This window comes from Pinus tabuliformis, chromosome 3_2 (assembly GCF_031772625.1).
Source record: "Pinus tabuliformis cultivar Carrire ecotype Pingquan chromosome 3_2, CPIR1, whole genome shotgun sequence".
NCBI lineage: Eukaryota > Viridiplantae > Streptophyta > Pinopsida > Pinales > Pinaceae > Pinus > Pinus tabuliformis.
In genome coordinates, this window is record NC_142302.1 from 626691343 (window position 1) to 626979700 (window position 288358).

Here is a 288358-nt window from a genome sequence, read left to right on the forward strand (position 1 = left end):
AATGTCATATTAATAAATATGAACACTTTAACATGTTTAATTCTTGTTATTTCTGAAATGTCCATACATGATGGACTTATACTTGTGACATATAATTTTATACACACATGCCTAAATACAACGTAATATTTCACTTTCTTAACCATAATGTAATGCCATGCCAACATATACCAACACTTTAACATGTTTGATTCTTGTTATGTCTGAAATCTCTATGCAATATGGACTTATACTTATGGCACAATTTTGTGTCACAAGGTCTAAATACACCTTCATATACCCTGGATCACTTTGGTACATATAGATTTTTCAATATTTTACAAATTACATATGGTTTAGCTACTTATATTTTTAGTTGAAGAAATTGAGCTTAAAATAACTCTGAAACCTACATAATCCTACATAGAATTAGCCCACAAGACTTGTGAAAACCTCTTAAACGACAGCCTCTAGACTGGTTTCACCGTATCATCACAAATCAAGTGCATAATACTTTTTATTGCATGCAAATGTGTCATGTGTACGACCAATCAGCGTTCAAGATCATTGCCGTTGTCCTCACTCTTGAGCTTATGAGTTACTTACAGGGTTTTAAAAACTCCGCCAAGCTATAATAAAATAAACGTACGGAATATAATGACAACCGAAAACCTTACGGTAATAAAGGCTGCATGTTGCGAAGCATTTGGGTAGTTCAGAAGGTTTTCAGTCCCCAGAAAAAGAATTATATTAGGCCCAATATGTACAATATTTACAACAGTCACATCAATCACATTTATAATCACATTTATTTCTCCAAGATACAGCTGCTCTATCGCGCAGCGCCACAATTGACGAGATTCGATCGCGGGCGGGGTGCGAGGAAGCCGACAACCCCCACCGCATGAGCCATGCCCTCGGGTGTTAGTACAATCATATTAATAGTAAATGTGATTAACATAAATTAATTATGTTATTAACAATTATAATTATATTAGGTAGGTGTAAAAAGATAAATATGTATTTATCTGATTTCGTTTGTAATTTGATAATTTACATGGTAATCTCATATTTATATTAGGTAAACATATAAAAGTAAACATAAATTTAGAGATACAAACTAGTTAATATTCCAATTCCATCTATTGATATAAAAAAGACCACTAAAATATGACAACATGTTTTATTTATAATCATAAAATAAAAATAAAAATTTAAATTAAGAAAAAACTAATCTATCAACTTTCAATTAAAAAACACCTATCAACTTAATAAACACTTCTTTTATATATATATATATATACACAATTTTATTTAAAATAACAACCCTCTCAAACACTTCCTATAAAGGAAAAGAAAAAAAGATACAACTAAATTTATAACAAAATAAATAAATAAAATTTTTAAACACATCCTATCTCTAACTCCATTAAGAAATTTTCTCAATTTAAATTAACAACCAAAATCACTTTTTATAAAAGAGAGGAGATACAATTAACAAGGAAGTATCACTTTATGCAAGTAACAACAAAATAAATGTGATGGATAACCCTATATATATATATATATAAATGTGATGGATAACCCTATATATATATATATACTTTCTCATAGCTCAACTTGGACTGTACTTCATTTTGAACCATTAATTTTTCATTAACAGAAATTACTTTAAATAAATAAATCATCACAGTAGTAACGAAAATCATGCTAATTAGCATCAACCTCATAGTGTTCGCACACCGAAGCTTTTCTAATTTTTTATGGCTCTTTCAGCTTGGATCAACAAGTGCTGATGTCAACATGCCATTGAAAACGAAATTTATAATGTTCACAATCACAAAGATTGCTATGATATCTAACTTAGCCTCAGACATTAAAAAAGTACAAAGCCTGTTTCATGTGTAGTTTGCGATCACAACTACTCATTACACTGTTTCACATATAAGAACTTCAGAATGAGTTACCTTAGCTCATGAGTTCTCTCCACAGACATGACAAAAATATCTGATAATACAATTAAAATAATGGACGCGCTCAAAGACGGCGATGATGCTGCAATTGTAGGGTATAGGCACAATCCCACTTCTATATTCATACCACGGGATTCTCTAATATATATTAACGTATTTCCTGTCTTTTATACATTTCAATGATCTAAAACAAATCAGGAAGTTACCTGCTCGAGGCTGAAATCCTATCTTCTTCAATATAACCAACCCTATAGGTGCTACGTTGCTGGAAGATTGTCTTCTAAAAGACCTGCTTGATCAGTTTCTACTAATTCGTGTCACGCGTTCTGTATTTACATGATTGGCACTGGCACTGGTATTTCATTAGAGTGGGCAGAAATACAAAGGGTTCCGGTGTCATCTTGGTCCCAGAGTACTTCCACCATCAACCCTCGAGGATTTGCTTCTGATTCTGTTCCAGGAATCTGTACAAACCTTGCTCCAGTTGGAACCTGACAGACAGAAACGAGTAATATAAAATTACTTTTAAGGCTAATGCACAGACAGGCATAAAATTTCCACACCGTCTCATAATGAAGACAGGATACAATAAGACTGCCCCCCACCCAGAGATTTTTCGAAGCCATAAGTTGCCTTGCAATACCAAAATACACATCTACTGCATCTATAGCATTCATGTGTGCAAGAAAATGGCGTTTTACAAGACTATGTAAGCCTAAGAACAGAAAAGAACTAGGCAAGTTGGTTTATATTTTTATGGGAAAAGCAACTATCAACAATTATTCTGCATGGAAAACGTTAAGAGTAGTTATCTCAGATTCATGCCCTTCTGGTAATTACAAAATTGAAGATTTGAGGTTAGCATAAAGCACTAACTCACTGGAAAATAACTCACATAAGTTCAATAAATTCACAGCTGTCGATGATTCATTGCACTTTTGTACTGCATTCTGTCAGTTTCAAATGGAGATTTCCGCAGATTTCTATTGGAGGATTCAATTAAACATGGCTTTGAGAAACTTTGAGTGATTCCTTTCCTTTCATCCTTTCTCAGGTTATCTCGAAGATAATTTTGGGCTACTGTCAGAAACTAGCAATTTGAATTTGTAAAATAGCGATTCTTCTTTTATATTTCAACATAATAGTCACTAGATGCTATCCATTATCAGTACAGTGACAACAGCTTCCAAAAATTTCCGAGGTGGCTCTTAAAATCCAAACCTAAGCTACTACGAGAAGTTATAAAAGCAACAATGAAAATTTCAAAAGAAGAACTTCAGGGCCAACAAAATTTTGGACAGATGCAGCTCCCCAATAGCCAACTCATTCAAGCATGTATTACTTTGTGGTAGCATTAATTATATATGTTTTAGGCTTTTAGCAAGTCATTGCATGCATGTTTCCAGCCTTTTATTGCATGTAGTTGCAAGTTATGTTCCTTTCGTATAAATTTGCAAAAAAATCATATTGACGGCTAGCAAAGAGTCGGTTGAAAGAAGACTGCATTCAGTCCCAAAATATTTAGTCTTATCATGAGTGTGGTTTGTTGCCATCTAATCTTTTGTATTTCTATGTTTGTTTTGTGAAATTGTAGCTGAACTTGCACAAAATGGATTTAGCTAGAAAACAATAAACAAAACTTGGAAAGAAGGAAGAAAATTGTGAGAAAGAATTAATGAATTCTTTTCACTCACAGAAATAAATAATGGAATACAAATTATATACGATAAATTCTGCATCGCTGAACTAATGTACCATAGTAGTGAATCTAGAGAGATATGGATATGTATTCAAGGAAACTGACACCTAGCCCTAGTTAATTGGCCATGCAATAATTAGTGAACTCTCCCATGCAAGTGAAGATAAGTAAAACTCATAAATGAACTTGTGGAATGCCCTATTGGTGATAATAACAAGGTTTTCATGCATGAATCCACTCCACTAGTCCATGTGTCTTGATGTGTTTTGTTCATTGCCACTGCACTGGATCTCTACAAAATTTAGTGTGCTTTGATTGTCGCACCAAATGACAGTCGAGTGATGAAATAGGATACCGAGCTTAGTTAAGAATTTCTACAGCCAAATGACCAGAATGGAAATGTTGACTGCACCTTTGTATTCAGCCTCTGCTGATGACAAAGCAATCATGGATTTCTTTTTCTGGACCAACAAATGGGGCCATATCCCAAACTGAGAACATATCCTGAAGTGGAATTGCGATCAAGTTTATCGCTAGACCAATCTGAATCAGTGTGGCCAATAAGATCCAAAGTAAACCCTACTGCATAATGAATCCCATAGCTGATGGTTCCCTGTATATATCTAAGTATGTGCTTGGCATATTTCCAATGCAAGTCATGGCTCCTGCATGTATATGGAAATTAAGTCTATTGCATATGAGAGATATATATGTGAGTGAGATAGAGGAGACTCCTCACAAGCTGTCTATACACGGTGCATCAAGCAATGGTGTATCCTTGCCATCCTTAAGGTGTACCCCCAATAAGAAAGGTGTAGTTTTTGGCTTGTAGTCAGTCATGTGAATGTGAACCAAGAGATCTCTTACACAGTCGTACTAAGCAATTTTGATCTATGAATCATCCTAGTTGATTTCTATTCCAAGGAAGAAGTGTAACAAACCGATATTTGTCATCCAAAGCAGTTTTGATTGTAATAATGGTTGAGGTTGAACTACCTATGATTAGTAGATCATAGAGCACTATGATCAACAGAAAGTCAAATGTTCTGAGCATATAAATATTTGGATCATATTTACATAAAAAGAAATGTTGAAAGAGTAAATAGGAATCCATTTTAGCACACCATTCTCTAGGTGCCTTCTTGACGCCACAGAGACATTTTAAGTCATCAAACTAAAAATGTCTTGTTTACATACCGTTGCGGCTATTCCATGTAAATTTCTTTGTGATCACCATGAAGAGATGCATGCTTCACATCCATGTGGTGAACCTTTTACCTTCTTGTTACTGCAATTGCAAGAGCTAACCAAATAGAGTCCATTTTGGCCACTAGAGCAAAAGTTTTATCATAATCCATCCCATGAAGCTACTAAAATCCTCTGGCCACAAACCATGCTTTATATTTGCTCACAAGTCCATTGGATACTTTATTTGTCTTGTAAAACCACTTGCAACTGACAAGCTTATGATCCAGAGAAAGTGGAACCAAGTCCCAAGTTTAGTTCTTAATGAGGGAGTTGTACTCCTCGTCCATAGCAGCAACCCACAAAGAATTCCCTATAGCTTCTGCATAAGTCTGAGGGTCAGGTGCTATAACATGTAGCAATCCATGGGCACAACTGGTTTTGTAGCTACGAGTGTATGAGGTGCTTCTTCAAATTGAGAAATCGTTGCAGGATAACCCTATCACCCAACAGATCACTCATGAGGTTCCACTCCTATGTCAAAATTGGTCAGAAATCTAAAGCTTCACATGCATGTCCATGATCTTCTAAATTAACTTTGAAACTCAGATCTGAAATTTGATCTGAATGACAAGATGCATCATCTCTTAGATCTACTATAGGAGGAAGCTCAAAAGTTTTTTCATGTTGTTCCTTAGGTGCATGCAGGGGACTTTCTCCAAAGAAGACACTCCTCTCACTGAAGAGATTTTTTGTTGAATGATCTAGCAATCTGTATCCCTTTACACCATATGGATATCCAACAAATATGCACTCTTTGCTTTAAGGCTCCAAATCCCTCCTCTTTTCTACACAAATGCAGGCCCATGTGCAAGATTTGAAAATGTGAAAATGTGTGACTTTCGGTTGCATGCCACTCCATGCTTCAAAACGTTTTTTTCATGTGACAAATTTGTGAGGAGATCTATTTTATATGTATAAAGCAAATTTGATTGCTTCATCTCACAATTTGGAAGGAAGGAAGCTTGCATGCAACATGCAACTAACCATCTCTTTCAAGGATTTGTTCTTCCTCTCAACTACCCTATTTTGTTGGGGTGTAAGGAACTATGTTCTACAACTGTATTCCTGTTTCATCACAAAGATGTCGGACATCCTTGTTGACTTACTCCCCCCTAATATCTGTATAGAGGATCTTGATCATCTTTCTAGACTGTTTCTCTCCATGCACTTTGAAAATGTTCAGATGCTCAAACAATTCAAATTTGAGTTTTGAGAAACTACACCCATGTGTTGTTGATTTGGGGTAGTATCGGATGTGCTCTAGCCACGAAACTTGGTGGAAAGGCTAAGGCACATGAGATCTCTAATACTTAGAAAGGGTTTGGGCAGATTCTAAACAGTTCAGGAGATATTAAAATAATTATTATTTTAATGGAGTCTCTAAGTCTAAACTTAGGGAAATTAAAATATTAATATGGATTAATATAAAATTGTGTTAGAATAGTCCAAAAGACATGGATCAAGCAAGATCTAATCTTAGTTGTTGATTAGGGACTTAATCTCAGCCGTTGATATGTCAACGAGAAAAGTATAAGAGGGGGCTTGAGGGTCACTTGGAGAACACACCAGATGATCAGTCATTCTATTCTCTAGAGCGGGGTTTGCTAAGAGAGATAGAATCAGTGATCGGAGTTGCAACTGAGGGGCAGTGAGTACAGAGAGACAGAGATAGTGTCGAGAGATCAACGCAGGAGCCAAAGAGAGTGACGCAGTAGCAGCCAGGGCTCACGCAGAGGCAGCCAGGAACTGTGCAGTGCTTCAGAGAGGCCAAGGTTGCTGACGCAGAGGGCCAAAAGGCTGACGCAGGGCCAACACTGGGCAGAGAGAGGCTGACGCTAGGGTTTCTGGGGCAGATTGGAGCTGAGGAACTGCCAGAGGGTTTATCCGGGGTTTCAACCGGGACATTTGTCTCAGACTGAGAGGTACTACTTCCAAGGGAATTCTCTGTTGGGTAAGCTGGATTTGGCACCCAGATTATACTTTGAAATTGCTTAATAAGAAAACCATTAGATAGCTGCACTAGTTTTCCCGCATTGGGTTTTTTCCAGGGACATTAGTCCAAAAATAACGATGTCATTTTGTGTGCTTGTTTCTGTTTCCTTCAGTTGATGATCTGTAATATGTTGAGCATGCACTAGTGTTTATTTTCAGTATTTACATTGTAAATAACTTGTTAAGTAACAGAACAAGTAGGTAGGAATAAATCAGTAAAGTGCATGGAGGGTTTCTATCTGGTAGACTTAGAAACTTCAACATGGTACCGGAGAGTGGTTGCAGATCAGAAGAAAATTGAGGACATCAGCCGAGTGGAGCAATAGTAGCAGAAAACAGTTGTCCCGAGTGACAAAAGTTGTTTCTAGCAGAGCAACGACAAGGGAAGGGTGATGCAGTGCCTGCATCATCAAGGGTGAGCGAGGAAGAGGCAGTGCAGAGGCTAAGGGAGGCAAAGGAAGACTCACGCAGAGCCACGCAAAAGCTAGGAGGGCTGACGCAGTTGGCTGAGGAGGTCGGGTTGCTGGTGTCGGGATTGCGCAGAGCCCAGGAGCTCTCACCTTCAGGTTGTTGAGGTTTAGGAGGTTGTGGGAAAGTTTCAGAGTGGAGCTGGTGAGGTACTGTAGTCAAAACAGTACCTGACAGCGCAAGGCCAAGAGGAGGGAGTTGCTACCAAGGGTTTCTAGCCAATAAATCCGGATCAATGGTGTGGTTTCAAAGACGATCAAAGTAGGGGGCATCTCGACATCAGCAAAAGGATTTCCAGGAGGTAAATCGAGACTCAGAGGGAGTCAAATCGAGAATTTCTAGGAGGGAAGTAGAAGAGCATCATGGCACTACACGGAGTAAGAGACCAAGACAGACTGGACAGAGCATCAAACTTTGCAGTCTGGAAGGCCAGAATCTTATTCGTACTTGACAGAAATCGTGTCAAGCACTTTGCCTTAAAGACGATAGCTATCCCAGTCAACCCAGCTTAGAACGACAAGTACAAGGAGGCAATGGCGAGGGCCAAGAGCATCATCCTTGACAGGGTCAAGGACCATGTAGTACCACACATTGTCGAGAAGGAAAAGGCAAATGAGATGTGGGAGGCCCTAAAGAAATTGTACCAACATACTTCTGTGTAGAGAAGGATGTTACTAGAAAATCAGTTGAGGTCATATCAGATGAAGAAGGGAGAACCGATTGACACCTTCCTCGGAGGACTGAATGAGATCCGAGATCAGTTGACTTCCATAGAAGCCTTGCCGGATCAGGAATTTATGGCGAGGACAACCCTGAATGCACTCTCAAAAGACTGGGAGGTATTTGTCCAAAGTATATTGGGCAGAGGGACACTTCCACCTTGGGATGAGATGTGGGCAGCTCTTCGCCAAGAAGAGATCAGACGACAGACAAAGGCGGGAAGCAACAGTAAGGGGATCAGAGTCAAAAAGGAAGAGGAGGAAGATGTTGCCCTAGCATCTGAGGGAAAGCAAGAAAAGCGGAAGAAGAAGGATCTCTCCAAGATCAAGTGCTTCCATTGTGGGGAGCTGGGTCATTATGCAACCCAGTGTCCAAGGAAGAAGAGTAAGGGAGAATCTTCTGAGACTAAGGGACTAAGGCAGCACCAGCAAGGGCAGAGAAGGAAGTGGAGAAAGACGATGACTGTGCCATGAGTGCACACACACCACTTGAGCGGAAGTGGGGAGACATCGAGCTGTAGTCAGGCAGACTATAGGCGATGAGGGGCAGGATCCTCGAGGTACCTAGCCTCTTGGATTAGACCTTGCTACAGGAGCCCCAAAGAGGAGTAGCAGGACTGGCTAATGTGGGTAGAGATGGATGTGGATGGAGCAGCAGAGAGAGCTACAGTGCAAGAGTCCCGAGACAACGCGAGGCTAGCAGGTTGCAGCAGTGCGAGAGGCACGGAAGTGTTGCACCAGTGCAGGACGACATAGAGAGGGGCGCAATGGTGCGAGATGCAGGGATTTGTTGCAGCAACGCAGAGGTCAGAGAGGGAGCACTTGTCAGCGGCAGAGGGAGCTTCAACATCAGGAGGGTCTCTAGCCCAACAGAGAGGTCAGAGTTGGGAGATTAGTTACTTACTTCTCAGTAATTGAGTTGCAATGCAGCAGTGGGCAGCACGATGCAGCATGATGAGAGGAATTGCAATGCGGATGCAGTGTTGGGAGAAAGGACCAGCAACAACATGGATGTAGAGGGAGCTATCGTACAGATGCAGCAGTGGCAGTGGCAGAACCATGGGCAACAGTACAGGATACAGCAGTGCAGAGGATGTTGGGTAGCAGGCCTAGCTTCATCACAGGGACCAGTGCCAGATGATCAGGGTGATGCTCGGTTAGGAGTATTACTAGAGCACAGTCCTCGCTAAGATGGAGTGTTGATTTGGGGTAGCATCGGATGTGCTCTATCCATGAAACTTGGTGGAAACTCTAAGGCACATGAGATCTCCAATACCCAGAAAGGGTTTGGGTAGATTCTAAACAGTTCAGGAGATATTAAAATAATTAATATTTTTAATGGAGTTCGTAAGTCTAAACTTAGGGAAATTAAAATATTAATGTGGATTAATATAAAATTGTGTTAGAATGGTCCAAAAGACATGAATCACGCCAGATCTAATCTTAGCCGTTGATTAGGGACTTAATCTCGGTCATTGATATGTCAACAAGAAAAGTATAAGAGGGGGCTTGAGGGTCACTTGGAGAACACAACAGATGATCAGTCATTCTATTCTCTAGAGCAGGGTTTGCTAAGAGAGATAGAATCAGTGATCGGAGTTGCAGCTGAGGGGCAGTGAGTACAGAGAGATAGAGAGGCAGAGATAGTGCCGGGAGATCAGCGCACGAGCCAGAGAGAGTGACGCAGAGGCAGCCAGGGCTCACGCAGGCCACGCAGAGGCAGCCAGGAGCTGCGTAGTGCTTCAGAGAGGCCAACGTTGCTGACGCAAAGGGCCAGAGGGCTGACACGGGGCCTCTTGAGGCCGACGCAGACCCATTCAGGGTTACGCAAGGCCAGCACTGGGCATAGAGAGGCTGATGCAATCCAGAGAGAGGCTGACACTGGGGTTTCTGGGGCAGATTGGAGCTGAGGAACTGCCGGAGGGTTTATCCGGGTTTTCAGCCAGGACATTTGTCTCAAACTGAGAGGTACTACTGCCAAGGGAATTCTCTATTGGGTAAGCTGGATTTGGCACCCAAATTGTACTCTGAAATTGCTTAATAAGAAAACCCTCAGATAGTTGCACCGGTTTTCCCGCATTGGGTTTTTCCAGGGACATTGGTCCAAAAATAACGGTGTCATTTTGTGTGCTTGTTTTTGTTTCCTTCAATTGATGATCTATAATATGTTGAGCATGCACTAGTGTTTATTTTCAGTATTTACATTGTAAATAACTTGTTAAGTAACGGAACAAGTAGGTAGGAATAAATCAGTAAAGTGCATGGAGGGTTTCTAACTAGTAGACTTAGAAACTTCAACATGTGTATCTAGTGTAATCATCTATGAATGTTAGTACATATGTCTTTTCTCATGGAAGGATTTGGGAATCGCCCCATAAGATCACTGCAAAACAACTCCAAGGAGGCTCTCCATGCATGCCCTTTCCCAAAAGTTTATTGTGGATTCTTTCTAATAGCACATCCTTCACAAACTCCGTCGAAAATTCGATGGCAGGAATGCCTTTTTAGAAAAGTGTACGAAGGGCAAGTGTTTCCTAAGGAATGGTGTCTTGCCTATGTAAAAGTGTCCAACATGACCCCTTTACTTAACTTTATGAGAAATAAGGTTTCAATGACATTATGAGCATTAAAGTCATAAAGTGATTTTTTGGTCTAATTAATGAAAAAGGTAATGAGGGGATAAAGTGACTTTATGAGTATTAAAGAGTAAGTGATTTAAGTGGGTCAATGAGAGATTATATCTCCACCCTTGATCTCAATGGCCAAGATTAAATCTCAACCATTAGATCTCAGGGTTTTCTTATGAGAAGACAAAAGGTCAAGGGGAAGAGACACCAATTTTTCTTCATAAGTTTTGGAGAAAAGGAGAGAGAGCACACAAGCGGAGTTGAGTGTGAATCTACAACAGCAAGACGACACAAATCCCAAGGAGAACATGATTTCTTAGGAAGAGTTAGCACAAAAATCAAGGCACATAACTCAACAATTGGACAACAAGAGAACAACATGAATTTCAAGGGGGTTTAACACAAAAATTGAGGGTGTTGTGCAATAATTGCTTAGGTCATATAACAAGAGAACAACACAAATTTTGAGGAGTTGGGAATGAGTTTCTAGGAGATTTGAATAGCATTAAATACTATAAATTGGTACAAGAAGCCGCATGCAGTTCGAGGTAGAAGACAGACTGAAAATTAAGGCAAAGTGTGGCATGATATTCAAGGCAAAAGAAGCACAGACTGTGAGGAGAAAGTCAACACATTTTTTTGGGAAATTTGGGCACGATTTCCAAGGGAGATAAGTTGTATTTATTTCTGATTTATACTGTTCCCCTTAGGGTTTTTTCCAGGGCCATCTGACCATAAACAACCGTGTCAAATTTTGTATGTGTATGCTTGTGGTTTATCTCAGCAAAAGTGAAAAAGTAGAAGTAGATTCTACATTGTGTTTCAATTTGTCAAAAATATTTCTATTTATGAAAACGACATTTTTCAGTGGGTTGGGCATTAAACTTGATGACAAATCACTGAATTTGAAACCATGGTGGGTCTACACATTAATTTTCCACATGGTATTAGAGAGAAGTTGGCAGAACAACTGAGACAATGAACAAAACGGTAAGAAAACCAACATTATACACAGAGTTTTGTGGTTGAGAGGGAACAGTGTTTACCTTTGTCAAGAGTTAGAACTTTGTGTTGTTTGAGCAGGTTAAATGGCTACAGGTTTGAGAGTGGAATATAGGTTGAATGGGGCTGATAATTTTAGCCCATGAAAGGAGAGGTTTGTATTGGTGCTTTAGGAGTTTGAACTGTGGGACATTGTTGAGAGGGAAATGACAATACCCACTGAGCCAGTACAACTAGCTGGTTTTAATAAGAGGAATGTTAAGGCCAAGAGGCTCCTTCTTGATGCTATCAAAGACCACCTCATTCCTCATGTTTCGAGGAAGACTTATCCCTTTGAGATGTGAGAAATCTTAATTAAACTTTTCCAAAGCACTAATGCGAATAGAAAAATGGTGTTATGGAAAAACTAAGGAAAACCAAGATTACCAAAATTTACACAGTTTCCTCATACCTCACCAAGATTACTCAAGTGAGACATGAGTTGGCAGTTGTGGGAGAAACCATCACTGATGAGCAACTTGTTAGAATAGCCATGACTGGTTTTTGTGAAATTTTCTAAAATAGAAATCCTACTACAGTGATTAATATGATTTCTTCTACTTATTACTTCATAAATAAGTTATGTATTGTATTCTTACAGAAAATATCGAAACATATTCTATTACGGCCTTCACAATTAAAACATTGCAGAAGGTAAATGTAAGTAAAATGTTGGCACATATACAAACACAATGACAGTTATTTTTGGACAATTGTCCTAGGAAAAACCCAACGCAGGAAAACCGGTGCAATAGATTAAGGCTTTATTATTCTTCAGCGAAAATCAACATTTACAAATTACACCCAACAATATAGAACAAGGTTTTCTAAGAAATATTTATAGACGTTCCTGAACAAGTATTTGACCCGAGAGAGAGGTTCCTCCACCCTCTGCGTCTCTCTCGCTTGCCCAACGTCACTCTCTCTGGCCTCTGAACTGGCCTGCGCAATGCCTACATCACTTAGGCCAGCGCTGCCTCTCCCAGCGTCAATCTGCCCAATGCTATTCCTTCCACTGTTGTGAGTCTTCGTCCCTGTCTCCCTGACTAATGTTGAACCCTCTCTGTCTCTCCTCCACCTACAACTCTCCCTCTAAATTAATTTTTTCTTGCCAAAATTCAACCAGTGAGAAAATCGATTTTCTTAGGCAACTGAGCATTTGCCTAGTGTGTCTTCCAAATGACCCTCAAGCCCCTTCTTATATCTTCTTATTGGGCAACCAAAGGCCTAGATTAAATCATAATCAAAGGCTCAGATCATTTTGGCTTGATCTGTGGTTTTTTCTAGAAGTTTCACCCCTGATTAGATTAATACCCATTAATGTTTTAATTTTCCTATGTTTAGACTTAGGAATGCCATTAAAAATATTAATTATTTTAATAAAATCACTTCTGGGTGGAATTTCTCAAAACGCTTTCTGGGTTCTTTGGAAAACATGTGTCCAAGCCTTCCTATAAAATTTGAGGCTTAGACCACATCTGATGCTACCCGAAATCAACACTCCCTCTTAGCGAGAAATGTGCTCTAACAATTCACTGCTACTGCATACTGATATGAATCTGAAGCATCGTCCTCTACGTTGCTAATCTCTGACATGTTGTCCACCAACTACTACGGTGTTGTTGCTATTGTACTGTTGCCTTTGACACTGCCACTGTCAATGCTACATCTATACTACATCTCCCTCTGAATTGCTGCATCTGTGCTGTTGTTGGCACTACCACTACCAACCGTCCCTGCACTGCAACCTGCTGCTACTACTGAAACAAATTTTCAACCATACCCAACTGCTCTCTGAACTGAGTAAACTTAGCTCTTCCGAGAGCTTTTGTGAGTATATCGGCCACCTGCTCTCCTGTGGGAACATACTGTAGCTATACTGCCCCACGTTGAACACGGTCTTTGATAAAGTGACAATGGATATCTAAATGTTTCGACTAATCATGAAATACTGGATTCTCAGAGAGTTTGATGCAACTCTAATTATCGCAGTAAACCTTGGTCACCTCAATCCTTTTTCTAAATAGGTTCACAAGAAATTTTCTTATCCATATGGCTTCGCACGTAGTTGTGCTAGCTGCCATATATTTCCGCTTCTACCGAACTCAGTTGTTAAAATTGGCAACCAGGGCAAAACTTCATGTGGGTCATCTTATTCATGGCTAATAATATTTTTATTAGATTCCTCTCGTCGAGAGGTGTAGGATTGATACAAAGATCATCCAATTCCGATAAGTATTCATGGAGATATGAATTTATTTTGATTATGGAATTATTATCAAGCCGACCTACAACTCATGTAGGCTCAGAAGCCAAACAGTCGCATCTATTCACCCACCAACGTTGTGTATAAATATAAGAGGATTTTTCCTCATTTAGACTCACTCATCTCATCACATCTCTCTCTCTCTACTGCGCAGATATGGGTCTCTCTCTCTCACACATGTGAAGCCGGAAGCTGTTGAATCTGAAGCTGCAACTGCAGAAGTAAAGATTGACTTGCGTGGCCTAGAAGATCTCCTCTTTGGAACTGCGTTGTAGGTTCATCTGAACCTCCTTTGAAAACCGCAACTTTTGGTGGTGGAATGAAGTCAATCCGACGAACGGTTTGCAAGATATCGACTGCCCTAGTTTGAAGCCGGAAACTGCTGAAACTGAAGCTGCAACTGCAGAAGTAAAGATTGACTTGCGTGGCCTAGAAGATCTCCTCATCTGAACTACGTTGTAGGTTCATCTGAACCTCCTCTGGAAGCCGAAACTTTTGGTGGTGGAATAAAGTCAATCCGACTGTCAGTTTGTGAGATATGGTCTACCCTAGTTTGATAATGAAGCCGCTAATGCTGATGCTACTGATTTAGGGTTTGCTACTGCTGATATGAATCAGATTTATTGTATAATTTCTCTCTGCTGAATTATTGAAGATAAAAGAAGATTTGATCAAAGGGTTTCCCCACACATTGTGGGGTTTGTCCCTGGCTAGCCGCCACATCTTATGTCTCTTGTCTTGGCTTGTTTTCTATCGATCGTTTAATGTTCTATCTACACTTTACTTTATGTACATGTGATTGCTAATCGGTGGAATATAATAAGAAAAAGAAGTAAACTGTTATAAGCATAGAACATACCATAACTTAACATGGTATCAATGCTGAGGTGAAGACAAAGCCCGAGCAAGAGCAAGAGCAATCATTGAAGAGAAGATTGGCAAGGCTATCCTAAAAGAACTATGGGGTCCTCAACACTCTTTCCTGCCGAAGACAAGCTCCATAAGAAAGCTGACTATCACGGATGAAAGATGTCTATCGATCTAACCCTTGAAGATCAAGGAGTGCTGGACCATGTAAGAGGCAATATTGTTGAGCCTTCATCAAATGCATCTGCTGCTACCTGGAACAAATGGAAAAATGGAGAAGTCAAAACAAAGAAGATCATCCGGAACTCTATCGACAAGCGCTTGGTGGCCTACATCTCTGATCTAGACACCTCCAAGGAAATCTACGGCAGAATGGTGAGTTTATTTAAAGTTAATGATGCAAATCAAGTTTCGTTTCTTAGAAATAAGCTGAGGGAAATCAAGAAGGGTAAAGATGAAAGTATGCAAGCATACTTCTTAAGAATCACCGAGATCAAGAACGATCTCCTATCTATTGGGGAAACTATTACTGACAAAGAAATGGTACTCACAACTCTCGGAGGATTACCATCTGAATAGTACGTGTTCAAGACTACTCTTCTGAACTATAATGTAATTCCTGGTTTCGAGGAATTAATGGCTAGATGCATTCAAGAAGAAACAAGGGAAGAAGTGCAAGAAATGCCCATGCCTAAAGGTCCTCCTGTTGCCTTTTCTTCTCATGCAAAGAGAAGAAAGGACTCACACCAGGACGATGATCAGAAATCCCTCTAATGGCAATCAAAGGAATGACAAATTCAACAGCAAAGGTAAGAGGAGAGCTAGGAATCAAGGAAGAGGACAAGCCTTCAAGAAGGCTAGAAATTCCAGGATGTATTAAATGCACCTGACCTGAAAAGGAACCTAGTGTCCATCTCGGCAATGGAAGACAAAGGCTACAAGGTAACCTTCAGCAATGGAAAGGTACGTATATGGAAAAATAATGTTAAAGATGCCTTTACTCTTGGGTTTAGTGTTGATTCATTATATCAAGTCAATGGAAGTTTGCTAGGTGTCATGTCTTATGACACATCTCTTCAGTCCGAACTTTGGCATTAGAGGTTTTCCCCCCTTCATTATAAAGCTCTACTCGGTGTAAGACAAATGGTGACAGGGATGCTCGAATTCTGAGTACAGAAAGAAGGTGTATGTCCAGGATGTGCCGAAGGAAAGCTCAAAAGGGGACCATTCCCCTCAAGCCAAAGCAAGACCTCCGATATTACAATTGGTTCACTCAGGCATACCTGAGGTTGGCATTAAGAGGGAGACTACTACACCACATACTCCTTAGCAGAATGGTGTGGTGGGAAGGAAGAACCGCACTATGATGGAAGCTGTCTGGGCCATGCTACATGATCAAAGACTTCCGAAGTTTCTATGGGCTGAAACTACAATCACCGTTGTATATGTACAAAATTGATGCCCTCATCAAGCATTGGGTTCCTAAACTCCTGAAGAAATGTTCACCACCGGTCAAAGGGAAGTCGTGATTAGTCATGATGTCACCTTTGACAAAGATATGGCTCTCAGCAAGGTGGACAATCTGGTGACTTTGAGTAGCTCTCAAGAAGCCGACACCAGGGAATCGAAAGAAAAGGATGATGAATCAATGCCTGATGTAGAAGAACCCATGGATCCGATTGATCCCCATCCACGTGAGCCTTCCTCTTCTAGGAAGAGGCCTTCATGGCTTAGGGGGATACTTGATGATGCTAAAGGACATGCTGCACCCTGAGGAACCTTCCATCAAAGTAAGAAACTTAACAAGTATTAGGGATACCTGACCATCATGAGCACGATCATACAAAATGAACCTTCATCATTCTCAGATGTCATCAAGAATTAACTATGGAAGGATGCTATGACCATAGAATATGAGTCTATTATGGAGAATGATGTCTGGGAAGTAGTTCCCAGACCCTGGACAAGACAATTGTTACTTCAAAATGGCTTTACAAGATAAAGCATGCAGCAAATGGAAGTATGGAAAAGTATAAGGTTCATTTTGTTGCTCATGGTTTATCCCAGAAGGGAGGTATAGACTATGATATTTGCACCTGTTGCCAGATATACGACCATCCGCTTGATCATAGCCCTTGTGGCTTCACAAGGATGGAACCTACATTAGATGGATGTTAAGACCGCGTTCTTGCATGGTTCTATCAAAGAAGAAGTCTATGTGGAGCAACCTGAAGGATTTGAGATTTATGATTGAAAACCTCATGTATGTAGGTTAAAGAAGGCTCTCTATGGGCTGAAGCAAGCACCCCGAGCATGGTATGAGAGGATCGATAGCTACTTGATGACCCGGGTTGAGGAGTTACTCGGAATGCTGCCAAGATATCTGTATCTTTGGTCTGATATTCAGGAGTATAATAAGTTAATCTGTAATCTTTAACACCAGCTTTGAATCCGACACTAGCTTTAGTCTCTGTTTTTGTGTGGAGTGGGAAAGAAAATATGTAAGAAATGGGTTTCAAAGAAGACGACCTTCTAATGAGAAGAGGCATTAAGCTTTTTATCATCCTGGCACCGAGCTATTTTCCCGCAGGGCTGTTGGGATTCACTAGGAGTGAAGTTGATCCTAACCTTTACTTTAAGGTTGAAGATGACAAGCCTCTCATACTGGTGTTGTATGTGGATGACCTCTTTCTAACAGGTGCAAACCCTCTCATTCACAAATGTAAGAGGGAGATGGCTTCTGTATTTGAAATGAAGGACCAAGGACTTGAAGTGTGGCAGAAGCCAAGGGGAAATTTTCCTATCTCAAGGAAAATATGTGGTAAAGATATTGGAAAGATTCAGTATGATGGACTGCAAGCCTGTGACTACCTCGAGGACCTTAACTTTTAGAAGTTATATGGTAGTGATGTCGGACCAGACTTGGGAAATGCCTCTGAGTTTCATAAACTCATTCGCATTGATGTTCTTGGTGAACCTCCATCCGAACATATTTTTTGCAGTTAGCATTGTGAGCTCATATTTGGTTGAGCCTCACTGGATTGATGCCAGGAATCTTCTGAGATGTCTTCAGGACACAATCTCTCATGGATTAAGATACACCGCCGGAGATGTGAGACTACTTGGATATACTGATGTTGATTGGGCAGGCAGTGTGGTGGACCGTAAGAGCACTTCCGAGTGCTGTTTCACCTTGGGATCTGCTTCGATATCCTGGATGAGCAGGAAGCAGAAGTCGGTGGCTTTGAGCACTGCCGAAGCAGGATATATTGTTGCTAGCATAACCTCGTGTGAGGTATTCTGGTTGCGAAAGCTCTTCAGTGAGCTGTTTGGATTTACACTGGATACCACTGTGATTCTCTATAACAACCAGAGGTGGGATTCGATTATTGAGGAATCCCGTATTCGTCGATTGCTCCAGCAGATAGACATCATCTTGGATATGGTAAGTTGATGAGCAAGGAGGTTCCATCGCATTAAGATGATGTACAGGTTGATACACCTTGTCAAAGCCCCGAGGAAAGATCTAATCTGTGATTTTCCTAAACGACTTGGAGTCGGTAAGAAACCCTTGTACAAGGGTCCTGCATGTTGCATACATTGAGCTCTGGGAGCTCTGAGGGCTTGCGGTTATTACTGGAGCAACATACGACCATAGGGTGACTCACCCTCCCCTGGTGGTGCACACTGGAACAAGATGATTCGCTCTCTTGTGGGACAAGATGATTCGCTCTCTTGTGGAACAGGATGATTCGCTCTCCTGTGTAGCAGGATGATTAGTTCTCCTATGAGGCCTGGATTGATGTGTTCTCCATGGCGATTGTAGCAGGATTGATGTGTTCTCCGTGGCGATTGTAGCAAGATTGATGTGTTCTCCTGTGAGGCCTGGATTGATGTGTTCTCCATGGCGGCCTGGATTGATGTGTTCTCCATGGCAATTGTAGCAGGATTGATGTGTTATCCTGTGAGGCCTGGATTGATGTGTTCTCCTGTGAGGACAGGATTGATTACTTCTCCTGTCGAGGCATCCTACCCATGCAGTCTGGGACTCATGGGAAATACCTCTCATCTGATCAATGAGCAGGGAAATGAAGTTAGGGACCATAGTAGTACCGATGGACGCATCGTTGTAACTACCGTACTCCCTACGCTAGGATGACCTCCATTGATCTGGGATTAATGATACTGGTCTGGAACCAGTGGGAGGAGTTGTACCATACTATGACGTTGACTTCGGGTCGGTTGAGACTGGTCTGGGATTAGTGGTACATACTCTGAGACTGACTTTGAGTCAGTGGAGGATGATATTGGTCTGGGACCATTGGAGTTGTACTCATTATGACGCTGACTTTGGGTTGGTTGAGACTGGTCTGGGACCAGTGGTATATACTTTGAGACTGACTTTGAGTCAGTATGATACATCCTCGATCATTTCTTCTTCTTCATAATTCGGACAAAAGCAGAGTAGAACAAAACAATGCAAGAGCAGAGCAGAATAGAACAAAACAGTACAGATCAGTGCAGGGCAGAACAAGACAAAGCAGAACAGGCAAAATAGAGCAGAGCAGGGCAAGGGTCAGGCTGTACAAGGCAGTGCATTTGATGGATGAATAGTAACGACCAATAGACAGATTGCAGATGAAGTTCTCCATGGTTGAGAGGGAGTGTTAAAATTGGCAACCAGGGAAAAACTTCATGTGGGTCATCTTATTCATGGCTAATAATATTTTTATTAGATTCCTCTCGTCGAGAGGTGTAGGATTGATATAAAGATCATCCAATTCCGATAAGTATTCATGGAGATATGAATTTATTTTGATTATGGAATTATTATCAAGCCGACCTACAACTCATGTAGGCTCAGAAGCCAAACAATCGCATCTATTCACCCACCAACGTTGTGTATAAATATAAGAGGACTTTTCCTCATTTAGACTCACTCATCTCATCACATCTCTCTCTCTACTGCGCAGATATGAGTCTCTTCTCTACTGCGCTGAAATGGGTCTCTCTCTCTCTCACATGTGAAGCCGGAAGCTGTTGAATCTGAAGCTGCAACTGCAGAAGTAAAGATTGACTTGCGTGGCCTAGAAGATCTCCTCTTTGGACTGTGCTGTAGGTTCATCTGAACCTCCTTTGAAAGCCGCAACTTTTGGTGGTGGAATGAAGTCAATCCGACGAATGATTTGCAAGATATCGACTGCCCTAGTTTGAAGCCGGAAACTGCTGAAACTGAAGTTGCAACTGCAGAAGTAAAGATTGACTTGCGTGGCCTAGAAGATCTCCTCATCTGAACTGTGTTGTAGGTTCATCTGAACCTCCTCTGGAAGCCGAAACTTTTGATGGTGGAATAAAGTCAATCCGACTATCGGTTTGTGAGATATGGTCTGCCCTAGTTTGATAATGAAGCCGCTAATGCTGATGCTACTGATTTAGGGTTTGCTACTGCTGATATGAATCAGATTTATTGTACTATTTCTCTCTGCTGAATTATTGAAGATAAAAGAAGATTTGATCAAAGGGTTTCCCCACACATTGTGGGGTTTGTCCCTGGCTAGCCACCACATCTTGTGTCTCTTGTCTTGGCTTGTTTTCTATCGATCGTTTAATGTTCTATCTGCACTTTACTTTATGTACATGTGATTGCTAATCGGTGGAATATAATAAGAAAAAGAAGTAAACTGTTATAAGCATAGAACATACCATAACTTAACATCAGTGCTACTGATTTTTGCTTCCTGTTGCACCAAGATATCATCCCTGATCCAACACTGAAGTAGTACCCTGAGGTACTTTTTCGGTCTACTAAATTACCTGCCCAATCTGCATTGGTGAACCCATTCAAGTTTATATCCTCCCCTCTAGAGTACTTCAACCCATATCCAACTGTTCCACGTACATACCTAATTATGTGTCTTGCTTCTGCCCAATGCACCCTTTTTGGTTCCACCATGAGCTGACTAAGAGTGTTGACAACAAAACAAATGTTTGGCCTAGTGTTGACCAGATACATGAGTGGCCCAATGAGCTTTCTGTACAAGGTGGGATCCACTTCTTTATCCTCTGATGCATTTATTTTCTTCCAGTTGGTGATCATGGAAGTAGCCATGGGTCGGCAATGCTGAATTCTGAATCTCTTCAAAATCTTTGTAGCATACCTTCCTTGTCCAAGAAAGATCTACCCATTCTTCTGCCAAACTTCCAACCTTAGAAAATAATGCATCAATCCCAAGCAAGGAAAATTTTAAGGATGGAAGTTCATCTTAAAGTTTAAAAACCTCGGCGAATCTTACTAGTCCCTAATATCCAAATTTTAAAATGTTTGATGAGTGTAAAAATGTTTAGATTTCTAATTATTTTATATTATACAATATATAAGATTGCCAATTTTCAAATGTAAAATCATTTTATCCTATAAAAGTTGGGCGAATTCATTTTTAGGAAAATGGAAATTGGCGAATCTTTTTTTTGGAAAAAACATGGAATATTAGTCCACCTGCGAATATTAGCACCTAAAATTTTCCCTGATCCCAAGTCCTTTATGTCGAATTCAACTTCAAGATTCTTCTTACAGTCTTGGATGAGCCTAGATGATCCAGTTAGGAACAGGTCATCTACATATAGTACCAGAATAAGTGGCTCATTCTCTAACAGTAAATAGTGGAGATTGGGATCAGCATAACTCTTGACTGTGAAAATTCCTACACTAAAGGAACCCCTACTGCAAAAAATCTGAATCTACTTCACCTACTTGCTTTTTAAATTACATTCATTATCATGTCCCTTCTCAAATACATTTGTAACAGGGTGTTGCTACACAATTTTGCACAATTTTGGCTAAGGAAGAGAACCCATCATTTTCGACTTAGGGACTTAAGACGCAATTCGGTTTTATTTGGTTGCTAGTGGAATGTGGGGGGCACCCACATGGGAGTTCAAATTGGCCCATTCGAATAGTTTGGAGGGAAAGTCGAATAGGTGGATAGAGGGGCCCACATGAGGCTAGGGAGGCCCAAGGAGTTATAAGGAGGGAGAAACTCTCATTTTGGACTCATTCATACAGCTTGCAATCAAAATTATTTAATTGTTCGCTCTGTTGTTTAGTTGAGTCAACTGGGTGTTTAGCCACAAATCTCTCAAGCGGGAGATTCAACCTCTACTTCAGGGGACCATCCATGTCTGCCCTAGAGAGGCAGTTCCATAAGTATTTCAAGTGTTCCAGGAGTGAGTTACAACACTACCATTCAGCCACAACAGGGAGTGTGTATTTTTGGCTAGCTGGAGAATACGCAAGGGGAGTTTGGAGCTATTAGTGATCAAGCATTTGCCAGGAGAGTTAGAGGATTGGGAGAGCAGCAGAGGGCCAGCCTTTCTTGCGAGTTTGGAGCCAATAGAGCCAACATCCTAACAGTCCGATTTATAGTTACCTGGGCCTGCGCAAAGAGTCATCACTAGGCTCACGTGGGAGTTGGAGGAAAGAATTGTAGAGCTGGAGCTAGCCAGGAGAAGTAGGAGATCACTTGATGGGCCATTTGAGGAGGATTGCTAGAGTTGGGAGAGAAGAGATTAAGAGGATCAGTCATAGCAACAAAATCCGGAATTGGAGGAGGACCAAGCTGTGAAGGGTCAATTTTTGAAGGTTGGAACCAAGGGAAACCCTTTCTGGGTTTCTCTGAGTTTTGGGCAAGGATCACACTCCTAAATTTATAGAATTTTTTGGGCAGATCTAAGGGGTCAAACAAGGGTCCCAACTCAGCCAACAACTAGAGGAGCTAAGGGGAATCTGGGCCAAAATTTCGAGGTCAACATTTGGTCAATTTCTTCATGGGCTTTTTGGGTTTAGACCAAGGAGAAAGGAGCTGAAATCTCATAATTTTCTGAGCACGGGAAGCAGTGATTCCAAGTTCCAACCCTTCGAAGTCAGCAGACAAAGTCATTTTTTGGGGTAGCACAGTTCAGTTTGGTGTAGCAGTTGTAGCAGCCTTCATTTCAACGTTTTCTCACCTGGGTTTTGTCATGCTTGTCCATTGAGACAAGCCTAGGTGCACCATTCTATTTTACTATTGTATTTTCTCTTGAAGAAGTAATAAAATGGCTTAGCAATTCTCTATTTCCAGTGTTTCCATGGGTGCTTAATGTATATTTCGTTTTTCTGATTGCTATATTGTTTGCATGTGATGACAACAAAACTGCATCTTTACACAATTCGCAGACCTGTGGGTTATGGGCCCACAACATTTTATTATTTTATTTATCACAGCTGGAATGAACACGATTTATTTGACGTTTATGATTGGAACCCAAATAAAATTTAACCCTCTTTGATAGCATATCAGGTCCGCTCAGGTCCGTTAACCCACACACATGTTCATGCGTGATTATCGACCAATCAATCAACCAACGAACGGTCCTGATGGCTGGAAGTCAACAAGGTTTTAATCACGTTGTATAAAACCTTATTGCGTCCCTTTGTAACATTAACTCATGCGTATCTTCCGACGCGATCACCGCCAGATCTGACCCGTCTAATCGAACGGCTATCGTGTCACCCACTCGCCAACTAGCTTGGCCGATCTCCACCGTAGATCAATCCCGCATGATCCAACGGCTATCGCGCAATCTTGTGTGGATTCTTGCACAATCGTTATCAAGACGCGAGCATGCGATAAAAGTAGTTTTCTCGTGCTATGTGTCGACGACTAAGGTTAGTCGCGTGAATTTTAGGAATACCGCTTCCCACCTTTAGGGCGCCACTTGGGAATACTGCTCCATCCTTCTGTTAACACGTGGTGTTAATCTCCTCCATTCCTCTTCCGCCATTATTCTCCGTCGATCTAGCCGATCCAACGGTTTTCGCTGTATTGTTCAATCGACTCCAGTTGCGATTAAAACTCTCCTCCGTTGATCTGTTCTCAGATCCAATGGATCTTTCGTTCACTTATCGATGGAATTGCGTTACAACAAAAATTTATCTCTGCCATACTTGTTTAAGGCGAAGTTCATAGGAACTTCATCCCTTACACTCGCACACGCATATTAATCAATTTACAGTAAAGAACATATATGTAAACAATACATAGACACACAAAATTCAGATAACACGCATATTTCAATTATATACAGAACTCGATTACAGGCTAAGGCCTCATGGCCCAAATCACAAATCGCCCTGTGCTACATTGTATACCTATCTATCTCTTTCACATAACACATGTCACAGACTCTCTTATATAGGAAACTACAAAGGCATGGATAATCTAGGAGCCACAACTTCCTCCCACAAATCGCTCAATCATACCCCTAAATCTCTCTATTCGCATACATGGCAGATAATTACATTTAATCAAGCCTTCTAGAGACTTATCAATTCCATCAATTTAGCTCTGTTTAAACAGAATTTGCCCCGATTTGCAATGATTGTCCACGTTTCCTCTTTCACAACTTTGAATTTAAATTTGGATTAAGGGTGCTTTGATGCTCCTGCATCAAACTCCCAAGGTACAAAAATTTATGACCTCCTAGTCATATGCTTCCTTCATCCCTTAGCAATTCTACCCACATCCTCTGTGGAATTGCCTTTACGATCTTTCCGTGAGCTGCAACAAAACCTCTGCAGTAACAAGTCCTCCCTACTACACGATACCTCACCAAGCTTCTCTCCTCTGAGCTTAGTCTTTCAGCATCTCTCTGGTTCTCTCTTCTTCGGAACCATTTGAGCACTCCTGGCTCTAGGTTGCTGCAATCTTCTCACCTTCTTCTGCTGCTATCTATACGACAATGTAAAGACCATAAACTCACCAATCTTCAACATAATTGTACCTCCTTCTTTTGCACGCAAACTCTTTCTCGCAGGAAACCTTTCCCTGCTCTGATACCAAATGATGACAGCAAAACTGCATCTTTACACAATTCACGGACCTGTGGGTTATGGGCCCACAACATTTTATTATTTTATTTATCACAGTCGGAATGAACACAATTTCTTTGACGTTTATGACCGGAACCCAAATAAAATTTAACCCTCTTTGATAACATATCGGGTCCACTCAGGTCCGTTAACCCACGCACATGTTCACGCGCGATTATCATCCGATCAATCAACCAACGAACGGTCTTGATGGCCAGAACTCAACGAGGTTTTAATCCCATTGTATAAAACCTTATCGCGTCCATTTCTAACGTTAACTCACGCGTATCTTCCGATGCGATCACCGTCAGATCTGACCCGTCTAATCGAACGGCTATCGCGTCACCCACTCACCAACTAGCTTGGTCAATCTCCACCGTCGATCAATCCCACGTGATCCAATGGCTATCGCGCAATCTCGCGTGGATTCTTGCACAATCATTATCAAGAAGCAAGCATGCGAGAAAAGTAGTTTTCTCGTGCTACGTGTCAACCGCTAAGGTTAATCGCGTGAGTTTTAGGAATACCGCTTCCCACCTTTAGGGCGTGCGAGATACCACTTCCCACTTGGGAATACTGATCCATCCTTCTATTAACACGTGGTGTTAATCTCCGCCATTCCTCTTCCGCCATTATTATCCGTCGATCTGGCCGATCCGACAGTTTCCGTTGTGCTGTTCAATCGACTCCAGTTGCGATTGAAACTCTCCTTCGTTGATCTGTTCTCAAATCCAACGGATCTCTCGTTCGCTTATCGGTGGAATTGCGTTACAACACAAATTTATATCTACCATACTTGTTTAAGGCGAAGTTCATAGGAACTTCGTCCCTTACACGCGCACACGCATATTAATCAATTTACAGTAAAGAACGTATATGTAAACAATACACAGACACACAAAATTCCAACAACACGCACATTTCAATTATATACAGAACTCGATTACAGGCTAAGGCCTCACGGCCCGAATCACAAATCACCCTGTGCTACATTATATACCTATCTATCTCTTTCACATAACACAAAGTCTCTTATATAGGAAATTACAAAGGCGTGGATCATCTAGGATCCACGATTTCCTCCCACAAATTGCTCAATCTGTTAAAATTGGCAACCAGGGCAAAACTTCATGTGGGTCATCTTATTCATGGCTAATAATATTTTTATTAGATTCCTCTCGTCGAGAGGTGTAGGATTGATATAAAGATCATCCAATTCCGATAAGTATTCATGGAGATATGAATTTATTTTGATTATGGAATTATTATCAAGCCGACCTACAACTCATGTAGGCTCAGAAGCCCAACAGTCACATCTATTCACCCACCAACGTTGTGTATAAATATAAGAGGACTTTTTCTCATTTGGACTCACTCATCTCATCACATCTCTCTCTCTCTACTGCGCAGATATGAGTCTCTTCTCTACTACGCTGAAATGGGTCTCTCTCTCTCACACATGTGAAGCCGGAAGCTGCTGAATTTGAAGCTGCAACTGCAGAAGTAAAGATTGACTTGCATGGCCTAGAAGATCTCCTCTTTGGAACTGCGCTGTAGGTTCATCTGAACCTCCTTTGAAAGCCGCAACTTTTGGTGGTGGAATGAAGTCAATCCGACGAACGGTTTGCAAGATATCGACTGCCCTAGTTTGAAGCCGGAAACTGCTGAAACTGAAGCTGCAACTGCAGAAGTAAAGATTGACTTGCGTGGCCTAGAAGATCTCCTCATCTGAACTGCGTTGTAGGTTCATCTTAACCTCCTCTGGAAGCCGAAACTTTTGGTGGTGGAATGAAGTCAATCCGACTGTCGGTTTGTGAGATATGGTCTGCCCTAGTTTGATAATGAAGCTGCTAATGCTGATGCTACTGATCTAGGGTTTGCTACTGCTGATATGAATCAGATTTATTGTACTATTTCTCTCTGCTGAATTATTGAAGATAAAAGAAGATTTGATCAAAGGGTTTCCCCACACATTGTGGGGTTTGTCCCTGGCTAGCCGCCACATCTTGTGTCTCTTGTCTTGGCTTGTTTTCTGTCGATCGTTTAATGTTCTATCTGCACTTTACTTTATGTACATGTGATTGCTAATCGGTGGAATATAATAAGAAAAAGAAGTAAACTGTTATAAGCATAGAACATACCATAACTTAACATGGTATCGGAGCTAGGGTGAAGACAAAGCCCGAGCAAGAGCAAGAGCAATCATTGAAGAGAAGATTGGCAAGGCTATCCTAAAAGAACTATGGGGTGCTCAACACTCTTTCCTGCCGAAGACAAGCTCCGTGAGAAAGCTGACTATCACGGATGGAAGATGTCTATCGATCTAACCCTTGAAGATCAAGGAGTGCTGGACCATGTAAGAGGCAATATTGTTGAGCCTTCATCAAATGCATCTGCTGCTACCTGGAACAAATGGAAAAATGGAGAAGTCAAAACAAAGAAGATCATCCGGGACTCTATCGACAAGCACTTGGTGGCCTACATCTCTGATCTAGACACCTCCAAGGAAATCTACGACAGACTGGTGAGTTTATTTAAAGTTAATGATGCAAATCAAGTTTTGTTTCTTAGAAATAAGTTGAGGGAAATCAAGAATGGTAAAGATGAAAGTATGCAAGCATACTTCTTAAGAATCACCAAGATCAAGAACGATCTCCTATCTATTGGGGAAACCATTACTGACAGAGAAATGGCACTCACAACTCTCGGAGGATTACCATCTGAATGGTATGTGTTCAGGACTACTCTTCTGAACAATAATGTAAATCCTAGTTTCGAGGAATTAATGGCTAGATGCATTCAAGAACAAACAAGGGTAGAAGAGCAGGAAATGCCCTTGCCTAAAGGTCCTCTTGCTGCTTTTTCTTCTCATGCTAAGAAAAGAAATAATTCTGGGTCTAAATCGAAAAGAAAGGCTGGATTTAAGGGTGGAAGAAAAGGACGATGTTTCATTTGCAATAAAGCAGGTCACTATGCAAGGGAATGCCCTGATAGGAAGGACTCTCACCATGACGATGATCAAAATCCCTCTCATGGTAATCGAAGGAATGGCAAATTCAACAGCAAAGGTAAGAGGAGAGCTGGGAATCAAGGAAGAGGACAAGCATTCAAGAAGGCTAGAAATTCTAGGATGTATTAAATGCACTTGGCCTCAAAAGGAACCTAGTGTCCATCTTGGCAATGGAAAACAGAGGCTACAAGGTAACCTTCAGCAATGGCAAGGTATGTATATGGAAAAATAATGTTAAAGATGCCTTTACTCTTGGGTTTAGTGTTGATTCATTATATCAGGTCGATGGAAGTCCGCTAGGTGTCATGTCTTGTGACACAACTCTTTAGTCCGAACTTTGGCATCGGAGGTTTGCCCACCTTCATTACAAAGCTCTACCTGATGTAAGACAGATGGTAACAGGGATGCCTGAATTCCAAGTAGAGAAAGAAGGTGTATGTCCGGGATGTGCCGAAGGAAAGCTCAAAAGGGGACCATTCCCTTCAAGTCAAAGCAAGACCTCCGATATATTACAACTAGTTCACTCAGACATATCAGGTATGATGCCTGTGAACTCCTTGGGAGGATACTCATATTATCTCACTTTTACAGATGACCATTCTCGAAAGACCTGGATATACTTCTTGAAAAAGAAGGATGAAGTGTTCCCTTGGTTCCGACACTTCAAAGCCCTAATCGAGAATCAAACCGAAAAGAAGATCAAGATCTTAAGAACTGACAATGGGACTGAATATGAATCTAATGAGTTCCATGATTTTTGTAAAGAGGCTGGCATCAAGAGGGAGACTACTACACCATATACTCCTGAACAAAATGGTGTGGCAGAAAGGAAGAACCGCACAATTATGGAAGCTATCCGGGCCATGCTACATGATCAAAGTCTTCCTAAGTTTCTATGGGCTGAAGCTGCAAACACTGTCGTATATGTACAAAATCGATGCCCTCATCAAGCATTGGGTTCCAAGACTCCTGAAGAAAAATTCACCGGTAAGAAACCTGATGTTTCTCATTTTAAAATTTTTGGAAGCCTTGTATACTTTCATGTGCCGAAAGAGAAAAGAAATAAATTGGGAGCATCTAGAAAGAAGGGAATTTTCGTGGGCTATGGTGAAAATACTAAAGGCTATAGAATCTATGTAGCCGGTCAAAGGGAAGTCATAATTAGTCATGATGTCACCTTTGACGAAGATATGGCTCTCAGCAAGGTGATCAATCTTCCGACTTTGAGGAGCTCTCAAGAAGCCGACACCAGGGAACCGAAAGAAAAGGATGATGAATCAATGCCTGATGTAGAAGAACCCATGGATCCGATTGATCCTCCTCCATATGAGCCTTCCTCTTCTAGGAAGAGGCCTTCATGGCTTAAGGGGTTACTTGATGATGCTAAAGGACATGCTGCACCCCGAGGAACCTTTCGTGAAAGTAAGAAACCTATAGGTATCAAGGATACCTGACCATCATGAGCACGATCATACAAAATGAGCCTTCGTCATTTTCAGATGCCGTCAAGCATCAAGTATGGAAGGATGCTATGACCGAAGAATATGAGTCTATCATAAAGAATGATGTTTGGGAAGTAGTTCCCAGACCCCAGGACAAGACTGTTGTTACTTCCAAATGGCTTTACAAGATAAAGCATGCAGCAGATGGAAGCACAGAAAAGTATAAGGCTCGTTTTGTTGCTCGAGGTTTCTCCCAAAAGGAAGGTATAGACTATGATGAGATATTTGCACCTACATCAGATGGATGTCAAGACTGCGTTCTTGCATGGCTCGATCAAAGAAGAGTTCTACGTGGAGCAACCCGAAGGATTTGAGATTTCTGATTGAAAATCTCATGTATGCAGGTTGAAGAATCCTCTCTATGGGCTGAAGCAAGCACCCCGAGCATGGTATGAGAGGATCGATAGCTACTTGATGAAGCTGGGATTCACTAGGAGTGAAGCCGATCCTAACCTTTACTTTAAGGTTAAAGATGACAAGCCTCTCATACTGGTGTTGTATGTGGATGATCTCTTTCTAACAGGTGCAGACCCTCTCATTCACAAATGTAAGAGGGAGCTGGCCTCTGAATTTGAAATGAAAGACCTAGGACTGATGCACTACTTCCTAAGACTTGAAGTGTGGCAAAAGCCAGGAAAAATTTTCCTATCTCAAGGAAAATATGTGGTGAAGATATTGGAAAGATTCGGAATGGTGGACTGCAAGCCTGTAACTACTCCGATGGAGCTTGACTTCAAGAAGTTAAGCGGTAGTGCTGCTGGACCTGTTTTACGAAATGCTATCGAGTATCGGCAACTCGTCAGAGCATTAATGTTCTTAGTGAACTCCCGTCCAGATATATGCTTTGCAGTCAACACATTGAGCCAGCATATGGTTGAACCCCACCACATACACTGGATTGGTGCCAAGAATCTGCTGAGATATCTTCGTGGCACTATCACTTATGGGTTAAGATACATTGCCAGAGATGTGAGACTATTTGGATACACAGATGCTGACTGGGCAGGCAATGTGGAGGACCGTAAGAGCACTTCCGGGTGTTGTTTCTCCTTGGATCTGCTTTGATATCCTGGATGAGCAGGAAACAAAAATCGGTGGCTTTGAGCACCGCCGAAGCAGAGTATATTGCTACTAGCATGGCTTCTTGTGAGGCAGTTTGGTTGCGAAAGCTCTTCAGTGAGTTGTTTGGATTCACATTGGATACCACTGTGATCCTTTGGGACAACCAAAGTGGGATTTGTTTGTCAGAGAATCCCGTATTCCATGATCGCTCCAAGCATATTGATATCAGATACCATTATATTCGAGATATGGTGCAACGGGGAGCTATAAGGCTCCATCATATCGGTACAGATGAACAGGTCGCCGACATTCTGACAAAACCCCTTGGGAAAGTAAAATTTCTGACTTTCCGTGAACAACTTGGAGTTGTTCAAAGACCCTCCAATGAGGGTCATGTATGATGCATTGAGCTCTGAGAGCTCCAAGGGGGTGCGGGGTGCTTCTTGGAGCAGCATATGACCACAGGATTATTCACTATCCCCTGGTGGTATACATGTACACCCTGTGGCGACATTGTAGCAGGATTGATGTGTTCTCCTGTGAGGCCTGGATTGATGTGTTCTCCATGGCAGCCTGGATTGATGTGTTCTCCATGGCAATTGTAGCAGGATTGATGTGTTCTCCTGTGAGGCCTGGATTGATGTGTTCTCCATGGCAATTGTAGCAGGATTGATGTGTTCTCCTGTGAGGACAGGATTGATTAGTTCTCCTGTCGAGGCATCCTACCCATGCAGTCTAGGACTCATGGAAAGTACCTCTCATCTGATCAATGAGCAGGGAAATGAAGTTAGGGACCATAGTAGTACCGATGGACGCATCGTTGTAACTACTGTACTCCCTGCGCTAGGATGACCTCCATTGATCTGGGATCAATGATACTGGTTTGGGACCAGTGGTAGGAGTTGTACCATACTATGACGCTGACTTCGGGTCAGTTGAGACTGGTCTGGGATCAGTGGTACATACTCTGAGACTGACTTTGAGTCAGTGGAGGATGATATTGGTCTGGGACCATTGGAGTTGTACTCACTATGACGCTGACTTTGGGTTGGTTGAGACTGGTCTGGGACCAGTGGTACATACTCTGAGACTGACTTTGAGTCAGTATGATACATCCTTGACCATTTCTTCTTCTTCATAATTCGGACAAAAGCAGAGTAGAACAGAACAATGCAAGAGCAGAGCAGAACAGAACAAAAAAGTACAGATCAGTGCAGGGCAGAACAAGACAAAGCAGAACAGGCAAAATAGAGCAGAGCAGGGCAAGGGTCAGGCTGTACAAGGCAGTGCATTTGATGAATGAATAGTAACGATCGATAGACAGATCGCAGATGAAGTTCTCCATGGTTGAGAGGGAGTGTTAAAATTGGCAACCAGGGCAAAACTTCATGTGGGTCATCTTAATCATGGCTAATAATATTTTTATTAGATTCCTCTCGTCGAGAGGTGTAGGATTGATTTAAAGATCATTCAATTTCGATAAGTATTCATGGAGATATGAATTTATTTTGATTATGGAATTATTATCAAGCCGACCTACAACTCATGTAGGCTCAGAAGCCCAACAGTCGCATTTATTCACCCACCAACGTTGTGTATAAATATAAGAGGACTTTTTCTCATTTGGACTCACTCATCTCATCACATCTCTCTCTCTCTACTGCGCAGATATGAGTCTCTTCTCTACTGCACTGAAATGGGTCTCTCTCTCTCACACATGTGAAGCCGGAAGCTGCTGAATTTGAAGCTGCAACTGCAGAAGTAAAGATTGACTTGCGTGGCCTAGAAGATCTCCTCTTTGGAACTGCGTTGTAGGTTCATCTGAACCTCCTTTGAAAGCCACAACTTTTGGTGGTGGAATGAAGTCAATCCGACGAACGGTTTGCAAGATATCGACTGCCCTAGTTTGAAGCCGGAAACTGCTGAAACTGAAGCTGCAACTACAGAAGTAAAGATTGACTTGCGTGGCCTAGAAGATCTCCTCATTTGAACTGCGCTGTAGGTTCATCTGAACCTCCTTTGGAAGCCGAAACTTTTTGTGGTGGAATGAAGTCAATCCGACTGTTGGTTTGTGAGATATGGTCTGCCCTAGTTTGATAATGAAGCCGCTAATGTTGATGCTACTGATCTAGGGTTTGCTACTGCTGATATGAATCAGATTTATTGTACTATTTCTCTCTGCTGAATTATTGAAGATAAAAGAAGATTTGATCAAAGGGTTTCCCCACACATTGTGGGGTTTGTCCCTGGCTAGCCGCCACATCTTGTGTCTCTTGTCTTGGCTTGTTTTCTGTCGATCATTTAATGTTCTATCTGCACTTTACTTTATGTACATGTGATTGCTAATCGGTGGAATATAATAAGAAAAAGAAGTAAACTGTTATAAGCATAGAACATACCATAACTTAACACAATCATACCCCTAAATCTATCTATTCACATACATGGCAGATAATTACATTTACTCAAGCCTTCTAGAGACTTATCAATTCCATCAATTCCATCAATTTAGCTCTGTTTAAACAGAATTTGCCCCGATTTGCAATGATTGTCCACGTTTCCTCTTTCACAACTTTGAATTTAAATTTGGATTAAGGGTGCTCTGATGCTCCTTCATCAGCATGCTTTGTATATCACTTACATATCAGAGCCATAATCTAGGCTCAGCCTGTGGGAAATATTAGAATCAAACAACATGGCGGTCACCTGGAATAAGGTGGTGAAGATACAACAAATGATGATTGATGTGGGGAAGAAGTTAATTCATTCCTCAGTTGGGAATCCGAACATGATTGCAATTGATGTGGAGTTATTGGGGGACAACTGGAGGGCATACCAATCATTGGGTTATGGCATTCAGGTGGAGCGAGAAGGAGCTTGTAGAGGAGCATGGAGATGCAGGTTGGTGTGTAACAGTATGTTGGACTGCGCTATGGAGTGGGAGTGCCTCAGATCGCATTGAGTACATGCGAGGAGTGATAGGTGCAGTGACAAAGGCAAGATACGGGCCAATACAGGATGGCATAACCGTAGCCGAGGGTATCCAGTGGTGTACAGTGTTGGAATTTCTAAGTCTAACTATTAGAAATCCTTCCTGTACTTTCTGATTTATTTCTTCCTACTTGTTATGTTAATTAACAAGTTATTTACCATGTAAATACTGAAAATAAATACAAGTACAGTATCAACACATACAGATCATCAACTGAAGGAAAAAAAGCCACACAAGTGACACCGTTATTTTTGGACTAATGTCCCCAGAAAAACCCAATGCGGGAAAACCAGTGCAGCTATCTGGGGGTTTTATTATTAAGTAGTTTCATAATACAATCCGAGTGCCAAAAATGGCTCACCCAACAGAGAATACCCTCAGCAGTAATACCTCTTAGTTGGAGATAGATATCAGCCCCAATCTGCCCCACGAGATCTCCCAGTGTCAACCTCCAAGGACTGCGTCAACCTCTCTAGCCCAACGTCACCCCAACTCGCCCTGTGTCAGCCTCTAGAGCGTTTGCGTCACCCACACTAGCTCTCTCTGGCACTACGCAACTCCTGGCTGCCTCTGCATGGGCCCTGACTGGCTCTGCATGGGCCCTAACTGGCTCTATGTCCCTCTCTCCCGGCTTCTACGTTGATGCTCCCGGTACCCTCTCTGCCTCTCTGCTTCTGTATTCATTGCCCCTCAACTGCAACCCTGATCACTCCTTCAATTTCCTCAGCAAGCCCTGCCCTAGAAAATCGAATTCTTGATCAACTCGATGTATTCTCCAAGTGACCCTCAAGCCTCCTCTTATACTTTTCTCATTGACAATTCAACAGCCGAGATTAAGTCCCTAATCAATGGCTAAGATTAACTCTGGCTTGATCCATGACTTTTGGACCCTTATAGCACAGTTTTATATTAATTCACATTAATATTTTATTTTCCCTAAGTTTAGACTTAGGGACTCCATTAAAAATATTAATTATTTTAATATCGCCCAAATTGTTTAGAATCTGCCCGAACCATTTCTGGGTATTGGAGATATCATGTGCTTTAGCCTCTCCACCAATTTTCGTGGCTAGAGCACATATGATGCTACCCAAATCAACACTCCCTCTTAGCGAGGATTGTGCTCTAGTAATACTCTTCACTGAGCATCACCCTGAACATTCAGCATCGGTCCTGGTGCTGATGCTAGGCCTGCTACACAACATCCTCTGTATTGTTGCATCATGTATTGCTACCCATGGCCCTGCCACTGCCACTGCTGCATCCGTACGACAACCCCTTTCATCATGTTGCATCGTGTTGCCCATAGCACTACCACTGCTAACTGCTACACTGCAACTAAGTTACTAAGAAGTAAGTAATTGATCTCCCAACTCTGACATCTCTGTCAGGCTAGAGACACCCTTGATGCTGAAACTCCCTCTGTAGCTGACAAGTGCCCCTTCTCTAACGTCTGCTCTACTGCAACAACTCCATGCATCTCGCACTGCTGCCTCACGCTGTCCTAGGAATCCTGCATTGTAGCTCCCTCTGTCGCTCCATCCACATCCATCTCTACTGACATCCGCCAGTACTGCTACTTCTCTTCGAGGCTCCCATAGCAAGGTATAATCCAAGAGGTAGGGTACCTCGAGGATCCTGCCCCTCATCGCCTGTAGTCCATCTGACTATAGCTCGATGTCTCCCCACTTCCTCTCAAGTGGCGTGTGAGCACTCATGGCATAGTCATGATCTGTCTCCACTTCCTTCTCCGCCCTTACTGGCGCAGCCTTGGTCTCGGAAGCCTCTCCCTTGCTCTTCTTCCTCGAACACTGCCTCACATAGTGACCCAGTTCCCCACAATGGAAGCATTTGACCTTGGAGAGGTCCTTCTTCTTCCGATTCTCCTACTTTCCCTCAGATGCTAGGGCAGCATCCTCCTCTTCCTCCTTCTTGATTCTGACCCGCTTGCCGCTTCTTCCTGCCTTGGTCAACCTTTTGATCTCTTCTTGGCGAAGAGCCACCCACAGTTCCTCCCAATCTAGAAGGGTTAACCTACCTAGTATGCTCTGGACAAACACCTCCCAGTCTTCTGAGACTTCGTTCAGGGTTGTCCTCACCATCAATTCTTGATCTGGCGAGGCCTTTATGGAAGTCAGTTGATCCCAGATCTCCTTCAATCGACCAAGGAAGGTGTCGATCTGTTCTCCCTTCTGCATCTGGTATAACCGCAGCTGATTTTCTAGTAGCATCTTCCTCTGCACGGAAGTATGCTGATACAATTTCGTTAGGGCCTCCCACATCGCATTTGTCATTTCCTTTTCGGCAATATGTGGTACTACATGGTCCTTGACCCCATCAAGGATGATACTCTTGGCCCTCGCCATTGTCTCCTCGTACTTGTCGTCCTCAACTGAGTCAATTGGGATCGCTATCATCTTCAAGGCGAAGTGCTTGAGACGATTCCTGTCTAGAACAGACAAGATTTTGGCTTTCCAGACTACGAAGTTTGAGGCTTTGTCCAGTCTGTCCTAAGCTCTTACCCCGTTCACTGCCATTTCTCTACTCCTCTACTTCCCTTCTGGAAGTTCTCGGTGTGAATCCCTGTAAGCCTTGATTTCCCTCCTGGAAACCCCTCTACCAATGTCGAGATGCCCCCACTTTGATCGTTAGTGCAGATGCACCATTGACCCGGATTTCTTGGCTAGAAATCCTTGGCAGCAACTCCCTCCCGCCTTAGTCTTGCCCTATTAGGTACTGTTTTGACCACAGTACCCCACCACCTTCACTCCGCAACTTACCCACAGCCTCCTATGCCTCAGCAAAGTGAAGGTTTAGGGCTTCTAGGCTCTGCGCAATCCCGACACCAGCAAAATCCGCACCTCCTAGCCACGGGCGTTCTTTCCTGATTGAGAAAGATGACCGGGCACTGCATAGGTCAAGTCTGGTCCCTTCCGCCACTGCGCTGATCCTCCTCCTAGCTCAAGCTTGATGGTGCAGGCACTGTGTCACCCCTCCCTTGCTGCTTCTTTGCTAGGAACAGCTTCTGTCACTCGGGACAGTTGTTTCTGTTGCTGCTGCTCTACTCGGCTGATGCCCTCAGTTCTCCTGTGATCTGCAACCTCGCTCTGATACCATGTTGGAATTTATAAGTCTAACTGTTAGAAATCCTTCCTGTACTTTCTAATTTATTTCTTCCTACTTGTTCTGTTAGTTAACAAGTTATTTACCATGTAAATACTAAAATTAAATACAGGTACAGTCTCAACACGTACAGATCATCAACTGAAGGAAAAACAAGCACACAAGTGACACCATTATGTTTGGACTAATGTCCCCGAAAAAACCCAATGCAGGAAAATCGGTGCAGCTATCTGAGGGTTTTATTATTAAGCAGTTTCATAATACAATCTGGGTGCTAGAAATGGCTCACCCAATAGAGAATGCCCTCGAAAGTAGTACCTCTCAGTCGGAGACAGATATCAGCCCCAATCTGCCCCACGAAATCTCCTAGCGTCAACCTCTCTGGCCCAGAGTCACCCCAACTTGCCTTGCGTCAACCTCAGAGGGGCTCCTTCCAACGTCACTCTATGGTTGTCCATCTGTCAAGGAGGCTTACTAATCTTAACCCGATCTTAACTCATGTGGTGTCAACCCAACATTAGACTTCAAAAATTCATAACTCCTCAACAACAACTCAGAATCAGATGATTCACATTGCGTTAGAATCGTCTCGCCGAGAGTTATCGTCCTCATCAATCACCTGTTGAAGACTCGTCACGATTTTGGCCCAAACATCTATGGGTGCAAAACCCCAGGTTTGGTTCCAAGCCCAAAAGCCTACTTGTGGCGCTTTTACCTCCAACCCTCAAGCACTAGGGCTTGGAGTACCTCCCAAGCTACACAAAAATCAACAGAGGTCGAGGATCAGAGTGACAACCCCCAACCTGAGTCGTTGTTGCAATGCTTGTACAATGACAACGCCTCCCTCTGCCTCTGGAAAAAAATTTCTCTGCCTTTTGGACTCAGATCTGAACTCCAACAACTGAAACAAAACATTTCCGATAACTCGCTCTGCTGGAATAGCTAACTCACATTGCCTGGATGGCTCTCTCTGCAAAAGAATTTTTCCTCCATTTTCCTACCTCTCCGACACTGGAAGACTACTAGGAAATTCTCTGAAATCCTGCTTTCTAATGTTTGTTGCTCCCTTTCTCTGATGCTCTCCCTCTAGCTCAAATTGTGCCCTCACTGAAGCTGTGAACTAGGTAGCTTGATCTACCAAGATGATTGATTCTCTCACAACTATCTCTCCATCCCTTCGAGTTGCTCTTATAATCTCTAGTTGAGACTTCAACGGCCAAGATTAAATCTCCATCAATGGCTAAGATGAATTAGACTTCATCAATAGAAGTATCTAGAGAAATCTAAAACATCCTTAATTAATTAAATTTAATTAACCAAATTTCCTACGTTAGACTTAGGAATTAACTTAATTAAGTGTTTCAGAGCCATATCTCGCGAAACCTTTTCTGGGTTATGGAGATCCTGTGTTTCTTGGCCTCTTAGCACCATCTAAGACTAAAACACCTATCCGATGCTACCACCATAATAAAAAACTAACAATTCCTCTTAGCGAGGAAGGTGTTCTCCACTATACCCATATGTTCTCTAAAATAAATGAACTTAGCTCTCCCAAGAGCTTTCGTGAGTATATTTGCAACCTGCTACTCACTAGGAACATGTTGTAGCTGGACTACATGCTGCACGTAATCTTTGATGAAATGGTATCGTATGTCTATATGCTTCGACCTATCATGAAACAGTAGATTCTCAAAAAGCTTGATGCAACTTTGATTATCACATTAGTTACTACTCACCTCCATCTTCTAACTGAACAGACTCACTAGCAACTTTTGAATCCAGATTCCAAATAGCTTCGCAAGTGGCCATGCGAGCTGCCATGTACTCTCCTTTTGCAAATCTCAACGCCACAGACTTCTTCTTCCTACTACACCAAGATACAACCCCTGATCCAATGTTAAAGCAACACCCAAATTTTCTATTCTAATCCACTGAACTACCTGCCCAATCTGCATCAATATAACCACATAACCTATCACCATCGCCTCGAGTATACCTCACCCATACTCGACTGTGTTGCACAAATACCTCAGTATATGCCTTGCTACTGTCCAATGCACTCTCTTAGGTCCCACCATAAATTGACTGAGAGTGTTGACCGCAAAGCAGATAGATGGCCTAGTGTTGACCAGATACGTGAGGGAGCCTGTGAGCTATCTATACAAGGTTGAGTCAACATCCTCGTCCTTTGATGCATTGATCTTCCTCTAGTTCATAATCATAGGCGTAGACATAGGCCTACAGTCCTGCATCCTGAACTTCTTCGGAATCTCTAGTGTATTCCCCCTTGACCAAGGAATATCTCCCCATCTCTCTGCCATACTTCCAAGCCTAGGAGGTAATGCATCAGTTCCATATCCTTCATGTCAAACTTTGCTGCTAGGTTCCTCTTGCAGTCCTCTATGAGCCCCGATGACCTAGTCAAAAAGAGGTCATCCACATACAATACTAGGATGAGTGGCTCACCCTCTACCATCAAATAGTAAAGGTTTGGATCTGCGTCACTCTTGAAAAATCCCATTTCTACAAGTAGTTGTCAATCTAACCATACCATTCCCTGGGAGCTTGTTTGAGACCGTATAGTGCTCTCTTCAGTTTGAACATGTGTTCCCCTCTCATGTGTCTCAAAGCCCTCTAGTTGTTCGATGTATACTTCCTCTTTTATCACCCTATTCAAGAAAGTTGTCTTGACATCCATCTGGTGAATCTGCCATCCCATCTGTGCTACTAGAGACATACCAAACTGAATGGAAGTATATCCGGAAACCAGGGCGAAGGTCTCCTCATAATCTATTCCTTCCTTCTATGCATACCCCTTTTCCACAAACCTAACCGTGTACTTCTCTACGCTGCCATCTATAGTGTACTTGATCTTGTAGATCCACCAAGAGCCCACAACTAACCTGTCCATAGGTCTCGACACTACCTCCCAAACACCATTTGTCATGATAGAGCTATACTCCTTTAGCATGGCATCTATCCACACCTAATGTTGTGTGGCCTCCTGATAGCTGGAAGGTCCAACAACCTATGCCACCAAAGCCTAGTACTTGTCTAACTATTTGCGTTCTCTCCTGTTTGTCCTAGGGGCTCCTATGAATTCCTTCACATCCTTTAGCATTTAACGAACTACCCTACTAGTTCGACCACTAGTGGTGGGAGGATCGACCAACTCCTCATCCTACCTTCGTTGCTTCGTCTGCTGCGAACTCACAGAATCTCTTGCACCTGAGGTTGTGCTTGTACTGGTAATTGTACTAGATCCCTGTGACTGTCCTTGTTGTTGTCCCTGCGGCTGCCCTTGTTGTTGGACCAATGGAACTTGTTTTGGCTCACTCTGGTCACTTGTTGGCATCTCAGGAGCTCTTGAAGCTCTGTCCTCCATGAACTTCCCATCACATCTCACAATAGTCTTCCCACTGCTATAAACGTAGGTGTTGTATGTCTTTAAGGTTTCGCTATACCCAACAAAGAATCCCTTCTCTGCGGTCTAATCCAACTCAGTGTGTTTTTGATCTGGTATATGGCAGTAAGCTACACTGCCAAGGATCCTGAAGTGACTAAATTATGGCTTCTTCCTTGTGAAGACTTCTTCTGGTGTTATCTTCCCCAACACTCTGTGAGGAACCCTGTTCTATATGTACATTGTTTAATTGCATGCCTCCGCCCATAGAAACTTGGGCATGTCCTAGTCACACAACATAGTCTTTGTTTCCCCAACTATAGACCTATTCTTTCGCTCCGCTACTCTGTTCTACTATGGATTGTATGGAGATGTCGATTCCCACCTGATGCCCTCCTTCGCACAGAAACCCGTGGAGTCACTATCTATGTATTCTCCTCCATTATCCGAGTGAAGTACCTTGATCTTCTTTCATGTCACATTCTCTACTAGAGCTTTAAACTCTTGGAAGTGACTAAAGACCTCGTCATTGGTCTTCAAGAAATATATCCAATTTTTCTTGGAATAGTCATCGACGAAGGTAACGAAGTATTCATACCCTCTGAGAGATCTAGTGGATATAGGGCCACAAATATCCAAGTGTATAATTTGCAACACACCATCTGAAAAAAGTGTCACTTCTTTGGAATGTTGCCTTAGCATATTTCCTAAGTACGCACCCTCTGAACACATCATCGTGTTTCGTGCTTAATTCTGAAACACCTGTCACTGTCTCCCTGAGCATCCTAAGTGCTCCATGGTGTAAATGCCCCATTCTCCTATGCCATAGTTCATTCAGGTCTCTCCCGCTGCTACTTGTTGAAATATGTAACTAGGTCCGTCTTCATAATGATATGTGTAATCATGATTTTATGTAATTAATGTAGGGAAGAAAAATAAAATTATTTTATGCTTGAGACATGGGTTTCATGCTCAAGGAATTTTATTTTATAGAGTAAGCTCCCATTGTGAGCTATTAGGTTTGGTAATTAAGTCATAAAGTCAGTTAAGTTATTGTCATGTATGGAAGACCCATTTTGGGCATGTTACATATTATAAAAAGAGAATTTATTTGAGTCCTAAACCCTCCAAGACCTACAAGCACTCATTCGAGTTGTCATTCCAAATAAGTTAGAGATTGTTCTAGAAGGAGAAGTCATCCTAGACACAAGCACAAGTAGGGTTATTATGTATGGACATGCTACTATATAAAGGAGGACTTGGCCTCACTTGGAGAGCATCCAATCAAGCACCTGAAATCTAAGAAGTGCGAGAAACGCTAGAAGGAAGCCTCTCATCGAGCAAAGGGAAAGAGAAGAAGAGTGAAGAATTTTTGGCATTGTTTTTGGGTCATCTTCCTCACACGTGTGACAGAAATTAGGGTTTTTGCAGTAAGGTCATATCCTCCTTGAAGAAGCCAAGAAAGAGGTCATTAAACTAGCATTTTTGCTAGCCGAGATCCCAAAGGGAAGTCTTCAAGTCAAGCAAAGAAGGAAAGCACCACCAAACTTCTCCAATCAGCTCACACATGCGAAATTGCAATAGTTTCGGGTAGGCCGAGAATTGCAGCATTGTGGAAAGAGGCCGAATTTCAGAGAAGCCAAGAATAGAGGTACAAGAAGTCAGTTTGACTAGCGTTGACTTGGATAAGGAGAAGTTGTTCAAAAAATCTTGTGACTTGGTCTTGGAGAGGTTGTCAGGTCAAGGGTCTTGGTCTTGGAATTCATCACTTGAAGATTCTATAAGAAGAAGAATTCATTTGGGTTTTCCTCTCAACTTGGAGAGGTTTTGGCCCTGGCTGATCGCCTACATATTGTGTCCCTTGTCTCATTGTTGTTCATATTTTGATGGTTGTTTGATGAAAAGAACACTATAATAATCAACCTAAAGAAGAACCTAATCAAAAGAAGCAAAAAGTATTCACAAGCAGTTATCATTTCTAGAGAAATCACCTCATCTTTGCCCTAGATTTCTCAACATGGTGTCAGAGCTAAGGTGACAAGTCAAGCAAGGGCAGCTCAATAAGGGACACTCAAGCCCTCAAAAATAGATGATCTAGAAGGATATCAAGGACATCAAGGAACCAAGAAGATCCTCTCATCTACAAGGCATATTGAAGACAAAAGCTACATCGTCATCTTAAAGGAAGTATCAAAACCCTAGATTGCTCAAAGAAGAAGTCCACAATTAAATCATTCTTGGGATCCTCGCTCAAATCATCATCACAAGGAAGGAAACCTCAAAAAACTCTAACTCTACTTGAATTGAAGAAATCATCAAATCAAAGCATCTTGAAGATACACATCCAAGGAAAGCAAGAAGAAAGGACCAGTTGACATCGTCAAAGGACTCAAGGTGATCTCCCTCTCTTTGGAGTCAAAGGTCACTTTTGAAGAAAACCATCTTCATTAAGGAGGAGTTTTCTATTATCTATATCATCATCAAAATTCAAGAAGGCGACAAGTTGAAGGAGAATCTTCACAAGTAAGTATATTTATGTCTACATCTGAACCTGTCAAAATGTCTTTTTGCAAGGAAAGAAACAAGTCGGTTGGGGCTTCAAATTTTATTGCATGGAAGAAAATGACAAATCTGAACCTCATAGAAAATCAGGTCATGGAACATGATAAAGGCTCAATCACTAAACCGTCAAAAGAATATGCTCAAGCACTTGCAAGGTATATGAAAGGGGAAGTAAGGACTCAAAGGATTCTCATAAAATCCATGATCCCCTCATTCCCTATGTATCTAAACTTGAAACATCAAAAGAAATATATGACAAACTTGTAGAGTTGTTTTCCGTAAGTATTGTAGGAGAAGTAATCTCATTAAGACAAGAACTCTACAAGATGAAGATATCAAAAGAAGAAGGAATAGCCTCGTACTTTATGAGGATATCTGAAATAAGAGATGACTACCATAGTGATCAATGCATTACCAAAAGAATGGGGCAACTTCACGTCAAGTATTTATGGGAAGAAGGAAGCTACTCCACTCAATGATCTGTGGTCACAAAGCAAAATTGAAGAAACCAGGTTGAAGGCAAAATCTGATGTAGGATCAAATAAACAAACTCAAGTATATGCTGCTATGCCAAAAAGGAAAGGGAAGTTTGGGAAATTTGGTCCTCAAAAAAGAAAGAAGAATATGGCAAAGGTTCAATGCTACAGATGTCAAGAATATGGGCACTACAAGAGAGATTTTCCTAAGCTTAAGAAGGACAACAATGAAAGAGGAAGAGAAGAGGCCCATGTCACTGAAGAAGTAGAGAGCTGAAAAGAAGAAATCCAAGAAAGAGGAATTAAAAGATCTCTACTATAATTGAGATAGTCTTCCTCACCTAGTTCTTTTCAAGTTTCTATCTTCAAGCTTTCTGTTGTAAAATATAGCTATCATGGTAGGAATCACTAAGAAGCATGATAGGATGCATCATGGCATCATAAAAGAATACAATTGAAAGCAAGAGCTCATGACATCATAAAGGAGCATGCAAGATAGGCAATCACCTATAAAAGGATATAGCTCTTGGTAACCTCATTAAAAACATAAGTAGTACTTATGGAAGAAGAAAGTCATCTAGTATAAAGCTCATCATACAACATTCAAGAGAAGCATTTGCAGGATGAGGATGATCATGATCCTCTACTGGAATCTTAATTAGAAGATTCACCGATTGAAAGAAGAAAGTGTTTCATCAAGAATTCCAATTTGTAGGGAATTCATGGAATGATGGTGTGATGACAAAGTGAAGAAGGTCAGGATGATTGATGTACATTCAATCAAGGAAGCTACCAAAGGAAGTCTAGATGACCAAAAGAAAGAAATGAGATATGTATATATTTAGATAAACTTGAGTCATGTCATATGGTTGCAAGGATAAATGCTCTACCTTGTGAGCATGATCAAAAGAAAGGTTCTCCTCCTTTGGAAGAATGCATGAAGGCATGGTTCACACATTAACTAGATGAAATCAACATAATATGTCCTCATATGAAATATGAGGTGGTTGACAAAATTGAAGGAACTATGATTGGAAGTTCCTGGGAAGAAATGTGTGAATAAATAAAGGAAGAGATCATGAAAATGCAACTATGGAGAGGGCAATCGACATCCAAGGACTAAAAGGTTTGACTATGATATCTCCATGAGAAAGATATGAAGATTTTGATAAAGTCTGGAAAACAAAGAGACCCTTGACATTGTATATCTGTTGGAGATGTGTCAATATATATGCAGGATGTTGATGCAAACAGGAAGATGTCATGATGAAAGACCATCACAAAAGTAATCTTGATTTAATGATTCACTTTCTATTTTTAAACAAATATCTGGATGGGACAATGAAGGGATGCCAAGGAAAGAGTTGTAGATGTCATCTACAATTAATATTCATGTGGTAGGATGAAAGATCCTGAAGGAAACATGACATGAAGAAGGTAGAAAGGCATGAAGGTAGGCCAGATATGGACTAATGGATCACTTTCTGATGAAAATAACGATGACATCATTGACATAATTCCTGAATGAAAGTGATGGATGGTCTGTGCTCTACAAGAAGTCCCAAAAGGTGTAGGCTCCATATCAAAGAAGAAATTCGTGATATCCAAGAAAGGATTCCTACCAGCGATTGTTTGTCCCATGATCTCCACCTAAAAGAGTTTCTAGAAGCAATTCCTTGGTCAAGAGGGAGCTTGGTCAAGTCCCTGATTAAGAGGAAGCTTGGGTACATTCCTTCATTGGAATGGGTATATCCTCCCTAATTAAGAGTGAGAGATAGACACATCATTCTTGTCTTCACTTGGAAAGATAGAATGGAGGATTGGGTAAGCATCTGGCATCTGATACTCTTTGAGTATGTGATAGGGCATATAAGACAAGAGTAGTCGTAGAGGACCAATATTCTTTGAGGACTGGGAATCCAAGATAAGAATAGTCCTGGTGGAACATACTCTAAGAGAACCCGGATGGGGTATGTTCTGAGAGAGACAATGATGAGAGTGTCTATAAATCATTGGTCTCGCCAACATTGTGCTCTAATGTTTTGGAGAGATAGAGAGGTTAGTCAAGGCCTTGCTATGTGACAATGATGGATGATATGATGCTATATAGATGAGTTACCAATCTGACTCTTCTTATGAGAATTCTTCAGATTGAGAATGTCCAAGTACCTAGTATGGATAATGAATACCTCCCTAGTTAAGAGGGAGTGTTGAAATATGTAACTTGGTTCAATCTTCACAATGACGTGTAATTATGATTCTATGTAATTAATGTAAAAAAGGAAAATAAAATTATTTTATGCTTGAGACATGGGTTTCATGCTCAAGGAATTTTATTTTATAGATGAAGCTCCCATTTTGAGCTATTAGGTTTGGTCATTAAGTCATAAAGTCATTCAAGTCATTTTCATCTATGGAAGACCCATTTTGGGCATGTTACATATTGTAAAAGAAAAATTATTTGAGTCCTAAACCCTCCAAGACCTCATCACAAGCACTCATTCAAGTCGACCTTCCAAAGAAGCTAGAGATTGTTCTAGAAGGATAAGTCGGCCTAGACACAAGCACAAATCGGCTTATTATGTATGGATAGACTACTATATAAAGGATGAGTCAGACTCACTTGAAGAGCATCCAATCAAGCATCTGAAATCCAAGAAGTACGAGAACCACTAGATGGAAATCTCTCATCCAGCGAAGGGAAAGAGAGGAAAAGAGAAGAATTTTTGGCATTGTTTTTGGGTCATCTTCCTCACACGTGACATAAATTAGGGGTTCTGTAGTAAGTTCATATCAATCCTTGAAGAATCCAAGAAAGAGGTCAGTAAACTAGCATTCTTGCTAGCCGAGATCACAAAGGGAAGTCTTCAAGTCAAGCAAAGAAGCAAAGAATCACCAAACTCCTCCAATTAGCTCACACGTGCGAAATTGCAGCGGTTGCAAGTAGGCTAAGAATTGTAGCACTATGGAAAGAGGCTGAATTTCATAGAAGTCAAGAATAGAGGTATAAGAAGTCAGTTTGACTAATGTTGACTTGGAAAAGAAGGAGAAGTTGTTCAAAATGTCTTGTGACTTGGTCTTGGAGAGGTTGCCAGGTCAAGGGTCTTGGTCTTGGAATTCATCACTTGAAGATTCTATAAGAAGAAGAATTCGTTTGGGTTTTCCTCCCAATTTCGAGAGGTTTTGGCCCTAGTTGATCGCCTACATCTTGTTTCCCTTGTCTCATTGTTGTTCATATTTTTATGGTTGTTTGATGCAAAGAACGCTATAATAATCAAACTAAAGAAGAATCTAATCAAAAGAAGTAGAAAGTATTCACAAGCAGTTATCATTTCTAGATAGATCACCTCTTGTTTTTGCCCTAGATTTCTCAACACTACTGCTATCACTGTCATCTTTGTTGACTAGTGCCTTGGAGAGTCAATCTGCAACTTGTACAACCTATTTCTATGGACTCCAATCAGCCTCACCTTCTTCCAGTTTCGGTGTTTGATGAACACCTTCTTCCCTACAAAGTAAACATCATATCCATTATCCTGTAGCTGGGATACTAAAATTAGGTTCATACCCAAGTCAGTCACATGCAACACATCTATAACATTGGTGCTTGCTTCTACCTCCCTCTGAATCTTGATGGTACCTACTTCAACGGGAGTACATTTACTCTTGTTTCCCATCTGAATCTGGAAGTCCATTTACTCCTCCTTATAGCTGGAGAAGAATTCTCTAATTCCAACCATATGAGTTGACATTCCATTGTCTATGTACTAGAATCCCTGTGAAATTGAGCTAGAGAGGCAAGCTATCTGAGCGAATTCATCCTCCAATCCAGAACACAAATTTGTAGCCTCGTGAATGTTGAATCTCTCTATGGCCATACTGGAGAAAATTGATATTTTTACTAGAGAAGTCCTAGGTATAATTTTTGTGTGATTTTCTCTTCCTTCCCAACACAAATTTGCAACTGCAACCCTTGCTTCAAATATTTTGTGCCGAAATCTACTCTGCAAATCAACGGATGTACTCACTAGAACTACTCCCTGGCAACCACAGCGCCTGCAAACTCTGCTTTGAGGCTATTCGAACTTTCTCTTCAAACTAGATCTAGAAATTTAATCTTATACCTTTGCAATTCGCACCCCTAGTTTGGTCTGTGTAGATCTGAACCCTGTGCTTCAGATCTCCCTCTAAAACTGCATGATATGCCAATCTTTTGCCTCTATGTGTAAGATCTGATAAACAATGCTCTGATATCATGTGAAATTGCAGCGACTGGAGTTTATTCTTCTAACTGATTAGCAGTTTATTTGCTTTACGAAAAATAATGAATAAATCACATTGCAATTCTTCAAAATAATTAATATTTTGTGTAAGTAAAATCAAGAGCTGAGAAATAGATGCACACACATAAAAATCGACACAATTATTTTGGACTAAAAGTCCCCGAAAAAATCCCAAAGGGAAAACGGTGCAGAAGATGAGGGTTTATTTTTATTATTATGCAACAAATTGAAGAGAACAATAATCTGGATGCCCAACTGGAAACCCTTTGGCAATTACACTAGCAAAATATTTGGAGAAGATTTTCTCCCTCTGCAATCAAATCAACCTCTACTGGCTTACTCGAACCCCACATTGGCATACTCACTCTGCCTAGAATTCGCACTATTGGCTCTGGGTGATACACACAACCCCGGTTCTACCTCCAACTGGGTCATCTAGCCTCCCTCTAGCTCTGGAAAATTTTCGCTCTGCCTTCCAGACTCAAATTTGACCTCCAGCAACTGAAATGAATGATTTTCGGTAACTCGCTATGTTGGACTAGATAACTCGCACTGCTTGGACAACTCTCTATACAAAATATTTCAGCCTCCCTTGTCGTGCCTCTCTGACACTGGAAAACTGTTGGGAGATTCTCTGAAATCCTACTCTCCTGCTCCCTCTCTTCGATGCTCTCCTCTGGCTCAAACTGTGCCCTCACTGAATTTGTGAATTGGGTAGCTTGATCTGCCAAGATGACTGATGCTCTCACAACTGTCTCTCTCTCCATTCCTTTGAGTTGCTCTTATAGTCTCTCATTGAGACTTCAACGGCTAAGATTAAATCTCCATCAATGGTTAAGATCAATTAGACTTCATCAATAGAAGTCTCTAGAGAAATCTCGAACATCCTTAATTAATTAACTTTAATTAACCAACTTTCTTAAGTTAGACTTAGGAAATAATTTAATTATTGGATAATTTATTTAATTAAGGTGTTTCAAAGCCATATCTCGCAAAACCATTTCCGGGTTACGAAAATCATGTTTTCCTTAGCCTCTTAGCACCATATGAGACTAGAACACCTATCTAACACTGCCATCGTAAAAAAAACTAACATATGCTTTGGTATCTGCAGGGCATGATGGATTATGATCTAGACTATGTTCAGGGGATGGAGTTAGATTAACTATCTACAAAGACTCAGATAGGGCAGGGTGTGCTAGTGATCGAAAAAGCACTTCTAAATGTTGCTTCATATTGGGTTCAACAGTTGTGTCATGGTTCAATACGAAGCGACATTTGTTGGAACTGAGTTTTGTTGAGGCAGAGTATATGGCAGGTAGTCATGCCAATTGTGAGGCATTTTAGCTTTGCAAGTTGTTGGTGGATTTATTTGGTCAATAGTTGAGGCCTACCGTGATCAACTGTGATAATCATAGTTGCATCAAACACACAAAGAATTCAGTTTTTCGTGACAGGTAAAACACATAGAGATCAAATACTAATTCATCCATGACTATGTTTAGAAAGGAGCAGTACAACTTGAGCATATATCTACTGATGAGCAGGTCGTCGACATTCTCACCAAGTCCTTGCCAAGGGGCAAGCATGTGTACTTTAGAGACAAGATGGGAGTGGTAAGAAACACTTTCCTTAGTAAGAGGGAGTGTTAGAAAAGTGTACCAAGGAAAAGTGTTTCCTAAGGCATGGTGTCTTGCTAGGAAAAGGTGTCCAACATGACCCCTTGACATAGCCTTACGAAAAATAAAGTTTAAATGAATTTATAAGCATTAAAGTCATAAAGTGACTTTTTGGTCTAATTAATGAAAAAGGAAATGAGGGGACAAAGTGACTATATGAGTAATAAATATTACGTGACTTAAGTGGGTCAATGAGAGATTATATCTCTGCCCTTGATCTTAATGGCCAAGATTAAATCTCATCCATTAGATATTAGGGTTTTCTTATGAGAAGACAAAAGGTTAAGGAAGGGGAAGAGACACTAATTTTTCTTCATGAGTTTTGGAGAAAAGGAGAGAGAGCACACAAGAGGAGTTGAGTGTGAATCTACAGCAACCAGAAGGTATGAATCCCAAGGAGGACATGGTTTCTTAGGAATATTTAGCACAAAAATCGAGGCACGTTACTCAATAATTGGACAACAAGAGAACACGAATTTCGAGGTTTAGTAGATAAATCGAGGAGGGTGTTGTGCATTAATTTATTAGGTCATGTTACTACTCAAACTAGCAGGGGTCCTAGGAGGGGATCCTATAGAGAAACTACTAAGTCACGGGGAAAAAATGGAGTGATAGCCCATTGTCACCTCAGCCAAGGCTCCCTGCTCTTTATGGAATTTCACCAATGGGAGGAGTCCCAATATGAGAGGAATCACAAGAATGGATGGATCAATGATAAGATATGGGGTGATTCCTAAAGCCTATTCACAAGAGAGACACAATTGAATAGCTCAAATGCTTTGAAAGTAAGGTGATATGCTCTCTAGGAAAGGCTAAGAGGATACTTGAGCCTAGGTTTTGAGGATATGCCTTAACAAGAGGCTTCCTAGACTTAAGGATCCTTATGGAGAAGTGGATTCTATGTGATCCTTGTGGAATTTGAGTTGTAGAGTTGTGGAACCACAGAGAACCCAAGTGGACCCAAACTAGGTCAAGGGTATGGAGTTGATCAACCAAGCAGGGTGTTGACCTAATGAGGGAAGAGAATAGGATCAAAGGACTAATTTTCTTTTGAGAGTTGAATGCAATGATCTAAATGAGGACACTAACCCAAATCAACCTAGGGCAAGAATTGGTCTTGTGACTAAGGGTTGTTATATCTCGAGATTCCACCATCAAATTATCTTGAAACCTAGAGGACCTCTAGAGATAACAAAAAATCGAGGTGTTTGCATGGATAGAAAGGAATTCGATTGATGTCCAAGATGATCTATTAGGGCTAGGCCTAGAAGGAGAGGAAAGAGGCGAGAAAAATAATCTTTTAAGTGACCACCAGTGTTTGGATCAGTACCTTGCCTTTGGGAGAGATGGAGTCAAGGTGAATTTGTAATTTGGAGAGACTATACCCAATCAAGGATACTTCTAGGCAATTTCGCATGGAAATTAGGGCATGAGCAGCTACCAGAAGATTTTATACTTCAATGTGCAAGAATTGATGACTTATTAAGGTGTATTAAATGGAGATTAACCTCTAGGAACATTCATTCATTATACATGGCACATGTAACATATGCAGCACTATAATAGATAAAAAAAATTCCACAATTTCACTTAACTTAGAGGCAATTGCAAACCTAGATAGCGAAAATCCCAACAACATTCATGTGACAAGATAAAAGTAAAGAGTAGACATGAAAAGAGCACTTACATGTACAACGAGTATACCCAATCTTCAAATCAAGACAAATTTGAAGCTCCAAGATCTAGAAAATAGCATCCAAACATCAAAATTCATCCATGAACCAAACTTGTCCTCCAAAAGGGAATGCGAAATTCTCACAAGAGCTACTAATCCCAAAAAGTTATGATGAAATGAATAAGTCTCATCAATTTATATCCTCTCTAAAGAGTTTGATTTTCCTAATTTGGCCTAATTAAGCCCCAAATAATAAAATAATGTGCAATAATAACATCCCTTGTTGACAAGCCCGCTAAGATAGCTCAATAACGTAAAAAAGAAGCCTCTTAAGAGGGTAGAATAGTCAACATAATGAGTCATTGGGCCATTGAAAAGGTCTAATGAAGTCCAAAGCGTGTTATGGTGAGAAAATGGACTCCAAACATATTGGATAAGGAGTTGGCCCCTTGATATCGAATCAAATCACATGTGGTGTCCCCAAGTGGGTGTGGGGGCACTACGACATCCTCATGGGTCTCCAAATAGGTCAATAATGCTTGTAAACCATCTGTAAGGGCTAGGATGATAACATAATTCCTCCTTTTGTTTCCTGTAGTGAGACACATCCTCATCTGGACCCTAGAACCTCTTCCAAGTGTGTGGTACAAGTGTGGAGCCGCCTGGGCATGGTGGTCTAGGTGTATCATCCTCATCTAAAAGGTGGAACATGAGCAATCACTGAATGGTGTTGGGGATCCATTAAGTACTCTTTGCTATGGTGGAGGTCCATGGCTCTCAATGCTCACCCTACAAGTGCCAATGTGACCCTTTAAAGGGCTTGGACCCTGTACAGAGAGACCAAACCCTAAATGGAGACCCACCTGCAATCCTGCATAAGATCCATTGCGTCCCATTTCCCTCCAATACAACAAATCATTAGAGTAATCAAGTAAAAGGGCTTACAAATCATGGAATCAAGTGAGCAATTCATGGTGGCATGCCCTTCCATTGGCATGTACAGGTGTCTCCAGGATCAATAAAGGGGTCAACCAAGGACCCCATTAGGTGGTTTCAGCCTTTAAAGGGGGTGACATGTCCATGGTACATCCACCAATGGTAGTTGGCATGTGTATAGTGATGGAACGAAGTGGGGATTAGGGGAAGGATCTAGGTCACATGTCATGGCATAAGGGTAGCTATAATGAGGAAAGCCCACACTTGGGTACATGAGTGTAGGAGGGAGAAAATCGTGGTACATGAGTTACCCCGACCTTTTTTTTCCACCCTTCTTCGTATGCCTTTTGCCTTTAATTGGTTTCTTCATAACTACTCGGGGCTCGAGGGGAGCATGATGTGTAGGATATAGCAATAAGTACTAGGTACCCCCTTTTAAGGTGGGGCATTTCATTGCCCACCAAGGGTTGGGACAATCATGCGTTCCTTAATGTGGAGGGGGCTCATCTAGGGCCCCCATAGGAACCATGGAAATGGCCATAAATAAGGGGTAGAGCTCATGTTTGGTTTTTCCCTACGTGCTAAATTTGTATGTCCTGGCCGTCTTTTGCATTTTGTTGTACATTTCTTGTTGAGAGTGGCCAAATTATGCTTTTCCTTGTTTTTTACTACATCAACCTCCGAGGCATCGTTTCAAGCCCGACCCAAAGTGTGGACAAGGGGAGGGGGAGGCTAAACCTATGTGGACCCAGTGACTCGAATGGGAAAAGTGATGAATGGGGTTAAATTTAGCATAGGGGAGTGATGTATATGGTGTTGGGAAATGGGACCACACAACCAAAATCGAGATTTCCCATGTAGTGCCAGTCCTAAAGCTAGTGTCCAGTAAAGGAGATCCCACGGGACTGGGATACAAGGCCAACCACTAAATTGGGCAGAGAAGACAAGAGTAGAAACCTAGCCCACTCCTTCTGTTGAATCCCCCCACCAATCCATGCCCAAAAGTGTCCATGATAAGTAAGAAAAACCACTCAACTACACCAATGAAAATCCATACCTTCGGGGTCGAGAGGCCCACCTTCAAACATACAAACATAACAGATGGCCGAGGGACCACATGATTGGCTCAGGTGGCAGAAACAATGGCACATCAAGTTATCTAGTGGCTACAAGGGGTTGTTGCATACTACCCACAGGTAGGGGGTTACAGGTCATATAACAAGAGAACAACACAAATTTCGAGGAGTTGGGCATGATTTGACGGAATTTCTACTGCATTAATTGCAACCTATAGTTGGCACAATTTTAGAGGACTTGGGCATGAGTTTCTAGGAGATTTGAATAACATTAAATAGGAGGAATTTTAAGGCCAAGAGGCTCCTTCTAGATGCTATCGAAGGCCACCTTATTCCTCATGTTTCAAGGAAGAGTTATGCCTTTGAGATGTGGGAAACCTTAATTAAACTTTTCCAAAGAACTAATGAGAATAGAAAAATGGTGTTGAGGAAAAAGCTAGGGAAACCCAAGATGACAAAAACTAACACATTTTCCTCATACCTCACCAAGATTACTCAAGTGAGACGTGAGTTGGCAGCCATGGGAGAAACCATCTCCAATGAGCAATTGGTTAAATCAACCATGAGTGGGTTTACTAAGAGTTGGGACGCCTTCATTGATGGAATAGTACCCATGAGCATCTCCCAGACTGGGGAAGAATGTGGGATGATTTCTATTAAGAGGAGATAAGGTGGAATGCCAAGAGTGGAGGACAGTGTGGTGGGGGAGATAAGGAGAACGTTTCTCTTGCGGCAAAGGGAAAGAAGAAGGCCAAGAAGGGTTCCACGAGTGGGACCACGCAGAAAGGTAAATAGAAGAGAAGGAGAAGGATATGAGCAAAGTGAGATGATTTGCTTGCCAAAAGATGGGACACTATGTTGTCATGTGTCCTAATAAAAAGAAGAAGACAGTTGCAACTTGACCAAATGTGGATGAGTTTTCCACCAACTTTGAGAGAGAGTTCTCCTTGTTGGTGAGTCTTGCCACTAGTTACACACCTTCTAGCATATGGTACATTGACAGTGGTGTAGGTTTTAACCCCGTACAGAAATTACCTGCATACGAATTCTAAGAACAGAAAATAAATAATGCGAGAGCATAACACATAAAACACATATACACAGATATTTTCCCTTGGATCAACCATGTGTGAAAACCATGCACAAAACCATAGGTAGGTCCGCCCAACCTAATATAGGGTCCAAAAAAAATTTCCACAGGGTACTGCCCCAGACCCCATAAAGGGGCTACCCGACCCCTCAAACACCCTATGACCCCCCCATTACGCAACAAAGGGGAGGCTCCGCCCCCCCTCTAACCCCCCGGTTAACTACGTAGGCTAGTTGTGGAAAAAATATAACACAACCCAACATTCTCCCACTTGTTGTTTTCTTTCCACAGGGGGCCATAGGAGAGCTTAGTCATTTATCCAGCTCTGCAACGCCCATTGTTTCTCTACACCAAGTAAACTTCTCAGAGCTCACAGATTTCGTCAATGCATCTGCAGTATTCTTCGAAGTGTCCACCTTTACTAGCAACACCTTTTTGTCTTCTATCATATCCCACATAAAGTGATACTGAACATCAATGTGCTTTGTCTTTGAATGATAAGGAGGGTTCTTTGCCAAGAAAATTGCACTTTGGCTGTCGCAGTATATCCTTATAGTTCCCTATACTAACCCCATACTTGAACACAATCTCTGCAACCAAACTGCTTCCTTCCTTACATGAGTGGCTACCATGTATTTTGCCTTTGTAGTTGATAGTGCCACTACAGATTGTTTCTTACTCATCCAACTAACTGCACCTTCAAATAGGTTAAACACATACCCACTTGTAGATCTTCTCTGATCCAGATCTCCAGCCCAGTCTGCATCAACAAAGCCACGAATATCCAACACTCTGTTAATCCTGGTCTTCCTTGGTAGCACAAGCCATAATCACTAGTGCCACGCAAATACCTGAAAACCCACTTCACTGTTGTCCAGTGCTCCTTCCCTAGTTTTGACATAAACTTGCTCAATACTCCCACTGCATGTAAAATGTCTGGTCTAGTATAGACCATCGCATACATCAGACTACCGACTACACTTGAATATGGAACACAAGACATTTCCTCTTCCTCTTCTTGCGTCTTGGGACACTGTTCAGCAGATAACTTTACACCTACAAGAATAGGAACCTTCACCGGTTTACTATCTTGCATATTAAACCTCTGCAATATTGTCTCGACATACTTCCTCTGGTTTAACCAGAGCTTCCTCTTTTCCCGATCTCTTTTAATTTCCATGTCCAAAATATAGTTTGCAACACCAAGATCTTTCATGTCGAATTTGGAGGACAATTGGGTCTTTAAATCCTAAATAATTTCTTTGTCATTTCCAACCGGCAACATATCATCCACATACAAGACCAGATAAATAAAACGGCTACCAATTAATTTAAAATATACACAATAATCTGCTTTACTTCTGGTGAAGCCAAGTCCCCGTATAAATGTATCAAATTTATGATACCACATCCTTGGTAACTGTTTTAACCCATACAGAGACTTCTTTAACTTGCATACCAATTCTTTCTTACCCTTCACACAAAAAGCCTTCAGGTTACTTCATGTAGATCTCATCTTCCAGATCCCCATGAAGAAATGTTGTCTTCACGTCCCTCTATTCTACCTCAAAATCAAAAGCAGCAGCAACAGATAAAAGTAATCTAATAGAAGCTACCTTGGCAACAGGAGAAAAAATATCACCAAAATCAATTCCCAGCACCTGGGAATAACCTTTTGCTACCAACCGAGCTTTGTATTTCTCCACCTTTCCTTCTGCATTTGTCTTCTTCTTGAACACCCATTTGTTGCCAATGGGTTTCTTTCCGGCTGGCAACTCCACCAGATCCCATGCCTCATTTTTGTGCAAAGATGCCATTTCATCAACCATGGCCTCTTTCCAGAGTTTTCCATCCTCTGAATCTACTGCTTCCTTCACAGTTCTGGAATCATCATCAGTAATAGATAAAGCAAAATTTTCACAGAAAGCAGATGGACTATACCTTTCTGACTGCCTTCTTTCTCGAACTGATCTTCTCACACCTGGATTTTGTGGCTCTTCATCTTCTGATTCCTCTTCTACTGTAGAGTTTGATTCCTCCTCATTTAGCTCAAACTCTATCTTCTCAGGTTCCTTTGGTTGGACTTCATGTTTAAACTTCTTTAACCTCTCTGAACACCACATCTCGGTTGTACACAACCTTCCTTGTGACTGGGTTCCAAAGCTTATAACCCTTTAAACCATCCTTATACCCAATAAAGATGCACTTTTCAAATTTACTATCCAATTTTGTTCTTTTCTCCTTTGGAACATGTACATATGCATCACATCCAAATCCCTCAGATGTGAAAGAGAGGGTTTCTTACCAGTCCGTACCTCTTGTGGAGTCTTATCCTCCAACGCTGATGAAGGTGACCTATTGACCAGGTAACATGCAGTGTCCACCGCCTCTGCCCAGAATTCATGTCCTAGCCCGGCACCACTGAGCATGCTTCTTGCCCTTTCCATCAACGTCTTATTCATTCTCTCTGTAACTCCATTTTGCTCAGGTGTATATGGAGTAGTCTTCTGCCGTGCTATACCACACTTCTTACATAATTCTTCAAATTCCTTACTACAAAACTCTGCACCATTATCTGTCCTCAGCACCTTTATCTTCTTCTCTGTCTGGTTTTCCACCAAAGCCTTAAATTCTTTAAACCTGTCAAGCCTTCAGATTTCTTTTTGAAGAAATATATCCATGTATTCCTTGACAAGTCATCTATAAATGATACATAGTACACAGACTTACCCAGTGATGGAACCTTCACAGGTCCAAACACATCACTGTGTACAAGCTCTAATATTTGTTTCGCCCTCTTACCACCAGAGGGGAAACTCACCCGATTTTGCTTCCCATATACACAATTTTCACAGAAGTCAAAATCCAGAGAGCTATTAGTCATACCTTCTACCATACATTTACCATGAAGTATTCGAATACCCTTCTCTCCAATATGTCCAAGCCTTTGATGCCACAGCATGGTCTTTTCTCCAGAGACCGCTAGATTTTCTGCTCCACTTTCAGGAATCACAAAATTGTTGCACCCATCAATAACAGTGCTACCTTGCAGCTTGTATAGAGTTCCAACCCGAACTCCCTGCATCAATACCAGTGCTCCCCAAACCATATTGCAGGTATCTTTCTCGAACACTATTTTTACACCTGCATCATCCAACTTGTTTATAGAAATCAAATTTCTGGCCAATCCAGCAATATGCAGAACACCCTGAAGTGTTCTAACCCTTCCACCTTGCAACTTCAACTCTACTTTTCCATGACCAACGATTCTAGCCTTCCTATAGTCTCCTAAGAAGATATCACCACCATCATATTTCTCATACTCGCAGAACCACTCTCTATGGGGAGTGAAGTGAAAAGATACACCTGAGTCAATCAACCATGCCTCATGATCTACATGTGTACTTGAAAAATCCAAGTATACATCTCCACCTTCATCTGAGGTGGTTTTCGCCTCTGCAGAAGGAGCATCATCAGATCCCTTTCCTTTGTCAGAAGCTTTATATTTACAGTTCCTTTTGTAGTGCCCTTCCTTTCCCCATTTCCAGCACACCACCTTTACAGGTTTTCCAGGAGATTTAGATCTCCCTCTAGATTTAGATCTCCCACTCGATGACTTATTTTTGTTTCTGTTCTGGGACCATCCTCGTACAGACAAGGCATCACCATTCTAACTCTCCATATTTTTCCGTCTCATCTCCTTCATTAGCAAGGATGAGACTATTTCATCAAACTGCAAGGCAGTTGCATTGCTACCTATTGCAATAACCAGACTATCCCACAAATCTGGTAGAGAACACAACAAACTAATGCACTTATCTTCATCTGAAATTTTAATATCAACAGACAGTAACTGACTTACGACAGTATTAAATGAATTTAGATGCTCTATCACCGAGTCTCCATCTTTCATCCTCAAGTTATACAACTTTTTCCGTAGGAACAATTTATTCACCAAAGACCTAGATTGGTACAAAGTCACTAACTTGTCCCACAAAGCCTTCGTCGTAGCTTCCCCTAATACATTCAACAATACTAAATCTGAGACACACAATCGTATTGTGCTCTTTGCCTTCCGATCCAACTTCTTCCATTCTTCATCAGATACTCCCATTGGTTTAGTACCTGGATCTACCGCGATCCACTGATCTTTATCCACCAAAAGATCCTCCATCTTGAGTTTCCATAACTCAAAACTCTGACCATTAAATTTCTCGATCTCTATCTTTCCACTGCTCGCCATCTTCTTTCACCACCAGAATCGATCCCACAGATCTCCCACTGAACAGGGTCTACCACAAGCCCGAGTGAAACCCCTCAGCAACAAAGGCGTCCCCTTGAAGCCAAAACAACTCTGATACCAAATGTAGGTTTTAACCCCATATAGAAATTACCTACATACGAATTTTAAGAACAGAAAATAAACAATGCGAGAGCATAACACATAAAACACATATACACAGAGATTTTCCCCTGGATCCCAAAATCGGGACTACCAGCTTCATTTTTCATTATGTTCCTTTCAATGTTACAATACATATATATACATGCTGAAGCATCCAACACCATGGACCGACAACCATCGCGTCCAAAACCATAGGCGAAAACCATGCACAAAACAATAGGTAGGTCCGCCTAACCTAATATAGGGTCCAAAAAAAAAATTCCCTAGGGCGCTGCCCCGAACCCCGTAGAAGGGGGCTTCTCGCCCCCGTTTACCCCCTTATGAACCCCCTGCTGCACAATCTGCGCAACGAAGGGGGCGCTCTATCCCCCCGGTTAACTACGTAGGCTAGTCGTGGAAAGAATATAACACAACCCAACAAGTGGACCCTCACGCCATATGACATGTTTGAAGTAGCACTTTACGAGTCTTATGGATAGAGATAGATTTGGAGGTAGTGCTTGGTGATGATTCTAGTATGAGGACTACTGGTATTGGGATTGTATCCTTTCAGAGGGAGTCACAGCGTCCATTGAGAGTGAAGTAGATCTTATATGTTCTAGGGTTGAAGAAGAACTTGATATTAGTGTCTACTATTGAGGACAAGGGACATGAGGTGGTATTTCATGATGGAGAGGTTCTCATGTATCCTAGGGGATCCAATATCACTTCGGCCAAAGTTGTTGGAGTTTGCCATGGGAAGCTATACAGGTTCATGTTTCAACCTACTAGAACATTGGTTTTGACCACCAGTAGCAATGATCTGTGTGAGTTATGGCATGGGAGGATGACCCACTTGCACCATGGGGCTGTGAGGATATTGAGGGGGATTGTTACAAGACTATTAAAGTTTAGTACTGAGCGTCAGGATGTGTGTAGGGGTGTGCTTTGGGAAAGTATGTGTGTGGTACTATGTCTTCAGTGTCATTGAGCATATATGAGTACTATGTCACCTTTATTGATGACTTCTCCAGGAAGACCTAGATTTTCTTCATGAAGACCAAGGGTGAGATATTCAAGAGGTTGCACGAGTTTAAGGCTCTTGTGGAGAAGCAGACAGACAAGAAGATCAAGGTCTTGAGATCCAACAATTGGGGCGAGTATGTTAGTTTTTGTAACTCGAACAAGTGTTCTAGTCTTAGATTGTGTCTACAAGGCTAAGGAACACATTTTCTCCAATACCTAGAATTGGTTCCATGAGAAAATGCCTTAATTAGATTTAATTAAGCAGTTAATTAACTTTTCCTAAATCTAACTTAGGGAAATAGCTTAATTAAACAAATATTAATTGGGGTAAATCGATTTTCATCTAGAGACTTCCAGAGAAGTCACTTGATGGGGTCAAGATGATCTTAGCCATCGATTAAGATTAAATCATGCATGTTGATTCATGAACGAGAGATTATAAGAGGAAATCGATGGGCATTTGGAGAACACGAAGGAGACACAAGTTGTAGTGATAGTAAGGGCACAAAGGCAACGCAAGAACATCAGTAACAGGGGTTTCAGCAGAGATTACCAGAGAGAATCTTCAAGTGATTTCCAGGGAGAGTTGGAGATCAATTTTTCTGCAGTGGAAGGCCAATTTTCCAATGGTGCAAGTTGCTCAAGCAGGGGGTGCAAATTTCCCTAGCAAGTGGTGTGAATTGCTAAGTGTGTTTGAAGTGTCAAAGTAAGAAAAAATTGTCGGAGAGATTAATTTTCACAGGAAGATCGATTTGCCAAAGGAGGTCGAATTTCTAGAGGGAGGCTGATTTATTTCTCAACAATGCGATTTTTCCAGAGAGAGGCCACACGTGTGAGCCAATTTGAGTAGCCAGAGAGGAGGAATTGTTCAGAGGAGACAAAGTTGATTCCTGAAGTTGACATCAACCAGCATAAGTGAAGAAAATTATTTTTCTGGAGGTTTTCCATCTTACGTCAACCAGTTCTAATAATTTTTGTTGAAGAATTTTAATAATAAAACCCTCATTTGTAAATTGGTTTTCCCTTCAGGGTTTTCCCAGGGACAATTGTTTGAAAATACTGGTGTTCATTATTTGTGTGTGTGCATAATTTTCTCAATTCCTATGGTTTTTTATTTTCAGTGAAGTTGTAGTTGTGTTTTATTCAGTATTTGCCACAAGTATTTTGCAGTTGAAAAATAATCAAAAAAGATAGGAGAATAATAACTAGTAATTGCAACTGTAAATTAAAATTTCACGTGGTATCAAAGCGGATCTGAGGGCAAAAGGAAGATCTGCACAGGCACAGGAAGAGAATCACACTAGGGTTTTAACCTAGTTTTAGTTCTTCAGTTTATTTCTCCAGATTATTTGAGTTCGCAAAATTTCAATATTATTTCCAAAGATGGTTGCAACAGGATTGAGAGATCAGGAGAGGTTAAATGGAGCCTCAAATTATGGTGTGTGGAAGGCTAGGATGTTGTTCTTGTTGGACGAATTTGGCCTGAAGGAGTTTGCTACAACAACTATTGTTGTACCAGTAGATCCCATCCATTTACATGAGTATAGGAGGGATAGTGCCAAAGCAAAGAGGATGATTCTTGATGGAGTCAAGGATCATATTGTTCCACATCTTGCTGAGAAAGGGACAACAAAGGAAATGTGGGATGCCATCGTGAAACTGTACCAGGATCCTTTAGAAAATAGGAAAATGATCCTCAAGGAGAAGTTGAGGACCATCAAGCAAAATAAGGGGGAAGACACCACTTCCTATCTCACGAGAGTTTAGTCTGTTAGAGATGAACTAGTTGCAGTTGGAGAGAAGTCAAGTGATGATGATCTATTGCATATAGCACTAAATGGGTTCTCCAAGGAATGGCGAATGTTCATCTAAGTGAGACAAGCTTCCAGATTGGGATCGCCTGTGGAGTGACTTCACTTAAGAGGAGCTTAGGCTCAGCTTCGTCAAGGGCACCAGTAGCAGTGGCAAGGCACCAAAGGTTGAGAGGGAGCAGGAGAATGTTGCCTTAGCAGGGAAAGGAAAAGTGAAGAAGGGGTCCAGCAAGGGACCTAGCTCAAAAGGAGAGAAGAGCAAGAAGAAGGACCTATCAAATGTCAAGTGCTATGGTTGTCACGAGTTTGGCCATTATGTCAACGATTGCCTACAAAGGAAGAAGAAGGGAAAGCACCAAGTTGTAGCTTCAACAGATGCTGATGAGCTCTCTAGCAGAATGGAGTAGGAGTTCATATCGATCGCTTTCCAGACTAGCTCAACTTCACATGGTGTTTGGTAAATAGACAGTGGAGCGTCATTTCATATGACAGGAGTTAGGGAGTACTTCTCCAACTATAAGGAGGAGGACATCATATTCAAAATTCAGATGGGGAACAAGTCCAAGTGCACTCTTGTAGCATGAGGGACTGTTCAATTTCAGAGGGAGAACGACAAGTAGTTACCTATCCATGACGTGTTGCATGTTCCAAGCTTGTGGATGAACCTGATCTCTGTATTAGTCCTTCAGGACAAAGGATACGATTTTCTCTTTAGAGAGGCTAGAATGTTGTTACAGCACAAGGATTGGAGATCACCTATAGTAGTTGGGGTGAGGAGCGGCCAGTTATATAGGTCGCATTTAGATATGCCCAACGCACTAGTTAGCAACAGCAATCCAAAAGACCAAGGGGAGCTATGACATAGGAGGATGGGCCATATTCATCATGGAGCACTTAGATTACTTCGTGAGACAGTGATAGGTTTTTCGAAGGTGAGAGCAGAGCACAACAATGTTTGTATAGGATGTGCGATGGGGAATTTTGTCAAGGCATCCTTTCCTAGGAGTGACAGTGGATCACAAGGGATTTTAGACCTTGTACATTCAAACATATATGGGCCAATGTCTACGAGATCTCTCAAAGCATACAAGTACTTCTATACTTTTATCGATGATTTCTCCAGGAAGACTTGGATCTATTTCTTGCAGACCTAGGATTAGGTCTTCGGTCGCTTCCAGGGGTTCAAAGCTATAGCGGAGAGTGCAACAAGCAGATAGATCCAAGCTCTTCGATCAGACGACGGAGGAGAGTATACCAGCAAAGAGTCCCAAGAGTTTTGTACCAGGGCAGGAATCAAGAAAGAGTGAACAGTTCCTTACAACCCACAGTAGAATGGGGTTGTTGAGAGAAAGAATTGGCCGATTACGGAAGCACCACGAGCGATGCTATATGACCAAGATCTCCCATGCTATTTATGGGAAGAGGCATGTAGTACAACGGTTTATATTCAGAACCAATTCCCACATAGAGCGGTTGGCAAGATGACTCTTGAGGAGGCTTTCACTAGGAAGAAGCCAGATGTTAGTCATTTCATGATATTTGGTTGCCTAGCATACTATCACATTCCAAGCGAAACACATTCAAAGTTGGATCAGACTGCAGAGCAAGGTTACTTTGTTGGCTATAGAAAAACCTCGAAGGCATACAGGATATTCATCCCAGGGACCAGGAGGATTATAGTCAAGCAAGATGTCAAGTTCGTGGAGGACAAGGCGTACAGAAGATCCAAAGAGTTGCTAGAAGCTAAAGATCAAAGTGAGAAGCCAGCATAAGCTCCCAAATTTGAGCAGCAGAATCAAGGGAAGCAACAAAGCACGAGTACAATGACTAGTATGAGCATGAGTTTAAGTTCGAGTGCTCTTGATGCTTCACAAAGTATGGAGCAACAGATGTGATAAATCAGGGAGATGCATCAGGAGGATATGGAGGTGGATATTCCTAACTCCACTATTGGCAGGAGGAACTGTGAGGTTCAAGATACACCTAGAGATGCTCAAGAGTTTGTGGCGACTCCTAGGACGAGCAAAAGAGAGCAAAGACAACAAGAGCAGTGCACTGGCTACATGGCATTATTCAGTTAGATAGTGGATAGCGAGCCTTCCAGCAATTAGGAGGCCGCACGACAAAAGGTGTGGCAAGATGTGATGGTTTAGGAGTATTCCTCAATCATGCAAAACGATGTTTGGGAGGTTGTACCAAGACCGACGAATAGGGTAGTGGTTGGATCACGCTAGTTCTACAAGATCAATCACGGTGCAAATGGCAACATCGAGAAAAACAAAGAAATGTTCGTGCCCAGGGGATTCCCTCAAAAGGAGGGAAAAGATTATGAGGAGACATTTTCTCCTATGGCCAGGTACACTTCTATACGAGCCGCGATCTCATTAGAAACACAAATGGGATGGTAGATCCATCAGATGGATGTCAAGACGACGTTCCTGAATGATGAATTGGAGGAGGTGTACATAGAACAACCAGAGGGCTTTGTGGCACACAACAGAGAGACCCACATGTGCAGATTGAAGAGAGATTTGTACGGGCTCAAGCAGGCTCCAAGGACATGGTATGAGCGCATCAACAGATACTTGCATGGCATGGGATTTTTGAAGAGGCGGAAAACAACCTATACTACATGGTGGTTGGAGGAGATGTACTCATTCTTGTCCTATATGTGGACGACTTGTTCTTAACAAGTTCACTGGGGTTCATCGAGGAGTGCAAGAGGGATCTTACAGCTAAGTTTGAGATGAAGGATTTGGGGTTAATGCACTATTTTCTTAGCATGGAGGTATGGTAGACAGATGGTGAGATTTTCCTTGGTTAAGGGAGATACTGTATCGAGATCCTGAAGAGATTCAAGATGGAGGATTACAGAGCCATCTCTACTACCATGATCACTAATTGGAGGAGGATAGATATATCCAAGGAGAAGGATGTGGAACCCACCTTGTATAGAAAATTGATAGGCTCTCTCATGTATCTAGTGAACACCAGGCCAAACATATCCTATGCATCTAACTCTCTGAGTCAGTGCATGGTGGAGTTCAAGAGAGTGCATTGGATAGAAACTAAAGATGTGTTGAGGTATTTGTGTGGCACAGTCGAGTATGGGATCAGATATGCTCGAGGTGATGATGTCATATTGGTGGGCCATACTAATGCAGATTGGGCAGGGAACACAGTAGATCGGAAAATCGCTTTAGGGTGTTGCTTTAGCATGGGATCAGGAGTTGTTTCTTCATACAGTAGGAAGTAGAAGTTCATGGCACTGAGTTCAACCGAGGTAGAGTACATAGTAGTGAACATGGCTACATGTGAGGCCATATGGCTTTAGAAGTTGTTGGTAGCCTTGTTTGATTAGAGGATTGAGATGACGATGATACACTGTGACAATCGTAGTTGCATCAAGTTGTCAAAGAATCCAATGTTTCACGATAGGTCCAAGCATATAGACACCAGATACCACTTCATCAAGCTTTGGGGAAGGAGAGGTTCATCTTCTTTACAGACAAGTTGGGTGTTACGCAAAACACTTTCCTCCCTAAGAGGGAGTGTTAGTTTTTGTATCTTGGATAGGTGTTCTAGTCTCAAATTGTGTCTATGAGGCTAAGGAACACATTTTCTCCAATACCCATAATTAGTTTCGTGAGAAAAGGCCTTAATTAGATTTAATTAAGCAGTTAATTAATTTTCCTAAGTCTAACTTAAGGAAATAGCTTAATTAATTAGTATTAGTTGGGGTAAATTGATTTTCCTCCATAGACTTCCAGAAAAGTCACTTGATGGGGTTAAGATGATCTTAGCCATTGATTGAGATTAGATGATGCTCTTTGATTCATCAACGAGAGATTATAAGAGGAAATCAATGGGTATTTGGCGAAAACGAAGGAGACACAAGCTGCAGCGATAGCAAGGGCGCAAAGGCAGTGTAGGGCCATCAGCAGTAGGGGTTTCAACAAAGATTTCCAGATAGAATCTTCACAGCAATTTCTAGGGAGAGTTGGAGATCGATTTTTCTGTAGTGAGAGGACGATTTTCCAGTGGTGTGAGTTGCTCCAACAAAGGGTCTGAATTTCCCTAGCAGGTGGTGTGAATTGCTTAGTGAGGTTGGAGTGTGGGAGCAAGAAAAATTTGTCAGAGAGATTAATTTCCACAAGAAGATTGATTCGCCAGAGGAGGTCGAATTTCTAGAGGGAGGCTAATTTATTTCTTAGCAGTGTGAGTTTTCCTAAGAGAGGTCACACGTGTGAGCTAGTTCGAGTAGCCAAAGGGAGCCCGAATTGCTCCAAGGAGGCCGAGTTGATTCTTAGAGGTCACATCAACCAGCAAAAGTCAAAAAAAAATCCGGAGGTTTTCCATTTTATGACAACCAGTTGTAATAATTTTTACTAAGAATTTTAATAATAAAACCCTCATCTGCAGATTGGTTTTCCCTTATGGGTTTTTTGCAATATCCCACACTAGGAAATACAATGAATATATAAAACATGCACTAAACTATAGCAAGAAAATACGACCATGCAAGCACAAATTTTACACAAGCAAAAATAGATCAGTAAACCATAGAATATTAGCAACAAATCTAAGCTAATTTTTTTAAATTTCTCTGGAGCTGAGTACAATAGAGTAGAATGATAGAACCTGGGCTTTCCACTACAAGCATGCAATACCCAGGTGAATATCCAAGCAAAATCCAACTGAAACAGGCCCAATGTTTCCAAACACACTACCCAAAAAATCATTGTTGTTGCAGCTGCTACTACCAGAGGAAAACTCTGAAATGGTCCCTCAATAATGCTCCAAAAATTCTAAAAAATTAGGCGAAGGATACTCACACCCAATCGAACAAAATCCAGAAAAATCTCAAGATGAATCCACCAACCATTGAAGCCCCAAAACTACGTGTATCCCTCTCAATCTGCCAGTGAGCTACAAAAATAAATCTATAGCAAAATGCACAATTTTCCCAAAGGGAAAGTCCTCCAAAACTGAACAAAATTCCTTCCTCAAACTCCTAGCCAAATTCATCTCCAATATCTAGCACAACAATGTTGCTCAACCCCTGCGCAGAAAATAGCTGGTAAACCCCAGTGCAAGCCCAAAGAAGAAGAAATTCGGCACACAAATATCCAACACTTCCATCCTAGAAATTCCCAAAATCAACTCGTCCTCCTCCAAGGAAAATCTCCACAAAATAGCCAACTCGGAAGACAACAAATGCTAGCTCGTCAAACCCTGGTGAAATCCTCCACGGCATCCTCCGGAAACTCACACAAGTTGAAGTAAATATTGCAAAAATCCCACACAAGATACTGAAATCTACCCACAATCTCTCTCCTTGAGTGGCACTTGAAGTCCCCTGAAGAAGAGCTTGAATTTCTTCCTGGAAATCCCTTGTGCTAAACAACACTGGTTGACTTGGCTAAGCAGCTCAAGCAAACTCTCCAATTCTAAAAATGAAATGCCAAGATGATCCAAAATGAGCCTCTTCCCTTCCTTTTATAATTGTTTCTCAACCATCATTGTCGGCTCCACCAATTCGACCCCCTTGCGTGACCCATCTTTCATGTGGTTCGATTTCTCCTATGGAGTTCGATTTCCTTCTTAAGTGACCCCCACAACTTAACTTCACTTTAATTTTTTCTTTTTCTCCTAAGTGCAACCCTTATTTCTTATCAAAATTAAATTTGAGCCTCCACAACTTAATACTCCTAAGGTTTATTTATCAAATATTATATTAATCACCAAAATTACAAAATTGAGAATTTCCTTAGCAAAATTGTTAATTGGGGACTTGATAGTCCTCCCCTCCCAAATGTTGTTTGTCCTCAAGCAACTGCAATGCTGGATGTTGTAAAATTTGTTCTCCCTCCCAAGTAGCATCCTCCTCTGGTAAATCTTTCCACCTGACAAGATACTCCTTGATAGTCATGTTCCTAAGCCTTTTCTCCCTCTCCTGCAATATGGCCTTGGGTATCAAAATCAAATGACCCTCATCATCCAAGGGTGGAAATTTTGTTGCAGTTGTAACCTATTGTCCTAAGGCCTTTTTAAGGCAAGATACATGGAACACATTATGCACCTTGCTTCCTAGAAGAATCTCTAGCTCATAAGCCACCTACCCAACTCACCTAATCACCCTATATGGTCCATAAAAATGGGTTTTGAGCTTCTCAACTCCCTTCTGCTTCAATGTGGATTGTTTGTATGGTTGGAGACACAAGAACACTAAGTCTCCAACATCAAAATGCCTCTCCACGTGGTGCATGTCTACATACATCTTGTACTAGTTTTGTGTTGTCTACAGGTTGTCTTTGAGATTCCTCAAGATATCATGGCTCTCCTGTATCCAATCCTTTGCCCCAAAGGCTTGAGTGTCTCCAAAAATCATGTCAGCAAATGATAACACATCATAACCATAAAGAGCATGAAAAGGTGACATATCGATAGACATATGTTGAGTGGTCTTTTAACAGTACTCTCCCATGTGATGCCACTTCACCCATACACGCTGCTACCCCATCACATAATTCCACAAATACCCCTCCAACCATTTATTCACAATCTCAGTCTGCCCATTTGTCTAGGGGTGGTAGCTAGTACTAGGAGTGAGCTCGATGCCCACCAATCTGAATAACTCCTGCTGAAACCCCCCCATAAATCTACCGTCTTGATCACTGACTATGGTCTTGGAAATACCATGCAACCTAAACACCTTTCTAAAGAAGAGCTCGGCTAACTGTGATGCTAAGGATCTGGAAGGAATGGCGAAGAAATTAGAAAACTTGGTCAGTCTTTCCACAACCACATATATGCAATCACGCCCCTACACAATTGGAACTCAAGTGATGAAATCCATAGACACGCTCTCCCACTTCCTCTCTGGAATCGGAAGTGGCTGAAGTAGAACAGCTGGATATGTCTGCTCCCCCTTATTCCTCTGACAAACATCACACTCATATACATGACTTCGAACATCCTCCTTGAGGCCTCTCCAAGAAAAACACCCTCTAATGACCTAGTAGGTTTTGAAAATCCCCTCATGGCCTGCTATAGGTGATCCATGTGCCGCATGCAAAATCTTCTCCCTCAACTGTGAGCCTGGAACCAAGTATATCATGTCCTTCTAATATATGACCTCATCCATCACCCGATACCTATCATCCCCAAAAGTACCATCCAAGATCTCACATATATGTCGATATTTGGAGTACTCTACTAGTAGCTACGCCTTCAAATCCTAGATGATGTCCATAAGTGAGAGTGTTGCGGGCCTCCTAGATAGTGCATTTGTTACCACATTATGCTTGCACTTGACATACTCAATCTCAAAATCAAAGGCCTGTAACTTACTCACCCACTTTTGTTGCCTCTCCTGAAGCTCCTTCTGCTCCAAAAAGAATCGAAGACTATTGTGATCAATCTTCACCTTGAACCTGTTGCCCGCCAAATACTGTCGAAATTGGCCAACACATGCATTATGGCCAACATCTCCTTATCATAGATAGGATACAATCTCTCATGGGGCTACAACTTTTGGCTCTCAAATGAAATCGGGTGGCCTCCCTGCGTCAGCACTACTCCAATACCCTCTCTAAATGCATTGCACTCTAGTACAAAGGGCCGTGAAAAATATGGTAAAGCCAAAACCTGGAAGTTGGTCATCACTCCCTTGAGGTGCTCAAAGGCATCCTGTGCCACATCTATCCACTCAAACGCCCACTCAAACGCCCCCTTCTTCATCAAGTCTGTGAGGGGTGCTACCAACTGTTAAAATCCCTTCATGAACCGCCTATAGTTAGTGCATATGCCCAGGAAACCCTGCAACTCCGTCACATTCCTAGGTGTAGGCCAATCCAAAATAGCTTGAATCTTCTCCTGATGGACCCTGACTCCATCCTCTCCAATCACATGTCCCAGATATAACATCTCTGTCAAACCAAACTCACACTTGGACATCTTGGCATAGAATTGTTGCTCCTCCAAGATGCACAAGACCTCCTCCAAGTGCTGCAAATGCTCCTCCCATGTCCTGTTGTAAATCAGAATATCATCGAAAAATAGCAGCACAAATCTACGCAACTGCTTGCAGAACACATGGTTCATACAAGACTGGAAAGTAGCCAGTGCATTGGTTAGCGCAAAGGGCATCACTAAGAACTCAAAATTCCCATAATGACATCGAAATGCAGTCTTCAGGATGTCCTACTCCCTCACCTGAATCTGATGATATCCTGAGCGCAAATCTATCTTAGAGAAGTATTTAGCTCCTCTAAGCTCATCCATCAAGTCATCAATGCGCGGAATCAGGTATCGGTCAATGTCTTCTTATTCAGGGACCTATAATCGATACACATGCGAAGCATCCCATCCTTCTTCTTCACCAACACAACTAAAGAAGCAAAGGGACTAGAACTAGATCTGATGTGTCACAAAGGCAGCAACTCATGTATGACTCTTTCTATCTCATCTCGATAGGCCTTGGGATGTTTGTAGGGTGTAGTGATAACTGCATGAACACCCTCCTCCAGCTCTATAGTATGCTCAAACCCTCTATCTGGTGGACGCCCTAGGGGGAGTGTCACCAAACACTGCCTGATGCTTCTCTAGTAGTTCCAAAATGCCTGGATGTGGTTGTCGCCGCTTCCCTTTCTCAGAAATGCACAACTCTACTTCCCATACAATGTCCCCACTCCTCAAGTCAGCCTCCATCCTATGTGTTGATATTGTCTGTGGTAGATATGAGTGCATGCCCCTCAATAATACTGGTCTCCCATCTAGTCTAATGAAGTCCATCTCTAAATTCTTCCAATCAGTGGTGACACGTCCTAGAGAATACAACCACTAAACACCCAACACCACATTGGCGTTTGGCACATCAACCACAAAGAAATGATCCATCATTGAATAATTGCCCATGGTCAGGGTCAAGCTGGGAACATATCTAGTGGACTATATAGTCCGATCTGTTGGCACAAGCATTGAAAATCCCTCATAAGTATCTGTGTGTATGTCTCTCCACTCCACCATATGAGCATCAATAAAGTTGTGGGTAGCTCCATTGTCTACTACTATCGAAGCATGTTGTCCCTACACTATATCCTTGATCCGTAGGGTCAAATACTTCAGGACTCATTGAAGCAAAGCAATAACTCCTCTAATAGGAAAGAGCGGCCCTCCTCCCTGCGGTGATGGTGGTGGTGGTGGCCTACTTCCCATGGAATGGGTCGTCCATCTCCTGTGTTAATCTACTACTCCATCTCATCATCGGGCTCACTATCTGAATATAACCTAATGTAATGTGCCTTGCCCTTGGCACACTTGTGCCTCGGTGCCCACGACTCCTGACATGTGAAGCACAATTTCCTCCTCTAGAGGTCCCTCCTAGTCTCATCATCCAACTGTCCTCGCCCAACATCTCTATGCACCTATCTAGTGTCGCATCCAACTTGGTGTGTAATGTGCCTAACAAGTATAGGGGCCTTGGTTTTAGGCAAGGCATCAATCATATCTCTGGCCCTTGAAATGGCATCCTGTAGTGTAGTAGGCCTATAAGCCCTCACCCAACCACGTAAGGGATCAACTAGCCCCTCAATGAACAACATGATCAGTCGGGTCTCTGAAATATCTATAACCATGATGGCCAAATGCTAGAACTCTGTTATATACGCCTCAGGACTACCAATCTGTCTCAAATGTGCCAACTCCCTGAAATGCAACTTTGGATCCTTCCTATCAAACCTCTCAACCATCCTCCTAGTAAACTCATTATAGGAGGTGATGTGTATGTATCCAAGAGTGGTCAAGCCATATTACCACCACTTCTCTTCATCTCCCTCTAAATGCAAGGTGGAAAATCGTATAGCATCAATCTCTTGCATGGGGTTCAAATATAAGTGTCAAGCTTCTAGACCCAAGCTCTAGTTGAGCACCTGGCTGACCCATCAAAATACGAAAGTGTGACCTTCCCTGCGTCTCCCCTTAAGGTGAATAAACTCCCCAAGAGACATGGAACGTCGAATCCTACGATCTAACCCCTCATGCTCATCAATCCCTATCTCCATGGAATGTACCAACTTTGCAACAGGGTTTGGTTCCCTCTCCCTTTTTGACTCATCCAAGAACTGTGGCATAGTGGGAGGTCTATCCCGACCATGTGTAAAATTATGCGACTGCTAGAATGGACGTTCATTTGTATGATGACTTCCTCCTCCTGCTTGGGAACCTCCCTCACCATTGTGCTCATGGTCAGGCTGGTTCTGAACTTGAAGACCCATCATTTGCTGCATCATGTCCATCATTAACTGACCTTGCCTTAACATCTACAGATTCATTCTCAACAACTCCTCCATAACTCGGTTTTGCCCTCCTTGTCTAGGTTGTTCATTCCCTCCATTTCCATCCTGTCCCTACATGTGTATTCTAGCATTATCAAGTTCTATATCCGAAAAATGATCAAGTTCCTCTCCTCTTCTGTTGTTCTCTTCCTCTACCTCTGCCTCTGCCTTTGGTACGATAGACCATTCCAATAAAGGGTATAAACATCAACTTCTCTTGTTCTCTTAGTTGACCAAGAACATGCTCTGATACCATTGTAATATCCCAAACTAAGAAATACAATGAATATAAAAAAAATGCACAAAGATATAGCAAGAAAATACAACCATGCAAGAACAAATTTTACACAAGCAAAAATAGATCAGTAAACCATATAATAGCAGCAACAAATCTGAGCCATTTTATTACAATTTCTCTAGAGCTGAGTACAATAGAGTAGATTGATAGAACATGGGCTTCCTATGGAAAGCATGCAATACCGAGGTGAATATCCAAGAAAAATCGAACTGAAATAGGCCCAATTTGTCCAAACGCACTGCCCAGAAAATTATTGTTGTTGTTGCTATTGTTGGAGGAACACTCTGAAATGATCCCTCAATAATGCTCCAAAAAATCAAAAAAATTAGGGGAAGGCTCCTCAAATTGATTCCAACAAAACCCAGAAAATTCTCAAGCTAAATCCACCAGTCACTGAAGCCCCAAAACTATGTGTAGCCCCCTCTCAGTCTGCCAGTGAGCTACAAAAATCGATCTACAGAAAAATGCACAATTTTCCCAAAGGGAAACTCCTCCAAAACCCAACAAAATTCCTTCCTCAAACTCCCAGTGAAAATCAACTCCAATATCTGGCACAACAATGTTGTTCAACCCCAGCGCAGAAAATAGCCAGTAAACCCCAGCGCAGACCCAAAGAAGAAGAAATTCAGCCCACAAATCTCCAACACTTCCAGCCTAAAAATTTCCCAAAATCAACTTATACTCCTCAAAGGAAAATATCCACAAAATAGCTAGCCCAGAAGATAAAAAATGTTAGCTCCTCAAATCCCAGAGAAATCCTCCACTGTGATCTCCAGAAACTCGCGCAAGCTAAAGTAAATATTGCAAGAATCCCACACAAGATACTAACGTCTCCCCACAATCTCTCTCCTTGAGTGGCACTAGAAGTCCCCTAAAGAAGAGCTAGAATTTCAGCCTCGAAATCCCTTGTGCTAAACAACATTGGTTGAATTGACTAAACAGCTCAAGCAAACTCTCCAATTCTGAAAATGAAATGGCAAGATGATCCAAAATGAGGCTCTTCCCTTCCTTTTATAATTGTTTCTCAACCATCCTTGTGGGCTCCACCAATTCGACCCCCTTGCTTGACCCCTCTTTCATGTGGTTCAATTTCTCCTAGGGAGTTCAATTTCCTTCTTAAGTAACCCCCACATCTTAACTTCACTTTAATTTTTCCTTTTTCTCCTAAGTGCAACCTTTATTTCTTATCAAAATTAAATTTGAGCCTCCACAACTTATTCCTCCTAAGTTTTATTTATCAAATATTATATTAATCGCCAAAATTGCAAAATTGAGAATTTCCTTAACAAAATTATTAATTGGGGACAAAACATTTTTGCAGGGACATTTGTCCAAAAATACCAGTGTTCATTATTTGTGTCCAAAAATACCAGTGTTCATTATTTGTGTGTGCACATAATTTTCTCAGTTCTTATAGTTATTTATTTTCAGTGAAGTTGCAGTTATGTTTTATTCAATATTTTCCGGAAGTGTTTTGATTGACAAATAATCTGAAAAGAGAGGAGAATAATAACCAGTAATTGTAACAATAAATTAAATTTTCAAAGAGTATAACTTACTTTTGTGCAAGGGCATGCATTAAGAGGGAGTGGACAATACCTTACAACCTACTTGACCTATTTTAACTTGATATATATCATAAATTGTCTTAGAACTCTTTTCACTCTACAAAACCTACTTGAAAGTTGAAAGCAACATGATTTGAGCTAAAAGAGTTCATAATTCCAAAATTTCATCACTACTTCCACAAGTACATGCCCTTCATGAACAACCTCATCTATGCTTCAAGATATATTACTTGTAGCCACCTTGTAACTTGAGGGTCATTTTTGCATAGCGCTGGGAACAACCTGCACTATGCAGAAGTAAAACAAGTTTTTGACTTGATTTCAAGTATTGTAGCTTAGCCGAGACTTAGATGAGCAGGCACTAGTGGTCGTAATTAAGGTAGAGTGTTGGAGATAATTACTCTGAGTTACACTCAGTCAGCATGCAGTTTTAGGCAATTTATATACAATCTAAATTTAGTATGTGTCAACCATGCTAGAGTTCAAATTTAGGAAGTGTCAGTGATATATGCGTGAGCTAAGATTAAAATATATCTATTCTTAGTGGTTTTGAGTCTATTTGATTGTGTAGCTTTAAGAAATTGAATGAATGCAATTTACTAAGCAGCAGATCATACCATATTGTGCTATTGTGTGGTTTCTTCTTCTGTTCATCTATCAAAAATTGTTTGTGACCTATGCAAAATCATATTTTTTTCTTCTGGGGTGCTTTTTCTTGTGGCTCTAGTTATACACCTTAGCCCACGTGCACAAGCATATTAATTCTACCCTTCTGACCCTATGACAGAGTTGAAAGATGAAGTCGGATTAGAATTCTTTCTTGGTTTCCTCTACTAGGCAACCTTCCCTAGCCCTGGGTTGTGTTTGTGCAGGAGGTTCATTATGATCTTGGTTACCTATCCTAGCAGTCATCTGTATTGTAAAAGAGTTTCCTTGTGTCTCAGGTTTTCAGCCTTGTTGCCTCTAGATGTATGTTCTTTGATGACTACGATGTCTACAGGCTAGGGCTTTTGTTGTTAGTCTGACATTTTGTCATTTAGCTTTGTTATTACCTGATGCGGTTGAGCGAATATATATGTGCATTGTCACTGAGAGATGGACACTTTCATAATGATTTTCCTTCTTTACTTGCAATCAAAACACAAAAACACATTGGAAAAGGATGACAAACCTGAATTATGGTTCCAGAGGGTAAATTCAGTGTAGTAAAGTTGCCATCAGCAGCTGCAGTCTCGACTTCTGCTTGCCTGGCAATATTCAAAAAAACTTCCTCCAAAGTCGCAAGACTCAGTTGAATGTCTGAAATCCCTAGCTCTTCTTCTCTATCTTGCAGATCTGAGAAGAAATCCTGAAATAGATGGCACACTTCTCTTGTCAATTTCAAAATAGTTATTAGGCTACTTGATCATTTGTATTACCATAAGGTTGTGATAGTTATTAAAATATTTTAAGTTTGGAATTGAAAGCTTCTGGAATTCAGCGTATGCTTTCACTAAACAAAAGTAGCTTCTACGCGATAGAGTGGACGGAAAAGGAACAGTACAAAAGTAACATGGATCATTTTAAATACATACCATCAACTTTTCCTCCTTTTCACGGGGAATGATAAATGTTATGTAGGCCTTGTTCTCTTCCTTTGGCTCTACATTCAAACGCTGCCAAGTAACATTGACCAAATATTTATTGAATTAGAGATGGAAGTTTTGTTAACCATTGTTTTAGAGAGCAGATTAAAGAATGTATGTACTTACCTCTCTAAAGAAATTTTTAATTGGCTCCCTCTGATGTCCACTATCTTCTTTTTGCAAGGAATTATTTATTGTGCTTTCTTTCTGCACACTTACATTTACGACAAAGCCAGTCCCAAAGCGGGATTTCAACCGAACTGAAGTACCAATGCATCGTAGCTTCCCTCTGGCCATGATGGCTATTCTATCGCTCAGTATATCAGCTTCTTCCATTGAATGAGTTGTTAAAACAATGGCCCGATCCTTCTTCGCATCCTCAATGATGTCCCATACATATCTTCGAGTCACAGGGTCCATGCCAGTAGTCTGTAGGAATATATATATTAATCAAATCTATATTTTTGTAGCCTTTAGAATCAATATGCAAAAACTTTTAAGGTTTTTTTTTTATAAGTATATCATTTTCATCTAAGTTTACTTTAGCATAAATCCATATTAAATACCGCTGACATGAACCAACAAGGATTAAATTAAATTTTTCATGTTCATGTGTAAACCTCCTTAAAATACAAAATAAAATGTTTAATTTTTTTAATGCTATATAGAATATATATGAGCAAATATTTTAACTATAAAAAATAAAAATAAATAAAATAAAATTATCATAATATATATATTTTAAGTATATGTCAATGTTAGTTAATATTAAAATATTTTATTGATAACCTATATTATGTTTTTTTAATATGAAATTGTGTTTTTTATTTTTTATTTTACTTCTAATTATTTTAGAGGATTTTTTTTATTATAGCTTACTTTATTTTTCTATTTAGAACATAATTTAGTTTTATTTTAAAGCCGCATATGTCAACAAGATGAACGAACCTACAGACAAACTTACACATCCTTTCATACTGGGTTGTAGAATGAGTCTCTCAGCTCAAAGATGTCACATGCACACACTGCACCCAATCTTTGAAGAGATCTTACAATTAAAACATGTTTTTGATCGGATTTCATGTTGTCGTATTTACAAGGAAATAAATTCTCATGCAGATACACTTGGAGGTACACTATCTAAAGCGGGCACTACACAGATTTTAGACACTTGGAAGATCCTGGAGCAGATAGATGAAAACACTTCTGAATATTATCACAGGTCTTTCATAGAGAGCCTGCACATGGATATATAACCTGACTAACTACAAAACTTTCTTTTTTGTTTTCTTAGATAAAAATCCCAAGTGACTGGGGAGATATGTTTGTATTTGCTATTTATATTTTGCATGTATCTATGGTGATAGACATATATTGCTAGACATAAAAAGGGCTTTCTACATGTCTGTTTTTTATTTTCTTCTTAATAGTTGTTTAGCTTATTTTTTAATGCAGTATAATGTATATATGAAATATAATTTTCTTTTTCTTCTTAATAGTTGTTTAGCTTATTTTTTAATGCAGTATAATGTATATATGAAATATAATTTTCTTATTCATTAATGAAAATTATGATTGGTTAGTTCAAAAAAATATAAATATCTCATCTCATAAATCAAGAATCACATGAAACAGATAATTATATTCCTATTTCACATGTCATTATGCTCAGAAGTCATTTTCTTTAACCTAATACTTTATAGAAAAAAAAATGTAAAAAAATAATCAAGAATAAGAATAGGATTGTCATTTGAATTGTAACATGTAGGCAAAATGGAATGAAGACGTGCCATAAAATTATTTATACCCAGCTATGCCTAAATAGTCAATTAGATGATAAGAAGGAGACTAAAATGAGTAGACAATGGTATGAGGACAAATGTGACAATATTGAAGATGATATAGATGATAGGGAAAAAAATTATATGTACTTATTTTTTTTTTGAGATTGAAAGTAAAGGGGAGGAAAATAGGTAAATATTGATATAATTTTGTAAAAATAAAAATAAAATTTTTTATTTCTTGTACCGTATGTTATTTTAAAAGGTTAAGTAGATTTGTTTTAGATGTGTAAGATCCCAAACGTTAAAAAATATAATAGATCTAACACACTACATTGTTCTAATTAACATAAGCTTCCAACAAAAATGAGAACACATAAGGGATCTGGAACTGCAGCCACTTTATTTAATTAGTTATTGCAAATAATATATGCCAGAATAATTAACATAAGAAACCCTCACCAATGGCATGCAAGATTGCTCATCAAATGAAAAATCACAACACTAAAGCACAATTGTAGACTCTGGATGGATCCACCAGACAAATTACTCCCACAGCGTTTTCATCCCTAGGATCAAACTAGAACTGGCTTTGCCAAGTTCTCAACAAAGACAAAATAGATAGATAACTCAAGACGATCCAAATGCCTAACTCCTATACCCTTAAATACGCTTGTGGGACTCTCTAGAGACCTTATTTTATTATTTTCCCTTGAAAAAAGAAGACAAATACTATGGGAAAATCCCATGGTAAATACCATGGGCAGATTCTGTCCATTTTGAGCTCATCAAGAAAAGGGAATATTACAAATCCTTCTGCCCAAAGATTGTTTTCCCTCAAGCGATCCACTTCTATCCATAGCAAAAGCATATATATATTGATACGTGGATCCCATACAGACTAGTGTGTTATTCCATGCCTCCATGCTAAATGAACTTGAATGTATCCTTCAATACGTGGATCCCAAACAATCCTCCGACCAATCCTGCCATCAATAGATTCACCTCGATGTGAATGCCACCTAAGTCCTGGGATCTGTGGGTTATGATACCATCTCAGCCTTCCATCACTACCTGTGCTTAAGGGCCCAAGCTACAATATGCCCTTGGCTAAGGGTATCCTCCTAAGAATCATCCCATCGATAGAGTTCCAAATCATAATCTCTCGCCAATCCATCCTGTGGGAAGGATATAATGTAGGAATTCATAAACATGGAATAATTATACTATGTTGATGTTGCCTGATGCTCAACTCATGCTCATCCACTCGGTCACCCAACATGATCCATTTCGAGAAATTTGTCCTTCTTTCCCTAATGCATAAGGGTGGGTTGGTAGTGCTACAAGCTTTATCTATGTACTCCTGTAGAGTGCTGCTCTGGAACTCCCAACCATACTTCTCTTATTGCGTTATGAGGGACTTGAGTCATTAATCAACACTAGACAGCTTGGTTGTTGATTCAACACTTACCCTCATGAGCTCCTCAATTTTCCTATTCTCCTGTAAGACAATGTCTCAAACTGTCCAGACTCTCTGCTTCAATATCATAAGAATTGTCTTGAAATGCATGATCTTGTTCCGAAATTCCTCTACTCACAATTCTTATTAGGGGAATTTTGAGGTCTAAAATGGGCCTCCTAAGAAAAATGTACAACCAAAATAAATTTTATAAGAACCAATATGATTCAAGATGATGATGTCAACCATGGGGGATGATTCACCATTTTTGGAGTAAAAAAGTAAAAATATTAAAAAATAATAAAATAATAAAACTATTTTTTCAACTCATATTTTCATCTTATCTCTCTACATTTTTACTCAAATTTCGAGTGGGAGTACTCGTTGGATGAAAATTTTAATTCTTCATCCGAAGTGTACCCATGTTGCATACTTTCGATGGACCCTGCTACATGAAAAAACGTGATTGCAATCACGTTTTTCATGTATTTCTCATTGTTCATGTAATGGGATCCATCGAAAGTATGTAGCATGGGTACTCCTTAGATGAGGAATCAAATTCTGCAATCACGTTTTTCATGTATTTCTCATTGTTCATGTAATGGGATCCATTGAAAGTATGTAGCATGGGTACTCCTTAGATGAGGAATCAAATTCTGCATCCAACGAATGTTTCTGCTCGAAATTTGAGTAAACCCATAGGGAGATAAGTTGAAAAAATAGCTTTTTATTTTTTTCCTCTAAAATTTGATGATGTAATCTAATCTTATTTTATTATTTCCACTATTATTTTATAATTTCCTTAGGAGGCCCATTTTAGACCTCAAAAATCCCCTAATGGGTGCCTTGTTGAATGCCTCTGTATCTGTCTGCACCGGATGCTCAACTATCATAACTCCAGCGTGAACCTTTTACTGACTCTCCAGAAATGGCTCATCCTACATACTATATTTGTTATGTTGCCCCACATGATCATGCTCATCATGTTGGTTTATTGTTATCGGCTCCTCACTTGATTCTCCTTGAATGTATTCTTCTTGGCCTTCTCCACGTGTGGGGACAATATGTTGTCCACCCTCTCTAGTTGTCAAATATGGATGTACTGGTGGACTGTTATCTACACTTGATTGCTGATACTCTTTATGGATGTCTTCCTGGATATCTATGGACTCAACTACCACATCATTAGGAGGAATTACCTCCTTCCTTACCCAATGTACTTTGTCAAGCTGATTGATTGTCATCATCTTGTCCTACAAGTCTCTCTGAAAAAAAATTGTGTTGTTGCTCACCATCTATACTTAACTGCTCGGATCCTTCATGGGTGCTCTCCTAAAAACCAGTGAACCCAACTATGGATGAATCCCCATAAACTGAAGGAGTCTCTAATTGTTCTTTCCTTGTTGCCTCCTTATCACCTGGACATGAATGGTTAAGTGCCCAAGGTCCCTTACAAATAAAACATAGTCCTCTTCTTCTTAGTTCATTCTTGCTACAAGTTTTATTACCTTTGTTCTTGCTTGATCCAGGTCCAAGTGTGACAAAGGACCCTTCCAAGACCTTTTACTTTTGTGATGTGTTAAATTGCATTTTATAAAATAACATAAGTGAATACTTCTACATGCTGTAAAGAAGAGGAACATGACAATCATCAGCAACATAAAAACATAAGTCGTTGATAACGGAGTTCGTCTAGGAGGGACTACATCTCCGGGCCCCGGTGTCAAGATGGTGTAGGCCGCTGCATTAAGTGTTGTCAATAGTGATGATGTACATAGAGATGATGTCGCTATCATACAAGGAAAATTCCCTCACGCAGGAGTGGCGCCAAGAGATGTTCCACTACAGGAACTCTCAGTCAAAAGACTCCTATCAGTATGACACAAACTCATGCATGATGATCATCCCACCAACATGGCATAAAAGGGATCTCAAAACACAACATGCATAGCGACACATGAGTATCCCATCAACATACAACAAAGGGATCTCAAAACATAACATGACGAATCATGACAACAAGTACATCACAGAGATGATTCCGCGTCACATCAAGTAAGAATCATGAAAACACGTAATAAACAAGTTCCCTCATCAACATCAAACAGGGATTTGTACAACACAATGCATGGAAAAAGAAGTACATGTACACACTGCATATACCTCACAACCATGGGCCATCTGGAGAAGCGGATGTCAAACTGCTGAAGCTGCTCAGACCATCAATATCACGGTGTCGATTCTCATGGAATGACTTGTCGCACATGAATGCTAACAACTGCATCCCACTTAGAAAAGTGGTTGAAGAATAGAATGAGAAAATGAAAAATATGAACACACCATCAACTTTGTGGCGTCGAATAGTGCAAAATCGATTGTCAACTTTTTAAATTCTGAGAAATTGAGAATCTGGGGTTCAAGGAATCTTTCAGATTCCCCTAGATTCCTCAAAAATTCTGCTCCATGGTTGGACTGGAAATCTGCAACTCAAAAGGTGAATCTGACCTTGCCATTGTGATCCCTGCAGAAAACCGCGAAAAACGACTATAAACTTGACTATATTCCGATATGGAGAAAAATTACCTCCTAGGGAAAATTTCAAGGATCATGGTTCCGATACCTGTTTCTATAGCGGTCATGATTTGCGTGTGTGATCCTGGTTCCTCCTCCCTTGGGCGCATTGGGAAAATGGACAGGTTTATATAAAATTTGGTGGGCGGAGTTTCCAAATAAGTTTGTTTGGGCAGATTGGTATACACTCTGAATAGTAAGGAGGAGGTCGGGTGGTCAAACCCCGACCCTCCATATTAACATGCAAGTAGTTTTTCTTTTTGACAAACCGCATTTCATTTTGGGGAGGGGTTCGGGTCCGCATTGGGTGGCCCGCCCCATACCCTCCATAAATCATCGTATTAAATGGGGGCGTTGTTGGTTGGCGCATAGTGTTGTTTGTTGGTTGAGTATTTAAGGTTTGTTAGGCCACCCGTGGTGCGGGCCAACCACGTGGTCGGGCGGGTTTGATTCCTGCCGGCCTAGATATATATGGCATGTTATTTTATGGATGGGGCGTGGGTTGAGTCCACCGGAGGTGGCCCGCCCACCACCCAAATATGTATATGTTTGGTTAATGTGTGCGGAGGTCAAGGGAGGGCCGGCGGGGGTCATGGCCTATCGGCCCATAAAAATTTGGATTTAATGTAATGTGGTTTGGGGTGGCGGGGGTGGTGGCTCGACATCTCACTTATATATTTTTTTTATTTTTATTTTTTAAATAATAGCCATTTTTAAAAATTTGAAAAAGGACCGAAGGAGACAAATTAACGGGGCCACAAATTTGCCCGAAATCTGGCTCAGGCTGGTCGGAATCAGGTGGCCGGGTTCTGTCCAAATTGTGGCCTCCTTAAGCCTGCCTAGTCAGCGAAAAGTCAACGAAACTTTGACTACTTCTAACCTTCGCATACAGACTCGGTTTGACGAACCGTTCACATCACCACGATCAGGACAACGAGATCTTCGCTCTAGCCCTGGTTCAAAATCATTCCGATCACTTTGATTTTTTAGCATTCATAAGCCCTCTTTGTCCTATGTGTGTCTCTGGAGCCACCTAGATCAATCCTCCCCACTGAGGAGCTTTTGGTCCTCCAAAAGTATGAAAACAATCTGTCACTTTTCTATGCCTTATCTGCATCACAAGCGTCCTGAAAGACCTCGCTTCCATCTCCTTCACCTTTGTTCTTCGGAGCCTTAAGCGATAAGCCAACACCTACAACCTCTGCACCCTGTATTACATTGTTTTGCAAATTACATGCTTGACTTTCATGACCAACTAATGACCCAAGCATCCCATACTTGCCACGAGTTTATAACACACACTCGGTAGTCAAGTTTACATCAAGATGGACACAATACCCCAACTACAAAAACAAGGCCAACATATCATTGTTGCTCCAACAAGTGATGGAATACACATCATCACTGCAACACATGATTTACAAAGATCAGGCCAAACACTATTTTTGTTTTGACAACTGATGGAAACACGACATCACTTTCACAGTTTATCCTGCAACACAAAATAAGACCAGACATCATTGTTTCTTAACAAGTGATGGAAACACGTCATCACTTTTACATTTTAAAATGCAACAAATTATTTACAAAAGCACGACCATGAAACACTAACATATCTAGAAACCATTTTTCACTTATCAAGGTGAATGGGTCGCCTCCTTATGGTGCATTCGATGGTTGAACAATTGTTTCACCTGGCTCATGCACCGAACCTTTGTCTTTAAGGCGCTACTTTGGATGGAGCCTCCAACAAATGGCTCTTTGATGGCCACTTCTATCGCAATGACTGCAATAGGTTCTCTTCCTCCATATCTGCTTAACATGTTTCTTTACTTACTGTCGAGAGGGTCTTTCACGCCTCACCCTTTTGTGTGCTACCATCCTTTTCCAACACTTAGAAAATGTATGGTTATGTAATCCACAAAAGGTACATGTCTTTCGATTCCATGATTTACGTTCATCTTTAACAACATGATTATAATCGAAATGAACATTCGAATGTCGAGTCTGGTTATACCTTTCCTTGTCGTCTCTGGTGTAAGTATGGCGATGAGAGTTTGCCTCAGCGCTTTCCCTGCAATGGAAACTGCCATGGGATGATGGGGATGTTTTCCCATCATTCTCTTTCCTCGACGATTTCGACGATGTCTCGGAAGAATCTGACACCTTCGAGCATTCTCCTTTGGTGTATCTTGAGCCTGCAAATTGAGGTCTTTGCACAACCTCCAATGGTTAAGTTATGCCTTGGTTATTAACACCAAGTCATTCTTCTTCCTCGTGCCTCGTCCTTGTAAGGACCCTCATGTTTGTCCCTGCAATTAGGATCTCCAAATTTCCTACAGAAATCATACTATGTGAAGATGAAACTGAAAGGAAATCAACATCTTTTACCTCCTCTGTCGATTTGGAAAGAATTGATGAGGGCCTCTCATCATCTTTTGTTGGTGGTTCGCTAGCTGTCTCAACGCATTCCCCAACTTCCTTTCTGACATACCCAAGTCCTGTCTGACGAGGTAATTCTTCTACTTTGATGGGGTTGAAAATGCCTTAGCCATTAATGCCCAAGCCTTTTCCTTCATACCCCATTTTCTTCAACAGTTTGGAGCCAATCCCTATGGTATGATTTTCAAAAACAGCGAAATTGTCATCAAGAAACATACATGAATTCGGAGAATTGCTTTTTACCTCACATGGGTCACGCTACAGTTTTTCCAAGGCCTCGTCCTTAGCTTGCAGCTGTCGTAGCAAACTTTGTTTCTCCTGTTTCTCTTCTTGTAGACGTATCGTCAATTCAATGTTCTTTGTTTGAAGATTCTGGTTGTTGTGCTTCAGTTCTTCCATGGCCTCTTTCGTCACTTGCAACTGAAGCTGCAATCGCTCCTTTTCCTCTGTCTCTTTCTGTAAAGTTTCATACATTATTTCCACCCTTTTGGAAATGTTGAGCATGGTCTCGTACATCGCTTTTTCATCCTCTGTCGTTGCACGTACCATTGTTCACGCTTGCAATTCACATCCATGCAAAGATCACTCTGATACCACTTGATCCAGGTTTGGGTGTGATGAAGAACCCTTCCAAGGCCTTTTACTTTCGTGATGTGTTAAATTGTATTTTTAAAAATAACATAAGTGAATACTTCTGCATGTTGTAAAGAAGAGGAACATGACAATCATCAGCGACATAAAAACCTAAGCTGTTGATAACAAAGTTTGTCCAGGAGGGACTACATCTCCGGGCCTGGTGTCAATATGGTGTAGGCTGCTGCATTAAGCGCTGTCAATAGTGATAATGTCGCTATCATACAAGGAAAATGCCCTTACGTAGGAGTGGCGCCAAGAGATGTTCCACTACAGGAACTCTCAGTCAAAAGACTCCTATCAGTATGACACAAACTCATGCATGATGATTATCCTGCCAAGTGGCATAAAAGGGATCTCAAAACACAACATGCATAGAGACACATGAGTATCCCATCAACATACAACAAAGAGATCTCAAAACATAACATGACGAATCATGACAACAAGTACATCACATAGACGATTATGCGTCACATCAAGCAGGAATCATGAAAACAAGTAATAAACAAAATCCCTCATCAACATCAAACAGGGATTTGTACAACACAATGCATGGCAAAAGAAGTACATGTACACACTGCATATACCTCACAACTAGGGGCCCTCTGGAGAAGCGGATGTCAAACTGCTGAAGCTGCTCAGACCATCAATATCACAGCGTCGATTCTCATGGAATGACTTCTCGCACATGAATGCTAACACCTGCATTCCACTTAGAAAAGTGGTTGAAGAATAGAATGAGCAAATGAAAAATCTGAACACACCATCAAATTTGTGGTGTCGAATAGTGCAAAATCGACTGTCAATTTTTTGAATTCTGAGAAATTGAGAATCTGGGGTTCAAGGAATCTTTTAGATTCCCCCTAGATTCCTCAAAGATTTTGCTCCATGTGTGGACTGGAAATCTGCAACTCAAAAGACAAATCTGACCCCGGCCATTGCAATCCCTACAGAAAACCGTGAAAAACGACTATAAACTTGACTATATTCTGACATGGAGAAAAATTACCTCCTCGGGAAAATTTCAAGGATCATGATTCGCTCCCTGTGTTTATAGCGATCATGGTTCCATCTGCATCGATTTGCATGCGTGCTGCTGGTTCCTTCTCCCTTGGACACACTGGGCAAATGGACGGGTTTATATAAAATTTGTTTGGCAAAGCTTCTAAACAAGCTTGTTTGGGCAAATTGGTATACACTTTGAATAATAAGGAGGAGGTCGAGTGGTCAAACCCCGACCCTCCACATTAGCACGCGATTAGTTTTTCTTTTTGAAAAACCGCATTTCATTTTGGGGGAGGATCGGGTCCACATTGGGCGGCCCGCCCCATACGCTCCGTAACTCATCGTATTAAATGGGGGCGTTGTTGGTTTGCGCATAGTGTTAGTGTTGTATGTTGGTTGAGTATTTAAGGTTTGTTGGGCACCCCGTGGTGCGGGCTGGCCACGTGGCCGGGTTGGTTCAATTCCCGCCGAGCCAGATATATACGGCATGTTGTTTAATGTATGGGGCATGGGCCGGGTCCACCGCCCAAATATGTATATGTTCGGTTAATGTGTGCAAGCCGGCCACGTCGCTGGGTGGGTTCGATTCCGCCGAGCCAGATATATACGGCATGTTGTTTAATGGATAGGGCATGGGCCGGGTCGACCGCCCAAATATGTATATGTTTGGTTAATGTGTGCAGAGATTGAGGGAGGGCAGAGGTCGAGGGACGGCCAGCGAGGGTCATGGCCCGTCGGCCCATAAAAATTTTGGCTAAAAATGACAGAGAAAAATACCAAAAAAAGGGAAAGTCGTCCCTTCTACTTCACAAACTCACAAAACTAGTCGTTATTTGATACTTCTTCCTTAGTTGCAACAATCCTTGTTTTCAGTTGATATGTTTCCTCCATACTAAGATACCATGCTATGATTGATAAAACAGCTACTTATGTTTCCAATCAAATAAGTAGTTGTTTTATCAATCATAGCATGGAGGAAACATATCAACTGAAAACAAGGATTGTTTTCTGACAATATGTTCACTCGAAGCCATAGAAATGTCTTAAGTTTCGTAAGCTGCCAAAAGACCTGTCATCCTTTTCTGGCGGTCCAGTGGATGTGCAACAATAACAATTAATTGAACTCGAACTCACTTATATCTATCAGAATATTTGGAATATCGCCCTGGCATTAAAATCCAATCAAGGGCCTTTGTTGATCAATATACGTGTTTCGTATCTCTGTGGTCATCTCAACGGCATTTGAAGAGGCTGGCTCGGCCATTTCTCAGTTGCGAAATGTTGCGGGGTGGCTGGGTATGTTTCCCCTTCTGTTGCGTGTCACCCATCGATTATTATTTGGCAGATGTATGGCCTTCCGACCTTATGGTGCTGTCGTGGTGGCTTTTGGCCTTCACACACTCCGTTCTGTTACCTTTGGATCCTTACACTTACAGTCTTGTTTTACTGTCAACTCCGTGCAGCAGGATATGGCCCATTGGCCTTGGTAAGTAACCAAATCAATTGTTGCGCCCATGAATGTTGTCGGTCTGTGTATGAAGGGCATCCAGGTGGTGCCACAGGGAAAGACCGGTTGACCTTCAATTCTGGCATTGGAGTGCTATGGCTGCGCAACCTGCGCACTAAACTATGCCCAGTCTGCCTTAACAACAAATCGGCCCTTCACGCTGAGGAAACTTGCTCCTCAACGGTGGTGGCTGAGTGACGGAGATTCGCTCCTCCTCCAGAGGGTGCGTAGTCAACCTTCATATTCCGACATAGCCTGTGCGCTCGATAGCAGGTCGGTCTGTTCAGGGCCACGTCGACTGCAGGGGCCCGCGGTCTCACTGAAGGTCTACCTACATAAGATATTGCTAACTGCCTTACCACATCCACCGATCGGCCGCTCAATCTCGACTGCCCAGGATCAGCAATAAGGGGTGTCTTGGCTCGTGTGCTATTGGAAAAACTCATAATTCGGTCTGCCATCACTATTCTTTGTTCACAAAATTGGTTGTGCTTTGAGATCTATAAATTAGTGGACCGACCCAGCGCTGATCTTGTAATAATGGCAGATGGTGTATAACCCCACGGCTTGGTCAGACAAGAGCGCTCTTCTCCTGGTTTGGCTCTTTCAAACGTGGATCGGACCCCTACGCTCGATCTACAAAAGGCATGTCAGTTCGGTTTAGTTTGAGTGGCCTATTTCGGTTTCTCTGCCCCTTCTCAAGAAATGATTGTGCCTGCCTTCAAAGTCCCGGAGTTAGATTTCCTCAAAAATGCATAGGATTTGCCCAGTACGATTTCTGAAAACTCATGAACGCAAAAGAAAGAATGTACTAAACGCCTGCCCTTTATGTTCCAAAGCCGATTTCCATGAAAATGTACAAGACTTGCCCGGATCGTTTCTGAAAGCTCAAACCCGAGACAGAAAAAGATTTCCCTCATTAAACTTTTGTCTTAACACCTCCTCTAAACTAAGTTTCGTAGCTGATTTCCTTCAAATTTTACAGAACTTGCCTCTATATCCCTTGTGGAAGCTCAGGATGTAATATCGGTATGACAGTCCTCGAGCCAATCTCAAACCACCCGTAGGAACCAATTAAAAATAATCGACCAATCTAGGGCGACAGCCGGTATCACCGACAGAAATCCACCGAAATGATTCATGATAACCCTTAGACTAGCAGAAGCACAGCTGTGATACTAATATAACATTCTAGAGGTTAAAATTTATAATAGATCTAGCACACTATAGTGTTCTAATTAACTTCTAATTAACATAATAACGAGAACACACAAGGCATTGGTGCTACAACTACTTTAAATAATACATGCCAAAATAATTAACATAAGAAACCCTTGCCAATGGCATGCAAAGTTGTTTATCAAATAAGAAATCACAATACTAAATTAATTGTTGCAAATAGTACATGCCAGAATTGTTGGAAATATTAATCCGAAATATTAATCCCAACCACAGTCTTAAACACACTCACAACCAACATAATTGCCCAATCAACTTCTGCAAGTTGCGAATTTGTTTGCAGGCGAAAGGATTGAAGTTAGAGCAGAAGTACAGTGCCGACCATTCTGCAACACAGCAGAGAGTTTAAGGAATTTAATGAATTTTGGTAAATAGATATGGGCAAACATTTACTCGGTGAGTGTTGCCCACACTCCACAACACACACAAGTTCAGAAAACCAATTATTATGTAAAATCACCCATACTATGTATTAATGATTTGTTCTCTCATGTATTAATGTCAAAAATGCATGTTAGGATAAATATGAATGTAAAAATCATTTGCAAATTAGAGAGCGAGAGAGAGGGTGAAAGTCTGAAAGGTAAAGAGAAAACCGTGGAGCGAATTCTTTTTTTTTTTACTTGAAGCTCCTCCAATTTATCATGCGAATGTATTTCGGTATGTTTTGACATATAATTTAAAGTGTGGTTTGTTGTGTTATGGTCTTAAACTTTCACAATTAGATTTACTTCAACCATTTTTCTTTTACTCTGTTTTGCCATGAGTCATTTTCTGTGTTTTAATTAAGCCTTTGTCCAGTTGCAATTGACTTGCCTTGCGGCATGTGCCCCTGTGAAATTTTTTCTAAGGGTAGAATTTGTTAGTGTAAAAACAAGTATTTTTACTAGCAATTAAAAAAAAATGTTTTGAGGGCATAATTTTGAAGTTTGTTTACCAGCAAGTAGAAAGTTTTTTTTCACCCAGAAATGGCAACATCAAGCACAAGCATGACTAATCCTCAGATACTTTAGTTTAATGGGAAAAATTATGATTATTGGGCTATTACAATGAAGCACAAGCATGACTAATCCTCAGATACTTCAGTTTAATGGGAAAAATTATGATTATTGGGCTATTACAATGAAGACCCTGTTTTCTTCTCAAGACATTTGAGATTTGGTGGAGAATGGTTTTCAAGAACCAGCAGATGCAACAGCATACAATGCCTTGTCTCAAGCAGTTCATGAAAGTATTTTCCCAAGGGTTGCAGCAGCAACGAAGTCCAAGCAAGCATGGGACACCTTCCAGAGAGCCTACCAAGGCATGGCAAAAATGAAGACAACAAAGCTACAAATGCTAAGGAGAGATTTTGAAACACTCTGTATGAAAGAGTCTGAGAATGTGGACTCATTTTTTACACATGCAATTGGTTGGTTACTCAAATCAGGTCTCATGGTGAGACACTTGAGAAAAGGAGAATAGTTGAGAAATTTTTGAGAAGTCTGCCAGCAAGGTTTGATGCCATTGTTGTGGCCATAGAAGAGACAAAGGATCTCTCACAGTTCTCAGTGGATGAACTTCATGCATCACTGATTTCTCATGAACATAGACTTAATAGAGCAACAAACTCCTCATTGGAGCATGCCTTCAAAACACAAGTTTCATTTGGTCAAGGTCGAGGCAAAGGAAGATCATATGCTAGAGGAAGAGGAAGAAGCCCACACAGAGGTGGAAGAAGCAACCCTTCAAGCTCAAGTGGAAGTGGCAGCAATCAAAATCCAAGTCAAGACCCAAGCCAAAATCAAGCACAAGGTTAGAGGTATGATAAATCTCAAGTCTAATGTCATTACTATAAGAAGTATGGTCATTATGCAAATGAATGTAGAAAGAAGCAATATGACTTTAGTAACAAACCAAGTGTAAATTTCACAAAAGAAAATCAGAACCATGATAACATGTTTTTAGCTTGTAATGTAACACAAGAAAAACAAAGTGATATATGGTATTTAGATTCAGGGTGTAGCAACCACAAGTTAGGGAACATAGAAATGTTTTCTAATCTAAATGAAAGTGTGAAATCTGAAGTGACATTAGGGACTGATAGCAAAGTCTTTGTCATGGGCAAAGGAAGAGTTAATATCCTAACAAAGAAGGGGGAGAAGAAGTACATCTTAGATGTTTACTTTTTCCCTGGTTTGAAGCATAACCTCATAAGCATTGGACAACTCATGCAAAAGGGATACAATGTCTTTTCAAAATTGATGAGTGCATAATTTTGGATAGACCTCCAAGAAGACAACTTATTGCAAAGGTTCAGATGAAAAACAATAGAATGTTTCCCCTAAATATAAGATCAGATTTGAAAGAATAAGGTGTGCAAGCACAAATATCAATGAACTCACAAGAGGATGGAAGAAAAGATGCAATTGTCAAAGATGAAAATTGGTTATGGAACTTGAGATTTGGTCATCTCAACTTTGGAGGTTTGAATTTGCTGCATAAAAAAGGCACGGTGAAGGGATTGCCACTCATAGAAAAACCGGACAACCTATGGGAAGGATGTATCTTGGGAAAGCAACATAGAGAGACATTTCCAGTAGGAAAGTCAGTAAGGGAAAAGACACCTTTGGAGATTGTCCACTCAGATTTATGTGGACCAATGTAGACACCATCAATTGGTGGCAGCCATTATTTATTGACCTTCATAGATGACTACACAAGGAAGACATGGGTCTATCTCCTAAAATAGAAAAGTGAAGTGTTTGAGCACTTCCTTCAATACAAAGCTCTTGTTGAGAAGCAATGTGGACACTACATCAAAGTCTTCAGGACTGACAGAGGTGGCGAATACATCTCAAAGGATTTCTTTCAATTTTGCAGGGAGCATGGATATCACAAGATATACACCTCAGCAAAATGGTGTCGCGGAAAGGAAGAATAGGACAATTATAGAAATGACAAGGAGTATGTTGAAGGCAAAGCATTTGCCAAATTATTATTGGGCTGAAACTGTCACTTGTGCAACGTATATCATTAATAGGTGTCCAACCAAAAGTGTCAGAATGTGGTCCCTGAAGAGTCATGGAGTGGAAGAAAGCATAATGTCACTCACATGAGAGTTTTTGGATGTGTGGCGTATGCACATGTCTCAGATGAGTTGAGGAAGGAGTTGGACAGCAAGGGGGAGAAATATAGTGATGAATCCAAAGCATACAAGCTCTACGATCCATCAACTAAGAAGGTCATAATCAACAGAGATGTGCAGTTCATAGAAGAGGAAGCATGGGATGGAAATTTAGAGAAGACAGTTAATGTGAAAGCATGTATACCACATGAGGACAAAGAGGAATTGGCAGCAGCAAGAAATTCCTCAACAGTCACTCCCTCTACTCCTATTCAAGCACAACAAAGCAGGCAAGAAGTAACACTATTAACAAATAATAGGACATCGTCGTGCAGTCAAGTGAGTGCTTCTCCAAGCACGCTGCAAAGCGCAACACCACGTGACATGTCAAGCCCATCTTCAACAAGCACAAGAAGACCAAATTCAGAAATTTAAATGAAACTTATGAGCAAGATGAAGTTGATAGTAGCGCTGGTCTGAATTCCTTATTTGCATTATTTTGTCATGTAGATGACCCAATCCATTTTGAGGATGCAGTCAAAGAAGAAAAATGGGTTGCGGCAATGGAGGAAGAAATAGAAGCAATAGAAAAGAATGACACATGGGAGCTAGTGGACCTTCTGCAAGGAAAAGATGTCATTGGAGTGAAGTGGGTCTATAAGACCAAGAGCAATGTTGATGGGAAGATTGAAAGGCATAAAGCGAGGCTAGTTGTCAAAGGATACAAGCAACAACATGGAAGAGATTATGCGGAGACATTTGCGCCAGTCACGAGGATGGAGACAGTGTGTACAGTTGTGGCGATTGTCGCGCAACATAAATGGAAAGTGTATCAAATGGACGTACAATCAGCGTTCTTGAATGGAGTGCAGAAAGAGGAAATGTATATTGCGCAACTACCTAGTTATGAAGTAGAAGGTCAAGAAGACAAAGTGTATAGGTTGAGGAAAGCTCTTTATGGGATGAAGCAAGCACCGCGTGCATGGTATAGCAGGATAGACGCTTACTTGTTGGATAATGGTTTCGAAAAATGTGACGATGAGCCTACTCTCTACATCAAAGAGAGTGATATTAATATTTTTATTATTGTCTTATATGTAGATGATTTCATTTTTATAGGTAGTGATGATTTCCTCATTGTTGATTTCAAAGAAGTCATGAAGAGTGAGTTTGAAATGACTAACTTGGGGTTGTTAAGGTATTCTTTGGGCATAGAAGTGAAGCAAACATAAAATGACATTTTTATCTCTCAATCAAAGTATGTAGCAGAGATTTTGGAGAGGTTAATATGCAGAACAACGAGCCCGCACCGACTCCAACTGTCATGGGGTTGAAGTTAAGCAAAGAAGATTGCAACAACGATGTCAATCCGACATTATACAAAAGTATGATAGGCAGCTTGATGTATTTGACCACCACTAGGCCAGATATAATATATGCAGTGAGTTTGGTGTCGAGGTTCATGGAGATACCCAAGGAAACACATTGGCAAGCAGTGAAAAGGATTCTAAGGTATGTTAATGGGACAAAACAATATGGCATTTTGTACACTACAACGAGTGATTAATCCCAACCACCGCTTTAAACACACTGACAACCACCATACTTGCCCAATCAACTTCTGCATGTTGCGATTTTGTTTGCAAGTGAAAGGATTGAAGTCAGAGCAGAAATACAGTGCTAACCATTCCGCAAAACAACAGAGAGTTTAAGGCATGTAATGAATTTTGGTAAATAGGTATGGACAAACATTTACTTTGCGACTACTATTGCCCACACTCCACAACACCTGCAAGTTTAGAAAACCAATTATTATGTAAAATCACCCATACTGTGTATTAATGATTTGCTCTCTCATGTATTAATGTCAAAAATGCATGTTAGAATTAATATGAATGTAAAAGTCATTTGCAAGTTAGAGAACGAGAGAGAGGGTCATTTGCAAGTTAGAGAGCTAGAGAGAGGGTGAAAGTATGAGAGGTAAAGAGAAAATGGTGGAGCGAATTTTGGTGGGGGCTGAAAATATCAGTTAGTTACTGTGTTTTACTGTGTGTTACTCCGCAACAAAGCTAGTAAGATCTTTCTTGTTTTACTTGGAGAAGCAACCTCCAATTTATCATGCGAATGTATTTCCCTATGTTTTGACATATAATCTAAAGTGTGGTTTGTTGTGTTCACAAGTAGATTTATTACAACCATTTTGTAACTCTAAGAGGTAAAGAGAAAATGGTGGAGCGAATTTTGGTGGGCCCGTGAAAACATCAGTTACTGTGTTACTCCGCAACAACGCTAGTCAAGCGTAAATCGCAGTAAGATCTTTCTTGTTTTACTTGGAGAAACAACCTCCAATTTATCATGGGAATGTATTTCCATATGTTTTGATATATAATTTGAAGTGTGGTTTGTTGTGTTATGGTCTTAAACTTTCACAAGTAGATTTACTACAACCATTTTGTTTGATTTACTACAACCATTTTGTTTTTACTCTGTTTCACGGTGTGTTGTTGTTTGTGTTTTAATTAAGCCTCTGTCCAATTGCCATTTCCTTCCACGACTGGAGACCTAAGCCAACTCCTCTCCTCTGTTAGAGCAATCAGTGCGCAGCAAACCAAAAGACAACAACAGCAAATAAACCATACACAAAAGACACAGAAGTTTAACGTGGTTCACCCAACCATTCTGGGCTACGTCCACCAAAACATAGGCATCGACAATCTTTATTATCAAACAAGAGATTATAAGATAATCAATTTCCTCACAACCTCTCACTCACTCATCCCAATTCGTATGGACACCTGTTTTATAACTAAGAGAATCTAACTGCCTCATAAATCCTCTTACAACAAATATAGGATGCATTAACTCTCTCCCAACAAAATAGAGCTAATATAGCAACACAATCTGATTGTTGTCACCTACTGAGATTTTTGCCTATTTTATTAAAACCGAAAATCTCAACAATCTCCACCTTGATAACAATTAGCCTGATACCCTGTTTCTTTATTATTTATTTTTTCTGCAAGCCAAGAGAAACCAAACACCAACGCAACTTCTCTAAAAAACTGGTTTCGTGAACATGTCTGCACAGTTTTCCTTTGTATACACCTTTTCAAGAGAGACTCCTCTTTCAGTGATAACCTGTCTTACAAAATGGTACTTTATTGGAATATGCTTTGATTTACTATGATAGGCCGGATTCTTAGCCAAATGTATTGCACTTTGACTATCACAAAGTAACTTGATGTTGTCCTGTAACCTACCAAATTCACCAAGCAAACCTTTCAACCAAACCGCTTCTTTGCAAGCATGAGAAGCAACAATGTATTCTACTTCAGTAGTGGATAAAACAACAATGTTTTGTAGCTTTGACATCCAACTAATAGCTCCACCTGGAAGAGTAAAGACATACCCTGAAGTTGACATTCTCTTATCCAAATCACCTGCAAAATCAGAATCAACATACCCACAAACAAATTCACTACTCTTATTGTAAGTGATACAATAACTACTTGTGCCTCTCAAATACTGAAGCACCCATTTCACTGCTGACCAGTGTTCTTTACCCGGATTTGCCATATACCTACTGACAAACCCCAATTGCATGTGAAATATTTGGTCGAGTACAAACCATCGCATACATCAAACATCCTACTACATTGGCATATGGAATTCGAGACATATATTCCTTTTCTTCATCTGTATTAGGACATAAACTGGAAGAAAGCTTAAAATGGGAAGCTAAAGGGACTGACACAGGCTTCACATTGCTCATACCAAACCTCAAAAGTATTTTCTCAATATACTTCTGTTGTGATAGCCACAGCTTACCATTTCTCCTGTCTCTGAAAATCTCCATGCCCAAAATCTGTCTTGCTGCTCCTAGATCTTTCATATCAAATGTCCTTGCCATCTGAGTTTTTAACCTGTTGATTTTTCAATGCTTTTGCTTGCTAAAAGCATATCGTCAACATACAACACTAAGATAATGAACATGCCATTACTTAATTGCTTAAAGTAAACACAATGATCATATTCACTTCTTATATATTTTTGACTCAACATGAAAGAATCAAATTTCTTGTACCACTGTCGAGGCGACTGCTTCAGACCATACAATGACTTCTTGAGCCTGTAGACAAATTTCTTATTGCGATGCTGAACAAACCCTTCCGGTTGTTCCATATAAATTTTCTCATCTAAATCTCCATGTAAAAAAGCAGTCTTAACATCTAGTTGCTGTAATTCTAAATCAAGCAAAGCGACTAATGCTAACACAATGCGAATTGAAACTATTTTAACAACTGGTGAAAATATCTCATGAAAGTCAATGCCTGCTTTCTGAGAAAACCCTTTTGCAACCAGCCTTGCTTTGTATCTGTCCTTCGAATCATTCACACCCTGTTTTACCTTGAAAACCCATTTACATCCCACAGTTTTCCTGCCTTTGGGAAGTTCAACCAGATCCCATGTGCCATTCTTACCTAAGGCCATCATTTCGTCCTTCATAGCTGCTTTCCATTTGTCACTTTTCGAACCTTCTATAGCTTCCTGATAGCACAGAGGTTCATCGTCATTAACGGTAAATGCAACTGAAGTAACATAATCATCATACCTTTTCGGAGGGCGTTTGATCCTTGTAGACCTCCTTAAGGATGTTTCTGGTGCTTCCGCAATTGGTTGTCTACCATCTGTAGGAACTTCTTCATGATCACCATCTGAGACCTGTTCATGACCTACATTTGAACCATGTTCATAATCTGATTCTGAAACCTGTTCATGACTAGAATCTAAACTATGGTCATCATGACTGTCATTAGAAGTGCTGTCAAACTGAATGTGTTGAAAATAAGATACATCATCCTGTTTCAATTTATTATCTACATCTAACTGTACAAGAGAGGATTCATCAAACTTTACATCTCTGTTGATGATGATTTTGCGGGTAGTAGGATCCCACAATCTAAATCCCTTTGTTCCATGACCATATCCAACAAAGATATACCTTTTTGATTTTGGATCTAATTTAGTTCGCTGATGTTTAGGTACTAGAGCATATGCATCACAACCAAACACTCTAAGTTTAGAATAATCACAAGGGTGTCCTTTCCATAACTCTTGAGGAATCTTGCAACCTATCGCTGTCGATGGTGACCGATTTATCACATAACAAGTTGTAGCCACCGCTTCTGTCCACAACTCCTTCTGCAAACCAGCGTTACTCAACGTACTCCTTGCTCTCTCCAAAAGAGTCCTATTCATGCGTTCAACAACTCCATTTTGCTGAGGAGTATAAACAGTAGTCTTATGTCTCTCGATCCTTGCATCCTTGCAATAGTTGTCAAACTCCTTGGAGGTAAACTCACAACCATTGTCAGTTCTTAAACATTTTATAGTTCTACCAGTGATGTTTTCTACCAATGCTCTAAACTGCTTGAAAACTGTAAAAACATCAGACTTCTTTTTCAACATGTAGACCCACACTTTCCTAGAAAAGTCATCAATAAACGATACAAAATATGCCGAGCCACCATACGAGGTTGTAGGTGCAGGACCCCAAACATCTGAATGGATATAATCAAGTATTCCTTTACTAGTATGTTTGTCTGTTTTAAACTTTTGCTTACTTTGTTTGCCAAACAGATAATGTTTACAGAAATCTAACTTTCCAGGCCTTAGATTAGGAAGTAACTTGCGATCAGCCAAAATCTTTAACCCTCTTTCGCTCATATGGCCCAACCTTTGATGCCATAGGCGAATGGAACTACTGTCATGTTCAGACACCGTAGACACATGAACTGACCCTGTTCTTCCTTCTAACTGAAATAGATTTCCTACTTTCTTAGCTTTCATTACTAGTAAAATACCTTTGTAAATTTTCATTACTCCACCTTGAATTACAGTTTTATATCCATTTGTGTCAAGTGCCCCCAGTGAAATTAGATTTTTCCTTAAATCTGGTACATGTCTTACATCAGTTAACATTTTGGTTGTCCCATCAAACATTTGCAGCTGTATACTCCCTATTCCCACAATATTAGATGTGACATCATTACCCATGTACACGACTCCATCATTAACTGATCTATACGTCTTAAACCATTCTCTATGAATACACATGTGGTTTGATGCTCCGGAATCTAACAACCAATGTTGATCATGATTTGACAAATTAACTGATAAGACTTCGTCACTCATACCTGAACCAGATGCCGAACCTGTATCGGTCGTGTTTGCTTCCTTTTTCTCTGTCGATGAAGCTTCTTTAGAAGTTTGTTGTCGCTTCCAACAATCCTTCTTCAAGTGCCTCGATTTGCCGCAGAACCAGCACTTTACTTTACTCTTCTTTCCTTTTGACTTTGAATGCGAATCGCTGTGCTTACCAGAGCGTCTTTCTCTAGAACGACCTCTAGCCATCATTGCCTCTGATGTAGAGGTGTCAGCATTTGACCGCTTCTTGGTCTCCTCGGACAACAAAGCTCCGACGACATCATCAAATTCAATGGTTTCGGATGAACTAAGACTTATAGAAGTAACAAAATGATCCCATGACTCAGGCAACGAGCACAATAAAGTTATGGCTTTATCCTCAGATTCAAATTTTACTTCTATGCTTTCTAATTGCACCAGTAGAGTATTAAAAACATTCAAATGATCAGTAATCGAAGTACCTTCCTTCATTCGCAGACTGTATAGCTGCCGCTTCAGGAGAATCCGATTTGTCAAGGATTTTGTCATGTACAGCTTCTCCAGCTTCGTCCACAAACCAGCAGCAGTTTTCTCTGACACGATGTTAAACAAAACATCATCAGCCAAACACAGTCGAATACCGCTCAAGGCTCTTCCATCCAATTCATTCCATTCATCATCTGTCACGGGGTAAGGCAGTTTGGATCTTCCCGACAGTGCCTTTGCCACGCCTTGTTGTACCAGGAGATCATGCATCTTTACCTTCCAGATCTCAAAGTTGTTTTTGCCATTAAACTTCTCGATTTCAAATCGGGCACTCTGAGTTTTCGCTATCTCGTTTAAAAACAAACAATCTCCAATTCCAACTTTTAAATAAAAAAAAAGTTAATATATGGAAAAACGCCTATGCCTTATTTTACATTGCCTTTACATTAAAAAACCCCTTTGTTGTTTGAATTTCAGATTACAATTAAAAAATAGTGTAAATGGATCTGGCGCGCAAAAAATCAACAAATGGGCTTGGCGCTTGCTGAACACCAAAAGATCCGCGCCAACTAAAAAACGGTGTAAGTGTGAAAAATTGGCGCGCATATACCTATAAATTCCGTGCCCATTCGGCTCTTAGCGCTCTGGCGCGCTTATGCATATCGGTCCAGCGCCAACGCCAATGCTTGGCGCACCTGTTCAGTGCTTACCCGCGCCAATTGCCAAAACTTAAAAAAAAAAATGTAATACTCCACCTGCACACGTATGTACCCGCTCCAACTCGCGCTGAGGTTGTTTGATCACCGTGAATAGCAATCATACGCACAACAAATCAATACGAGGTCTGCGCAACACCATTTGTTTCACGGCGAATTAATATCGATGCCCTTGCACACAAACTTCCATTATGGCAATCGATTCACATAAAACTCAGACTTAGTTTAAAAGCTGAATGCCGCAAAATTAACATTCTTCCACACAATTTCAACAGCGCTCCTCTGCGCTATGAATCGACCATCGACTGGATTAAATCCCTGCGTCTGGCTTTCATAGCAATCATACACACTTTCTCTATGCGTAGGTCCACGCAGCAATGTTTAATCCACCGCACTTGAAAACCACCGCACTGCCAGCGCAATTCCAAATAGCGCAATTTAAAAAAAAAATAGGTGTAAACCGTGCCACGGTTTCATATATACGTGGCCTACACAATGATTATTTGGTTTCAAAAGAGCTGCGACTAGAAGCTGAACTATTTGGCGTTCATCATCGTTTTCAGGTCAGCGCGCTGGTAAATTGGCACGTAAAACAGTCAACGCACCTCCAGCCTCCAGCAAACGTGAGCCTGCCACACCTCTGCTGCGCCACTCCTCCAACTCGCTCTGATACCACTTGTTAGAGCAATCAGTGCGCAACAAACCAAAAGACAACAACAGCAAATAAACCATACACAAAAGACACAGAAGTTTAACGTGGTTCACCCAACCATTCTGGGCTACGTCCACCAAAACATAAGCATCGACAATCTTTATTATCAAACAAGAGATTACAAGATAATCAATTTCCTCACAACCTCTCACTCACTCATCCCAATTCGTATGGACACCTGTTTTATAGCTAAGAGAATCTAACTGCCTCATAAATCCTCTTACAACAAATATAGGATGCATTAACTCTCTCCCAACAAAATAGAGCTAATATAGCAACACAATCTGATTGTTGTCACCTACTGAGATTTTTGCCTATTTTATTAAAACTGAAAATCTCAACATCCTCTGCCCTTGTGAAATTTTTTCTAATTAACATAAGAAACCCTCACAAATGACATGCAAGTCTGCTCATCAAATAAGAAATCACAATGGATCCACCAGACAAATTACTCCCACTGGGCCTATGCCCTTGTGAAATTTTTTCTAATTAACATAAGAAACCCTCGCAAATGGCATGCAAGTCTGCTCATCAAATAAGAAATCACAATGGATCCACCAGACAAATTACTCCCACTAGGTTTTCGTCCATGGGATCAAACTAAAAAACAAAATAGATAGATAACTCAGGATGATCCAAATGCCTATCTCCTATCCCCTTAAATAGGTTTGAGTGACTCTTTACAAACCTTATTTTATTATTTTCCCTCGGAAAAAGAAAAAGGAAGACAAATACTATGGGCAGATCCCATGGGCAAATACCATGAATAGATTCCGTCCATTTTGACCACATCAAGAAAAGGGAATATTACAATATAAATGATTACTGCGTGGAATTTAGTAATTGGTGACCGATGAATTGCTTGGGAACCATCATGGGCAAAGACTGCATTGTTCCCTGGTTCCCAAAACTGAGGTTCCCATCGTTCGCAGAACTTGGCTTGCAATTGCATCTTATCAAGGTGATGGCTAAGATATCTAAACATACAAGAGGAAACTATTATCTAATTTGCAGTAGAAGAAAGAACCTGTGTACAATTGCCTTAATTAGATCTACAAGGAGGAGAAGTCTAATAAGAAAGCATAGTTTAGTAAAGAAACAAATTCTAAGAATTCAATCGATGCTTTATAGGTGTCAACAGGGTGGAATGATTGGAAATACGGGTTCATCCAAGAAAACCAGTTTAGGATCTCCTATGAGAGATATTGCCACACTGAGGCGGCGCTTCATTCCTCCGCTGTAGTTACCAGCCCGGATATGAGCTGCTTCTGATAGCTTTACTCGGGATAACAAGTTTTCTGCATCCTGCACAGTAAAAACCAAACTTTGCTCATTATGTGAATGGTGATTTTGTAAAAAAATCAGCCTTGGAGACATAGTTAGAAGCACTCAATGGCAATAATCGAAAACGTAAAACTTCAATTAGACCAAAGCCTATAAGATCATACAGATTTAATGGCAGATCTTGGCATGCCTTTGATGCTAGCAAATAGATGTAAATGTTCTCGAGCTGTTAGATTATCCCACAGAATATCAAACTGCAGACGAATTGCAAGTTAGAACACTTCATATTGTAGTGACAACGCACAAATACTTCAGCATAACTGCTCACAATTTACTTCAATTTTAGTAAGAGACGGTTGTACCTGAGGACAGACTCCCATTACATTTCGAATGTTTGACATTCCACTTGTGCTTTTGATCGAATGCCCATAGATCAGTGCTGATATTGATTTACCAATACATAACAAGACTCAGATGATTGTTTAAGCCAGGCACTGGAAATAAAAGGCAAGAATAGGATAATGTGATAATAAACTTTCTGACCACAGACTAAATGAAATGTCCAATATTTCTACTCTTATGATGAGAAATTAGAATATTCATTATGCATCAAGAAATTATTAAGATTTCTCAGAGCAAGATAACTGACCATTCTGATGATAACTTATGACCCAGATCAGATGAAACTGACCATATCTTTCACAATCTACATTTAGTCAAATTTGTTGCGTAATCCAGAATGATAGATTGAAAAGTAAAGTTCAGGGAAAAGTATCTGGCAATAGCAAATTACCGTCACCAGCTGTTAATGGAGTAATTCCAGTCAGGCAATTGATTGTAGTTGTCTTGCCTGCTCCATTGGGTCCAAGGAGACAGAATAGCTTATTTTTCTCAATGTTCATCCACAAGCCCTAAAATTTGGTCAAATCAAGGAAAAACATAATTATTTTTTTCATCAATCTTCGTAGCATCTTCATTTATGTAGAATGAATCATTAAGCATCTTCATTTATGTAGAATGAATCATTAAGCCCAGGCTCATTCTCCAACTTAATAGGAGATAAATGTGATAAATGTGTAGGTATGTGTATATCAGTGTTAAATAAGGAATTGATAAGTTTCTCTTATATATTAATTTAATAAAACATTTTATATATAATAAAAAAATAAAAATAATATATGTGTAAACATCTTATATATAATAAAAAAACAAAAATGAATATAGGTAAATGAATGTATGTGTTTGATTTGTTTGATCAAAAGTATTATAAATTATCAATAATCTCATTCGGAGTAACTGTATTAAAGAGTAGTAAAATTATTTTACTCACTCTCAACATTAGAAAAGTAATATATATATATATATATAAATATAAGTGTTTGGTTTGTTTAATTAAAAATATAATAAAATATCAATAATTTTATATCATTCTTAATTTCAACCATAAAAAATAACATAATTTTATTATATCAAAAAATATATAAATGTCCATATAAAATATGAAATAAGATTAATTAAAAGTAAAAATAAAAAATTATATTTAAAAATTGGTCATATATATTTAAATTAAATAGATCAAATTTGTGAAACACAAATATTTTATTTAAATTTTAAATTCTAAAAAAGTTTTCACCCGGAAAGATTTAAACTTCTAGGCACTTGGTAGATCCATCTATCCTTGATTTATACTAGTAAAATATCATATGCCAATATTGTGTGTTAATACCTTTACAGCATGATGGGGAACCGTCTTCCTGCATTTGCAGCAACCAACCATGTTTCTTCTACCAGAGAACGTCTTGACAAGGCCACGGACTTGGACAACCACATTTGGATCCATCGTATTCTCGGTTACTTGCTTCCTTGCTAATGATTCCTCTGTGGCAACATCTTCATCATCAGGGCTACTTTCAGATAATGGTGGAACCGATCCTGTACAGCTACAACCACCGCCTGCAGAAATAAAATATCCTCATTGAAGCACATCGATGGGTGTCATTTATTTTGGAGACTACAGTAACATCACTGGAAAGAAACTACGATGGGCAAAATAATTAGATTTCCTGATTACCTTCTACTTGATCGCTAGAATTTCCAGTCCAATATGATATCTTCAAAAAGTAAAACCAAGACTTTTTAACACCATTCACATCTGGGAGTGCATTGTCAAAGTAGATGGCGAGAATGAACCACAGAAAGAATGTTGCAGTGAGCCATTTGAAAATACCATCCTGGAAACATGGTGCATCTCTCGTGTCATATCTTTAAATGAAATAAAACAGAAGGGATTACAACTTTTAACCCATTCACCAAGCCAACTCAGTTTCCTGCTTAGTAAGTTGGTACAAAGCTTACAAAGCTAAATATGAATCGGGCTTTGGAAATACGCAAATGTACAATTCATATAGCATTTCATCAGAAAAAGAAATAGGAAAATAGGAAAATGTAGATAATAAACATGAAATCAGTTTAACAAACCAGTGTGATCACGCAGTGAGGGTCTGCTGAAGTACACTTTGATCTACTAGACCAGTTGATTCCTTCATCTTGATTTGTACTCGTCGCATCTCCCAGCAACTGTAGGCCTTGAGAAAATACATTCGGAGGAAATATGGACCAGATGGCACGGATCACCATAGAATATGTATTTTTATATGGAAATCCAAATGTTGTAGTAAGCTGCATAGAAAAAGAAAATATAGTGTTTTGGATTATTTGAACTCTGCTTTTTTGGGTTCTCCAAAAGGTTAGCTTTATGGAGATTTTACTAAGAATTGAATCAAGGATACGAAGTAAATACGACCACAGCTAAAACCAAACCTGTGTTATAAACCCAATTACGTAGATGAAGAATCCGACAGTGGTGGCAGATGAAGATTTGCTTATAAAGGCAGACAACATGAAGGCGAATGCAACCTGTTCCAAGATCTATGTCAAGTGGGTATTTTCTACTCATGCCTATAGATTAGAATCCAAATTAATTAATTCTCCATGTATACTCCTCTACTCCTCTTTTCGCTCAGTTTAAAGTCATTTCATCTCTGCAATCTGAAATCTGTATTTTTACAAAGATGTTTATTTAACTATTTCAATGGTAACTTATGAACATGAGGTCATCCTGTATAAATGTCTAAGCGAACCATATCTAGAGAGTGTATAATAAATATTTTCCATTTATTGAAAGAATTTGAAATCATTCATGCAATTTTGTACGTACAGATACATATTTGTAATGTTGATAGGTAATGTTCATTATATACACGCATGTATTATGATTCAAACGTTGGTGGCCTCTATGTGGATTTGAAATTCTTCTTTTTCTTCACAACAATCAAAGTCTTCACTCTACAGGTTTGAAAATAACGGGCATGGATGTACTCACCATATTGAACTTAAAGAGAAAAAACAGTAGGAACACAATTGCGAAACTGTTTTTGAGGAAAAAGTTGAACTTGAACATCATTCCACAGAGGACCAACAGAATGGCAAATATAAATGCGAGGATAAGTTCCCATGTCAGCCAAGTCAACCAGTAGGCTGAATTATAAAGCCCCATAATAGACATTGCCTGTTGGATCCCAAAAGACGGTCAGATAAAGATGCCTATACCAACTTGCAAAGTCGTCAAATGCAATCAAGATTCAAATTAAAGAAGGCATTTCCTACATCAATTCAAATACTAAATCAAGAGTGAGAAATCATATTGAAATACGTTCTAGACGCTTTAGAAATAGAAAAAAAGCATTGACATGAATCATACCTGACGAATTTTAAGCTCCTTTTCAGAAACTATGAAACCCAATAGAATGACAAACCCGAACATTGCAGCTGCAAAAAAACATGTAGGCCCAGATCGTCCAACAATAGCGAAAGATGCAATGGCTGGATGAGCAAATTCTTTCAGTCCTACGGTCCAGCTAAAGTCGGGATCTGCATGCATCAACAAGCTTGTCACTGCACTAGAAGGGACATAGTTGGCTACTGCTACACAGCCTCTGGTGGGCGTAGATTTTGACCAACCCGTAGTAACACTAACTCCATGCAAATCATTAAATAAAACCTTGCAAAATCAGATTGCGTATGACTATCAGGCGATCAGTGGCACAAACGCTTCTTTGAGTTTGGAATCTCAATAAAATCAATGGATTCACATTAGTGAAATGGTCTGACCCATATACCTTAACTAGAATATGGGCAATTCATAATCGAGTGTAGTGACTATTGTACAGTGATATATTAAGAGTTTATTTTGAGATGAAACTGAAAGCCTCTTTGATCATAAACTCAATTCCAGTGCATGTTTAAACTTTATAGCGTGTAATTTTGATCTTGTTTACATTATCACATGTTGTTAGAAGAATTTTAGTATCAATAGAAGAAATAAGATGTTATTGAGGCCATTTGTTTTTGAAATACCTGGTACTTATTTCGAACGTTACCATTCCAAAGAATTCATATTTCCAATGCTATATTATCCTTAATAACTTACTTCCATGTTTGCACTTACGCAACTCGGCTACCTGCACGCATGAATATCACTCACTGAAACTCCAATATCAGTTGAAATAACAATCATGCTACGTTTTCGTTGCAAATGAGTTAATGTGTATTTTTTTTCCCAGGTTGGGCATCTCTTTAGTGGGTTCAATGCTGTTGTACCTGTGATCGAGGATGTGATTCTGCAAAGGTTTCTAAATTCACATCAGCACTTGGGCTCCGCTCACCCACAACTATCCTCCTTGCCCATTGCTTGCTTGTGCTTCTTCTTGTTGTTACCGTTGAAGTTGAAATAAAGCTTTGTCAAAGCCTTTGAAGCAATCCAAGCGATAAAAATTTGGAGTGATATTGAGGATGAGTATACAGTATGGTTGGTGTGATTTAGAGAAGGCATGTGAGGAATGGTATATAGATAGTTGCAATTTCTAGAGAAGGCATGTGAGGAATGGTATATAGATAGTTGCAATTTCTAGAGATAACTATTTTCAGTTTTAAGTTGATGACTCTATTCCATTTTAATGGGAAGTAAATATCCAATGACCACTATTGATTTTTATTTTTTTATTATTTAGTAGTAGCATGTTTTTTTAGATCTATATCCGATCTTTTGCACTAATGTGATAAATATTTTGGATGAGATTACATTTATATATTTAGATCCTTATTATTAAATATTGCACTAATGTGATAAATATTTTGGAGAAGATTACATCTATATATTTAGATCCTTATTATTGGATTAGGCATTTGAAGCATCATTCTCACCCACATATTGAGCTCAAGCATATTAAATGGAGAGAGTCAATATGAAGTCTTAGATATAAACCAACATTTAAAGATGAGTTCTTTAAATTACTTCAGCATGCAATTAACACTTGCACATGGCAGGATGAGTTCCTTAAATTACTTCAGCATGCAATTAACACTTGCACATGGCAGGATGAGTTCCTTAAATTACTTGAATAATGCAATTGGCACGAAATTGGCACTTGCACATGGCAGTATGAGTTCCTTAAATTACTTCAATAATGCAATTGGCACTTGCACATAGCAGGATGAGTTCCTTAAATTACTTCAATAATGCAATTAGCACTTGCACATGTCACACTATCTACCTCAACGACTATCAACGCTTATATTCATGGGATTTAGGATTATGGTGAATCTTGTTGGACTACTTTAACATGGTAGCTAGCACTTGTGCATGGGACTCTACTTCTTTGGTTTACTTCGTAATCCAAGTGGAATTTACACAAGTTCTAGGTACAAGGCAATGTTTAGATAATGTGCACGAGGAATGTTGGTGGTGGAAATCACTTTGGAATAAAAAATCACCCCTAAAATCCAAACTTTCATTTTGGTTAGCTATGAGTAGGAAAGTCATCACATGGGTTATCCTTTGAAAGAAAACATGTTAAGGGCTATGGTCATGCCTCCTATATAAATCTAATGAGGAGACCATGAAGTACATTATTATAGATTCCACCTTTACAAAATATGTATTGAAAGAATTCTTCTATCCCGTTGGTACTGTTAGGTCTTGCGGGGATAAAAACTAGCTGAGGGCTATAAAAAGAAAATATGGAGAAGCATGTTGTTGCAAATCATAGTGCTCTCCCTCCAATACTATCTTTGGGATTAAGGATCACCATGAATATTGTGCTCTTTTAGGATTGCGGTGGAAACCGGTTTGGAATTAAAAAACACCCCTAAAATCTGAACTTTTCTTTTGGTTGGCTTTGAATAGTAGAGTCATCATATGGGTTATTCTTTGAAAGAAATTGTGGTAAGGGCTAGGGCCCTGTTTCCTATATAAATCTAATGAGGAGACCATCAAGCTCATTCTTATGGATACCACCTTTACAAAAGAGGTATTGAAAGAATTCCTCTATCTCATTGGGAATGTTAAGTCTTGATGGGATAGACCTAATTGAGGGATCTAAAAAGGAAATATGGAGGAGCATGTTGTTGCAAAGCATAGAGCTCTCCCTCCAATACTATCTTTGAGATTATGGATCACCATGAATACTGTGCTCTTTTAGGATTGTATTTCTCTCCCTAAGAATTTTTTCACAAAATTGTGTGTGTGTGTGTGTATATGTATGTATGTGTGTGTGTGTGTGTGTGTGTGTGTGTGTGTGTGTGTGTGTGTGTGTGTGTGTGTGTATAAAGTATCCAATCAAGAAGTCGCCGAGACATATATGCATATACATATATATGGACATAAAGCATCTGATCAAGCAAGCCACCAAGACATATTGGTGTGCTAAAGCTTAATTAACCAAAATCTTATGGAATTTTTTATTATGAAAGTCAGAGACACTGTGGACCTCATGGTGATGGTGAAATTTCATTTATGACTAAATGTATTAATTAGCCTTTCATATTCAGACTAAGAGAGGCAATGACAACTAGGCTCAGGTGCATTCCTTTAAATCACTCTTAAGATTGGCTTCCAAGAACAATGTGGATATGTTTCAAGAATCTAAACATTCACAATTAGTAATTAAGTGGATGAAGGGAACATATGGACTTAAAGCCTTGCTTTGGGTCCACTCTTTGATCAAATTAAAGAAATTTTCGTTCAATCGAATGAAATCAGGGTCTAACATGTTTACATGGAACACAACTCAAAGGAAAAGGAATTATCCAAGGTTAAAGTCAATCAATAAATTGGAAACGTTTTATTGGATGAACACATGGTGGATGGGGATATGTTCCCTTCTCTTTATGATGTTATTTAATTATTTTGTTATATTTCATATTTATTTGGTGAGAGATGGTTAAGACTAATCTATTTGGATGGGGATATGTTCCCTTCTCTTTATGATGTTATTTAATTATTTTGTTATATTTCATATTTATTTGGTGAGAGATGGTTAAGACTAATCTATTCTTTTTTTACGATGATTTGTATGACTCTACTTTTTCACTGTGGATATATCTTAATAAAATTTAAATAATTTTGTTACCATGTTGTGATAGTATGAGATATAGGTAAAATTCCACTTGAATCCCTCTAAGTTACTAGTTTCTCTTATAATTGATTGACATCATCTTTTATCTATATATTCCAAGAAAAAGAGAGAAAGAGAAAGAAGTTAGCTTAATTAGTTTGAATCATTCATCCAAGGAATGTTTCGACAAGGAAGTCATACATCACATGATCAAATCTAGTTGAATCCCTTAAGTTACCAACTACTATTGTAACTTTTAGTTGAATTGCCTTTTATGCAAATATTCTATCAAAAAGGGAATCTAGTTGAATCCCTTAAGTTACCAACTACTATTGTAACTTTTAGTTGAGTTGCCTTTTATGCAAATATTCTATCAAAAAGGGAATGGGGTATCTCACAAGGTTTTCCTTAAAAAATATAATATATTACAAGGAAAATCTCACAAAAAAATCCAAGGAACACTCACCTACATTTGCAAATATCATCCTTAGTAAATCCATTAATGTAAACCAATATACTTCTCATAGAGAGATTGAAACCAAACCTTTCTTATTATATATATATATATATATATATATATATAAACTTTTGAGATTATAGTTTGAAGATTCTTACCTCTCTAATGTATAATTGGAAAAAAAGGTTATAATGTATTACAAATATGATTGAACTTCTTATGGTTTGAATTATGCATGTAAAAATTAATGCAACAATATAAGTTAAATGGTTGGTAAAGAGCACTTCATGGTTCATGATGTATCTCAAGGTGCTAAAATCTTAAAAAATCATAAAAATATAATTAAATTATAACTTTAGTTTAAATTATTATTATTAAAGATAAAATGAATTAATATATAAATTAAACATATGTGCATTTAAAAAAACATGTAACAAAATTTTTAACCATGGAGATTTGCCACACTTTATCATGGGGATTCTTAATTTCTAAATAGGCATTTTTACAATATCATGGAACAATACCATGACTTATCAATATGACATGCCAAAAAAACCGTAGGTCATTTCATATGATATTTTCTTAATTAATCAATTTAATTAAAAAGGCATAACTTATTTATTTTGGAGACAAATCTCAATCTTTCATTTGTAAATACTACTAAAAGTACTCTAAAATATTTTGTAAAAGTTAAATCTTTACTATACATTTAATAATTATTAATAATTAAATTAAAATTATATAAATCTTATTCCAAAATTAATATGTTTACTCAACATAAATATGGAAAAAAACATGTATAAAATATATGTAAAAAAAACCTAAAAATCAATAATATAATATTTAAAATTAAAAAAGAAATTCTCACTAAATGATTTGTGAATTAAATTTGATGACGATTTTGCTGAAATATAAATTATATGTAAGAATGTGTATGTTAAAGTATACATTATTTATTAATTATTTTTAAGAAAATAATTTGTGATATTAATAGATGGTGAAATATTTTTAAAAAATGTATTTTAATATTATATGTATATCTTAATTAATACTATATTCATTAATTGTATTTATAATTCATTAAATATATTGGTAAATGGAAATCAAAATTTAGTAATTTTTTGTTGTTAATTTTTTAAATAAGGAGTGGTAGATGTAGGGGGATTAGTGTACCCTAGATGACATGAGAAACTAACTTTTTTTAGCATGGATAGAGCCGTAAGTAACCAAGTAGAAGCATATGCAGTGTTACAAGGAATAAAACAAGTAACTAAATTGAGTACTACAAACTAATAATTTTGGGAGATTCAACCCTCATCATTAAGCATCTACTTTGGAACCATCCCTTTAGACTCCATATTCAATTTGATTTTTAAAAGGTTTTGAATAGGTATTGGTTCCACTGTGGAATCCCAGACCATGTTTAAGGCATATTAATCATACGATGAATGCATTAGCCAACCTAGCCATTTTCAATGTCGAAGGAATGTTATGAATCAATGGGAGGGATTTCCACTTCTGAATCCCTTCCTCCTAATTACGCTTGGAAATATAAACACTCATCACCTAGTTGTGCTTAGGATTAAGTTGAAAGACAACAAGATGTTCACTCTCTATAATACAATCATGAAACAATATTTTTATGTCATCCCTCGCTCTATTAATATGGTGAGGTACATTATGAATAGAGTAAATTTGAGGAATTCTACTGTGATAGTACAACAAAAGGATAAAATAGCATTGCCCCTTCAGTAGGGCTTTGTAAAAGCCCTGCTTTGGAACCTTGTTATGATATTAGTGGAGGTCGAGTGTGTAATTGTTTATTTGCCATTGTATTTTCTTAGCTCAACAATTTAGATAGAAATAGCTTTAATACAAACCCCAAGACATCAATTTGCACAGTTTCTTTAATTCATGAGGAGTTTCACGGAACCTTAGTTGAACATGAAATGCGTGCCCAGGATGGTGGGTGGAAAATAATGTATTTTCCTTCTTCTAAGATCTTTGACCTCTAGGAAAACATGGCCCAAATTGAAACACAATAGTCCTCTACAATGGATATTCTAATAGATCAAAGGAAACAACTTCTAAGGACAAAATATGAAATCAACTATCTCACGGGTCAAATTGAGTAGTTGAAGATAATTGATGTGTAGGGAACTCTAGTTCATTTTCTATCTACAGATTATGTATGCTCTCCCTCCCTTTCTCTTCCCGACTTAAATCTACAAGCCTCTCCTATGGAGCCTCATACCCATTAGGTTCTGGACTGTTGATTTGTGTATAATAGATGCAAATATTCTAATATGATAATCACTTCCTAATGATTCATCTAACCATTTATTTTATATCACTTATATCATTGAGAAATTGCACATAGAAAATATCAAAAATAATGAAATGATAACAGTAGGAACACAAGGAGACAACCAAACACAAGAGAGACACAAATTTACCTTGGGAAAACCCAACCTTTGGAAAAACTAACAAACATTTCTTCTTAGGAGAAATTTGTTCTTCAAAAAATCTTTACAAAAAATATTTTAGGAATTTGTGGATTAGATATTTTTTCACCATTTTGGGAAACTAGCTAGCCAACACCCCTATTGATTAGTGCTTGACATGATGCTATGGACCCACCACATATATGCTTCACTCATATTTCTTTCTCCCATCTGGCATTGCTCCTTGAAGGAAGGTGGATCATCCATAGGCAAATATTTTCACCATTTTGTAATCATATCCTTTTACTTATAGTTTTGGGGCATACTTATATGAATCAAGGGGTGAATCAGATGATTGACAGATATTGATTGTATTCTTGTTACCTCACTTCACGTAGGTGGTTAGTCTTTGATCCTAGTCTAGTGGGACCTCATTTGAAACCTTATGGTTATGGGAAAGACACTACTAAGGAGATTTTGATTCAAGTAGCATGCCCATCATATTTTTTACTTGCAACTTTCCATCATTCCCTTTATTCTACATCCACTCTTTAAGGAGGTGATCATTGGTCACGGGGATTGGCATATTATCATCCTCATCCTTGGGTCTGGTTCAGAAAACATTTCCCTAGAGGGCGAGGTAGCTAAAACAATGATAAAAGGAAAGAACTCCACATTAAAATAAAAAGATAAAATGAAAAGTATGGTTGGGATAGATATTAGCATGTGGGAAAAGTCCTGGCATGAGCTCTACCCCCACATTAGTCATCACCTAGTTCCTAAAGCACTTGATGATCCATTCATTAAAAATAACCCTTGTATTTTCCCAACCATCATGAACAATAAATTGCCTCATATTAAGGCACAATAAATGTTAAATCTCTTAAATGAAAGCTTGGGTTCCTAATCTATGTACCTATATCAAAGCATTATCATAAAACATTAAAAGGCACACTAGAGGGATGGAAAAAATACGATGATGAAAGGGGTAACTTATGCCTCCATAATTTCTCCCTCCTTACATCTATACACCTAGGATGTTGGACCACCATCAGCTAGTCACTTGGCTATGACACCTTGACCTAAAGTCATGCCCGCTCCATTACCACCATCTACACTTGCACTTAAGGATTAATGAGTTGACCTGGGAACTGTCACTTCCCCTTGGTAGTTGGAAACATATAATAGGGTTATATATATATATAGATAACATAATAGAGGGAACACTTATACAAGACTTGGTCTAGTTAGATATTTCAATGTGGTCTTTGTGTGAAGCATTGGTTGTACCCCTAACATCAAGTATGGTCCACTATGATACATATTTGGTTTTGGTTACCTAATGAATGATTTATGTTTACACTTGATCTTGAGGAGGTTTTGTCAAGTGGTCTACATCACAACAATATAGGCTTCTAGAGGTGATTTCCCCATCTCCTTTATAGAGTAGCTGTAACATCCCTGGTTAAAACTCCATGTAAAAATATATATAAGGGAACGGTGATGGGACACATATTCCAAGCTGAATGGTGGGGAAAACATCCTAGTGGGTGTTCATTCATTTTATTATGGCTAAGGGAATTGGCAAAGGCAATTGAAAAGGATTTGGAAAGGCATGAGGCATTTATTGGTATTTTATTTATGAAAATAAAGGAAATTAGGAGAAAATGAAGGTGAAAGGTCACAGGTTGCATGTGAGGAGGAAAATGAAGAAAATAGAGGCCTCATTAATAAAAAGGCTTATGAGGATCAATGGGTAGGCTTTTGATAGGTTTCGGTGGAGCTCTTTTCTATTATCTCTCTCTCTCATACTCTTGGACACTTAGAGTTTCTTGGAGCACTCTTGGAGGAGTGTGGTATACTTGGATTTTTGGAGCAAGAAGGCAAAGGAAGAGTAGGAAAGCGCAAGAGGACATCGAGATCAGCAACTACAACGGGTTTTGCTTCTAGGTACCGAGTTGCATGTATGTTTTCCTCACTAGTTTTGGCTTGCATGGCACATGCATGTGTTTTATTGGTCATGATCTGTCATTGGCATGGAGGATGCCTAGGATTGACAATGGATTTTCCTAGCCTTTCCACTTCCTGGATAGCCATGGTGTTGTGCGTTTATTTATTTGTTTTTCTAGTTGGTTCTCATGTTTCCTTTAGCTTGGGTTGAGTTATTAGTTCTTGGAGCCTTGGTTGGACAAATTTTTTGGAGCCTTATAACTGCTTGAGTTGAGTTATTAGTAATGGATCCTTGGTTGGACAAACACTCTAGAGCACTGTAACAACTTGCGTTGAGTTATTAGTCCTGGAGCCTTGGTTGGACAAACACTTTGGAGCCCTTGGTGGGTTGAATTACTAGTCCTGGAGCCTTGGTTGGACAAATGATTTGGAGCCCTGTATAAGTTGTGAGTTGCGTTACTAGTCTTAGAGCATTGGTTGGACAAATGCTCTGGAGCCTGGAAACAACCATGGGTTGAGTTACTAGTCCTGGAAGCCGTGTTGGAGCAAATGCTCTAGAGCCCTGGTTAACTTAGGTAGAGACCAATCTAGTGATGGTTTTATGATGTTTGATTGTGAGGTGGAATCATTGTTTGATGGGTTGAGGTGGTTTGGCCTCTGGAAGCCCTTGATGGTTTTGATTGATGTGTTTTATGAGATCACACATCCATTCTTGGAATATGGCACGGGGGTGAAGGATTGAAGAGATATTTGGCTCAACCATTCTATGGTTGAGTGGAACGTGGTAGTCCCATACTGGGTTGGATTTTGCATCATTAGTATGAGGTTATTTCCCCTTCTTATCTCATGCTTATTATATTGGTTTATATGTGGATTATATGGCTATTGTTTCCTTGGTAATTCTCTTGTTATTATGTTAATTATGAATATGTATTATGACAGTGGCTATGTATGGCTCTCATCATGTTTCTACTTGTATAAGAACGAATAATGTATCTGTTTCCCAATGGATGATAATGCAGCTAAGGTGATAAGGAAGCAATGCCTCATAACGCATCTTAGATAAGTATGAGACCCCTATGCTTAGATCTATTGTTTAGACCTGTAGATTGCATTAATGCCAATTGTTTGACAGAATGTCGATCCTAGTTGGGGATGGTCAGGCCTAGTCATGGAGTTAGTTTTTGGTTTATTAGTATTTTCATCATGTGTTGAATGGATTTCGGAAGTTACAACAAGTTCTGGGCAGTGGCCAGAAATCTAGGCTTGAAAAGTGCCTTAAATTCCCCGGACTCTAGCACAGGTCTACTGGAAATAGTCCTTGGATGTAGGAATGCAGACTTGTGGGAGCATCCAGAGCTCTCTAGACCCTGGCATGCCCATAACATGGGAGCATCAAGAGGTTTAATAGCCTAAGAAATTAGTGGGACCCAGGAGTTGGTTAGCAGAAAGGTTGGGATGGTTCTTAGGGGTCCTATTGCTGATGTTGAAGGTCTGTATGGTGTGTTTCCATTGGTTCCACTTCCTTAACGTCATTTAGGAGGTCGAATTGTATCATAGTAACTTCTCATCACATGTTTTCCCTAGTTGGTCGGTTACTCGAGTAGATGTGGGAGGAGGGTGTTACGAAGTGGCATCAGATCATGGCTTACCCCTCGAACTAGATGGGCAGTGTGTTGGTCATGCATTCATGTCGGTTTCATAGGTGTTCCTTATGCTTGTAGTCCATGTGCTTGTTGCATTTTCATGGTGTTGATCATGGTTGTAGTGATGTCATCATGTGAAGTTTGATGGTGTTGTTGTGTGATGTGTCATCATGAGTGTATGGTTATATATGCATTGTTATGCATGTCGGTGTATATATGCATGCATTGTCATGGTTATGGTTATGCATGTATGGAAGGTCAGACATGCATTGTGGGGTCATTGTATGCAATTAGGTCATCATGATGATATTGGTTTGTTATGATGCTGATATGTTGGCTGAGATAAAGCAGGAGATGCAAATCATTAAAGTGAAGTTGCAACATTGGATCTCAAGGCAAGACCATGTCGTCATAGAGGGTTGTATGTTGGGCATGTAGGTATGTAGGTTAAGGATTGTTATGTGCATTATGGTTATGTGTATGCCTTAATTCTATTGATGTTATGGTTACATGTATGATAGATTCTAGTTGATTACTGTAGTCATATGCAAATGGGTCAAATAGTCATGAATAATAGCAACATGTGATTGTATGCATTGCTATTGTTGTTTTATGTTAAATAACTTGATGATCATGCTATATGTTGTTGATGAGTATGTTATAGGTCAACTTGTTTTTGTTATATGATAGTTAGCTTGATGATCATGTTGTATGCCGTTGATGAATACGTTATATGTTAACTTGTAGATAGCTCTATGATTATGTTATATGTTGTTGATGAATATGTTATATGTTAACTTATTGTTGTTATATGTTAGTTAACTTGATGATTAGGGTTATAACATTAATATCTTGATGTTATATGTATCATACTAAGTTGGATTGGTCTATGCAAATGGTTAAGGTTATGACATTCAGGTATGAGTCGAATTATTGTACTAATCTAGACTGATCGTACATATGTGATTGTTATGCATGAATGAAAAATGTTTATGATGTGAACATGTTAGCTAGTGACTATTATAGATATCATGACCTTAGTTATGTTTGAGTTGATATGTTGTGAAGTTATATCATGCTAATCTAGTTTGATTGTGTAGACAAGATAACCTCCCCTGAGATACATTAAGGTATGAGTTTGCTTATGTCGTATATTTGGTGCTTGATAATTTTATTATGTCGTCTAGTTGATTAATTTAACATCGTATGTTTGCAAGTTGGTTGTATGTTTGATGAATTGCATAATATGAGTATGTGTTCAAATAATTTTGTTTTAATATGGTTGTACTAACACATATGTGTTGAGACAATTGATATGTACTTGAGTGTAAGTAGGTGATAGTTGTAGCTCTATGTATTATGATTGATGAATGTGAGTTGATTGTTGAGTACGACATGGTTGTTAGACTTAGTAAAGGTTGATTTCAAATTAATATACATTATGTCATGATAATTGAACATGTGGTTGGCACGTGTAAACAGTTGCAGGAAACATGCTTGGTATTAGCGTGAGAAGGTAACAATTGATGTGTTTATATAACTAACAGTTGGGTGATGTGACAATACAAAGGAAAGAATTCCTTTGGCTATGTTTGGAAACGCTAATTCCAAATGAATGAGTGCTTTGCATACATGAATTATTCTTAACCTTAATCTTGTCTAACATTATGTGGATATGTGCTAGATTCATGAACATGTATTTGACAGGTATATTAGCTAGTCTCTAGTTATAGGTGGATCTGTCAAGGGAATTGGAGCCCCTTGAGAGATGGCATGGACATGTTCAGTTACAAGGCAATGTGCTTGGCACAACAAGGTAAGGTAACTAGTATGTTGTTATGTTTATTTATGCACTGACAGTTATGCATTCATGGCAATATGATGCAAGGGATTGCATGGCAAAGAGATTGCCATGAAATCTTGAAGAAGGCTCAGGTTGAGCTTTCCTTTGGAAGAATTGGGAACCATGGGGATTGAGTCATGGTGTCTATTGTTAGTCTTGTTCTTTTGGTATTTTGTGATTTTCTTGCGCTTGATTTGCAGTTTTTTTATGTCTAGTGCATGATCATGCCACTTTGTTTGTGGTGTCATATTATTGTTGGTTTTCTATGGTTTTCTTCTTGTTTGTTTCTTGGTATTTCCTTTTATGTTTTGAGTCTTGGGAATTGGTTTGGGAAAGAGGAAAGTTAATGGAGTTCGAGGAGAGTTGTATGGTACCTAACATGTGATGTAAGCCCCGGATGAAGCTCAGTGCATATATAAGGGTAGTTGAACGCAAGCATATAACAACTAGTTGGATTGGTTCGGTCGATTGAGGTAAATGGATGGTGATAGTACAATCATGAGAAGGGTAAAGTAAATGAATTTGAGGTTTCAAATGCCTTGGCTATGATTGGGAATTGTTTTTCTCAATGTTGTACATGTTGTGCATGAATAAAGGGAGTCCTCTTAACCTTGACATTGTGTTATCTGGTAATTATGTTATAATCATGATTATTCTAATGTTTATATACGTATGTATGTGTGTATGCATATCATTGTCTGACAGGATCATGCTTGTTTTATGCTAATGTTATGTATATGTATCTATGTATCTATGTCACTGCCCAACTGGGTGTCAGGGATCATTCTTGTGGAGGAATGATTTTTTATGTAGGTGAATGGCATGAAGAGGTTCCTCGTTTATGAGGAACCAAGTGGGAATAGTAGTCATGAAAAATATATGAGGTTAATATCATGTGTATATGAATTTATATTGTATGCTTGTATTATGCCTATGTTTATGTTATGGACAGGCTATGTTGAGAGATACATCAGCGGAATGAAAGCAATATGCTTGCGGCATGCTAGAATAAGCATGGATGGCAGAGAGACACTGGAAGCAAGGTTTCTTGGTAGGGATAGTTTGGCTTTGGATGTGTGGTACTATTGTTGTGCATATGCTGTATATGGTGTACATGTTGTTTATGTAATGTTATGTACAGGGTGGTACAGATAATGTTGTGCGAATATTTCATATGCAGTGTTGGGTACAGATGGTGTTGTGCGCATGTTGGATATACAATGTTGTGTACATAGGGTGCTATGTTGATCCGGATTTAAACAGGAACGCAACAAATTACAGAGATAACCATATACACAAAGATGCAGCGGAAATAATACTTCATTTCATTAATAGAAAATACTGAAATATGCTTACAACCAGAAATGGAAATAAACCAGCTAAGGCGATGGTAGCTTATCTCTGAGAAGAGATGTGGTGGCTACATGCCTCTGAACTGTGTTACAATGAGGCTCGAAGGCTTATTTATTGTTGAGAAACAATGGAAAACCCTTAACATTCCAAAACCTAACCCTAGGAGATGAAACGCCAAACTGTGGGCCCCGTTTGGGTAAATTGGTACATCAACTTCCCGGGGTCGTAACTTTGGCATACGATCTCCGTTTGACGCGTACAATAGCTCGTTAGAAAGATCTATCCGAGCAATACCACTTTGGGAAGGGCACGCCCCCAAATTTCCCAAAAAATGTCTTTTAAGGCCTCAAAACAGCTCCAGAAGTTCAGGACCCGAAAAACTGCTAAAAATAGTAAGTTGTGCTACAATTAAGGAAACTGAAAATGTTGAGAGAAACAATGGTGGGGGTCCAGGTGGACTTGGCAGGTGGCCACCAATATCCCCCTGGATCATTCCTCCTCCCTTAGGAAGCAATGGTCCCCATTGCGTTGAGTTCCTCCATGAGATGAGGAAACTTTTGCTGAACTTGTTCCCTGGTGAGCCACTTGCCCTGCTGAAGGAGTTGGCCTGCTTTGACAACTCGATATAGTTGGATATTCTGTTGGCGAGTGTTCTTGATCTGTGTGTCCATGATCTGATCAGTTGCAGCTTGTTCCATGCAATCTGGATTTAATTCTGTGGGTGTGAGCTGTTCTGCAATGTCGGATGTGTCTAGCAGTGGTGGAAAGTATGGCCGAAGGAGGTCCACATTGAACACTGGGTGCAGGCCAAGGAATGGGGGAATGCTGAGCTCAAATGCATTGTCTCCCATAGCCTTAGTAATGGTGTAAGGACCATATCGGAGTGGTCTCAGTTTCCGATAGGCTCCAGTAAGGCGTTCCTTTTGCAAATGCAACCAGACTTTGTCACCCACCTGAAACTTGTGTGGCACCCGATGTTGATCATGTCGCTGCTTGTACTTAGCATTTGATTTCTCCAAAATGTCATGGACCTGCTGGCGAATATGTTGGATGCGCTCAATGAAGCTGGTGGCCTTATCTGTTTTGGACTGGACATGAGCTGAATTTATGTGAGTAGCTGCAAGTGGCATGGCCATAGTGGCTGGAATCCCAAACCCACCTGAAAAGGGCTATGGCCAGTGGAGCTGTGAAGAGCTCGGTTGTAGTTGTGCTGAACATAGGGGAGGCTCTCATCCCATGTGCGTGGATGCTTTGAGTTATACATGCGCAGAATGTGCACAATCATCCTATTGACAACCTGTGTCTGGCCATCAGTTTGAGGATGGAAGGCTGTGGACTTCGTGAGTTTGGTGTCCAGCATTGACCAGAGACTGGACCAAAATGTGCTGAGAAACCGACTGTCCCGATCTGAGATGATAGACTGTGGGATCCCAAAGTGCACCCACACTCATTCAAAGAAGAGTTTAGCAGTGGCTTTTGCTGTGATATTCTTCTTGCAGGCCGCCATAATGGCCATTTTCGAGAACCTGTCGACGACCACAAAAACACAGTTATTTCCATGCTTAGTGGAAGGAAGGCTTGACATGTAATCCATGGAGATGGATTCCCAAGGTCGACTAGGGGTAGGCAACGGGGTATAGAGGTCGTGCTTCTTAATGGTCGGTTTGGCAATGGCGCAGGCAGTACATGATCTGATGTACTTCCCAACATCCCGTCGAAGATTCGGCCAATAGAAATAATTTTGCAATACTGCCATTGTTTTCTCGACCCCAAAATGCCCAGTAGCCCGACTGTAATGTGCTTCCCAAATCATCTTGGCACGCTCGCTTGAAGGAACACAAAGGTGACCCAGGTGGCATAACAGGGCATCCTGGAGGTGAAAATTTGGAACATGCCGACCCTCCAAGAGTGTCTAGTATGTGTGGCCGAATTCTGGGTCGCTTTTGTAGAGAAGTGGCCAATCAGAAGTCTCGTGCCCACAAGAGTTGAGCACGGTGGTTAACGCCATGATCGGTGGTCGACTGAGGCAATCTGCAACATTATTGGTGCTGCCCTTCTTATACTTGATATTCAAGTGGAACTGTTGCAGGTATGTAGACCACTTCTGATGGCGATCATTCTACAATTTCCCTTGGGTCTGTATGAATTGCAAGGGTCGGTGGTCTGTGTGGATGACCGTTTCCTTCCCCAAAATGTAATGCTTCCATTGTCGGCAGGCCTGTACAATGGAATACATCTCTTTAATCATAAGTGGGGCACTTCCAGACTGTGTCTGAAAGTGTTTCACTGTGATATGCCACTGGATGTCCATGTTGAGTAAGGACTGCCCCAATAGCATAGTCAGAGGCATCTGTCTCGACCTCAAATGGTTGTTGTAAATCTGGTAACGCGAGCACTGGTGCCGTGCAGAGGCGATCCTTCAACTCCATGAATGCCTTCTGTTGAGATTCAGACCAAAAGAATTTTGCTTTCGCCCCTCCCTTGGTGACTTGACTCAAGGGCCAAGTAATATGAGAAAACCCCAACACGAACCTGCGGTAGAAGTTGGTAAGACCTAGAAAGCTGCGGAGCTCTGTTAGAGTGGTTGGAGATGGCCAATCCTGAATGACTTGGATCTTGGCTGGATCGACATGCACCCCCTGTTCATCAATGATGTATCCCAGCTACTGAACCTGGGTCATGCCAAAAGTGCATTTCTCCAGATTGGCACATAGCTTGTGTTGCCGCAGTGTTTGGAGAACCTGTCGGATGTGGTGGAGGTGCTCTTCCCAACTCTGGCTGAAGATCAGAATGTCATCCAAGTATACTACTACAAAGGAGTTGGTGAATGGCCGCAAGATGTCATCCATTAGCCTCATGAAGGTTGCAGTAGCATTTGTCAATCCGAAAGGCATAACCAACCATTCGAAAAGGCCCTCCTTGGATTTGAAGGCAGTCTTCCACACATCAGAGGGTTCGATTGGTACTTGGTGATATCCTGACTTCAGATCGATCTTGCTGAAATATTTCGCCCCCTTTAGTTGGTCCAGGAGGTCATCAATCCGCGAGATCTGGTACCTATTACGGACAGTGATCTTGTTTAGCGCCCGATAGTCAATACAGAGTCTCCACGTCCCATCCTTCTTTTGTACCAACACGATCGGGCTCCCACAAGGCGATGAACTCGGACGAATGTGACCTTTCTGCAGGAGCTCCTGAATCTGCCTCTTGATTTCATTGTTCTCCAGAACGGAGCGCTGATAAATTGGTCCATTGGGTAGCGGCGCACCTGGGGTCAAATCGATGGAGTGCTTGACCTGACAGTGCAGAGGAACCCCTGCAGGGGAGGTGAAGATGTCCTCGTACTCCTCCACAACCTTGTCCATCTGTAGTTGTCGTGCAGAGGGACCCCGTCTGGAGGCCGCGGCCACCGTCTTCTTCTTTCCTTGAGGGCGTATCATCAGGAAAACAAATTTCCTGGTTTTGGAAATGATCTTACTGCATTGTTTTGCAGTAATCAAAGAGATGGCGGTAGGTGGTGCTACCTCTGGTATCCTGTACAACTTATTTCCCAATGTAATAATAACAGCACGGGGCCTTGATTCATACACAGCATGTCGCTTCCACAAGTATGGTTGTCCTAATAATACATCACAAACTTCAAGGGGAGCAATGTCACACAATACCTCATCCGTGAAGGGCTTGATGTTGTATGGAAGGCGACATTGTTGGCTCACGCGAAGATCTCGTCCTTGGTGAAGCCACCCAATGGTGTATGGTTGTGGATGTGCTGTGGTCGGTAAGCCCAACCGCTTCACGACCTCTGCCGAAATGAGGTTCTTTTGACTCCCGCTATCAACAATGAACTGTATCGGGGAGCCCTTTACCCACATCTGGGAGTGGAAGAGACGCTCCTCCTCCTCTGGATCTTCGGGTTCATTTTTCTGGATCTTGGTGGTAGCAACAGTGGCGTTGGGATCCGCATCAATGATCTGCTTCCCTTATCACCAATATCCCCCTGGATCATATGTACATGTTGTATATGTAGTGCTATGTACATATGGTGTTGTGTTCATGTTGTACATGTGGTTCTATGTATATATGGTGTTGTGTGCATGATTGTACAAGTGGTGTTGTGAGCAAGTGGTATTGTGTACATGTTGTACATAAGGTGCTATGTGCAGGTGGTGTTGTGTACATATTGTGCATATGGTGTTGTGTGCATGTGGTATCGTGTACATGTTGTGCATGTGGTGCTATGTATGTCTGGTGTTGTGTACACGTTGTACAAGTGGTACGATGTGCATGTGGCAATTGTGTACACGCTGTATAGGTGGTGTCTTATACATGTGATGTGGTGTATAAATTGTGTAGGTGGTACTGTGTACATGTTGTACATATGGTACTAGTGTACATGTGGTATTATGTGCATGTCATACATGTTGTGTTGTGGGCATGCGGTACTATGTATGTGCATTGTGTAGTTGTGGCATCGTGACATTTGATTCATTGTGTTGTACACTGTGTACATATATGTATTGTGTTGTATATCAGGTGTAAGTGTATGTATTTTGTGGTGGTGTACACCGGATGTAGGCATATGTATTGTGTTGTGTTGTACAATGGGTGTAGGTGTATGTGTTGTATGTGAGGTGTAGGTGCATGTATTGCATGGTGTTGTATGTCGTGTGTGGTTTTATGTGTGGGATGTACACTATGTATATGTCCACATGGTTGAGGAAAAAGCATTGGTATTTTATCAAATGTGGCAGCCAATCCAGAGTGCGTATGGAATAAAGACAAAAGTAGAAGCTAAGGATTGATTAAAAGATAAGTATCAACATTTTATTTCAGTTTTATTATGCATGTGATTTATGATTCTAGTCTATGCTGATTACGTTTGATCTATGATTTTGATTTATGATGATTGCATGTGATTCATGATTTTGATCTATGATGGTTGTGTTTTGAGCTAACTTGATGTGATATTTTTATAAATGTTGATTTGTTCAAAGATGCTAGTTTGACAGGAAGTAAACAAAATTGCAAGGGTACCTTATTGACGAGCTACTAATGAGGTATGATATGAATTTATTTCAATTTATTTTAACTCTAATGGAATTATGTGCTTGGTACAAGAATCTATGAACATGCCCAGTTGGGTGGCTAAAATTGACTGCAAGAAATTGCAACAACAAAAGGAATTTGAAAATGTAGTAGTATGTTGGTAAATCACTTCAGAAGCAAGGCCATTTTTGGACACTAGTACCCAATAGTGTCCATTGATTGCCATGAGCATGATCAGATCGATATGATGGTTTTGAGGCAGGTATATGTCTTGGGTTTTGGACCTTTCGATGCGAGGAAACCTTGCCGAGGGATGGACTGCCTGGGATTGGGGTGCCAACAGAACTTGGAAGGTGTGTGACTGCATGGAAGTAGGTGAACGGATTTCCTGAGGGACTGTGTAGAAGAGAAGGGAAGGTCACGGACCGATTTTTTTTTTCATGAGCATTGGTAGATGGAATCAAATGCACATTGGGAGTGTGCACTGGGACAATGAGCATGTAACTGTTCAATGAAAGAACAAGTGGCACAAGATTATAGTGTTTAACATTAGATGCAGATTTGACTTTTGAAGTGGATTTTGGACTTCCTAGGAAGGCGGTAAATCTTGGTATTATTTTGAGGGTGGATGTGTGAGCCTCTGGATTCCCTTGTTGTGGATGCATGCATCGTATCCTTTATTTACTGGTTGAGAAAATGTGTATATGTGTATATTATTGTAAATATTGTATCGAGCTGGTTTATAAAGCTCCACGAACAGTATGGTTATTTGTTGGTTGAAGTAAATGTGTATAAGTATATGTGGATTGTATATACTATAATGGGTTGTGTTATACAGCTCTAGTAAATGGTATGTTTGTCATGTTTCAACAAATGGTCATTGTAAATACTACAATGAGCTGTGCTATAATGTTCCATGGGCAGTATGTTTTGTTTTCAATAGTCTTGTTGGTTTTAGGCGTCATTGAACACCGAGGATGGTGTTCCCCAAAGGGGGAGGGTTTTGTAACAAACCTAGTTAAAAATCCATGTAAAAATATATATAAAGCCACGTGATGGGACACGTATTCCAAGATGAATGGTGGGGAAAACATCCTAGTGGGTGTTCATTCGGTTTATTATGGCTAAGGAAATTGACAAAGGATTTGGAAAGGCATGATGCATTTACTGTCATTTTATTTATGAAAATAAAGGAAATTAGGAGAAAAGGAAGGTGAAAGGTAACACATTGCATGTGAGCACGAAAATGAAGGAAAATAATGGAAAATGAAGAAAATAGAGGCCTTTGACATGTTTTTGACATGTTTTTGGTGGACCTTGTTATTGGAGGAGCATGGACTGAAGGACTATGGAATGTCTAATTTTATTTTATCGAAAGATCCAAAATAGTTAGTGACCTATCGCAAGGAGGATGCCAAATCTAGGTGTATTATCCAAGACAAGGTCATACCCCATATTGCAGAGCTGGATAAGTGTAACAAGGTGTGGGATGCCATCTTGAATATTTTCTAGAGTTCAAATGTGAATAATAAATTGATCCTCAAAGATAAGCTATGAAACACCAGACAGAACAAGGGAGAAAGTTTGGTTAACTATCTTAATAGGGTTAGACAATTCAAATATGCATTAGAAACTATCATAGAAAAAGTGGAAGATGAAGAGCTCATGGGAACTGCATTGAATGGGTTCTCAAAGCAGTGGGATGTCTTTGTCTAGGTGATTACTAGAAGATAAGACCTTCCTAGATTGGATCGTATTTGGAGTGATTTCACTTAGGAAGAGTTATGTCAATGCGAGTAGTAGCAGTGGCCAAAAGGGTGAGGATGATGAGAACATTTATTTTGTAGGCAAGGAAAACCCAAGAAAATCTCAAGAAAAGGGTGTTGGTTCTCATCTATGAATCATGAAATTCACCCAATTCCACATTAATTGTCAACCCGGTGCTCAACTGGTTATTTCAAGGCTATCATGCAAGGTATATGTAGGCCACAATTTCCCTACCCAACATTGAACATTTAATCATAACATAACAATGTGTAACAACAAGTTATAACTGTAACAACAATAAGAGTAACAACAAGTTAAGACTCACAACAACACACTGAAATCATTACACAACAAAGAGATAACACATTAGAAAATAAACCTATGCACACATCTAATCCAACAACGCCTGGTCAGGAGAGTGGGCCCAACTCCCTGATCAGGGCTATGGCAAGATCGAGATCTATAAAATACTCAAAATATCAGCAATTGTATTAATCAAAATATCATTACAGAGGTATGATGTTACAACTCAGAAATCTCGTATATCTCCTAGCAATGGCTTTCCCAACCTCATAATCACTACTTATACATTTCATTAACAACTAACAGTGCCTAAGATTACGACAATTATCTACCTGCAAATACATAGCGATTCTTGAGATATAATATAATACAAAGATAACACTTATGCTAGTCGATAGGTTGAACCACCATTGCAGCTGATATCCAAAGATAGCGCTGCAAGCTTGATAGTCATCATATGTTGAATCATGCTTTTGATCATCATTCCTCCAAATATTTATGGAAACTTAAGTTAGCAAGTCACTTTAGGAAATAATCCCCTACGACTTGTAGTGCCCACTCTAGTTTCCTGACCCTAATACGACATTATCTTAGACACTCTATTCTTCGAAGACCTCAGATTGAGGATCTGGACCCATGACACTATTATTAGCGATTGAGATATTCATGGTTGTGATGTTTATGAATGCTTTCCATTGATATTATGGTAGCATGAATGGTTATGTATCTTATCTATCAGTATTCTAATGATTGCAATATTAAATAGTTAAGTTGGTCTCTATTTGAAATTATGATGAGGGTAGTAAAGAATATGTATGCGCTCTACTAAAAGCATAATGAGGATAAATTTTATGGATAGGTATATTTCTACGATGTTACGATGTTGATAGCTTAATGAATATGTATGTTTCCATTGATGATTATTGATGATAGCCATGAGGGATGTGTCCCCTATGTTACCTACTTCCTTTAGTTCAGACTTACAATGGACAATGATGTGAATGACCAGGAATTGTTAATGATGCTATTATGATAATTGACTAACATTGAGAAACCTTGTTACTGATGATTATTGAGTATGGCAGGAAACCATCAGAGGCACTCGCATATGACATGTCGATGACACCTGGTTTGATGAAAATTTATATTACTTTATCTTTGAAAGTCTAAGTCGATCTTGGAATCTGCCATATATGTTTAACTATATTCTGATGATATATTAATGGTTGCAGGCACAGATTAGTTGCTTGACCGAATGACTCACATATGGGTGATGGGGTTGTACAAGTGGATGGAACTACATGGGAGGGGTGGGACAGAGTCCCTGATCTCACCCACTAGCACTCCCGCCGTGACTTGGGCTGGAAGGGTTGAAACACCTTCGCCTTGAAGATCACGATGCCATGAGGGCAGGTTCCAAAGTTGGGTCGCTCATGAGGACTTTACCGGGGGGCGCGCATCAAGGCGGATTCCTTGATCCCCGACACCATTAGTCTCACTATAGCAGGCAACATAAGAGATGATAGTGGTCTATGACGTTGCACTATACTTCCCCTCGTAATCACTGGATGCTTGAAGGGCAAGTGGTGTGGCACCCTTGGAACTCCAGGGGAATTTCTTGAAGGGCACGACCAACTTGGCACCCTTGGCATCACAAATAAACTATTAGGTGTGGCACCCTTGGAACTTCTAGGGAAGTTCTTGAAGGGCACAACCAAACTTGGCACACTTGGCATCACAAATAAACTATTAGTTGTGGCACCCTTGGAACTTCTAGGGATGTTCTTGAAGGGCACAACCAAACTGGCACCCTTGACATCACAAATAAGCTATTAGGTGTGGCACCCTTGGAACTTCTAGGGAAGTTCTTGAAGGGCACAACCAAACTTGGCATCCTTGGAATCATTAAAAATAAATAAATATAAGCAAGGAATGAAAACTAGGTAAATTTACATCAAGGGTAAATGATGATTAGAAACCAATGTAATTAAATCAAAAATAAAACTTGGAATAAGGAGGATCATAGGAAGAATTAAAATAGAGTACCTTAAAAACTCTACCCTTCCCATTTTGGAAAATACTAGGAAGATTATGTGGTTTAATTAGGAAAAAGGGGAAAGACAAACATAATGGTAAGGATAAAGATTAATCCTAAGCTAATTTAAACCTAATTAAGAAAAGGGGAAGGTGAATTAAAATGAGAATAATAAATTAAATTTAGAGAAATGTAGAGAAGCCCCATGTGTCAACAACCAACATAAGAATATCCATCTAGGAGATAACCTGAGTTAAATTAGGGAGTAGATTGGGGATAAAATCTTGACTCATTAATTGACTTCAAGTAATGAACACAAATTCAGGAATAAAAGGGGGGGATAAAGAGACAACTAGGAGAAGAAATAGGAATCTTGTTGAGGTGAGGAAAATATTAGTTTTAAATAAAATTTAAGTAAATAATTTTGGGAGACCCTTGTGAGAATGACACATGGGTGGGTGAATAATCAAGCTATTGAATTATAAAAAATAATTAATTATGCATGACATGACAAGTGTCACCTATGAGGACTCCTATAAAAGAAGGGGCAAGCCATGGGAGAAGGGACTTTTTGGGAATCCTATGGTTGGGTGGATGAGATGATGTCAGAGCAGTGATTACGAAGCTATAGTGAGTTTGGTGAGGTAGAGGATTTTAGAGAGGGGACTCTTAAGCCAATGTGTGCTCTCCTCTACCAGCTAGTGCTTTCCTCCATTGTACAACCCCATTGCAGCTCAGGGGTCCGCGGGGAAGAAGAGTACCCAAGGAGTAGGCTGGGAGGTTAACCGGTGGGTCTTCGCATTTGGATCAAGTGCGTCATCATTCACTCGTGGAGGTGACCGGCTACAAGGGAATACCAGTAACAGCAGAGCAAGCGGAGTCTCGCCTTCTGGTGAACGGTACACATGTATTTCATTACTATTGATCTTAGTTAAACATATGTAAATGTTATGATATGTTTTCCTGAAATGAGTGTCAGGAATGTGTGTGCTAAATAAATTTGAAATTTCAATGCGTTTCTTTTCTGGTTGTATTTGCTGTTAACAAAAAAAAAAAAATGTAATTAGTCTGAATCGTGGTCCTTACACTTGGTATCAGAGCTATGTTGAACCCTTGAGGCCTATGGGCCCATGCATGTATGGCTAGTTTTGTTAAATAATATGATGAAAATCTCTAACTAATGTGACAAACTCCGACCTCCTCCTTCGTTTATCCCTTGCAATTTCGTCTGGCGGGGGATTTTAAATAATCTCTGCTCACAAATTCGTCAGGGAACAGAAAATCCTTCACTGCGTTCCTCAATCCACCAGTCTTGCTCTCATCAACAAGCCGATCATTCATAGTCACTTCGCCAAACGCTGCTGGCTTCTCCAGATCTTCAGTATTCGTTCTATGCTCACTTATTATTTCCATTATGCTCTTCTAATGCTAATAACCTGTGGGTGGAAACCCTGCTCGACATCAGATATAACTATTTTATGAGTCACAACACCAGATATGACTATTTCAGTAACAATATGGATTTCTAAATACAATTGGAAAAGCAAATTGTTTACCCAAACTATTCAGATTCTTCGCACAATACTACTTCAGTTACAATATAAATTTTCATGGGAAAGAGAAATCATCAATCACGTCTCTCCGTGATTTGCACAATGAGGAATTGAATTGGAAAAAAAAAAAACCCTCAGTGCACATCACTTTTTCCTGAAGGCTTAAACCAACACTGGCTGCACTTAGCATGCTTAAATCCCAGCTGTGGGTACAATCAAACTAAGCTCACAGGGCAAAACTACCAGACAAGAACATAAACAATGGCTTCAGTGATCCGAATGGCCACCAGAGCAGCGGCTTCGACAGCATTACGCCGTTCCAAACTTGTGAACTTACAGCGGCTCCAACCGATTGAAACTCTCAATCCGAAAATCTTTGTAAACGGTATGTACTCTGCCCATTTTCATGCTTCAAATTTTTGCTTATCGAATGCAGTGCCCAACGTTCGAATCTCAGAGACAATGGTAGAGGTCTCAGGGGCCGAAGGTAAGGATGAAGACCATAGATCACAGGGCCAAAATACGCCTATAGAGGAAGCAACCGTGCGAAAATTAGCGAAAAGGAACGAGATTAAGCAACAACTGGAAGAAACGAGAAACGAGATTTGCAAAATAATTGAAAATGCTGAGAAAAGTATGGAAGAAGCCCTAACCCTAATGGGTACTCGTTTAACATCAGAGCTCGTGACGATGGTGTTGTCTAGTTTAAATTCCCTACAGTTGGCTCTGAGATTTTTCCAGTGGGCCAAAGCTCAACCAGGGTTCAAGCCGAACTCTGCCATGTATGACGAGCTCGTCAATATTGCTGGCCGTTGTAAAGACTTTGAAGCCCTAAAGATGTTGCTTACAGAGAGAGTAGCTGACACATGTTTTAATTCTGCAAAAACATTCTCCTTTGCCACTGCTTCGCATGACGATGCAGAGATGCTGGGGAAAGTCACTGAAACAATTAAACAGTTGGAGAATTTGGCGCAAAAAAATGCATATGATATGATGGTTTTTGCACTATGTAAGGAGGATTATGTAGATTCTGCCATATCTGTCTTGAAGGACATGTACAAGGCTGGGTGCGCTCTAACTCCCTTGACATTTCGGCCTCTCCTGGTCGCTCATGGCCGGAACAACCGGATGGTAGAAGTGCACGAGGTTTTCAAGTTCATGAATGAAATGGGTTGCCCTCCAGATGTGACCTGTTACAATTTTGTGCTGAGAAAGCTCCATCAGAATGAACAATTTGCAGAGGCAGATAAGTTTTTTTAAATGATGGTTAATACATACGGGTGCAAGCCTGATCACGTTACTTATGATATACTGGTGCTTGAGGCTTGTAGGGCTGGGAAAATGGAAGATGCCACCAGGCATTTTGGCAGAATGAAAGAAGATGGCTTGAAACCTTTGCATTGCACTTATACAAATCTGATCAATGGGGTTTTTTTTTTTTTCAGCTCGATGGATTTGAGAAAGCTTATGCATTTGTAAGACAGGAAAGTGGAAAAAATGACTCTTTAGACGTGAACAACTATAGTTTTCTGATAAGGACCTGTACCAAATTGGGTAATTACCGAGAAGCCCATGACGTTTTGATGGAAATGAAAGCGAAGAATCTGAAAACAGATCATCGGCTGTGCAACGATGTGTTAGAAAAAAAAAATCTGCCGTTCATGGAAATGTATCTGGACGACCTACATCAATTGAATTGCCTGCAAATAGCTTACTCGATTTTGAGTTTGACCTGTGGATAGCCTTAGAATTTGACTACTTTGACCTTGTACAATTGGTTCTCAATTTGAGCTGTGGTGACTTTAGAATTTGATTACTTTGACCTTGCACAATTGGTTCTGAATTTCAGTTTGAAATCTCAAGACTCGAACGTAACTACATGATTATTTGATTACTTAGACCTTGTACTGTTGATTTTGAATTTAAGCTAGAAGCACCAACATTCAAACATAACTACATGCTTGTTCGGCAACCACGTTTCCACAATGTAAATATCCAACAGTATTATTAAACTGAATCTTGTCATGTTTATTAGATGCATTGACATTTGTTACATTATTCGCTTTCAACTGATGTCCTCTTCCTATTTCAAACAGATTTTTCATTTAGGTATGTGGCCCAGTAGGCAAGTTTTGTTGTCTTCAAGTCAGAGGAAGTGGAAGTTTCTCAAAATGTGGTTTTCAAGTAATTCTGCAGTGAAGCTTGAACAGAAGAACAGTGTCCATGATCATTTATAGCCTTATAAAGCATTCCTTTATTATGATCCTGATACAGTTAAATCCAGATATTATATTGTGGAAAACTGCTGCTCTGTATCCAACCGAAAAGCTGTTTGTTGAAACTCGAAAAAGCGTGGAGCATGCATGCCAAATAGTGAAAAGCAGTACATTCATTTTTCCAGGTACTCCACTATATCACAAAATAACTGATCATATTTTACTGAATGAATGCTTCTGGTAAGCAATTTTTAGAATGTCGATCAATAAAACAGAATACCAAGGTGTCAGTCGAAAGATATGCATTGCATTTGAAAATTTGCGGCATTAGATTCTAAAAGCCATACATTAACTCATGTTGGCCTTCATTGGAGAAGCTCATATACTCTGAATTCTCTGTGGCATCGTATTATTCCTACAGACAGAAAAATCCAAAATAGTGCACATGCCCAAAGCACATTTGGGTCTGTCTGCAGAAGAATTTACGATGGGAAAGAGGTTGCAGTGAAAAATTCATGAGAAGGTCATCCCTGCCATTCTCATGTCTCAGCTATACTCACTGAAAAATTCTACCTTTTGCTGGTTTACAGACCCCTATGACCCAACATCCATTAGCATGTGGCCTAAGGGCCTGCTTAAGGTTTTTGCATCACAAATGGAGGTGGAGTATCTTCATCCCATGGTTGCAGATGAATTTCCAATCTGCTTTAAGGATCCATAACCTTTGCTGGATTGACTAATGCTGCCTACATTCCTAATGAAGTTGCCCATGATTGGTTGAGACAGAAAGTCTTGGCACGCTGTAAAAACTCCTTGTATGCATGCTAGAAGGCCTTTGTTGGATGTTATCATATGCAAACGGCCTAATTCTCCAAGAAATATAGCTAATTTTAAAGAAATGCAGGAGTTGCTTGAAAAAGAAATGCAGCTAGCAGTAAAAGTAAGTGAACCTGGACCACTCGAGGTCTGTCAGCAAGTTAGGCTGGTAGCAGAGGCAGATGTTCTGTTAACTCCTCATGGGTCCCAAAATGCTACAGTTTTGTTTTCATGTCCTAGCTCTAATTTTAGAGGCTTCCCTCTTCCCGATTACATTGATTGGCTTGGAAATTTGTTGCATGCTGGAAAAGTGTATCACTATGAACTTTATGGGACATGGACAACTGAAAGGTTGGGAATGCCTTTTCAAATGCGCCTATATGCAGTTATTTTGGGTTGGAAGAGATGCTTTTCTGTGAGGGGATGCATGAATTATGGAAAGAGAAGATTTTTGTGGATTTAGATCAATTAGAAGAGATATTACACACCTTTACATACAACTGTCGTCTAGCAGTCCATGGATCAAGATGTCAGAGCATATGAATCACAATTAATTTTGCCTCTCGAACATTAATATTCTGTTAAAGTTCTCATTCCTCATTATTTGTTTCAGTATATTTGTCCTAGATGATCTCGAGAATTTCATATAAACTTTGCACATTGTGCTTTGTGAACTTGAGGTGGCTTTTGAATTGGTGAGCCTTCCAGAATTTTGAGGGCATCTGAATATAAGCTGCAAATAAAATAAGCAATCATAGAGTTCTATGTACTTTCTGATTCAGAAACATTAGTTGCAGGATTTATTATTGTTCACCAATTACTTTAACCCTGGTCTCAAAAGCATCAGCTGCAATAGTTGGGTTGCATTCTTAGAACAATAAACAATTTATTTTCATTCTTGCGAGAATTTGCAATACTGATCACTTGATCCTATTCGTGTTCCCATTATTTTCTGCTAACCAAAAATATAACATCTGATGGAAAATCCCAGAGCTTGTTGCTTATAAGTTAACATCAGGTTCATACTAAATTATGGAATATATCTTTTAGCTTTGGCCATTTTTAGTGGGGTATTTTATTAGTATGGCAGGAAAACACATTTTGGCAAATGTTGTTTAATCCCATGTTTCTGACTGTAGAGATTCTATGTCTGTCTGTCCTAAACACGTTTTTTTCTTAGAATGTCTTTATGTATGAGGAGATTACAAGCTTTTACTTTTGAATGGTCTCTGATGCATTTCACCTTAAGACTTCTATTGCGATGCCATCTCTATTTTCATCAAGGGAAACATTCTTGAGGACTGGAGTTTAATGCCATCTCTATCTTCATCAAGGAAAACATTCTTGAGGACTGGAGCTTAATGAGACAATAGCTTGTCACAGTGTTTGGAGGCATATGCAAAGATCAAGTCTCTGAGGGGGAAGAGGCTCCTCATTGTCTATAATCCATTCCATGTCTCATTGGAATTCCTTGACCCAATCCATTGAAGCCTAATGTGCATATGGCTGTGTAAGTTAAAAAGACAGCTTGCAAGATTGCTAAAAATGGCAACCCTGTTGAACAAAATGATTCAACTTCATTCTCATTCTGTCAAAAGGTCGACGCGGCTGCAAATCTGGGCGTCAAATCTTGATAGGAAAGCTTCATTTAAGAATATTTCTAGCTACTTTTGGAACCACAGCAGCTGGGCTTTGGTTCTATGCTCCAGGTTGTTAATGAATTGATGCGCTGCAATTGATCATCCAACCTTAAAGGCTTCAATCCATATAGTTTTTAGTTCTGCTTGGAATCAAGCAAAGACTGGTAAATGATGTCTGCCTGCCATCTTTGGTCACTAGTGAAACTTGCTATATGCTTTGTCTTCCATTAGCTTGGATGGCCAAACTGCGAGAATATGCATTCCTCATCACCAGGAAATTAAGAGCCTTAATAGTCACAACACCTTTAAAGATTGCAACAATATTGCACTCCTTGTCATTAGATTCAGTAGGATTAAATGAAGATAGGCCCCAGATAGCCTCATTCACTTACCCTAGCGAAAGGAAGTAGGGTAGCTGGGTTTGAAGGGATGAAGGTTTGGACTACTCATTCATTGCAAGTGATGATTACGTTCTATGTAGTTAACATCTTTTTTTTTTTTTTATCTCTAGATAGTGTGTACCATTAGATATCCACTAGAAAGGAGTGGTATGTATTTATTTTAAAGTGCTAATGGTAGTTGTACAGCATTGAACTTTCAGAACATGGATCATGAAGGTAAATCAAGTCTCTAAGAAGGTGTATTAGGCATTGTTAGGCCCCCCTAGCAAGCAGTGGCATATGTTTATTTTCAAAGTACTGATTGTAGTTCCTAACAAAATTGAAGATTTAGAACATGGTAAACAAAGGTGGATTACGTCATAGGTGAAATATCAAACAATAATTAACACAATTATTATTGACCATTACAAATATTGAAGTCCAAGCTTAAGGTGGGTAGTTCCTCCTATGAAAAAGGCATAGGCATCCCCTATGAATTTGAGTTAATACAAAATTATTGCTATCTTAATTGCATGATTGAATGAATAAAACTAGAGAGATTTCTCCTAAATTAGTCAATTTGTAAATTGAAGGAAGGTGGGTGTTATTAATTGTTGCTTTAATTAGTTGTGATTTTGATTATGATGATTTTGTTGGAAAAGTTTATGTATGACGCTTCCTTTAACTATTAATTTTAATAATATCTATAATGTATGTTTTGTACATTTATACAAAAAGTGGGTTGCAATGTTCCCCAGATATAGTCCTTCAGTTATAATGGAATTCGTGTTATAGATACCTTGGGAAAATTTTAACCTGCCCACCAGAAGGTTGGCAAGAGTTTCAGGAAGGGTTCCTAAGATTATGTGTCGCTGTTTCTCCTTTATGTTCTAAGGACTTCGGGACGAAGTCCATTGTTAAGAGGGGGTGTATGTAGTGCCCACTCTAGTTTCCTGACCCTAATACGACATTATCTTAGACACTCTATTCTTCGAGGACCTCAGATTGAGGATCTGGACCCATGACACTATTATTAGCGATTGAGATATTCATGGTTGTGATGTTTATGAATGCTTTCCATTGATATTATGGTAGCATGAATGGTTATGTATCTTATCTATCAGTATTCTGATGATTGCAATATTAAATAGTTAAGTTGGTCTCTATTTGAAATTATGATGAGGGTAGTAAAGAATATGTATGCGCTCTACTAAAAGCATAATGAGGATAAATTTTATGGATAGGTATATTTCTACGATGTTACGATGTTGATAGCTTAATGAATATGTATGTTTCCATTGATGATTATTGATGATAGCCATGAGGGATGTGTCCCCTATGTTACCTACTTCCTTTAGTTCAGACTTACAATGAACAATGATGTGAATGACCAGGAATTGTTAATGATGCTATTATGATAATTGACTAACATTGAGAAACCTTGTTACTGATGATTATTGAGTATGGCAGGAAACCATCAGAGGCACTCGCATATGACATGTCGATGACACCTGGTTTGATGAAAATTTATATTACTTTATCTTTGAAAGTCTAAGTCGATCTTGGAATCTGCCATATATGTTTAACTATATTCTGATGATATATTAATGGTTGCAGGCACAGATTAGTTGCTTGACCGAATGACTCACATATGGGTGATGGGGTTGTACAAGTGGATGGAACTACATGGGAGGGGTGGGACAGAGTCCCTGATCTCACCCACTAGCACTCCCGCCGTGACTTGGGCTGGAAGGGTTGAAACACCTTTGCCTTGAAGATCACGATGCCGTGAGGGCAGGTTCCAAAGTTGGGTCGCTCATGAGGACTTTACCGGGGGGCGCGCATCAAGGCGGATTCCTTGATCCCCGACACCATTAGTCTCACTATAGCAGGCAACATAAGAGATGATAGTGGTCTATGACGTTGCACTATACTTCCCCTCGTAATCACTGGATGCTTGAAGGGCAAGTGGTGTGGCACCCTTGGAACTCCAGGGGAATTTCTTGAAGGGCACGACCAACTTGGCACCTTTGGCATCACAAATAAACTATTAGGTGTGGCACCCTTGGAACTTCTAGGGAAGTTCTTGAAGGGCACAACCAAACTTGGCACACTTGGCATCACAAATAAACTATTAGTTGTGGCACCCTTGGAACTTCTAGGGAAGTTCTTGAAGGGCACAACCAAACTGGCACCCTTGACATCACAAATAAGCTATTAGGTGTGGCACCCTTGGAACTTCTAGGGAAGTTCTTGAAGGGCACAACCAAACTTGGCATCCTTGGAATCATTAAAAATAAATAATAATAAATAAATATAAGCAAGGAATGAAAACTAAAAAATTTACATCAAGGGTAAATGATGATTAGAAACCAATGTAATTAAATCAAAAATAAAACTTGGAATAAGGAGGATCATAGGAAGAATTAAAATAGAGTACCTTAAAAACTCTACCCTTCCCATTTTGGAAAATACTAGGAAGATTATGTGGTTTAATTAGGAAAACGGGGAAAGACAAACATAATGGTAAGGATAAAGATTAATCCTAAACTAATTTAAACCTAATTAAGAAAAGGGGAAGGTGAATTAAAATGAGAATAATAAATTAAATTTAGAGAAATGTAGAGAAGCTCCATGTGTCAACAACCAACATAAGAATATCCATCTAGGAGATAACCTGAGTTAAATTAGGGAGTAGATTGGGGATAAAATCTTGACTCATTAATTGACTTCAAGTAATGAACACAAATTAAGGAATAAAAGGGGGGAATAAAGAGACAACTAGGAGAAGAAATAGGAATCTTGTTGAGGTGAGGAAAATATTAGTTTTAAATAAAAATTTAAGTAAATAATTTTGGAAGACCCTTGATGTGAGAATGACACATGGGTGGGTGAATAATCAAGCTATTGAATTATAAAAAAATAATTAATTATGCATGACATGACAAGTGTCACCTATGAGGACTCCTATAAAAGAAGGGGCAAGCCATGGGAGAAGGGACTTTTTGGGAACCCTATGGTTGGGTGGATGAGATGATGTCAGAGCAGTGATTACGAAGCTATAGTGAGTTTGGTGAGGTAGAGGATTTTAGAGAGGGGACTCTTGAGCCAATGTGTGCTCTCCTTTATAAGCTAGTGCTTTCCTCCATTGTACAACCCCATTGCAGCTCGGGGGTCCGCGGGGAAGAAGAGTACCCAAGGAGTAGGCTGGGAGGTTAACCGGTGGGTCTTCGCATTTGGATCAAGTGCGTCATCATTCACTCGCGGAGGTGACCGGCTACAAGGGAATACCAGTAACAACAGAGCAAGCGGAGTCTCGCCTTCTGGTGAACGGTACACATGTATTTCATTACTATTGATCTTAGTTAAACATATGTAAATGTTATGATATGTTTTCCTGAAATGAGTGTCAGGAATGTGTGTGCTAAATAAATTTGAAAGTTCAATGCGTTTCTTTTCTGGTTGTATTTGTTGTTAACAAAAAAAAAATGTAATTAGTCTGAATCGTGATCCTTACACGACTACTCTTCATTGATTAATGATTCACAAAGACATGACAATATGTGCCAGAGCTATTTAGAATACAAATCGACCAGCAAGGGTATGAAATGAGTATAGGAAAGGGATAAAAAGGTGGGCAAAATGTGGGCAAAATTAGCAACCAACACCTCCCCCCAACTAGCCTTTCTGCATGTCCTCATGCAGCTCGCCTCCTCCGTAGATCTGTGTTAGAGCCACTGAGGTCAACATGGAGCTATGCAAGGTCATATTTAATAGCCATTTCTATTTCGAAAACCTTGTATCCATTTGTGTGAAGGACTTCCTTCCACTAATCCTTGTGTACCACGTAAATTGGTGTGTACTTCTTAGTTGGAAACCAAACAATGGGAAAACGAAATCTCAGACCCATCCATAAGGTCCAACAGGTTTGAGTACATGTTATATTTCATGGTATTATGTCCAAAGCCCAAACAAAATTAGGGGCCCAAAAAGGTTTGTGTATCCTTACTATAGTTGACAACAACACCCATCGTTTCTGACAACCGACCCGAGCCTCCTCTTGAAAAGTAAAAATTTTCTTTGTACACATGTCAGCACACCACTTCTGTGTTGCCAACATCTAACCCTTCCATCCTTCTATTCCCAAGAAGGTACGATGTTTGTTAAAAATATTCATAGCCTGACAATGCTCTGCTTGAACTACAAGTGGCATGTTTGCTTGGTTCTCTTCGAACATGTCGAAGGCTTTCTTCCACTTAACCTGGTTAATCGTGAAGGAGGTGAAGGCTCTCAACTGAATATCCCCCACATATGGCACTGGTTGAATGATTGATCGATCCCCATAAAATAATCGTGCATGTAGAGTTCGCACATCATGTTCTAGTTCAGCATGTCGTGAGCCCTCAAGATCTGCAGAAACTATATTGGATCTTTGATTTCGTGGCTTATCTCCTAATGAATGCTCTTCAAACAGAAGAACAAGTACTGTTCATGGAGGAACATAGCATAAATATGAGAAGGAGGTCGGTACACCATTACCTGTTGCACCAGAGCAAACATTTCATATTTGTCAGCCTACAATAGCTGCACTTATTCTTCTAGTTCCTCAATCCTTTTCTGCTACTTTTCATGTTTCTGCTTTGCTTTCTCCATCTGGTTCAAGTAATCAATCACTACTCTTGCAAATTGGTGTCGAATTCCTCTCACTCCTTCCCAGTGGGTTTCCAAAGAGATAAACCCCCATTGAAGGTGAGATGTAGTAGCTTGCCATTTCTGAATTTCTGCGGTAAGCAAGAATTCCCAAGACTCAAACATATGCAAATATGGCTCGGCCTATATTGTTGTTGAAGTGGTTTCGGCTCCAGGATTTGCAGCAGCTCGACTGACATTCCTCTTATGCTTCCTCACTTGTCTCCGTAAGCATAATACATGCTTCCTTAACTTAATAATCGCAATTTTTAATTGCACATTTTCTTTAAATTTTGATCGACACCTTTCTTGGATGGGGGCCCTTCTCTTTGTGCATTGTTCAATGAATTCTTGTTTGATAATGACCTCCTCCACTGGTCTCGCTGCCGGTGTTGGATTTGGTGGGTTGATGTCAGGAAACTCGTCAACTGGTTCCTGTTTCACCCTTATTTCCTCTCTCTGCTCCTCAACTCGTGGGGCGGCCCCAACATCTTCTTCCACGGGTCTCAGAACCTCCACATATTCCCTGAATGAATCCGGAGCCACTGTAGGACCTTCAGAGTAACATTTTCAACACCTTTTTCCTATGGCTGCTCTATTGCCCTGTTATCTTCCTCCATTTTCTCAAAAATTGGTTCTGGCCCTTGCAGGTTGGTACCAACAATAATTTTTTGTTCAAACGACTCCGTGCAAGCAACATCAACCATAATTTCTTCAACTTACCCCTCGATCGACACTATTTCTTGATTAACAGCGTCAACCACTAGTCCTTCGATTTTCCCAAATTGTCCACCATTTGACATTATTTCTTATGTGGCAGTGATCTAAGTGGCTCTAGAGAGACACGCAGGACAGAGGTGGCACAGAAATCAAAGTGTTTGGATTTTTCTCGAACCAGGACCAGATCAAAGAACTCATCGTCCTGATTGTGGAGGTGCGAACGGTTCGTCAAATCGAGCTCGTATGCGAAAGATAGATCTCTTCAAAGTTTGACATGACAGGGGAAAAGTGGGGCCCACGGCATGCCATATGGTATCTCAATAAGCAGGGGGGACCCACATGGAAACCCATCAGCCATTGACACTTGGCATTCTCTCATTTGTCTCCCAAACTTGCATAAGAGACAAAATCATAGAGAATGGTTATTAAATAACCATATAACAAATGTTGTTTAATATATAGTTATAAATAACTATATAAAACCAATCAAACATGGTTTCAGGATCGGTGGCAACAAACCCTGCCGAACCCTTTAAAATCACCTCATTGCAACAATAGATGCATTTATATATATATGTATATATATATGGGGTCAGGATCGGCGGAAATAACCCCTGCCGAACCCTTCTCCACATGTCCAGCATATATGTTCGACCATATATATATATATGTTATAACCATATTACTCTGTATTAAGGGGCGGGCGCGGGCCATCGGCGGTGGACCTAGCCCACACCCCGAAGTCATATTTATATCACCTCGACCCATAACAATCACGCCAATTTCTTGGCCGCAACATCCGTTTAAGTGCTGATTTGGAACGCCAAACGTTGACATGTGCCGGTAAAAGCACTGATCATCGATTTTGATACATCGCCGATAACAATATCGGCGGGACCCCTGATATCACGCCAATCCTTGCCAACCGCCGATTGCAATAAGCGTCTAAAGGCAGACCTGATAGGGTTTGTAGGGCCGATTTAAACTGTTTTGAAGTCTAGCTTTAAAGGATTTTGGTCAGATTTATTAGTTTTTAGTTTATATCTGTTTAACAGAAAAAAGGCATTCCTGCGATTTTGTTACACCGACCGATCTTTCCATTCAACAACATTCTATTTTGAACAAAATCGACCTTCAATTTTTAAGCGCAACTTTGATCCAAACGTGTTGTAACACATGATGGTGACAGGGAAGGTTGTGTATCAGTGGGCGAGGGCAGTATAATAGAGTGCCCAAGAGACTGCGTGGAGAGGCTACGTGGAGAGAGGCCCGAGAGCCTGAATACGCAGAGAAGCATGAAGCCAGAGCAGCGCTTCAAATCCATAGAGCCGCAGAGCTACAGAGAAGCATGGAAGCCAAAGGGTGCTTGAAGTTCTGATAGATCACAGAGCTGCAGTGACATAAGCCAAAGCGCTACAGAGCCAAATATCCAACGAGCTACGAGAAGTCCAGAGCAGTTATTCTTTTATGATCGATTCTGATTCTTTTGATCAATGATTCTTCTTTGATCGATTCTTCTTGCAATCGATGCTGTGAAATCAATATCCAGCAAGCTTCAGCTTTTTATTGAACAACTATGTGTCAGATGTCCACATTCTTGTGCGAGTAGCCATCTTCTTTCATTGATGCCTTGGGATCGATGGTCTGAGCAGCTTTAGCAGTGAGACATCCACTTCTTCAGATGGCCCGTGGTGTGAGGTATATGATTATTGTTCATGTACTTCTTCTTTTACATTATGCTGCATGGATCCTTGATTGATATTGATGCAAGATCTTGTTTATTACATGTTGTCATGATTCCTTGCTTCATGTTATGCAGAATCTTCTATATGATGTACTTGCTGTCATAACTCTTTATGTTATGCTTTGAGATCCCTTGTTGTATGTTGCTGGGATACTCTTGTTGTCGTCATGCATGTGTTTTTCTTTGACATCCCTTTTGTTCCGTGTTGGCGGGATGCGCACCAAGCATGTTTTTTGTGTCATACTGATATGAGTCTTTTGATTGAGAATTCTAGTAGTGGAATATCTCTTAGAGCCACTCCTGCGTGAGGGTATTTTTCCTTGTATGATCGAGACATCATCTCTGTGTACATCACCATTATTGACATCACATAATGCAGCGACCTACACCATCTTGACACCGGGGCCCGGAGACGTAGTCCCTCCTGGACGAACTCCGTTATCAATGGCTTATGTTTTCACGTGCTGATGATTGTTATGTTCATCTTCTTTTCCGTATGCATATGTATTCATTAATGTTCCTCTAAAAATCAATTTTAACACATCACGAAAGTAAAAGGTCTTGGAAAGGTCCTTCTTCACACCCAGACCTGGATCAAGTGGTATCAGAGCAGTATTTACGTGTGTGTGAATTGCAGTGTGAAAAATGGCAGAGGATGAAAGAGCAATGTACGAGACCATGCTTAACATTTCCAAGAATGTGGAAGTATGTATGAAATGCTACAGAAAGAGACAGAGGAAAAGGAGCGATTACAGCTTCAGTTGAAAGCCACAGAAGAGGCCATGAAAGAACTGAAGCAAAACAAACATAATCTTCAAACAGAGAATGATGAATTGAAGATGCATCTACATGAAGAGAAAGAGGAGAAACAAAGTTTGCTACGACAGCTACAAGCAAAGGACGAGGCCTTGGAAAAGCTGCAGCGAGACCCATGTGAGGTAAAAAGTAGTTCTCCATCTTCATGTATGTTTCTTGATGATGATTTCACTGTGTTTGAAAATCATACCACAGGAATTGGCTCCAAACTGTTGAAGAGAATGGGATATGAAGGGAAAGGCTTGGGCGTTAATGGCCAAGGCATTGTCAATCCCATCCAAGTAGAGGAATTACCGTGTTGAGTAGGACTTATGTATGTTAGGAAAGAAGTTGGGGAATGCGCTGAGACAGTTAGCGATCCACCAACAACAAATGATGAGCATCTCTCATCAGTTCTTTTCGAATCAAAAGAGAAGGTAAAAGATGTTGATTTCCTTTTGGTTTCATCTTCTCATAGTATGATTTCTGTTGGAGATTTGGAGATCCCGATTACAGGGACAAACATGAGGCTCCTTATAAAGACAAGGCACGAGGAGAAAGAACTTGGTGCTAATAACCAAGGCATCACTCAACATTTGGAGGTTGTGCATGAGCATCGATTTTTAGGCTCGAGATACACTAGAGGAGAGTGCTCAAAGGTGTCAGAGTCGTTCGAGACATTGTCGAGGAAAGAGTATGATGGGAAAACATCCCCATCATCCCATGGCAGTTTCCATCACAGGGAGAGAGCTGAGGCAAGCTCTCATCACCATGCTGACATCAGCAACAACAAAGGAAGGTATAATCACTTTCGATCTTCGAATGTTCATCTTGATTATGATCATGTTGTTAATAATGAACGAAGATTAAGGCATCAGAAATCATGCACCTTTTGTGGTTTACCTAACCATACCTTTTCTAAGTGTTGGAAAAGAATGGCAACACTCATGAGGCATGGAAAACCCTCTCAACACCATGAAAAGAAATAGGTTAAGCATGTATGGAGGAAGAAACCTACTGCAGTCATTGTGACATAAATGGCCATTAAAGAACCACTTGTTGGAGGCTCCATCTAGAACAACGCCATAAAGACAAAGCGTCGGTGCGTGAACCAGGAAGAGCAGTTATTCGACAAGAAAAACCACCTCAGGGAGGTGACCCATTCACATTGATAAGTGAAAAGTGGTTTTTATGACATGATATTGTTTCATGGTCATTCTTTGTAAATCACTTGTTGCATTTTTAAAGTGTAAAAGTGATGATGTGTTTCCATCACTTGGTCAGCAATAATGATGTCTGGTCATGTTTTGAGTTGCTTGTTAAAAATATGAAAGTGATGTTATGTTTCCATCACTCATCAAAACAATAGTGTTTGGCCTTATGTATGTAAATCATGTGTTGCAGTGATGATGTGTTTTCCATCATTTTTTGAAGCAACCATGATGGGTTGGCCTTGTTGTCATAGCTGGGGTATTACATCCATCTTGTTGTAAACTTGACCACCAAGTATGTGTTATAAACTCATGGCAAGTATGGGACGTTTGAGTCTTAGTTGGTCATGTCATTCAAAGCATGTAATTTGTGGAAACAATGTACTACAAGTTGTAGAAGCAGCAGGTGTCAGCTCATCACTTAAGGCTCCAAAGAACAAAGGTGAAGGAGATGGAAGCGAGACCTTTTCAGGACATTTGTGATGCAGACAGGGTACAAAGAAAGATGCATATTATTTTCCATGCTTTTGGAGGACCAAAAGCTCTTTAGTGGGGAGGATTGATCCAGGTGGTTCTAGAGAGACACGCAGGACAAAGGTGGCTCAAAAATCAAAGTGTTTGGATTGTGCTCGAACTAGGACCAGATCGAAGACCTCGTCATCCTGATCGTGGAGGTGCAAACGGTTTGTCAAACCGAGCTCGTATGCGAAATATAGAGCTCTTCAAAGTTTGACATGACAAGGGAAAAGTGGGGCCCACAGCATGCCACATGGCATCCCAGTAAGCAGGTGGGACCCACATGGCAGCCCATTAGCCATTAACACTTGGCATTCTCTCATTTGTCTCCTAAACTTGAATAAGAGACAAAATCATAGAGAATGGTTATTAAATAGCCACATAACAAGTGTTGTTTAATATATAGTTATAAATAACTATATAAAACCAATCAAACATGGTTTCAGGATTGCTAGCAATAAACCCCTTCGAACCCTTTAAAACCACCTCATTGCAGTAATAAATGCATTTATATATATGTATATATATATATATATGGGATTGTGATCGGTGGCAATAACCCCTGCTGAACCCTTCTCCACATGTCCAGCATATATGTTCGACCATATCTATATATATATATATATATATATATATATATATATATATATATATATATATATATATGTTATAACCATATTACTCTGTATTAAGGGGTGGGCGCGGGCCATCAGCGGTGGACTCGACCCACACCCTGAAGTCATATTTATATCGCCTCGACCCATAACAATCGCGCTGATGTCTTAGCCGCAACATCCATTTAAGCACCGATTTGGAACGCCGATCGCCGACATGCGCCGGTAAAAGCGTCGATCGCCGATTTTGATACATCGCTAATAACAATATCGGCGGGACCCCTGATATCACACCGATTTAATTGGCGCCGATCCCTGCCAACCGCCGATTGCGATAAGTATCTAAAGGCGGACCCGATAGGGTCTGTAGGGCCGATTTAAACTGTTTTGAAGTCCGGCTTTAAAGGATTTTGGTTGGATTTATCAGTTTTTAGTGTATATCTGTTTAATAGAAAAAATGCATTCTTGTGATTTTGTTACACCGACCGATCTTTCCATTCAACAACATTCTATTCTGAACGAAACAGCCTCGGTTTTTAAGCGCGGATTTGATCCAAACGTGTTATAACACACGATGGTGACAGGGAGTCGAGGAGGAGCGCGGGAAGGCTATGTATCAGTGGGCGAGGGCAATATAACAAAGTGCCCGAGAGACTGCGTGGAGAGGCTGTGTGGAGAGAGACCCGAGAGCCTGAATATGCAAAGAAGCATGAAGCCAGAGCAGTGCTTCAAATCCACAGATCTGCAGAGTTGCAAAGAAGCATGGAAGCTAGAGGGCGCTTGAAGTTCTGACAGATCGCAGAGCTGCAGTGACATAAGCCAGAGCGCTACAGAGCCAAATAGCCAGTGAGCTGCGAGAAGTCTAGAGCAGTTATTCTTTTATGATCGATTCTGCTTCTTTTGATCGATGATTCTTCTTTGATCGATTCTTCTTCCAATCAATGTTTTGAAATTGATATCCAACAAACTTCAACTTTTTATTGAATAGCTATGTGTTAGATATCCACATTCTTGTGCGAGCAGCCATCTTCTTTCATCAATGCCTTGGGATCGATGGTCTGAGCAACTTCAGCAGTGAGACATCCACTTCTTCAGATGGCTTGTGGTGTGAGGTATATGGTTATTGTTCATGTACTTCTTCTTTTATATTATGCTGCATGGATCCTTGATTGATATTGATGCAGGATCTTCTTTATGTTGTCATGATTCCTTGCTTCATGTTATGCGGAATCTTCTATATGATGTACTTGCTGTCATAACTCTTGATGTTATGCTTTGAGATCCCTTTTTGTATGTTGCTGGGGTAATCTTGTTGTCGTCATGCATGTGTTTTGCTTTGACATCCCTTTTGTGCCGTATTAGCAGGATGTGCACCATGCATGTTTTTTGTGTCACACTGATAGGAGTCTTTTGATTGAGAATTCCAGTAGTGGAATATCTCTTAGAGTCACTCCTGCATGAGGGCATTTTTCCTTGTATGATCGAGACATCATCTCTGTGTACATCACCATTATCGACAACACATAATGCAGTAGCCTACACCATCTTGACATCGGAGCCCGGAGACGTAGTCCCTCCTGGACGAACTCCGTTATCAACGGCTTATGTTTTCATGTGTTGATGATTGTTATGTTCATCTTCTTTTCCGCATGCAAATGTATTCATTAATGTTCCTTTAAAAATCAATTTTAACACATCACGAAAGTAAAAGGTCTTGTAAAGGTCCTTCTTCACACCTAGACCTAGATCAAGTAGTGTTGACGATCGTGCCCTTAGTTGTGCCTACAAATTTTAATATCGGGGAAGAGATAGTTTCTTTCACCGAGCATCTAGGGGTGTGAAATTTCCTTGCCCCTCTTGGCAGGGAGGCGGAAAGCAGAGAACGAGGGATATCCTCCTTGATTTCCATCCTTTCTTCGCCTGTTGTTTCAATTCTTTCTCCTTCCCCTGGCTGTTCCGCACTATCCTTCTCCTTTTCTTCTTGTGCCACCTGTTTTTCCATTTTGTCCGCTTGCTCGACAGTTGACACTGATTCTTGTGTAATAGCATCCACCACGACTTCCACTTCTTCCATTGGTTTCTCCATCACTTTGGTAGGTGACATTGGTTCTTGTGTAACAACATCGCCTGTAATTTCTTCCATTGTCGGCAATTCTTCCATCAATTTAGCAATCGATGCTTGTTCTTGTGTAACAATGTCGACTGCACTTCCTTCCACTTCCATTGCTCTTGCTTCCAGGTCGGCAATCAACATTGGTTCTTGTGTAGCAGCGTCGCCTGCACCCCCTTCTACCTCCATTGCTTCTTCTTCTAGGTCAGCAGTCGATGTTGGTTCTTGTGTAACAGCATCGTTTGCGACCCCTTCCTCTATTGGCGATTCTGCTGCAGCATGCTCCATCGCCAATTCTTCCAATTGTTCGATAGTCAATGCTAGTTCTTGTGTAATCGTGTCGTCTGCAACTTCTTCCTCCACCACTAATTCCTCTTCATCTCTTACTGGCATCATGGCCACAAGTTCCTCTTTTGTTAATTCAGTGAATTGTGGCCAAGCCACGAAAGTCTGTGATAGAGCATGCACCACCAGCAACTGGAAAAGCCCGTGGTTTGTGAGGACCGCCAACGGTTGACGTGACCAACAAGAAGACCATGCCATTAACTAAAGGCTATTTCACAAGAAATATGACATAGCCAAAGAATGCACACGACGAAACCGAAAGCATGCAAGAAGTTTAAAATGGAATTTGAATATGGTAGCAAGCCGACCTACACAAGTAATGTATCACACCATAAAGTATGTGAACTCGGCCCATGGATATGGTAAGGATTTCCAATCGTATCATCTTCCCTTTTCAACCACGGTTTCTCCTGCCTGCGAGAATAATTCTGAAAATTCTGGTAAGGGCGATTTCCAGGAAAACCATTTCTGCGCTTCTTGCGACAACCCGCTAATAGTCGAGATAATTTCCTCCATGACAGGAATGTCCAGCCCATGAACTCTGAAATAATTCTTGTCCAAGTTCAATGCGAATTCGACTGTAACGGCTTCATCGAATCCCTGCAACCTCTCAAAATAGGTATGCAATCCCTCATTTTGAAAAACTTGCCATACGCCATAGATCCGGATGGCGTCAGACTTGCGTTGTGTCTTTAGGTTCATGCCTAACACCTTGCCCACCCATTTTACAAGTTTCTCTGTACCAGCACTCAGATTAGCAGCAAAACCATTGAGGAGAGCATTAGTTGGTAAAGTTTTGATGATAGAGATTGCGGTTACAAAGGATAAGGCAAAAGGGAAATCTGGGCAGATATTATGGGAAAAATCCATGGTGGATTATGGTAAATAATAGAAATTATTATAACGCATTGGGAAGGATCGTAATTCAATGCAACCATATGTAGTTCAAGTTCCAATGTTGTGGGGATCATAATGATGATGTGGAATGTATGAGTTGGCCCGAGGTTCAACAACGATAATGATGGATCATCATTTCTATTAAATATGAAATGTTTAACATTAATACAATACCTCCCCCAACTAAGGGATGACCGTCCATAGTCATGTCCAGTGATGTCATAGGTGAAATGCCAATCAAATCCACGAAGTTAGTTGGGGACGTACTTGGCGACTTACCTTGATGGAGTAACAACACCAGAGGAGTAACAAAACCAGAGGAGTAACAACACCAGTGGAGTAGCAACGCTAGAAAAGTACATGCAAGAAAAATAATGATAAAGTAGTAACAACATTTTATTATATGTATATATATATATATGAACAAGAGGTACAGAGGAAGAGTTCTCTACACTAACAATTTCAAAACCAGAATTTTCAGAGAGATGTTTAGTAAAGGATTCTTTGGAAACTGTATGGTGATAAAATCTGAGGTGACGCCCATATACAATCAGGGGAGTACGTGCCTCATTGATTGTTACGGGTCTAATAGTCTTGTTATCAAACACCGTGTCAAATTCATATGGTCCCATCCATCTAGAGCAGAGTTTTCCTTTAAAATATTTGAACCGAGAGTCATAGAGAAACGCCCAATATCCTCTTTGAAACACCTTTTTCTTGATAAATTTATCATGCCATTTAGTTCACTGCTATTGAATCGTAGCAGTGTTCTGGACAACTACCAAACGAATTTCATCCAACTCATTTAACTGTTCCAGTCAGTGTTTCTGGGCTTCTGAAAGATCCAAACCTACTTCAAGGGCTGTCCTGAGCATCTTAATTTCGAATTCCACTGGAAACAAAGGGGATTTCCCATAGATAAGCTCATATGGTGAAAATCATGTTGTGTTCTACCATGTTGTTCTATATGCCCAAAGTGCCTCAGGAAGCTTTTCGACCCGGTTTCGGCGATGGTTTTCTATAGACTTCGTAAGGATATTCTCCATCACTTTATTTGTACTCTGAGCTTGACCATTTTTCCTGAGGATGATATGGAGATGTCACCCTGTGCTTGATTCCATACTTCATCATAAATCCTGCTATCATATGTGATGTGAACTACGCCCCTCCATATGAAACTATCTATCTAGGAGCTCTAGGTCGAGTGAAAATTTCTTTGAATAAGAAGTCTAAGACAACCTATTATGCTTCTTTCACAACAGCCTTGACCTCTACCCACTTTGTCACATAATCCGTGCAAACCAAAATGTGGAATTTCTTATGTGAGGATGGATTGAATGGCCCAATGAAATCGATAGCCCATTTCTCAAAGGGCTCAAGAACTAGTTGAGATTGTAATGGCATCTCATCCGACTGACCAAGCTATCCCATCTGCTGGTAGATATCGCACCCTCGGACATATTTCCTTGCATCACGAAAAATAGAGGGCTAATAGTACCCCATCTGTAACACCTTATGACATGTCCTCTTATCTGCAAAATTCCCTCCACAGGGGCCATTGTGAGCAGATTTCAGGACATCATAGATGTCATCTTCACCTATGCAGCACTGGATTTGTTGATCAGGTCCTGTATAAAAGAGGTATCCCTCTATCCACGAATAGCGGGCACTATGATGGATAATCCTTCGTTGCTCTTTGTATGGTAAGTGTTGAGGTACTTTTCCTGTAGAAAGATAGTTAGAAATATCTACATACCACAGAGTGTGAGTAGAAATTGCAAAAAGATGTTCATCTGGAAAACTATCCTCTACAGGTGCACCTTCATCACTAGTATCCATCCTAGATAGGAAATCTGCAACTATATCATTTTTACTTGGCTTATCTACAATGGTAATATCAAATTCTTGAATTAATAATAACCATCTCGTAATACGACCAAGAGTTATCGGTTTATTCATCAGATACCTGATGGTTGTATGATCAGTGTGCACGAAAGTGGGATACCTTGTAATGTAATGTTGAAACTTATTAATAGCATAAATAACAGCCAAAAACTCTTTTTCAGTTACCGTATAGTTCAGTTTAGTAGGAGTCAGATTCTTGTTGACATAATAAATCACGTACGATTTCTTGTCCTCCTATTGTCCTAAGACTGCCCCTACTGTTGTGTGAGAAGCATATGTAGAGATATGAAACGGGAGCTTCCAGTTAGGACCACGTAATATTGGAGCTTTGCAAACTAGTTCTTTGATTTTCACAAAGGCTGTTTCACATTCATCTGTCCACACAAACTCTGCATCCTTAGGTAACAATTGAAAAAGTGGAAATTCTATCTTAGAATTTTTTTCTATAAAACGTCTATAATAGCCAGCATAACTGATGAAACTATGCACCTGTGTCGGTGTCTTAGGTGTAGGAAATTTTAATATTACCTCTACCTTGGGAAGATCAACTCGAATTCTTGCAACTGAACGCAGATGTCCCAACATTATTCCTTCTTTCATCATCATATAGAATTTTATTGTACTAAGAGAAACATGTGTTTTCTTACATATTTTAAGTAACTAAGTTTTATAGACCTTATTCAAAATAATCACCATATGGGGTGAAGTCATCCATGTAGATTTCAACACTATCATTGACTAGATCAGAAAAAATTCCCAATATTTCCTGTTGAAAGGTAGCAGGTGCATTACAGAGACCAAATGGGAGGACTTGGTATGCAAAGGTTCCCCAAGGGCAGGTAAAGGTAGTTTTATCTTTATCCTCAGGAGCTATTTGGATCTAGTTGTACCCACTAAATCCATCTAGAAAGAAGAATAACTTATTTCCGGCTAATGTATTAAGGACCTGGTCAATAAAATGTAAGGGAAAATGATCCTTTTGAGTTGCTTTATTTAATTCCCTGTAATCAACACAAATCCACCACTTTCCATTCTTTTTAGGAAAAATGAATAGTGGGGATACCCATTGACTATCCAAGATTGGGTAAATAAATCCCACATTTAATAGTTTTTGTAATTTGTCTTTTACAATGTTCTTTAAAAGCAGGGTTAGTTTTTCTTTGTGGTTGCCTAATAGGTCGACATTCTTCTTTAATGCATATGTGATGAGTACATAAATCAGTAGGGATTGCTTTCATATATGTATATTCCCAAGTGAAGCCTTCTTTTTGTTCCCGGAGGCCTTTCAGTAACCGTTTAGATTGGTAAGGTGAAAGGTCAGGATTAACTTTCAACGTCTTCCCTGGTTCAATTTCTATAGGAATATTGTTACGTGGTATAATTACATGAACGTTTTCAACTTCAGTCTCTAGTTCAATGGCTTCCTGAACATTGCAACCCATAATAAATTCTAATAAATGGAAGGTTGAGTCAAAAATGGAGTTGGGGCTGCTGATAAAGGTACTAATGGCATCATATTTTGTTTCATCCTTAAAACAGAGGGCCTCACCAATAGTAATAATTGGTCTAATTTCTTCGTTTTCAGGTTCGATCCCTCTTGCAGGTAGATATTTTTGTATTAAGTTAAATCCTGGTTTATCTGATGAACTCGATTATGCAGGGGGATAAAGGATAAGATTCTTTGTGAATTCCCCATTGGATACTACCATATTTCCCGATCGACACCCAATGTAAGCCTCTGCGGTCACAAGCCAAGGTCTTCCTAAAATCAAAGGATGCCCACTGGTTGGGGATTGGGTATGTAATACCAAAATATCAACAGGGTACTTCCATGAGTATAGTGAAATAATTATATCTTCTAACTTCCCTACCAGTCTTATAATAGACCGATCTGCCAATTCTAGGATGGTGGGAGTTGGTTTAAGGTTTCGTAGGCCCAAGGTAATCACAGTTGCATAAGTTATGACATTAATTGTTGCCTCCAAGTCTACTAGCATGTTTGTGATATCAACCCCATTAATATGTACTGTAAGAATTGGATTACCTGGATCCCCGTACTTGACAGGTATAGACTTCCCCAACATTATATTTGATAATTTTCCCATAACGTGAATAGTGAGTGGATCCCTTGGTTTTCTTCCAGGTTTCTTAGAGAAATATTCTTTGATTTTTTTGGCATAAATCAATACATCCTTCATAGCCTGAAGTAACAAGATTTTGACAAATAAATTTTGCAATTCCCCTAAAAAGTCAAATTCAGGACGAGGACTCTGTTTGCTCAAGGATAGTCTCTTAGGATAAGGTGGACCAGTCTGACATCCTCTAGTAACAATTGTTTGAGAAGGGGGTTGTTGTTCCATAGGAGTTTGTGTTGACTCATCCCTAGTTGTTCCAACATAATTCCTAGGTTCTGGTTCTAAGACTTCATCATCAGTATGTTCAACAATTATTGGTGAAGTCTGAGTATTTACCATCTCACAGGACCAGAGATTTAATTCATTACATTCTGTAGTGGAAATACTATATGCAAGAAGGTTGAGTGTCTCAACTTGTTGAGCCCCCCTATTGTTTGGATTTGGGTTGGATTGAACAGGCAGTTGTGGACGAAGAGGAGGATTACTGGTGGAGGCATTAGAGGGTAGTTGTAACTGTTGTTGTGGCATAGGCTGGGAGAATTGTCCTAAAGGAGGAGGAGGTCCACGCCAATTCTAGGACCATGAAGGAGTTGGACCAGACTGAGGGAACCATGGTTTCCAGGGCATTGGATATTGACAGGACTATGGCCATGAAGGTGAAAAAGGTACAAACTGAGGCCCAAAATTCAAATTATTAAAATACTGAGAAGGGTCTTGAGGCATACCTTGATTCATGTTTTGTGGTCGTGGTTGCCATGGTTTCCTTGATCCCATGAAGTACAGTTGATCTACTTCTTCATTTTCTCCCTGAAAAACTGAGCTCATCCCAAGAAGAGATGGATAGGTGCTAGTGGAATGGCTCTGTTCACATATCACACAAGTTTGGACAGTATTTAGTAGAAATTCCTTCAACGAGTTCTTTTTCCTACATTGAGGGAAGAAAATAAACATAGCCTTCTTTGCTTCCATCAACTTATGTTTCTCTTGCAAAACATCTAGCTGTGAGGATAGTGTGCTCAAGATATTATTCCTCAAGTTGTCCATGAATTTTCTGATTTTTGCTTTCGTAACTCCACTGCTGGATTTCTTGAGGGTTGAAATCCCCTGCCTATGCTTCGCAACTCCACATGAACACTTAATGCACAATTCGCAGATGGTGTCGAATTCTTCCTTTGATATATCTCCCTTTCCTACTACGTTCAAAAGTTCCAAAGATTCCTCCCTTAGTGCCCGAAGAAAAATTATCTTCAAGATGTCCTTATCCAGATCACTATGGCTCGATCAAACTGTATTTGAAACGTTCCACAAAGTCCTCCATGTTCTCATCCTCTTTCTGCATAATCTTAAATATTTCTTCCTTAACATCTCGGGATTTGCAGTAGTCTTGATACTTTTCGAGGAAAATCGTCTTCATATCATCCCATGTAGTAATAGATTCCCCCCCTAAACCCATGAACCATCTCAAAGTTGTTCCCTTCAAAGTGGTGGGGAATATCTTCAATTTCTAAGCATCAGAAATATAGTCATAACCCCGAAAGACAACATTGAATTCAAACAGGAATGTGTCCAGATATTCAGAAGAATGACCATGAAAGTTATGTAATGTTGTCAAAAGAATAATTTTCATAAGCGCATCACCCCTGATATCTCCAATTGGGAACTTGATCGAAGAAGTTGCAGGAGCCATGAATATCTTCCAATATTCACTTGAAATCTCAACAGGTTCTATTTGTTCTATAATGCACGGTTAAGTCTTTTTAAAAGCACTTCCTCGATCAAATGGTGCAGTGAGTTCCCTCAAGTATTCTTCTCCTTCTGAACCCACAATGTTTAGTTCCCCTGATCCTCTGCTTGCTACTTCTTCTTCCCTAAACTATGCTTCTGTTATTGAGGGAGGTTCTGGTTGTGAAACTGAATGCCCTCCATATCTCGTATAAGATCTCACCCTAACAACAGCTTGTGACAATGCTCCTAATCCATCTTTTGAAATGATTTTTTGGGTATAGGTAATTATTCTTCCTAGATCTTTCCTTCCTCTTTTTGGGGGTCTTCGTCTGCCCCTTTTATTTGTATCTTTGTTCATGCAATCAGAAAATAAAAGGAAAACATTCAAGCAAATTGAAAGCTCTGGACCTAGAGCAGGTTGAAAACTTCCCTCCCTGGGATGAGAGATTGGCCCTAAAATGAAATCAAAAGAAGGAAAACAAACCAACCACAAAATTCTAAGCTCAAGACCTGAAACAGGGTGAAGCAAACTTCCCTTCCCAAGATGAAAGAGTGGTTCCTATGAAAGAAACAAACAATCTAATGCTCGGGACCTAGAGCATGGTGAAAAAATTCCCTCCCTAGGACGAGAGGATGGTCTTATGGTAAATATTGGTCGTACTTTAGAACCTTCGATAGCCTCCCCGACAACGACGCCAAAATGTTAGTGCTCAGATGTGAATCATGCAATTCACCCAATTCCACATTAATTGTCAACCTTGGGCTCGAATGGTTATTTCAAAGCTATCATGCAAGGTATATGCATGCCACAGTTTCCCTACCCAACATTAAACATTTAATCATAACATAACAATGTGTAACATCAAGTTATACTTGTAAGAAAAATAAGAGTATCAACAAGTTAAGACTCACAACAACACACTGAAATCATTACACAACAAATAGATAACACAACAGAAAATAAACCTATGCACACATCTAATCCAACAACGCCTGGTTAGGAGAGTGGGCCCAACTCCCTGATCAGGGTTGTGGCAAGATCGAGATCTATAAAATACTCAAAAGATCAACAATTGTATTAATCATAATATCATTACAGAGGTATGCTATTACAGCTCAGAAATCTCATATATCTCCTAGCGATGGTTTTCCAAGCCCTGTAATCACTATTTATACATTTCATTAACAACTAACAGTGTCTAATATTACGACATCTATTTTCCTGCAAATACATAACGATTCTTGAGATATAACATAATAAAAAGATAACACTTGTGTTGGTCGATAGGTTGAACCACCCCTGCAGCTGATATCCAAATATAGAGTTGTCAGCTCGATAGTCATCATATGTTGAATCATGCTTTTGATCATCATTCTTCCAAATATGCACGAACACTTAAGTTAGCAAGTCACTTTAGGCAATAATTCTCTAAGACTACGCTTCATTGATTAACAATTCACAAAGACATGACAATAGGTGTACCTGTGCTGTTTAGAATACAAATCGACCAACAAGGGCATGGAATGAGTACAGGAAAGGGATAAAAAGTCCGGTAAAAAGTGGGAAAAATTACCCACAAACAAAGGTTTTAACCCCAAGGGAGAAAAGAAGAAGAATCACATGAGTAAAATCAAGTGTTTTGGCTCTCATCAACAAGGGCACTATGTTAGTCAATGTCCTAATAGGAAGAAATATGAAAGGAAGAAGAAGTAGCACGAAACAACTTCAGTGGACATTGATGAACTATTTTCAAGGCTTGAGGATGAGTTCATTCTCATTTCTTTCCTATCTAGCTCGACCACCAAAGGTGTTTGGCACATCGATAGTGGGGCGTCATGTCACATGACATGAGTTAGAGAGTATTTCTCTAGCCATAAAGAAGAGGGGATGAGATTCTAGATAGAAATGGGAAACAAGTTGAATTATACTCCAATTGGTAGAGGGACAATCACATTTCAAAGGGAGTCAAGAAAGAATATCCAGATAGAAAATGTGTTGCAAGTGTCAGGTATGGGTATGAATCTAATTTCAGTATCTACTCTTTAAGATAAAGGGTACAATGTACTCTTTCAAGCATAGAAGGTGTATCTGAAACATCAGGATAAGAAGTTAGCAAAGGAGATTGGAGTTAGAAGTAGCAGGTTTTATGAGTTGCAGTTTGAAGCTCTAAAGGAACTAGTTAGCAACAACAATAACATAGATATGGGAGAGTTGTGTCATAGGAGTATGGGTCATATCCATTAGGGAGCACTTAAGTGACAGGTATTCCAGAGGTATGTACAAAGCACAATGATGTATGTAAAGGGTGCGTGCTTGGAAAATTCTCAAAAGAGTCATTTCCAAGGAGCGAAAGTAGAACCAAGGGTGTTCTAGAGTTGATACATTCTAATATGTGTGGTCCCTTGTCCACAAGATCTCTTCGGTGTTATGAATATTTCATCACCTTCATTGATGATTTCTCTAGGAAGACTTGGATATACTTCTTGAAGACAAAATATGAAGCCTTCACTTGTTTCCAAGAGTTTGAGGCTCTTGTGGAGAACTTAACAGAAAAGAAGATAGAGGTACTTGAGATAGAGAATGGGGGTGTATATCAAGAAAGCTTTTGAGTTCTACGCTAAGGAAGGAATAAGGAGAGAATGGATATCTCCATACAACATATAGAAAAATGGGGCTGCAGATCACAAGAACAGAACCATGTGAAAAATTGGATGCCCGAATTTCTACTGTAGCAACTGATTATGTTTCTTCTATTTGTTAATTATTGAACAAATTATTTACTGCTTCCTACAAAAAATATCGAAACTAATACACTACATCCTTCACTCATTTAAATAAAATGCGAAAACAAGAAACTGAACAACAAAGAAATACACAACACATCTACATTATTATTTTTTGGACAAATGTCCCTGGAAAAACCCAGTGTGGGAAAGCCAGTGCAGCAGCTGAGGGTTTTATTATTATGCAGTAGTAATTCTGAATACAATATTTAGATGCCCTGTTGGCTATCCAATACAAATAATATCATCGACAGAGAGATGAGTGAGATTACCTCACATTATCACTGGAGACCCTGGCTGCCTTTGCACAATCTCTACACAATCACTACGTAGTCCATGCATCACATCTAGTAGGGTCTGCTTCACTCCTCCCGGCTGATCGATTTTCTTATGAGACTTCAATTTCTGCCCTTCCGGTCTCACACCTCGACTTCTGGCTCTAGAAATCGATTCTCCAGCAAATTTACGGATCCCCTCTAAGATTTTGCACTACCTCTATGTGGCCTTGCGTCAACCTCTCTAGCTGTGTGTTGCCTCTACTGGATCTCTCTCTGCCTTCTCTGCTGAGTATTCCCTGATTAGGAGAAATATCCAACTGGAACTATCCATGCCCCTCACTGCAAAATATCACTTCCAAATTCTCTTCGGTAGTTGCTCTGCTTCAGAAAATCGATCTTCTGATCTTCACTCGATGTGTTCTCCACGTGCCCCTCAAGCCTCTTCTTGTATCTTTCCGTTGGAAAACCAACAACCTAGATTAACTTCTAATAAATGTCTCAGATCATTTTGGCTTGATCCTCATCTTCTTCTAGAAGTTTCACCCACGGTCAGATTAATACCCTTTAATTATTTTAATTTCCTAAGTTTAGACTTAGGGTCCCATTAAAAATAATTAATTATTTTGATAAAACTGCCTCTTGGTGGAATTTACCAAAACGATTCCTGGGTATTGGAGAATGCATGTGTCTAAGACTCCCTACAAATTTTGAGACTTAGAGCACATCTAATGCTACCATAAATAAACACTGCATCTTAGCGAGGAATGTGCTCTAGTAATGCACCCTACTGAAGCATCACACTATTCTGTAACATCTCCTTTACGCTGCTAATGTCTAACATCCTGTCCACCAAATAATTTGAAAGTGTTGCATTTGTATTAATGCTGACCCTGTCACTGTCAAAATTGCATTTGTACTGCAATCCCTCTCAATTCTACATCCATGCTGCTGCTGGCATTGCCATTGCCAATATTGAATTTGCATTGCAAGCTTCTCCTATTTTTGTTGCTACTGCATCAACAATGAAAAATAATCCCAAATCACTAAACAAGTGTTCAATATGATGCATCTTATTGCTGAAGTTTTGACTGCTATTAGTATATGTGCTGGCCCATTGAAGCCTTTGCGCTGCTCCTGACCTTTACTATGTTCCAACTGCACTTTTGCCAACTCTTCTTTGTGTTGCTTAGTATTTGGCTCTCCTCTCCACTGCAACTATCTCCCCTAGCACTCCTCTGCATCAACTGACACTGGTCCATCCTTTTGCCTCTGATTTGGGCTCCCGTAGTAAGGAATTGATTCGAGAGGTGGACTCCTCAAGGATCCTGCCCAACTGCAATCCTTTTCAACCTTTGGATCATGCTTCTCATCTTTGTCCTTCTTCCTAAGAGGACACTGTGTTGCATAACGACCACACCTGAAGCATTTGATCTTTCTTCTTCTTCCGCTACTCCTATTGTCCCTTGGATGCGAGGGCTACATTCTCATCCTCCTCCTTGGGCTTCGAACCACTACTACTGTTTCTGTCTAGTTTACACTTAACCAAGTATATCCTCAGCTTCTCTTTCTTAAGAGCTTCCCAAATTCCGTCCCAGTCTAGCAAAGTCACCCTACCCAAGATGCTCTGGACAAAAAATTTCCACTTCTCGAAAACTAAATTCAGGGCCAGTGTTACCATCTCAGAAGCTTGAGGTGTTTACCCCACAACTACCATCTCCTCTCGGGTCTCCTGAAGCTCAGTAAGGAATGGATCAATGCATTCCCCCTTCTGCATTTGCATAGATCTCATCTTCTGCTCCAAGTACACCTTCTGTTGCGCGGAAGATCCATGATATAGCATTGACAAAGCATCCCACATCTCCTTGGCAGTGTCTCTGCCAGCGATATGACAAACTACATGATCCTTCACTCCATCAAGGATCATTCTCTTGGTCTTTGCCATTTCTCCCTTGTACTTCTTGAGTGGATCTGGATCCACAGGCTCAGCTACCATGTTGTCGACGTAGATCTTGAGAAAATTATCATCCAGAAGGAATGACATCCTTGCCTTCCACATCACATAGTTGGATACACCATTCAACTGATCCTGATCTCTCAATCCACTAGATTCCATCTCTGCCACTGAAAAAAGTTGAATTACCTCCTATCTCCTACTGCTGCTCAGCAAATGAGAATTCAAATTCCCTAGCTAGGAATTCTCTGAGGAAGAAATTCCCTCAATTGTATCTTCTTTCTTCTGATGTCTTTTTGCCCAGCAACTGCCTGCAGAAAACTGCATCACACCAGGAATCCATCTTCGCTAAATCTTTTTCTATGCTTCTCCTTCTAGCACTGACATATTTCAATTTCGAAATCCTACCTCTTTGTCCACTCACTCAGAGAGAGATTTACCACAAAAATCTTGCCCTCCTGGCATGAACTGAAAAATCTCTCTAGGGATTTGATTTGCTACCTATGCAGCACTTCGAATTCCCTTCTTCCTTCAGCGATGAGCTCTTCCGACACTTCTCTCTTGTTTAACTTGTTTCTCTGATTCCATGTGAAAATTTGGATGCCCAAATTTCTACTGTAGCAACTGATTATGTTTCTTCTATTTGTTAATTATTAAACAAATTATTTACAACTTCCTACAACAAATATCAAAACTAATACACTGCAGCCTTCAATCATTTAAATAAAATGTGAAAACAAGAAACTGAACAAGAAAGAAATATACAACACATATACATAGTTTTTTTTGGACAAATGTCCCCGGAAAAACCCAGTGTGGGAAAACCGGTGCAGCAGCTGAGCGTTTTATTATTATGCAGTAGTAATTCGTAATACAATCTCTAGATGCCCTATTGGCTATCCAATACAAAGAATATCATCAACAGAGAGATGAGTGAGATTATCATTGGAGACCCTGGCTGATCCAACCACTAAATGGCCAACCCCTGGTTGCCTCTGCACAGCCTCTATGCAATCACCGCGTAAGCCATGCGTCACAACTACTGGGGCCTGCTTAACTCCTCTTGGCTGATCAATTTGCTTCTGAGACTTCGATTTCTACCCTCCTGGTCTCACACCCCGACTTTTGGCTATGGAAATCGATTCTCCAGCAAATTTATGGATCCCCTCTAAGCTTTTGCATTGCCTCTATGTGGCCCTGCGTCAGACTCTCTAGCTCTATGCTGCCTCTGCTAGATCTCTCTCTGCCTTCTCTGCTGAGTATTCCTAGATCAGGAAAAATATTCAACTAGATCTATCCCTACCCCTCACTACAAAATATCACTTCTAAATTCTCTACGGCAGCTCCTTTACTTCAGAAAATCGATCTTCTGATCTTCACTCAATGTGTTCTCCAGGTGCCCCTCAAGCCTCTTCTTGTATATTTCTGTTGGACAACCAACAACCCATATTAGCTTCTAATCAATGACTTAGATCATTTTGGCTTGATCCTTGCCTTCTTCTAGAAGTTTCACCCACAATCAGATTAATACCCTTTAATTATTTTAATTTCCTAAGTTTAGACTTAGGGTCCCATTAAAAATAATTAATTATTTTAATAAAACTGTCTCCTGGTGGAATTTACCAAAATGATTCCTGGGTATTGGAGAATGCATGTGTCTAAGACTCCCTACAAATTTTGAGACTTAGAGAACATCTAATACTACCATTAATCAACACTGCCTCTTAGCGAGGAATGTGCTCTAACAACACACCCTACTGAAGCATCACACTATTATGTAACATCTCCTTTTGCATTGCTGATGTCTAACATCCTACCCACCAACTACTGTGAAAATATTGCATCTGTACTGATGCTGACCCTGCCACTATCAACACTGCATTTTTACTGCAATCCCTCTCAATTATGCATCCATATTGCTGTTGGCACTGCCACTGCCAATATTGCATTTGCACTGCAACCTTCTCCAAATGTTGTTGCTACTGCATCAACAACAGAAAAGAATCTCAAATTACTAAACAAGTGTTCAATATGATGCATCTCGTTGCTGAAGTTTTGGCTACTACTAGTCTCTGCGCTGACCCGCTGAAGCCTCTGCACTGCTACTGACCTTTACTGTGTTCCAATTGCATTTCTGCCAACTCTTCTCTGCGCTGCTTAGTCTCTGGCACTCCTAGCCACTACAACTATCTCCCCTAGCACTCCTCTGCATCAACTAACACTGGTCCATCCTGCTACTTCTGATCTGGGCTCCCGTAGCAAGGAATTGATTCGGGAGGTGGACTCGTCAAGGATCAAGCCCAACTGCAATAGTTTTCAACCTTCGGATCATGCTTCTCATCTTTGTCCTTCTTCCTGAGAGGACATTGTGTTTCATAGCGACCACACTTGAAGCATTTGATATTTCTTCTTCTTACGCTGCTCCTGTTGTCCCTTGGATGCGAGGGCTACATTATCATCCTCCTCCTTGGGCTTCAACCCACTGTTGCTGCTTCTGTCAAGTTTACACTTAACTAAGTATCTCCTCAACTTCTATTTCTTAAGAGCTTCCCAAATTCCATCCCAGTCTGGTAAAGTCACCCTACCCAAGATGCTCTAGACAAAAACTTGCCACTCCTCAGAAACTGAATTCAGGGCCAGTCTTACCATCTCGGAAGCTTGAGGTGTTGATCCCAAAACTACCAGCCCGTATCGGGTCTCCTGAAGCTTAGTAAGGAACGGATCAATGCATTCCCCCTTTTGCATCTGCATAGATCTCATCTTCTGCTCCAAGTACATCTTTTGTTGGTCAGAAGATCCCTGATATAGCGTTGACAAAGCATCCCACATCTCCTTGGAAGTGTCTCTACCAGCGATGTGACAGACTACATGATCCTTCACTCCATCGAGTATCATTCTCTTAGTCTTTGCGATTTCTCTCTTGTACTTCTTGAGCGGATCTGGATCTGTGGGCTTAACTACCACATTGTCAACGTAGATCTTGAGAAAACGCTCATCTAGAAGGAACAACATCCTTGCCTTCCACATCATATAGTTGGATACACCATCCAACCGATGCTGATCTCCCAATCCACTGGTTTCCATCTTTGCCACTCAAAAATGTTGAATGACCTCCTATCTCCTGCTGCTTCTTAGCAAATGAGAATTTGAATTTCCTGGCTAGGAATTCTTTGAGGAAGAAATTCCCTCAAGTGTATCTTGTTTCTTCTGATGTCTTTCTGCCCAGCAACTGCCTGTAGTAAATTATGCCACACCAAGAATATATCTTCACTAAATCTTTTTCTATGATACTCCTTCTACCGTTGATATATTTCGATATGGAAATCCTACCTCTCTGTCCACTCACTCGGAGAGATATTTACCACGAAAATCTTGCCCTCCTAGCATGAACTACACAATCTCTCTAGGGATTCGATTTGCTTCCTATGCAGTGATTCGGCTTCCCTTCTTCCTTCAGCGATGAGCTCTTCTGACACTGCTCTCTTGTTTCACCTGTTGTTCTGATACCATGTGAAAATTTGGATTCCCAAATTTCTACTATAGCAATTGATTATGTTTCTTCTATTTGTTAATTATTGAACAAATTATTTACTGCTTCCTACAACAAATATAGAGACTAATAATCTGCATCCTTCAACCATTTAAATAAAATGTGAAAACACAAAATTGAACAAGAAATAAATACACAACACGTCTACACAATTATTTTTGGACAAATGTCCCCAGAAAATCCAGTGTGGGAAAACTAGTGCAGCAACTAAGGGTTTTATTATTATGCAATAGTAATTCTGAATACAATCTTTGGATGCCTTGTTGGCTATCCAATACATAGAATATCATTGACATAGAGATGAGTGAGATTACCTCACACTATCACTAGAGACCCTAGCTGATCCAACCACTGAATGGCCAACCCCTGGCTGTCTCTGTTCAGTCTCTATGCAATCACTACGTAGACCCTGTATCACAGCTACTAGGGTCTGCGTCACTCCTCCCGGATAATCGATTTTCTTCTGAGACTTTGATTTCTTCCCTTCCTGTCTCACACCCTGTCTTCTGGCTCTAGAAATCGATTCTCCATCAAATTTATAGATCCCCTATGAGCTTCTGCACTGCCTCTGCATGGCCCTGCGTCAACCTCTCTAGCTCTTCATTGCCTCTACTGGATATATCTTTTTCTTCTCTGTTGAGTATTCCTAGATCATGAGAAATCTCCAACTAGAACTATCCCAGCCCCTCACTGCAAAATATCACTTTGAAATTCTCTCCAGTAGTTGCTCTACTTCACAAAATTGATCTTCTGATCTTCACTCGATGTGTTCTCCAAGTTCCCCTCAAGAATTTCTTATATCTTTCTATTGGACAACCAACGACCCAGATTAACTTCTAATCAATGGCTTAGATCATTTTGGCTTGGTCCTCGTCTTCTTCTAGAAGTTTCACCCACAGTTAGATTAATACCCTTTAATTATTTTAATTTCCTAAGTTTATACTTAGGGTCCCATTAAAAATAATTAATTATTTTAATAAAACAATGTTCGGGTGGAATTTCCCAAAACAATTTCTATGTATTATAGAATGCATGTGTCTAGGCCTCCCTGCAAAATTTGAGACTTAGAGCACATCTGATGCTACCAGAAATAAAAAAACCATAGTTAGAGCAACAAGGGCCATGCTATATGATCATGATATGCCTAAATATATTTGCGAAGAAGCATGTAGCAGAGTAGTATAAATTCATGATAGGGTACCACATAAGGTGTTGGGAAAGATGACGCTTGAGGAGGCATTTACAAGGAAGAAGCTAGAAGTCAGTCATTTTAGGATTTTTGGAAATAATGCTTATTGTCACGTTCTAGCTGAGAAGCGCGTACTAACCCGGGTTTTACTATAGAAAAATTGCATTTCATTGGTTATAATGAAACATCCAAGGCATACATGATCTATATTCTAGGGACTCAGAAGATCATTTGTGAGGCGGGGCATTAAGGTTCAAGAGGAGAAATCCTTCAATAGATCTCATGAGTTGCCAACAATTTACCAGAGTTGGGAGATAAAAGCTCCAAGAGTTGAACACCAATATTAGATGTAGGGCACAAGTATAATTACAATGACTAGTATAGGAACTAGTACAAGTATTGAGGAGAGTTTGCAGAATATGGAGCAATAACATGATGAGGAGCATGAAGCTTCACCCACTTTAGTTATGCTTTAGTTGGCAGGAAGAACCATGAGGTGCTTCAAACATTGAGAGATGCTCAAGATTTTGTGGGAGCTCTTAGATCGAGCACCAAGGACAAAATAATACCAGAGAGATATTCAACTTACATGGCATTAATGAGTCAACCCATTGATAGTGAGCCTTCCAGCTATCAAGAGACTGTACAATAACAAGTTTGGTAGGATGTTATGGTGGAGGAGTACAACTCCATCATGAAGAACGATGTTTCGGAGATGGTACCTAGACCATTGGACATGATAATGGTTGGTTATCACCACATCTATAAGATCAAGCACATTGCATATGGTGACATAGAAAAATTCAAATGTATGTTCATGGCTAAGGGATTCTCTTTGAAAGAGGGAATAGATTATGAGGAGACATTTTCTCCCATATCTAGGTATACTTTCATTAGATTCATGATCTCTCTTACATCATAGATGGGATAGCAAATTCATCAAATGGATGTCAAGACAACATTCCTAAACAGAGTCATAGAAGAGGAGGTGTACATCGAGCAACTCGAGAGGTTTGAGGAATACAACAGGGAGACACATGTATGTAGATTGAAGAGATCACTATATGGGCTCAAGCAAGCTCCTAGGGCATGGTATGGTCATATTGATAGATACTTATAGGAAATGGGCCTTGGGAAGAGTGAGGCAGATTCTAATCTTTACTATATTATGGTTGGAGGTAAACTACTCATTCTTTTTTGTATGTGGATGATCTATTTATCATTAGATCATCAAGGATTATTGAAAATTACAAGAGGGACTTAGTAGCAGAGTTCAAGACGAAATTTTTGAGGTTGATGCACTATTTTCTAGGACTAGAGGTGTGGCAGACAAATGGAGAATTTTTTCTTGGTAAAGGGAAATATACTTTGGATATCTTGAAGAAATTAAGGATGTTGGATTATAGAACCGTGTTTACACTTATGGTAACTGATTGGAGGAATATTGATGCATCAAAACAAAAGGCAGTGGACCCCACTCTAAATAGACAACTTATTGGCTCTCTTATTTATCTAGTCAACACAAGGTTGGATATTTTCTTTGCAGTCAATTCTCTTACCCAATTCATGGTGGAACCAAGCATAGCACATTTGACAACAACAAATCATGTGTTGTGATATCTACCAAGTATAATTGAGTATGGATTGAAATAAGCTCAAGGTGAGGATGTCAGGTTGATTAAATACATTGATGCAAATCGGTCAGGTAATGCAGTAGATTGGAAAAGCACTTCAGGGTGTTGCTTCAACATGTGATCAAGTGTTATCTCTTGGTATAGCAGGAAGCATAATTCTATTGCATTAATCTATGCAGAAGCAGAGTATGTGGCTGTGAGTATGGCGACATGTGAGGCCATATGACTTTGGAAGTTACTAGTGGCATTATTTGGTCAGGAGATAGAGTCGACCATCATTCAATGTGACAATAAAATTTGCATCAAGCTATATGAAAATCCAGGGTTTCGTGATCAGACGAAACATATCAACAGATGATATGATTTCATCAGGGATTGTGTACAACATGGATTGTGTACAACAGGTGGCAAACTTTTTGACAAAGGCCTTAACAAGAGGAAAGTTTGTTTTCTTTAGGGACAAGTTGGGTGTTGTGGAAAACACCTTCCTCACTAAGAGGGAGTGTTAAGTATTGTAGCTCGGACAAGTTTTCTAGCCTTGAGAGGTGTCTCTAAGGCTAGGAACACAGAGAAATGAATTATCTCCAAGCCCATGTATTTTTTCCTAAGTTTCACCTAGGGAAAATGTCTTAATTAAGTTAATTAATGATTTTTAAATATTTCCTAAGTTAAAACATAGGAAAAGTGGTTAAGTAATTGGCATTAGTTGATATTTTCCTCTAGAAGTTTCTTGAAAGTTTCTAATATGATCTTAGCAATTGATTCATATAAGAGAACTTCTAATCTTGGTCATTCATTTGCGAATGAGAGATTATAAAGGGAAATTTATGGGTAACATTGGAGCACATTAAGTTAAGTGGGCAAATTTTAAGTGTGACACCAGGATGGTTTTAGCAGTAGTAATTGAGAAGGATTTTTTTATTTTTTTTAATTTTTATTTTTTTTTAATTTTTTAATTTTCTTTTTAATTTTTTAATTTAATTTAATTTTATTTTTTATTTTTTATTTTTTTTCGGGTTTTATTCTTCATTGAGAGATTTCCAACTTTTGAGTTTCAAAGGGAGGTTTTGTTGGCCGGGTTATTTTCTACAAAGGGAGTCAAATTTTTTTTTGGGTCGTGAAGGGGTCATGCGATGTTCCAGACGAGGTCGAGTTCTTCGAGGGCTGCACATGTGGGTTGAGAGAAAGGGCCATGGAAGGGCCGAGTTTCTTCTACAGGGTTGTATGGTTTGCAGAAAGAAGGTCATGGAGTTTTCATAGCCAATTTGATCAGCATAGGTGAAGATAAATTTGCTACTTTGAGGAAAGCAGAGAATGTAATTTCTCATTAGCAGATTTTTTGAATATTTAATAATAAAGCCCTCATCCAAAAATTGTTTTCCACACCTTGGGGTTTTTCTAGGGACATTTTTCCCAAAATATTTGTTTTATCGGTTTCTCATATGTTTCGTTTCATTTTAATTTGGTGAATGGTGTTTTTCATGTTTTTATTCATTGCTTTCAATTGAAAATTTAATTTTATTATGTATAAGTAATTTAAATAATTTGCGGGGTTAATAACACCTTTCGGGTAGTGGAAAATTCACACTTTTGTGCATGACATGTTGGCATGGAGACTTTTATTGACTTGCACATGATCCTTAAGGAACTTCTTTGAGTATGGAGCACTCCTTAACCCTTGCCTCACATTTTTAGGGCTCATTGAGCTCACTTGGAAGGTGATGCCATACTATTGGAGCATTTATTCCCACATGTGTGGGATTTTATGGCATATTTATCTTATTCTTGAGCCATGATGTTTGCTTGTAACCTCTTTCTTGTGGAACACTTAAAACTGAAATTTTATTTAGGGATTTTAGATTATTTTTCTTTTAAAAAGAATGGGAGAAGGCTCATATAAATATAGCCTCCCCCTCACTTCTTATATCATCATCAAACATGTGAATCCAACCTCTCTAAAAAGAGTGCAAACTAGCTTCCTTTTTTCTACTTGGGCATAATGTGATCTTTTATGGACATGACTTGCTATTGGATGTGACTTTTGCTTGGAGACATTATTCTAGGATTGAAAGAAGTGCTATTGTGGAAGATTTTGTAAGTTTATTGTTGATTATTAATATTTTGCATGCTTTAAATGTTTTAAGTAGGGTTTCTATTGTTCCATGTCTAAATGCTTATCATTGGTGAAACTTTGCTTCATAATTGCATGTAAATTGTCTTGTTCATAGCTTATAAGGAAGACCATAATGTGCAAACCTTATAATTAATTACCCCCCATGATATTAGTATCTAGGGTTTTACAAGTAAATGCCCTAGATCATCCCCATTTACTCTATCATAGTCCTTCCTTGGTATTTTTCTCCATTAAGACTCCATTTTTCCTTGTAGGTTAAGGCGTTGGTTTAGAAGTGTGTTGGTCATCTCAAAACTAAGTAAATTACCCTAAAATTTTCTCTCTCCTAGATAGATAGGGAAACCTATAGGGTTTTAGGTGTAGATTTTTTTGTGAAATGTTATTTTATTGCATGAGAGTGGATATAAAATATAGGTCAATATATATAAACCCTATAAAATAAGAATATAGCATTATCTAAATTGTAGTTTAATATATATAAATTGTATAGTCATAGAAGGAATGGGATCATCTCCATGTATTATTGTTTATGCACGTCTAACAACCCTAAAACATGTTTGCTTGAATCAACCCTAGTCTCTATTTGAAACCCTTAAACCTTTATTGTTGAAGATCATTGGTATCACCTTAGAGAACTTGAACCGTAGATTTGAATATCTTGGGAAACTTCGGCCCTTCCAAGCCCTCTATCTATCCTTATACTTCCAAACAAGTCAACTTTAGCCCTAGGATTAGAAGGTCTTCTAAGTAGCATAGGGAAGCCTCCCTTGTGGTTGAAATCCCACTAAATATCAAGAGGAAGGTTGCTGAAGTGAAAATGGATACCCTTCCTCATTGTTTCTATAAGGTCTGACCCCTTTACCAATGAGGCCTTTCACTGGACGTGTTAGATTTTGCAGCAATAAATATTTGTTTTATTTTATGTATCATTTCCAACCTCTACAAGATCTAAAACAACATACAACAACAAAGTTGTAGATATATAAATTACCTTTCTAATGGTCCAACGAACCCTCAATTCCAAGCTTTAATTAAGAATATATGATATAATTATTAAAAATGGTATTAAAAAGGAATTATGAAAGGGGCACAACATTATGGTGAAAAGGTGGTGGAATGCTCAGGATTTGATTTAGTGAATTGAATCTCCACACCCCTTTTCCCTCCTCAACCAACCTTTCCCTACCCACTTCCTCCACCACTTTTGCACACACCATACCCTAAGTCACATGACATGTGGATTCGGGATTCGATGGATATAGGGATTCAAGTGTTGGATACTAACACGTTGACCCCCCGAAACAAGACACGTTCAGATATATATATATATATATATATATATATATATATATATATATATATATATATATATATATATATATATATATATATATATATATATAAATTAAAAATTAGACATTTCTTACACAAATTTTCATTCATGATAGAAATTCATTGATTTCATACATAGATCTTCATCTAGATGTAAGTTTTACTATTTACAAAGTAACATTATGCATAGTACATACAAAATTCAAATACAATTGTAATTTTTGACATGCCACATAAATGATAAATAATAAATTCATAATACATATTCAATTCATCAATGATCCAATAGGAGGAAGACAAGATAGTAAGATAAAGACACTGACAACTATAGTTTTCTCATTAAGTCATCAAAATCAGAATGTGTTATATAGGTAGTGAAATTCCAATGGCAAATAGAAAAAGAAAATACAAAACAACTACAAGTATAAAAGCCTCAAGGCAGTACGTAGCTGATGACTCATAAGTCATAAATCCTCATAGTCATCATTAAAATCATCATCACTGTCCTGATCATCATGGTCACCACCACTCTCCTCTGTTGCATCCTTCTCTCCTGTATCCAAGCTCATCTCTGCATTTGGCGGTGTGGAGGATGGCCCCTTGATCAAATATTGATCCAGGACCTTAATGATAGCTCAAATTTCAAAGTGTTCGAAAGAGTGTCAGACCTAAGCGACCGGATAGATTTCCTCTTCCTGATTTCGGCATCGCAAACTGTTCGAAAAACCGACACCATATGAAGGAGTTATCACAATTTGAACAGTCTAGTAAACTGCAATTTATGGACATTTGACCAAGAATAAATTGATTTTTGAAAATATAAAAAAAAAGAATATTCATAGAATATTCCCCAAAATATTCCTTTTGGGGTGACTAATCAAGTGTTGGCACATGTAATATCCCTCCCCTTAATAATAAATAATAAATAATAATATAATAATAAATAATGCAAAAATAATAATTAATAATAATAAAATAATAATATAATAATAAATAATGCAAAAATAATAATTAATAATAATAGATAAATCACTTAATAATAAATAGTAAAAATAATAAAGATAATAAATCATAAATAATAAATGATATTAAAAATATATACAAGAAAATAAATAAAAATAATAAAAATAAAAATAGTAATAACCATACTAAAACTCAAAATAAGAATAAATAGAAATAAAACAAGAAAACTATCAAAAAGAAGGAAATAAAACAAGAAAGCTAAAAATCAAAAGAAAAGTAAAGAAATAAAACAAGAAAGCTAAAAATCAAAAGAAAGTTGCATGTAGACACATGGAGTGTGTGCATGTGGTTCCCCTTCCAATGTTGTTCTATTTAATAGATGGTGAGGAAGATGAGAGGCATTCCTGCATTCCATCATTCCGAGAGTCTATCTTTCATTCTCTTGGGAGAATGGTGTACTAAGACTTAGGAGTCACTGGCAGTAGTACGTTGATTGAGGGCTCGGGGGTGGCCAGTTGTAGCAAAGCCTTGCGCAATTGAGCCTAAGGTTGGGTGGAGAGTCATCCCCAAAACCTTGTTGTCATCTGGCAGACATCGATAACAGGTAATATAGGTATGTACTTATTTGTTGATTCTGATTTTAATTAGGAAATTAATTTTATATTTACTTTGGGCTGTTACATATGGTATCAGAGCTTTGGCTCAACCCTTAGGGCCTAAGGGCATCTTAAAAAAAAAAAATTGTTGGGATTTTTAACTTGACTTGTTGTTGAAAGATCACAAGATGCTTACTTTCCTACGAGTAATTTCCACGACAACTGAACTTTGGAATCGGGGTTTCTAGATTTCCGCATTTTGATTTGTTTTCATTAATTTATTAGCCATTTTTTACAATTGTTTGCGGGTTCTACAACAACATAAACCGAGTGGTGTGTGTTTTATGATAGGCATCAGATAAAACTCGTTTATCATAAATTTATTTATATTGTGGTTCTGAAAGATAATTTGTTTCTGCAATCATTTTTGTCCGAATTTTTTTTTGTTTGGTTATTCAATTTTGGTAATCGACATGCACTTCCCACATCTGTAAACCCCAAACAATGACTTACGTGGTGCGCCCCCACATCTGTAAACTCCATTATTGACATTCAGATAGATAATGTCGTTCCACCTGTGTATTTGGTCTCTCAAAAAAAATGGGGGCGAGAGATCCAATTGGGGATATTTGGCGACTTGATTGAAATCAGAATTTAATATATCGATAATATCGACGCTTTCGTTATTAACAACATCATTTCTCAACTTATCCCACAACATGGGAACCGTGGCCCGACCATCGTAGCCAATCCCTCCTTTTTCTGCGAGCGTAGACCTCCTTCAGAGTTTTGCATCCATTTGCATTATCCACCGATAAGCGCAGGTATCCGGTAGTAGAGGAATTGGAGCGGGAATTCGAATTTCATTCTGGTTATTATTGTTATGCTTTCTCAATTCCAATATCGATGGAGGTGTGCAACCAGCCTCCTCTCGTTCTTTCATTTAAACTTCTAAATTTCTAAATTCCTTTGATTTTTTTTGTTGTGGACGTCCAATTCATTTTTGCTTTGGAAGATTTCTTTGGCTTCTTGATTATTACACTTCTTTATGGCTTCTTGATTTTTACACTTCTTTATGTTTCTATGGGATTGGGTTTTTGAATTGTTGTTGCTTTTATTCTCATTTATCGATTTTTCCCATTACTTGAAAGTCTAGAGACATGTATCTGCACTTGTAAATGGAGTCAACAATTTCGGACAATAAAAACTCAGTAAGCCTTCAGCTCAGTAAGCCTTCAGTGCTTTCCTCTGCCCAAGGAATGACAGCGTGCAAAAAGTTGGGTTGAGCTTCGGATTGTGCCATAATGGCGCTTGAAAGAGGAGGACGGTCATGCTGTTCTAAACTTGATTCCCTGCGAGTTGGGTTTGGGTCTTCAGATAAAATAGACGAGGAAGACAATTGTGATGAAGTCGCCCGATTAGCCGATGGTGAAAACTGTGCCCCCAACAAAATGTTGACGTCTTCTCTTGTCTCACAGCAGCTACTAGTCTTCCTGGATCACGACAATGAAAAGGTAGGTAGTCTCTGCTTCCGACATTGATTATCTAGATGAAATAACATGCATAGAAAGTGCATTTAATTTCTTTTTGAAACACTAAGTGAGAGGACGTTTTGTGGAGTAGATGTTACAGACAAATATTCCATCAATTACATCTGGGTTTAATATATCAGTTTTCAGATATCAACTAAATTTACGTTTAACACAGTAGTTTTCAACAATTCACGTTTCAAAGGAGCTATAAATATGTTCTTCTTCAATATTTAAACATAGCATATGAATGCATAAAAAACAATGCCATTTTCTGTCACTAATATGCTATCAACAATAATTATGTTCTTCATTATCTAACCTAGGATATGATGTATGAAGAAAACCATTTGTTTATTGTTATATTTTTTATTTTGTTGTATCTTATCGGCAAACAAGGCACTCTAAATGATGGTTATTTTGGTTATTAAGACAATATCACTTATTAATCTTCAGTGGACAAACACAACTTGCCATGTTTATAGATTTCTCACATTTCTAAAAGAGAAAATAACTACTTGCTACGACTAGAAATACTTTCGCTAGACTATCTTGGAATACTATATGACCTGTATATGTTTCATTTCATTTAGAGTGCTGAAAGTTATTTTCTTCTCTCGGCGAAATTTGGAGGAAAATTCATTATTTATCACCCAAACTCGAATCTAATAACTATAATGCAATCATAATAGCAAAAAGGGTTTTAGAAGGAGAGAAAATACTCTGGTGCTCTTCTTTTTTGATCACAAAATAAACTTATGCATAAAAATGTCAATGCATTGCATTGTTGGTGGTATTGTTTATAATAGTTTTGAAATTCTTTAAAAGACATCAGATTATATATTTATTATTGAGTAACTAGGAGTCCATACTCTCTAGTCTCTCATCTATTCCTTAATTGTTTTGCACTTGGAGAAGACTATTCTCAAAATAAATTGAAAAACATAACCTAAATCAATGGTTCTCATTACTCTCTAGCGAGATTAGTCAATAAGAAGCTTATGATTTTCCATTACCTACCTTGGATGAGGAAATGTACTATTGATTGTGTAAATGTTACTATTGATCTTATACTGTGTGCAGATTTCTCGACATTTTTGTCAACAGGAACAATGGAATTTGCAGGAACACGCATAGCCATGACCGCAAGCTTACAATCTTATGTCTTATGCAGGCAATTTTATGTCTTATCCAGGAAATTAATATGGCTAAATGTATTGTAATTTAAGGGATGGTGTTGCCTTCGTGGGTGCACTTGCAGGTAGGCCATATAATTAATAAAATGATTTTATTTTGTGTTGGGGATGGATAACCTTCCCAGTCATCCGATCCGGTTCTGGGTCGGGTGGCGGTGTCTCTTCTTTATGGTGTGGAATATTTCTGTGGTTATTTGATTTCTTAAATTTCCTTAGAGTAATCATTTAATAGCCATAAGAATCTCAAGATACATTCAATAAATTTGTTTAAACAATTTATTTTGCAGTCCATTTAATTCTTTTAACATAAGTTATGATTGCTTAAATAGATACTCAAAATATTTCACTCTACAACACATAATTTCAATTTATCTTAGCACAAAAGGTCATGAATCTGTAGACTTAATATTGATGTGACATATAATTTCAAAAGTCATGGTGAATTTTCTTTCAGAATTCAAGTACCTTCTTAAAACAATACTGCCACTAATATTCTTAAGCTTTACTCATTGGAATTTTGATTTTATGTTGAGACAATTCTCTAAGTTTTAATACTACAAAATTAGTGATTATTGATAATTTGCATGATCAATCACACAGTTTCAAATTTGGCAATGGTTTGATTGCATGCCCAGCAGTAGGGGAAAAATATATCAAACAGTAGATTGAAATGAATCAAGAATCTTCAAAACTTTGTTGAATAAATTTGGCATGGTTAATACATATCTGGTTAAAAATTCACTGCATAATTATCACAACAATAATCTAAGTATTCTAAATGACTCACCTAATTAAAAGTATATAGTTTTGTTATGACTCATTGATTCATTGGAAACAATATATAATCTTGTAATCTTGGATGGTGATAATCTACCCATAATTAACGATGTATAATTGCTGGCATGTTTTTTGTAACAAATTTTTAATGCTGGTGTAACCACTCACCACTAGTTCATTTTACAACATAGCACTTGAAGTATTTGGATAATTGAAGTTGAAATTTGTCACCAATTAAAGTGCTCTAAAATAGTGAAATCTGTTCCAATTCACAATGGATAAACTCTGATATCTTATTTCCTTTAGATGATCATTGTTCACTAGCATATGTTTATTATTTTATTGTTCAATCTGATCTAAAAACACAGAGATAACATTCCTTGAATGTTGATCATACTATTCACTAATTATTTGGGCTGGATTGTTGTTCTCATTGTCCTTTAGCAACAACAGTTGCTTGGCATTTCTCTGATCTATTATTGCAAGAACACAACTCTCTCAATATGATCTTCTAATAAGTTTAATTTTACACTGCCATTGCCATTCAGATTACATGTATCTGCTCATTTACTACTATATTCTCAATGGCAAATCATACAGACTTGGATTTCAGTTTAGATGTTGAGTATAATGTTACAAGAGGTTTCGTGATTCAAGTTTAATTACATATAGTGGATAAAGATGTCGAAAGAGAAATGGAAAGGAGAAACTTGCTAATGATAGTTCATGTGATTATGGCCAACTTGGATCGTAGAGAAGAAGTATCACAATAGGGGTAAGAAATCAATAAGAAGAAACAACCGATTTTAGAACATAATGAAAGAGTTTGGTATAATCATCACTTGGTACTCTAAATGTATTACTATAAGGTATATCTAAGGAAGAAAATATTGGCAATCAACCAGGGAAGTTGAAAAATAATGGTAATAATGAAGGTCATTTTAAGGAACCTGGAAGGTATGATAAAATAGAATGATTGGAGAAGATAAGTTGTGTGCATAACAACATCTATAACAATGGGAGAGCCGCGTTGTAAGTTTTCCATAGGTGACTAACTATATGAATAAATTATGGATAACAAGATGAAGGATCAGGCAATTTTATTAGGTGGATGTCTTAAAACAGGATTACATTTGGTAGCCATCTTAATGAATTTATTTATCAAGGATTACCCAAGTTGGAAATAGTAACAACATTTCCAAGGTATATCGGTTCTATGTTTAAAAGAGGAAGAAAAGAAACCACAATGACTGGAGGTGAGAAATTAAAGTCAAATTAGAATAAAGTTAAGAAATTTCCATTTTAAGCTAATAAACATGGAAGACTAGGAGAAAAATATATAATAATATCTGGTAGGAGGAAATGAAGGTATTGATGAGTGGAGCGAGAAACATGATGGGTAATCGTCATAATGATGATCTACATATTTTAAAAATGTGAAGGTGTAAATTTCCATGATGACCAAGTGATAATAAACAAGGAAGATAGGAAGGAATGTTGCTAGAAATTTTATAAGGATACCTTGAGAAGGATTGTGTACATAGTGACAAAAGAAGTGAAAGTCAATTAATAGAGGTTGTACTTGACTAATTTTCACTCATTGTTTCATGAGTAGGACTTCCCATAAAGTTAAAAGAGGTTGTTTCCACATAACACCTCACAGTTAAATGGACAATGATGGTAGTAGTGTTTCCAACTATTTCAAAATTTAAAATAATGATACTATTTAATAAGAAAGAGTCTTTTGCCCAACTTGAGGAAACTGAATTTATGATAAAGCGATCAAGTGGTATTGAGCTACGAACTGTATGAACTCGACGAGATAAGAAAATATTTCTGTGGAGGAAGTGCTAATTCAACATGGATCAACAAATCCTTGTGCAAGTAAATTAAGCATGATATAAAATTAAATCATGATGAAAAAAAAATGTTTACAACGGTATTGGAATCAGTAAGCCAAAGGGTAAATGGATGTAAAATCAAAGGATTTTAATTTTTAGATAGATGATTTAATAAAGATGGTATCACTAGTAATATCTTAAACAATGAATTTCACCAAAATTTCCTTGGGAAGGAAGAATATATGACGAGAGATTAAGACTCAAGATGATGAGACTCATATGAAATTTAACGATGTACTTAGATGATTATACCATTGGTGTAAATGGTCAACTACCTAGTAGAAAGAAGTCGAACTGATTATTGAAAAGCCTTTTCTAACTTGTTGAATGACTAGTTTTGAACCCACGACCTCGACTACAACATACACGTCTACTACCAACTAGGGTACACAATGTGGCTTAAGAGTTATGATGCTATGAGGCTTACTGACACGTGATTCATTTATGTGGAGTTATGATATGTCTTTGATGCAAATACGTTGATGATCTAACTTACGAGGGTATTCATAAGGTGAAGTATGTAATAATTGCGTACAAATTTATGATATGCATGAGCATGCAATTCGTTATTAGTGATAATACTGCGCTTAACAAAGAAGAACGTTCTCATGGTGACATGCAAGAGTTGGCATGTGGACTATTTCCTATGTACTATGATGGTATGGTTAATGCATTGGATGCATGTTGAGATGTGATGATTCACAGGACTCCACAAATGGGCCAAGAGGGCCGGTTTATTTGATGATCTCATGCGAGCCCATACACATGAGGGAGAATAAGTAACACCATATGGGCTGGGGACAAAACTCAATCAACACTACATATGCCAGTGGTTCCTTTGTCTTGTGTATAGCTCTTGATGGATAGCTCTTGAAGAGCTATGGGACCATCTTGAGGAGGCCAAGTGCCTAATGTTCTAGGCTAGGTCCCTATTATTGGATTGGGATGCCGAAGTCTGGAAGGGATGTAAAGGACTTCGATGCCTGGGGCTGTGCGCCTTAGTAGTTGTGGAGGGAGTGGGCCAGCCTTGCGAGATGCCCGGGGTCTTTGAGTACAGGACCGGATGCCTGCCTTGGGGCAGATGAGGTCTGAGTCAGGCGTGAGCCTTGGGGCCAGCCTTGGACTAAGATACATACCGGGTCAGGCTTAGCCTGGTGCCGAAAGTGGGAAAAAGGACAGAGATTCCTTGAGATTTCCCAGGGTGTTGGGGACTTTCGATGCCTGCTGGTTATACTAGTTCAGCAGAGGGTGTTGGCATCATGAATTTAATAAAAATAATAAATAATAAATAATTCAACTTAACTTCGGGACGAAGTTCCTTAAAGTGGGAGAGTATGTAATATCCCTCCCCTTAATAATAAATAATAAATAATAAAAATAATAATATAATAATAAATAATAAATAATGCAAAAATAATAATTAATAATAATAAATAAATCACTTAATAATAAATAATAAAAATAATAAAGATAATAAATCATAAATAATAAATGATATTAAAAATATATACAAGAAAATAAATAAAAATAATAAAAATAAAAATAGTAACCATACTAAAACTCAAAATAAGAATAAATAGAAATAAAACAAGAAAACTATAAAAAAGAAGGAAATAAAACAAGAAAGCTAAAAACCAAAAGAAAAGTAAAGAAATAAAACAAGAAAGCTAAAAATCAAAAGAAAGTTGCATGTAGACACATGGAGTGTGTGCATGTGGTGCCCCTTCCAATGTTGTTCTATTTAATAGATGGTGAGGAAGATGAGAGGCATTCCTGCATTCCATCATTCCGAGAGTCTATCTTTCATTCTCTTGGGAGAATGGTGTACTAAGACTTAGGAGTCACTGGCAGTAGTACGTTGATTGAGGGCTCGGGGGTGGCCAGTTGTAGCAAAGCCTTGCGCAATTGAGCCTACGGTTGGGTGGAGAGTCGTCCCCAAAACCTTGTTGCCATCTGGCAAACATCGATCACAGGTAATATAGGTATGTACTTATTTGTTGATTCTGATTTTAATTAGGAAATTAATTTTATATTTACTTTGGGCTGTTACAGCACATGGCAAGCGGGGAGGCCGCCACGTGGCCCTGGAATGGTATGGTAAAATTTGTTGGGATCCGACAGAATCAAACCTGTGACCTCCGGCAAGACAAACCAGTGCACTACGAACTCTACTCTACAATGTTTCTTAACAAATTATAGTGGTGGTGCATATTTGTGTTATAACAGTTTGTGATTTGGGGGTTAGGACCGCCAGCGGTCTTACCCGCCAGTGGTCCCCATAACTCTATTCATATGCCGCCGATTGAAACGAACCACACACGGTTTGCATGTTAACCACCATTTTCAACACGGTCTTACCCGCTAGGAGCCAGCCACATGCGATGGCATGTTAACCCGACTGCTAGAACCACGCGGGTTATCCCCTAACTACGGGTTGAAACCCATCACATGCGCGCCGACGATTACGGTCAGTTCTGACAGTTTATCTTGGCAGAGCGGATAAAAAGGGTGGTTATGCCAAATTTAACTAGAGTTAAGTGCTAGTTTGCCAAAATTAGTGGAGGATCTCTAGGGGAAACTACCTAAAGGCACTCCAGAAGTAGTTTTCGACCTAGGAGAGTGAAACAAGAGGTTAGCTAGGCTAATTGGAGCCTTCTGAAGCCAATGGAATAGTCCAGAGAAGCTGAAGAAGCCATCTTCAAGGAGATTTTCATCCAGGGAGATTTTGGAGCTCAAGGCCACCAGGGGTTGGAGGCAGTTGCAGGAGCTACCAGTACTCGTTCTCAACGAACCAACAGTCATTCCTGACTGTAATGAACCTTCTGAATCCATTGAAGGGTTTTTTAGAATCATTTGGAGACTTATAAAGGCAGATATGCTACAAGGAAGTTTCAGGTAGCCTAGTGCCAACCGCAGAGGAAGGTCTAGTTTGGGGATGTAGTGCTCATTTTGAGAAAATGATCAATCTATTGTTGATGTCTGATATGTGCTGGAGATAGTAGAAGAGGTTTTAGTGACAGTTGAATAATTTTGAAGGAGTTAGTGCCATCAAGAAGCTCAGGGTAGCTCAGTGCACCGATTGAAGGAATCAAGTCTAAGGGACCTTAGATCTGTTTGCAGAGTGATGAAAACCATGAAAGGGATATAGATGGTTTTATAAGCCCATTGGTTCAGTTCAATAACCTTTGGAGTTAAGTGTGGAACTTCTAAAAGAAACTTTTCTATAATCCCGAAGAGCCAAGTCAAGATGACAAAAGCTCAAGGAGACATAGCCCACGATATTCGTGTGAACTCCTAGATTAAATTTGTTGTTATGTCTTGATGTTTATTTACTGCATTATATGGCTATTATGTGTGTTTAATATCAGCAGAAACAAATGGACTTAAAGCAATTAAACAGTTAAAAACAAACAAATACATACACTTGTTCAAGTAATTAATTCCGCTAATGTCAACATAAGCTAGATCATATATTTTTTAAGCTTTGGAGTGGGAGTTCTTGTAAGCATAATAAGTTTTCAAACCCTCATTTTAGATCAGGTGGTATTAGAGTAGGATGCTTGATTAACAGAGCAAAAGATTGCTTGTTTGACTTGAAAGGTGTTTAAACAATACAAAGAATTTGATTGTTTGATTATGTAAACTGACTATTGTTTGAATTTTCAAAGGTGAAGGGAAAGCTACTGATAGCTAAGTCCAGGAGAGGACAAGAAGGAAGAAGGGCTGAAGGCATTCTCCTTACCCAAAGGACCTCAAGGAAACCCTTGAAGCACAAGAGGGTTTGTTTACAAAAGGCTGCTTGAATAAGAATTTGATTCTACTTCCATTTAGTTCAAAAATTTGTCATTAGTTCTTTGAAAGCTTTGTGAACTTTGTTGAAGTTCTTTTGTTCATTTTTTATAATGAAAACTTCTAAAAGTGAGTTTTCAAAATCCTCCTCTTTCACAATATTCTTTGATGAAGACATGAAGAAAGACTTGTTCATCATGATGGATATGGTGAGAGAAATATATGAAGATGAAAGGAAGAGCACAAAACTTCGAGAGCAGTTGAATTCCATGAAGGAAGAGAAGCAGTTGCTTTTTGAAAAATTGCATGAAATGGAGAGCCAACTTCATATTGCAAATATGAACCTGGAAAGGATGCATGAGATGGAGACATAGCTCCTTGCTGCCAAAGAAGCCTTAGTCAAGTATCAACTTGAAGAAGAGGTAAACAATTCTAGTTTGTCTTCAATTTCCTTTAAGAATGTTTATGTTGGTTCTTTTGAAAAACATACAAGAGGCGTAGGGTCCAAGTTGATGTCAAAAATGGGCTATGAAGGAAAAGGATTGGGCAAACATTCACAAGGCATTGTTGATCCAATAATGGTTGAGGAAAGGCCTAAGTATTTGGGTCTTGGCTATGGACAATCTTATGGAAAAAGTTCCAAAGCAGCCATGAAGGCAATTGAAACAGTTCCTATAAGGAGTTTCATTTTAGGTTCTCTATCTCAAGTTTGTAAAGATTGTATTCATGGGGAATGAAATTGTTTGAAACATAATTTGCAGAAAGAAAGTGTTCATAAGCATGCAATTGAACAAGAGAGTTGTGAAAGCTCTAAAATCATTGAAGAGATTGATGGGGTTCCGAAGGGAGCCACTTCTTCATTCGATTCACCTTCTCATGAAGACAACAAAGGTAAAAGAGAAAGGTATAAATCTGATTTCAATCACACTTCTTTTGATTATGTTAAGCATGGTAAATTTCCACATAAGCATTGGAAAAAAATTGCATGTTCCTTTTGTGGTTTGGTTAACCATAGTGTTTCTAGATGTTGGAAGAGAATGGCCACATATAGGAAACTTTTGAAGGAAAGGAGGCAAGAAGCCAAAGGTCCATTGGACAAGGAAAATTATGTTGTAAAGAGGATGAACATGTGTTGTACTTATTTCCATAAGCAAGGACATATTGCTGAAAGGTGTTGGACTTTGAATCCAACAATGCTTCCACGAAATTTGAAGAAAGTGGAAAAAGAGTATGGCAAGAATGGAAAGGAAGTTTCCATAATTGATGTGTGTCAGGATGATTCACATATTGATGTCGATGTGCAGTTAAAGGAAGCACCTTTGATGTGGATTGGTAAGAAATGGTTAGAATTCTTATCCAATTAAAGTTGCATATATTTTGATGTGAAAAGAAATGTATCACATCTATTTGCATTTCTTTGCTAATGGAATGCAAGTTGCAGGATGGAAAAGTTGAGTATGTAGACTCACTTTATTGCAGCAAAATTATATTCATTTCAGCTTTGTAAGTACATGTACATATGATTGAGGATCTTGTACTTATGATTGTGCTTAAGAGAAAGTTGAAGAATCGAATACATACATGAGAATGGTATGTGTGAACACAGGGATGTTGATGATTTCCTTGTATTTAAACATGTATGTGTAATTGACTTGATGGAAAGCAATCAACCATCATATTGCTTTGTTTAAACATGCATGTAATGTCATGTCGACTTGGAAAAGTTGATTTGGTCTCCAAGATTGTAAAAGGGAGATAATGATGAAGTGTTTCATCTTTGTAAAAGAATCGTTAAAATTCTTTTTGTACATGCTTGACTTGAAGGGTCAAATGTTTGAAAAGGCATGTTTTTAGTCGGCTTGTGATTTAGTCGATCATTTGTACACAAGATGTAAAGACATGATGATGATTCACATGATGTGAAATTTGTTTCTTTTGATGGAGCAAGAATTTATGTCATCAAGTTATTTTCTTGTATTTTGACAAGATGTCAGAAGAAAATTTGTAACAGAAATTCTGAATGCTGCTCGGAAAAATTCTGTTGAAAACATGAGATTACATCATGTTTGTTGAACCACCTTGGATCGATGGTCAAGGAAGCGATGTTCAACTACCTTCTGTAAATTCTGAATGAGTTCAAGGAAGACAGTTCTTAACAGGAGGACAAGCACATCCAGGAAGGGAAGTGTCAACTACCTTTGAGTTTTGGTTCAAAGGCACTATCCATGCAAGGCAAGTGTATGGAGGCTGAAAAGAAGAGGGTGTTGTACTCTCATCTATTGTACAGATCAATATATCAGTGTTTTTGGGTCCAAAAGATTCCCAATGGGGAGGAATGATCAAATATTGATCCAGGACCTTAATGATAGCTCAAATTTCAAAGTGTTTGAAAGAGTGTTGAACCTGAGCGACCGAATAGATCTCGTCTTCCTGATTCCAGCGCCGTGAATGGTTCGAAAAACCGACACTGTATGAAGGAGTTATCACAATTTGAAAAGTCTAGTAAACTGTAAATTATGGACAATTGACCAAGAATAAATTTATTTTTGGAAATATTAGACAAGGAATATTCCAAGGAATATTCCTTTTGGGGTGACCAATCAAGTGCCAACATGTGGTAAGCCCAGAGGCTGCCATGTGGCCTGGAATGGTATGGTAAAATTTGTTGGGGTCTGACGGAATCGAACCTGTGACCTCCAGCAAGACAAACCAGCGCGCTACCAACTCTGCTCTACGATGTTTCTTAACAAGTTATGGTGGCGGTGCATATTTGTGTTATAATAGTTTGCGGTTTGGGAGTTATGACCGCCAGCGGTCTTACCCGTCAGCGGTCCCCATGACTCTGTTCACATGTTTCCGATTGAAACGAACCACACGCGATTTGCAACGCGGTCTTACCCGCCAGCATTCACATGCGACGGCATGTTAACCCGACTGCTAGAACCACGCGGGTTATCCCCTAACCGTTGGTTGAAACCCATCACATGCGCACCGATGGTTACAGTTAGTTCTGATGGTTTAGCTTGGTGGAGCGGATAAAAAGGGTGGTTATGCCAAATTTAACTGGAGTTAAGTGCCAGTTTGCCAAAATTAGTGGAGGATCTATAGGGGAAACTGTATAAAGGCACTTTAGGAGAAGTTTTCGACCTAGGAGAGTGAAACAAGCGACTAGCTAGGCTAATTGGAGCCTTCTAGAGCCAATGGAATAGTCTAGAGAAGCTGACGAAGCCATCTTCAAGGAGATTTTCATTCAGGGAGATTTTGGAGCTCAGGGCCATCAGGGGTTGGAGGCAGTTACAGGAGCTACCAGTACTCGTTCTCAACGAAACAACAGTCATTCCTGACTGTAATGAACTTTATGAATCCATTGAAGGGGTTTGCAAAATCATTTGGAGACTTCTAAAGGCCGAGATTCTACAGGGAAGTTTTAGGAAGCCTAATGCCAACCGTGGAGGAAGGTCTAGTTTGGGGATGCAGTGCTCATTTTGAGCAAATGATCAGTCTATTGTTGATGTCTAATATGTGTTGGAGATAGTAGAAGAGGTTTCAGTGACAGTTGAAGAATTTTGAAGGAGTTAGTGCCATCAAGAAGCTCAGGGTAGCTTAGTGCACCAATTGAAGGAATCAAGTCTAAGGGACCTTAGATCTGTTTGCAAAGTGATGACAGCCATGACAGGGATATAGATGGTTTTGTAAGTCCATTGGTTCAGTTCAGTAACCTTTGGAGTTAAGTGTGGAACTTGTAAAAGAAACTTTGCCATAATCCCAAAGAGCCAATTCAAGATGGCAAAAGCTCAAGGAGATGTAGCCCACGATATTCGGGTGAAATCCTAGATTAAATTTTCTGTTATGTGTTGATGTTTATTCACTACATTAAATGGCTATTCTGTGTGTTTAATATCAGCATAAACAAATGGGCTTAAAGCACTTAAATAGTTAAAAACAAATAAAGACATACACCTGTTTCAAGTAATTAATTTCGCTAATGTCAACATAAGCTAGATCATATATTTGTTAAGATTTGGAGTGGGAGGTTCTTGTAAGCATAATAAGTTTTCAAACCCTCATTTCAGATCACCCCTCTACAGTATCACCGTCATTAAATCTGACAGGCTCTAGCACTGGATCATTAAGATCCATGTTGGCCAATGCCAACTCAACACTCTTATCCATACCCATATCATCAGGAAATACATCCCTCATCTTTTTCTTTCCCTTCAACCACTCATCCCTCTGCTTGTAAATAAGACAAAGGTTAGTTTTCACATACACCATTATCTCTACCCTGGACTGCTTAAGCCTACTTTTCTTAACACTATACAAATACCAATATGTGCTGCAATTCCTCCTACAAAAAGAGGATGAAGTTACCCGAGAGAGGAGCCTCATGGCTAACTGTTGTAGAGGAGGGATTGATTCCCCATGATTTCCCCCCCAAGAATAGGTATTCTTACCCCCCTTGTCTCTAATCAGATCATATCCTGCGAATCGACCAGTGCTAGTCGAAAACTCTGCAAAGGCATCCTCCACTTCATCAAGCAATGCTCTATCCTAAAAAAACCACTTGAATGCATATTTCCTCCCCTATGAGATTTCACCATCCATGTGAGGAGGGAATCTGTGGGAAGGTCCACCATTCATCCGCTCATGGTTGTAGTATTTTTGGTTCAATGAATGAGCCAAACAATGTAAAGGTGTGAAATTATTGTCCCATCTGCTGACAAGAATATCTTGTATAGTGGTGAAGAAGGGCTCTGGTGATGTCTCATACTCGAGGCACTCACTTTGTAAAATAATGCTCCTCATAGACTCAATCATGGAATCCCATCCCTCATAAACCTCTCCTAGGATGGGTTGGTCTGTATATGCAAATCAAATCAAAGAAATGATAGGGTCCATCACCTGAATAAGTAGATCTACCCTCTCCCACCAAGCATCATCTAACACTGTGTCTTTCACTCTTTTAGAGGCTATTTGATCTGTCTTTCTCCAAAAATACCAAAAATCGGAAATAACCATGGCCCCAAGAGTGCTCTTAACCTCCCTCAACCTCTTCAACATGATGAATGAGGAGGCAAACCATGTATCTGCAGTATTCAACAATGATAGATTGTTGTACTCCTTGTAGATAGTGAGGGGATTTGTATGATTTTGTACAAAGTTACAGATATGACATACATCCTCAATAATGTTACCAATCCAAAGCACATAAGAAGCAATGGATTTGAGTGCTAAGTTCAATGAATGGACAATGCAAGGTGTCCAAAACACTTGTGGATATTTAGCTTCCACAATCGTGCCAACAACCTTGCAAACAGGTGCATTATATGTAATGATTTTCACATAAGAATCAACACCTACATCTTCAATAACTTTAATAAACAACTCACCTATATATTGTGCATCCTTGTATTCTCCAAGTGCATCCACTGCTTTCAATAAAATTGGGCCATTCAAGGAAGACACCATGAAGTTGATGAGTGGGTGTCATACTGGATCTATCCATCCATCAGAAACAATGCTAACCGTAGATGTTGGCCATGATGCTTTAATAAGCTCAAGCATTTTTTTCACCTCTTTTTTTTCCTTCGTCGACAATGTGGTTCTAAGCTTCTCTGAACCAAGAGGCACATACCCTGATGGAGCCCCTTGAGTTAGAGCTCGATCTCAATAAATAGAGGCGAGCAAGAAACATTAAAGGATATGAAGTTTTAATAGAAAAAAAGGCAATGGTGAGATCAAGCTCTTCCCGTTTCTCCTTTTGAAAATTCTTGTCCATTGGACCAAGTGAAATTGCCTTTCTTGTGTGGTGTTATCTTCCGGAGTCATCTCATACATATTTTTGGAATTGACGTTTCGAACCATCCTCTATGGTTCATCATCATGACATATCCATGAGTGAAAAATTCAGAACTCAATAGTACTAATAAATGAAGGTGAGGGCTGGAGTGCAAGTGAATGGAAGCCAACAAATTTTTGATGGTGAATCGATTAATGTTGATTTAATTAAGATATAAGTGTCATTGACAAGTCCTTTCCAAATGAGGCCAAATGATATAAGTGTCATTGACAAATCTTTTCCAAATGATATAAGTGTCATCGACAAATATTTTCCATGAGGCCAAATGAAATAAGTGTCATCGAAAAATATTTTCCAAATGATATAAGTGTCATCGAAAAATGTCTAAATTTTCTTTTCCATGAGGCCAAATGATATAAGTGTCAAACAGTGGAGTTTTTTTGTCGACGACTCTTATATCATTTGGCTTCATGGAAAAGAAAATTTAGACATTTTCCTAAATCACCTTAACGGTCAATCATATTCTATCAAGTTTACGATGGAAGTGGAAGAGAATGACAGCCTACCCTTTCTTGACATCCTAATAAAAAGAAACCAAGATGGCTCCATATCTCACCAGGTCTATCGTAAGAAGACCCACACAAAACATTACCTTCATGCCAGCTCTCACCATCATCCTGCTTAGAAACTTGGGGTTCTCAACACGCTAGCAACCAGGGTTGTTCGCATTTCAGATCATGATCATTTTGAACAAGAGAAGAACCATCTCATGGATGTTTTTGAAAAGAATGGATATAGACAACACTAAGGAATCAAAGCTTTCAAAAAGGCAGAGAATCCTAAAAACAAACAACCAAGGGATGATTATGCGGGTAAGGTCCACCTTGCCTACATATTGGGCACCACTGATAAAATTGTGAATATTCTAAAGAAGAACAATATAAGAACCACCTTCAAGCCTATGAACACCATTAGCAACTGCCTAAAATTGGTAAAAGATCTGATTGATCCTAAATGCCACAAAGGGGTTTATTTGGTTCCTTGTTCTTGTGGAAAAACCTACATTGGTGAGACTGGTCGATCAATCTTAACTAGGATTCAAGAGCATGCCACTGACATTAAACATAATCGTTCCAAGGCCTCAACTTTGGCCGAGCACTCCAGTAAAACCAATCATCACATTTGTATTGAAAACTCGTGTGTGGTGGCCAAGATTGATCATTATCACCATAGAAAATTTAGAGAAGCTATCGAAATAGGAAAACACCCTAACAACCTTAACCGCGATGATGGTTGGAAAATAAGTGATAATTGGATTCCCACTCTAACCTCTGATTCCACCTTCTCCTAGTTGCTCCCTGCCCTCTTATCAATAAATTTGGCCTTTCAAGGTCTTCCTTATAGTATTCCAACCCTAAAATTTCTTAAAATATTTTAATAATAAGAAAAACCATAAATAATATTAAAATATTAAAAAAACATAAACAATTTTATAATATCGATTTAATCTAATATAATTTAATTTTAAAAATTGTAGCTAAATCTTTAATTCAATTTAACCTCAATCATTATATTCAATTCAAATTCTTAAACTTTATAAATTAATTAATAAAAATTAATAATGAAATAATTAAAGTTTAGAGCATTAATACTTTAGAGAATCAAACATTAAATTCAGTTTCAATTTCAATCTTAAAATTAGATTAATCAAGAAATAACCAGTTTAATTTATAATCATTAACAAACATTAGGTATTAAGTATCATTTCTTTTCTTTTCTTTTTAATCATTCATTCTAAAACTAAAAATAATTTAAACATCCTATTAAATATAATTGTCAAATAAATAAAATTTATTAACAATTAATTTATGGATTAGATTGCAATTTTTTAATTATTAATAGTCTTTAAAAGAACAAACTAGATATTAAAATTAAAACTATAACTAAAATCATTATTAAAATTAAATAGAATTAAAACTAAATCTGAATTAAATCAACATTAATCGATTCACCATAAAAAATTTGTCGGCTGCCATTCATTCCCACCCCAACCCTCACCTTCATTTATTAGCACTATTGAGTTCTCACTTTTTCGCTCATGGATCTATCCTAATGATGAACCAAAGAGGATGGTTCGAAACGTCGATTCCAAAAATATGTATGCGATGACTCCAGAAGATAACACCACACAAAATATAGTTCACAGAAGCCTCAAAATAATAATTTCCTTTCTTTTTGTTGCTTGTCCCCCACTAGAACTCTCAAATGGGAATTTGTTGTTGCCTTTCCTCAAAAATGGAAGAGGGTCGTCATTCTTGGTTTTTATTTTTATTTTGTAGCCACCTTTTCCATACCAACATTAGACTCTCTTTTCATTTCTTTCCTGTTTTGTAAAGGCACTTTTGCACAAGCTCCAACTCCATAACCTGATAAGCCAACAAATGGCCTTTCACACAGAAATATGTGCTCGTGAAAGTATTGTGGCAAAAGTTGCATCTTCAATTCACATTTCCTCCTCCCTTCACCTTGTTGCTTGGCCCTTTATCTCTTGTGGCATATTTCCACAAGGGATATTTCTCATTGTTACATTGAGGAGGAAGTCCTCCCTCAAAATTACTTGCAATAGAGGGAATACTTGCAGTAGACTCTGATGAAATTGGGAGAGGAGGACCATCTCCAATGGGGAAATTCTTCCCCTTCCTTTGCCCCTTCCCTGCTGCCCTTGATTGAGCCATGAATACTGTAGAAAATAAACAAAAAATGCACAAATTTGTAAAAGAAATGCATATGAAAACTGTTGTAATAAAAATGAAAAAAATAGAGAGGGAATGCACTTACCTGTTGCTTGAACCTCTTTGAAAACACTCCCACACCCTTTGATCCTTGCTCCAAAACACTCACAGAAAACCCACAACAAAATAGAGAAGTGAAAGCGAAAAAAACAACAACAAATTCGCCTTTTAATGCCACGCGGGTGACTTTTTCTAGATTCATGTCTGGAAAACGGGACACGTCGTGTCCCGATAGGGACACCATTCAGATTCGATCATGTCCCAGTAGGACACCGATGTGTATCGATTTCCAGACTCGAATTGGCATGAATCGTGTCAGATTCAACAGATTCGTGACACGTCGGCCCTTTTGAACGAATTCGGTTTCATAGCCCATACCCCTCGCACCCCACTCACCCCCACTAACTCCACTACATATCACTACCATAACCATAGATAACCTAATATACATCCTTCTACCGCCTGTTGATGGGGGTGAACTGCTACTGCACAACAATAGGGATCAAACCCAAGGATAGGGCCTAATTAGACTACGCCTATTTGGTGTGGAATGATTAGTCAATTTAATGGTTCGACAACCTTTCGATGGGATTTAATAGTTCGTTTGGATTTATTCTTTCTATTATTTTTAGTTTTTATTATTGTTTTGTGAATTTTATGTTCATTTATGTGCGAAAGTAAATGATTTAATAAACTAATAGAAATCTATGCTAAAGGGTGACCTGTAGCTATAGTAAAATGAAAACTATTTGAAACTATGAATTTTAGAAGAAATAATTCTACTCATAGGCTTTCAAATTGGATAATGTTTGGGAAAAGATAGACCAATTATCAAGAAGGCATAAAATTAACTATTATACATATAAATAATTCTACAATATCTCAAGTACTAACACCAATATCCATTTACATAATTTTCTAGACACCCGTTTAAGCATAAATAATAATATTGCGTTTGAAATCCTTAATAGAAACACTCAAAATATCATGTCTTTGTAAAACATTCCACAATACAAGAAACATTACATAGGGATTGAGTAAACAAAACTGCCTTAGCACATGAAGAGCTTCGAAATTAGTTTCAAATGATTCTCTGCTGCAATGATTTAGAATTTTTCCTACAATCCAAAGACCCCTTACAAGAGCTTGATGCGTGTATTTATTGAAGTTTCAATAACTAAAAATAGTAAATTATAAAATAACGCAAAGAAAAATAAGCTAAAACAAAATTCATATGTCAAGACAACTCATATAAACTATGTGACTTGATATTTTCATGTTTGCCATCATAGGTGACCCACAATGAGAACTATTCTGCACACATATGAGTGTATGGATACTTATGTCGATCCATAAGAAGATTGAGGGTTTTCCTTTCCTTTCTAAAGAATTGAGTGTAGTTCTTTATTTTTTGAACTTGGAGCCCCAACCTATAGTTGTATTGACTTTAGTGACCAAATTTTTTTGCACATGGTTATGTTATACTGCAAATATGCCTTTGATGTTAGTGTTGTGTTTTTGTGTAACTTGAAATAACTCTAACACCACTTCCTCAAACTGTTGAAACTCCTTAGGTGACCCAAAACTAGGAAAAATAAAAATCAACCATAACCTAATTAATCTTTTCCCAATATTTGTAAAGACCATTCTTCCTTCTTTTGTATTCTAGGCTCAATAGCCAATTTCACCCACTATTGCATTAGTATCTACATATGTGTTATACTTTCATTAGTTAAAATTTAGATCTCATGATCCTTTTTGCATTAGGACTTCTAGATTTTCTTGACATACTTCATTTGATCTTGTAGCTAGGCCCCCTTCTCACTCCACTTGAGGAGCTTATTATGCATTGTAGATAATTCTAACATCCCTTGTTAATGGCCTACTATCTTCTACAAGAATGTATCTTTAACTTGTTCATTCCTAGCATGTTATTCTAAAAGGTCACCCAAAAAATTGGTCACAAACTCTAAGGATTCATTATATTAATGTACTTGATGCCTAAGGAATGCTAGGTCCTTTTGCATTTTTTTCCTTCTCTTTTCTTTGCTCTAGCTCTTTCAATGGTAACATGTGAAATACATACCCCAACAAACAACAACTCACTTGCCTTGGTCTTCTTACAATCAAATAAAGTTTCTTTGAAATTGTACATCATAGTTTTCTACACTAATATTACACTTCACTTGTGTCCTTTTAACAATAAATTTACTTTTGTGATCATATGCAATAGATTGCACATATTCCACCTCATCCAATGGCTTAGGAATTAGTTGATATCTCTAGGATGAAATGTTCTCCAGACTACCTAGGATATGAAAATGCTACATCATTTATTATTTTCCTTTGCCTATCACTTGGGCCTTTTTGAAACTTCACTCTATTTTGTTTTCTTCCAAGAAAAAAATCGTAATTTCCATTATCAAAAAGAAGATTACATGTTGTATCATCTGCATAAAGTATATGCTAAATTATCAAAGATGGACCAAGCCATCTATCTAGTGTCATGTTCAATTAGGACCATAAATATTTACATAAAAGGCATATAAAATAAACATGTAAATAACATCATAATCAGTCAAAAAAGTCTGCATCATATACAAAAAGCAAAATAACAGCCAAATGATCATGGTTGATCATTCGGTATATCTCCCCCAGCATGCTCGATGAAAGGCCTATGGTAGAACTGATGAATATCCTGATCTCTGTGTTCATGAATTATCCACTGCCCCCTGAGTTGCTGCGTGGACTCCTTGGAAAGACCGTCAGAAATCTCATTCCTTTCCCTATAAATATGTGAGTAGACAATAAAATCAAATTGTGATTTTAGTGTGATGACCTCATCCAGCAATCCCCTGAGTGTGTGCACGTGACAATGAGATGCAAAGTTGAACCAATTGATAACAATTTTTGAGTCCCCAAAGATCTGTATCATGTTGCATTTTTGCTCAAGTGAAAATATGAGTAGGTGTCTGAGACTTTTAAGTTCAAAATAATTGTTGGTGCCCCTCCCTAATCCCACTTTGAGCTTGTAAAATTGTCTTTCTGATTTGTATAGTACTGCTCCACCCCCACAACCAGTGTCTTGGGCCAATCCATCAAAATATGCCCATGGGAAGGTGTGATCAATTACTTCAGGAGTAATGTCTTGGGTGGATTTTGATGCCAGTTCCTCAGGTACTAATTGATATAGTGCAACAATGTTATTGCATGTCGATATCCAATGTATGGGAGAGTCCTGGAATATGGTTCGATTCCTGACCAGCCATATACCCCAACAGACTAGTAGGGGAAGATCTAATTTTTTTGTGATGCTGCTACGATCCACCAATTATGCCATGCATTTGTGAGTTAAGTCCCATTCCATCTGATGTTGATATCGAGGGAGAGATATATTTGATGCCACACCTGATTCATCACTGGGCATTGAAGGAAGAGATGGTCTATGTCTTCAGCCTGTTCCTTGCAAAGACAACATCATGATGGTCCATGTATGGCCTGACAATTTAGGTTATCATCTGTAGGCACTTTGTTTGATAGTATGCACCACATGAACAATTGGGCTTTGTGTGGTGCCTTAAGCTTCCAAAGATGTTGCCACCACCAAACCACCTCCATTAGTTCTTGTTCCGAAATAAGGAAGGTGTATCAATCCCAAGGTGTATAACAACCATGAGGGGCTACAACCCAGATGATTTCATCCTCCCGGTCAGTTATTCTAACATGTGACTCTTCTAGTGCCCCTATGAATCTATTCCAATCCATACTCCAAATATCCGGTAACATGAGGTCCTGTGCAGATAACCAAGCCTGTGAGAGCCATGTAGTGTTTCTCCCGTCTGCAATTTGAGAGAGCTAAGTGATACCAGCCAATTCAAGATATTTTCTGAGCTCCATTGGTAGTATATGTGCATTTCCACATCCCGACCAAGCATCTATACCAAGGCGAACAAACTCACCTGTTCCAATCCGCCATGCCAATCCTCTCTTAATGACTGATATGGAGTGAATGATAACTTTCCATATGATGGAGGAGCCGATAGTTCCCCTGTTCGGCCTTCGAATCCATTCCATAACTGTAAGAGGGTATATATATTTGTGATAAACCACCTCTTTCCATAAACTGTCAGATGTGATTATCTGCCAGCCCATTTTTGCTGCAAGAGCCGATGCAAATATATTCAAATCCTTTATGCCCCATCCTCCCCATTTTTTGGGCTTTCCAATTCTCTCCCATTTAACCCAGGAAAAAGTCCTACCAACATGTTTCCCCCTCCATAATAATCTACAACATATTTGTTGTATTCTGTTGATGATGCCTTTTGGTATCCAAGCCAGAGCCATCCAGTATACTGGTATGGCCTCCAATACAGATTTAATTAGGATCAATCTACCTACTCTAGATAACCATCATTGCTGCTAGATGTTGATGCGCCCTTCAATTTTTGCAATGAGCCATGTCTAGTTTGCAATGCGGTAATCATTAGGCTTGAGTCTGAATCCAAGATACTTGAGACTGGCCTCCATGTCTTGTCTCATGAATTGAAATTGTTGTAGTGCATGTATTTTCTCATTTAGTAAACATCACACAGACATTATGGTTGATTTGTTGAAATTGGGCATCATTCCTGTAGATTTACAAAATGGAGACAATATATTCTTGAAGCAAGTGGCGTCACATATAGATCCATCTAAAACAATTAGTACATCATCAACAAATAAAAGATGCATTAGATAGGATACATCCGTCATCTTGACACCACCTAAAGACTCGTCTGCTCAGGCATTGGATATGAGTTGACTTAACCCTTCCATGATCAGGAGGAATAATAGGGGTGATAGTGGACATCCCTGTTTAAGGCCACACTCTGCATGGAAAAAATTGGATGCAACTCCATTGATGAGTATGCTGCTGAAACTTCATTCTATTTATATGTTGGTATTTCAATATAGTACTTTCTCTATTCAAGTTCCCGCATTGTAGGATTCATTGTAGTTTCCTCACCCAAGGTTGAAATAGGTACTGGAGTTTCACCAGCTCCTCTAGGTGTAGCCTCATCCATTTGATCAGTTCCCTAGGTTTCATTAGCCCCTTTACTCTCCTAAGTGGCCTGAGTTTAAGTAGGTACTTGCGATAATTCATTAATATTTGGAGCAACTTTAGTATCTATCTAAGTTCCTATGTTCACCACCTCCTCCTCTTCTTGGGTTAAATACATTATTTTTTGAGGAGATTCAGTAAATTGAGATTGTTCACTACCTAACTAATTGTTGCAACCCTTCTTGTTCCTTCTTCTTCTCTTCTTCTTGTCTCCTCAATAATTCCTTAAATTCCCTATTTTACTCCTCCAATACTACCTACTCTTGCACTCTCTTTAATTTTTCCATTTTTCCTCCAAATATTTCTCCTTTGTTCAATTTGTACTTCCATTCCTTGTCTTTCCAACACTTCGTGAGTAACATCTTCCTCACACTTCTTTTTTAATTCCTCCTTTGCTTTGCACTAAAGCTCTTGTTGTTAAAGTGTTATGTTTTGTTCCTCTCAGATGACCCTAAGATCTTCCTCTTCCTTCATTCTACTTTATTTTTCTCATTTGGCTTCCTTGGCTTCTCTCTTAGCTACTAATCCTTGGGCCATTTCCTCATCCATAGATAAATATCTCAATACGGTGAGACTACGATTTATTTTCCTCTCCAAAATTTGATCACGGTTTTGTACATATTTGATAAATACATCTTCTTGCCACTTTTCATGAATGTGTGGCTTGTGGTAAGAAACATGTTTAGCATGTTTAATCACCAAGCCCTTGGGTTCACGTCTTTCATATTGGCTAGTATCAAATATAAGTGGCTCATACCTTCTCCTTTCACTTGTTTATATAGTTAACAAAATAATATCCTTATTGAAAATCATACAAAATGAAAACCAATTTCTTATCCTTAGAAAAGGAGGCATTAAAACCTTGAAGAATGGTTTGATAACATATCTCCCTCACTACTAGCTTATCATGAACATTTTTAGGTAGATGATAGGGTGGACTAGTGGCACTAAATATCCTAAAATATGTAAATTTCTATTCAATGTACTAATTTTTTATGTACAAGATAAATTTCTTTGCTTGCTTGGATAATATTGGACACTCTTAACAAAAAAAGGAATAAAAATGAGCTAGAAATAAATTACAAATCATGGAGTAGGAATTTTTATACTTGTTGTCCCACGGGATCATGTAATACGCATGGATAGGGGCCCCAAAAATGTGCCAATTGAGGTACAATTTGAAAAAAAAGATTTTTGCAACATACCATGCACAACAATTAGGCATCCATGTAAAACAAAGGACTTCACCTAACTTGGATTTTCAAGCTTGCTTAATTATGGTGTTCATTGTTTCGAGATTATAGCTACCCAGTTGAACACCTTCCCAATGGTTGCCATGTGTATCATAATGGAGCCTATGTCTTAGTAAACCAAAAGAAATCCTTCTCTCCATAAAATTGACATAACATAAACTAGATATACATGCAATTTCTCTTAGGTTTGTAATATTTTACCATCCTTGAGACCAATTAAAGTACTTCTTGTCCTCTTTCCACCAACTAACTAGAATTTTTCCTACATTGTGGTAGTCATGAGGTCCTCTCACAAAATTAGTGTTAAGTAACGCTTCTAACGCAAGGAACCTATAATATTTATTAACCTATTGGGGCAGAATATCCCTACACATATTCCTTCTTACCATTGATTGATTATTTCTTATAGTCAATATGGTTGATGATCCATTCAAGTGCTTCCACATAAGGAAACACTAGTTCGCTAGATACAATTGAAATCAACCAATATATTTGAGCATTTATAAACACTCATTTCCATGATAGCAATTCCATTATGAGAATTTTATTCTAGGTAATTATCCTTGGTCTTATATTTCATGAAAAATTCATTCCACCTCAATAAGAGAGCCTATGTCCCAATGACTAGATTAGTATCTTTATATATTAGAGATTGCACAACCTCCTTCTCATAGGAAATTAAATTAATAGCCCTACCAATTGTACTGGTTATGTACTCGTCATCAAACACTAGAATCGATGATTCACCTATCTCCTTTTCGTTCCCCTTCAGTGCTTTGTAGAATATGCAAATAGAGGTTTTCCTTAGTAGTATTGTACTTACCATGATATCATTCAACAATGAAATTATCCTTGATTTTAACAACATAAATAATTTCCCATCTTGGAAATATTCTATTATTAGTTCCATTGAAATAGGTATGCAATGATATAGTAGGAAATTGATTACAATTAAGCAACTTACTATATAGAATAGACAAGATACCAAAGTACATATGCACTTTACACTCCCATTACAACTAATACACTAAGTGATGCATCAATTTAGAACCAAAACAACAACATACATTAAGGGTTAAAAAACAAAGAAAAGTGAAGAAATCTATCATCTAAATTTGAATTTTAAGGGTAAAGGGTTGAATCTAGTCACCCAAAGGAGTGAAATATTGATCATTGTGATTGGATTTCGTAAATATTATCATCCATATGCTACATACAATCTCTAAATTTGCATTAAAAACAAGTTTTGTTCATCAATAGTAGGAAAAAGGGTTGATTTCTATCCATTTTGGCACTTTTAAACAAATTATTTTTTGGAACACTTTACTTCACTTATCATGACCTAGTGAAAAGGTGCACCATATACCTTGAAAAAGGTTGTCAGATCCTATAAAAATGTTGTTTTAGCACTTTTTCAAGAACCCTTGATAGCATATTCCAATAATATTCTTTCGATTCAATTTTTTCCAAACTACCTCGTTAACAGTTTTCGGTAAACCCCCAAATCATAGTGGCTTGATTTTCTTCACTTATCGATAACCAAAGAAAGATTCAACATATTGAACCTTTTCATGGACCCCGAACAAGTCATCAAGACTTAGGAATAACCTAAACCTTTGAAATCTATCAAGAATCAATAGAAAACATAAACCTTTGAAAAGCTATTAGCGCAATGGTAAAACCTAAACCCCTTAAAACCTAGCAACACTTGGAAGAAAGATTAGATGTTTGAAAGGTTTATCAAGTTTTTGAAATAAATCTTAGTTCTATTCATCAATGCTCAGGGAAAAACTCAAGATGTTGCACCTTTCTAAATATCCCTGAGGCCCTATCAACACTTGGTAGAAACTCACTAATGAGTACTTCCTGACAAAATCCAAAAAGGATCATTGGTGATTTATATAAATGTGTCTCACGACGTCCGTGCTTGGAGAAAAACTACTGCATTGATACTTTACCTAAACCTCTAATAGGCATTAATGATCTACAATATATATATATATCTATATATATATATATATATATATATATATATATATATATATATATATTACATTTATTTATTTTTTCTACTTTTTCCTTAGAATATTATATTTTTAAAATGTTCTTAGTTTTACAATTTCTTGGCTTTTCTTTTAAGTCAAAGCAATGTATATAACAGTTAAAGAAAGTGCATGAAGTCAATAAAATACTAAAATTTCTTAAACTACATGATGAGAGTAAAGTAGTCAAAGAAAAAATGGTTACCCAAAAATTGAAAAATTTCAGTGTTTTGTGTGCTCAACACCATCTCCTTTGTACAAATTAATAGTCTTATTTGCAATGATGTTGTATGGAATGTGTTAAAAAAAATAAAAAATCCTATTTTCTTATCTATTCATTGTTATCAAAGAAATATTTACAAAGTCCCTCAACTCATGAAGCCATGGAGATGTGCCTAAGGGTGAGAGTGAGGGTTAGGCCAAGGGTTAGAGGGTGAAGATGCATACTTGTTCACTTTCCAAGGGTGGGGTAACTACCTCACCTATAACTAATATCTTCAAACCCCACCCCTGGCCTCATATGAAATCACTTGATATTTGTGAGAAATTAAGACATTAACATAATATATAATCATTAAAAAATAGCACATATTATTATATTTCTCCTTTTCTCTTTTTTTTTTCTTTGGGTGGAGGGGTTTCAATGTATATCTTAAAGAATTTTGAAAACCATAATTGTATTGAAATCCATATCACATCTTCACTTAAATATCCACCATAACCCTCGTGTTTAAGGGATCTATTATGGCCTCAACCTTTAAAATGAATAAGAAAAAGGAAATAGGATTATTTTTCCTAATACCCTTAGTTGATACAAAAGGCTCCAAAGGGGTACCATTCACCATATTAAGAAGAAACCCAACTTTACTAAGGCATGCACCTAGTTAACCTATGTTTCATTGAGGTCAAAAGTTGATAGCATTCTATTGATAAACTCTTAGTATATCCTACTGTAATTTTTTAATAAAACAAGTACCACCATTCCTCACCTCATGTTGAATTGAATTTAATGGATAATCTATTGAGCCACTATAATTGCATTTAAGATCTATGATACTTCAATGAAACCCCTTCGTTCCTTTGAAAATATCTTCATATCCATGATGGTATTTAAATGGTTTGCAATTTCCCTTTCAATAATCTTTTAAGAGTAGTTACAAAGGGTTATAGGCCTAAATTTATCAATATCCCTGCATTTTATTCTTTAAGAAAGAAAGTGAGGAAATTATGTAAGGGGATGAAGAACCAAGCTATACCTTCATAACTTTTCCACTACTTCGCACGTATCCTCACTAACAAAGTCCCAACAATGGTGATCATTCTTTCTTGTGAATCCATTGAGCCCAAGTATTAACCAATTTCCATTTCCATGAATATATGACTAGCTTCCTCATTTGAAACTCCCTATAATAGGGAGAAACATTATTAATTAATATTAACCCAGGTTATTGAGTTCATGGCCTCTTACTTATTCACTTCTAGCTCTGACATCTAGTCTTGACAAAATTTTGATAGTTCACTCTCAATGTCTTGGTGGCCCTCCAAAACCTTGTCTTACAAGAAATAAAGATGAGGGGTTCTACTAGGATTTCAATATCTAGAGGTGGATTGATGAAAAAATGTGTTTTTAACACTATATCTTAGCCATTGGACCCTTGATTTATGATTCCAATTTTTTTTTCTCTTCTTTATTGTAAGTCTAAACTACTTGAGAAGTCACTTTCCTAACCTTAAAGCATTTTAGGCACGTCCTTTTCCATGATTTCCACTTGGATCTAGTTAATTTGGGATTATATATCTCTAATTAGGTGAAAACATTTCTAGAGGTATTGTCCCATTTCTTCATTTTAAATTTTAGAAAAATCATTTTTTGTTGCAAGAAAAACATTTTAGAGCCTCTTATACTTTCTATGTCCTCCTCCTACTCATATAACTTGCCTTTAAATTCTAAACAAGAGAGGCATTTTTTCTCAAAATTTAGGAGGGTGTTTTTTGGTATACCTTAGAGGTTCTAGTAGAATATTACAAGGTAATGAACCAATTAAACTCCATGATCAATGAATGAACATGTTTTGAAAGAGTTTGTAAATAGAGTTTTTGTGACCAAGAATCAGTTAAGACTTTCTTCTACTTGATTTTCCCTCCAATTGTGTTGTTCGATGTGAAGATGTCATTCTTTCCATAAACGTAACGCTATTTGATGTTACTAAGGTATATAATACATCAGGTTTCTTCATATACTCCTCTCCTTTCTTTTTAGATGGAGATTTGATTATGTTTACATCACGCCCCATGATAATGCTGCCTCAATTGGAAGTATTTCTAATATAATTCAAATTTTCTAAGAAGACAATTTTTTCTCAAAGCATAGTTGGCACATACACATTTGTTAGCAAGCCTATCTCTTTCATGCCAATAGTTTGGAAATACCTATTTATCCATCATTTAGTTGCAAGTTGATTTTATAGAGAAAATTTCTTTGGGTCTATAAAATTACCATACACCAAAAGAATCATCTTAATATGACTATTGAAATCTCATAGCCTCTCCTCATCTTTTGTGTGAACTTGAGCATATTTTCCACATTGCATTTGTCTCTTGAATGAACACTAATTTTGGGTTTCCCATCATCATTTTTGTTCTTATCTTATTTTTCTTCCACAACACATTAATGCTCCTTGGTTTTCAAGATAAAATCTTAGTTTAGAAGATCCAAGGAGTTGGATAAATCTCTCCATGAATGGTGGCATTTCCCTTTAGTTTAGGAATTTTCACCCTTTGTCTTTCAACATATCCTTGGTTAGTTTTCTCCTTTTCTTTCATAACTTCAACCTTGTCAATTTTAGGGAATCAATACACATCTAAGGTTTTCTAGGATACTAAAGTGATTGTCGCATTGTTTATCTTTATCTTTCCATTAATCGTATTTGGGCGTGGATTTACCAATTGTTCAACATAAAGGGTACTTAGATAAAACTTTTTGTAATGTGATGATAATAATGACAAGTCCACTTTTTCCATTTATCTATCATGCTTTTGTCTCGATCCATGACTTTTGATCACCTCTTGGACATATCCTTCCCTTCCCATGATTAGGATTAGCTTAGAAGATCTAGGGAGTTGGATAAATCTCTCCATGAATGGTGTAATTTCCCTTGAGTTTAGGAATTTTCACCCTTTGTCTTCCAACATATCCTTGGTTAGTTTTCTCCTTTTCTTTCCTAACTAATCTTGTCAGTTTCAGGGGATCAATAGACATCTTAGGTTTCCTAGGATACTAAATTGTTTGTTGCATTGTTTATCTTTCTCTTTCCATTAATCATATTTTGGTGTGGGTTTACCAGTTGTTCAACATGAAGGGTACTTAGATAAAATTTGTTGTAATGTGATGATAACAATGCCAAGTCCACGTTTTCCATTTATATACCTTGATTTTGTCTCAATCCATGACTCCTGGTCACCTCTTGGACCCTTGTAATGATTAGGATTAGTTGGATTGTTGTTATTCCTTAATTTATTTAATTATTATGCTTATTCTCTGTCAATTCTTTAATGTCCCCTTGTCTTACAAGTTTAAAATATTCCAACTTCCCATGCTTTTCATATGACTCCATCTACATGTTGATTATATCATGTTTCTTCTATTCTTGGGATGACACATAACTATTTGTTTTTTAGCTTTGAGTTGTCTCCTTGTTTTTTGGAATACAGTAAATATCATTTTATTTGGTCATTTTATTTTTTAGTTGTTAACTTTGGGGTTTGGCCTCTTCTTTGAGTTGATTTTCCACTCCCTTTTCTTGATATGAGTACCCTTTTTAGTGGAGAGCTTCAAAAAAAAAATTTGAAAGTTGGGGGAGCTTGGATCAAGTTAAGATTTGATTTCTTACCAGCCTTTCTCTTCCCCTAGCCTATAACAAAACTCTTATTTTCCTCCATCCCCTCGTCTTCAACTTGGCCTATCTCAACATCAAGGCTTGAAGATCCCTTAGAAGGTGGTCATGCTCATGTAGAAAAAAGGAACATGCTCGTAGTTTAGAGTTTGGGACAATTAGTTGTCCCTAAAGTTGAGAATATTATGGTAGGGCATGAGAGGCACTCATGTAAATATAAATTCTAGCATACAAGGTATACTTAAAGGCTTTCCTCACTAGAGAATATTTCACAAAAACCCTAAGCATATCAAGTCAATACCTTCCAAATTTTCTTCCTTCGATAACTCTAGTATTATTGAATACTTTTGGATCAATAGTGGAGAGTTAAAGAAATATTCAATTTCTAGGTTGAACTAGCACTTTGACTAGTATCACATGTGCAAACTAGCTAAAGTAGAAAAATATATTATTTAAAAGAAAATCCCCACTCCTTTGCGTTGGATAAATCAACAATAAATAATCCTTTCACTTCTAACTTGATATCCATTGAGTCTTTCACCTTCAAATGCAAGATCAACCATAACCTCAATGTAGAGTTTATTGGCCACAAGCATAAAATCTTACACATGACAATATGGTTGTCATACACTATATGAAATCCCCCACTTTGGGACAGGTTAATGTTAGAAAGTGTTGTCATTGATGTCAAAATATGATGTCAAAGAAGTGTCATTGAGTGGCACTAATCACTGTTGTAACATGTTATTTAAGGAAGATTGCTGAACATGTGTTATTGTTTATGAAACATGAAGTTGTATGGAGCATTATCTTTAGAGCCATTTTTAGCACAACATATCTGCTCAGATGGTCATGAAAGTGACAAAGATGGATAGGCCTTGAAAATATGTATCCAACGATGTGTGGAAGGAATAAAAAGACTTCCTGGATCAAAATATATTGCAAGTCAAGGGTGTAGGCAAAAGGGGTAAAAGGTCAGGCCAAACTTGGTAAAAGTTCTAGCGCTCTCCAAATATGGCAGTAATTTAGTAGTCCCACGAAAATTGGTGGTAGAGGCACGAGGTTCTTCTACAAGACAAATAGAGAACCCCCCTGTTAAACAAATAGGGGGGATTCATGTTTAAATCTTAGTCACCCATTTGATCTTAGACCAATGCACCAATAATGGATATCTAGGAAGATGGACAAGGTTTTGTCTCTGCTACATGAAAATAGCGAACCCCCCCATTAAACGTCAAGCATGGGGGGGATTATGTTTTGACCTTGTCCTTCCATCTGACCCCCGTTCAAATGGTCAGCGACAACAATTTAATCCTTAGAATAAACATGCATGCACTATACAAACCACTACTGACATAACACAACGACAGATGGAGAAATATGATTGGCAGACCGAGAGGACATCAACATATGTGACAAAGTGGAAGTGACAACATCATGATGTAAACTAGGTTGGCATGGACCAATCAACCGAGGACATGTGGCACGTTGATTTGGAATTTATGGGCAGCCAAGTGGACCTATTTTGGTTGACACATGGACCACTCACAAGAGAACATGTGGCACATGTGATTCATTCAGACAATCAGTAGTTCAGCCAATTGATAAGACCCCAACCTCATTAGGTCGTGGTCACAACCTTGAGTCATATGGGCAAAGGGGCCACCAAGAAGGTGCTTAGAAATTTGGCAGTCTATTAGCGAAGTCAACAGAGATTTTAGTAGAAACAGACATATCTGGAAGTTTTCCAAGTTTAGCAATAAGTTTAGACATAGCTAAAGTGGCGCTTTGGAATTTGGTAGAGTGTTTGGAAAATTTTCCATAATTAACAACTAGACAAAATTGGAATTGTTGCTAAGCTCCCAACTAAAACTTGTAATGTGCTAAGATTGCAGAAAACAAGTAGATTAACTCCGAGATTGAATTTAGATCAACATGCAAGACTTGAAATTGAGTTGCACACATACATACAACAAATATGAATAGGTTTGTTGGAATGCGCAACCAGAAATGGAAGATAAGCGTGAATTGTTGTATTATTCACAAATATGTTATATATAAATACATTGTGTGACCGTTGGATTCATCTTTCAAGGTCTCTTGGACTAGGTGTCCAACATCCCCCCTCTTAATCCGAAGGGGTGTGTATGAGTCTAAGGAGAGATTTGAAATACAAAAAATGCATAACAGTAATTAGATGAATGTGCTCTTTGAAATGATGGTATAAGGTGGGAGAAATCGAGGTCTCAACAGATGGTGGTTTAAGGATGACCAACAACTATGGAATGCTTAGTGCAGTTCCTGGAACAATTCAAAATATAGGTATAGGTTGAAGTCTTCTGCTAGAGGAAGTTCTCCCTAATACTTTGAAAAGGGAGACCATTGAGGTCTCAACTAAGAACGCTTGATGTAGTTCCTGGAACAATTCCAAATCTAGCTATAAGCTGAAGTTTCTGTTATAGGAAGTGTTCTGAAAAGGGAGACCATTGAGGTCTCAACCTATGGTGGTTTAAGGCTAACCACAAACTCTAAATGCTTAGTGTAGTTCCTACAACAATTCTGAATTTGGCTAGAAGCTAAAGACTTATGTTAGTGGAAGTGCTCCTGATATCGATTTGAAGATGACCCTAAACTAAATCATGCTCATAACTTTGACTCTGGTTGCAACTTTGATTCTGGTCCAGGATTGAGACTTTGGTTTTCAGTAATGCTCAAGTTGTGGCTTAGTCTCTTCGAAACTTGTATATGATCATCAATTCTCCCCTATCAGGTACAAAGCGAGAAGATGATATCACTGTTGCTCAAACTGGCTTGTAGAGGCTAGGTTGATAGGGCTTCAAAAGCCTCATTATCAATCCCCTCTTATCCCATACAAAGTGAGAGGATGAATATGTTTATAAAATGTTCACATGGATGAAGATAAAAAAACCATGATCCTCCATGCATAGAACTCAAGAAGGGTGTCAGTTTCTTTCGAAAATGCACCCATTTATAATGCAATTTAATTGGTAAAAACTTACAAAAAAACACTATTTGCAAGTTACCATTGTTTTTTTTGTTTGTCTTAATGAAAATAGTGTCCTAGTTCCCATGATGAACTCTCACGTTGAATCACTTTATAACATGCTGGTTTAGTTGCAGTCGTTTGAGGTGCGAGATTAATTTCATTGCCATCAGAACCAAACATTTGAATAGATCTTGTAGAAAACTTAAACTTGTAAAAAAAATCCCAAGACCACCAAAAATGGAATTTCTACAAATGTGAACCCAACTCTCAGATGCTTATATTCATTCATCCTAATTATCAAAAGTCGAAGTAATATATTTGTTGAAAATGATGAGAGCTTACTTTGTTCATTCAAGGAAATCCCAGAAAAAAAGAGGGTTTGGCAAGGGAAGATTTGAATTGTGCCCAGATGAAACAAAGAATAATGATTTTTGGTCCTTTTTTTAACTCCTCTCGGACTGCTTGTGAACTTTCTTAGTTTTTCTCAGAGCTTGACACATATCCGTTTGCTCCCTGTACCTTCCTTGTTGTGAGTGGACCCCTAGACCGCTGCTTCGAAACTCCACTACATTGATACAACACATTTTCCTCTAAGAGAACTACATATTCATTTTCATTGGAAATTTACTCCATCTATAGAGCTCAACATTTCATCCACCCTTTCAGCGTAAATTTTCACATTTTAATGCACCCACTATTATCGATAACGATGTCTCCTTTTTCAATTCCACCATTGCTGGAAAAAAGTATCAATAGTTGGAAAATAAAATCTTTCTCGCAAACCAGTCATTCCTTTGTCTACTGAAGTTCCAAAATACTTTGAAAGTAACCATGTATAACATATTTTGAAGCAAGGCAGAAGTTTACGATGAATTCATCACACTATGTGACAAATTGAATTAGGACAAAGCTAGGAGGGGGGCATTATACCAAGATACATAGAGTTGGGAGTAAGGTCAAGATGCAAAACATGATGAGCTCTGGAGAACACACAGATCAAGTGTTTCCTTTTTGTTTTGGGTCGATGGCCTTAGGATTCTGGCGCATATGGACATTGTGGATCATGCAAAAAAATAACAGATCTGCAATGTGGCATTAAAAAGACTGTGCTAGCCCGAGACTGGGAAAACCATACCAAAAATAGGATTGGAAAGAGGTAGCAGAGTCTTAAAGAGACCAAAATTGTTTGGTGTAGGTTAAAAAACTAACAAATAGAGAAGGTAGACTTCCCAGGTGCAGAGCTAACAGGCTCTGATACCACTATTGGAATTTGCAACTAGATATGAAAGATAAGAGTGAATTTCTTTATTATTCAAAAAGATGTTACATATAAATACATTGTGTGACCATTGGATTCATTTTCCAAGGTCACTTGGACTCCTTATGATGGTTCACCTTCCACACCATAACCCTTAGTAGATTAGGTGTCCAATAAGGTTGAACAAAAAGACAACAAGGGGAGACTTGAAGATATCAAGAAAAAAACCAAACTCAACTAAAGTTTCAAATTACAAAACAATAAGTTTGACTTAGGTTTTCATATCAAAACAATAGACTAGAGAGTGAATATTGTTAGAACACATCAAGAATACTTAACAAAATAAGAATTCAAGTGAAAAAAAAGTTAAGCTAAGGACTTATTGAGTTGAAGATAATCAAAGATAAATCCTAAAATTATCAGCTCGAATTATTTATAAGCAGAATTGAACAACCAAGTTGGTTGTTGTTGGTGCAACACTATGCATATTTTTGTATGCATAAGGGGTGAATGAAAGATGCATTAGGGTGTGAATGCATCATATTTGGTGTCTGAGACGTGTGTACGAATGCAGAGAATGCATTAGTAATATTGGTGATGTTGGTGTTTTTGGTGTGTGCATCATAGGTCAGAGATCAGCGAAAATAATTTGTTGAAGGTGTTTTATGGTGATAGAGGTGTTGAGATAGGTTATTGAGGTGTGATAAGAGAGAAGGGAAATTATGTTTGAAGAAAAAATGTCTTGTTGATCTGAGTTTGAAAATTAATGAAAGATGGATCAACATGGCCAACAAGTTGGAGCTTGCATTTCAGGGGTTGTAGCTCCTTCTAGTAGTGGTTGGTAAACTATTAGAGGTTGGAGCTCCTTTTAGTATCAGTTGATAAATTGGGGAGTAGGACCTTCCTTTCAGTGGTAGCTGATAAAATCGGGGGTAGCAGCTCCTTTCATGGGTAGCTGATAAATAAGGAGTAGTAGCTCCTTTCAATGGTAGTTGATAAGTTAGGGAGTAATAGCTTCCTTCAAGTGGCAACTTGAGAAACCTTCAAGTAGAAGCTTGGAGGAAGATTGATGTAATAAAAAGTTGCAGCTTATAAATTGCATCATAATAAAGAGTTTGGTGGCTTTTCCAATTATATTGTTGTGAGTTGATTTATGAATTATTGTGCTTGTGCTTATTGGTTCAAGAATTGTTTATTTTGAGCAAAAAAACTTTAAATTGGCAATAGTTGTATAATTTGGTCACACTACTGATCCCCCCCCTTGCTCCCCGCCCTCACCGTCCTCCCCACCCCCCGTTCCCCCAACCCTACCCAGTAGTGTCCTGGTTTTTAACAATTATATCATATATGGAGTTTTTCAAAGCCTGTTTGAGGTTGCCACTAGGATTTTTTGAAACGTTGTTTCCCCTCTTTGCTTAGATCTCTTTCAAACAATTTATTCAAGAATTACTTCCTAGAGGCTACTATGAGTTTGAAAGACCACTAGGACTAAGGACAAACTCCCTCTTGGAAGGCCATCCCACTAAGAAATCCTTCCTTCATGTGACTTTTCTATTACAATGCTTTCCTTTGACTATTTTCAAACCTTAATATTCTCCATCATATATGTAATATTAATTCACTTAAATGTAAAAAAACAAAATATAATGTTTCATATATCATAAAATAATCTTTAAAAGCAACTAGATCCATATTAAATTTACATTGACTAAGCAACAAACAAGTAGAAATTAGAAATTTTGTGATCCCTTTATATGCTTAATAAATGCATAATTAAATGGGTGTAAACAAGTCAAGTTACTTTGATTAAACACAATAGAATGTATCAATATAAGAATGGATCTTACTTTATTATGAAAAACATGATAAATAAATTGTAATGTGTAATTATTAGGTGGATGGTAGGGATTTAACCTTCAGAGAATAATGTAATAGTATAGATTATTCTTAATATTCACAAATCAAAGACAAAGTAGTAATGTTTTTTCCCCTTTTAATTAAATTAAAAGATTAAAAAAGTTTCATATGAAATTAGTTATGGTTTTTTTGGGCATGTGGTATTGATAAGTCATGGTATTGAAACATGGTATTGTAACAAAGTTTATTTATAGACTAATAGCCTCCATTATAAAATGGAGTGAATCTCCATGATTAAGAATCTTGTTTCACATTTTTTTAATATATTATTAGTTATTTTTATCATTAATAATAATTATTATTATTTCAAATAAAATTATAATTTAGCTAATTCTTATGAATTTTTTTATTTTAAATAGTTTGCGATGTAAAATGAAATAAGTGTTTTCATGTTTATTATGGATTATTGTCTATTAGTATCTAATAGTCATTTAATTTATATAATTATTCTAGCTGTGAGAGGGGCTCTACAACCTAGTATGGAGTATGGGGGTAGATCTCACGTGAATGTAAACGTAATTTAACATGTAATGGGGTATGACGATATGGGGGTAGATCTCATGTAAATGTAAACGTAAACATTTAACATGTAATGGGGGTATATCTTAGGTAAACACCAACCTAGATCCATCTTAACTACGATCTATTAAGGGCCGAGAGGGATCAAATCTCTCAGGTGCAAACCTCTTTTTTTGAGTGCAAAACTTGAGGAAAGGTTTGCACCTCAAGAGATTTGATCCCTTCGGGTGCTTGATAGATATGGAGTTAAGACGGATCTAGGCTAGTTTCAGTCGTGTGCGGCCAAGAAAAATCTATCGAAGATATGATTAATTTTATCAATAATATGTAAATACATATAATATTAATATAATCATTTTAAATATGCTAAATGTATCTAAGATTAATTTAGTTATTTTAATTTTAAATTTTCTTAGTTACCTCAGTTTGTTGAGATGATAAATATTGTTAATAACTTTAATGATGAGAAATGATGAAATAAAAATTTTGAATCCAAAGTGACAAGGTAATAATGTTGGATGATAGAAAATGTGAATAATAAGAATGTAGTCAATTATAAATAGTCTTCATTGTGATCAATCTCAAAATATTTTATTCTACTATTCTTATTGTCACCCTTGTTAGTTTTGTCATCTTTTCATATCGATTATATGAAAATGATAGTTGAAATCGTAAACCATTTAAATCTTTAGCTCGAGCTATTGTAGTAAACATCATACATTGTCTCTCTTGCTCTCGAATATTAATAGGTTGAATTACTATAACACAAAAATCAATGTACATTGCCAATAATTTTTTGTTCTTACACTAAAATAAATGCATAATGTTAATCCAATCACTTTAAAATTAATGTACCATCATGCATCCATTTACATCAAATGATAAATCAACATCTACACTGAAATAAATGCATCTAATGCAAGCAATCAAATAATATTAGAAAACAACTTCTACATTGAAATCAATGCATCTAATGCAAACAATCAAATAAGATTAGAAATCAACATCTACACTCAAATCAATGCATCTAGTGAAAGTAAGCAAATAGAATTAGAAACCAACATCTACACTGAAATCAATACATTTAGTGCAAGCAATCAAATATTATTAGAAGTGGCCATCTACACTAAAATCAATGCATTTAGTGCAAGCAATCAAATAGGATTAGAAATCATCTACATTGAAATCAATGCATCTAGTGCAAGCAATCAAATATAATTCAAAATCAACATCTACACTTAAATCAATCCATCTAGTGCAAGCAATCAAATAGGATTAGAAATAACCATCTACACTGAAATCAATGCATTTAGTGCAAGCAATCAAATAGGATTAGAAATCATCTACATTGAAATCAATGCATCTAGTGCAAGCAATCAAATATCATTAGAAATCAACATCTACACTAAAATCAATGCATCTAGTGCAAGCAATCAAATAGGATTAGAAATCGCCATCTACACTGAAATCAATGCATCTAGTGCAAAAAATATTCTTTCCTCTCTTCCCCCTCCATCTATATCTATATCTCCCTCCATCTCTCCTTTGTCTCTCTATCTCACCCCCCCCAAACACACACGCTCTCTCACTCCATATCTATCAATCTCTTTGTCCCTCCCCCCCCCTCCATATCTCTCTTCTTCCCTCTCTTCACCTTCCATCAATATCTCTATCTCCCTCTGTCTCTCTATATCACCCCCAAAACATACACTCTCTTTCTCCAATCTATCTATTTATCCCTCCATCCTCCTCTCCCTCTCTTCCCTTCTCTCCCTCTCCCTCGCTTCTCTCTCTCTTTCCTCCTGCTCTCCTCTCTCCCTCTCTCTCCATCTTCCTTATCACTCCCTCTCTCTCTCTCTTCACCTTTCTCTCTCTATGTCTTTCTTCTTACCTTCCTCTCTCTCCCCCTCCAACTTCATCTCTCTTTCCCTTCCTCTCTCCACTCTCTCACATCCTATCTCTTCCTTGCTCTCTCTCCCTTTCTCTCCCACCTCTCTCTCTCTCTCCAACTATGTTACTATATCCCTCCCTGTCTCCTTCTCTCCCCCATTCTCTTCATCTCTCCTTTATTGTCTCTTTATCCCACCCCTAAACATACACACACTCTCTCCATCTCTCCCTTGTCGCTGCCTCTCTCTTTCCACTTCTTACTCTCTATGTCTTTCTCCTTCCCTCCCTCTCTCCCCCTCCAACTCCATCTCTCTATCCCTCCCTCTCTCCTCCTCTCTCTCTCGTCCTTCCTCTCTCCCTTTCTCTCCTACCTCCCTCTCTCTTCTCCCATCTCTCTCTCTCTCTCTAACCTTCAATCCTCTCAATATCTCCCTCCCTCTCTCATTCTCTCTCCCCCCTCCATCTTTATGTCCCCCTCTCCCTCTCTTACCCTTCTCTACCTCTCTCACCCATCTCCCTCTCTCTCTCTCTATTCATTCCTCCTCTCCTCTCTCCTTCAGTTCATCTCCTTCTCTCCCTATATCTCCACATCTATCACTCTAGCTCTATCATTCTATGTCTTTGTTCTTCCCTTACATATATATATATCTAGAGTTAACATATATATCATGATATATTATAATATAGCAAATTTAATATTGTGTTATTCCAAAGTAATTAAATTTAATAATATTAATATTAATATTAAATTCAATAATAATATAATATTTTAATGCTAATATTAGGGTTAATAATGCTTTTTTGCATGGTATTAATAATAATTTGGCCCATATGCTTCACCTAAATAAAACCTCCTTTTTGAGTATTCGTGAAGGAGTCATCTACAGGCGAAGGAATTGCTAAAAATCGCCGAGTAAATTTTTCAAAAAATCTTGTAAATGTAGGGTTTGAATCATGTTTTTGATGGTGGAAATGGATTAAGCACCATCAAAAACCTCTAGAGCACCTAAAATTATGAAGTTTGAGGGCTTTTACTTGGATTTACCAAAATCCATGTTGGATTTTTCCAAAATATAGCTGGAATTTCTATAACTTTTAGGGCAAAAAAGCATAATTGTTAGACCATGTGTTCCTAAATATAGAGAGGATTATGGAGTAAATATAAAAAAAGGTTTTATTTATTTACCATACATTTGGTTTATTTATTTACCATACCTCTTTTATTTACCATGGTATTTGGCCATAAACTTGGTATATAATTAGATGTCGATTTCTAATCCTATTTGATATATTTTTATTTATTTACCATACCTCTTTATACCTTTTTTATATTTATTTAATTACCATACCTCTTTATACCTTTTTATATTTATTTATTTACCATACCTCTTTTATAAATATGGTATTTGGCCCATGGTATTAAAATGATATTTGAACGAGAGGCTTCACCTGAATAAAACCTCTTTTTGGGTTTTCCTAAATATAAAGAGGTTTATGGAGTAAATATAAAAATAGATTTTATTTATTTAACATACATCTAGTTTATTTATATTTTTATTTATTTACCATACTTCTTTTTGGGTTTTCCTAAATATAAAGAGGTTTATGGAGTAAATATAAAAATAGATCTTATTTATTTAAAATACATCTAGTTTATTTATATTTTTATTTATTTACCATACTTCTCGAGTAAGTACAAAAATCAGTTTCATTTATTGAGCATACTTCGGGTTTATTTATATTTTTATTTATTTTCCAGACTTCTTTTTTGAGTGTTAGTAAAACTCTTAGATCTAAGACTATTGTGATCCATAATGTAAATAAATGTCTTTAAGATTGGCTAAATCCTAATTTATGTTAGTAAAACTCTTTATATTTTAAATTTGTATTGTGCTTATAGAGCTTGAGTGGGCCTAATGGTTAAGAGCATGTGTTTCCTCCTAAGAGTTCATAGGTTCAAAACCAGAGGGGAGTAGAGTATGTATGCCTTCGTAGCAGTCAAATCGTTGTGCGGAGGTGGGTCCCTTGTCCCACAAACAAAGGGGTCTCATACACCAATTAAATGATAAACATTACATGTTAAGTGTTAAATGTTTACATGAGATCTACCCAATAGACATTACATGTTAAGTGTTCAATGTTTACATGAAATCTACCCAATAAACATTACATGTTAAGTGTTAAATGTTTACATGAGATCCACCCATATTCTATATTGCGATACCTCATACTAAGCTGTAGTAGTGCCTCTCAACACAGCTCAATAAACATAAACTTTAAAACTTAATATAATTATAAACTAATATTATTAAAAAATCAATTACAATATAATATCAAAAATTAATTAATTTTATTATTAACTTTTTAATTTTAATAAATATTTATAACTTTAAAATTAAATTAAATTATTATTATTATTTTTAAAAATATAATCTAAATTTCTAGTATTTAGAAGTTTTATAGCCATTTTATTTTAATTCTAATTCTATTGAAAATTGTAAATTTGAATAGTTAAATTTATATAATCTGTTTCAAATATTAGAAGTTTTTACATTCAAAACACAAGGAATGGAAAATTAACCTTCATCCATGAAAACTCAATCAAATTTTAGTGAAAAAATTATATGAGAAGGCCATCCATTGAAAGGTCCAAAAGGTTCTTTGACCTAAGCTTTTGTCCCCAAATATCTTCAAAACTAAATACTGTACGATTGACTGGTTTTCAAAACCATGAATGGGCTGAATTTGATCCATCGCAGAGAGACAAATGTGCAAAAGATTAAACCACTTTAACGAAATTCATACGTGCATAGAAACTGAAATAAATCGTCTGTGTGTTTGGTTGGGAGGAGGCAGCTAAAAGAGCTTTAACCAAAAGGGTTGAAAAAATAATTGGGAAGACACAGAATGGAAGGTGCATAAGAGGTATGGAAGATTAATCTGGCCATAAATATTGAGTATTTTGTAGTTAATTGAAGAGGTATGGAAGAATAATCTCCCAGCATGGAGAATTTTGTAGTTAATTGAAAAAAATAATTGAGAAAATATAGAATGGAAAGTATAAGAGAGGAGTTGAAGACTAACCTCCCAATAAATGTCGAGCAATTTCTCGTTCTGCAGCTATTTGTAGCGGAATTTGGAATTTTAAAGTAGGATCTTGGTAATGTTGGAACTTCTGCAAAGTGGTGGAATTAGTTTGGATTCCATAACCCAGCCTCTGCTGCTTAAAATTTGAATCTAAAATGAAATGAAGAGCTCCAGTGCAATGCATTGGATTGGCCATTAGCCAATTGTCCACCTCAGCTGAAGTTTCAAATCCCTTAACCTGTAGAAACAGAAAAATACACACAGACATTAATCTCTGTTTTTTTTTTTACTACTGTCTGTGACAAGCAAGATCAATTCTTGTCTGTAACAAGCAAGATCAATTCTTGAAAAAGGAAAAAATATCAATTTCTTGAATTCTTTTTAATCTCACATAAGAAAAGAAAATTTAACTGCGGCCTGTAACAAGATCACATAAGGAAAGAAAATTTAACTGCGGCCTGTAACCAGATCAATTTATTGGAAAAGGAAAAGATCAATTTCTTGAATTTTTTAATTAACTAGATTAATCTAATAACGATCAATTTTATTGAATTCTTAACATACCTTGGAATCTGGAATGACTCTTCCGGGATTGTTTGCCATAATGTTTTGGACTATACCAGTGATCACGGAGGAGTTGCTCCCACTCCATACAAAATCATAACAAGGAGATTTTATGTAAATTCCTTCCTCACATGGAGTAATTGCCCCCACCAGATTATAATTGGGATGATAAGTATCGTCATACCAACTCGAAACCTTATAACGAGATATGATTGCCTCCTGAGTGCAGAATACCGCCAAGACGAAAAAGAAGGGTGACGTTAGTTGCAGGAACATGGCGAGCTTGTTCCGCCATGACAGAAGGCAATTCTTTTTCATCAGAGCGCAGAATTGCTGACCGAAAAGCCCAAACCCCCTTGCGCAGTCCATGGCTTTTCCTCTAACCTGTCCTTCACTGATCTCGAAAACGCCAGAGAGAATATCAGGCCGGCAGTTCAGTAATTATGAAGGATGTTTTTATTTAGCTGCAGGTCAAACAGACACTCCCCATTGCTTGTTAAAGACTGGAACGGGTCGATCTCCTGGTACGTGGTGCTTCAGCAATTTCGGAAAATGATTTGAAGGACGCGATGGGAATCGAACTTGGGTAAGTCAGAACTCAATTCAAATAGAGGTCAAAGGTTCGAAACCGTAGCCGATGCAGCCCATCACTTACCGTTGGTAAAAGCTATATTGGAAATATTTATGAAATACAATGCACGTGTGTATTAGGTTATATATATATATATATATATATATATATATAAATTATTCTGAATTATTTTATTTTATTTTATTAATTTTGTTAAAGTGAATGTGGTTTATGGTGGAAAAACAAATTTTTACCATGAAGAACAATCTATCAACGGATGAGACTTGGTTGAGCTTGATATTTTTAGTTAATTTATTTTGACTGCGGATTCCGATGTTTATTAGGATAGGTTTTTCTTATAAGGTTTGAATCTGAGACTTAATTTTCCTACAAACCAATTGAAACTAAGACTTAATCTTCCTATAAACTGATTGATTTACACTCTATGATTATCATGAATTTACAAATTTTTTATATTAAATTATAATTTAATCTTATGAATAAAACTAAGGCTAAATATTATTGAAAAGTGCATAACCTTAATGAAGTTAGTCTCAACCATGACTAAAAGGAATCTTGACTTTCTTGAACATACTTTATATGCTCAAACCTCATTTTAATTTTAGAATAAGACTTAACACTATTTTTTATCAATGAAGAATTAGACTCCCTCATGCATAAGGAAATAAGTTAATGTTAGAAATCTCAAAGAGAGCAAGAGAGATTGTACACAACACAAATCACACTAGTTATATTTTATTGATCTCAAGGGTTACATATTTATAATATCTAGATCACTAACAATGACACATCTAGATAGCTATTACAACTCACACATAGGAAACTCACTACTTCTAGATTGACACCTAGGGACTCACAATGACAACTCACACATTACATGGAAGCATTACTTCCAACACCCTCCCTTAATGCTTACATGTAGAAAATATAAAAACCCACATTACAACAATAAATAAATCTTTGTCAAATTTGTCTGATATGGTCATCATCAGCACCCACATCCACTCTAGAATCTCGCAAACACTGCTCTTTCACCACCACATCTTCGAGTTGTCACTTGACCTCCATTTAAAACATAACCGCCTCTGACCATCGTTGATGAACTTTGCAGAATTGACACTTCTCAACCTCCCAGAGCGCAACGGGTCAGTCTCGATACTGAACCATCCTATGGAACTGCCACCATCTGTGAATCCACGACCCTCCACAACCTTCATCAGTTATCTAGGATAGCATTCTGGGTACAGAATGTCTTCAGCAGACAATTCTACAACTTGACCTTGTATAAATAACTTGTACTGATGCTCCTGGAGCACGACGGGTCACACCAGCTTGACCTTATTAAGAACTACCTGTGACTAATGCTCCTGGAGCACGACGGGTCACATTAGTCTATTGAATAATTGGCATGTTCTTTGTGGTTTTGCATCATTTGATTTTTACCAACAACTTTTTTTTAATAATTTTACACCCACACAAATATATAAAATATAAAAAATTCCAGACCAGTCAACATCTAAATGCTACAATCATCACTTCCATGGATCTGTCTAGAAAAGCAATATTTGTCCTCTACCAATACTTCAAAGGAACCACGAGATAATTTGACGTAGAAAGTAAGTTTTGGCTGCGTTGGAAGGAGAAAAAATATTTTGACAGTCATAGCCACCATTAGTTTCGCCTTACAGAGTAGCTTGAAATGGGGACTCTCGCACTCTCCTTAGGGTGCCATTTCTGTAAAGCAATCACTTTCATTGTTGTTGTGCCAATCCACAGCTTCAACAGGCCTTAGGGAAGAAACTTAATTGTTTTGGCAGAATCACATTCTCAAAACGAAGGAAATACAATTTCTTCCCAACGCCTCTCTGAAATAATGAATGCTTCAACTCTGATGGCAACAACTGCAACCATCGCTGAACTCGTTGACATCGATCCTCTCCAGTTGTAGATATCTAGGTGAACGCTCATTCCAGATCTATGGCCAACAATCAAGATAATCCAGATTGAAATTTAACTGATCGAATATCTTAAGTTTCCTTTGAGTTACTTGGATGCAGGTGAAAACCAGGTTATTTATGAAGATTAGACCGTCGGGTGGCGAGAGGACGGGCCACATGGCCGCCTGCGTTCCCTCCCATGCTAGACTGAAAAAAATTCATGGCGCCCTGCAGGTTTCATTAAATGGGTACTCTGGCCGAGAATTACCCATCATTCGCACAACAATGGATTCCACAAACCATAATGCTGCTCTTCCCCCCCTGCTCCATAGCATATGCCCACCTCAGGCAGCGGAGCCTTGTTCTCGCACTATTACTGGGAGCCGCTGCTGGTTACTCAGCTGTGTAGACCTTGGTAATGGGTATCATTTCTCCCACACCAGGCTCTGCAATTTGACATTAGCCCAGCCTTCCCTCACTCATCCTCTGCTCAGTCATTTAGCCAATTCCCCCACTGATAGCTCTGCTTCGAATTCTACCATGGCTCGCATACGACACCGAATGCGTAGCAGAAGAGGGGGATGTCGTGGTGGTGGCGTCCGCCCTCCTGCGACGCCCAGCCCTGACTCTGCCTCCCCCTCCCCTTCCCCTGACATTCCCAATCCTTATGGCACCTTCTCTGGCAGGTATCTTGATACTACAGTGGCCGAGGACGTGCACAGCTCCAAGGTGCTAGCCGGAGAGACGCCGCTGTCCATACAACTAATTTTCCTCTCCCCCCTCACCCTGCTCCTCATTCGACCCAATTTCGCTTCTGCAACACCCTGAATAGACCTGTCATTACAGCCACTGTCACCATCATTTTCTCTGAGGAAAACAATCCGCAGGATGCTCCGCCGGAGAACACTGGGGCGCAGCAGCAGGCTGCTCATAGGATCAGGAGCGCCCACGACTCAGGCAAGCAACCGATGGACGAGGAACTGGGTGGCGGTCAGCATGCTGCGGAAGGTAGATTTGGAGACATGCAGACACCTGGAGGCAGAGTGGGAGACACGTCCAGGCCGCATGCAGCTGCAGGCAGCTCTGGTGGCATTCAACCCGCTTGTGGGCCACAAATTGGCGCGTCGGAGGAGGAGGATGAGTGGTATCAGTACGCGTGCCTCATCGAGGAGGTGCCCCCCCCCGGGACAACCTTAAGTGATGACACTTGGCAGCCAGGTGTCACCCTTCTGCCAGCTGGGTGTTTCTTCTGCTGACTGGTTCTTTTCTGAAATGTTTTGTTCTGTTAAAACTTTCATGGTTATTTTGCCATGTTTTGATATTTTCTGGTTTAAAACTGATAACCCATATGTGGGTTCTTTTTGCCTTCACGGACTGGTTTCCCCAATGATGGGGCAGTCGAGATATTTTTTGATAGATGATGTTCAGTACTGCTGAGGCCTGTGCCTCACTGTAATCATATTTTGTTCCATATTAATAGAATAGTTTTACTTAGAAAAAATAAAAATTCCTTTGAGTTTCTTAATTCACAATTTGCTTTCCACTAGCTAAATCACTCCAGCCGCAGAAAAAAATAAGCATTGACCCTCTGTAATAATTCAGATCTGGAATAAATCTCTCAAATCTCATCCTCCAGCACACAAATTCCACGATGGCTTGGGATCTGATCGATGGCTCGTCGACAGAGAAATCTTTTGAAGGCTAGCTCACAACAATCACTCCACACGAAATAATCTCTATATCTACACATACATACACACGAAAATCTAACACTTGCAAAAAAAAATAAAAAAATCAACTCACACATATATGCTAATACCAAACAATTACACTCAAGTCTCTCTTACATTTTCCTGGCCCTCCCTTGAGGGAGTCAAGCAAGTACCAGCTCCGATACCATGTTAGAAATCTGAAAGAGAGCGAGAAAGATTGCACACAACACAAATCACACTAGTTATATCTTATTAATCTCAAGGGTTACATATTTTTAGCATCTAAATGATTGACAACGACACATCATAGCTATTACAACTCACACATAGGAAACTCACAATGACAACTCACAATAACACCTCACACATTACATGGAAGCATTACTTCCAACAATTAACAATCCAACACTCACAAACATCTAACATAAATAAAACTTTACTCCTTTAAATCAGAATAGATTATTTTAATCAAAGAGATATAGAACAGTCGGTGAAGGAGCGAGCCATTAAGGCACTCTGTAAGCAAAGGTCACTGGTTCTAGTCTCGCTGATACCAAAAAATCCAACATTGTTTCCGCTGGTGCAGCTCAGGCCAGGTGACTTTGACGGCTTGCCAGGTGACTTTGACGGCTTAGACGCCCCTAAATCGTCTCTAAGTGGTGGCCTCTCAACCACAAGATAAGGGTGATTTTCAGGATTCACCCACTTATCAACCAAAAAAATTTATTTTAAGTAACCTAACTTTTTTAAATAACAAAAATAAATTAACTAGCATAAATAAAACCTTACTCCTTTAAATCAGAATAGATTATTTTAAGTAACATGTTTTTTTTTAAATAACGAAAATGAATTAACGTGCATATAAGAAATAGTGGTGAATAATTATTAAAAAAATACATATTCTAAACGTAACCTCAACTATAATAAAAAATAACATTGACTTTTTTTTAAATAACAAAAATGAATTGATTTGCATATAAAGAATAGTGGTAAATAATTATTAAAAAAATACATATTCTAAACGGAACCTCAACTATGATTAAAAAATAACATTGATTTTCTCGAGAATAGATTATTTTAAGTAACATGTTTTTTTTTAAATAAAAAAAATGAATTGACTTGCATATAAGGAACGGTGGTGAATAATTATTAAAAAAATATATAATCTAAACGTAACCTCAACTATTATAAAAAATAACATTGACTTTCTTGAGATGTTATCTAGGCTAAAACTTCATTTTGATATTGAAATAACATTAACCCCAAAACCATGCATATGGTGAAAGTGAAAAAATATTTTCTTAAATGATATATATAGTGAAAGTAAAAAATTATTTTTTAATCCCCAAAACCATGCATATGGTGAAAGTGAAAAATTATTTTCTTAAATGATATATAGTGAAAGTAAAAAATTATTTTTTAATCCTATAAAATTATTTTAGATGATATGTTTTTTAGACGATATGTTTTTTTAATAATAATAATGGGTGAATTTATATTAAAAATAATAAATGTTATTTCTTAATCACTAAATTATTTTAAATTTTACTTCTTTTCATTTTCATAAAAAAATCGTTATAAACTGTTATATATAGTTGTAAATTTTGGAAAAAAACATATTTTCATTTAATAGGTAATTATACCTATACATTTTTAGAAATGGTTTTTAGTTTTTTTAATAAATATTTAAAAGGCTTTTTTTTTTTCAATTAAGTACTAAAAAAATAATAAATTATGAGGGATAAAACTTTAAGCAAATTTTTTTTGGTAAAAATCGAAAAAAATTTAATCTAAGCGTTTCGAACCAACAAATATAATTCAACAATAATTAATGTTTTTTATGTGCTAATATCTAAATTTGGACTCTAATTATTTTACATTTCCCCTCTTTCTCATCATTTAAGACATCTTTAGATTTTTGAGATCCCATTCTTTCATGCCATGTCATGTTGATGAGTTCTGCAAACGTTATTACAGTGAAAGTCCGGACAGCTCTACATTTTTAATTGCCCCTTCTTTCATGCCATAACATGTCGATGACGTTTGCAAATTATCAAGTGAAATGCAAGTCATAAGGATATAATTTTCAAGTGTGAGCCTGATTCCAAGATTTGTCATACAATTACTATTTGTATAACGTTGTATATTTTATTCGATTATTAGAGGAATATGCTTGTATTTTAGATTCCATTCCCTTTTCTAACTATTCGAATAACTTTAATTAATCATTTTTTTATTATATATTTATATAATTATAAGAAATTGAAGATATTTATATAATTATAAGAAATTGAAGATGACAATTTGATGATTTTTGGGGATATTGAGAGGATCATAGTTGAGTTGGCTAGGGTTTTTCAGTCGTTTGCAGGTGTAGAACTCCATGGAAGGGCGCAAAGGAGGGAGCTCCACTCCCTCCTACAGGCAGGCAGTGGCTAGCCAAGGTAAGAAACCAATAGAGAGTGTCAGAGGTCCTTCAGGTGAAGGGATAAGGAACACGGAAGAGGAGCAAGAATTAAACAAGTCAAGGGAGAATAACAACAATAAAGAAAATGAGGAAGAAGACAAGGAACAGGGAGCGAAAAACAAAGCACAAAAGGGGCCATGTAAACCCAAAGCTGAGGTCACACCTAGAGTAGTTTTAAATGATCCTGCTCTGCAGGTGCACAGGGACCACATGCAGACATATGCTATCATTTGTAAATTCATGGGATTATGGCCCACTGAAAAGGCTTTACAGACATGGATTAAATACAATTGGAAACCAAAAGGAAGCATTGACCTACATCTTAGGTCAAAGGGTTTCTTCACTATGGTCTTCACAAATATTGAGGATAAAGACAGGGTGTTTGAAGGAGGGCCCTACTTCTATGCAGCAGCAGGCCTCTACATGCGACCGTGGATGATGAATTTTGTCCCTGAGCGAGAAAATTTCACTTCGGTCTCGGTCTGGGTAAGACTCTACTCTCTACCTCTTGATTACTGGCAAACATAATCATTATCTGCCATAGGAAACAAATTAGGGCGTTTTGTCAAAGCTTCTGAGGCCACCAAAAGGGGAAAGTACACTTCCTTCACATGAATATGTGTGGAGATGGATCTCTCTGGAGCTCTACGGATGAGGTCATCTTGGAAGTTTTTGATGAAGAATGGGTGCAAACAGTAGACTATGAACATATTCCTTTCAGATGTTGGAGGTGCCATGAGCATGGGCACCTATTTAGAGATTGCCCTCTCAGTAAAATAGAGAACAGAAGTAAAGCGACCACAATGAAAGATACTGAAGGCTTTCACAAAGTGGTACATAGAGGAAAAGGGGGCAAGAGGGGGCCAAAGCAACATCAAACAGAAGGGCAATAGGCTAATCTGAATAGGTTCCAAGTACTCGAAGAAGAAGAAGAGATAACAAAAGTAGATCAGGTTATGGAAGGAAGCCCAGTGGAGAAGGAGAAAGAAGAAGACAGAGTACAAACACAGGATATTAACAAACAGAAAGAGACTATGCTGAGCGATGCAAAACTGGAGATGGACCAAGAAATGACCCAGAGTGAGATGGAAATGGAGGATCATGAACTGCAGGAGATTCTTGACAGGGAACACCTAGATCTGGAAGGGTTCTTGAAACAGGGGACCATGAGTGGGGTAGACTCATTACCGCAAGAAGAGTTCAATAGAGTACAACAGCTGTTCCTATGGAAAACTCAGGCTAAAGGGCTAGACAGGCAAAGAAAAAATGAAAGGCAGGGCAACGAAGGTGTGAAAACTATGAAAATCACACCTGGATTAGCACCCAGAAACCCAGGAAAGAAAAGAGGCAGGAAAAAGCAGAACGAGTTATTGATGGAATGTGGAAAGCTAATGATAGATTCAGGTAAGATGAAAGATCTAACCAGCTACTCCTTTACGAATATTTAATAATGAAGTTTACATCTTGGAATATCAGAGGTCTAGGTAGTAAAAGAAAACAAAGAATTCTTAGTAATAGAATGAAACAAGAAGCTCTGGATATGATCTTTATCCAGGAAACTAAATGTTCCATTCAAAAAATAAAAGAAATTCACAACAAATGGCTCAATAGATTTGAGTTTCTAGAAGTCAAAGCAGATAACACAACAGGGGGCATACTTACTCTTTGGAACCCCCAAAAGATTGGCATAATAGATGTTGAGGCATCTAGAAATTATTTATCAGTGGTTATACAGCCGATGGGAGATAGGGAGACCTATCTGGTCACGAATGTTTATGGCCCTCAAAGAATGGATGATAAACTCAGGTTTCTAGATTCTCTTATGGAGCTTAGAGACAGACATGTAGATGTACCATGGATCTTGTGTGGGGACTTCAACATGATCAAATCACTTTCAGAGAAAAAAGGGGGAACCAAAACTTTAAGCAGAGACTCTTCAACATTTCAAACTTTTATAGATAATATGAAGCTTGTTGATACTGACATGAGTAATGGTCTCTTTACTTGGAACAATAAAAGAGGAGGAGAGTCTCAAGTAGCCTCAAAGTTAGACAGATTCATAATCTCAGAGGACCTTATGCTTACCAACAAGGAAATGATAGTGAGAATTCTCCCCTTTGGAGGCTCGGACCATTGGCCTGTTCAACTTGAGGTTCAGGGCATTGGTACCCCCAAGAACAGACCTTTCAGATTTGAGAATATCTGGCTCACCCACCCAGACTTCATCAGCAACATTACAAAATGGTGGACAAAAGATCTGCATATTCAGGGTACAAGAATGTTCCAGCTACACAAAAGACTAAAGCACATCAAGCTCAGACTTAAAGATTGGAACAAGAATGAATTTGGCAATATTTTTGCAGCAAAAAAAGTTGTTGAAGATAAAATGCGGGAACTCAATCAAACCCTTATCACGGATGGCTTTGATAAAGATAGAAATGACCAAGTCACCAAACACCATCAAGACTGGGAGAATTTATGTAAACAAGAGGAAATATTTTGGAGACAAAAATCCAGAGTTCAATGGCTGAAAGAAGGGGAGCGTAACACTAGATTTTTCCACAGATCTACCATAGCGAACAGATCTCATAATAGGATCTCTTCGATCAAGGACGAGGGTGGTCATCTTCTTAATTCCCATGAAGATATAGAAGATGTGTTAGTTCAGCACTTTCATGGAATAGCACAAGAAACCATTTTAGACAGAGAGCATTTTATTAGGGATTTAACAAGGCATATTCCTAGACTGGTTACTAGAGAGGATAATTTCAATCTCAATAGGCCAATGACAAAAGAGGAGGTTAGTGAGGTCATCAAAGAAATGCAGAATGGTAAAGCACCAGGCCCTAATGGTTTCAATGTGGATTTCTTTAAAGCTTGCTGGAATATTGTTAAATAGGATATTTTGAACGTAGTGGAAGATTCCAGGTTGAATAGAACTATTTTGAAGGTGCTCAATACTTCCTTCATCTCCTTGATCCCCAAATAGGACAATGCTCAGACTCCAGACAGGTTTAGACCCATAGCCTTGTGCAATGTGGTATATAAGATAATATCCAAGGTTGTTGCTAACAGACTCAAACCACTTCTTCCTACTCTAGTTTCTGTGGAGCAATCTAGTTATGTGGAGGGCAGACAAATTCTCAATAACATCATTCAAGCGCATGAGGTGGTGCACTCATTGAACAGCAATAGGAAGGCTGGTATGATTATGCAATTGGACCTAGCCAAAGCTTATGATAAGTTGAATTGGACCTATATAAGGAGGGTCCTTATTGCTTTTGGGTTTGATCATAACTAGGTAAGATGGGTCATGGCCTTGGTAACTTCTTCCAGCTTTTCAATTCTGGTTAATGGTTCTCCTTTCAAGACTTTTACTCCTTCCAGAGGTCTCAGGCAGGGTGATCCGCTCTCTCCCTTTCTCTTCATCCTCATGATGGAAGTATTGGGTCGGTGTATCAAGCATGCGAAAGAAGTTGGTAATATCAAAGGCCTTCAACTTTCAGAGACTGGTCAGGCTTTGACCCATCAACAACTTGTTGATGATACTATGTCGTAGGGAATCCCCACGATCAAAGAAGCTCTAGTGTCCAAACATATCCTCTCTGACTTTGCCATGGCTACAGGTATGGAAGTTAATCTCTCCAAATCTAATATTTTTTTCTTTAATACCAATATTGCTATTCAGAAAAATATCTCCAGGATTCTAGGCTTTCAAAGGGATGTCCTTCCCTCCAAATATTTGGGAGTTCCTCTTACTGATAAACCTTTACACAAGGGCATTTGGGAGCTGGTGATTAATAAGATGCAGGATAAAATTAGGAAATGGACCTTTAGATATTTAAACTTGGCTAGTCGGTTAGTGCTTACAAAAGCTGTTCTCCAATCAATCCCCATCTTCATGCTATCAACCCTTCTAGCTCCAAAAGGAGTTTTGCAACATTTTAGAACCATTCAAAGAGACTTTCTTTGGGGGAAGGGGGAGGAAAGAAAGAAATGGGCCTTGGTAGCCTGGGAGAAGATCTGCAAACCTAAAAAATATGGGGGTCTTGGATTGGATGATTTGGAAGCACTAAGTAAAGTTTTAGGGGCGAAATTATGGTGGCGCTGGGTAAAAGACCCAAAGGCGCAGTGGGCTAGTATCTGGAAAGAAAAATATGCCAGCACTTGGCAAGATAATGATCTCATAAGGATGTCTGGCATCATAAAGGGCTCACACATCTGGAATAAGGCCTAGGGGAATAGAGGATTAGTACAAAAAAACAGCTTCTGGGAGATCAGAGATGGTGATCTTGCTTTGTTTTGGGAGGACAAATGGCAACAAGAACCTACACTGTTAAGAGAGGACCTTTTGGACCTCAAGAAAGAAACAGATACCAAAAGGTTATTTAAGGTAAAAGATTTTTGGGATCAAACCAATAGTGAAGGAAAATGGAGAACCTGGAAGAATATGGATCACAGGGAAGATAGCCCACTGAAAGCCAAAGCAGAGGCACTTCTAACAATGTTGGAACAAAGGAAAATTTTAGTGACAGGGGGGCATGACCAACTTAGATGGGGCAACAATAATGCAGGCACCTTCAATCTTAAGGAGGCAAAACGCATACTCCTTGAGCTGGATTCCAATGAACCAGACAGGGTTTGGCAGAACATATGGAGACATCAAGGATGGATGAAGATTAAACTCTTCATGTGGTTGGTTCATCATAGGAAAATTCTGACTTGGGATAACATTCGGAAGAGGGGTGTTCTGGGCCCTTCCAGATGCCAACTCTGTGAAGCCCAAGAGGAAACAATGGAGCACCTTCTCAATAATTGCATTTTCACCTCTTGGTTGTGGGATACTTTTGCCACTATTTTCCAGCAGACAGACAGGGACAAAGGAAGCATTATCAATACCCTAATCAATTGGAGACGCAACTTCTCTGATTTTGAACTTCTAGGCTCAACCTATAACGCCAAGCTTCATAATATGGACTGTCTGGAAAGAAAGGAACAACAAAATCTTTAAGAATGAAAAAAGTTCCTCCCAACACCTTTTTGAGCAAATCTTAAGACAACTTAAGGAGACGGTAAGTACCATAGTGCGAACTTTCCCTAAGAATCCACCTTCAGAAGCTGAAACGCAGATACTTCTTAAGTTGGGTATGCAGGGGCTTATTCCACAAGGCCTGGATAGGAAGGTTTTGAAACTGGATACTAAGCAGGATTATTGGCATCCTCCCCCTCAGGGTTTTTTGAAATACAACATTGATGGGGCTTCCAAAGATAACCCGGGTATTGCTGGCTTTGGAGGGGTGTTAAGGGATGAAAATGACAGTCTCCTTTTCATTTTCCATTGCCATTTGGGAAGAGCCACTAACAATATGGTGGAATTAATGGCTCTTGAGCAATGTTTAGAATTCCTGAAGCAAGATAATCTCCAGAATGTTATTGTCAAAGCTGATTCAGAGTTAATCATAAATTCAGTTAAAAGAATCAGCTGTGGCATGAAGCCGGAAAAAGTCTCAAAATAATGGAGGCTGCTCCAGGTCTTTCAAAGGATTCAACTTCATCTCCGAGGCTTACGTACCATGAGTTTTAACCATGTGCGAAGGACAACAAATAAATTGGCGGACATCTTGGCCAATCAAGGAGTGCTCTGTACCAAAAGTAGGGTTGCGCTGAGTTGGCCTGAGATGCCTCTGAATAGATTAAAGGCACAATGTCACGACCAGGCGGATGAGGACATAATGGTGTTTCGAAACAAAGACACAAAGGCAGGGTCTAGTTGATTTGGATTCTTTATGAAGTGTTTTTTCCGAAGTAAGAACATTTTGGGGATGTAGGTCACTGTCGGCCTCCCCAACCCTTGATAGTACGAACACAGAAGTTTCAGATGGAGTTGCTGAGCAGACACAGTTCTGCGGATGGTCGGCTGAATAGATGGATTTTCATTTTGCACTGGTTCACGTGCCCGCGGAGATGGGATGATGCGTGGGGTCGGAATTTTGGCTTTCCCGGTAGCCTTAAAACCCTCGTTTTCCTTTCTGTGGCTGCATTATTGCTCACGAGGTGGTTTATTTTCCATCACATGCCCTTCACGCGGGAAGCGGTTTTGTGGAGTTGGGAGCGATTCCACTCACCAAGCAACATGTGGCATAGTACGGGGAAGGAATACCACCCTCATCGCGCGGTAATTATCGGTGTGTTAGGCTCGTGCGATATGCTCCTTGGCCGTCAGATCATGCAAGATGGATCTACGGTCAGGAACAAGTGAGCATGTTGGTGGGTCCAGGATGGCTATCACGTGGTTAATCGCCAGGCTACTAGGTATTGCAATATTATCCTCCACCGTTGGATCTGGCGTGGAGGATCGACGGTCAAGGAAAATTGTGCTGATCCGGGGAAGAATATCTTCCGGGCAGGTTTCGCGTCATGGTGGGAATCGATGGCTTTCGCACGCTCTACATGCTCGAGGGTTATCCCCCCATTCGGACCCGAAATCCTTTTAGTTGGGTCCCTAATTCCTCATCGGGTCCGATTCTAAATTTTAATTGTTTGATTGTTTCCGGCCCGATTTGAGCCTCGTCCGTCCGATCTCTGAGGGGAGATCGAACGGTCTCGGCTTTGTCTGTATTTTGTGGATATTGTAGTTTTTTTTGAGGGACCGAGGCTCAGTGTTTAAGCCTTTAGCTCGGGGCCCTAGGCTGTAAGCGGATGGTTTTTCTTTGGCCCACAGTTCCTTTGGGACTGTTGTATTTTATGTAAGTTGTTTTTAGATTTAATGAAATAGAAGGTACGACTCTTGCTTCAGCAAAAAAAGAAGATGACAATTTGATGTAATACATTTTTTTTTTAAATTTAATAAAATATTAATAAGTTATTAATGATAATGATGATATGACCATAACCATGAAGAATTTAGTCTATGAATGTTCATTGAGATTCAGTTTAGTCTAACAGAAGAATGTCCATTGAGACCCGATTTGATCTATGAAATTTTTAAAAGTAAGAGATTACTTAGATTTTTTTTTTTTAAATTATATTCAAAAAATATAGAAAGAAGTGTTCTAATACTATCATAATTTTTTGGGTTAAAAGATTGGTAGTGTGACAAATCTTTTGAAATTGAAATTTAATATATATTTGTTGGATAGTTTAAGAAAAATGCTTTTGATTTTAAGAAAATGTTACCTCATGAAACTCATGAGAGTTTGTTCTTATTTTAAAGATATCTATTTAATTATTTACATTATTTAGGATAGAAAAATACTTTTAATTTTAATATTTATTACTCATAGCATCATTTTTTATCTTTTTTCTTTTAAAAGTGATGAAGTAAACATCTTACTTATAAGAATTGAATATAGATGAGGAAGATCATAATCATTGCTCAGAACCACTCAATATAAATCTAATTAACATTTTGTTTAAATAACAAATTTTAAATTTATTTTTAGTAAAATTATTTATATATTCTATTTATATGAAAATTTAAATCCCGTATACAATTTATATTTAAAAAAAAGATTTTTTAATGTTTAACCCCTTATATATATATATATATATATATATATATATATATATATATATTATAGTTGAATACTTCACTTGGTTTAGTATTGAAAAACAAACAAATGGAAAGGTATAATGTGTTTGTGGAATACATCAAGAGGATATGATGTTATGGAACAAATGTTTTACCATGGATAAGTTTGACTCAAGAGTGGCTCATTGACTCAATAGCAGCTCATTGACTCAATAGCAGCTCATGTGGAAGGACACCTGCATTGGGATACTGACTCAATAACAGCTCATGTAGAAGGAAAACTTGGCTTATTGGCTCAATAGCAGCTCATGTGGAAGGACACCTGCATTGGGATACTGACTTAATAGCAGCTCATGTAGAAGGACAACTTGGCTCATTGACTCAATAGCAGCTCATGTGGAAGGACACCTGCATTGGGACACTGACTCAATAGCAGCTCATGTGGAAGGACAACTCATGGGATACAGACATTTACTGATGATCCTCTTGGATCAAGTTCTAAATCCCTTCTCCCACCCCTTCTTTTGATTCTTAATGGTGTTTATGTCTACTAGTATATCGGGTATTATGTTATGCTTTGCAATGGGTCACTAGTATGTCTGGTTTTTTCTATTTTGGGATTTGTTGGCTAATATACTTTGTATTTTGGGATTACTAGAGAATTATGAATCCTCAAGTATCACCGAGAGTTCAGAGAAATCTCTCCTTAGTGGTTTGGTCAGAACAACTATGTAATTTTTTAGTTATTTTGGTAATACAAAGTGTTTATATATAAATAGAGGTTTGAATTTAGTGAGTTAATATTATTTTGAAGTATATTTTAGGGTGATTAGTTTAGTCTTACTCTTTTGAATAGTAGTAATAATATAAAAATAAACTATCATTTTTTAAAATTTTACATATTTTTATTTTGTATTTTACATGATGATGTTTTAGGCTGATATCATGTAAAAATTTGAATAGTTTTACTAAAACTAAATATACATCTTTCTTAATCACAAATCCTAAGAGGGATCAAATTATTTGAGGTGAATGCAAAAATGAGAAAATATTTGCACTCTAGAGATTTGATCCACCTTGATAGATCCATGTTAACATGGATCTACATTGGATATATATATATATATATATATATATATATATATATATATATATATATATATATATATATGAGAAAGAAATTTAATTTTGAATGCATAAATGGAGTTAGTGTGTTATAAATCTCCTTGGATACTTGAATGGTGTAGGCTACACAACTTAAAATTGCTTTTCCAATAAATATTTATTAGATTTTTGATAAAATTTCAGGCGAAAATGTAAAACTATTTTAACATAAGTAATTGTGTTATATATATATATATATATCTATATCTATCTATCTATCTATATATATATATATATATATATATATATATATATATATATATATATATATAAAACCATATATAAAATACATGGTAGATTGGAATCTTTTAACAATGTCATTGAAATTGAAATGTTTTATTTATGGATCACATTATTCACATTAAAATGTTTTTTGTTATTGTTGTTGATCTATATTTAAATGTATGTAAATATTACTAAATTCTACATATTGAAATACTTTATTTATAATCCATATTGAATTTTTTTAATATTAATAATATTTTCTTTAATGCTAAAATTTATTTTGAAAATTGAGTGAATTATACACTTTCCCTTATTATATTCAAATAATTTATTTAAATTGAAATATTTTTTTTTTAAATATAATAATTATACATTTTTTACACATTTAAAATGAAAATATAATATTTTTTAAATTTCTAATTATTTTATCTCTCTTTAAAATTGATATAATATTATGTTATTTTATATGTACATCAAAATATTTTATTTATGATTTAGAGTAAAAGTGAAATATTTGTACCATATCTCTATGTCAACAACTAACGGAACACAATGAGTATGTGATTATTGATGTTTTATAATCATTCTAATTAAAAAGTAACTAACCATATATATATATATATAATGGTCAACATTGTGTTTTTTTAAATGATTTTATTTTTATGTTTAAGTGGATACTTGTCAACTTAAGGTTGAGGGTGGAACAAACTTTTAGAGGTAATTTCCATGTCATAATATGTAAACGAATCAAAATCCTTTAAATTTAAAAAGAGTTACATGTCCTAAATAATTTTAAATTGTTTAATTAATTGTTTTATTATTAATTTAGATATTGGTGAAATATTTTATTATTATTTGGGTATTGGTTAAATATTTTATTAATGTTTCCCAGATGCGGGTGCTTGTGGTGAATATTTTAACGACGGGACAGGGTTGGGGCGAAGCATATCGCCACCTGCCCGACCAGTACAAGAAGTTTAAAAAGGATACGGCATCTAGTGCATGGCATGAGCGCAAAGATCGGTATATGGGATTTCATTACAGACGGTTCGGCTCACACATCAGGTTCAGAGTTATGGATACTACCTCCACACGCACCAGCCTGCATCAGAAGGTGAGATCCATCAATGCGGAAGTAATGGGAGGAGCCTCCCGAGGCATGACAAAGAATGATAAGGTCAGGGGAGGTCCTGGGGAGGCAGCAACTTCACTGTTTTATTTGCTCTTCTCGCTCGCCTCCGGTCTCGCTTCGAACTTCAGGTCGCCTGAGGGGAAACAGGTTCCTCTGTCGCTTGGCTCGGCCCTCTCGGCGAAGAAAAATCTGCTCCTCTCAGCGTTTCTTTTCGGTGTTCTATGCTGTTGTTTTCATTTCCATATCTCAGTGACTCATCTCTTTTTCTGGTCGTTGGTTTCAGATATAGGCAGGGATTTCTCTGAACTAAGTTTGGCTCTCCAGGAGGACGGGTTTCAGCTCAGCAAAGGCGGTTCAATCAGAAGGCAAAGTTGTTGCCATCCGTTGGTTAGTGCTCGGGTGTCGCATTCCTGGACCTCTGTTGTTGTTATTTTCCAGATGCCTCGTCTGTGACCAAGGATGGGCTGCTGTAGAGGACAGCCGAGGCGCGCACCAACCGATTCGTCATCCAGTGAATTGTCAGCAGGGCGTCGCCCTTTAACCCGAAGCAAGAGAGGGAGATCCCGCGCCACCAGTTCTCGCCTCGGGCCTGTCCCCACCTCTGGTTCTGCCATCTTCACCTTTGATAGCGCTCTGAACAGACCCAAGATTATTGCTTATTTCACGGTGGTTTTTCATGAAGAAAGCCAAGCCGAAGATACAAGGACTCAGCCAGGGGGTTCGGGGGCAATCTCGGCTCCTTCTTCTTCCCTCCAGTTGAATGTCGAAAATGCTCCTCGGCAGGCTGCAAATGAACAGACATGCAGAGCTCAGGATGCGATGATGGTTGACCCGGGTCCCTCTGCTCAGAACGCGGCACAAGCAGGGGATTTGCCAGATATTGGTTGGTGTCGTATCATAGAAGAGCCTCCTGATGACTAGCTCGTCCACCCAAGCCTCTTCTTCTGGTAGTGTGCCCGTCACCACTCGGCATGTTTGTAAGGCAAATAGTTTTTGGATTCTCTGGTGTTTCTTAGTTTTTTTGAGGAATTTTGCACTGTCATATGTATCTGAGCTCGGTCCCCTGCGTGGGTCCTAAAAACAGACAGTTTTCACATATGTTTTTTTGGATAGTTCTGCCTCCTACTGCTGCAGAGTTCTCGACTTCGGTCATGATGTAAATTTACCTTTACTCTGTTAATAGAAATAGTATTATGTAAAAAAAAATAAAAAAATATTTTATTAATGTTATTTAACTAGCTTACCCAACTGAATTATAATATCTAAAAAGTTATTAATGCAATGTAAATCTTGATAATATTGAAAAAATATAAATTAAAAATGCAGGCCCATTTGACATTAATAACTATGCTCATAAAACACCCAAAAATAATTAAATATAGATATATACAAACACTTAAATATAAAATATAAATATAGACAATTATAGTTAAATAATTAAATATAAATTATAATTATAGTTAAATAGTTAAGAAAAGTATTCCAGAAATGAAAAATTACCGACCAAAAATATAAAATATAATTAAATATAAAATGGTTAAATAGTTAAAAAATGTATTCCGAAAATGACAAATAAAGTTGTACTTTTTGGACTTTCAAGTGCCAAAATGCAACGTAAAAGTTTGAGGTGAAATCTTGATTTGTGTTATTTAAACTGGTTTTTTCACTGTATATATGGATCTAGAACCCTCAAAAAAACCCCTAGGGCACTTAGATTGTGCAAGGGTTACCTATCAAACATGTGATTTCAATAAGTTCTTGCGGTATTTTAGAGAAATTAAACAGGAAAAACCCACTACAAGAATATTTTAGAGAAATTAAACAGGAAAAACTAACCGAAAGAACTTCCAAAAAGTCGTACTAAAAACAACCGGAAAAATCACATTGAGAAAAGAGGGTCGAAGCTTTCCGAACCCAAATCTAGGTTCATCTGATGGAAGTTAAATAGCTCATGGGTCCCTTCCCTTTGTTCTCTCCCTTAATTTTTAAATCTATCATTTTATTTATGCCTTGATTTGATATATAAAAATATATTTTTAAATTTTGGTTTTTTTTAATCTATCATTTTATTTATTCCTTTATTTGATATATAAAAATCTATTTTTGTTTTTATATATTTTAACCCTTTTCTTCTTTTTCTTTTATTTAGTTATTTATTTATTATATTGATTTTATTTTTACTTAAAAATAAAAAAATTAGAATCTAATTAAATTAATTAATTAATATTTCTTATAGTTATATATATTTAAATAAGTTATAATATATAATTGGTTAGAATCTATTTGAAAATAAAAAATAAAAAATAAAATAGAAAAAAAAAATTAAATGATTTGACTTTGGCTTTGATCCTATAACGTTCAATTGTTTTCACTGTTTTTTTAATAAGAAAATTAGAATCTTATTAGATTAATTAATTAATATTATTATAGTTATATATATTTAAATAAATTATAATCTTATTTGTTAGAATCTATTTTAAAATCCAAAATTTCAAAATAAAATAGACTAAAATAAAAATTAAATGATTTGATTGTGGCTTTGATTGTAACGTTCACTTGTTTTAACCATTGGAATTTACCGTTTTATCTTTGAGATTTATATATTTCAGTGAGTTAATCTTTCTCCTCATCCTGGTCCTGATGATGAACCTAGATTTCCTTGATCTTGGTCCCGATGATGAACCCAGATTTGGGTTCGAAACAAGTCGACCCTCTTTTCTCAATGTGGTTTTTCCGGAGGATTTTTTTTTTTTTTTACAAGGTCGTCTACTCATATATTATAAAAACTGCAGAAAGCAGGGGAAATACATAGGATGCTAGAAGAGAGATAAGTAAAGAAGTCCAAAAGAGGGGCGCAACCCTTGACTTCTGAGAGTTTAACTTGAAAAAAGAGTACTGAAAAAGATATCTACTATACTGTCTTACAAAAAGGCCATCTATTAGGCATACTTTGCTTTTCATGGGATTAACTCCAGAATTGGTTCACGGTGTCCTCCATTTGAGCTTCTTTCTGCTGTTCCTGTTGACTGTATTTTGAGGAAGCCTCTGCCTGCATGCTCTCCGTGATGCTTTTAATGTGTTTGATTGCCTCCTCTAGATGTTCACACTTGTCCTTGAGGCTCTCAATTTCCTTCTTATGTTTTTCCAGCTTTTTGCGCTTGGATCGGCTGTCTGCGATGAAGTCCTCCCGGAGTTCGTTGTGGTGCTTCACAAAGCGAGCAATCATGCAACAATGCTCTCTGCAAAGGGTGCAGGTGTCATTGTCCAGAACTCTATCAAGCGGATTAGCTCCATCCCTCTGAGCTCCAGGTTGCTGTCTTTCTGCCATGACTGAGAGCAAACTGATTAGTATAAAAACGATTTTCTGAATACTGGAATTATACCTGAGCGTTGAGTGAAATGCCTGAGGGCCGATAAAACTCTGGAGGCTTGCTTGCTGGACGCTGGTAAGGTGGTCGGGTGCTGGGGACGGCTGATTGTTGCCGCTGAGAGAGCTTCCTTGCTCTGAGAACTTCACTAGCCCAAACTGATACTGGATATGCGAGAGAGGAGTGAAAAACGAATGGGAAGGAGGGGGGATATAAAGGAGCGGGAGGGGGCAGTCGGGGAGGAGATAATTTGCTTGGGGAACTGCAAACAGATCCGATTGTGGATTTAGTAGGGAGAGTTCGCAAGTGTGGAGAGGACGTTTAACTGCAAATTCGAAGGGGAAGTCACGAGGAGGATGAGGGAGAGATACTCTGAGATCAAGGTGTAAGGGAGACGCCGAAAAAATGAGAGAAAAGGGAGGATTTAGAGGGGTAGAGCCCGCAGTGGGATTGGGGTATTGACAAATTCTACAGAGGCTAATCCTGAAATCTGTCAGACAACTAGGATTCTTAAGGGATTGCTCTTTCATAGTTTCTGCCATTCTCATTGACCTGTCCTTGCTGCCGGTTGACCGCTTTGTTCGCTAGAGAGTCCGCATCTGCATTGTTCTCCCTTAACACGTGCATAAAAGTGACTTCCCCCAGGTGTCTGATATTGTCAATTATCCGCTCTTTGATGTTGTTGAGGCTTGTTTTATTGAATTCCTTGCCTGAATTCATTGCTGCGATAATGATTGCCGAGTCCCCAAGGATTAAGGCATTCCGCATTCCAAGCTTATGGAGAATCGAGGAACCTAGTAACAGGCTATATGCTTCTGCAACGTTGTTGCTGGCTGTTCCGAGCCCCCATTCGTAACTGCATATGAGGTTCCCCTTCTGATCTTTAATTATACCCCCAGCACCGGCTCTCCCGGGATTGCTCTTTGAAGCTCCATCAAATAGAAGAAGGGGACGGTTTTGGGCAAGAATCCATTTGTTTATTTCCTCTTTTTCTCCCCTAAGTTTCCAATTGTTGTGCTTCTGCGTTGCTTTAGGCTGAGGGGGGGAACTTTGTGAATGACTGATATTGAAGCTGTTATACCATTCTTTCTCTTCCTTTGTCCAACTTTGTTGATCTGGGAGAGCTATATGATTAGTACTGATAGCTTCTGAGATCCCTGCAATTGTTTTGGCGATGATCCTTTCTATTGTTGGCTTTCCATTTTTGAAAACGTAGTTATTCCTAGCTAACCAGATGTTCCAACACAGCGTAGCTGGGATACATTTCCAAATTCTTATGAGGTTATTCTTGCCTCTCCTGTTCAAAGGATATTCTTTCTTCCAGTTTCTCTGAAGGTTGTTTACCTGATCAAATCTTCTATTGATTTCCAGAGGACTAACTAACTGGTCCCAACAGCTTTGAGCGAAAGGGCAATTAAGGAAAATGTGTTGAATTGTCTCTTCTGCAGCTCGACAAAAACAACAGATCGAGGGGCCTTGTATACCTCTCTTTCTCAGGTTCTCGACTGTTAGAATTTTTCCTTTTAAGAGGGCCCAGTTGAAGTGTTTCACCTTTGGGATGCATTCATTCTTCCATGCTGCCTTATGAAGATTCCAATTTGCTATTAGTGCCATGTTTTGCAGAGATTTGTAGCCTTCTTTTACTGTGAAACTTCCCCCACAGGTATCCCAGATGTATCTGTCCTCCTTTTCCTTATTAATAGGGGCAGAGCCAGAGAGAGAAAGTCTCTGATTGTGCCATAGGTCTCGAAGCTCCGGAGGAAGATTAAGATCTTTCCAACCGAGCCACCTGTTTTGAGACCAAGAGGATATGTCAAACAGAGTGTGAATGTTTCGCTCCTCCATCCATGCTTGAAGAGGTTGCAATTCTTGAAGCGAATTTCGTTGATTGGAGCCCATTATTCTGTCAACCCAGATTTTAACCTTCTTTCCGCTACCTGGAACTTTAGAGACATTTCCTCTGAAGTGAGGCAAAACTTTTTTGATCAATCTCCACATTGGAGTACATGGCCTGTCCATAATTGGATCCTGAAGAATGTTGGAATCTTGGCCACTGAGGTATTTTCTTTTTATTATCTCCACCCACCACGAGCCATTTCCTGACAGGATCTTCCAGATTAGTTTAAGCCCCAGAGCCTGATTGGAGAGACTAGGTTTTTTTATGGATAAGCCACCTTTTTCATACGGAAGGATGACTTGTTCCCAGTTGACAAGACTGAATTTCTTTGTGTCTTGTTTTCCCCCTTGCCAGAGGAAACTTCTCATAATGAGCTCAATGTGCTTGTGAATACTAGCGGGAGCCATGATGACCGCATACTGGTAAATGGGGAGACCTGAAAGAACCACCTTTATGAGAATGGTTCTGCCAGCAAGGTTCAACCAGGAAGCACCCCAACTTTAAAGGAGACCTCACATCTTCTCAATAAGATTTGTCCAAACTTCTGCTTTAATGTGTTCTTTTGCCAAAGGTAGGCCCAGATAAGAGAAGGAGCTCCAGTTTCTTTGTAAAGGAATGTCTAGGATATGAGATATTCTTTGTTGAATCTGAAGGGAGACATTCCAAGTGTAAATCTTACATTTTCTGTTGTTTAGTTTGCCCCCAGAAGCGATGAGGAAAGCGTCCAGGACTCTTTTGAACCTCCTGGCCATTAGACTAGAAGCTCCCCCGATTAGCAAGGTGTCATCCGCGAAAAGCGAGTGATTAATCTCCTTTAATCCTCGTTCAATGCAGATGCCCGTAATTTCTTTTTTACTGCGGAGATTTTCCAGATGGGCACTCAGAGTCTCTGCCATGAGAATGTAAAGGAAAGGTGAGAGGGGACAACCCTGCCTTAGTCCCCTCGAGCTTCTGAAGTAACTGCTGGGGCGACCATTGATCAGAGGTGCTGTCCAAGGATTGGAGATACACCGGAAGATGATACTGATGAAGTTGGAGGAGAAGCCAAATTTTTTAAGGACTGCTCTTAAGAACGAGTGGTCCACCCAATCAAAGGCGTTGGCCATGTCCAATTTGATGATCATTCCCCGCTCTCCTCTATTGAGGCTGCTGTGAATGGCTTCTTGGACTAGAATGACATTGTCAATGATCTGTCTGCTGGGAACAAAACTGCCCTGATTCTCAGAGATTAAGATGGGAAGGAATTCCTTTAATCTGTTGGCAAGAATTTTTGTGATTATCTTGTATGAGACATTGCAGAGCGAAATGGGGCGGAATCTGTCAAAGGTTTTTGGATTTGCTTCCTTTGGGATCAAAGCTATGTGAGAGGATTTCGTGTTTTCCCCCACCTTGTGATTTTTGAAGGCGTTTTTTATCATTCTCACGAAGTCCTTCTTTATAATTTCCCAATGTTGCCTGTAGAACGCCACCGTGAAGCCATCCGGCCCAGTGGCCTTGTCTTGCTGCATGTTGAAGGTGGCTTCTCTGATTTCTTCTTCTGAAGGCTCTTGTTCAAGCTTGTTGTTGTGGTTATCTTTTATTTTGATCTCTATAATACTGAGGAAAGCCTCGCTGTCTTGATGATGGGGGTCTGCAGTAAGGAGATCCTTAAAATGATTAAAGGCTGCTCTTTTTATTTCTTCTTGTTCCTTCAGCTCCCTCCCTGCCACTTCGATTTTGTCTATTTGGTTGCTGGCTCTTCTGGTCTTGATATTATTGTGGAAAAAAGAGGTGTTCTTGTCCCCAGCCTTCAGCCATAAACAGCGGGATCTTATTCTTTGCTCCTCTTCCTCGACCCGATTTTGCCTATAGAGCTCCTTGTACAAAGTTTTTTCCTTCTCGAGGTCTTCAGCTGTATATTGAACTTGCTCTTTTTCTTTGTGCCAGCGTTCCATCTCTACTAGCAAATCTGTTTTCTTTTTCTTATCAGATTTTGCCTGCTCTCGCGCCCAATGCTTTATTGCTGTCCGGAGCTGTTTTAACTTCGTTTCCCAAACGAAATAAGGCGACCCTATGACTTCTTTAGCCCATTGCTCGCGTATGAGAGTGCTGAAATCTTCGTGGAGATCCCAATTTTTGTTATATTTAAAAGGGAGAGGGCCGAGGTTTGGACCTTTATCCAAAAGGAGGACCACGGGTTTATGATCAGACGCTGAACCATGGATTATTTTGCTCTTGATTGACTGAAAGTTGCCTGCTATTCCTTCCTGAATGAGAAACCTGTCCAATCTCTCCTTTATGTTGTGGGAGCCTGATCTCTTGTTGGACCACGTGTATTTTCCATTTGACAGAGGTATATCTATCAAGTTGAAGAGCTGTATGATAGTTTCTAGCTTATCTCTTGAGGGGTCTGCATGAAAAATACCTCCGTACTTTTCTTCCACTTGCCTTATAAGATTCATATCTCCCCCGAGAATTAGCCTGCTGCTTTGGAGAACGCTGATGTCCTCTTCTATGGAGTTCCAACAGTTAGCTTTGTCCCTGTAATGGTTGGGTGCGTATATATTGTATATGTGGTAAATTTCCTGCGAGCTTTTACACTTTAGATCTGATCTGATCCACCAAGAGCATTGGTGTGAGTTGGTGATTTCCCACTTATTTTTTTTCCACAATGTTCCTATTCCTCCTGATGCCCCATCTGAACCTATGGAGAGACCTGAGAAGTTTTTAAATCGCTGAGTTTGGTGGAGAAAATCCTGTTCGGTGGTTTTGGTCTCCTGGAGTAGGAGAATATCTGGCTGTTCCTGATTTAATAGGTCCTTGATTGCTTTCATCTTTAGGGAGGAGCCCATTCCCCTACAATTCCAAGAGACCAAATTCATTATTTACCGACTGTGGGGTGAGATCCAGACCTCTCCTTTGTTTTTTCGCCACTTCCTTTTAGCCTTCCTAAATATGAGTCCAAGGGTTGCTGTGTTCCAGTTGCCATTTCCTTTGCTGCTGTTTCATCCCTGAGTTCTTTATTTGTTTTCCTGCCAGCTTTTCTCGGGGGATCTGATGGTTGGTTGGCTTCTTTTGCTTTGTTTCGGGTTAGGATTCTTTCGATGGTGGGGGGAGGGGAGGGAGGAGGGTTTGAACGGGGAGAAGCTGGGCGAGGGGATTGAGGGGGGGATACTGGGGTTTCCCCTGCTAAAGATTCAAAGGGATTAGAGGATGATGGGAAGGATGAGACAGGGGGAGGAGGGGGGGGGGAGTGGGATTTGTTTCAGGAGGAGCTGTGGAGCTGGGGCCTTGGTTAGAAGAGGACTTTTTCCTTTTGACTTGTTCCCAAGTTCCCTCTGTGGTTTCCTCGTTGTTTTCTATTTCTTTTGCTTTTAACTTATTACATCTATTGGCAAAATGACCATACTCATGACATACCTTGCATTTGAAGGGGAGCTGTTCATAGTCCAGCTGCTGGATATGCGCCCATTGGTCCACCTTAATCTTGATTGCTTCCGGCAGTCCTTTCCCGAGGTCGACTTCAACGCAGATCCTTGCACATGCGTGCATATTCTCTCTTGGTTCTGATCTGTCGATGTATTTTCCTACTGCGTTGCCGATGGCCTTTACCGATTCGTCTCCCCAACAGTGAAGTGGGAGGTGAGGGAGGCGCACCCAAACAGGAACAGCATTAGGTATATCCATTTCCGGATCGAAATCCGGGGTCCATCTATTCAGATATAGACCCCTAGTGTCCATGAAGTAGGGGCCATTGCGGAAGATAAGGTTCTTGTCTTCTTTCGATTCGAACAGAAATGTGTAGTACCCGCGGCCACAAAATCTGATGGCGATCTTTCCTTGGGTCATAGAGCTCCAGTTGCGTTCCACCCATTTTTGCACTGTTCTTGGGGACGGCCAGAGTCCAGTAAACTGGCCGACGAGTCCTCTTTCTGATAGAGCTATTGCCGATTTCCTTGGGAGAGAAGGGGGAAGATTCACCTCTGGTATTTCATCCAACTTTTTTATAAACTTTGTTTGAGAGGGGCGCGGTCTTGCATCCGATGGTTCAGTCAATAGAGAAGCGAAAATTTCTTCTTGGTTTTCTGCAGCCGGGATGGGGGAAGCGGATCCTGCCATTGCAGGCCCGCTGAGAGCGCGAGGGATCAGAGCGGCGGGCAGCAGGCCCCAAGAGGGTCCACGCTAAAGACACCGAGGGGCGGGCGCAGGGCCCGACCAGGCAGAGCCTGGGGGCGAGGGCAGAGGCGCACAGGGGTTCAGGCGGGAGCAGGGCCTGCAACGCGTTTTTTTCTTCCGGAGGATTTTAACAATATATATAGTTAAATATAAAATAGTTAAAAAGTGTATTCCAAAGAGGACAAATTGCTCGATTTTGGCAAAACAATATAGAATATATAATTAAATATGAAATAGCTAAATATAATCAAATATAAAATAGTCAAATAATTGAAAAAACGTATTCTAGAAAGGACAAAGTACCATATTTTGGTCAAAAAAATATATTTCTAGCAAAATTGTGGCTTTAGTAGACAATGTTGTTAAAAAAATACCAAAACAATTAGTTAAATATAAAATATACACACACGTCAAACATAAAATATAAATATAGACAATTAAATTTAAATATAAAATATATATATAGGCAATTATTTTAATAAAAGTGCCCTATATTAACGAATTTCCTTAAAAGTAAAAGCAACTTTTAAGCTGAAATTTCCTCTAATTACATTTCTCCCTCAAACTAAGTTGTAGAATGCCCCTCTCAATGAAGTAATTAAACTATCAATATTTTAAATTGATCAAATACACATTTATAAATGGCGTACTCTAACTTATAGACGAAATGGTCTTTTTTAGGACATTTTTTCTGATTATTTTTAACAAAAATTGGGCATGAATTTTTTAAAACTTGAGTTTAAGTTGTTTAACCTATAGAATTCAAGTGCACTAGAGTTTTAGGTTGTTGAATCCATTTATGCATTCAAAAATATATTTTAAATAACAAAAAAACACATTCTTGCTTGAAATTGTATCACCAAATTCTGGTGAAAAAAATTATTTCCTTTATAAGTGACTCCACATTTATAAATTTTTACATATTCCCATTTTATATTTTACATAATAATGCTTAATAATATCCAATGTTTAGGTTGAAATTATTTACAAAACAAACCTAAATATATAATATTCATTTTCAGTGTTTTAAATTTAAACACAAATATAAATATATCATCATAGAAATAATTTAAAAATGAACCATGTAAACCAGGGACTTCTTTTGTTTGCTAAGTTATGTGAGTCCTAAGATGCTTGAAAACCAAAGACTTAGTTCACAAAAATATTAAGATTCAAAATCAAAAGAACAAATACAAAACATACAAACATATTTACAAAATATCAAAAACGAAAATGAGCTAAAAGCACAATAATTAAAATTAACATAAAAGATTGTAATTATTAAATATATCCATAGGTATAAATAAATTTTAGAATTTCTTGTCTTTGGGGGTATACCTTACTTGGAAAAGCATATAAATATGTTATGTGAAATATTATGAGGTCTTTGGCTCAATCCCCCTAATTAACTTGTATTTATGTTAGGGGTAGCATGGTGCACCTAGTGGTTATAGTTATAGCGAACATAATTGACCCTGTGTCAAACGATTACAAGACTTCCCCACTCCCCAATTCCACTAGTCACAAAAAAATAGAACTCAGAATTTTTTCTCAAGGTGGAGGATGAAGTGTAGAATTGCTAGATTAACTCTACAATTGGCCAGTGGATAGTTAATATTGTTTGCATCATCATTGTCCTTGTTACTCATTCAAACACATGGTTAACCCTATGAGAAATTTTTATCCTATGTTGAATTCTTCCAGCTAGAAACCCTACCATGATCCACAGATAGGAAACCTCAATTTCCTCTCATCCATATGATTAATACACTCATATAATTTAATTATGATATCTTATATTCTACAAATTATTTATCATAAAAATTAGCGGCAACAAGAGCAGGGGAATGATTTTCCACCTTGAGAAACAAAATGAATATAACTTTTCTTAGGGACTTGGAAGTACTTCTAATAATGTTGACGAAGCATATGCTCTTCTCCAAGGATCGATTCAGCTTGCTAAATTGGGGATACATGACATGATTATCATTGGCGAACCTCTAATTATAATATCTCATTTAATTAATGGATCCCTTCCCCTTGATATGAAACCCTCCTATATTTTTAAGAGGATACATCAACTATTACATTCTATCCCGAGGAGACAACATGTCCACAACTGAAAAAGTAATAATTCCAATGCTAATAAGCTGGCTAATTTGTGGTCAACTCTTCCCAAAGGTGAATTAATTTTCCAAGTGGATTCATCCAAATAATATATCCCTTAGGGCTTATCTAAATGATACATAAAATGTTTGGACAAATTTGTTTTTTGAGAAAGGGAGAGGGGTATCCACCTATCATTACGGGAGATTTCCTTGTGGTATGCATGTGGGAGTTACCTTCTATGAATTAATTTAAGAAGGGAAAGGTTATAATTGCATTGTGCGATTGAGAATGGAAGGTGACAAGCAAGGTGACTGTGTCTAGTCGCAAGGGATTTTGACAACTTATGGAGTGACAATGATAGAGGTAGGGGTTGGGATCTTATTCCAACTTGTTGCATGGATTGATTATAGGTGCAGAAGGGGCATACCTTGGATGCATGAATTTTGTCTCATGATTAATCCATGGAGAAGAGGTATCATGACAAGGAGTGCTTTTGAGATTGTTGAGAGGTTGGATTGTTGTATAAAAGGTGTTACAATGGGGAGAGTAGTTGTATTTTTGGTTTATGTGATTCTACTTGATGTATCAAGGACCAATTAGGATGATGGAGGTGCCAATGTTTTCTTTGTGCCTTAGGACAAAGGAAAATTAACTCAAGGGAGGATTTGTTAAGAATGGGTTTATTATTATGGGTGGTTACAATTCATGTCTCAGTGTTGGATGAGTTTATCTCTTGGGTATTATATGTTTAGTGAGTCCTTGAATTTGAATGAATTTTGGATTTTAGTGTTATTTTTCTTAGGGCTATATTGTTCTTTGCTTTGATAATTTCATTTTACCATTTACATATAGAATTCACCCCATAACATCATAACATTATTCAGATTTACAACATTATTCAGTAGCATATACAACTACATAGAAAGACCAACATCATCATCAATGCAACGTAACATAAAGGACAATAGAAGAAAAACATTCACACATAGAGACACCAGGATGGTCGGAGACCAGGGAAAAATCCACTACAGGGAAAACCCTTTCAAATTCTTCTTCTTATTAGATTGTCATTGATTGATTCAACAAAGAGAGAGAGAGTACAATTATGTATATCTTCAACCAGAATGTTATCCAACAACGTCAACTAAACAACATCATGAGGTGAACCCAACAATGCCAATAATCAAAGCCCTGATTCAGAAGCCTGCGATCAACTGTCAGTGGTTGCAGTCAACTGTTGAACCCTGCGGTTGTGATCGAAAATTGTGTGTGTCATGCTTGCGGTTGGAAACCAAAACCCTAGCACATGTGTGACCTTCTGAATCTGCAATCTCAGACCTTGCGAGCGAACTTCCACAAACCATTTAGACATGTGCAAGCCAAACCAAAGAAAGAATAATAAAAGAATATTTCATGATTGTTGTCCAAATGAGGGTCACTTAACTTGTATTTATAGCCTTCCAAAGCTGTCCAATTTGCTTTAGGGACTACGTGATCAAATCTACACATATGGGCTTCAAGTCAAAAATACACTTTCCTTTGTCCAAATTGAGTGCTTCAATAGTCAAAATTAGTCCTCTTGAAAAGAGGAATCTAGTCCCATGATTGGAATTTGTCACTGAGCTGCAAAAAATTAACACTCCCTCTCATCTAGGGAGAAATTCCAATCCTGTCATCATGTCATATCCCATCTCAAGTATCTTGTCATCAAATGTCATTATTGCTTATCACAATTCATCTCTACCTACCCCTGCTTATCTCTTGCTTGTCTCTGCTCATATGCTGATCATTATTGAATATAAAAGAAGAATAATTTGACATTAGAGGGGAGCTCAATATACCACCCCCTATCCATCAGGGAGCCACTTCTACCACCCATAATCACTACTTGCAGGAAGCCAATGTTGCTACCTGGGAATCTCTACCAGCAGGGAGGCATTGCTACGACCCGGGAAACTCTACCAGCGGGGAGCCAATGCTATGACCCAGGAAACTTTTCCAATGGGGAGCCAAAGCTACAACTAGGGAAACTCTTCCAGCAGGGAGCCAAAGCTACAACCCATGAAACTTTTCTAGCGAGGAGGCAAAGTTACGACCCAAGAAACCTCTGCCAGCGAGGAGCCAATGCTACAACCCAGGAATCCTCTGCGGGGGGTAGCCAATACTACAACCCGGGAAACCTCTGCCAGCAGGGATCCAATGCTACAACTCAGGAAACCTCTGCCAGCAGGGAGCCATTGCTACAACCCGCAAAACCTCTAATAGCGAGGAGCTAACGCCACATCCTGGGAAACTATTTTTATCTTCCCAACATGACTTTTAAAATTCAGTGGTAGAACACCTACATCTTTCGCTTGAGTCAGATGCCACTTACCATAAATAGTAAGGATCGCGCCTAACTTAAGCAGCCAACACCCATTGGCCAGATGGGTGGGAAAGTCAGATGCTAACTAGGGTATACTCTGCGGAGAACAAGATAGGGGAGCAACATCTCTGACCCTATGGGTAATAGATAGGGGTGATACCTTATTGTCTAGAGATCCCTCAACCCTAGGAGCTCTACATTTCAATTCCTCACCCTAGGAGCTCAAACAGGGGGGAAAGAGACGACTCAACATCCTTAATCAATCCTAACCCTTTCTTCAGGATGGTCACATTCATCAATCCATGCGTCTCTCTGTAGATCATAAACATATGAACGTGTTCATATCTAGTACCAACTTAACCAACTCAATGAAGAGTTTCCTCAAACTTCACCAAGAGCAACAATCCTCTATTTTCCTGTTCATACAGGACTTAAAAATCAAACATTATGTGAGAAAAAAAAATACGTTACATAAAGGATACCTTATTCATCCTCCCTCTCACAGAGGCAGCAACAAGAAGCCTAAGCTTGTCTCATGCAACGTCTCTGTCTCAATCTATGAAGATATATTTGTCCCAACTACATACGAGATTCTTTTCCAATCAAATCCCAGTCTTGTTATCACAATATATCATAGTCCTATCCAGAAGTTGCTCAAACATCTCTCCAAGGAGCTTCCCTAACCAAACAACCCCATAGCTAGACATGCTAGCAACAATGTACTCAATTTTCTCTTCCAATTTTCAGTGTATCCATGCATACTCATATCTCTGGAAGATCTTTCATCTCAAACTTAGTGTCCAACTCCCTCTTATTCTTGAACATTAAAGGTTCATTGTAACCTATCAAGAATAGATCGTCAGCATATAAAACCAAAATCAAAGTCATACCTTGTATCAACTTAGAGGTTTGGATCGATTTTGCTTCCAGGCTTTAGTAACTGACTATCCATGATCTCTTAGAAAATTCCCTGGTCATAAAACTCTTCCATCATATGTCCCATGTCTAAAGGTTTGTCATGCTCCAGGTGTGCTCCAGATCTCATGCATGAGACTTCAGTTTTTGTGACTATCATACCCATATGATTTTTCCATGTAGTTTGGAGGCTTATAACTGCACTAATAAGATTTATTTTGTGTGGTTGGGGCTTAGACTAGGAGAAACCCTCTCTTCTCAGACCAGAACTTGCTGCAGACACACAATGTTAGATATTTGTCTATAAATGTCCAAAAAACTTATTTCAAAAGTAAAGAATCTTCCATATATTTAATGCAAATGATAATAGGTGTAGGGATCTTATGAAGAGTCTCCCTCTTAATGATAAACCACTTTAGAATTCATCACTATCAACTTGTCTATCATAATAATATCATGAATCAACATAACTCAAAGATCTTTAACACGATATTACTTACATAGCTTAGTTCATCAAGTCAGGGCATCCATATTTACTACATTGTCAAAATTACTAAGCCAAAGTTAACAAGGGGGTCTTGAGAAACGATATTATTGTTACACTTTTATCATCATGGTTATCATGCTTGTCAAAAGAATTAACAATAGTATCAAGTCACCATATCAAAAACAATGTATCTATCTTGCTTCATAAAATCATCATCATAAGTTCCATGAATCAAACTTACTTTCATATGCAATATGATTCATCCATGAAGATGATATTTCCATCATACCTTAGGGCTTACCTTGTCATCCAATACTGCAGTTGAAACATTGAAACACCATACATACCTTGTAGCATTCATATACTTGTGCACTTTCTTATTCGACATTGGTAGCTTGTCAACTCTTAATCAATTTCCTCCTTTCCAGCACTAGCTCTTCTCTTCCTACACTAGGCATGATCCTCAAGAAGGATCCACTTACCACAACTCATCAGGAGGTTAGAAGAATCCAAATACTGCAATATACATGTAAGAAGTATAATCAATAATCAATTCAATAAACCTAAACAAAAGTAAAGACATAAAGAAGCAACATAAATTTAAAAAGTACTTATCTTCAATGAGAGGTAATCATCCCCCTCTTGAAAAAAATTTCAAGAGTCATGGCTGTCCATTGACCATATAACATTTTTTCCTTCAATATATTCATAAAATTTAACCAAGGCCTAACTGAGATTGTCCCATCTAGGGCTACATCAAATATGTCACAAGTGCTTGAACATCTTCATAATGATCATGCTAGGGTTTCTACATTGCATATCTAAAATCCTTGTCATAATCCAAGGTTTCTTCCAAACCCTAACCTCATAATATCCATCAAACAATAATAACCAAATTTCCCATGGTTTCCTTCAAACTCTAGTATTCTTTTATGTCTCCTCCATCTTCTCTTGCTTCCATCAATGGTGTCTTCATAGGGGTGATCTTCAATGACTTTTCTTCAACCCAATTCTGATACCATGTTATTTTTTTCTTAGGACTATATTATTCTTTTCTTTGATAATTGTATTTTACCATTTGCATACAAAATTAACCCCACAGCATCATAACATTACTCATATTTACAACATTATTCAACAATATATGCAATTATATAGAAATAAAAACATCATCATCAATGCAGCGAAACAGAAAGGCCAATAGAAGAAATGAATTCACACATAAAGACACTAACATTTGTCAGAGACCAGGGGAAAACCCACTACGGGGAAAATCCTTTCAAATTTTTCTTCTTATTAGATTGTTATTGAATGATTCAGTAAAGAGAGAGAGAGAGTACAATGATCCATATCTTCAACCATAATCCTATCCAACAATATCAGCTAAACACCATCATGATATGAACCCAAAAATTCCCATAATCAAAACCATGATTCAAAAGCGTGCAATCAATTGTCACTGTCTACGGTCAACTGCCGAACCCTGTAGTTGTGACCGAAAACTGCCTGTGTCATACCTGCGGTCGAGTACCAAAACCATAGCACACATGCGAGCTTTAGACCCTGCAATCTCAGATCTGTTCGAGTGAGCTACCACGAACCATTTCACACATGTGTGAGTCAAACTAAAGAAAAAAGAATAAAATAATGCTTCATGATTATTTTCCAAATGAGGGTCACTTGACTTGTATTTATAGTCTTCCAAGGGTGTCCAATTTTCTTTAGGGCCGACCTGATAAAATGTGCACATGTGGGCTTTAATTCGAAAATACACCTTCCCTTGTCCAAATTTAGTGATTCAATAGTCAAAATTACTGCTCTCGAAAAGAGGAATCTAGTCCCATTATTGGAATTTTTCATTGAGTTGCCAAAAATGAACATTTTGGTGGCACAATTTTAATTGGTTTTTGGAGTTTTCCTACTTGTTCTTTTCCTAGCCTTCTTCCCCCAATGATCTTGAGGATGATAATGTAACAACCTTGATTTAAATATACAACTAATTAATCGACACACCTCTATTCAACTAATTAGCATATAATTTTTTAGAAATATGAGCAAAGACAACTTACCTGTAGTAATGATATTCCTTTGTAATTTCAGAGTTGAACGCTATTTGAACCCCGCTAACCGCAACAAAGTTTTGGGGATGACTCTCCACCCAACCATAGTGTCACACTCTATCACAGGGGTAAAGTTTTTTTTTTGTTTTAACTTACCAACTTATAATAAAACTTGCACATAACCTTATATGGAAATTCCCCGTACCAATAACAAATATATGTATAGTTCGACACGCACATCATATGCAACACAACTAAATTCCACTTGACATATTGTAATGGTTACATTTTTGTAATACATGCATGCACGGGTTAATGGTCTTCCCATACCCGTTTATTTAATATGTTAATATATGTAATCTTTGGTATGCGGTGATTATAGTTTGATTTCATGGCAAGTCCCGGGTACAGTGGACTGTTCGCCTTCTTAATTAAAACCTATATGGCATTTACTATGTACTGTACTGGCTTGCCTCCCCGAGACGCTGATGTGGTGAAGTTCTGCCGCTTACGGCTTCCGCTTATTGTACGCCGTCCACCTGGCTCGATCGATGGTCAGCCTTCAGGCGACCATGTGCGGTGGCGTGCCTCAGGCTCCAAGTGTTAAGAGGACAGGTCCTCGATCTTACCATTTCGCGCCCATAACCTTTCCCGGTTTCTCCTTGTCGATCGAACGGTTGAAAGATGGTCAGACAGATCGAAGGTTGCAAATTACGCCACGAAGCAAGGTTTTACGGTGAAATATTTAAGTGATGTTTCCTCTCGGCTTATTCTTGTTTTCACTTCAGAGAGGCTGTGTGCAGCCGAGGACCTTGGTGGCTTTCTGCCATACCGGGGTTTCATTCTCAAATCTAGAGCACGGTGTCGTGCCGCGGCTTCTCCTTTTGACACAGGTATGGACGTGCTCGTTCTTTGCTTAACTTCTGGAGTTTTCTCATAAAGCCGGATTTAACCTTTTCGCTGTTAGAGTGTTTGACATTGTTTACATTGATTCCCAAAGGGCTCTAAGTTTAATTGTTTCAATGTATTCAGGAAGTGCTTCGGCGACCGGTCGGCGTGGGGAAAGAGTCTGGCTTTTCCCTCCCTCACCCGTTCCACTACGGTAAGAGCTGGTTGCTTTCCGAAGGCCCTGCTTTCATATTCTTTTCTCAGGGTATTATCTGAACCTCTGTTCCACTGAACAGGGTGGCCGAGGTTTTTGCTATTATAATCAATTTCCCCGCCATGCTTCCGGGGTTCCTTTACTGCTAAGCTATATAACTCGTTTTCAGTTTGCATAGACATTTACGTCTGGTTATTATTCTTTTATTTACCAACTTCAGGTGGAACTCCGCCTAGGCACGGCACGCCGGCTCGGGTTGTATGTAAATGTACTGTTCTGTTTCAGGATTTTGCCCGACTCACGGACATTGCTTCCTAACAAATACTGTTACAGTTTATATTGTTAATCCTTTATTATTCAGTTACAAGTTTGTCATGCGTTTCTGTTTCTGAAATGGTTATATTATGTTCTCGGTATGGTTTGACTGTTTCCACAACTGATACTTTGAGCTCGTTTGATATATGAGTCGCGGAATGATTTCTTTTCAATGTATATGTAATCCTGTAGTGGCTATATCTTGATTCTTAGTTCGGCAAAGGTGCCCTGCCAGTTAAGCACACGCTTACGCCGCAGCGGTGGCACCTTAGAGCCAGCATACATTGCATATAACTATACGCATGCATAATGTATTGACCCTTATCATTTGTTACTTGAACAGGAATATCTTCGCCTGTAGATTATGTCTATAATATGCGTGTACATATTTTCAGTCTTGTCGTTTTACTTATGGAATAGCAGAGGTATTGTTCTTTTCTACATCAAAGTTTGTATTTAGGCTGCCGACGAATGTTCGGCTCACTCTTGCCTTGATAATGGTTCGATCCCACCACTGTTTGTTGCTATTTTGAGTTGTAATAAGAACGTAGCTGTTCTGTTTTATGGTTCGTTTTATCTCTTTAAACATTGTTCGCCCCAGGGTACAGATTTGAGTTAAATAGTTCCTACCTGTGTAATATTTAGTTTACTGTCTGTATTACAAGTTCTCGGTTCAATGTATATTCATTGTTACATTCTTAAATGGAAATGCAGTTACAGATTCTGCCGAGCGCATAGAGGGTTTTCTTTTCTAGGGAATAAACAGTTTATTTTCCTCTAAATTATTTGGTTCACCATAGAAGAACAAAGTCATTTCCCAGTTAATAGTCTGACCACAGATAGATAAAGTCTTAGCGCAGTTATTAGGCTTACCACAGAAAGATTAGATCATTACACAGTTACTAGGCTTACCACAGAAAGATAAAATCATTTCTCAGTTTATAAGTTTAATAAGCCATACCTGCTTAGCCGCAAACCTGTATGTAATGCTTGTCTACCACCCGTCCGTAGGAAGATCCTCCTCGATCTTCCACCCCCAAGCACATCTGCAGATCTCGTCTGCAATCTCACTGGCTATGCCAGTCCTCGCTATCTGATCCTAACCAGACGTAGCGGACTCAGGAATTCTCTTCCTCAAAGACATGCCATCTGGTCCCAACCAGACATAGCACTGTTCTTTCTTCCTTCTGCCATCTGACCTAACCAGACTTGGCATTTTCCCCTTTTTCCTCTTTTGGGGACTCAACTACCTCCTCAAGGCAGTTAGGGTTTCTTTTAATTTAACCACCTTCACAGTGGTTAGCCACAGTTAATCATATACTCACATTGAATAATAATAACACAATTAATTATCATAATGGTTAACAACACTTAACAACAGAGTTTATATATTTCATCAAATAGAGTTTATCTCACAGTAAAATTTACTAATTTACCAACATTACTCCTCACGAGGGGCATCACATCTCCCCCTCCTGAAGTTCTACATCGTCCCGATGTTGCTGTTCAGCCAAAAATAGTCAGGGATAAGTTTCCCTCATACTCTGTTCATCCTCCCAGGTGGCCTCGTCAGGCCCAAAGTGCTGCCATTGCACTTTAACCTGGTGGATGATCCTTTTCCGCAGCTCGACTCTTCTCCGATCTAATATGCTCACTGGCTCGACCATGAACTCTCCTTCCGGTTCCACCTGAAACACACAGTATTCAGTCAGCTGCTTACTAGCATTCTAGTTTAGTTTTACGTTTATTAACAACCCTTTTCTTACCTGAATATCCTGCCAACTTATTATGTGCCTAGGGTCATAGACATATTTCTTTAAAACTGATACATGGAACACATTATGAACTCGAATATGGCTTGGCAGGGCTAGCTGATAAGCTACTGGCCCCACTCGCGCCAAAATCTGGAAAGGCCCACAGAAACGAGGTGCCAGTTTGGTGCAAGCATTCCATTGAAGGGTACTTTTCCTAGCTCGTATTCTGACGTACACATGTTCACCAACCTGATATTCTTTAAATGTCCTCTTCCGATCTGCAAAGTTTTTCTGTCTGTCTTGAGCTATCTTTAAATTAGCCCGGACCTTTTTGACCATGACCTCCATCTCCTCCAACATCTCAGGACCCAATAAGAGTTTGTCCTCCGGTCCACCCCAACTGGATGGTGTACGGCATTTCCGGCCGTAAAGCACTTCGAATGGACTCATCTTCAAAGACGCATGGTAACCATTGTTATAAGCAAATTCCACCAGATGCAAATATTCCTCCCATCGAGTAGGTTGTTGCATCACGTACGACCTCAACATGTCTTCCACCACCTGATTCACCCGCTCGGTCTGCCCGTCGGTTTGCGGATGATAAGCGGTGCTGAAGTTCAATTGAGTTCCCAAACTTTCAAACAAGGTCCTCCAAAAGACTGATGTGAATTTCACATCACGGTCGGATATTATTGTTTTTGGCAGCCCATGGAGTTTGAATATATTCTGCATAAAAACATTTGCAATTTGAGTCGCACGGTAGGTGGATTGAACCGGTATGAAGTGAGCTGACTTACTGAGTTTGTCTACTACAACCATTATAGAATCATTGTTCTTTTTATATTTTGGCAACCCCGTAATAAAGTCCATGGTAATGGTCTCCCATTTCCATTCTGGTATAGGTAATGGCTGCAGTAAACCCGCAGGGTGCTGATGTTCAGCCTTAACTTGCTGGCACTCTAAACAACGCGCCAGATATTCCATTGCATCCCTCTTCATGCCTGGCCAGTGGTACTCTTTCCGAAGCGAGGTGATCAATTTTTGATAGCCCGGATGTCCCGCATAAGGACTTCTATGATATTCATCCAGAATCTTTTCTTTAATATTGCTTTGATTGGGTACATAGACCTTCTTCTTGTAGCACAAAATTCCGGCTGCATTCAAAGTGTACCCTTGTTGCATTATGTGGGCATTTAAATCCTGCACCAGTTGTTTCTTTTGTAGATAAATCTGATCTTGAGCAGCAGCCTCTTCAATTTCCTTATCAAGGGTGAACTGTCCCTTACTAATACCGATTTCATAAAGGCAGTGCACTTTTCGACTCAATGCATCAGCTACCCGGTTTTCTTTTCCTTTCAAATGTTTAATTTCAAAATCAAAACCTCCCAAAAAGTCCACCCATCTTGCTTGTCTCGCGTTCAAGGTTGGTTGACTAAAATAGCTAGTCAAACTATGGTGATCAGTCATCAGCAAGAACTTCCTTCCCACTAAATAATGGCGCCACATCTTCAGCGCATGAACCACCGCGGTTAATTCCAGATCATAAGCAGAATACTTCTGCTCGTGCTCTTTTAACTTCCGGGATTCATATGCGATCACCTTTCCTTCCTGCATTAACACCCCACCTACGCCCTCCTTACTTGCGTCTGTGCAAACTACATATTCTTTCTCTGGATCTGCAACACTCAGCACAAGTGCGGTGGTGAGCAGGTATTTGAGCTGCTCAAAGCTCCGCTGACATTCTGCTGTCCACTTAAACACTTTCCCCTTCTTTTGCAAAGAAGTGATCGGGTATGCAATCTGGGAGAAACCTTCTACGAACCGTCGGTAGTAACCAGCCAATCCCATAAAGGATCGAATATCTGCTACATCTTTGGGTGTTGGCCATTCCATTATGGTTTTGATCTTTTCAGGATCCACAGCTATACCTTCTTTGGTGATGGTGTGTCCCAAATACTGGATCTGTTCTTTATAAAAATCACATTTGCTAAATTTGCCATATAACTGATGCTCCCGTAGCGTCTGTAACACTATTCTAAGATGCTCCTCATGCTCCTTCATATTTCGGGAGTATATAAGTATGTCGTCAATAAAGACTAACACGAACTTATCTAAGTATTGATGAAATACACTGTTCATCAAGCACATGAATGTCGCAGGTGCATTAGTCAACCCAAAAGGCAGTACCATGAACTCGTAATGTCCATAACGAGTACGAAAAGCGGTTTTGGCTATGTCCTCATCCTTAATTCTGATTTGATGATAGCCCGACCTCAGGTCGATCTTTGAAAAGATTGTCGCCCCCTTCACCTGATCGAACAGCTCATCAATGCGAGGTAGTGGATATTTGTTTTTAACTGTCAATTTGTTCAGCTGTCTATAATCTATGCACATCCATAGAGTTCCGTCCTTTTTCCTAACAAACAACACGGGAGCCCCCCAAGGGGATACACTAGGGCGGATGTAATTCTTATCCAACAACTCTTGCAACTGCATCTTTAAATCTGTTAATTCCGGCACACTCATCCGGTAGGGTGCACGAGATACTGGGGCTGCACCGGGTACCAATTCGATGGTGAAGTCCAAGTCCCGCTTGGGCGGCAGCCCTGGGATTTCCTCTGGGAATACATCAGCAAAATCTTGCACCACCGGTATATTTTCCACAGTCGTAATTTTATCCCCAGACCCGACGTACCCCACCTGTATTGCATATATTTGGCACTTCTTCCGCACACTTCTAACTAGCTGTGAGGCCGTAATTGGCCGGATCTGCACCGGTTTTTGGATGCCTTGAATCTCTTTTTCCACTCCCTGTTCATCTCGGTAAGAAATTGTTTTTGTCTTACAGTTAATTACAGACCATTGCTTTTCCAACCAGTCCATTCCTATCAGCACATCATAAGATCCAAGAGGGAGTACGTTCAGTTCTGTTGTTATTGTCTGACCAGCTAACCTTAGTGGACAGCTACTGACCTTAGTCATTACTCGTCTTTTGGCCCCCGTGGCCAGCTGTACTAACCAGGGATTTTTAAACTTACATGTTTGCAGACTGCAGCTTTCCACAACTTTGGGACTTACATAGCTTAAAGTAGCTCCTGGATCTACTAAAACAGAAACAGTTTGATCAAAAATCTTACCTTCAAACTCGATCATGGTTGGCTGGTAGTCAGCTTGTCGATCCTCCAGTGCTGCATTTATTCTGGGTATGGATCTGGCCACGTCTCCCACCGTAGAAGCTTCATAGATCTGGGACAACTGATCGCTTTCCTTCCGATGAGGACAAATTCTAATATAATGGGGTCCACCACAACCCCAGCACCGAACTGTTGGCCTTGTCGCACCTTCATTATCCATTCTAACCTGCTGTTCGCTATATTTTGATTCAGCAGGTGGCTTAAATCTGCTTTGACTTCTCGATGGGTTTTTAGTGCTGGCCCCTTTCAAAAATCCTTTGTGGAAGCTGCTGCGAGTTCCCTTATTTCCCACAGCCATTCTACTGCTCTTCTTGTCAGCCTAGCGCTTCCCAAAACCTTCTCCTTTTTGTTTACTCTGATGGTAACAGAGTCTAGCCTTCCGTATTGCTTCATCCATCGTCTTCGGATTGTCAAACTCGATCCTTTCTCGCATTGTCAGGGGTAGACTGCTAACAAACCGCTGCACCTTAGCCTTCTCCTCTCGAATATACGGTACATAACAGAGCAGTGATGTAAATTTGGTTATAAATTCATCTATGGTCTGCTGTCCAAGACGCAGATCATGGAATTCTCGTGCTTTTTCATCATAAAAGCATTCTGTTAGGTATTTTTCCTTAAAATATCTTTGAAAAGCCTCCCAAGTCACATCCTGCTCACTCACTCCCCACACCATCTTGACCTCTTCCCACCATAATGTGGCCTTGGCCTGCAGCTGGAATATAGCTAGCCGGGCCTTAAGATGGTGATCATACTCGTACACTTGGAAATACTTATTCATATTAATTAGCCAGGCTTCCGCGGCTTCTTCTGATTCCCCATCGAATTGAGGTGGCTTAATCTTCCGGAACTCACCTTGTAATTCTATTCGCGGTCTTTTTGGAGTTTGATATTCGGAGGTGTTAACAGAATTCTCGCCTCGCGTTTCTGTCCTGTCCTCCGCTTCCTCCTGTTCCGTATGATAGCTCTGTTCATCTGTTACTCGTATCTGTTCAGGTCTAGGAGGGGACTGTTGATGATGCTGTTTGTCAGATAGGCTTTTCAGAATCCTCTCCTGTTCCATGTTTAATTTCGCATTGTCTTCTCGCAAACGGACCATCTCGTCCTTCAGCTCCTGGACTGTCCTCAATATAGCTGAATCAGTGTTGCGGCCTTCTGCTCCCAGTTGTACCCATAGCTCAGGATTCCCTTGAGGATGAGCTGCATTATCATGTTGTTCCAAGTTCCTATGAGGAGCGCTACTTGTTCTTCTCATTCTGCTCTTACCTGTACAAGATTGACTAGTTCAACAGCTGTGATTATATAATTCAGTATACTCTTAATATGGTTGTCATTGTACTATTTAAGCATTACTGCCTTATTAAAGTTTACCCAAGGCCACAGGGTTGTAACCTGGGCTCTGATACCAATTTGTCACACTCTATCACAGGGGTAAAGTTTTTTTTTTTGTTTTAACTTACCAACTTATAATAAAACTTGCACATAACCTTATATGGAAATTCCCCGTACCAATAACAAATATATGTATAGTTCGACACGCACATCATATGCAGCACAACTAAATTCCACTTGACATATTGTAATGGTTACATTTTTGTAATACATGCATGCACGGGTTAATGGTCTTCCCATACCCGTTTATTTAATATGTTAATATATATAATCTTTGGTATGCGGTGATTATAGTTTGATTTCATGGCAAGTCTCGGGTACAGTGGACTGTTCGCCTTCTTAATTAAAACCTATATGGCATTTACTATGTACTGTACTGGCTTGCCTCCCCGAGACGCTGATGTGGTGAAGTTCTGCCGCTTACGGCTTCCGCTTATTGTACGCCGTCCACCTGGCTCGATCGATGGTCAGCCTTCAGGCGACCATGTGCGGTGGCGTGCCTCAGGCTCCAAGTGTTAAGAGGACAGGTCCTCGATCTTACCATTTCGCGCCCATAACCTTTCCCGGTTTCTCCTTGTCGATCGAACGGTTGAAAGATGGTCAGACAGATCGAAGGTTGCAAATTACGCCACGAAGCAGGGTTTCACGGTGAAATATTTAAGTGATGTTTCCTCTCGGCTTATTCTTGTTTTCACTTCAGAGAGGCTGTGTGCAGCCGAGGACCTTGGTGGCTTTCTGCCATACCGGGGTTTCATTCTCAAATCCAGAGCACGGTGTCGTGCCGCGGCTTCTCCTTTTGACATAGGTATGGACGTGCTCGTTCTTTGCTTAACTTCTGGAGTTTTCTCATAAAGCCGGATTTAACCTTTTCGCTGTTAGAGTGTTTGACATTGTTTACAGTGATTCCCAAAGGGCTCTAAGTTTAATTGTTTCAATGTATTCAGGAAGTGCTTCGGCGACCGGTCGGCGTGGGGAAAGAGTCTGGCTTTTCCCTCCCTCACCCGTTCCACTACGGTAAGAGCTGGTTGCTTTCCGAAGGCCCTGCTTTCATATTCTTTTCTCAGGGTATTATCTGAACCTCTGTTCCACTGAACAGGGTGGCCGAGGTTTTTGCTATTATAATCAATTTCCCCGCCATGCTTCCGGGGTTCCTTTACTGCTAAGCTATATAACTCGTTTTCAGTTTGCATAGACATTTATGTCTGGTTATTATTCTTTTATTTACCAACCTCAGGCGGAACTCCGCCTAGGCACGGCACGCCGGCTCGGGTTGTATGTAAATGTATTGTTCTGTTTCAGGATTTTGCCCGACTCACGGACATTGCTTCCTAACAAATACTGTTACATTTTATATTGTTAATCCTTTATTATTCAGTTACAAGTTTGTCATGCGTTTCTGTTTCTGAAATGGTTGTATTATGTTCTCGGTATGGTTTGACTGTTTCCACAACTGTTACTTTGAGCTCGTTTGATATACGAGTCGCAGAATGATTTCTTTTCAATGTATATGTAATCCTGTAGTGGCTATATCTTGATTCTTAGTTCGGCAAAGGTGCCCTGCCAGTTAAGCACACGCTTACGCCGCAACGGTGGCACCTTAGAGCCAGCATACATTGCATATAACTATACACATGCATAATGTATTGACCCTTATCATTTGTTACTTGAACAGGAATATCTTCGCCTGTAGATTATGTCTATAATATGCGTGTACATATTTTCAGTCTTGTCGTTTTACTTATGGAATAGCAGAGGTATTGTTCTTTTCTACATCAAAGTTTGTATTTAGGCTGCCGACGAATGTTCGGCTCACTCTTGCCTTGATAATGGTTCGATCCCGCCACTGTTTGTTGCTATTTTGAGTTGTAATAAGAACGTAGCTGTTCTGTTTTATGGTTCGTTTTGTCTCTTTAAACATTGTTCGCCCCAGGGTACAGATTTGAGTTAAATAGTTCCTACCTGTGTAATATTTGGTTTACTGTCTGTATTACAAGTTCTCGGTTCAATGTATATTCATTGTTACATTCTTAAATGGAAATGCAGTTACAGATTCTGCCGAGCGCATAGAGGGTTTTCTTTTCTAGGGAATAAACAGTTTATTTTCCTCTAAATTATTTGGTTCACCACAGAAGAACAAAGTCATTTCCCAGTTAATAGTCTGACCACAGATAGATAAAGTCTTAGCGCAGTTATTAGGCTTTCCACAGAAAGATTAGATCATTACACAGTTATTAGGCTTACCACAGAAAGATAAAATCATTTCTCAGTTTATAAGTTTAATAAGCCATACCTGCTTAGCCGCAAACCTGTATGTAATGCTTGTCTACCACTCGTCCGTAGGAAGATCCTCCTCGATCCTCCACCCCCAAGCACATCTGCAGATCTCGTCTGCAATCTCACTGGCTATGCCAGTCCTCGCTATCTGATCCTAACCAGACGTAGCGGACTCAGGAATTCTCTTCCTCAAAGACATGCCATCTGGTCCCAACCAGACATAGCACTGTTCTTTCTTCCTTCTGCCATCTGATCCTAACCAGACTTGGCATTTTCCCCTTTTTCCTCTTTTGGGGACTCAACTGCCTCCTCAAGGCAGTTAGGGTTTCTTTTAATTTAACCACCTTCACAGTGGTTAGCCATAGTTAATCATATACTCACATTGAATAATAATAACACAATTAATTATCATAATGGTTAACAACACTTAACAACAGAGTTTATATATTTCATCAAATAGAGTTTATCTCACAGTAAAATTTACTAATTTACTAATTTACCAACATTACTCCTCACGAGGGGCATCACACATAGGCTCAGCTACACATAATGTTTTTACAACTGACCACCCCTGAGCCCTCAATCAACATACTATTGGTAGAGAATCCTTTGTCTCACAACACTTTTCTCCCAAGAGAATGGATGAAGGAATGGATGAATCTCATCCTCCTCATCGTCTATTAAATAGACCAAAAAATGGAAAGGGGTCATATGCACACAATCCATGTGTCAACATGAAAATTTTATTTCTTTATTTTAAGTTTTACTTAATTTAATATTTCTCTTAACTTAACTCTTTCTTGTTTTATTCCTTTTTACTTTTTGTTAACTTTACTTATTTTTAATATTTTTATAGTTTACTTCTCTCTCTCTCTCGCTATATATATATATATATATATATATATATATATATATATATATATATATATATATATATATATATATATATATATATATATATATATAACTCCAATTTATTATTTACTATTTTATCTATTTATTATTATTATATTTTCTTTATTATTTATTTACTTATATTTTAATACTATTTTATTTATTTGTTATTATTTTTTTTGTTATTATTAGGGGGCATTACAGCTCAGTCCATTCTCGTTCATGGATTGGTAGCTGGTGGGTAGATGTTTTAGTGGTATGCCTTAGGGATTGTTGACTTTGTAAGTTCATAATGGTTTTCTAGCCCCCAGTTGTTGTGAGTTTTATTAATTGTTGATGCACCTCAACGATTTTAAAATTCTGCAAGCTATTGCGGGTGTTGGTCTTCTTCTCTCTAACTCTATCTTCATCGCATGTATTATCCATCTTGAACCTAGTTTGAAATCAAAATAAATTTCCCCCCACTTTGCAATAACTTCAAAAAAATCATGCTATAAAAAATAGAGTAAAATGTCCTCCTTGTAAAACCTATATTTATTCTAGTCATTATCAAAATAATCATTAAAGGGACTATATCATTGGGTACAACACCCTCCAAATATTGGCCTACATTCAATTTTCGAAGCCTTCCTTTGATTATGTGAACTGGCATTTTAGGTCATTAGAGTGATATAATACTTGCTTTCAAAATTTTCAAGTCCCTTTCTAAATAAATCCAAAGTGTCGTCTTTTGTTAAGGGAAATGTCGTTATAGTTTTGGCACATCTTAAAGAGGAAACTCTGGTGTATTGTCATGCATTAATTCATCCTATATATCAAGGGGATATGCATTGGACTCAGTCCTAGGGTATTGCACACTTTCTCTTTGTAGACAACACTTGTATCATAAAGTATATCTTAAGTGTTGCACTTGGAGATAAGTGTCGTCTTGTTGTTGTTTCAGTGAATGCATGTTCATTTTGGGTACTAAGGGTTTCTTTGACATGTGGGTGATTTTTTATGAGTGTGTGATCATGTTCAAGTCTTGTTATGCTTTCATTATTACTCTCTTTTTACATTAATCCCACACTTAGTCATTTTCAGAGTTCTCGCTATCTTTGCAACTTGCTCGATCTTCGACCAACCTTTCTATCCCTAAAACTGCGCACTGTGTTGTCCTTAGCCGCAATGAAGCACCCTCTCCCTTCTAGAACTACACATTGTGTATTCCTAGAGGATAGTCTCCCTCAAATATGCACTGCGCAATCCTAAACAATGTAAACAATCAAACAATAACTATACCGAGTACCCACTTTTTGAAAAATGTTGATTCAAAATACACTTTTTTTTAAGCATATTTTTGACATTTTAAATTATCTTATATATCAAGTATGAACATTTTTTTTAAATGTTAATGGTTTTCATGTTGATTTTGAAAAGTTTTGACGAGGCATCAACCTCTTTTTTTAGAGGGCTTATTTTTTACACTTTAAATTTTCTAATGTATTAAGTGTGGATAATTTTTTTTTTTTTGGTAATTTTTATGTGGTTTTTCAAAATCATCAACATTTTTTTAAAGACATTTTTGGCACTTTAAATTTTCTTGTCCTAAGTATGCACAATTTTTTTTTAAATAGTGATTATTTAACCATATTTTAAGTTGTCTAATTCCTAGACAAAAAAAATAAAAACATTGAAACATTGAGAAAAATAAAAACAAAAAAAACTCAAAAAAATAAATAATAAAAGTAAATAAAAACATATGTTAAAACAAAACAAATTAAAAAACATGACAAAAAAAAAAATCTGAAAAAAAAAACAAAATTAATTTATAATTGATAAAAATTTGAAGAAATATATTTAAAAAAAAATAAAAATAAAAATACAAGAAAATATTTATAACAAAAATGTCATTTAAGAAAAAAAAAAACCTAAGAACAAGGATTAAAAACAAACAAAAGATATTAGATAATTTAACTTTAAGAAAAAACATTAAAGAAACCTAAAATAAAACATTGAAATAAAAATAAAAATAAAAATAAATACATTGAAAACAATTAAAAAATTAAAAAAAAAATTAAGAAATATAAAATTTTTAAAATAAAAAAGATCACCCACCAAGCGGCCCAATGAGCCCAGGGTGTCACGCCCCTATCTTAGTGGTAGTCTTTCTACCGCACATAGGCAGGTGTGACACCACTACCCACTTTCTTTTCACCAATACTTATGAGTACGAAATACACCTAACTCTTCAACACTTAGTTTATTTTCTTCCAATTCTACTAAGTATTATAACGCAATGAAAATAAACATTCATACATTGATCACATCATCATATCATCATTTTATGCACAACGGAAATACACTTTTCTTCAATGGGAGGGGCAACTCCCCAATATAGAGTCTGCCCAATCAGTAATAACAGTTCAATATTTTTACAAGTATACAATATACAATTTTTCTTTGCTTGGAAACCTCAATTTCCCTTCAACAAAGTCTCACAAGTCACCCCGCAATTGCCTTCAAATCGCAACTCATATGCCCACCGTGTCAAGTTGCCCACCGAGTCAGGTGACCCATCGGGTCGGGTCGTACACCTATCGTATACGCATGCCCAACTCAGGTTAGGTTGCCCAACTCTTCATGTCTGCATGCCCAACTCTTCATGTTTGCGTGCCCAACTCGTTTCTCTGCCCGTTGGGTCGTGTGCACCCAAGTCTTGTGTCTGCGAGCCCAACTCGCCTGTCTACCCGCCGGGTTGTGTGCGCCCACTCTGTGTGTTCGCACCCACTTTGCACTGTAACTCATCCACCGGGTCGTGTGCCCAACTCCCATCTCAACACGCTTGCCTTGAACTCGTGTCAGCCCGTCAGGTCGTGTGTGCCTGCTTCTCTGGGTCGATGCACCCACTTGCGCCCAACTCTACACACCAGGTTTGTGCGCCCTCCTGTCTGTGTCAAGGCGCCCAAGAGGCACGACCCTTGGGTGAACCACACTTGGAGGATGTGTACAACTAAGGAGGATGGCATTTGACTAGGGGACATCAAACTCAGACTTCCACATCTCAGAACAAGTGCGAAGGAAGGAGTTGGGTGAAAATAGAAGGAAGAGAAGGCCACAGGTAAAAGAGCCGCATCGGTTGACAGATTATAGCGGACGGGTCAGACTTAGTAGTGCGGACAGGCAGAGCGGGCTGGGTTATCGGGCAGGCAGGTTGCACTGCCTGCGAGTCATGCACCCACACCGATGGACAGAGTTTGGGCGCTGCGGAACGACAAGTCGGGCGAACAGGTAGCATACTTGGGCACGAATGACACCAGTCGAAGTTCAAGTGTAGAGTTGTGTCATGCAGGACACGTGCAGTGCAACACGACCACACGAAACGACGGGATGAAATTATAATTGGAGAAGGTAAATCGATGATAAGTTATTTCCGTTGCATTGTCTTTTCGTTGTATCTATGTGTTTATGTTCATATTTGTATTTCATTTCATTCCTTCATAAATATGGATAAGTGCTATCAAAGCGATCTTCTCTTTATTTGTTTTACTGTGCATGTCCCCAACGAGATCGGGGTATAAGGAGTTAGGGCTCGAACTAGTTGAACCTTTGCAAGGATAGCCTCGGCGAGCCAGATGACCTCCCATGGTGGAAGAAAAGAAAGACGAGGGAGCAAGAGATCCTTTCAAAATATTGCTCAAAGAATCCCTCGAGCAACAAAGGAATGGAATGATGGATAACTTTGTCCAGATCCTTTGACGGATGCCCACCAACAACACATCTTCACTCAATAGTCACTTCGGAGGTGCCACCCCTTTCAAGGTACAAGTAAAATTTGATACCCTTATATTTGAAGGTCAAATAGATGAATATATTATAGATAAATGGTTAAATATGCTCGGACTAGTTAAATGGTGTTGCAGTCATCTTAGCAAGGCTCTCCCAGAAGACTTTCTTTTGCAAGTTAGAAAAAACTCCCTCAAAACCAAGCCCCCTTTGCAAAAATTCCTGCTCTACCTCTTGCCAATCTCATCTGGACATACAACAACCTTCTACGCTCAAACTTAGACGCAAAATCTCAAGAAAATATCTCTGGAAGAAAAGTGTTTAAATGTGGAGTGGGATGCTGTATTTGTAGCCCTTTTTGAATTGAAATCCATCAATTCCCTCTCTATCTCCCTCATTAATGCTCTTTTGGTGGCATATTTGCAAAGATATGCTCCTTAAATGCTTTTCCCCTGCTCCCTTTAATGGAAAAATAACCATCCAATCATCTATAGTGCCTCCAACGGTCAATTTTTCGCCAGGTTACGCGAGACCCACCTCGCTAGCGCATCTCCTTCGTCGTAGCCCCCATATGCGCCTTTTTGCTAACCATCGTGCAACCCAATCTCTTCACCAAACTTTTCTCATGGAAGAGTAGTTTATACTCCTACATGACATGACGAGATGAAAGAATAATTGGAGATGATAAATCAAAGATAAGTTATTTCCGCTGCATAAGGGAGCTAATTTTTTGTAGAGAGATACTATGTTGAGGCTATGATATTCACAATGACCTTATTTTCACCTTTTGGTCCACTTATTGAGTGGAATTTTTTTTTCCAGGAGATTACATTTCAACATTATTTTCCCAAGATCAATGAAATTGCACTAGTCAAAACTACCTCTGGTACTTTGTAGAGTTGGCGTTCTAGAGTGACAGTGACACTACAGTGACAAGACTCATAAATAGAATGAAGTTTCCACATATATTGTTTCCTTCAAAGAAAATCACAAACTTCAACAGGGGAAACATCACACAATATCTCATCTTTGAAGGCTTAATGTCATACGACAAGCGGTATGGCTAGTTAATACAAATGTCTCATCTATGGTTCAATCAACCAATGATGTATGGTTGGGGATGTGGCACTATCAACAACTTCAATCTCTTGATGACCTCAACTAAGATCAAGTTTTTTAGGCTCCTAATATCAATGATAAAATGTAGTGGGGTCCCCTTCACCCATATCTATGAATGGAAGAGGTGCTTCCCCTCTTCAAGTGCCTTTAGCACTTTTAGTTGGATATTTGCAGTCACAATGGTAGTATTGGGTTTTGTGTCAATGATTCACTTTCATTTATGTTTTTCTAAATCAGAAAGAGTGAAATTTTGTTTCCTTTTCTTTAAACTTTAAATACCAAAATTTATTTTTTCAAGCAACATTGATCGGTGTTGTGCCAGAGGTTTTTGTGGAACTCATGTCACTTTCTAGTTTATTTTTTTGACTTCCCATTACCCTTATTTTCCAGTCACTTGGCTTAGTTGCCTTGAGGTTGACTCTCATTTTTTTGTCCCTAATGTTGTCAGTTTGGGCCACATTTTCTTGTTAATCATGTGTGCCCGCCCAGCCCGTGTCAAGGCACCCATTTCCTGCGGTCGTTCAGATTTTCGAGAATTTCAGTTGTGGATGCTTCAGTCCTCGACCTTACCTTCTATCTGCCTATGCCTTCGCCTTTGCCTTATCCTTCTCTTTCTTGTTCACCTTCCTTAAATGGATTTATCACTTGCTTCACTTGGATTGGATTGATTGGATTCTCTCCAAGTCGCCCTTCTCTATATATACATCATCCATGTGTTAGAGGGGATCGAACCTCCTCCAAGCCGACCACTCTTTCCACCACATCGCCACTCATTCATGTTGGTCCAACCATGTGTTGGCTTGCCCACACATCGGCCCAACCATATAATTTCTCCACAGTTGCCCATACACCCAACACTTAGTCAAATTCTCCTTTTTGGTTTTTCGACCCCCGTGTTGACTCGTCACCATGTCAACTTGTCACATTTAATAAATTTCACCCACCATCGCATAAACTCGAGCTCACCTCCGCACAACTCGTCGCGTAAAACTGAGTTTGTACAACTTCTCGCATAAAACCGAGTTTGCCTCCGACTCGTGTCATCGCACATAAGTGTGTGAGCTCGTGGACCTGACATACTTGATCTCTCTAAAAACATTCTCGTCCTTGACAACACCATCCCAACAACCACCATTTCCAATACCATAAGTATGGGCACTAAGATGTCTCCACCTATGACCTGCCTCATGCCATTGATATACCAAACTCTACAAGAAAATCATGTGCTAGATCCCCTCGTGTTGGTGACTAGTTGGGTAGCTAATCCAACTATACATTTCCTCCACAAGAACACATGTCCCCTACATCATCATGACTCATCTCTACATCCTGTTGTCAATCTTGTCTATCTCGCCCCAATGTCTGCTCAAAATATAGGAGACTCACTGCCATGAGCAGCTAACAATGAGCCTCATCGCCATGTTAGTCTAAGAAGAGAGGGAGGAAGTGGAGGCCGAAGGCTCTCCCTCTTCCTTAGCTAATAGCTCAATCTACCTGTCTGGATCTTCCTCCTCCAATCTCTACATGTATGCTTCCTAAATTTCCACCTGAACTTCGGGTTTAGCATCTTCATCTCCTTCCACTATCTCTAGTTTGCTCGTCAAATCCAAGATACTATCATAAAATGCTCCAATAACATGTGACTGCTCCATAAGTTTTTCCTCTTCAAAAGGCAACCTCTTATAGAGTTCTTCACCCCACTTGACTTCCTCCACATTCATCGTTGTCAATTTATACTCAGGTTTCGTAGCTCCAACAGTTGATACCCCAATATGATCACGATCCTACTCGTTGTAAATGTACAACTTATTCATGCGTGGCATCATCATAACTTCAAACTATTTCATAAATTCCATACCCAGTACAGTTTCATAGTCTTCTATCCACACAATCGTGAAATCAACTTTCACCATCCATTCACCTATGCTCACATCCATTTTCTTTGCTATACCAATCACTGAAACGGGTGGAGAATTCACTGCTTTCAATTGTGCCATCAGTGATCAAAATTCCTCTTTTATATCATATTAGGGTCCCATTCTGAAATTTTTGTCATTCCACCTAGGTCCTCATGCAAAAATTTACTCACTGATGGTAGCCCTAGTCAAAAGAAAAAGTCCTACTCTCCCTCAAAAATCAATATTTTTTGGCCCACCTTCTTGTGTCTTACTGAGCATACATTTATCATAAAAACTCATTTCATCATGTTTTGTGTCAGTCAAGTCCACATGGAGCTTGGTCATTCAAGGTCCCATTAGGTCACTAGGTTCCAAGGTCCAATAATATTCCATTTCACTGCATAAAGCCAACAAAAAAATATGAGAGTGAGAAAAATAATATCCTTTTTTCATTTAAAGAGGATTGGAAAACATGTAGCTATGCTTGTTCAAGTTCTAATTTTTATTCCAAGTATTAGTTCTATTTCAGATTGTAATTTTTATTCCAAAAACAGAGATGTAATATTTTTTCTAATTTATGTAATTTTATGTTCATTATATGTAATAAGTCACTATTCCTAAGCTGTCAACTAAAAGAAATATGTGCCAACTTCATCCAAGAAAATTCAAATGGGAAGAGTGCCAAAACTCCAACATCATCAACCTGCAAAGAGGAAAATCAGAGTGTAAAGGGAAATTAGCAAGCATTTCAAAAAGGAGAAGTGAAACATTAGAAAGTGGGTTTTAAAGCTAAAGATCAAATTCACTCATGTATAAAGGCCTTCCTAGCATCTAAACTCACCTCCATTTGCCTCCTATCATTTATGAGCAAACCCCACGAGAGCCATTCCTCACAATTTTGGGCGAATTCAGCAAAACAGAGGTAGGCGTTGTGTATACACTAAAGGCGTTGCGCATAAGGCAGTCCGACACTGTGCATAGGGCAGTCCGGTGTTGCGCATGCACCAAAGGCATTGTGCATAGACCTGACAGGCGCTGTGCATGCACCAAAGGCGCTGTGCATATACCCGATAGGCGCCGCGCACACACCAAAGGCACTACACACCTGTCGAACTTCGTCTATATGCTCTCAAACTTCAAGCAAGTGTTCCAAAACTTTAGCTCATGGTTTCTAAACCTCTTAGCAAGTAAGTAAAGCCCTTTCCATCCCTCCTTACATTTCACAAGGTATCATTTCATGCTATGAAGTTTATTGTGTGAAATTTTCAATTCTTAAGACTTGCAAACCCTAGTTTTATTCCTACACCCCCAAAACTATTCCTAAGACCCTACTATCCTTCCCACATCACTGTAAACCCTATCCCTACCCCTGTATTGCTAAATCCCTATCCCAAGTGTATTCTCCCTTAAACCCTAAGTCCTAGGCAGAAAATTCCTAGGCAGCCATACTGCATACCTGTAATAAAATATCAATTCCTAAATCCCATACATATTTCACTCCCCTATCACTTCCCTAAGTTCCCTAATCCCTTCCTCCACTCCATAAATTTTTCCTACCCCATTCCCACTCCTATTTCCTAATCCCTAGGGTTTCAAGCAAAAAGAGAAAAAACACATCATGGAGGAAGACACAGAAGAAAGAAGACCACACAAAGGAGGAAGAATATTGAGGTTTGAACCTACCAACACTAGAGAACTAATGGCCTCACCTATGACAGTCACTTGTTTCAAGAATATGGGATGTTTTGATTTTTGTGTAATGGTACAAAGAGTTCAAAGCCATCATGTTTTGACTAGAGTTTTCATTTCAAATCTTAAGGACAATCAAGTGACCCTTGCTGGTGTAACCTTCACCATATCCTCAGCCATTATTTCTTCTTCTACTGGAATAACTAATGTGGGTGAAAGGTGGTTTAAAGCTCAAAACCTAGATCATCAATATTATGAGCCATATTTGAAGCCTTGGTACAAAAATGAGAGAAAGAGATTCTTCCCTTTCAACCACCTTCTTGATACATATGCTCCCATGATGAAAATCATCATGAAGTAATTCACTTGTGAAGGCAGATTTTCCAGACTCTACACCTACCATATCATATTGCTCATGCACTTCACAAGAGTCAGAATGCTCAATATTCCTTACTATTTGTTTAGGGGCATTGAGAAAATGGCATACATAGTTCAGGGAAAAAGGTATGATCAACAAATAAGCAGTCTATTTCATCACTCTCTGGTCAAGATCATTGTCCTCCATCACCTTAATTAGCTGAACATCTCATGGGACACTTTCATTGCCAATAATATTTTTGTTGCTCCACATGCTGAAGATATACCTTCTTCATCTCATCCCACTGATCATCAAGCTGAAGACATACCCCCTCCATCTCAGCCCACTACATCTATCCCTCCATCATCTCAGCCTCTTTCACCATTATCATCACCATTGTATGATCATACAAGGTCACCTAGCAGAGCTGAGGTCATCAAAGCTAAGAAGACGGATTTGGGCACAGTGTCATGTACTTATCAAAAAGGTCATATGCAGGTGTTTGCCCCACAGATTGTGGGAGAGGCCCTGCCTTCTTCATCAACAAATCAGGTACAGAAGGGCAAGCAAAAGATCACAGAGATAGTTGTTCATGAGGAAATCAGGCTAGAGGATGAGGACTTACATGAGATAGAAACAGAATTTGACCTTGTTGACTTGGATCAGCATGATGATCATGAAGACACAAGCTTGATCATCAAAGGAAAAGATGGCCAAATCAAACAATTACAAACTCAATTGGATAGAGATAAATATGTCATTTCATTTCTTGAGCAGGAAAACCAACAATTGAAGACAAAACAACTAATCATGGAGGTGGACCTTCTCAAAGCCAAAAGAGAAGAGACCAAGGCTAAGGCCTTACTTGATGAAGCATATGGAAAATATGGTGATCCTAATGAGATGGAAGAACAAGTGTCAAGAAAAAGGCCAAGAACCAAAGGCCTAAAGAGAGCATTGGAACTAGAGAAATAGAAAGAGGTTGAACTAGCCAATGAGCTTTCCTTAAATGAGCAATTTGCCATAATGATCAATGAAAACAAGGAGCATTAGCTAGAAAGGGTTAAAAACCATCTTGAAAATCTCCTAGACAAGGCTAAAAGAGATAATGACATACAAAGGAGGATGGCAAAGTATTATTGCCGAAGAATCCAAATAGCAAGGTCAAAACTCAAGGAATTGAAGTCAAAGCCTGAAACCCTAAATGTGCAAGAGGAGAAAGGGAAACTAGATATCCTTGCTGAGGCCTCTTTCCATGCTTAGAATACTTCATTAGCAGATCATATAGAAATCTTGATAAGATTTTGGGAACTTTTTGGAATTTTTGGGTTTTTTTGTGCAACATGGACAGTTTTTGGTACAGTTAAACTATCCTATGCTCAACACCCTAGGCAATGCGCATCTTCTGTACGCCTTCAAATGAAAAATCAAGACCATCATTGGATTCCAAAGGTGATGAACATACACTTTTGACTATTTTCACACTAAAATTGAACAATTTGATAGGGAAACATGGCCAAAAACACCTCAAAAATCACCTTTCTGCCCTCTTTCTCAGTTAGGTGTTGCGCACAGAAGAAGTCTTGGAAAATTGACTTTTTTGAGGGTCAAAACTCATCTTTTTTGGAACCAAGTGCATTTCCGGAAAGTAGACAGGGTATTATTTCCAATGAGCTATCCTGAGCTCAATTTGGACATCAGAAACCCCTTCAAAAATCATCTTGAAGATGGCGCTGCGCATAGAAAAATTGCCTGATTTTTTTCACTGTTTCTCTCTAGTTTTGATTTTCATCCTTGGGAATAAATTTTTACTGATGTAATTGATATGGTAAATGTAATTATGATATTTTACTATTACCTAGGGGTAAATAGATTAGGTTAATAGTCTTCATCAAGTCAAATGAATCAGTTTCAATGTAATTAGGGATGAGTCACTTTAACCACCCTACACTCTAGCTATTAGTTCAGATTTTGGTGGAATTGCTCCTCCTCTCATGGATTCGACCCCTGAGGTTGGGAGGAGTTTATTTTGATGTCTATATCTTCCCTTTCTTCACTCTTTTCATAGGTTGAATTCAGTTGGATGTTGTAGTATTGATCAGAGACACTATTGTATTAGAATTTGGCCAGTATTAATAGATGAGTTGCAGCTATTTCCTTGGGATACATGTGGTATGAATGTTTAGCATTGTTTTTTCTTTGTGATCATCTGTATGAATGTTTTGCATGCTCATAAACCATTTCATGTCTATTATATGGTAATTTTCAAGTTGATAGGCAGAATACATGTTTGCTCATGCTCTGTTTTGGGAAAGTTATCATAATTTGTCCATTTTTCTTCAGTTTAGGAAGAATATATCTCCTATGCTCTTCCTAACTCCTCATCAGTCTTAAACCATCTCACCAAACCACCTTTGAAGTGCTAAGACTCCTACCTACCTTTCCCCTTTGAATGTTTGCAATCATATTGCATTTCCCTAACGTAGCTTATTTGAACTAATACCCTCATCCAACAATAATCCCACCAAAATCAAATGAAACAACCCTCTGCACTTTATAACTAGCCTAAAACCCTAATCCATCCAGCCCTATTTGGTTGTGATTCTTTGGAGAGAGCCCTCTCCAGCTTGGTAGGGCTAGCTACCAAGTCAAAAGATTGGTTTGTGGTTACCTCAGTTGGACTCTTCCTCAGCCTTAAAGATCTGGAGGAGTGATAACACTAGGGACACTACCAAGTAAGGATTTCATAAGGAGTTAAGTTGAAGATAGCCTATGTAACAAGGTATGGTAGTTTTGAATTTCTTATTATGTCCTTTTGGGTTGTGTAATTCCCCTACCTTTTGAACCTTAATGAATGATCATGTTCAAAACATTCTTAGCTAAGTCAACAATTTTTCATTTGGGTAACATTGTGGTCTTCAATGAGACCATAAGAGGCATTTGGAAAAAGTATTTAAGGCACCAAGACTGAATCAATTTACTTGAAGGAGTCTAAGTGTGTCTTTAGGTAGATTAAAATTCCATTCTTGTGCCACTGGATCAGAAAATGATGCATCTAAATGGATCCTGTGAACAATAGGGTGATTAAGCATTAGGAGGAGTTGATATCATTCCATGATGTAAGGAATTTCCTTAGTTTTGCTAGCTACTAATGTAGGTTTGTTTAGGCTTACTCCAAAATTTATAAACCACTTATTGACTTATTAAATAATAACATACCATGGAATTGGTCAAAATAGTGCTTTGAAACATTCTATGAACTAAAATGCAGAATTTTGATGGCACCTATGTTAAGGCTACCAAACTGAGTAGATATTTAAGGTGCACATGTATGCTTCAAATTCTGCCAATGGTGGATTTTTGACACAAGAAGGTCACCCAATGGCCTATGAGGGTAGGATGCTACAATAATGTGAATGGAGGTACTTTTTTCATGTGAAACAGATAATCACAACTGTGCATTTCTTGAGAGCATGGAAACACTACTTGTTAGGAAAGCAACTATTGTGAATATGGATAATGTGGCAACAGGTTTCTTTACCATTCAACTAAAGTTGTCATGTAAGTATGCACGATGATAGGACTTTCTATTAGAGTTTGACATGACCATTGAGTTTCAATCAAGCAAGTTGAAAGTTGTGGCAGATGCCTTGACTAGATAGGTGCAACTTGTAGCCTTAAACAAGGGTAAGATGTTAATTCTTGTGGTAAGTCAAGTGCAAGTATTTTCAAACTTGTAAGGGAATATCAAATAGGGTTTAGAGAAGGATCATGCTACTCTCAACATCAAGAAATAAGTGAAGAAATGTAAAGTAAGATTTTTTTTTATAGATAAGGGATTTCTATACATTGGTGATCACATGTATGTGCCTAAGTTCTATAACTGTTGGAATAAATATTGAGGGAGTGGCATAATATCCTTTAGGTAACCAGCCAAGAAAATGGAGGAAAATGGTGTTTCTAGATGAAGTTTATTATTAGGAACATATATGGTGAGACGTGGAAGAGTACATCCAAACCTGTCTTGTGTGCCAAAGATAAGGTAGACACTTAAATGCAGATGGTTCCACTCCAACCTTTGATAGTGGAAGAGAGACCTTGGGCAAGTGTCTTTATGAAATTTATCACTTAGCTTCCTACTTCATAAAGTTATAATTGAATATTGGTGGTTGTTGACTAATTTTCCATGTATGCAACCTTCATTCAAATGAAGGTTCCTTATATGAGAAAGAATGTTTTACAAGAATTTTATGAAGTATTATGGTCCCCCATTGAACATTATGTTGGACATAGATGCAAGGTTCATGGGATGGTTTGAATATAGTTGTTCAGGTTTGTTGGAAACAAGTTGTTGATCAACTCAAGTAATGATATGCAAATTTATGGGTAGATAAAACACATGAATAGACTTTTGGATGATTTCTTAATAATTTTTGTTCATGTAGACCAATTGGATTAGTCATATTAGTTATTTGAAGTCTAATTCAATTACAACATGCAAAAAAAATCAACTTCAAGGTATAGTCGATTCGAGTTGGATATTCAAGTTGGCTAATGGGTAATAGCACCCCACACAATGTTGTAAGGCTACTATGGCACAACCCATTAGCCTTGGTTTCATTAAAGGATGGTAGAATAGAGGATAGACTAGGGATAGCATGTGGTCAATTGATGAAGGTGGCTAGAATTTAGATGAAATGTTGGGGAAATCGTGGCAAAAGAGAGATGGAGTTTCAAGTTGGTAACTTGAAATACTTAAGGTGGAAAAGAGTAATTGGAGAAAATTGTTGGCATGTCTAGTGATTTATTTTAGCAATTTAAAAGACTATATAAAATGCTTGAGAATATTGTGAAAGTTTCTTATACGTTGAAATTGTTAGAATGCATGAGCTCATCATCCAATTTCCCATATCCATTAGTTGAAGCCTTGTAAGATTGATGAAGGTGATACAAGTAGGGAAAGAACCCTTGTATTGATCACAAATAGACTAGAAGTGGACAAGATATTTGTGCACAATAACACCCATTTTAGAAAGAATTGATAATAGCAATACTGTGTCGAATGGAAATATGGACCTGGAGATGAGAACAACCAGGAGAGTAAAGAGGCATTGTGGAAACTTGATTATAATATTTAAGAGTTCGTGAAGTGAAACCTCTATGCACTTAGAAAGTGTCGATTGGGCATCATTAGGATGAGAATAATTTTAGTGAGGGAGGATGTAGGCCATCACCCATAGATGGTAATAGGCATCCTTGTATCATTGAATCAAACATGCATGGTAAACTATGTCAACAAGGATAGATAGTGCATAACAATAGAAAATGTATTGAACAATTCTATATAGCAGGAATTTCCTTTAAATAGACTTTATATGTCATAGGCAATAGTTCATGATTTGGTTTAGACATGAACCCACAAGGTTGAGCATTCCAAGATTTAGTTGACTTGGATGGATTGTATTGCATGATTAGGTTCACTTGGGCATAGCGCATGATGAAAGGAACCTTATGTTGTACTTTTTTGTTGTGGCAGTCCTTAGTTGCAAAAACTATGCCAAGAAACCAACTCAACCAGCCTTTAGGTTCAAGCTGGCCCTTGAACCAGATGGGGCTCCCTCAGTGGTTACGAGGATTTGTTTAATGTTGTTCACTTGTCACTAAACAACATCCTTTGAAGCACAATGGCCAGATATATGGTTTTAATTGGGGGTGGTTGGCGATCAATGACAATCCCTATCCATGAGTTAAGGCCTCTCTCACAGGGTCCCTTCAGAACGTGTCAGCTTCCAACCTGACAGAATGACTTAGATTTTCAAGGATTACGATAGAATATTGTAAGGAGTTTCCTAATAATTAAGTAGTCAGACATACTTTTTAACTAGGGAAACATGGATGCATGTAGAATATTTCTACAACCCAACAAAAGATATTCAAAGGAAACTGAAGGCCAAACTGAAACCAATTCTTAGAGGAACTATTTCGAATAGATAGTCCAATAGGCTAATATCTTTTAATGGCTATCAGAAGGCATAAAGCAAAAACCAGTCAAAGAGGAGTTATCATGGACAAACAGTCCAATAAGCTAACCTCTTTCTAAAGGTTATTATTTTATAGGGGATTTCATATAGATTAAGACTTAATCTACACTTACCCTCACCTTCATATAAATGCTTTGAACATGTGTAGAAATAAATATGAAACACTGGAAAGACATACTAGAAAACACAAAATTCTATCAAACTAGAGCCAAAAGGATTTCATTATAAATCCTATAATAGAATCTATTACCAAGTGAAGAGCCTTCGTATCAAATGCCCACACATATTACTTCGATTGATGAAGTATTTATACAATTTCCTCACAAAATATCTTGACAAAAATATCAAGATCTATTACAATATCTGAAAACTGTATTACAAAAATAGAACACAAATAAAGGTAACTAAAACTATTTGAAGAGTTTTGGTACTATCATTGAGGATTTCTATTAATAAAGAAGAGAAATTTGAATTTGATTGAAACTCATATTTGATGAGGTAGCCTCCAAGTCACTAACTATCTTTGAGCTTTTTCCTCCTGAAATTCTGAAAAATAGGGTCCTGTAATACCTTTGTTTCTCCCAAACTATAAGAACTGTTAGAAACTTGAGAGAGGTTTTTTTAAATGATGATGTTGGACACAAAAACGTATTTCAGATTTTGAAAATTCATTTCCAACTGCTCGGAAACTGCATTTGAAAACATTGATTGAGAGAGGTTTTGTAGATTCAAATCTGAGGAACAAAAACCTCCTCCATTGTACCACAATCCATTTCTAATTATCCTCAATATGCTCTGCAAAAATGTGACTGAAACAGGAAATTTATGGAAAATATGCCTTTAAAAAATCATTAGAATCTCCCAAATCATAATAGCTTTTAGAAAACTGAGAGAGGTTTTTGTACATGAGGATGTTATGAACAAACACCTCTTTCTATTTTTGAAAATTCATTCTCGGCTATTTGTAAACCATGTTTGAATTTACTTTATTACATCATTTAATCATGTTTAAATGCATGATTAACTAAATCAACCAACTAATGAGACTTAAATTTACATTTTGAGGGCGCATTTACTCTTGCAGACCCATTTATTATTTCTAAACTACGAAAACCTATTATATCAACAAATTTAAATTATCAAAAATAATAATGTTACAACACCTTAGAAGAAAAAAAATGACAGGGCATATATGACCTAGAGAAAGAGGATCCAAGCAATGTGCAAAGACACTCATTCATGCAAGGGTGAACAAAGAGTTTTGAGGTGCTAATTCTAGGTTATGGTCATTATACAACTTGGGGGTTGGCAATGTGATCTATTGAAGAGATAGTGTTAATAACCAAATGCCTTGAAAAAAATAAAAAATTAATAAATACAATCCACTTCGAGGGGGGATCCTTATTTTATAATGAAACCAATGTACAAGACAAGTTATGATGCTTATTATTATCATAATTTTAGTCTATAATTTTTAAAGCGCTGACAACGCGAGTTTCAACGCCAATTTATAGCATTATCGTGTGTTTAAAAAAAAATTGCACTGACAACTAGAGTAGCAGCGTGAATTTCTGAAGATAGTAAATTAAACTCCAATAGCTGGAAAATCAGCGCCAAATGCAAAATTCAATTTTTTTCATGACCAAAGAAATGTGTCGATGGAATATCATGTTTAATATCAAGTGTTTCTAGATGATGTAAGTACTTATATTACCACGAGTTAAAATTTGTGCAGAGTTAATACTTTGTATTTCTTTATCTGCCGAAGTAAAACAATTGTAATATCAAATTATTGTAATCAAATCCCACTCCCATCTCCATCGCTTGTGTTTTTGGATGGTGGAAGTTATGACACAAACTCAACAGTTAAAGGGAAAAGGTGCCAAAGCATGTTTTATTCACTTGAAAAAACTATGTTTTTAGACTGTTTTTCTTGTACAACATAGTAATTTCGGGAAAGGTTTCCAAACAAATGAGAACGAGTTTTTCAAAATCGAAAGAGGTTTTTGTCCATAATGGACACATTTAAAAAAAATCTCTCGATTTTATACCATCTATCACGTTTTTGGAGTTTTGAAGGGGTCATTGAACCCTATTTTCAAGAATTCTCTAGGAAAAATCTCATGGACAGTTGTTCATCAATTCGACTTGAGCTTTGCAACAAAAGATATTTTTAGAAGGATGATGAGGCAGGAGTTCCAGAAAATCAGCAAGAGGATCAGTCATCATTTATGACCCAGTTTTCCAGCCATGTTTGTAGCATGTTGTTATGGTTTAGATACAAATAGGCTTGGAAAAATATATTATATGCATGTATTTGAGAGATACGCTTTATCTCTTTTATTTTTAGCAATTTGTAATTAAGTATGAAGGAGAAACTTGTTTTAGTTTGTAATTTTCTTATAAAGACAGGGACTATGTAATGAAGAAGGGTTGGAAACTTCTTTCAGAACCTTGGTACGGTGTATATTTTTACCTTTATAAATTATTGTGATCAACGTTATTTGTTTAGATTTATAGAGATTCTTGTGTGATGGTTTTCCTATCTATCTTCTGGTACTTTTCATTTATTTTGTTTCATAATCTTATTCATATGTATTCCACATTTTGGAAATTGAATATTAAAACTGAATTATGTTTATCAGCTCATATTTACCATTGCCAAAGTGTTATATGTTTTCATCTTAAATATCTTTAACATAATTCACTAGTTGCTCTATTTTTGGTATTTATTTCTATTTGATTCAATCATTGCTAAATGAAGAATTGTCTATGAAAGTTGTTACTACCTTGCCTCTATATTTTTTTGTTGTAGCCTGTAAGAAATAACTTGTTCATGGATGAGCTTTATGGAGGTTTAATTGGTGGAGTAATGTTTATAGCACCTATTGGATCCATGTGAAAAAACAATAATGATCCTTTTTTTTTATTTTTATCAAAAAATTGTATTCACCATAAATAGATCTTCCAAACAAAAGTTATGCCACTTGTTTGTTGCATACTTTTCAAAATTAATTTGAAGATTGTATAGATGGTTGACCTTTGTGTGTGAGCACACTAGAAAGATCTAGTAGGTTCTAATTCCAAGGGAATGCCAGGTGTTATAGCTCTCTAATATATGCGCAAGTTCCAACATTATGGAACTAACTAAGGGGGCTCAACCATGCACTACAAAGTGGTCTTCTCAAGTGTTTTTCTTGGTGTACTACTGTAACAAGATAGTCAATTAGCTTATTGTTGTAGTGGCCACAACCACCCTCCAAAATTTTTCCTTAGCCTATTTTGGAGCCTCCCTACCAACCTTCATAGCAGCTTTCCTTGCTTCGTTAAGTCCTCAAGCTTCAACATCTTTCTTGCTCAAAGGCAGCCTGTCGATCATAGTTTGATATTTTCCCTTCACAGGTTTCTCATCCGAACTTGGTCTAACTGTAGGCTGAGCAACTTCCCAGCGAAATTTGCACATTCCTGGAGGGAAACCAGCCTTTCCCTCCAGGAATTTCACAATTCCCTCTGACAGCCTGCTGGGCTCCAGGATTGCACAATCCTGCCAGCCAACCCTCCCAGCAGGATTTGCGCAATTTTTCCCATCAACAGGTAGTTTAGCCTAGGATTTGCGCAAATCTGGGTAGCAGTTAGCTGCTGGGCCCAGAAATTGCACAATCCCCTTGGGCAGTCAGCCCAGCTTACAGTCATAAATGCGCATTTTTCTCCAGCAGTCGAGCAGTCACTTGCATGTGCAGCTAAGTTGACCGGTTCCATCTGGGACCGAGCAAAACAGACTTTCATGCATAGGATGCTTCTCCCAAGGCAGCATGCAAAGGCATCCCTTATTTCAGGGACCCATGTTTAGTAGTTGGAGGTTACATGCAAGGAGCAATTTAGAAACCTCCCTTCAAGTGTCGCTTCCCCTAGATTTGTGGCATGCACGTCATAACCTTGATGTTATCAAAAATCATCAACCGGATGCTGCAGAGCTCATTCTTCACATCAAACTTGTAGCTTTGACATCCCACATCACATCTAGGAGTAGCCAGCACGTTCAGCTCAACTGTTTTGGGGTAAGCCCGCTTCCCATGCCTTGTGCTGCATTTCTGTCGCTTTTTGTGTTTTCGATTGTGGGAGTATTGTTTGCTTGATTTCTTCAAATGCATGTTGTCGTTTACATGTATTCTAGCCTATCCTAGCTCTGTTTCAATTTTCATTACTATCTCACTGTTGTCGCATGCATGAAACTATTTTGCACGAACGTTCACCCAACTAGCGAACGATCTCACCCACATGAATGTTGATCTATTTTCTTAATCTTCCATTCATGTTTTTCATGCACTGTTTATTAGTTATGCTATCATTTAGTGTCGCCATGCATTTCATCGACTTACTTGCTTTCAGTTGCCCATCAGCGAGTTGGGCCAACCTTGGCCCAGTCTCTGCCTTCACCAAGGCTGCATTGCGCAATCTAGAGAAGGAAGGGTCACCTTCCTCTCCAGATTTGCGGATTCTAGCCCAGCACTGGCCTCATGGATTGAATTGCGCATTTTTGGAGGTCAGTGACTTCTTAGCCCAAAAATTTGCACAAATCTGTCGTTGGACCAACAGTCCTTCCCAGCTGGGATTTCTCATTGCGCAATCCCAGCAGCCAACTACCCAACTGGAATGTGCATTGTGCAGTTCCTACAGTCAGTGAGTCTCTTAGTAGCCCAAACTATGCCTTATGCAATCTTGGCAGTCGGTCTCCTGACCTCCCGACCAAAATTGCGCAACCTTCATGATCATTCACAAAGGTATGTTGCAAGTTAGTTCTCATGTTCATTTTGGTTTTCTACTAACAGATTGCTTGCTATGAGTGTTGCCATCTCTCCAGATATTAGAGGTATTCATCTGCCTCTCAGCAATATAGGTACACTGGTTTCCAAGAGGACAGAGACGAAGACACCATTCAGAGCACACTCGGAGATGCAGTCGATCAAGTGTCCATGGGCTTACCTACTCACGAAGACATCAAGTTGTTTGTGGATAAGGACATCAAGCAGTAGCATCAAAATGAGCAGCATCATGAACAACAGCTGAAGGCAGCATACTGAATGCAGCGAACAAAAAAAATGAGGCAAACACAAAAAATGCAAGAGGAAGGTTGTTGACAACATAGAGGCGGAGAAAAGTTGCAAGGTCAAGCAGATCCATTGATAATGAAAGAAACTTTGGATACTCAGGCTATGAAGTGACGACGCAACATGAAGATCATGTGAAGGTAGAAGATGGAACAAAGAAGGTGTTTCAGGTGCTGAAGGAGCAACTCAGGAATAACATGAAGCTGCACAGACAATCCAATGAGTTGCAGCAAGAACAGGAGCAGAAATGGGCGCAACATGCACTCACGGATGAAATTGTGCCAGTACAAGTTAAGGATCCATCCCAACAAATGACACAAAGCAAACATGGTGAGTAGTGTTGTTGATCGCATTCAAAGGATCCAACAGCATGCATGTCGTTGAGCGCATGCATGCAATCCAACCCATTCAACACACTCACCACGGCGAAGGCAAGAAGCAAGTCCATCTGGGGCTGAACATGCACTTCGGAAATTTGATGCGCATGACCACCAACACACACTTGAATATTAGCATGGTCAATATACATTAGTGTGTTGCCAGTTCAACTGTCCCAAGAAGACCATGCACATGTTAGCATGTAAGTTGGATGAAGGGGTTGAACCAATGCACTGGTTGCAACGAAGGCAAGAGTTCGCTTCAGAAAGATGTCACCATGAGGTGCATGCACACCATGACGGATGACAAAGCTTAGCATCATCTCACCAGCTTCACCATCACAAGCATGTCAAAGAGTTGGTCTCACCACAACGGACCAAGTGTCAGTGATGTCTTGCAAGGCTTGCTCAACCAATGTTGTCTCACATGAGTACATTTGCATTGTAATTTTGAGTCATTTCAAGTGTAAGTCGAGTGTCAACAGTTGGATGTAATAGTCATAGAGTAGGTGAAGAGTCATGAGGGTAGTTGAACTGTCACAAAGGGGAATGTCAAGGGTCACCCCACCCTTTTCTATAAATAGTCCCTCATAACTCATTGTATAGGCTTTTGGTTAGCCAAGCTTCTACTAAGACTATCTTGAAGAAGGCTTGGATAGTATTGTAACATGCCTTGGCTTCTCCACTACACGGAGCTAGTACATCTCTTTGGAGGAGCAGGCGGATGTGGTTGTAACGTTCTACTGATAGGGCTAGCAAGTTTACATGGTATATTGTATGATTGTGACTTACACTTCTTTATATAATAAAACCAGCACATTTTCATGCATATGTTGTTATTATAGTTGGACTGCTCCAATTGCCTTAATGATATATGTTATTTAACTTACGTACTTGTATATGTACTGATTCACATGAAATTATATGAATCTTGTTGTTAATGTGTTTCATATGTTTTTAATGCTATCACCGTTCGTGTCGACTGCTTTGCTGGACACCAAACAAACCTTTCTTTGAACCTTGTTATATCAACCATCACACTCGTCTCAGACTGATCCATGAGTGATGTTCATGTTATCTTACCTTGTATGTTGGGACTACCACATCCATGTCTAATGCTTTGCCGGGAGTTGTGCATGTCCTTTGTGTTGTGTGTTCCTAGTTGAGTTGGGACTGATCCCTTTCAACTTGGAACCCACCTTCACCTTCCTCTCCCTTTGAAGTGTTGGAACCTTTCATACTCATTCCTTGACTCACTACATCAGTCACACCCTTGCTACTGAAAGAGTTATCTTACTTGCCTCTGTGCGACATCACGGTCAAGGCATTACCTCACAAACCACTGCTAGGACTCCTACACCAAACAGTCTGAGATCTAATTGGGACTTCTTACCGGGGAGATCCCCTTAACATGTTGGAGGGTCCAGCACTGTCAAAATTTCTAGCGCTAGAAGGAGAGCCTGATGACAAGAAGTGTCCTCTCATCTAGTTTTTAACCTTTGCATATCTTTCATGGAATCTTGCATTCTTCTTCCCCCGAGGTGTTTTTTGAATCGTGAAGATGTCTCCATCTCAGGGAAGATTTTCAATCTCTTATCCACTCACACGTATGATGGTGAAGGCGAAGTGGCCTGGCTTGAGCACTTACATAACTTCCTTTCCATGATTTATGAGGAAGATGAGTTTATTGATGAACATGCCAGTCTGCTGCTTGCATTCAGACTTCGCGAATCCCCATTTCGTTGGGTGCTCAGCCTATCGAATGACACCATGCACTCATGTAAGCACTTATTTGATCTTATTGAAGACACGTTCCATCATTTTGATCCAGACCATATTGATCGGAAACTATTATAGCAATGGAGGGCTCCGCATGAATCGTTATCGATTTTTGGCAGTGCTTCCGTGACTTATAGTTTCAAGCTCCGAAGAGCCAGATGAAGTTTTCTTATCTCTTGGACCAGTTCGAGTACTGTCCTAAGAAATCTACCCGTCCCAAGAGAAAGTTTGATGTTAAGCCTTGCTCAACCTTCTTCATTGATGGAACTGCGCAATCCCATGTGGGATTAGGCACTGTCTCAATGGATTGCCCGCCTCCCTTTCATTCAACAGTTACACCATTGCCTAGTGATGCTGAGGATCATGTTCGCACATTTGTTCACCCTTCACACCCTCCCAACATCGCTTCACTCAATTTTTGCACAGAGTTGGTTGTGAGTCCTTCGGGTTCCCATATGCATTCTTTTCTTTGACCTCCATCTTCGCACTCAGGTGTTCCTCCGGATGATGTTGTCTTGTGTTCATCCATTCCAGACTCTTCACTTGTTGTGAACAAGGAACAACCCACTGACGGAGTTGGTGTTTCACAACCAACATGCGATGTCATTCATGAAGAGTATGAGTGGGAGCTTGAACATTAACACTTAGCGAAGGATGACTCCCTTCTGTCTGAGCCCGCTCCGTTCTTTCCTAGCTCCTTTGGTGAACTTGCCATCCATGATTTTGCATGTGTGTCTTCATCCATGGATGCACCCATTGTTGATCACTTGCAGGACTCATAGGATGTTAGTCCATCATTCAACAATGGAGAGGATAAGTTATTCATTGAAGATTCACTTGATCCTTCATCTATCTTTTCCAAAAACATAGAGGATGAGTTTGTTCGCTTTTCATATACCCCTTTGTTCAATTCATCTGATCATGAGGATGCTGAAGAATTCATTGATTTTTCTGTTCATGGCGGTCATGATCCATTTTCTTACATTTTTTATCACGATCATGAATCTATCACAGTTGATCTTTCGAAGCCGCCAGTTCATGATGATCTACCTAATGATGAAGTTGAGACACCCAAGACTGTCGAGGCACTTCAGCCCGAGCTAATGGTTATGTCAGGTCCTCGCTCTCTTAGGGTCACTCTCACTTTTGATCATGAAACTGTTCAATCTCCCAAGGATCCTCATCACTTGTCTGTATGCATTGAATATCCATCTCACACTCAGATCACACTTCCTCCACTCGAACTGCACAATCTCATCGCTGATGCATTGGAGGATTCTTATATCGCAAGCACTCGTGCGTGATGCAAGTTATCTTTGTTTCTTTCGTTCGCTTGCATGTCATAGTAAAGAGTGTGCTTTTGCTTCAAAGTTGCACGTAGTGTCACAAAACACTATGATAAGTCCACGGACTGTCCGTCATGCACATGCACTCACTTATGTCCTGTGGGCACTTTGAAAGACGAAGTGTGGCTGTCTTCACTGTCATATCTTTCTTGTATTCTAGTTTGCACAACTGGGTTACTCGTGGACCAAGCCTTCACTCACATGGGTCTACCAATGTATCGGTGGCTACATTGGAAGTATCACTTCACGTGTTCAGGACCATGCACCATTAGTGTATGAGTAGGCGCAGTGTTTGTTTTCAGTTGTTTGCTTGCATGCTTGTTTTCTTACACGCTTTGTTTGATTTCTTGTTTGTTTACTTGTTTCACTTTCATTTTAGCTTCTACTCTTACTTTGCTTTGTTGATTGTTAGTCCGTTCACTTGTTTCATTCATAGGTTAGTTTGCATGAAACCATGTGTGACTCATGAAACGAGCTGGATAAAGTACAAGAGGGTTTGTACAACTATCACTACTTGGTTATATGTCATCTTACCTCTGTATGATGAATTTGTTACTCTTAGTCCGTGATACGTCAAAGGAAAATACGTACTCTTCGAAGTGAACCTTGGTGTAAACACAACACTTGCGTGCTAACTAGTGTTGCCTTCTCTAGCCGATTTTTTTTTGGTTAACCCTTGTCAGCTCAGTCAAGTAGAGTAAGGTGAGGGGGAAAACCTTAATAGGCACGTCAAAGATATAATAAACTACTTCTCTGCTGGAACAACCTCCTCTGCTCTCAATAAGTTGGGATCCCTCTTCCACCTCTGAAATGAATAAGTGCTATGCACAGTGATAATGATTTTTTTTTTTGATGAAAAGTCAAAAAAAGAAAAATGAAAAATGAATAAGGTGAAAGAAGAGAAAGGCTTCCTATGTAGGGAGGTGATGCAAGTAACTCCACCGGGGTACTAACCAGGCTCGCTGGCAGCGGAGCCATGCTTGTGTTCCTATGTGACTCCACCAGGGTACTGTCCAGGCTTGTTGGCAGTGGAGCAACACCATAGATGAAACTTAGACTCTAACGACTGTACTGCTTGTGCACTTGTATACCCTTGAACCCCAATCGAAACAACTGTGTTGCCTTGGCTTGGAATGTGTGTCAATTGACCAAGAGTATGGAAGATGCTGCATCTTACAATCAAGCTAGTGTTAAGCCAAGACGAGATGAGAGTTGAATAATACTTCGGGAGGTGTTAGACTTGCTTTTCACAAACAAGATCCATTCAGAGAGCTAGAGTTCTACTAGTGTGTCACCAAGTGTTGTAGCAGCTAATACCACCCTCCAAAAATTTTACCTTAGCCTGTTTTGGAGCCTCCCTACCAACCTTCACAATAGCTTACCTTACTTCGTCAAGTCCTCAAGCTTCAGTGTCTTTCTTGCTCAAAGGAAACCTTTCGATCACAGTTTTATATTTCCCCTTCACAGGTTGCTCACCCGAACTTGGTCCAACTGTAGGCTGAGCAGTTTCCTAATGAAATTTGCACATTCTTGGAGGGAAACTAGCCTTTCCCTCTAGGAATTGCGCAATTCCCTCTGATAGCTTGCGGGGCTCCAGGATTGTGCAATTCTGCCAGCCAACCCTCTTAGCAGGATTTGCACAATATTTCCCATCAACAGGCAGTTCAGCCCAGTATTTGCGCAAATCTGGGTAGCAGTCAGCTTCTGAACCTAGAAAATGCGCAATCCCCTTAGGAAGTCAACCCAGATTACAGTCAGAAATGCACATTTTTCTCCAGCAGTCGAGAAATATCTTGCATGTGCAACTGAGTTGACGGGTTCCTTCCAGGACCGAGCAAAACAGACTTGCATGCATAGGCTGCATCTCCCAAGGCACCATGCAAAGGCATCCCTTATTTCAGGGACCTATGTTTAGCAGTTGGAGGTTACATGCAAGGAGCAATTTAGAAACCTCCCTCTAAGTGTTGCTTCCCCTAGATTTGTGGCATGCGCGTCATAACCTCGATGTTATCAAAACTCATAAACCAGACACTACAGAGCTCATTCCTCACATCAACCTTGTAGCTCTGACATCCCACGTCACATCTAGGAGCAGTTGGCACATTCAGCTCAGCTATTTAGGTGTAAGCCTGCTTCCCATGCCTTGTGCTACCTTTATGTTGCTTTTTGTGTTTTCGCTTGTGGGAGTACCGTTTTCTTGATTTCTTTGAACAGTTGCTTTCGTTTACATATATTATAGCTTGTCCTAGCTCTGTTTCAATTTTCGTTGCTATCTCACTGCTGTCGCATGCATGAAACTGTTTTGCACGAACGTTCACCCAACCGGTGAACGACCTCACCCACATGCATGTTGATCTATTTTCTCAATCTTCCATTCATGTTTTGCATGCATTGTTTATCACTTCTTCTATCACTTAGTGTCGCCATGCATTTCATTGACTTACTTGCTTTCAGTTGTTTGTCAGCGAGTCGGGCCAACCTTGGCCTAGTCTCTGCCTTCACCAAGGCTGTATTACGCAATCTAGAGAAGGAAGGCTCACCTTCCTCTCCAGATTTGCGCATTCTGGCCCAGCACTGGCCTCCTGGACTGAATTGTGCATTTCTGGAGGTCAGTGGCTGCTTGGCCCAAAAATTTGTGCAAATCTGCCCCTGGGCCAATAGTCCTTCCCAGTTGGGATTACTCATTGTGCAATCCCGGCAGCTAACTGCCCGACTGGAATGTGCATTGCATAGTTCCAGTAGTCAGCGAGTTTCTTAGCAGCTTGAATTGTGCCTTGTGCAGTCTTGGTAGTCAATCTCTCGACATCCCTTCTGAAATTGCGCAACCTTCATGATCATTCACCCGGTATGTTGCAAGTCAGTTCTCATGTTCATTTTGTTTGTCGACTGAAAGATTGCTTGCTATGAGTGTCTCCATGTCTCCAGGTATCATAGGTGTTCATCTTCCTCTCTGCAGTACAGGTACACTGGTTTTCAAGAGAGCAGAGACGAAGACACCGTTCAGAGCACGCTTAGAGATGCAATCGATCAAGTGTCCATGGGCTTACCTACTCAGGAAGACATCAAGTTGTTCATGGAAAAGGACATCAAGAAGCAGCATCACAATGAGCAACAGCTAAAGGCAGCATACCTGATCCGAATTGGATCCTAAAACACTCTCTAAGTTTTCATGAAATCTGTAAAATTCATGCCAAAGTTTCAAAGTCTTAAAAAGATCTAGCCTATCGGAAGGAATCCTCAGATAGTTGCAATGGCGGTCAGTGCAGATCAACGAGGGCCGATGTTCTAGCGCACAGAGCGGTGGACCATGGTAATGCGCACTGACACCAACGGGCAAAGAGTGAAGAGAAGCCCCGAGCGCCGGGACCCGAAATGAATATGAAATGTAGAAAAGTACCGTTTCGGTTCCGTTAGAGTGGGGTTCCACAAAATCGGCAGGATATCGGAAGGGCTTCGAGGCAATAAGCGGTTTCAACTAAGTTCCGCCTGATGCCACACAACGAGTGACACACGTCCAATGGAAGAGAGAGAAAACCGTGCATATCGGATGGGTAACCATCGAACTACTTAACCGTCCAATATGCATGACAACCGTAGGATTTGGGGGCCCCAGATCAATGGCGTAGATGCGACCCGATAAATGACCGGATTTGACAAGGTTATAGAGCAAGATCACATGGGATTTGAAGTCCAACATGGACGATGAGTTGGAAAAGATTCGTGTTTCGCAGGCAACCTTGGAGCAAACGGAAATAACGGTCATTCAAACATTTCCAAGAGAAATGACACTCAGTTCATTATGAAATAGGTGGCCACCTCCCTGTGAGGCATTACACAGTGATGATTACGCAGAATAGAGGGATTCAAACGGACAAAGGCAGGGAAACCAGAAAGCTGGGAAGCGGAAACGAACAGTCAGAAAGCAGATTGGCTTTAAAGCCATGAATTGACAGAGAAAGGAATGAAGTTAGTTAGACGCAGAAAGCTAAGAGTAGAAAGAAGGAGCCAAGCTGACCTGCAGAAGCAAAGGCAACATCAGGCCAGAGATAAGACAGAGCCAGAGAGAGTTAGAGAGTCTGTGTACTCCAGAGAAGGCTTGAGAGGTTCAAGCAAACTCCTCTGTGTATACCTGTCATGTATGAGTCTCAAATTGGGCTCATACTACTGTGACCAGTAGAGGTCGATTTTTCAATAAGGAGAGTCTGTGTACTCCAGAGACTTAGGGGACCCAAGTACAATCTTGCTGATTTATATCTGTTGTGTGAGACTCAAATCGAGCTCACTGTTGTAAAAAATTTGCTTTGAAAACATAATAGAGAGGCCACCACTGAAGGCTAGACTAGGAGACGTAGCCCAGGAGTATTGGGTGAACTCCTTATTAAACTTGTTGTGTTTACATGTTTTCCTATTATGTTTTCTCTAACTGCTTCAATGCCTGTGTATTTCACAATCTTATCGATCCGTTGCATAAAATAACATAGGAACATCCATGCACATGAGTTTGTAATACCTTAATTGTTTGTCTTGGATCAATTCCAGATCAAGTGGTATTAAAGCACTAGGTTACTAAGGTTAGACAAGCTTGTGCTGGATTTTGTTGTTGAATGCTAACTAGATCAAAGCTTAAATTAGGAGAAGGAGAGTTGGTTGAATCTAACCCAAAAATTGGAAGAGTCTATCCTACGAGAAAAATGTTAGAAGAAAGTCCCTTGGAATCAGGCTCCCAATTCATGGATAGTTTCTTGACCATGAGAGCCATGGTAGAGGAAATGTATAGAGAATTTAAGAAAGGTAGAGATGAGGATTCATCAAACTCCAAACAAGATAAAGGGGCAGAAGAATCTCTCCTCCATGACCACTCTAAAGGCAAAGGGAAAGAAGAAAAACTTCCCACACCTCCTAGTAGCCCTGAAAATAAAAAGAAAACATCTTTGATTAAATTAGATGTTAAATTTGATTTGTTGATATATGATGGAGAGTTAAATGCAGAAAAGCTGGATAATTGGATTAGACAGATTGATGTATATTAAAGGGTGCAGAACATTGATTCAGACAAGAGTAAGATTCAGTTGGCCAGCCTACGCCTTGGAGGCACTGCCTTGGTATGGTGGGAAGGCAGGACACAAGCTGACATGAAGAAGCATGGTAAAATTCTTTTTGTCTGGAGTGAATTTGTTTCTGCAATTAAAAAGCAATTCTATCCACTAGCCTATATGTAGCAAGCCATGATGAGCTGGCAAACTCTTCGCCAATTAAAAGGGCAAAGTGTACAAGGCTACACTCAAGAATTTAGGAAACATCTTTGATTCTAGGAATTTCTTTAGACTCACCTGAAACTTTGCTGAAGTATATAGGTGGTCTACACAGCTATTTAAAGCACACCATTCTCGTGTTTAATCCCACTAGCATAGATGAGGTATCTATTCAGGCTACACATCTAGAGGCTAGAGGCAAGAAAGTGAAACCAGAAGTTGGGGATCATCAAAACCCAAATTTGCTATAGAAGTTAGAAGCTTCCTAAGAGTAGCACATTATTGGAGAAAGTTTATTTCTAACTTTTCCTTAATCGTAACTCCATTACATGCTTTAATAGGACTGAACAAGGTGTTTCAGTGGGGAGGCAAACAACAAAAATCCTTCGACACACTGAAAGAAAAGATTAGTACAACACCAGTACTAGCACTGCCCGATCTTCAAAGACCATTTGAGATTGAAATGAATGCCAGTGACTATGCCATGGGAGCAGTGTTAATGCAGCACGGTAAACCCATATGTTATCATTCTGAGACATTTAATTCTGCAGTAGTTAATTATCCCACATATGATAAAGAATTGTATGCATTAGTACAGAGTGTGAAAAAGTGGAAACATTATCTAATGGGCAAAGAGACAGTTATACATACTGATCATCAACCTCTTCAATATTTGCACTCACAAACTAAGTTGCAGCAATCAAGACACTATAGTGGATGGGTTTTCTACAACAATTTCATCTTGTTATTAGATATAAAAAGGGCATACACAATAAAGTTGCAGATATGTTGTCCAGACCAATCATAAATGCATCTACTATGCTTAAGCATAATTAAATATTTCATGAAAGCTACATTGAACAGTATGCTCAAGATATAGATTTTAAAGATGTATATGGAACTTTAAGCCATGGCAAACAAGTAGAAGAATTGGATTATCATGTTAAGGACCAACTCTTTTATCATTTTGGAAAGTTATGCATTCCAAAAAGTGAAAGAGTAAAGATAATTCGAGAAGCACACACTTCTCTAATATCAGGTCACTTTGGTGTAAGTAATACAGTTGCACAACTGTAAAGATTTTGTTATTGGACAAAAATGAAAGAAACCGTTTCTAGATATGTAAGAGGGTGTACCATGTGTGCTAAAAGCAAGCCCAACAATAGAAAACTAGGCTTGTACACTCCACTACCAGTTCCTTCTCATCCTTGGGAAAGTGTTTCCATGGACTTTGTTGGGGGACTGCCTAAATCTAGAAAAGGTCATGACTATTTATATGTTGTTGTGGATAGGTTCAGCAAAATGTGTATTTTAATACCATGTAACAAATAGATTACAGCTGAACAAACAACAAAATTATTCTTTCAGCATGTATGGGTTCATTTTGGATTACCCACTTCCATTATATCTGATCGAGATTCCCGATTTTTTGGGAAATTTTGGTCGAGTTTGTGGGAATTGATGGACACCAGACTAAAGAAGAGCACAGCTTTTCATCTGCAAACAGATGGCCAAACAGAAGTGGTCAACAGGACAGTGATCCAGTTGCTCAGAGGCTATTGCAGCAAGCATCCCAAGCTTTGGGATGAACATTTATGTTATGTGCAGCATGCTTACAACCGAGCTAAACATTCTTCTACACAGAGATCTCCTTTTGAGACCTATTTTGGTTTCACACCCAGGTCTCCCTTGGATTTGGTCTTTGGTAAAGACATAGCAGTTGATGGACACAATGATATGGACAAGGCAACCAAGTTCATTGAACAAATCCAAGAGATTCACCAGGCAGTACAGGAACAACTGGAAAAGAGCCAAGCCAAGTACAAGGCAAGGCATGATAAGCATTGGATTGAGCATAGTTTCCAAGTTGGTGATCAAGTTTGGCTGCATATCAGCAAAGACAGAATGCAAGGTGAAGGTAAGATGCTGAAGCCAATAAGGTATGGACCTTTCAAGATACTTGAGAAAATTGGTGAGAATGCTTTTCGCCTGGATTTACGAGCTTACATGCACATCTACTCAGTTGTTAATGTTGATAGCTTGAGACTATTTGAACCTTCATTGATTGAAGATCCTAAAGAGCAGAGTCAATTTCCTTCTATTGATGATCCGTTGCATGAATATCTCAACAAGTTGCAGGAAGATACAGTTCTGGACAGGAAGGTGAGGACTACGCGCAGAGGGGATGTTGAGTATCTTAGGATTGGACTCAAAGGTTCAAAACCAAGCAGTGCAAAATGGATAGAAACTGGGCAAGCGAGGAATCTATACCCTCACTTGGTTGATGCTTAAAAACCAACTTTTGGTGGTCCAAAAGCTTTTTCAGTGGGAAGGCTGTGATCCGAATTGGATCCTAAAAAACTCTCTAAGTTTTCATGAACTCTGTAAAATTCATGCCAAAGTTTCAAAGTCTTAAAACGATCAAACCTATCGGAAAGAATCCTCAGACAGTTGCAATGGTGGTCAGTGCGGATCAACGAGGGCCGACGTTCTAGTGCACAGAGCGGTGGACCATGGTAACTCGCATTAGCACCAACCGGCAAAGACGGGGGTGAATTTAAGTAAGGGCGAACCTCTTAGTGAAGAGAAGCCCCCAGCGCCCGGACCCGAAATGAATATGAAATGTAGAAAAGTACCGTTTTGATTCTGCCGGAGTGGGGTTCCACAAAACTGGCAGGATATCGGAAGGGCTTCAAGGTGGTAAGCGGTTTCAACCAAGTTCCACCCGATGCCACACAACGAGTGACACACGTCCCGCAAAAGAGAGAGAAAACCACGCATATCGGATGGGTAACCATCGAGCTACTTAACCACCCGATATGCATGACAACCGTAGGATTTGGGGGCCCCAGATCAATGGCAGAGACACGTCCCGATAAATGACCGGATTTGACAAGGTTATAGAGCAAGATCACATGGGATTTGAAGTCCGACATGGACGATGAGTTGGCAAAGGTTCGTGTTTCGTGGGCAATCTTGGAGCAAATGGAAATAACGACCGTTCAAACATTTCCAAGAGAAATGACACTCAGTTCATTATGAAATAGGTGGCCACCTCCTTGTGAGGCATTACACAGTGATGATTATGTAGAACTGAGGGATTCAGATGGATAGAGGCAGGGAAACTGGAAAGCCGGGAAGCAGAAATGACAGTTAGAAATTAGATTGGATTTAAAGCCACAAACTAACAGAGAAAGGAACAGAGTTAGTTAGACACAGAAATATAAGAGCAGAAAGAAGGAGCCGAGCTGACCTGCAGAAGCAAAGGCAACATCGGGCCAGAGATAAGACAGAGCCAGAGAGAGTCAGAGAGTCAATGTACTCCAGAGAAGGCTTGAGAGGTTCAAGAAAACTCTTATGTATATGCCTGTTGTGTATGAGTCTCAGATTGGGCTCATACTACTGTGACCAGTAGAGGTCGATTTTTCAATAAGGAGAGTCTGTGTACTCCAGAGACTTGGGGGACCCAAGTACAGTCTTGTTGATTTATATCTACTGTGTGAGACTCAAATCGAGCTCATTATTGTAAAAACTCTGCTTTGAAAACATAATAGAGAGGCCACCACTGAAGGCTGGACCGGGAGATGTAGCCCAGGAGTATTGGGTGAACTCCTTATTAAACTTGTTGTGTTTACATGTTTTCCTATTATGTTTTCTCTAACTGCTTCATTGCCTGTGTATTTCACAATCTTATCGATCCGTTGCATAAAATAACATAG

At 39.0% G+C, this 288358-nt stretch overlaps 1 protein-coding gene across 1 annotated transcript; it reads right to left on the minus strand.

Annotated features, from left to right (window-relative positions):
* Positions 1–1855: 1855 nt before the first annotated feature.
* Positions 1856–211522, minus strand: LOC149182192 (ABC transporter A family member 2-like). Its single transcript, XM_089418483.1, has 16 exons — positions 210870–211522; positions 210303–210543; positions 103595–103764; positions 103217–103402; positions 102655–102750; positions 102313–102513; positions 101906–102065; positions 101561–101787; positions 100628–100745; positions 100197–100273; positions 99999–100088; positions 99712–99855; positions 74831–75133; positions 74654–74734; positions 74251–74427; positions 1856–2443 (listed from the first exon to the last, which is right to left on the minus strand). The coding sequence occupies exons 1-16, from the start codon at positions 211236–211238 to the stop codon at positions 2285–2287; spliced, it is 2799 nt and encodes a 932-aa protein (XP_089274609.1). The 5' UTR covers positions 211239–211522; the 3' UTR covers positions 1856–2284.
* Between the last annotated feature and the right edge of the window lie 76836 nt (positions 211523–288358).

Coding starts and splice junctions, on each gene's coding strand:
- LOC149182192 (XM_089418483.1), bottom strand. CDS start 211,238: ATGGACTGCGCAAGGGGGTTTGGGCTTTTCGGTCAGCAATTCTGCGCT. Junction 101,788..101,905: donor TTCTAGCGATCAAGTAGAAG/GTAATCAGGAAA, acceptor TTATTTCTGCAG/GCGGTGGTTGTAGCTGTACA. Junction 100,746..101,560: donor TTCCCCATCATGCTGTAAAG/GTATTAACACAC, acceptor ACCAAATTTTAG/GGCTTGTGGATGAACATTGA.